General features: G+C 49.2%; 4 protein-coding genes and 1 long non-coding RNA gene across 13 annotated transcripts; 3 read left to right on the plus strand and 2 right to left on the minus strand.

The window, feature by feature from the left end:
* The first annotated feature begins 1,733 nt into the window (after positions 1-1,733).
* On the plus strand, positions 1,734-34,522 carry B4GALT5 (beta-1,4-galactosyltransferase 5). Its single transcript, XM_083802072.1, has 9 exons — positions 1,734-2,017; positions 22,576-22,710; positions 26,070-26,183; positions 27,027-27,151; positions 27,599-27,715; positions 28,527-28,714; positions 28,912-29,034; positions 29,485-29,586; positions 31,430-34,522. The coding sequence occupies exons 1-9, from the start codon at positions 1,891-1,893 to the stop codon at positions 31,575-31,577; spliced, it is 1,179 nt and encodes a 392-aa protein (XP_083658198.1). The 5' UTR covers positions 1,734-1,890; the 3' UTR covers positions 31,578-34,522.
* A 22,755-nt stretch (positions 34,523-57,277) lies between these two features.
* On the plus strand, positions 57,278-177,633 carry KCNB1 (potassium voltage-gated channel subfamily B member 1). The gene is made up of 3 exons (XM_083802195.1): positions 57,278-57,418; positions 58,475-59,161; positions 167,030-177,633. Exons 2-3 carry the CDS (start codon positions 58,595-58,597, stop codon positions 169,049-169,051), a joined length of 2,589 nt encoding a protein of 862 aa, XP_083658321.1. The 5' UTR covers positions 57,278-57,418; positions 58,475-58,594; the 3' UTR covers positions 169,052-177,633.
* On the minus strand, positions 141,763-213,011 carry LOC310882857 (somatomedin-B and thrombospondin type-1 domain-containing protein-like). 8 transcript variants are annotated; one of them, XR_014573181.1, is made up of 9 exons: positions 212,490-213,011; positions 208,714-208,908; positions 207,699-207,777; positions 205,266-205,442; positions 181,228-181,366; positions 170,713-170,855; positions 161,355-161,547; positions 160,370-160,501; positions 141,763-159,930 (listed from the first exon to the last, which is right to left on the minus strand). XR_014573181.1 is itself a non-coding variant. In XM_083802226.1 (5 exons), exons 1-5 carry the CDS (start codon positions 212,704-212,706, stop codon positions 200,217-200,219), a joined length of 786 nt encoding a protein of 261 aa, XP_083658352.1. In that variant the 5' UTR covers positions 212,707-213,011; the 3' UTR covers positions 199,388-200,216. The 8 variants fall into 8 exon arrangements, 2 of the variants coding, with proteins under 2 accessions (XP_083658352.1, XP_083658353.1); XR_014573182.1 differs by having other exon boundaries at positions 160,370-160,911; XR_014573183.1 differs by having other exon boundaries at positions 141,763-153,173; positions 159,856-159,930; positions 160,370-161,547.
* LOC310882864 lies at positions 212,891-214,091 on the plus strand. The gene is made up of 2 exons (XR_014573206.1): positions 212,891-213,027; positions 213,154-214,091. It is a non-coding gene; the product is annotated as an uncharacterized lncRNA (long non-coding RNA).
* Positions 214,092-229,247: 15,156 nt separating this feature from the next.
* LOC310882858 (uncharacterized protein) lies at positions 229,248-235,352 on the minus strand. 2 transcript variants are annotated; one of them, XM_083802228.1, is made up of 5 exons: positions 233,537-234,766; positions 232,935-233,070; positions 231,989-232,115; positions 231,340-231,479; positions 229,248-229,839 (listed from the first exon to the last, which is right to left on the minus strand). In XM_083802228.1, exons 1-3 carry the CDS (start codon positions 233,855-233,857, stop codon positions 232,072-232,074), a joined length of 501 nt encoding a protein of 166 aa, XP_083658354.1. In that variant the 5' UTR covers positions 233,858-234,766; the 3' UTR covers positions 229,248-229,839; positions 231,340-231,479; positions 231,989-232,071. The 2 variants fall into 2 exon arrangements, with proteins under 2 accessions (XP_083658354.1, XP_083658355.1); XM_083802229.1 differs by lacking the exon at positions 231,989-232,115 and having other exon boundaries at positions 233,537-235,352.
* Between the last annotated feature and the right edge of the window lie 6,244 nt (positions 235,353-241,596).

The raw sequence follows: 241,596 nt of genomic DNA on the forward strand, positions 1-241,596 counted from the left end.
CACATGGGAACCGTTCTCTTTATTTGCCTTTGCTGCACGGAGGCTGGGAGGGAGGCTGATCCTTCCCTGGGTTACGGTGATACACAGCCTCACCTGCAGTACCCTTTATTCCAGCATCCGTCCCCAAACTGGCCTGGGGGCCTGCTCGAGCCATGAAGTCACAGTCAGGCTGGAAAGTCAGAAGTTTGGATTAAGCAATGCCTCGCTTCCTGCCAGGGAGAGGCTAACAACCAGGGTGCGGAGGCAGTCAGGGGCACAGCGGGCATGTCCTGGCAGCGGCGGCTCTCCCCATCTCCCACCCCCAGCCCATCATTCTTGAGGAGCCTGCCCTGGATGGAGGCAGCCTGGCCCACACCCCACTGCCCTCCCTTGGAGCCCAGCCTTGGCCTTTTTGGCTTTACCCATGGGTGAAATGAGAAATTACCTCTCTGTCTGTTGCCCCGGCCCCAGCGTGAGCTGCACGGCTCCTGCAGTCACAAACAAGGCCAGAAATGCAGCACTGCCCGAGCTGCAATGTGGGCTGCGCTGGGCCCTGGCAGCTCCTTCTGCTGCCCCCCCCCCCGATGGGGACGGAAGCTCTTCTTCCCCAGTTTTTCATTTTCAGGCATCTCCGTGTCTCCTTCCAACTCCTCCCACACACAGCGGAGGAACTGCCCACAAACATGTGCAAAACTACTTAATTACTCTCGAGCCGGCTGCGCTGCCGCTCGCTGCGGGTGCTGATCGCCGCACTGACCACGCCGACTTCGCCCCCTCTTCTCCTCTGCCCATCTGCGCCCATCACCTGCCCGGGCTGCAGGCTCTGGAGGCACCGCATCCTGTGGTGGTGTGCGCATGGCGCCTGGGGTGGTGGCAAACACACCCCTGTGGGTGGCGGGCTGGGGGGTTCAGCCCTTGCTTGCCCGCCGCTGGATGTCCTGGGTTTCATTGCCGGGCATTGTAGGGCCATTGCTGGGTGTCCCAGGGCCACGGCCGGATGTCTGAGGCCATTGCTGTGTGTCCTGAGGCCACTGGTGGATGGTCTGGGACCATACTTGGGTGTTCCAAGGCCACCTCTTGTGTCCTGGGGACATCACTGGGTGTCCCAGGACCACGCCTGGGTGTCCTGGGGCCATCACCGAGTGTTCCAGGACCATACCTGGGGGTCCTGGGGACATCAATGGGTGCCCTAGGCCCATACCAGGGTGTCACCGGTTGCCTCAGGACCATCACCAGATGTACCAAGGCCACCTCTGGTGTCCTGGGGCCATCACTGGGTGTCCCAGAACCGTACCTGGGTGTCCTAAGGCCATCACTGAGTGTCCCAAGGCCACCTCTGGTGTGCCAGGACCATCACCGGGTGCCCTAGGACCATACCCGGGTGTCTTGGTGCCATCAGCGGGTGTCCTGGGGCCACCACCGAGTGTCTCGGCACCATCACTGGGTATCCTGGGGCCACCACCGCGTGCCCCAGGACCATACCCGGGTGTCCTGGGGCCACCACCGGCCGTCCTGGGGCCACCACCGGCCGTCCTGGGGCCATCACCCCGTCCCCCAGCACCACACCCCCGCACCCCAGCACCCCCCCCCCGCTCCCCCTAACCCCCCCCCGCCGCCTCTCCCCCCCATCCGCTCCCCTGCCCTGCCCTCCCCGCGCCCCCCGCGGCTGCGGGAGGAGCCCGGCTCGGCTCGGCGGGGGCGGGAGCGAGCAGCCGGGGCCGCCCCGCACCGCCCCGCCCCGGCTCATTCACGCGGCGGCGGCGGCGGCGGCTCGGAGCGGCCCCGGCTGCACGCTCCCGCCGGGCCTCGGCGCATGCGAGCGGGCCCGGGGCGGCGGGGCGGTGCCGGTGGCGGTGGCGGTGCCGGTACCGGGGCCGGTGGCGGTGCGGCAGGGCTGCGGCGACGTCGGCCATGCGGTGGCCCCGCGGCCCCCGCGGCGCCTGGCGGCTGCTGCCCCGGCGCTCGCTGCTGGCCGCGCTTTTCCTTTTCTCGCTCTCCTCCTCCTTCCTCTACTTCGTCTATGTGGCGCCGGGCATCGGTAAGCGGCGGGCCGCGGGCACGGCGCCGCTCCGAGGGGAAACGCTGAGTAATGGGGCGGGGGGGGGGGGGGCGCAGCATCGTCGGGGGGACGGAGAGGGGAGCGGGGGGGGGGGGGGGCGCGGTGCTGCCCGGCCGCTGCGCTGGGTGCTGGAGGTGGGGCGGGGGAAGGGGGGGAAAAAGGGGGGAAAAAAAAAGCGGATTTGGGGTAGGGGGGTGTCGGGGGGTGCCCCCCGGGTGTGTGCGTGGGAGCGGGGTCTTGCTGCTGGCCGTGGGGCCGCCTGTGGGTGCCGAGCCGTGCTATACCGAGCCGTGCTACGCCGAGCCGTGCTATACCGAGCTGAGCCGTGCTATGCCGAGCCGTGCTATGCCGAGCCGTGCTATGCCGAGCCGTGCTATGTCGAGCCGTGCTATGCCGAGCCGTGCTATGCCGAGCCGAGCCGTGCTACACCGAGCCGTGCCTCCCCGCGGGCCCGCGAAGCACAGCCCCGGCTCTGCCGGCCGCCGGAGTTTGTTTTTGAAGAAGCGGAGTGTTGGCTGAGTGTTTGTGGTCTGAACTCTCCCTGGCGGAAATCCTACTCCTTTTTTTTTTTTTTTTTTGGTAAAGTAGAAAGATGAGAAGTGCGTATTTTAGAAGGAGGGAGTGTTCGGTGGTGTTGGTCCTTACGGCGTGCTTTGAGGGTGGCCGTGCGCCCAAATGGCCAGCGCCTTGGGCGCCCAGTGCTCCTGGGACCGAGCACCCATCTCCCAGAGCGGCAGGCAGGCTTGTGGCCCGGGAAACAACTGTTGTCTTCACTCTGTGTATCGCGTTTCTGCGAGAAGCCAAGGCTCACAGTCAGCTTGGCCTTCAACCTAGCTATAGTACCCATTCTTTTGAAAGGATTGTGGTTTTGGTTTTTCAATAAAACCGAAAATCTCGCCAATGATAGTTTCTCCTTGAAATGTCATTGGTATCACTCGTGCTATCCCGAGCTCAGACATCCCAGGGAGACCCAAGCGTGCTCCTCGAAGTGACTTCTGCAGGTTTTTGTTTACAGATCCCATCCCGTCGCTGCCTCTGGGCTTTGGGAGCCTTGTGCGGGGCAAAGCAGGATGCTGCTGGTGTGCAAAGCCCTGCACGTGGGGGCACGCTTCCTGGGGACAGCCTGTGTGAGGTCCTGGGTGCCTGTGCCCTGCCTGGCTGGGTGGCCCAGGGCTTTGCTGTCCCCACGGGCTGACCGCTGAGCCCTGGCCACTGTCCTGCGTGTTGGCCTTGGGGTGGCCAAGAACTCCTCAGCATCCGTCTGAGGACAGCTTTGTACCAGCTCTGCTGGCAGCGGCTTTGTCAGATGCGTCCCGTGGCCCTGTGCAGGGCAGGCATGGGGAACGTCCCTTCAGAGAGCAGCGGTGCAGGGGTGAGCTGCTTTGGAAATAAACGGCTGGTTTCCTGCTGGGGAAATGGCACTGTTCAGCTGCTGGGCCCCTGGCAGAGCGTGGCTGCTGGTGGGGGCACGGCTTCGGGCCGGGGCAAGGAGCAGCTCCGTGGTGTGCTCCCGGCCTGCTGCGAGGGCTGTGGCTGGGCTTCCGAGAGGGAATTGCTGTACAGCTTCAGGGGGAAGCTTTTCTTGCAGGGATAGTTTTGCTCTTCCTCTAGAGTTGCGCTACGTTGTCTCATGTGCTTTGCACTGCTGTGGGTGGCCAACGGTCACGCCGGTATCGGAGGTGCTGCAAGATACAAATCCCCATGTAAAAGCAGCTCGTTGCCCAGGCCTTTTGTCCGTGTGGACCACAGGTAGCACATCCACGTCCCAGCCCCTGCTCTCCTATCTGAGGTGCTGGAAGAGGAAGCAAAGGCGTGAAGATGGTCCCTGTCCCCACACGCCTGTGGATGTTAGTGATGTTCTGACTCATCTCCCCATCAGGTGACAGAAGATCTGGTTCCTGTTTTTTTTTTTTTTTTTTTCCTTTTCCACCATTTTCAGCCAAAAATGTTCCGTCATGAAAACCCAGCCCAGTATTCCCGTGGCGGCTGGGCTCATCATCCCGGCACTTGGAAGCAGTTTGTTTTTAGGCCAAAGAGGTAAGGAGAAAGTTGGAAGAAAAGTGAGTTTTCCTGGTAGGATGTGAGCAATGCTGCAGCCCTCGCTAAACTGAGCAAACGGTGTGTGAAGGGGAAATGCTTGACATGGTGTGAGGCCTCAGCCCCAAAACCATCCTTCGCAGGGCTTGCTGGCGAAGAGACTGAAGAGCGACTTGTGGCTCTCGGCTAAAATGCAGGTGGAAGAGTGATTAATCCTATCCCTTGGTCACGCCTCAATTAAAAGAAAAAAAAAATCAAATAAACGGGACCTGAAGTTGAGGAAGCTGTGTGTGTGACTTTGAACCAGCCTTAAAAGGCTTTAATCTGTTCGATGTTTAATACTGATGAAAACGTGCTGCTACAGCAAACCTTGGTCTGCGGAGGGGCAGGGTGACCCGTGTCCCTTTGGTGGGTAAAGACAGCCTGCCCGAGGTGGCTGGGGGCCACCATGAGGACCTGTGGCCACAGATGCTGCGCGGGGCACCCCTGTGGCGGGGTGTGCCATCGCTTTGGCAGAAGGCAGCGCCCTGGCTGTGCCCTGTCCCCGGTGCCTGGTGCAGGCCCTGGATGGGGAGCGGGCGCCGATTTGAGGGAAAATGCTGTGGAGCTGCTGAGGCTTGTTGTGTTCGAGCAGTTGTGTCCCAGTGCCAGGAGGAAATTGGGACAGTTGCGCTTCTGGGTGCTGTCTCAGCATATTGGCGTGGAGCTGGTGCTTGACAGCTCCCTTGATGGGCTGGGAAGGCAAGAAGAAGGCTCCTGGTGCCCCTCAGGGAGAGCAGAGCCTGGCCCAGGTGCTGGGGACCGCTCAGGGTCACCTCCCCTCACCAAGCCCTACACAGTGCTGTCCTGTACTCCAGGCCAGGTGACAACGGCCTGCCCTCCATCTGCTCGGACTGTGCTGCTCGTGATGGAAATGTGAGGAAGAATTTTGTGTTTAGTGCCAGCAAGGATGCAGGTGGGAGAGCTCAGCCCGCGTGGGCAGCAGCCATGCCTGGCACCTACAGGGAGCCCAGGGCCTTTGGGACTTCTGTTTGTGTTGTCCCTGGGGTGACCCCTTGCTTATGTTCTTAAACAACACTTCACCTACAAAACTGATATCTTCTTAGGGCCTCAAGTTCTTACAGAGCAATCTGACAATCAGCCAGCATCTCTTCCTTTGCAGCACTCTACTAAAATGCGTGGCCTCCTCCAAACTGCACAATAACAACTCGTGTCCTCGGGCCTGGGCTTGCAAATCCACCTCAGAGAGCAGATCGTCAGGCGCCGAGCTGCTCGCGCGGATGCAGCAGGGTTCCCTTTTACTCCACGCTGTTCCCCAGTGTCTGCTGGCTTTTGTTCCTGGTGCGGATGGGGTTATTATGTGGGTCTGTCTCATCACTGCCATTGTGCGCTCCGTGAGGCGGCCGATTGTTCCGCTCCGTGCTGAGCTGCATGGCGAGAGCCTGGCAGGGCCGTTAAAGATGCAGCGGCCGAGGAGCTGCTGGCACACCTGTGCCTGTGTCCCATTGCCCCTGAGCTCAATGAAAGTGGGTGCTGAGCTGTGCTCGTGGGAGCAGGCTCCTGGTGCTGCTGCCTCTGGCCCGTCTGATGTGGAAGTCTGGTGAGCTGTGGCCACGCTCTACGGGGCTCGGAGTCCAACAGGCCGCTTGGTTTGTTTTTTTTTACGAGACAGAACTGAAAGCCTGTCCAGTCTCCTTGCTCACATTGAGGCTTTTATCGCCCAGAGGTGCTGGGGGCCCGCAGCTGTCCCCAGAGGTGCCACAGGGATCAGCCTGCCCAGAAAACTCTGCCCCATGCCCGGGCAGGACCCGGAGGCCATGGGGTGAGTGAGCTGCCTCACAGGCATCGCACCTCCAGAAACTGCTGCTGGTTGATTGCCTATGGGAAGCCTGTGCTTCCTGAATATACCGAGAGGGCTGCTGGTGCTTCAAGGGGCTGCGGTGAGAATCCCTGGCCGTCATGCCTTTGCACATCGTGGGGGCTCATGTGGCTTTCCTGAAGGTGTCTTTCCTTGCTGGCTTCATGCTTTTATAACAGGGATCAGGAAACCATGGAAATTCCATCTTGCATCTGGAAGTAGTAATATTTTTACAAGTTGCTTGCGCTGCATGCTGCAGTTTCACCTTGATAACTCTCGCTTCACCAGCAGAAACTTCTCAAACCGTGGCCTTGGTCCTCTCCATGGGCTGTTACCAGGTCCCTGGAAGGAGGAAGGTCCAAGGCCTCCCCTGGTGCTCAGGTGCCTGCTTCTGTTTTTTTTTTTTCCTTCAGATGTTGGAGCCTGTTTTTTCTATACTTTTAAGGTTAGGTCTGTACAGGAGTCTTTCTTGTCTGAATCTGATGTGGGAAAATAACACAGAGAATTTAAATTATTGGGTGAAAGATTGTTACCTGTGTGAGAGAGCTGTAGTTCACTTGAGCTTTACTTCCTCAAAACTTATCAGAAATTGCTTCAGACCTGTTGTAGAGGGCACGAGTCAGCAGCATTAGGCCCGGATTAAATCTGTGACGCAAGGGCTTGATTTATGATCGGTCAAAACACTTTGAAACACCATTCCTTCACGTTGTGTTTCGGTGGCCAGCCGGGCGATACTATGGAGACCAAAGGCACGGTGTTTTTGTATGTCTCACCTACTGCTTTGATCCCTTGTAGAAATACCACACTGCCGTGTGTGAACGATCCAAATCGGCTATTCAGTGCATCCTCCTGGCAAACTGCAATACAGGGTAGCTCCAGGTGTGGACAGGGTGAATATTTTGATGCCACCAGCTTCTCCGAGCTATGGAGGAGCGTGGTGCTGGGCCCAGCCGTGGAGCTGCCCTCGGCAGGGAGAAGAGACAGCAGGTGGGCCCCCAGGGCTGGGCGGCTGGCTCTGAGGGGACAGCCCTGCCCAGGGCTGGGACATCTGTGGCAGTGACGCCAAGAGGTGACATGGGGACGGAGAGCTGCTCGTTTCGACCGCTATGCATTTTTCATGGGGATGCCAGCAGAAGGAGCCGTGGTCAGGCCCGATGGCTGGCGGAGGAAGAAGCAGGAGGGGTTTTGTTTCTCATCACTCTTGGGTTTCGCCTGCAGCTCCAGCCAGGAGGCAGGGCCCTGTGGGTGCCGGTGGCTGGGGCTTGGTGTGGTGGCAACTGTGGGACCGGGCCCCGCTCAGGTGAGGACAGGGCGCAGCTCTGCAGGCGGTGAGGTTTGTGCTGTGGCAGCTCTGTCTGTCACCTCCTAGGCCTTCCTTCTGCTGTGTGGTGGCCTACCGCAAACTCACCGGCAGTGCTGCCCTCGCTTACCTTCCTTTCCAACCCTAAAAAGTCTGTGCTGCAGAATTGTACAGCGCAAAGTAGTAACGATGCATTTCTTGGGGTGTTCCTCCGAGCTTTTCACAGGCGTCAGACACGACAATGACTGAGGGCAGTGATAAATGCTGCTTGATACCGGGTCTTGAACTCAGTGTTTCCTGCCTTCAGCGTGAAGGAAGCTGGCAGCAGCGTGGGGAAATAGCCCCTGCTTCTGTCATGGTCAGGACAGAGCTTTTTGAAACGCACGTGCGACCAGAAGGCTACCGCAGCTCAGGGCTCACAGGTCAAGGCTGGGAATTGCAGGGTTTCTCAGGGGGCAGGTGAATTACTGGCTTTTCTTTGCTGTTAAGCACCCGTGACAGTGGTCCGTGTTGTCTGTCAGGCACTTCTGGTTTGGGTTATTTTGCTGGTGGCTCGTTTGGTGTTGCAAGCGCAGGGAGCATGTGAGTAGTTCACGTTTCAGCGGTCTGTCTCCGTGAGCATGACTCCTGAAAGCCACAAAGCCTTCCAGGTTCATTCCTGCAAATTAATTGCATCAAAACTTCAGCAATATGCAACAGACCAAACCTTACAGCAAAAACATCAGTGCCGCCAGCCCAGGTCTCCAGGAAACGTGATCTTTGTAGGCTTGGGAAACCGTGGATGGCCGTGGCTTCAGCAGGCCGCTAGTCTCCTCAGGGAGCTGCTGGTGGCGATGAGGGCTGCGGCCCTGCTGCTTTGTTCCCTGAGCCGATGGTTTGTGATGGTTTGCCTCCTCTCTGGCTGGGCTCATTAATTGCATTAACTCGGGCAACGTCTGCTCCGTCGGGGTGATGAACCCCCCGGGGACAGCTGCAGGGACCAGAGCCGAGGAGCGCGGGGAGCTGTGTGTGTCCCACTTGCCCCTGGTTGAATGCTCTCGGTGTTGGCTCATCTTAATGCGTGGAGTCTTTACGTGCTTAATTACACTGAAACTTCTGGGCAGCCTCGCAGGGGTGGATACCATGACCCAAGGCTGGGGGGAATAGGTCTGCAGAACCCCTGCTATGGCAGCACTGGGAATCCAGAAGGAAAACTCTGTAGAGTGAGGAATTCTTCCCCTCACCAGCTTTGTTTTTAAAGCAGCAATGTTACCATAAAACATGTTTACTTTGACAAAACCTTTGCTGGGTTATTTTAGTGAAGTTTATTTCCACGCTAGCTTTTCCTTCTTGTTTGCATTTGGGTTGTTCTGACTGTTTTTCTCTGGCAGCACGGCGAGCATCAGTGCATTAGTATGGTTAGTATGTATTTTAAGGCTTTTTCGCACCTGTTCCTAAAAAAAATAAATAAATCTTTGAGCTCTGTTTGCAGATGTGTTTTATGGAGGACATTAAATCGTGGCCGTTAAATCTTAGCACTTCTAAAAATGTCAGGGCTCTTAGTATCACTTCAGAGCCGCTATTATTTTGAAAGGAAAGGTAGACCAAAAATCTGGAGGGTGATGTAAGTGCCCGGCAGGAGAATGTCTCTCTCCAGCCATCCTAATCTGCTGCCTGGCCCGGTCCCAGGGGCAGCACAAGGACAGCACATGCAGCCGCGGCCTGGCTGGGAAGCGGCCTTGTGGGCGCAGGCACGGCGCGCGGCGTGGCGGGGAGAGAAACACTGCCCTGTGTTCACTCACAGAAGGAATTTTCTAGGGCTTTCTGGTTTTGTTTAAACCTATAGTGAATGAGCGAGCTGCGGCAGGCGGGCTGGGGAGTCGGGTTGTGTTTTGTAGTGACTGCGGGCATTTTGTATGAAGTCAATGCTGTGGCGCACCTGACGCGGTGCTCCGGTTTTCCAAGGCATATAAATAGTACCGCAGCTGCGTGAGAGCCTGGGCTTGAGCCCCAACATGGAAACCCCAGGTGCACAGGGAGATCAGTGGCTGCTTTGAGTGGATTTCAGGTGGAAGCATGTGTCCGAGCAGGGATATGGCCGCACGGTGCCGAACCCCTGCTCGGTGAGGCCGGTGAGCTCCCCGTGCCAGTGCTGCGTGCCGGGCTGTGCCCGCAGTGTTGTCCTCTCCCTCTGCCTTTCTGGTCCGAGATGTAACGATTGGGAAGTATTTCTGCATGGAGGGTGTCTCTGTGCATTTGAAAATGAGAGAAAGTAAACAGTTTTGAGGGAGAAAAATCCTTTGCTCAGCTGTTGGGCTGTGGTGCGTGAGGTGTTAGTCAGCCAGGGCTTGTTTACGTGCCAAGGAATTTCATGGCAAACTACCTGATTGGTTTTACTTGCATGCTATCCCCATACGAATGATCAGAAGGACCTCTCAAATCGTGGTGCTGTACTACCCACCTCCTTTGCTTTACAGAGGCTGAGCACCAAGCTGCACCAAAATTATAAATAACGCTGATGTGCTGCCACAGTGCTCCTGGTAAGGGATCGGTGGGTTGGCTGCAAACAGGGCAGGCGGCTCGCAGAGGTCTGTGCTGGGACGTCTGAGCTGGGAGAGCACACGCTGCTACCGTACAGTGCCTCCTTCCAGCAGTGGAGGCTTTTACATGAGGATTTTGGATGGGAAGTGATGAAGACAGCCACACGGATGCTAAATGTTGGCAAGGTATCTCTGGCCTCTTAAAAAAAAAAATGAAATAAATAAATCCATGAAGCGTGCAGAATAAAACAGGAAATGAAATACTGCAGTGCAGCAGGTAGGCGAGCTCCGACTGATGATTTTTCCTTGCCTCCCAGTGGGAGCAGGGGAGCGTTTCGGTGCCACTCCTGCGCTCTGCGCCCTTGGTGGCGCTGGGGCAGCGCCGGGCACGAGCCGCACGGTGCAACACAGGGTGTAGGGGCTGGTGGGCTCGTCGGCAGACAGCTGATTGATGCACAGCCCGCAGGGAGATAAAATGGCTAAATGGCTGCATGCCAGGGCAGGAAAACCCTAAACCAAAGCGTCGGCTAGCGTGGGCCGTGCCCGAGACTTGCTGTGTTTGCTGTACTTCAGCTGGGACTGCAGCAACCTATCTTGGGGGGGGATCGTTCACATCGGGTTCCTCTCTGCAAATGCACGTCCCGATAGAGCTGGGGGGATGAGGGGGAGGCAGCCCCTGCCCCAGCAGCACGTGTAGGCAGCAGCAGCCACTGGCCTGACCGCAGCCCACTTTTAGGGTAGTGTGAAGTGCTCTGACACACGCAGCTCCGTCTCTTATTCTGCAGTCATATTTTTTCCCCTCAGTGTTTTTCCAACTCATGTCTTGCTGCCAGCATCCATATTAATAATGCATGACTTTTTTTTTTTTATGGTGCTTCCTTCCCGGCGTCCCTTTCAGCTGCTGAGTCAGAGAAGATTGTTATAGCAGCAGCCTCTGAAGCAGTGAAATGCCCCTGCAATGCTCAACTGCTGTCATTTATCATGCACGGTTACTCTGTGGGCAGCCCTTTCCCTTTCCTGACTCTGGTTGAGGATACAGATGCCAAAAGGATGATTTCTGTTGCACCAGCTGGTGACTGGCGAGCCCTGTGCACTTGGGAGCAGATTTTTTCTGCTGAGCCTTTCTTTGTAGTATTTGATTAAAGGAAATATCTCCTATATTTGCTGCTTTTTCTGTTTTAGAAATCCTGTGAAGTTTTTTTCCCAGCCTGCCTGAGAACGTGCTTTGGGATTGTGCCTAAAACTGTGGTTTTCTTTTTTCTTTTTCTTTCCCCCACCTCAAAAATTCTTAAGCCTATTTTCTTCTCCTCCTCGCATTCCCCCAAGACCTGTGCCTGGGCTTTTTAAGGTAACAGAGATGACAGCAGCCCCACAATGTGCTAGCAGGGGTGAATTAACCAGCAGCCCGTCGGTGGCCACTGGAGCCTGCTGGCTGCTGCAGGGGGCTCAGGAGCTGCTAATGCAGCCAGCAGCGGGGATTTGCAGGGTTTGGCCCCGGTGCAGCCTCTTCCCTGCTGCATGCCCCGTGTGTCCTATGCCCCTGCGTGGGACCCCGGAGAGAAACAGCAGCAGTACCGCTTCTCACGGCATTGGTCTTCTGAAGGCTCGAATAAGCGTGCTACATTTGTGGGAGCAGATCTCCCCTAACCCACATCCTAGCATGACAGTTTTGCCCTGCGGTGGCTGTGGTCAGGGTCGGTGACTTCTCCTGCCGGGCAGTGCTGGGGTTTCGAGACTTTGCTGGCAGCCCAGTGAGCTGCGAGGTGCCCTCCAGCAGGACTGGTACAGACTCCTTTCAGAGACGCATTTCCCCCGTTACAGGGGGAAGCTTTGCAAAAGGAGCCTGTGAATTTCTGAGCCTCGAATCCATCCGGAGGTGCTGGAGCAGCAGGGACGGGTGCCGTGCCTCCACCGCTCCTGTACGCTGTGCTTGCCCAGCAGTGGAACGAAACGCCACCCGCCACTGGAGAGACGAGCCACTGGCTTCTCGGCTAACAAGATTTAGGTGGATTATACTACGTAGTTAATCAAGGGCTAAGCTCATTGCTGTATTTGAAATGGATCAAAGCCCTTGAACGTGCCAGTCTGGAGAGCAGCTCTTGAGCAAGAACGTCACTCCGGTGTGGGTCGGGCAGAAGGGCGCTCTGCTTCAGAGCCTGGTGGCTCCGCAGGCACGCTTCGGGAGCAGGGCTGGTCAAATGCAGAACCAGACAGGAGGAGTTCTCGGTGATGGGGCTGTTGGGGCACGTAGATGATGCTGTAGTTCAGCATCCCGGAGAACTTTCTCCCTCAAAGTCTTCGTTCTCTCACTGTCAGTTTGAAAGTGTTTCCCCATACACGAAGCTGCGTGCCTGCAGGTACGGAAGGTGCCCTGGCTGTCGGGCTGCCACCTTCTACAACAGCAGCTGATGTTTGTGAGCTTTCCACGTTTCTGCAGCAGATAAGGTTCTCCAGGGCTCTCACAGGAAGCCTCACCAAACCCACGTGCTATGAGCTGCGGACACCGCTGGCTGAGAGCATTGGAGCCCACAAGAGTTGCTGCTTGTCACCAGAGCTGTCTCCCCCTGTCCCGCTGCCCCGCAGAGGCGCCGTGTGGGACGTGACGCTAGCACCCAGCCTGTCGTGCAGCGTTTATTCCTGTGCACGCTCAGGAGTGCAGAAAGATTGCTATGAGCAGGTATAGAGGCATGTTTAAAGTGATTTTTCATCCTCAGCTGGGAGCTCTTGTGCTTGCCAGGGTCTCCCTGAAGCAGCAGGGGAGGGTGCACATGTCCCTTCCTGGCAGGGTTAACTTTTGCTGTTGTCACAAGAGGCACGTCAGTGCTGCCTCGTGCCTGTATGTGCCACCAGCGTGCTGCGAGCACACCCTTCACCGTGGGGAGAGCTGTCCCGGCTTAGTTGAGCAAGCTATTCAGAATGCACCAGCTATTCAGATCACCTTCCCTCTTATTTTTTTTAAAAAAAGCTATTCTGGTAACCTCCTTTCCCCTCGCTGATGGTGTGCAGAAGGGAGCAGCTGTGGGCACGGGGCTGCCCAGCTCTGTGCGTGTGGCTATCGGCACAGCCTGAGAGATGGAAAACGGCCAGTGCAGAGGTAAACCTCCGCTGGGCTGGAGGAAGAAGATAAAACTCAATTCTGCTTTGAGGTGAACCGACCTGCGCAATTATAACGTGGCAGCAGGTGCCTGCGCTCCCCGCTGCCTCGCTTTTCCTGCGGCCTGTTGCAGGTCCTCCTGCCCTATCTTGCGTCTGTAACTCCGGGCAAACGCTGGTCAGGCACCTTTTGGTGTTTCCAGCCCTCAGCAGGCTTGCTGGCTGGCAAGTCAGCCCAACAGCACCTGCTTTCCGGTTTCTTGCGTTGCGTCGAATGGTTTTCAGCGTTTTTAGCCTCCAGCACGGGGTGTCTGCTGACACCTGGCCCTGCTGGGCAGCCCCGGGGTGGCTCCGTCACAGCACCGAGCTCGGCGGGGCTGCAGAGGGAGCGCACGATGAACGAGTGTGCCGGGGAGGCTGCCCCTGCTTTCACCTGGTTAAAAAAAGCCAAAATGCTAGTTGGCGTGGTCATGGGCTTCTTTACTGTTGTGCTAGAGCAAGCTGATAGCGAGGCACGGCTTCCTCGAGCGGTGCTGACACCAAACCTCCAGCTGCTACCTCCTGCCCTGTGCTGGGAGCTGTGGCACCGGGGGCCCTTGTGTCCCCAGGGGGCTGCTGAGGGCACTGGGGGCTCCTGGAGGCACTGGGGCTCCCGCTGCTCACCTGAGAGAGGCTCCGTGGGTGCTCGTGGCCTGCAGTGGGGGCACCGCGTCCCCACCTGGCTTGGCAGCAGGCTGAAAAAACCCCAAGCAAATTGCAGGAGGAGGAGGAGGAGGATGATGAAGGGAAACGTGGTATTTGTAGGGCTGTGGTTGCAAAGTGCTGGCAAGGGCTTGTGTGCATGGAGGAAGGGGTGAGAGGAGGAGGATTGTGTTTAGCTGTAATACATTGGAGGAGCGATCTTGACCTGGACAAATCGGGTAAGTTGAGTGGATAAGTCAGTGTAATCTAAAATCTCGTTATCTGCCACGGAGGGAAGGGCTGGTGCCTCGGCCAGGAGGAGGACAAGGAAGAAGAGGAGGGGTGCCACAGCACTGCGGGTAGGCGCGTGCCTGGTGCGTGGCAGGGTCCCACGGGTCACCTTCCCGTGCCGTGCCGCAGGCTGAAGCCTTTGACCGCAGCACTGCTGGCAGTGCTGAGGAGCGGGAGCAGGATGTGAGCAGGGGTGCGCACCGCAGGCTGCCGTTTCTGACCCCAAATCCCCATGGGCTGCAGGATCTCTCCCTGCCTCCGCTCAGCACTGCGGCACTCATGGGGCTTGGCTTTGCAGGAGGCCCCAGCTCCCTGAGGGGTGACCCCAGTGCCACGGGGGCAGAGCACGGAGCCCGCACCGGCGCTGCCAGCCCTCGTGCAGCTGCCTCGGTTATAATCTGCTCCGGGCATCGAACGTGGGGATGTGCCCACCTGTTATAAATTAATTTCCCTGCTCGTCTGCCAAGTGCCTTTTCCGTACCCAGAGCTGCTTGTGCAATAGGCAGGATGATGCAGCAGGGTGTGCAGCCGGCCGCAGGGGCCGTGCCTGCACGGGAGGGCTGCTCGCCCCTCCGAGTGCCGCCTGCCCTCCCCGGTGTGTTTGTCTTTTCCAGGGAAGCATCTGACTCCTGACTTGTTTGCCAAGCTTGCATTCTGGGTGCAGTCAGTCTGGAACTAATTTTTTTTTTTTTTTTGCTGCTCTGTTTCTCATATCAGCTAACGAGCGTTCAGATCCCTGGGTAAACAGACAAGTCGCTCGCTGAAACGCCTGCTGCGTACAGCATCCTAAAGAAGCCTCTGTGGGGCGAGAGGCAGTTTGTGCCACCCCCAGCGTGCACCTTCGGGTGCGTGTACTTCCCCGGGGCTGCGGGGCAGGGGTGATGTGCGGAGCTGTAACCTGCTAGTCCCTGGTGACTGAGGACAGTCCCTGCCAATTTAGCAGCCACCAGGCGATGAGGAGCAGCCACGGGGCAGGGCTGCATCGCCGGGCTGCCCGGAGCTGACGTGCAGCCTGTGCCCTGGGCTGGATTTGTTTCCTGTTGGTGTAAAACAGCAACCCTGGCAGGTTGGGAGCCTGGCAGCTGTGAGCTCCCCGGCCCTTGCAGGCTGGGATTTTGCAGGTGGGTGATGTTCCCATTGCCTCCTTGCTAGATCCTGAACTGGGGCCCTCTTATCCCTCGCTGAGCTTACTCATTGCACAGCCTCGCTGCTGCTTATCTGGGATTAATGCGTAACTTAATTACAGAGCGTTACTCACAACCCGGGGAGCACGGTGCCTGTGGTGACGGGTGGGACAGAGCTGGATTGTGAAGCCAGGGCGCTTTATTCCCACCCTCACTGCGAGAAGGGCTGGGGCTTCCTTGGGACGCCGCCAGCGTGGCCGGGCAGCGTTGGTGCTGGCGAGCGCCTGCTGTTCCCAGGAGGGAGGCTCCAGCCAGCGTGGGAGAGCAGCAGCACGGTGCGGAGCTTCGGGCACGATCGGGGGGCAGCCCACGAGCAGGCTGCTTACCCTGGCACGTCCGGCAGGCGTCTGTCACGGGGCGAGGGCACGGAGGTTGTCCTTCTTTCCCACCTGCTCGGGACACCCCAAACCAGCTCTCTTTGCCCTGCTACCTGCTTCTCTGCTGACTCCCAGGAAGGCATCGCGCAGGCTGTGGTGTGACATCAGGTGTTCGATAAGTTAATAGAGAGCAGGATGAATGATCTGCAGTGAGGTCATTCTCTGGTAATGGAATCGGTTAATTTATTTACAGCAGCTGGATTAGCACTTTGCTTGCCAGGTGGAAGAAAACAATTTCAAACACGTTAGGTATTCCAAGGCTACGTCGTCCACGATAAGTTAATAAGTGTCTTAGGACATCGGTGTTCTTACAAAATCACGGGGGTAGCGGACTGGATGCCAGAGCCTCAAAGTTGCATCCTCTTTCTGACAGCTTTTTTTGTCCTACAGAAGTGCAGCAGCTGTACTCACTGTGTTGGTGCTGTGGTCTTTAATTATCGTAGACAAGAACAACTCGGAAATCTCGCTGCGGAGGCCAAGCTGCTGCGTCTCCTGATGGTGCTGAACTGTGGAAGGAGCCTTCTTGGCTGGGAGCTCTAAGTGTTGCCTTCTTAAATCTCGGATGGCAATAAGCCCACGTGATTCCAGAATCTCAGTCTAGGGAATTTTTTAGGAGTTGGGAGGACTGGCGGGCACACCGGGCTGATGTGTGGTGTGGGGGTGTGACAGTGCTCCTTCCCCGTGCGCTGAAACTGCTCTTCTCCTTTTATCTGGCCTTGACAAAGAAGCCACAAAGGGGATGTCTTGGGGTATTGCTGCAAATGGATCTTGTTAGCTGCAGCCTGCGCAGTGAGAATCACGCTTACTGCAGAGCCCCTCGTGCACTTCCCAGGCTGGAGCAGTTGCACGACCCTCTTTGCACTAGCGGGTGCCGGCACTGCAGTTCGTGCTGCTTCAGGGCCTGGGCTTTTTCAGCCCCAGCATGGAGCCAAAACCCCCTCAGCCACATCAGAAACGAGCCTGGGGCTTCTCTGGGCGGGACGTTGCTGCGCTGAGGAAAGCGGCAGCGGAGCAGGGTACGGCGTGGCGCAGGATGAGCGCCTGGCCCCGCTCTGCACCTGCGGCAGGGCGCTCCGTGTGTGCGGGGAGCATCCCTCCGGCCCCTCTGGGGGCGCGCTGACGGCAAGGAATGGCTCCCATGGGGCATGGGCATCACGGGCAAGCGAGGCAGGGAGCAAAGCTCCCCCTGCACAAGGCTTTTTTTGGAGGCAAAAACCCTGTAAATAAGAGCCGGACCATTCTTTAGCCATAAATGGCAGTGTGAGGCGTGCCCCGGGTCTTGCAGAACTGAAGGAAGGATGAATGCGGTGCTGGGCGCTACAACCACACATCCTGCACTTGTGTTTAAGTGTGACAGCTGGGAGGCGGTTTGGTTTCATGCGTGGTAACTCACGTAGTCCTGCCTGGCTGAAGAAGCTAAGTGGTGACCAGAAACAAAATTTTGGCCCCCTATTTGGAACAACTCCGTTGCAACAAACGTGAGGCTGGGCGTGTGACGGCCCTTTTTGTTCGGCCGTGCTGAGTTTGTGAAACGCAGTTGGAAAATCAGGTCTTGGTTTGTGTCCTTTGGAATATCCTAACCAACTGTCAGATTGTCCTTTAGTTCATAGAAGTCGAGATGCTAGAACTTCAGTGGCGATTGTACCGCGTGGACTGAGTTGCTAAATCTGTGGCTCCGTTAAATTGTTTTTATCTTGACACTTGGATAATCCCCAGTGGGTGTAGGTAATCTCCTAATTTGGCAGATTAACAACTGAGTGATTTCAAAATTTACCTATGTAAGTGGTGCGTGGTTATACAGAAACTGCAAATCCAAGCCCAGCCTGCCTTTGTGACCTGGCTGTGCGCTAGGTGGCTGAAGGACAGCGTAGATTAGAGCTCTCCGTTTAATGCATTTCCTGGGAAGAAGCACCACAAACGGAGCCTTCTCCCTGCCTGTCTTAAAGCTTCTTGCTCGATGTGTGTGATGCCCTGACCAGGGATTTCCTCCCTCCTGCAGCTGCATCGATTCCCGTGGCCAGGAAGCAAAGGAGGAGAGGGCTGCTCTGCCTCCCCTGGCTCGCCCAGGTTCGCTTGATTTGTGTCGGTTTTCTCACTGAAGCTCTCCCTCCGTTTCCTCATCCTGATCCTACACGAGCATCGGGATTCCTGCCGCTTGGAGCTGGTGCCCGGGACGCAGGAATTCCCACCGCTTTGTCTCCCGAGGGGCCGAGGCACAAACGCCGAGCTGTCCGTGTTTGCTGTCCGGGGCCGGCAGCGGCGTGCGAGCGCTGCCAGCTGAAGAGGGCAGCAACCATTTCATTCTGCTTGCTGAAGGGCCTTTTATTGTGCGCTTAACTGCGCGGTGCCCACGAGAGCAGGCTGAGCGCTGTGCTTTTGTGCTCTGCGTGCCCAGAAATCTGCTGGCAGCCCTCGCTCTCCCACTCCTTGGCAGCGGCTGTGCTGAGCCTGGCGGGGAGGGCGGCCCGGCCGCGAAGGGGCACGGATGGCGACCAAACAGGAGATGCAGCCCCGTGCAGTTGCATCTCCCGAGCTGCGGTTAAAGGAGGAGAGCCCCGATCTCACTAGGAAGGGTAATATTTAGCTCGGGCGAGCGCTTGCCGTGCTCTACGTGCTGGCCCATGCACGTCACTGCGCCCGGCCGGGCGCTGGGTGCTCGGTGGTGGGCACGGAGCTCACCCAGGTGGGCGCTGCGGGGCTGGGGGTGCTCGGGGTTCCCCTGGGCTTCCGAATTGTTGCAAGTGGCTGGGGCGCTCCTCTCGCTGCCCGTCCTGACGTCAGTGCAGGGGGGTTCGGAGGAAGTTGCACAACCCCCCAGCCCGGGCAGCGGTGGGATTGCTGAGATGGGCGCTGATAGCGGCTCTCTTCACATCACGATAAAGAACTCAGGAACTACTCGGGTAACCAGATTTCCACCCCGCCCCCTGCTGAAACCTTCCCAGCTTCTTTTTTTTTTCCTTCCCCATTTCAGATGCAGATTCCCAACAGTCAGGACTTGGTCGAACATCACTGCAGTCTCTGATCCTCCCCCCTTGCCGGGTGCGCGTGCGGGCTGAGTTTGGGAGCGGGTGCTTGGTAATTACCAGCTCAGTGCTGCGGCACTGCTAATTCTTAGGCCACTTAACGTATCAAATTATTCCTTCCTGTGCTATTTATAGGCAAAGGGCTAAGTAACAGTGTTGGCATTAATATTAAATTCTCTAAACCTAATTGTAACCTCTTCTTTAATTGTTCTGGCACTCTGTACAGCAGGGGAATACGGTGCCGCTGAACGCGTGAGGCTAATGGAGGCAGAGGTCTCCTGGCATACCGGCGGTGGGACGCTGCGCTGCTGCGCTCCCTCATCACCTTGCTTACACGTTCAGGCTGTCGCACTGTCTATATTTTCCTCGGAGGGTTAGTGCAGGGTGAGGGTGAGTAAAACCCTTTGTGCTGCTAATGCTGACTTGGTGCTGGGGATCTGCTGGAAGAGCCCCGCAAAAGGCTTGGTGCGGAGGTGCTGCGCATTGAGGGCCAGCACCGCTCTCACCGGTGCTGCCCCACACGTCTCCAGCGTGCAAACATCCCGCAAGCTGAACGCTTCGTGCTCTCTCCGAGCGCCTCATGAAGCTGCGTGTTGGTTTAGGATTTATTGGTTTGTTATTCCAACGCCTGCTCCCGGGGCAGGGCAGGGGCTCGGGCCAGCCACACGCTGTGCCCCAGCACCGCTTTGGTGTGTCGGGAGGAAAAGGCCATGCTTAAACCCCGAGCAGCCCCTATGTGCTTCTGCATCCAGACAGATGGCCTGGGAAAGCCCTGAATGGGACAGAAAGCCCTAAATCTCCGCGCAGAGGAAGACGCGGTCCTTCCTCCGGAAAGCCTGGCCGCTGTGCGGGGCGCTGATAACGCTGGCAGGGCAGGGCTGCTGCCACCCACCTGGCCTCTGTTCCCGGCCCCAGCCGCGTGGCGGGACACCCCGCTGTCCCCCGTGCTGGGGACCGTCCTTCTGCGTCCTGCTGGGGTCGTGAGCAGGATGCGGCGGGTCTGAGCCCCTCCGGTGTCGGCAGCCGGCGTGAATCGTGCTCAGAGCTCTCCCAAACAATCTCCCAAAGTGGAAATCGCTCTGCTGCCTCTTCTCGTACATATCATGGCCGTGAAATTAATTTTCCATGAGAGAGTCAGCTGTTTCTTAATTAGAAGTGCTCTGAAAATACCAGCTGAGAAATGATTACAGGAAGCTTTCAGTGCTCATTTATGTAATTGGACTTCGCCTCCCCAATTCAAGCTGCTGCCCGTGCCCAGGCTTTGGTGAGTGCTGGCGTCCCCCCACCTTGCTCGTGGGGGTGCTGGGGTGCGGATGTGAAGGTGCACAGCTCGGGGTGCTGCGGGGAGCCCCGCTGCTGCTGGTGGGCAGCCGCAGGCTTGGCGCTGCGCTTACAGAGCCATAGCACGGCTCCCACGTGCTTAAATCCCAGCAGGGCTGACTTGTCCCTTAAACCAAAGGGAATAATCTTACCGCGGTCATCTGGGCGGACAGGTCTTTAAATTTTGCTCGTTTTCCGTGTGGATAATGAGGGTCTGCTGGAAATTCCTCCAAAAAGAGGCATTTCCCCCTGCTGACAGAGGCTAAAATCCCTCTCCTGTCCTTGTGCCGCCGCTCGGCTGCCGTAGCGGGGCTGTTATCGCTCCACGGATGTGCTCTCAAGTGCCTTGTGGTCAGACAGAGGAAAGGCAGAAGGCTAATGTAATTTTCTAGACCATCCTACGTGATTAGATTAGCCCTATCTCGCAACACGGAGAATTGCTTTCTGGCTGAACCCCAGCTCAGCCGGCGTGAGCTGCACGTGCGCGGCGCTGCTCCGAGCCGGGGCCGTGTCCCGGCGCCCCGTGTCACAGCCAGCGCTGGTGGCAGCACCGCCACGCCACCGTCGTGGCCCTGACCTCTGGGGGCAGCTGGGTTGTGCTTCATGCAATTACAGGCCGGCCCCTCTGCTCATCAAAAGCCCAGGAAATTGAGGAGCGAGCTGGGTCTGGCCCAGCCCGTGCAGGCTGAGGCCCAGCCCTGGCAGCTGCACGGAGCTGGGTTAAGCACTGGGCAGATAAAGGGAGTGAAATGTTTTAAATAACGCGTTTTAAATCTAATTTCCTGGGACACTAGGGATGTGTGATGGCGCTGGGTCACGGCAGGGGAGCACAACGTTGGCTGGGGCAGCACGGACACAGGGGTCTGTGCTTGGTGGCATGGCACTGCCGCAGCCAGGTACCCTGCGACCCTTTTAGTAAAGGGGTTAATGTGGGAAAAGGCACTGCCGCCCAAAACAAAGCTGCTCTTGTTTTTGCTCGAGCTCCCCTGGGGATGGTAACGGCTGTGACAGTCTGTTAAGGATTCCCACTGCAATTTCATCAAAGTGGAAATGAGCAAGTCATGTCATGCGCCTCTTGCGAGGCTGTGCTTCATCTGCCCTGTTGGAGGACGGGGAAACAAACGTCGCATTCAGCGCGCTGGACAGACCTCCCTGTTCCTGAAATTAAGCAGGGATTGGATGCTGATTTCTGTCTCTTTCATTCTTTCATGCTTCACCAAACCTGATTCCGCTTTACCCAGCGAGTAGAAGGCATAATGAAGTAGAAAGCTAAATTACTTGTTCGGCATCAGCAAGTCGTGCCTCGCCGCTGACTCGAAGCCCGGGCGAGCTGGGCACTGGGAGCCTGCTGGGGCCCCTGCTCGCCCTTATCGCAGCCCGGTCCTGGTAAACATCTCCAGCGGTTCTGGCTCCCCTCTGGCTGCTCTGTGCAAACGAGAGGAGCTGTGCCCTGTCCCACGATTCGCCTTTTGGGCGGTTGGGAAGGGCAGCGGGCAGACTTTAATCCTGGCTGCTTTACGATGGGCGAGGTGAGGCTGTGCCCTGCCTGTCCTTGCTCTGCTCTGCTCTGGGGCATGCAGCTCCTGCCTCGTGCTGGGCCGTGCTGCCTCCTGGTAGAGCCTCCTGATGCTTCACCGCATCTTTGCGTGGATGGTGTCCGTCTGTGAGGGCAAGGTGCTGCAAACGTGTCCTTAGGAGCCATGTGCCCTGCAGGGTTTAGGTGCAGCTTTGGCCAAGGCAGCTCCTGCTCGCTGCTGTGCCGGCATAACCCAGTGTTCAGGCAGAGGCTGGGCTGGGGAAGGTGCCCCGACGAAGTCTGGGGCCAGTTCCTCCTTTTGGGTGCCTTGGCACTTGCATTGCTCTTGTGACATCCGTCCCTGGCAGGGGAGGGACTAGAAATGAGCATTCAACGTTGCTTTTGCAGCAGTTTAGCTGCTAAGCCCCTGCTGCAGGCGGTGAGGCCGTGCGCCTTGGGGCAGGCGGGGGGCAGGCAGCACGGCTGCTGGCTCCGGAGCTTAGGTGCCCTTCCAAATATTTACTTACCTGTGTGGAAAAAAAATAATAGAGTTACAATTAGGAAATAGCAGGCAGCAGCTGCTCCGGAGGCTGCCGTGAGTGCTGTGGTCAGAAGGGGAAAGCAGAGGAGCGGCTGTGGCTGTGTGTACCAAGTGGGCAGCGCTGGCGGAGCAGCCTCGCGCCCTGATACGGGTCCCTATCTAATCGGGGCTCGGGCTTCCTGGCACCATCAGCTGCCGTTCCTGGTGTTAGTGTGGTCGGCCCTCTATTTTTTCTCCTCCCTGGTTTCAAATCAAGGTGTTCTGTAGAGGGGCTGGCAGGGGACCTGGTGCACGCACTGCCCAGGGCGCAGGAGGGTGATGGTGAGGAGCGTTTTGCTGAGGGACGGCAGGAGGAGCGTGCGTTTCGGTGCCATGGGTAACGTGCCCTGTGCCCAGGTGCCAGCCCAGCCCTTGCGCTGCGGTCTAGGGATGGATGAGTTTCTGTGTCCGGTCGTGCTGCTCAGTTTCCTGTTCTAATGATACTTCCGAACTATACGTCCATACTTGCACAACAGAAGGTGTTTAACCTGTAAAGCCAAGTGACAGTCTGCGCTGTCAGGAGCGGCTGTGAGCTCCCCTTGTTCGTCAGCCGGGGTTGCAAAGGTGCCTTCCCCCCACGCTCCAGCCGCGCGCCCTTCGCAGCTCCCGGCGGGTGACCCAGGGAAGCTCCTGGCAGCAGGGAGCTGCGGCACAGCAGGGTGCTGGGAATGCTTCCAAAAGACTCGTGTTCCTCTTTCCTCCAAGAGCTGCTGCTCACGGAAATCTTTTTTCTTTTTTTTTTTTTTCTCTCCTTGCAGTGAACACCTACCTCTTCATGATGCAAGCCCAAGGCATCATGATTCGTGAGAACATGAGAACAATAGGAGCTCAGGTGTACGAGCAGGTGGTCCGCAGTGCCTATGCCAAGAGGAACAGCAGTGTGAATGACTCAGGTATTTCCTTAATTGTCATTTTGATTAAAGTCTTCATTTCCGGTGAAAATCAAGTTGACCCGAACTGCTCTGGGTTCATAAATAATTTATCTTGGAAATAATTTATGGTGGTAAACGCAGGGTGGGGATTTTGATTCACTGGTTTCTTCTACATGAAAGTTTTTTTAATTCAGATGCTTCTCACTTAAATAAGGGGTGGAAATCCTGATAGGTCTAAAATGACTGGATATTGAGCTGGAAAACTCTGCTTTCCAGGAAATTCAGCTTGTTAGCTTCTACCAATCTGAGGATAAACACTTTCAAATTCAGTGCAAGGATCAGGTTTTGTATTTAAAAAAAAAAAAAAAAAAGCTTCTCAGGCTCACGCATGCTCCCAGAGCCATGGCATCACGCACGTGGAGGAGCCTGTGCGTATCAGCTTCACTCTTCCCATTCAGGGCTGAACCGAAATGACTCGGCTGGAGGTCTGCCACAGATCACATACTGAGCTCTGGGCGGGCTGCAGGGATCTGAGAGGCAGGCTCGGACTTCAAGGCTCTTTACCATCCGTACCATCAAGCTGATAAAAGGTTTACAAGTGTTTGTGTAAATATAGCACAGTGAAAACCTGAACGTGTGTGTCTGGGTACAGCTCGGCGTGGGGCACCCCGCTGGGGCTGGGCGAGCAGGTGTGACACTGAGCGTGGCTCCGGCGTTCCCGTGTCAGCTGCGGGCACATCGGTGCCGGCTCTGGCGCTGGTCTGGGTTCATCACCAGGGCTGAGAGAGTTAAAAAAGGGCAGGATTGCTTCGCAATGTAAATGCATGATGATGCCACTGCCCTGCTCGCCCCCAGGAGCGTCGGCTCCCATGTGCAGAGCGGGTGCTGCAGCCACTGTGCTCTGCACAGGGGGGTTTGGATCGCACCAGTGACCTGTGCGCTGAGGTCAGCCGGGCTGCCAGCCTGGGCTATTTTAAGGCTGGAGACGTCAGCTGAAGCAGATGCACGGTGAGGAAGGAGCTCACGCTCCCAACTTGAGAGGAGGAGGGCTGGATGCCTCGCCTCTGCGGCTGGCGGTGATGCAAGCCTCCCAGCTGGCAGCCTGCGGGGATCAGAGCCCTCCGAAACCTGCCGTGAACTCCTCCGGCGTGCGGTGGGCAGCGAAATGCTGCTGTGGGAATAACCAGCTCTGCACAGCCCTCGGCTCTGCCCAGACCCGGGCGGATAACCTCCCTGCTCCGGCAGCCTGCAGCAGCGCAGACCGCACGCCGGCCTTGGGTGACCTTCCCCTGGCACGAGGTTGGAGCGCACACGTGGTGGGCAGTGGTGGTGTCTGCCGGGCACGGCACTGCGGCCACCAGGACGGCATTATCGCTCGGATAGGCAGCTTCCTCCCTGAGCTTCTGCAGGGCCCTTGCTGTGATCTCCGTGGGCACGCTGTGGATGCAGCCCGGTGACGTGCATCCTCCCCACGCCACTGCTGGCTGTGTGGAAGCCGGGAGAGCAAATCCACACGTGCAGGCAGCGTGGGACAGCTGCCGGCAGGACCACCACAGGCCCGATGGCACGAGAAGACCCCGTGGCTCCTCGCTGGCTGGCCCTGCCCCAGCACCTCGCAGGCAGGAGGCTGCTGATGCTCTCCGAGCTGCAGCCTTGCCTGCCTCTCACCTGGGCCCCAGAAGGCAGCAGCTCTTTTATTACAAACAGGCTCGTGTGTGCGTGTCCTCCAGCACCTGTGGCTTTAATTTCTAGGGAGATTGCTTAGAAAAGTGACGTCCAGTCCTGAATGGCAGGGTGACACAGCGCGGGGTGGTGTGCTGCGAGCACCGTGTGCTTCTGCCTCACCTTCTATGTTTGTGCTTCGTCTCTGGTTTATTTTTCTTCTGTTATTCAAATGAGGAAGTTACTTTTTAAGCATTTGATAATAGATGCAAAAATAGGTTTCCAATTCAGCGAGCTAGGAGGCGTCCGGTCTGTGCTTCTGCAGCCCAAAATGGCAGCGCTTCATGCAAAAAGGCGAGCTGGGCATCGCTCTGTGGTGTCAGACAAACCCAGCGTCGAGAGCGTGTTCTGGTGATACCAGCTTAATGGGAACCTGGTTATTAAAATTTAGAGCAGTATCAAGCCTCCAAAAGCATCCATCAAGCATCTTTCAAAGCTGACAAGCCCCTGGATTCTGTCTGCAAGTCCATCAGAAGCCTGCCCGGGATGCTCCGGGTGCCCACTGGAGCAGACGAGCGGTGCTCACAGCACGATGGTGGGCTCCACTCCTGTAAATCTGCTGTTTGCTGCTGTGTCACCTGCAGCCCTTGTGTCCAAGGCCCTGCTGAGTTGCGTGGGCACCTCTGGGGCAGAAAGACCCCCTGGAGCCTTTGTCTCCAAAGAGCCGGTTTGTAGCGTGCTGGTGGGACGCCAGGACCACTAGGCTTTAGCGTGCTGGGAGCTGTGCCCATCGCGAGGCGGTGCAGTCAGCTTCGGCAGCGATGCCCTCACACGGGGAGGGAGCTGGAAGGGACAAGTCCTTTCTGCCCCAGTGGGTCAGGAGCACGGGGCTGTCTGAGATGTGGCTGGGTGGCCACAGTGCTAAATAGTTGCTTTCCAGCACCTCTGTGGGGCGGGGTGGTTTGAGGTGGGTGCTGGTGGTGTCCTGAGACCAAGAGGCAAACCCCCCGCTGTGCACTTGATGCTCTGAGAAAGTGGAGAGGCAGCATCTTCCCGTAGCAGCTGGGGCGTTACTACAGAAAGGAAACTTTTCTGCTACCTAAAATATAGGTTGCAGTTGGCCGGAGCTGTGGTGGCTATGGGCGACTGCAGAAAGCAGAAGTTCGTAGCTGCACAAAAACTTCCTTAAAGCGGCTGGAGGTGCAGCACGCCAGGGGCTTTTACCCAGAAGGTGAAAGGAAGCAGAGGAAGCAGGGTGCTGGAGAAACATGCCGCAACCTGCTGGGGCACAGAGTTTCCTCTGTGCAAGCCAAGGCAGGCTGCTTGTGAGCCTGTGGTCCCCTTGGTCCGCAGATTTCAGGGACGAGGTGTTCGGTAGCTTCTCCTGCCGTGCTCCTTGTGCTCCTTTGTTTGACCTGTCTGTGACACCTGGCGGTGATGCCCTGATCAGAAGGCTGAAGGTTTCTCTGGTGCGGCCTCACTCAAGGTGGCCGGGCTGCCCCCGCTGTCCTGCGGCTGCCCACCCGAGGCTGGGGACGAGCCCCTGGCTGGGTCACGGCTGCAAGTCGGGGGCTTGCGTTGGGTGGGGGCACCCCTGTGGTGCTGGGGATGCTCCCAGGTGTGGGCAGCTTCTGGAGTTTGCTCACGGTGGCTGCACAAACCGGAGACCCGCAGCTCAGCTGTAGACTCTTCCTTTTTTTTTTTTTATCCCTCCCCAGATTATCCTCTTGACCTGAATCACAACGAAACCTTTCTGCAAGCCACAACTTTTCTTCCCGAAGACTTCACCTACTTCCCCAACCACACCTGTCCCGAGAGGCTCCCTTCTATGAGTGAGTACCAGCGGGTGCAGAGCCACCCCTGCCTTCCCGGCGGCTCCGTGTGCCCCTCGTCACCTCCTGCCTGGCCTGGGTGGCAGTGGCACAGCGCGTGGCAGTGGCACAGCGCATGGCAGCGCCCCATTTCACCCGCGTCCCACCTCTCCCACGGAGCACCGAGGCCGGGGATGAATGGCAGCGCTGTTCTGAGCCGTCCCCTCCTGGGAAGCCGTTGTTTACCCAATTGCCTGAATTAATTCCTGCTACGTCGGAGGCACGTCTCCCTCCTCAAGCTTGCCCATGGCAAACGTGAACAAAAGGGGAATTGTGCACTGCCAGCCAGTGGAGAGGCCGGGCCAGCCCTTTTCCAGGGGCAGTGGGGTCGCTCCCTTGCCCTGAGCTGGGCATGAGCCATGGGGGGACGGGAGGGTGCGGGGTGCAGGCAGGACCTCTGCTGCAGCTAGGAGAAATGCTCCTGCCTAGGCATTGCTTCCGTGGGAAACTGGGCTTTCCAGGGTAAATCCTTCTGAAAAGGGGAAGGTGGCTCAGTATGGAGGTGTGGGGTTTTTGTCTGCCTGAAACCTCCGTGGAGAAGGGGGTGCTGGATGCCGGAGCTGCTGTGTGCCCCAACGGCGGTGGGTCTCTGATGGAGAGCTGTGTCCAGCAACAGCCGTGACGGCTGAGCAGGGCTGAGGAGCGACAAGGCCCACCAGTAGCATTCCCTAGTCGTCTTTTTTGGTGTCTGGGGACAGAAGAAGCCACTTGCAGTTGGTGCTGGGAGCAGAGGGCAAGGGGGAGCAGGCAGCAAGCTACCCCAGGAGCATGGCTCCTGACCTGCTGCTCCTGGTGTCTCCCCAGAGGGCCCCATCGATGTAAATATGAGTGAGATCACGATGGAGGACGTCCACCAGTTCTTCTCAAAAGACCCTTCCATCAAGCTGGGAGGCCACTGGAAGCCGAGCGACTGCCTGCCTCGCTGGAAGGTGAGCGGGAGGCTTGGAGCGCCTGGGGGGGTGGTGGGGGCACGTTACTGGGAGCACTGGGATCTACCTCTGGTGTGCTGCAGCTGCAGGGCAGCGGTGTGAGGATCCCCGCGATGTGGGACTGCAGCACCGGGAGAAACGCTGAAGCTGAGGGCTGTTAGCGACACACGAGTCAGCTCTGGGTTTCTGCAAGGGCTGCCAAGGGGTCAGGCAGCGATCCTGGCTGGCTGCTTCCCCCTGACAAGCATTCAGCTCACCCCCACCCTGTCTGGGGAGGGATTTGCTCAGGAGGCGAGGTGGCACTGCTGGGGACCTGTGCCCAGATTTACACACATTTATACAGGGGGAGCAGCACTGACACCGTGCCAGCAGCCTCCTCCCTGGGTCGGGGTCTGTAGGCTGCAGGAGCTGTTTTCGAGGTGCAGAGCTGTGTCCTTTCATCCCCAGGTGGCAATCCTGATCCCATTCCGCAATCGCTATGAGCATCTTCCGGTCCTCTTCAGGCACCTTATTCCAATGCTGCAGCGTCAACGTTTACAGTTCGCGTTTTATGTCGTGGAACAAGTAAGTGGGTCGCGGTGCTGCGCCGGGCGGGCGGTGCTGGGGGCGGACATCGCAGCCTGCCAGGGCAGCAGTGCTCTGTGTCCCGAGGGGTTTACCCGACAGATCGCATCCCTTCAGCTTCTGAAGGTCTGGGGTTAACGTTGCAATGTTCAAATTGTCCCAGCCCGCTGAAAAGCGGCACAGCTGAGAGACGTGCCCAAAAATGACTTATTTTAATCTAAAAAAATCCAGTAGACTTGTTTAAAAAAAAAAAATAATTGAAAGAGATTTTAAACAAAACAAACTGCAGCTTTGAAGCAGGTATTTGCAGTTGAAATAATGCCGCATTATCGCTGTGTGTATTTGTAGTAGCTTCAGGGAGCATCCCCTGGGCCTGACGGGGTGGATGCATGCGCTTCTTGTCTGCGCAGTGTCTGGAAGCCTTCCATCAGTGTAGAACATAAGACTGTAATTTGATGTGTATGCTAACCTGTCACTTAAGCTATCTGATTTCATCCACCCCGTAAACATGCCTCCATATTTAGGTGCCCTTGCTCTTCTGGGCAGCAGCCAGTAGAGATTGATTGAGATTGTTTTGCCTTTTTTTCAAGTATCTGGCTAATGATACTTTTTGCAGCTTTATTTTTGCTACTGCAGTCTTGGTGTTTAAGTTTGGGTTAATCTCACTAGTCTGTCTGTTCCAACACATCGTTCCCCTTTGAGCAGTGGATCTGGGAGCTGACTGCTCTGCAGTTCCCTAAATAGGGCCGAGAGTGCGCGCACATGGCGTGAGCTTGTGCGGGGCTTCCCTTGAAGGCGCTCTCTCTCCTAGGCTGGTAACCAACCCTTTAACCGTGCCATGCTCTTCAATGTCGGCTTTCGGGAAGCAATGAAGGACTTGGACTGGGACTGTCTCATCTTCCACGATGTGGACCACATACCAGAAAACGACCGCAACTATTACGGGTGCGGCCAGATGCCGAGACACTTCGCAGCCAAGCTGGACAAGTACATGTACCTGTAAGCACCGCTCTTCCTCTTCGCTATGATAATAAATAAGAAGCAAGTGTTACATTTTCTTCTGAAAGGCAGAAGCCCAAAGTAAAGCACAAACGGGCATGGAGGAGAGCATCCTCACAGCTCAGCGTCCCCTGCTGCACGTGGGAAAGCCGCAGTTGGTGCCGCGGTCCCCGCACTGACCCTTCTCTCCCCCTCAGGCTCCCCTACAACGAGTTCTTCGGCGGGGTGAGTGGCCTGACTGTGGAGCAGTTCCAGAAGATCAATGGTTTTCCCAACGCCTTCTGGGGCTGGGGTGGTGAAGACGACGACCTCTGGAACAGGTACGGGCTCAGCCCGCGTCCCTGCGATGGGCAGGGCTCCCTGTGGCGTGGTGCTGCTGCCAGCTCCGCGCAGCACAGAAATTCCAGGAACTCGAGGAATTCCTGAGCACAGTGCCGTGGTCCCCGAGTGCTGGAAGCGGCCTCAGCCCCATGTTGATGTTTAGCCCCTTGCTGTGCCGTGCTCACCTGGCTGGGCAGAGCCAGCCTGGCTGGAGGTGACGTGGTGTGGGTGGGTGACCATGTCAAACCGATCCTCAGCTGAACCTCAGGTACCCGGAGGTGCTGAGCATGGTGCAGCTTAGGCTGAGGTGGGGAGTTTGCTTAGCTTATCTGCTCGGTGGAAAGGCAAAGCTACGATAGGGGCCACAAGTGCCCTCACTGTGCGAGCTGGCGGCACAACAAGGGCAGCTGTTTATTTTACTTCTTATTTTTCTTCCCTTTCCAACGCAGAGTGCAGTACGCAGGCTATTCGGTGACTCGGCCAGAAGGAGACACAGGGAAATACAAATCAATTCCCCACCATCATCGGGGAGAAGTGCAGTTCCTAGGAAGGCAAGTGATGTGTTTTTTATTTTATTTTTAAAGGTCCCAGAGGCCTTCACAAAGTCTATGCCATGTGCAAGGCTCCCTGCAGCTGTCAGAAGGCAATAACAGCCACAAGTTGCAAAGGAAACAAACTGTGGGGAGAAGAGGGAGGCGGAGCACTGCTGGGCATCCAGGGTGTTTCGTGCCTAAGGCAAGGGGTCCTTGTGGTGTGCTTGCAGCTCCTTGGGTGCTGCCCAAAAGGCAGGGCTGTCAGACATCCGTGAGCCAGAGTTGTTTCAGAGGGTACGACCGCTCAAGGAACGGCTGCTGCTGCTGGGGGACATGGGTGGAATTTGAGTCTTCTGCAAACTATGCAATAGGAAATCAGAGAAATACCTTTTTTTGCAATCAACGGCAGGAATTAACACTTGCAGGGCGCGAGCTGCTGCATGGTGCTAGCTCTGTTCTGGAAAGCGGCTGCTGGCTGCTCTGGCAGAAGAAGGGGGCAGCAAGGGGGCTTTGTTCTGCAAAACACCACTTGAATTCGCTGCAGATTCAGAGGAGAAATGAACTCGCATGCTGATTGTCAGTCATCTACAGAGGATTTGTTTTGGGGGGTTTCCATTTGAGGTTATATATAATGGTTAGCCCTAGTTTTCATTTCTGTGTCAGACAGAATGCAGCAAGCGAGAGATGCTTCTCTCATTTCATTCTTGAAAAGAGGAATCGAGGAAGTCAATTTTGGCTTTAAAAAGCCATATTTAGTCAAGCCCTTGAAGCATGTAAGGACAGGAGTGCAGTGGGATGGAGCACTTGTTCCTGGCGCTTCTCTGGCCTCCCCCTGGCTCCAGCAGGCAGCCCCGGTTCGATCTGGGCACGAGCTGTGGGTCAGGGGCAGCCCCTGCCCAGGAGCCAGGCTGGTAGCTGTGTGGTTTCGCTCCATTTCACCTCCTACAAGAGCCCCCCTTCTGGCTCTCCTCTCTGCCGCAGCTTTTCCCACCCAAGCAGGGAACCCGACAGTTTTCTCAGGGAAATTATTTGTCAAGATGCCGTTTCCTGCCACCGTCCTGCTGTTGCAACCTCTTTGAAGTCAGTTTAGGCTCTTCAGCCTGCGGTCTGACCCGGAGCCTTCCTTTTCCTCCTGGCACATCCGTTCCCTCCTGCTTTTCCTGTGCCCAGGTCCCAGCCCTGGCTTCCCCTCGCCCCATGCAGCGGTGCTGGGTGCTGCCAGGTGCTGGCACTGGGTGCTGCAGGGCAGGGTGTCCTGTCCTGCCATGATGCTTCAGCTTTTTTTCTCCTTACCCCCTGGCCCCCCCACACACCCCCTCCCACCTTAGGCCTTAAATTTCATCACGCTGCCCTTAAATTTGCTTGAGGCTGCTCTTGTGCACCAGCTGCAGTTTCCTTCCCCAAAACACAGTTCTAGGTTTACTTCTTCCTCCCCCGTTGCTCACACTAAAACCATTAGTTCTGCTCTGGTGTGGCGTCCTGTTTCCTAAAAATGGAGAGGACCACATCACCTATCAGCTGCTTTTCTACGGGATGTTTTGGCTGGAGCAGGGCAGGAGCCCTCCCTGAGCCCGGGAAGGCTTTGGGCAAGAACCGCTGCTTGTCTGAGAGCTCAGCGCCTGCTCGGTGCCCAGGGAGCACAGGTAGCATCCTGATCTGTATCAGGTGGTAGAATTTTGTGTCATTTTGTGACACTGGGGCTGCTCACGTGCCAGGAATGTACAAAAGGTGACGGTCCTCTTTACTGAGGACTCAGAAATTCTGTTTTGCTGATGGGGCTGTCTGGTCTAAGGGTATGGGCTCTGCACGGCTCCGTGTGATATAACAGTGCCTCCATGGGCCTCTGGTTCTCCCCGAACAGGTACGCCTTGCTGAGGAAGTCGAAAGAAAGGCAAGCCCTGGATGGCCTCAATAACTTGAACTACTTTCCTAACGTCACGTATGACGCCTTGTATAAGAACATCACTGTTAACCTGACACCGGAGCTGGCTCTGGTGACCGAATATTAAGAGGAAAAAATAACTTTGCTCTGCCCTTCACCAAGAAAGCACCACGCCAGACTTTCTTTTCCAGGGGTTATCGAGGACGAAATACTTTGTCTAATGAAGGATCACAGTATTTTGGAGAATAAGGCTGAAAGTGCACGCACAAATTGTCCTAGCTGTTCCAATCCAACCCAGTACTCGTGCAGCGAGCTCAGCAGTCATTTTCTTCCCGCGCCACTTGCTTTCTGGGTTTCAGGACGACAGTTTGAACTGCTGCTCTCGTCTCCACATTCCTCCAGCAATCTCCAGCACCAGACTCGCCTCGGACGTGCTTTCTCCTCCAGGAACCAGCTCAGCCGAGGGACTCTGGCTTCCCGGCGGTGAACGTCGGAAGCAATTCAGTCGGCAACTGCCCCAGTGGGAGATCAGACGACTTCTGATACCGTTCTTCTACATTTGTGCGGTTTTTTAAATGACCTGCTTGAAGTATATACAACAGAATCGCTTCTTAAAGAAGTGTAAGTGTAAATATGCTGTGTAAATTGCCCCTTTTTATTTTCTTCTATGGTTTGAATCCAAGCTAGAGGTTTACATAAGGTCACTCATCTTAGTCCTGAATTCTGTAAACACTTGTGTGTGCATCACTGTACTTGTGCAAGTTGTTCCCTTTTCAGCCAGTGAGACTGCTTGCATGATTTAAGCTATGCATATGCATAAATATTTGTGGGACAGGGCCCTAAACTTCAAAATGTAGCGGATGAGAAATACAGCCATGTCATCACTCCTTACAGGAATCATGTAGGTGGCTTCTTCCATGAAGGGTGAAGAAGTGGGAATATTTATGGAGAAACTCCCATTTCTATCGTGTTCACAACATACTGTACAAATCAGTCTGAAAGCCATATGGGATAAAATCCATCGCCTGTCGCCCTGTCTCCCACCCTGATGGTAAGCGCAGCTCAGCAGGTTGCCCCAGAGCTCCTGGGGGGCCACGCGGGCAAGCCACTCGTCCTGCCCCTGCTGTACCCCCGCCCCAAACTGCCCCCTGCAAGCAGGGCTGTGCCCTCGCTCCTTGAGGGGGGCAGTACGATTTGGGGTGGTTCTGTGGAGGAGGATTTGGGGTTCATTGCGTAAAACCAGCAGTACGCTGCAGCGATGGAGGTTAGAGCTGAGTGGCGCGCTTGCTTGTCCCTGTTGGCCACCTGAAAGTGCTGGCAGGAGTGCAGGTAGTGGGCAGGCTGTCCGAAGGGTTCCGGTATGGGATAAATGAAGGACGCATGAATTGCATTCATGCAAACGTGAGTACCAGGAACTTGAGAGCTTGGTCTGACACCCCAACCAGTCGCCCAAATTTCAGTCGTCCCTTCCCCTCCCGTCCCATCTTCCCCTCCTCTCCTCCGCGGCAGGCAGGGGGAGGCTGGGCTGTGCTTTCCAATCTCTTCCTCACCGAAAGCCAGCCCGTCGGTTACACAGCGTGTACACAGTCATTTTTACTGGACCTCTCTGACTTAAAAGTAAATACGTTGGGGGTTGTGTTTTAATTTGTATTTATACAACACTTGTGAGTACTTAACCTCAGAAGTACTTAACTTTCTTTTTATTGCATTGTTTGCCTTCGGTTTCTGTAACTGCTCATGGTTTATATTGTTTTCTTGGTTCCGTGGACGTATGATCCCCATACGCATCTGTTGTGGGTGTGACTGCCCAGGGCATTCCTAACCTGTATCCAGAAAACGTCAGTTTAGAAAACAGTTCTCGTGTAGATCTTATCAGCCGGCATGAGAGGACAGCGAGTCTGCCCTTGAAAAGCGCTGATAAGTTTGTAACTTAGGTTTAAAGTCTTTGAATTTACATGTGCTTTAAAATTGCTTCCCGAGGGAATTCACCGTGGTTATTCGCAGGCAGAGGTGAGGATTTGCTTTTTATGGCGCATATAGCAATAAAGACTTTCGCTACTGAATCTTGATCTCCGATTCACGTGGACCCTTTTCAGATGCTAAACCCGTGTTGCCCTGCCCCTCTTTTTTCTTTAATCTCGATCCCTTGCTAGAAATCTGTCTTTGTTTAATGGTGCTTCAAACAAGGAATGTATTTCAACTAGTCAACGTTCACTACCGCAGGAATCATGCATGTGTGTGTGAGTAGGTGTTAAACTACCTTTGTTTGAATCCTCAGCCTTTGACGTGTACCTGACATCCATTGCACCTTGTGTTGAACAAAGAAAGATGTTACCTCTGCTCAGAAATGCACTCTGCGGTTGGCATAAAAGGGTCCATTTCCCCCCCCAAGCAGCATCCCTGTTCATAGTTCCTTTGTTCTAATCACGTTGAATTTTTTCCCTTTTTAAAATGTGGAATATCTTAAAATGTGCACTGTTAATCTTATCAGCTATGTCAAATACTGTATAGTAAATGTAACTGTTAAAAACATACTGTCAAGCGCATGTGCTGTTATGGTGTAAAAATTCTCGTATTAAGGAGAACTTGTACATATTCTGGCAGCTGAAACTCAACAAGGCCACTTGTTCACCCCTTCCACATCAACACCGTCTCTCAGCCCTGCTGGAGGGCAGGTCATGTTCAATGCTGACTTCTTTTTTTTTAATGAGCCATGTGGGTTTTATTTGCTAAAGTATTTATTTTCAGTTCATTATTTGTAAAGCTCTGCTTCTCTAAGGGAGGTACTGTCTGAGCAACAGCCACACACTTCTATTCACTCGCCATCAGAAGTGGCTTTAAACTACAACGTATCTTTCCATCACCACGGCTTTTGAGCTTACTGTTATGTTTTTAAGAGGTGCCAGGGGGACATTTTTGCACTGAAGACTAGTGTTTTAAAACACACACACACACTTCTCAGCAAAGCAATCCTTTGTGTCATTACATTTATTTACCCATGTGTTTGTACATTTTTGTATTTGTTAATTTATGAATGATTTTTTCAGTAAAAAATACATATTCAAGAACAAAGAGTGCAGCCGTTGCTTTTTCTCTCGGAGCTGGGGGGGGCGCTTTGGGTGTGCGGATGGGGGTGTTTGCGTGACCTCTGGGGGGGAGGTGAAATCTGCAAGCCCTGAGGGTGAGCAGGGAGGGAGGGAGGGTGGGGGTCCCTGGGCAGGGGCTGCAGCAGCCAGGAGCGACGTCTGCGTGCTGACAGCTGGCCGGGAGCTGCTCTGGGGAGCCCCCAGCCCTGGTGCTGGGCTAGAGCTGCTGCCTGGAATGAAGGGGGCGTAGGAACCCCAGGGGTGTACTGCTTTGTGCGTGCTACAGCCGTGTCTTCCAAGCATCTGATCTGGTGTGGTGCTGGCGGAGAGGCCGGCAGCCTCGGGGGAGGTGAGTTTAGGAAGTTATTTGGCTGCGGAGAAAGCTGGCAGAGAGCGTTTGTAATTAGATTTTTGATCAGGCCAGGCAAGCTTCCTTACAGCAGCTTTAAAATATCTTCCTCCTGCTCTGCAGTGCGCAGGCACGCTAGAATAAATAGCTGGCAGCCTCGGTTTGTCCCAGGCCTTGCCTTTATTTAGCTCTCCATCTTCTGGGAAGCTGCCTCCCACCCACGGCGCTGGGCTGGAGCCTGCAGGGTGGCAGGCTGCTTCCTGCACTGCTGCCTGCCTGGGGCTGGGGGGATCCGGGGGGGCACGCAGACCCTGCTTGACCACACCAAGAGGAGAGTTTCTGCCCTGCTAAACCCCAGAATTGTTGCTGGCCTGAGCCAGCGCCTGCTGGGCTACCAGAAGGCACCAGCCAGGAAAGCCACTGGAGAAAATGCCTTGGCACTGATAGAAATCGGGGGTTGGCCTTATATAGGAAAACCCAAATTCATAGGGAAAGCCCGTGGGCCGTCCTGGCTGCTTGCTTGGAAGGAGCTCAGGTGCCTGGCAGCGCTGTGGCTCCAGCAGCATCGCCGCAGACCTGGCTGTGTGTGTCACCGGGACCCCTCGTGGGGCCCTGCAGTGCTTGGTCCCCCCCAGGGACACAGCCAGCCCTTGGCGTGGGATCCTGTCCAGCTGCAGAAAGCAGAGCTGGAAGCAAAACCCCATTTTGCAGGGATTGAAGAGCCAAGCACAGCGAGGGGCCGGCTCGCAGCAGCTCTGGCACAGCCACCGCCGCAGAGCCCCGGCTTTCCTGGAGCTGCCCACGCCGTGTGGGAGAGCTCCCCCTGCTCCCACCGAGCGGCTCAGCCTTCTGCGCTGCGCAGTCCTCCCGCTTTGCTGCAGAGAGCTAGAAAAACCCACACAACTAAAGCAGAGCGTTTCCTCCCACATCCACCCTCTGCTTCTGGCACAGCCAACCTGCCCGGGACGGCCTCGTCCCGCAGCCTGAGTCACGGACGTGTGCTGGGAGCGCGTCTGGGCCGTGTCCCTGCCGGCCCCGAGCAGCCCAGGATCCCGGCCCCACAAGGATGTCCTCCAGGAGAGCTGCTGGGATGGCTGGGGCAGGAATTGGTGCTGGTTTCTACCCTCCTCTGATGTATTTCTCCAGCCTGGGCAGGTTCGGAGCTGGGCACAGCCCTTGCAGAGACCCAGCGTGGGCTGGAGCTCGTCCCCAAAGAGCAGTGCTGGGCTACTCATGTTCTGCATCTAGTCACTGCCCTTCGGAGCACCCACACAAGAAATTAGGCTTTTTTGGAACATCTGATAAATACCACGGAAACCTTAAGGATGGTTTTTCCCCCAAAGACCTGTGCAGTGTCACCTTTTCCTGCTAGAGGCAGCAGAGCCAGCTGGTGACTGCGTCCGTGTAACTGAAGACAGGGCAAAGACATCGATGCGGCCCCTCTTGCCGGGTAGATGGAGATGAGCTGCTCCCAGCTGTATCTTAATGGGGTTAATTAGTGCTGACAGCATCAGCCCCAGCAGGACGGGCTGTGCTGATTTTGCCCCAGCTGCAGGGTTTCTCCATCCCCAACCCGCAGAGGAGCTGCCCCGGCCATGGGGTCCCCAGCCCCGTGGCTTTGCCACCCGCACTGCCCCTGGGAAGGACAGGGTGTCCCCAGGTATTTGTTCTTCCCTTGGGCGAGCCACATGACGATATTGACTGTTATTTAAGGGCTGCTCTTGGTAGTTAAGAGGTGGGAGGAGAGGCACACAGGAGTGGTGGAGTGAGGGGAGGTTGCTGGGGCTTTTGTTGCACTGGTGGAGGGGCGAGGAAAGTCTCCGGCCCTGGACTCTGCCCTTCTCGGCAGCAGCTTCATGGCTTAAAGGAGTCAGGCTGGGCTTGATAACGTTTATCTGGGGTTTCGGGCTATACTGTTTAAAGAGCAATAAGCAGGGCCATGGTGGCTGGTCCACGTCATTGCTCTCGGGCTCTCCAGCACCACAAAGGCTTTGCATACCGCCCTAATTGCTTTTGGATAAGAAAAACACAAAAAGGGCAAAACTCATGCGTATCACCTGGGTGAAGGAAAAGCAAACACCTCCCAGCCGTGGCAGGCTTGGGCTGTTCCTTTACCCTGTGGACACCGCGGTGCCACTGGTGTGGGGATGAGGGACAGCGCTGTGCTGGGTGAAGCAGGGCGTCTGGTTTGCACGGTGGTGGCTGGGCTATACAGGCAGTGCTGGTCAGCTGGGTAGAGCTAAGGAGAGCTTTGAAGAACAGTGAGAAACCAGCTCCTTACGCACCGGTTCGAGCCGTGGGGACAGCAGGCGGTCTCGAGGAAGGCAGTTCCCGGCAGCCACAAAGGCGGCGTCACACACTTGGGAATCTCTTGCACAACCGCCCACGTCAGCCCGCCTGCGTGCTCGGCAGCGTGGCTGTTCCCAGGCAGGCAGGCGTGGAGCTGCTCTCCGGGGCCATAAAGCCGTGAGTCACCGTGCAAGAAGTGTCAAGTGTGGGGCCGCTTGCCAGCGAGGTGGGGCCGGTCCTGCCCCGGAGGTGTCAGGGATGGGCAATGCCTCCCCGGTGCACCCGAGCAAAACCGACGGCTCCGCTGCAGCTTGCATTCACCCGTGAGACAGAGGACAGCCTGGGGACCAGGGATGGTGGGGGATAATGTAACCCCCCTCCTGCTGCCCAGGGTCATCCCCAGACGCCAAGGCTCCTGGCTGCCCCATATCTCATCCCATGCTCCTCTCCCCTTGATTGCATTAAAGCAGCTAATCTCGTTATCGGGGTGATGGCCTGGGATCTATCACGGGCTTGTGTGTGCTGGGGTCTTTGTTATCAGTAACAGCATCTTCAGCCCATGGCTGAGACCTAATCCCTTCGCCTGAGCTGAGATCTTCGTTTGACAAAGGAAATTCATTCATAATTTAGAGCTTCTTCTGTAGCTGGAAACTTTTCATGGGCGATTGAGCTGCCTGGAGGTGCCATAGACCCCTGCAGCTAACAGCAGGACTGAGGGGTGGCACAGGCTTAGACAGGGCTTATTTCTGGTGTGATTAGAGCTCATTTAGAGGAGGGTCACGTTAACCAGAGACAGGGCTCACAGCAGCTGAAGGGGTCAGTAACTGTGCCTTTCACCGGCCGTGGGGGGAACCCCATAGCTCCCGGGGGGGCTGGTGGGTCCCTAAATGCAAATCAGCTTTTCTGCCTGGGTTCCTGCCGAGCTGCTCTCTCTGCTTTGCTTACTCCCAACAGAAACAATTGCTTTGCTCTGCTCTGCAGCTGTTCCCGGGGTGGCTATATGTGCTGCCCCGGGTTTTCTTCTTGGAGGGGTCCTGCCCACCCCAGGGTGGGCTCCTGCTTGTGCCCGGGGGGCTGCAGCCCCTCTCCCGGTCCCCAGGGCCCGGGTACCCCGGGCAGCTCCGGCGGAGAGCGGTGCGAAAGCCCCCCCTGGTGGCAGGCTCCGGCTGTCCCTGGCTGGGCACTGTGACGTGAAGGGGAGAAAATAAAAATAAAATGACCAAATTGCTCAGAGGACGCTGGTCTGGGAAAAACTATATCCGGTTCCTGCAGAGGGAGAGAGAAATTCCCAATTTTTCGGAGACATTAAAAAATGCCAGTGAAAGCCACATGTGTCTCAAGGTGCCCAGGGATGCTGAGCGCCTGGTGGGCGAGTAGCTGTCGGGTTTTCTTCCTTAGCATGAGAGCCTGGCCTTGAAGGTGCTTGAAGATGCTCCCAGACATCCCCGTGCTGTTCCCCTGAGACCTCTGGTGAGTTATTCCCAGGCTTGCAGCTGCCGCTTGCTACTGAGAAGAAATCATAGTAACTGCTTCTCGGCTGCTTAATTGCTTTCATATGCGGGGTGCCAACGATGGAAACGCCCGGTCGGGATCTCCCTCTTGCTGCCCCTTCGCTGAGCAAAACTGAGCCTGTTGTGGATTTCCTTGTCCCATGACTTAAACCAGGGAAAGCTCCGAGCTGAAGAGAAACATATGTTCGCAGACTCTGATGTGATGCTTCATGTTCATGCTATTTTACCCTTCTGTTTAATCCTTTTCTCTATTAATATTTATCAACATAACATTTTTCTTCTTTTAAACAAAGTCAAAGTTTTGCTTTAAAGGAAAAAAACATTTTTCAAAGCTTGGAAATCTTTCAGGTCCCACGTTCCTCCTCCTCCCCTGCTTGTTTTGGCCCTAGCTACAGTCTATTTTTCATGAAAAATATTGTTCTATAGAAACACCAGATAAACTTGCCTAGCTCTGATGCTGTCAGCTCAGGGGAAGGCTGGTGTCACTGTGCTTCCCAGTAGCCCGTAACCACTGGAGAGGTGGTTGTTTTTGTATGTTTGGTTTGTTCTGACAGGATCTGAAGCTTTTATGGCAGCAATGCTGCCAGGCCTTTTGCGAACACGAGACCCCACTGTGTTTCTCTAGTACCACTATGCCGTATGTGTGCTGGGAACAGGCAAGCAGGTAGGAAATGTCCCTTGCTGCTTCAGGGTCTGCTGTGGGAAGACAAGGAGCTGCAAAGCCCCTGGGATCTGAGCTGAGAGTGCTGGTGAGAGCATAAAAACTTATGTCTACGTTTAAAAACCTAATAAAATCGGCTGACGGTCAGGCTCAAAGGGTTGTGGTAAATGGGGTTGCATCAGGCTGGCAGCCAGTCACTAGCGGGGTTCCTCAGGGCGCCATCCTGGTGCAGCCTCACCTCGAGCACGGTGTGCAGGGTTGGGTACCACGGTATAAAAAGGACATAAAGCTAGTGGAGAGTGCCCCGAGGAGGGCTACAAAGATGGGAAAGGGTCTGGAGGGGAAGATGCATGAGGAGCGGTTGAGGTCCCTTGTTTTTTTCAGCCCAGAGCAGAGCAGGCTGAGGGGAGGCCTCATGGCGGCCTGCAGCTCCCTCACGAGGGGAGCGGAGGGGCAGGCGCTGAGCTCTGCTCTCTGGGGACAGCGACAGGGCCCGAGGGGACGGCATGGAGCTGGGACAGGGCAGGGTCAGGCTGGGTGTTAGGGACAGGTTCTGCAGCTGGAGGCTTACGGTGCTCTGACACTGTTTGGACAAACTGGGGGAGGGAGGGAGGGAGCGGGGAGCTGCATCCTCGGCAGCTGTGTGGGCTCCGTCTGGCAGCCCGCCTGCGCAGGAAGAGGTTGGCAGCCAGCTTGGGACAGCTTGCAGGGGCAGCTGGGCGTTTAGAAAAGGAGGTGGGTGTTTCCGCAAGTCCCCTGAGTGTATCTGGAGAGCCTCTTCCCCTGGGGGAAGTTCATAAGGAAGAAAGCGTCCCTTGGTAAACCCAGGTGTCACAAAGGCCTAACTCGCACGTCCCTGCGGTGCTCCTGAACCCTACAAGCGCTGGTGGCTGGGGCTCCTGCCCGCCTCCCAGGAGCACTTTGTCAGACCAGGTGCAGGTCAGGATGCTGCAGATTTTTAACTTCATGCTGGAAGCCTTTCAAGTACTGTCTCCTCCTGAGACATTGCAGTTCATGTTTTTCGTAAGCATACAGCAGCATCATGAAGCCTGACAGTGGTTTATGTTGGCAGATTCCTGCTGCCTTCACGTATCCATCTTATGCAAGTCAGATGTGCATCAGTTCTTTGGGTTTTTCGTGTTCTTATTTGGTAAACTTAGGTTAATGTTTGGGGAAACTCACACCAGAGCAGTCTGTGGGTATAAATCTCCTTTGAATGAATCCTCAGTGCCAAATTTTTTCAAACTAGATATTGACTGAGAGAGGTTTTTACTTAATATAAACTAGAGAAACTTTATGATGACAAAAGGTTTTCTTTTCCCCAACACTTCAAGCAATCTGTTGAAATGTTTTTTTCCCATGACTAAAGTCAGGTCAAAAACTGGGATTTTGTTCTTTGCTCAGTGGATTCCAACAGTCCTGCTCTGGCAGGCCGGGAAGGTCCCTCAGCAGCTGCCTGCACCAGCTTCAAGTTGTTTTGGGAGAAGTATGAGGGCTGACTTCAAACAACGTGCAGCACTGAGTGGTGGTAGAGCCCTTCTGACATTCAGTCTGGTTTGTCTTTTGTTCTGCTTTGTTTCTTTGCTTGATTGATTGACTTTTCCTTCTTCTTTAGGAGATATTTGTTGCAAAGTGAGGTTCTGGATACTTCACTTCAGATGAATCTAAAACTGCAGAGCTCTCAGGGCGATGCTCTACTTCAGATCAACAGCTTCCCACAGTTTACTGATGTGCTCACTGATGTGTGCGTCTGGCTGTGAAAACTGCAAAGCCCAGGCAGGAACACCTTCATGGTCCACAGTGTCCGTCAGCAAATGGCATGACCTTGTGAGCTGAAGGCTGCTTAACCTTTTCTCTCCCCTGACACACAGTGCTTAAATTTACCAATGTTTTCTGTTTATGTGGTAACAGAGAAGCACTGCTCAGTGCTCAGCGGTGTGGCAGGGGGTTCCTCTCTGGCTTCCCAAGCAGAGACCTCCACCTCAGAGCAGCCATCTCCTTGCAGTCCGGCATCCTGGCAGGGTTCACTTGCCAGCCCACGAGATGCTGCTGAGGCATTTGCACAGGCAGTGCTTCTGCCTCCCAGTCGTGACCAGTGCAGCCCTTCATCCTGGTGCAGGATTCCCACGTTCCCCACGCATGGCCAGGGCCTGGCCCCGTGCTGGTGGCAGCTGCTGGGGAGGAGATGTCCGAGCCCTGCCTGGAGTCTTCCCAGGGCCAGCTCCTGGCTGGGTGCAGCAGGCGTCGGGGAGAGGACAGCACCCACTGCTCCCGGACCTGTGCACTCTGCAGCCTGGACATTGCTCTTGCTCTTTCTGCTTTGATTTCTTCAGCTGCAAAACTCCAGAATATTTACACTGTTTTTTACTTCCTCACGGAGTATATACAAGCCTGGTAATAACCTTACGTTATGCATGAAGGGCAAAGCAAAAATCCACCGTGATGTGGTGAAGGTTTCTCCCATTGATCTGAAGATCAGGGGAGGAGGGAGAGGGCTGTAGCCTGCAGGGTCAGGAGGAAGAGAGCAAGTAACTCTTTTGAATTGTCTGCACTCGTTATCCACCTTTGTAATAACCCTGTAGTAACCTCCCTGCTGGGGAGAATCTGCTTCAGGACAGTCACTGGAGGAGATTGATTCGGCATCGAGTTGACTCCCTTCCACTTTGTTCTTTTTTTGGCCTGACCTCAACAAATGCACCTTCCCAGGTGACATTGTGCTGCTTGGGGACTGACTCTCATCCCAGGACAAACTTGCTCAGTTCTTTCACATCTCCAGCAGTTCGGGTGTAATCTACAGAAAGATATGTTTTCTTTCTAATGCATGACCGAGTCTGCTTGCTTGAAGCATGAATAATTAAAGGCCCACATGCATCTATATAAGCCTATATTTTAACTAAAAAAGCATCCCCCTCCCTGAAAATTTAGGCAGCTAAGGTGGCATTGTGCTTTCCAAAAGAGGATGAATTATTTATACGATATGCTCTGCTATTTAAATTACTTAGGTTTAATGTACTGCATAGGCACTCTGTATTGATAACAATGCTATTTTGCTTCCACTTAATCATCACAATTTCATTTCTTTATTAACAAGAACAGAAATACCCAGAGCTGGCTGATCAGACGCTGGTGCTGTTGTTGGACTGTGTGTCCCCACCCATGTTCATGCTTTTACACTGCAATAATTGGGTTTTTGCTCTGAAGAGGCTGATCTGTGGACCTCAGCAGTACTTGGCACTGCGACCACAACCAGCAGTTCCTAAAGGTCACAGGGCAGGGTGCTACTGGTCCAAACTCCTAAAAACCAAGCACTGCTTGTGCTCAGGGATCTTGGTATAGCCAGTCCCAAATATTCAAACAGCCTGCCTCAAAATTGAAATTAATGAACTTCACGGCCACCCTGCTGCTTGTGCACTAGAGCAGTGGCATTTGTCATGCCAGCAGTGTTGATGCTGATTTGTGTTTTGGCATCTGCACTGTGTGGGGGTTCTGCTGGTTCCAACTTGTCTTATTAGCTCTGATTCCCTTTGGGTGTTTATTTTTAGGGTAATCCTTGCGGCTTTTTGGCTTCTCCTCTTTCTCCTAAAGCGTCCTGCAGCTGTGGCAGCAGCTCAAGGTGAGTCAGGAAGCAGCTGGAAATGGGCAGGAGAAGCTGCAAGGCAGAGACAGGGATGTGGCCAGGAGAAGCCGGGCAGTTTGGCTGTTCTGGGCTGGGGCAGCTCTTGGTGCCCTTCAGTTCCTGGTAGTGCAGTCCTCTGTGCCTTTATTTACTATAATCGGATTTACCAGAAATGAAACCTTTTGGACAGCTTAGGAGACCGTTCAAGTCTGTAGTTGTTGCACTACAACACGGTCAGCATTGCTCTGTGCTGAGCCACCTCCTGGAAGAAATCGCAGCCCCCAAGATTGGGCACAGTCAGGAGCAAGGTTTTGGACAGAGTTGGGTAGATGCAAACTCTGTGGCTTTGACTTATTTCTTTTCCTTCTCATTTGGACTTGGAATTGGAAGTTACCCAAACCAGTAAAGGTTGTGAGCCAATAACATAGAAAGGCTATTTCAGACAAAGGCATTCCTTTTTTGTGTGATAATTTTAAAATATTTTGATTTTTAAATCTATTTAATTTTCTGGTTTAGCTAACATTTTTTTTTGATGTATTTGCAATTCAAATCACTTTCTGAACTAGAAAACCTGGTTTTTTTCCTAACCTGACTGCAGCGGTGTGGAGACACTTGTCAAAGTTTCTTCACAACAGAAAGCACCCAGCTGGTGCTGGGAGTCATTTGAAATCTGCAGTTTTCACCTGAAGGCCTTAAGATTAAAAATAGCAGCTCTGTTTTCCTTGGCACACATCACAGGACACAGCTCCCTAGTGGTCACCCTCATAAACGCCACCAGTACAAAAGGTAGCGGTGGGCTCCCCATGGGGTGGTTGGGGCCCTTGCTCCCGCCCATGCTGTCCCGGGCTGAGCACCGTGGCTGAGCGAGGGCTGCGAATGGGACTGCGAATGGGACTGCTGGGGCTGCAGCCTGCGCTGCACCGTCAGGGCATGAAGCAGCAGCCCCTGAGGGCAGCAGAGGCTCCCTGAAGAGGAATATCTCCTAATGGCCATCCTAATTCTCCCAGCATTTTTGTCTGATTCCCAGCAGATAAGGAAAGCAAGCCCTTACTCCTCTACATGAGACTTTCTGGAACTGAAAACTGTCACCCTCATTTCTACTCTTTTCCATTTTCATGACTGAATGGACCCGCTTCCCTCCATCTCTCCTCAGAGGCTGTTTCTACATCTCTGGTCACTCCTGTTGTGGCCCTCTGGGCTCTCACCAGCTGGGCCCCATCTTTCTTGATGACCAGTGCCTAAAATTGGACGCAGGACAACAGCTGACCCTTTAGCAACAGGAGAGGGAAGGTTTACTTCATGCGTCTCACATACAACTTTGCTGTTTATAAATTCCAGCAAGATAGCTGGAAAAAAAAAAAAAGGCAAATACAATGTCCTGGTGACCCTCGAGATTTGGACACCGTGGAGATGAGGACCATGTAAGTACACAGACAGAGGCATGGATGAAATGCAGGCTTTCACCAGTCAGACAAAGGAAAGTGAGCTGGCGTGAGCAGCACCAGGAGCAGACTGCCGCTGGCGTGCGTGCGAGCCACGTGGTCATTTCCTCCGGGGACACGCCACGTGTGGCTGGTCTTGCTGGTGGCTGCCAACCCCTGGGGGCTCCGAGCAGCCCACGAGCTGAGAGGGTCTGAGCCTTCCTGCTGCTTGGCTCGGCTTTCGGTGCCTGCACCTGTGGGCATGCTGATTCAGGCTGTTCTTCTCAGTTGGTTCCCACCTCTGGAGGGAAAAGCTTTCTGTGAAAAGATGACTTGTGTTTTTTGTCTCCCCTTCAGCCCAAGTGTCAGGCAAGAGGCCGGTAACTTATGCAGAGTTGGGCTCTGCAGAGGAGACGGCAGGAGGCGAGCGGAGCATCCTGGTGGTGGCTGGAATCCCTGTCACCATAGCGACCGCAGGCAGTCCTTAAATATAGATGGGGTTCTTCCCCGAACCCTCGCTGTCCTTTCGTCTGTAACAGAGCAACAAATGGGCTCAGCTTCCTTCTGCATGCAACCCAATGGAGTCCCGAAGGTCAGAAGTGTGCCAGCTTTATGGTTTTACAAGCCCTGCTACGTGCAGCGTTTGAGGCAGAGACCCACTGATAGTGGGTTTGGTCCTGCTCCATTCACAGCTCCGTGTGTGGGCTCCAAGTACTGGTTGAGTTTGGTGAAAATCCTCAGACGGTTTTGACTGAAATAAAGAATCCACTAGCAAGGCTGGAATACACTTAATTCCTGCAGCTCCTGAAGGACCTGCCCCATTTCATGGCAAAGGCTAGGGATGGAGCGAGCATTCTGGCTGCTGCGTGGCCCCGGCCAGCCTCCCTGTCCTGGCACGGGTAACACGGCCGTGCAGGAAGGTCGTGCTCGTGCTTTCCAGGCTGTTCCTGCGGGGCAGAGATGTCTCTTACCAGGGCTGCCAGCCGCTGCTGCCCCTGGTGTTGAGGTCTGTGACTTCCTTCTGTGGCTGTGAACCAGAGCTCCTGACTCTCCCAGCACGAAATGGGTTCTCTCCTGATGATGCTGTGCTGATGAGAAATGTTTTAGGGGCTTTGTGGTCTTTCACAGGCTCTAAGTACACACCCGAAGAGGTTTCTGGGAGGAGATGGCACTGTATTTAGCGGTAAGGAGGGACTGAGATCCAGCTCTTGGAAGCTGAAGCTAGACAAAATGAGACCAGCACTAAATGTCCATTGTTAACAGCCTCGTTAACCACTTGATTGGTGAACTGAGAACACTGGTGTTACTGTGAAGTCCAAGTTATTACAGGGGATAGAAAGGACAGCAGCTGCTCCCTGCTACCAGGCTGCTCCCTGCAGCAGCTCTGCTTGTGCCCTGGGTCCCACTCTGCTGCTGGGAGAGCTCCACCTGCTCTTTGCTGGGGCACATCCCCATTGTTTTTACTGGTTTCCAGCTTTTTTTTTCCCTTTGTAAATGCTCCGTGGAGGACTGTCCCCTCTGGGCTTTTCCTCCCTGTGACACCCTGCTGCCGTCCCATCTCCCTGAGCACCAGCAGAGTGCAAAGGGTCAACGAACGCACGCTGCGTGCTGGAGCTGGCTGCACCGGCACCGGACCGAACAGCTGGGCCAGGACATCGCTGGCAGTCAGGAATTTAAACCCGACAGATTTTTCGGTGCAAATGGTGCAGGGAAAGCAGATTTCTGGGTGAGAGGAGCGGCTCAGTACCGCAGCGTGCCATGGGAAGCAGGAGCGAGCGTGCGTGCTGCAGAGGCGCAGGCAGGCAGGAGCACCCCGCAGTGTGCGGCGAGCCTGCGGAGTGCTGCCCTCACCCTGCTGCAATTTGTGCGCTCCCAGCCCAGGGACGACTCCTGTGCGCCCACCCGAAGCCCCTTAGCCCTCCCCGCAGTGCTGAAACCCCTTAGCCTGGGAAAAATCACTGCGTATAAAACTCACCGAATGCCTTTGGTATCTCCAGTGTGTGACTACGCACCAAACCCGCCTGTTCAGGTTGTTCATTCCTCGGTGATCTGCACAGGTTCTTTTAGAAATTCCCACTTAACTTCTTAATTAATATTGGGGTTTTACACCATAGATTAGGAAGAGTCCCCAAACTACAGGAATTATTTACTGGTGCAATATAGTGGGAAAGCTCCCAGGTTCCTGACTTCACTGTAGCATAGTTTCATTCTGTTAGCTAAATTGTTGTGATTTCATTGTTAGCTTATTATATTAGAAGGGTATTCGGACTGCAAAACCAAACAACTGATTGATCTGATTTGCCGAATTTAAGGTTTTCCCATAAAATCCTAGTTCTTCTCCCTTGTTCCTCTGTGGAAAAGTGCAAACTGGATCAAGTTTCTTTCTTTTTTTTTTTTCCCCTCCCTCTTAGTAACAGTCCTGTCTCTGTTAATATTGGGTACTTTGCTCTTGATCTAGTCACTGAAAATGGCTAATTTTCCTGAGATTGTCTTTGATTCCTACTAGAGCCCAATAATCAGCATGGAAAATTCCAACCTGAGCAGTGTTAATTTTGGCAAAACCTGAATACAAAAGAACTCTGGTGCATCAAGCACCAGATGCACCTGTTAAATGCAGCCATAGGACGCTGCTCTTACGAACCAGATGTTTTCTGCTTTCAGATTTATTTTCCTCCTGTTGACCTCTTTTCATTTGGAGCTGAAAGATTTGAGGTTACAAATCCTAGGTTTTAACAAGGAAAGATTTGGCTTTGGGATGTTACAGCCAGAAAAGTGTATCGTGGCTCAACATGAATTGAAAGCTCAGTTGAACAGCAAGGACTTGTCTTCCATTAGCTGGTCGTCTTCTGCTTCTCTGTAAGGGTGCTCAGGATTGCTACAGGGCTGACTTTAAACCCAGCAAGTGATCAACCCATTGGGGTGGAGAACAGTCCAAGATCTGTCCATTGGGGTGGAGAACTGGCAGCAGAAAATGGCACTCAAAATACCGTAGCTGTGAGGCTGCAGCTTTAGTGCTGCGTGGCAGCGGGTGCCTGGGGGCTCCAGGATCCTTTTCAGTAACTGAACACCGGGTGTGCTAAAGTGAGCTGCATCACGGAGACACATTTCGGGGGAAAATGGAGCTGTCAGGTAGGTTTGCACGCTCACCCAGGCATGGGGGTGGTGTTCCTCGATGGCAACGTCACAAGGGGGACTGGGGGCAAGATGCTCTGGGGTGACTCAGCATCACCACTGTGCATATGAATATTGTTGCAGTATTTACCTGCTGGAAAAATTGTCCTGTTGGACTTTGAGCTCCCAGCCCATGCAGTGCTGGACCTGCACATCTCTGGGCTGCAGCATTCCTGCTGGCACCTTGCTCTTTTGGGGCGCTCCTTCAGGGTCTGGAAAGGCTGCGTTTAACCATGGAAACCGTGAGCACCATGGCATAAAGCAGGCCGACGGATTTGCTTGTGTCTACAAAGTCAGTCCCTGTGGCTGGATGAAAAATGTGCTTATGTCCATTATTAATGCTGGAGCACCACATTTCCCAGATCAAGGAGATGGCTGGGAGACCGCACTGCACAGACTTGTAAAGCTCTGTACTGAAGTTCCTGGGATGGTTCCCTAGATGTTGCTGCTTGTTTGTGCTTGTTCCTACCCTAATTATTTTTTTCCCACCAGGAACACTTTTTTTAGCTGTTTTCTTACAAAATTTAACCGGTCTGTCTTGGTTTACTAAATTAAAATCCAGGAAGATTGATGCTTGAAGAACAGACAGCAAGAGCTGCTATTCACAGTGCTGATTCTGACTCTGCAGCCAGAAGTCTGGTGCACACCGAAAAACGCAGCACCCCCTCTGGGCACGCACAGGTGCAAGTGGCAGGCTTGGTAAGTGACCCCATGGGCAGTGTCCCCAGTGTCACCTGCTCAGTCTGGAACTGTCAGGACGTATCGTCCCCATGCAACCTTACTTGGGTTCTTGGCACGGCTGCAGAGGGACCCACATCCCAGGGGTACCTTCACATGGCTTTTTGGGGACGTTGTGGTGGCCAAGGGGAGCCAGAGACAGGGGAGAGCTGCCAGCAGCCAGCGCTGGGGCAGCAGGAGAGCCGAGCTATCTGCAAGCCATCGTTACGCAAGTTTTAAGCTAATTTAGTTTTTATTACCGAGTACAACAGTTGCATACTTCCTTCTGGGTAACAAATGCAGGTTTGAAAATCGTGCTTTTTATGAGGCATCTTTATTTGAATCCCTTGTCTGCAGTGCTCCTGGGGGCTATTAGGTTCTCTAAGTGGGACAGCAGCTGCTGGCAGCCTGGGCATTTCCTCTCAGAGGCAGCACAAGCCCTGGGGACTCACTCAGCTCCCGGAGCTGCTGCCATCCGTGGCTGTCAGGACATGGCAGTGAAGCACGGGGCAGGGAAGGACTGTGCAACCACACGTGGCACCCCAAAAACCAGTGCACTTTTAGCCAGAGACAGGTCTGGGCAAGGCAAGCAAAGATCGCATGCGCACACAGGGACTGGGAAGGAGGTTGCAGTGTGCTGCTGAGCAGAGGAATTTAATTAACCTCCTCTATCGATTTGGATGGAGAACCACCTTCTTTTTTCATGTGTGAGTGGAAAAAAGACCATCTGAAGAGCAGCCATCTGCAAGATGGCCAAGCGAGCACCAGGGCGGGCTCGGTGCGCTCCCCCCTGGTTTCCCAGGGCAGGATGGGGGCTGACCTTCGTGAGCACGCCAGGGAACTGAGGCAGGGCGAAGGAGCCCAAGGAAACTGGTGAGAGTATCTCCCCCTTCCTGGCATCCCCCAGCACGCAGGGTGATACAGAAGGTGAGCGAGGGCTGCAGAAACTTCCAGCAAGCACCCACGGGCAATGGCTGCTCGCTCTTCAAACCTGACAGTGGGTGAGAAGCTTGGGAGTTTGCTGGGAATTTCTGATTTATTGGGGCATAACGGCTTGAACTCAGGGCCTTTTCAGTTTTGCATTACACAGGCTGGATGTTTAATATTTAATGTACAGAATAAGACAAAGGCGGGTAGCTGACACCTCTCTTGAAACAGAAATCTCTGTTATGGTAATCTCGAAGCAGGTCTGTTATTGTTACCACTTCACTTGCTGCAGTGGCCTACCATAAATGCAAGGAGCAGGGAGGGCAGCCTCATTTGCCAGCTGCCAGAGGAAGGGGAGGGTCAGAAGCTTGCAGTCTGAAAGGAGGAGGAGGAGGAGGATGAAGGACGTGGGGGCAGGAGTGGCCCTGGTGCAGAAGTGCTCCGAGCACGGTGACTGTCCCCAGCTGGTGACGGCTGTGACCTAGGTCAAACAGGGCATCATCTTACAGACAGGTGACGTTAATTTGTCCTCCACAGGTGCAGCTGAGTCCTGCTGAATGTCCCTCCAGGCCTGGTGAGAATACAGGTGGTGACTTCCAGCCGGATCCTCTGCCCTCCTCACAGAAGGAAGCTAATGGGTTTTGTGGGAAGGCTGCACTGCGATTGCTTTTTGCAGAAAATAAAGCATTCACCAGAACTCTTAATTCTGCGTTATGGACAGCAAAATGCTTTTCACGGCACTCCATTGCTAGGAGTTCAGAGATGACAGTAAATCTCCATTTCTAAGTCATTGCACCTTTTGGGTATTTAATCACCCTGGAAAATGACTGTCTCAAAAAAGCAGGGATGTTGTATTAAAGGTTTTGTTGCAAGGCTTTGGGGAGTGCTGGTGCCTAAATTTGAAGCAGCTGTGGGTAGAAGGGGAGGGTGGATCAGAGCCTCTTCGTGCTGAAGGTGTTGAGCAGGGGTCTCTCTCTCTGGACAAATTGTCATTGCTGGGGTATTTAAAAAAATAAAATCAATACGAATCTGCTTTTCTCTCTCTTTTTTCCAGCTGAAAAACAACTTGAACAGCGAACAAAGCACCAAAAGAAACAGCACAAGAATTGCCTTTAAGAAAGGGCCTGAGGCTGCAAACCCCAAGGAGGAGGAGAAAGGTCCCTGCACCCTCAGTGAGGGCCATGCGAGCATCAGGAAAGGTGATCTTAAGAGCTCCATCCTCAGCATTTTCTCCTTGTCAGCTCTGGATAATGCCTTGCTCCACTGCTGGCACTTCCCCGGCCTGTGGCCAGCACCAAAACGTGGACCTGCAGTACCCTCCATTGAGCACCACGGCGATACCAGCTCCGCTCAGCACCCTCGTCTCCAGCTGAGTCCCGGGGAGCAGAGCTGCACTTTCGGCATGTTATCACAGTGTTTTCGTTTTGTAAGCTTACATCCGATTTGTTCTGTTTGGTAGGGAGCGCTGGGTGTTATTCCCCTGCAGCACTCGTGCCTACAGCAGAAGGGAAGGTTTAGAAGAGCTCATTGAAATTCACGGGGAGTGGTGCAGTCCCATGTGAAGAAGTTTAATCCAAGCCAGCCTTCGAGAATGGCTTATTGCAGCCTTCTGCATCACCCACAAACACTGTAGGGAAAAACAGGGAAGGAGAACAGTGTTAGATAAGCTGCTTTTAAATGATCTTCGTAATCCTGAGAATTAAAATGTATTTTATTAAATATGTGTTACAGATGCCAAATAACCCAAGAAAGGCTGGAAGTGACCCTCCCCACAGGCAATTCATGGTACTCCTGCAGCTGCAACTGGTTTCACTGAAACGACAGCTCTCGGCCCTCCAGGGAGCCAGCCCTCGGTGGCAGGAGATGCCCAGCCTTGCCTGGGGGACGTGCCCAGGGCAGCCTGTCCCCCCTGGCACAAGCCATAACATTAAATACTTGCTTGAAATCAGATGTGAGGGCTGCCCCTTGTGTTACTTTGCAGCCACTGACATGGGGCTTTCCGACCCCCTTGCAGCTCCAGCATTTATTGTTGTCGGGTGGCACAACAGGAAGGAAGAGGACAAATGAGAGCAGGGAATGTCCAGGAAGGGCTGGCATCCTGCAGCGTTTTCAAAAGTTGCCCATTTGCTGCAAGTTCCTCGTGAAAGATGAGCAAGAAAAAGCTTAAAATGTTGGGTAATACCATCAGCTTTATTCTCACTGAGGTGCCTGAGTCTCACAAAAGCTCTGCCGAGAAGTGTGCCCCCCCCGTCAGCTGCAAGTGGCAGCGAGGAGGCAAAGCATCTTGGCCACGATCACTGAGGGATCTCTCCTAGGATTTAGAGTACATTTAGCTGCTCATTCATCCCCCACCCCACGCAGCTTTTGGCAGGTTGCTTTAATTCTCCTCTGTCTCAATTTCCCTCGGTATAAAAGGGGGTATTGTGGTATTTGCCTCCCAGGAACCATCCGAAACTGCTGGCTGGCTGCAGAGTCCTTTCAGGCTCACCGATTGAAGAGCAGAGCTGTTCTTACTCTCATTATCCCGAGAAAACCAGCCACGCTTCAGGATGGCTTTATTCCAGCATTAGACCCCAAAAGAGATTGTAGCTGTGGGCTGAGCTGTGTGTATGGATGGAAACTGGGCAGCGATGAGGGCACGGGGAAGGGGCAGGTGAATCCCGGCAGGAGCATGTTTTGGGTCTGCAATAGCTGTGCCCCCCCGATCTGCTGCTGGAAGGGCAATGGTTGGAAAGCACAGACCCAGAGGCCCCCCCTTGCTGACCCACAAAGCCCTCCCGAGCATGCAGGGAGCCCCCAAGGGACCCGTCTGGAGCTCCCTTGCAGCGCTGTCTGTGTTTGCTTTGACCACGCAGGGAAGATGCTGCCAGGGACTGGAACAGGGAGCTCGTGAGCAGCCCCGGCTGCTAGCTGTGCTGCCGAGCCTCTTGTTGCCAAAAGCCTTTCCTGAAGCAGCCGTGCCAGCACAGTCTCTTGTAGCGGAGCTGGGCTCCCCGTTCCCCCTACTGCTCTTTCCCAGCACCGCTGCCCCCGGAGCAGGCGAGAGCTCCCTGCTGCCTGCTGGCAGGCTGCTTCTCCAAACTGCCTGGAGCACTCAGGCTGCCTCCAAGCCGGAGCGAGGAGCATCACCCATGACCTCTGGTGACAAACACTGCTGTGTTTGCAATGTTTATCTAGTCCCAGTCCCCCCCAGCTGTGTCTTCTGCTCAGCGCTGGAGCTCCGCAGAGCTGCCTGGCCTCAGCAGCAGCCTCGCTGCCTCGGAGCCCTGGCTCTGCCTGCAGACAGCGTGGGCTGGCACAGCTCAGCCCCCAGCTCTGTAAGTGTGCACTGCTCAGGGGTGTAAATAGCCACAGGGCCACGTGTACTCCCCAGCAGCTGGGTGCTGAGTGCCTGGGAGGGACTGGTGCTTGGTCACCCCTCCAAGGGGTCACTGCTCCACCACGGCAAGGACCGGCCAAAGGCCCTGGCTCCGCTGCCCTCCCTCCTGACGGGTGCTGGGTTGACAAATAGGAGCCTCCAGCCCCCCAGGGCCTAATAAATCCCCAGCTGCTGAATAATACAGCAGGTCAAATTGCCTTACAGAATTCGGTGCTTAAAGCTGAGTGTTAGGTAACTTATTACAGGCGGCTGCTTTCCCTCTGCGCCAGCCCTGCCTGCACAGCACAAGCAGGGAGGATAAAGGGTCCCCCCCGGCCCCAACATGGGGTGCAGGGGACAGCAGCACCCCTGTGCCACCTGCCCCAGGACTGAGCACTGCTGCAGGGCCCCAGGATTCAGTCCGTGGTGCTGACAGCTATGAGAAAATTGCTTTCTCAGATCATTTTGCAAAGTCCCTAGCAGAGAGGTGACAGGGACAAATTGCCCCGCTGGGGGCGTTTATTCCTCAACCAGCAGAAAAGCCTGGGCATTTTTCCTCCCTGAAATAATTGTCTTTGGCACAGAGGGGGTCTGCTGGAGCCATCCTTGGGGAGAGGAGCAGTGCTGTGTGCTCGTGGTCAGAGAGCACAGAGAGCCTGGGGTCTGTGCGGTGACTTTGGGCACCCCTGGGACTTCACACTGTGTCTGAGTTTAGCTGACCACATCACATCCTTGCAGGACAGGGTCCCCATGTGGCTACTGCTTTCCCAGATATGAGCGGTCTGCTCTCACCTCTCTTTTCCATATCTGAGTCTGCAGAGACTTTGCCTTCTGCCAAGAAGTGTTTTCCCTCTGCTCCTGGTCCCTGCTGAGACCTGTCTGCCCTTCTTCCCTCCACCTCCAGCTTTTACAGACACCCAGCCCAGCAGCTCAGCCGTCCCAGACCCTTCAGTGCTTCTCTGAGGACCCCAGGGAGCTGGCAGAGCTGAGACCCTGCTTTTTGGACCTACTGCTGTGGACTTACAAATATAAACAAACAATTTGGGAAAGCCTTCCTTGTACCATGGTGCGAGGAGAAGCTGGGGTGGTAGAAGGCAAGGTGAAGCGTGCTGGGGGGACAGGAGAACCTTGCTACTAAACCTTCCTGGAGCAGGCAGAGCCTGCTCCCGCCGCAGCACCGCGGGCTTGCAGCTACAGCCAAAACCCTCCTAAAAGGGCTTTCAGCAGCGGAGAATGTAATGGTGATAGAGCCCAGCTGTTCCTGACGCTGCCGTCCAAGCTCTGCTTGGGTTTTCCAGGGAGGGCATGGCTCTTTAAGGTTCTTTTTTGGACCGCGTTTTGCTATCTGCTTCCAGCATTTTTCCCTGGTATTCCAATATTTTCATGCTCCTGGGCTCTCGGTAGCACAAGCACTCTGCACCACGCATCTCAGTTCTTTCTGCGCTTTTCAGCACTTGTTACAGACCTCTGCCAAGAAACCTGATAATTTTTTTTCCCCTTTTAAGGGAAAGGATCTGAGACTATAAAAGAAAATGTCCATTATATCCAACGTGGCTGGAAAGAAAATCCCTGAAAACTAAGGGAATCCTTAAAGGGACATAATAGGAAACACGCCGTAACGGAGACAGCTCACTGTGTGCGGCTGTCGTTCCCGCTCACGAGTACAAGTACAGGGCCCAAGGGCTGTGAGAACAATATGGGTTATTGTGACAGCTTCTAGCTCCTTTTAGAACATGAAAACCAGCATCCCCTCAGCATCGGGAACCAGCCAAAACTCGTGGGCCACCAGAGCTGCCGTGCCGCTCTCTGCTGGAAACCCATTGTTCTGAATGCCATTGCTGTGACGGGGCCGCAGGCCTGTTTGTGTGCGAGGATCCTCTCTTCCTCCCAGCCGTTTGTTTGCTGTGACCAGTAAAGCGATGTAAATCAGCCTCCCCTCTTGCTTCGCAGGACGGACGGAAGATGCCAGACTGTTGTACGGGCGTGGGCGTTTGTGAAACCGTGATACTTTTCCTTATGCAGGCAGAGGAGTCACTGCGGACCAGCAGAGGGATAGTTCCACATCCAGGCTCAGCCCGTTAAGCTCTCACGCTGCAGCCCGACAAATGCTGCCTTCCACACCTTTTCTGGCTGGCAGGTGAAATCCAGATCGGTGTATACCACTGACTGCAGGCCCGGGAGAACACATTTATGCCATACTCTGTGCATTTCCTCTTAAGTACTTGAGGTTGAAGGTATTTCCTTGTCAATAAGTGCTGTAATAGCTGGGAAGGAAGAGGGTTTGCAACAGACTGCATTCAGGCATTTGGCTGGCTCCATAGGCTGTGGAAATAACAAACCACAAATTAAGTATGCAGAAGCTCAGGGTACAAAAAATATCAATCAAAAGGAATATCCAAAGCAAGAGCGGGTTAGATAACCTTGGGGAAGAGAGAGCAAGCTGCACATTCCTGCATCCTCAGGCCTGCACTGCCCCTTGCTGACAAACTCGTCAGCTGTGGAACAAGAAGTGCTGCACAGAACAGACACCCAGGGGGGAAACATCCTCCCCTCCCGCACAGGCTGCTGGATCACCCCAGGCACAGCCAGCTGGAGGGGCTGTAGGGCTCCCTCCTGCTGCTTCCACCTGAGCCTTGAGTATGATTTTTCATCCCCAGCTTTTGTGGAAGGGTGAACATGCAGCAGTGCAGGAGCCTGCGCCTCCATGCTGCCCCTTGGTGTCCCCCCACCCACGGCTGGATCTCTGGTCTCTTGCCAGACCATGTGCATGACATGGGCAGTGTATCAAGAGCGATGTAGAAAGATACAAACGCCCTGGTAATAAAACTGAGTTGCTTCTCTCCCAGTGTTTTAACTGTACCGAATCTGATGCATGTCCCTGTGTTACGCTACTTGTCATTGTCCCTCCCACCATTCTCTTTCCGCAGAAGAGCATCCTGCATTTGTCACAACAGGAGATAATGTGCCCTGGATGCCAGTGCTAACAAACAAATAACCTGCTCTCATGCAGCGCCTGCCAGCTGGAAGTTTCAAGGCTCTTTGTAATCATTAACAGATTTAGCTTCACAGCCCTGATCAGGAATTTTCATCTCTATTGTCAGAGGGGTAGAGGAGGGTCTGGAGGTGAAATGATGGGAAGGCAAGAGGAGAATTGAATTGCTCTGAGTACTGACTGTAGGTTCTCATGATGTGGGGGAGCTACTTCAGTGGAAGAGCACGGGGCTGGGATTAAGCTGGTCAACAATCTTTGCTCCCAACTCTTCCTCCCACCTCCCTACTGAGGAGTGCTGCTCCATGCCTTTACTTCCCCATCTGCAGAAGGAAGGTAGTGACCCACTTCTTGTAAGAACTTCTGAAATATACAGATGATATGTGCTGTTGTGGGAGGTACTGGAGAATAGGGCCCTACCAGAAAAATACTGTTTGGGATTTCAGAAGGTCATCTCTTAAGAAGACATGGACATTCAAATGCCAAAGATAGCAGCGTAACATCGATACTGTGTACACTAGGAAACGGGAGCAGGGTAAAGGGAGAAGCACGGAAAGCAAGGAGGAGCAGCACTGGGAGTCTTTCCCAAGTTAATCACACAAAGCCAGACACCAGGCTCCTGTTTTAGAAACCCTGAAGTGGGAATTGTCACTAAGGAGCCCAGGAGCCATGGTCAATCAATGTAAAGAGGAGAAAGGGCTAACGAGCACAGCTGTGCACCTCTGCTACCCCAGCCTAAGCAGGTGAGCTGCGTTAAGTGGTGCTAATGTAGCCATTAAACAGCGTTAATGGAGCTACGGGCTCCTGGTGAGGTCCATTTTCTCCTGTCAGGAGGGAAGGAGGAAAGTGGTAGAGGGATACGTTGAATGTCGCAGTGTTGCCTTTTCTTTGTTTTTGCTATGTTATCCGGTTAGAAGATGCTCTTTTTTATTACATATAGATCCCTAATCAACAACAGAGATCCATTATTATTCCTCCCATCTGTATCTGCAAATGCATGCAACAATTCTGAGAACAGGCTCTTGCCTTTGATGAGAGACTGCTGGGGCGAGGACGAGGACCCAGCTCACCCCCGACACCCGGATTGATGCGTGACCTCGTTGAGCTCAGCTGCTCCTAGCTCAGCAAGCAGGGCCTAGAAAGCACTGAGGGCCCTGCTGGGCTCATCAGCACTCTGCTCATCCTTCTTCTCCTGGCTCCCATCCCTGCTCCCGCTTTCACGGATGGTACCACCGGGAGCCGGAGCACGGCGGGGATAACCCCGTCCCGCCGCGGAGGGATGCTGCGGCTCTCCCCTCGGTGCTAGGTCTGCTCCGGGAGCCTTCCCCCGCTGCAAATCGGCCCCGGGGCGGCGGGGCCAGGCCAGGAAAGCGTTAACCTTCCCTGCAATGCTGCATCCCAGCTCACGGTGGAGCTGCCTTCCTCTCTTCCACCCCCAACTTCCAATTCACTCCAAACAACTCCGGGACAGAATTGCAGGGAAAAGCTGGAGGTTCAGCCTCGACTTGTTGATCTCCGTTTACGAGGCAGCAGAAGGAAGCACCGGAGCTTTCCTTTGTGTCCTCGCCGGGAGAGGGGCGGGGGAAGGGGGGCAGATGCGGCTTCGGCGTTGACGGCGGGCAGGAGCGAGGAGCCGCAGCCGAGGGAAGGCCTCGGAAAAGCTTCCTGCCGAGGGATCCGATTTACCTCCTTTCGCTTCCCCTCCCCCTGGGCTCCGCGGACAGACGGGAGCGCGGCCGCCATCCCTGCGCCTCGAGGCTGCCCGCGGGGGGATGCGAGCGGGGCCGCCCCGGCTGCCCGCCCCGCCGCACCATGTAGCCGCCCTCGGCCCCGCACAGCCCCGCACCGCCTCGCTGGGAGCCCGCAGGAGGAGGTAGGTGCGGGCCGGGCTCGGCCCGGAGGAGGGGAGCCTTCCCCCGGCCGGGGAGCAGCGGCCGCATTTCGCTGCCGGGTGGGGGGCACCTAGCTCGGCGGGGAGAGGGGCCGAGCCCCCCCGGAGCTGCGCGGCTGGGCAGGGAGAAGCCGTTCCTTCCTGCGCCGGGGTTTCTCTTCGTGCCATCTTGTGTAAGCAACAGTGCTCGGGGCTGTTCTAAGCCGCCCGGCTTTGCCAGGAAGGCTCGGGGGTGGTTCTTATTCCCGTTTTCGTTGGTTTCCCTCTTATGCAGAGGGCTGCGTGGGGTGGGGGGTGGGCGTCCCTGGGTAGCCCGGAGAGGTAGAGTGGCTGGAAATACTCCCCCGTTCCCTTCCCCGGCGCTTTCCTCGGGGAAATCTGCGGGGCTGGAGTTATAAAAAGCCTCTGCTTCTCCCTGGCTCCTACGCGGAGGGGAGTTGCCTCGGGAGGGTCGCAGGGGCGGCCGGGGGCCAGCGGTGGCGGGGCCGCTTCTCTCCGGGATGGGGGCCAAGGCGGCAGTACCTCCGGTGGCTGTCGGCCCGGCTCCTTTCGGGCCGCTTCCCCTCGCAGCACCGCGCAGAGCCCTTTAATCCACCAATTCCCAGCCATTCTTCCAGAAGCAAAAAAAAACAAAAACAAAAAAAACCCGCACCGGGGCTGTGCCCAACCTCCTCTCCCCCAGCACCGCGCGTGCAGCCGACCCTAGAGGGGACCCTAGGCACAGCTCCTAGATCCCAAGGCGGTGGGTGGTGTGTGGGGGGGTCAGAGCCACCGATTTCGGGGGGGGGGCATCACCCATCCGCCACCCGGGGGAGCTCAGCGGCGGCTCCTCCGGCGGCCACGTGGGCGCGGGCGCCGCGTTCAGCACCAGGGGCGCGGACAGCGCCTGCCCGCGGCCGCCCGCCGGGGCGCCGAGCGCGGTTCAGCACCACGGGGGCGGACAGCGCCCGCCGCGCCCCCTGAGCTGATTAACGGGGCCGGGCGCTGCCCCGCGGGGATAAGGCCGGCCTCGGGCCCCATGGTTGGCTTCTCTTACAGCTCCGGGGCATGGAGGGGAAGGAGAGGTGAGGAGAAGCCGGCCCCCCCCTCCCCTTCCCTCCCCCGCCAGCCCTCGCCCCGCGCCGCGCCTTGGAGCAGCCAGCCTGAGGGGGACCAGAGATGCCTCTGGGGATGAATAAGCATGGATCTCGCTCTACTACCTCTTTGCCTCCGGACCCCACGGAGATCGTCAGGAGCAAGGCCTGCTCCCGCAGGGTCAAGCTCAACGTGGGGGGGTTGGCCCACGAGGTTCTCTGGCGGACCTTGGACAGGTTGCCGCGGACCAGGCTGGGTAAGCTCAGAGACTGCAACACGCACGACTCCCTCATGGAGATCTGCGATGACTACAACCTGGAGGAGAACGAGTACTTCTTCGACAGGCATCCCGGGGCATTCACCTCAATCTTGAACTTCTACCGTACTGGCAAGCTGCACATGATGGAGGAGATGTGCGCCTTGTCCTTCAGCCAAGAGCTGGACTACTGGGGGGTGGACGAGATCTACCTGGAGTCCTGCTGCCAGGCCCGCTACCACCAGAAGAAGGAACAGATGAATGAGGAGCTGAAGAGAGAAGCCGAGACACTGAGGGAAAGGGAAGGGGAGGAATTTGATAACACTTGCTGCGCTGACAAAAGGAAAAAGCTCTGGGACCTCCTGGAGAAGCCCAACTCCTCCGTAGCGGCCAAGGTAAGATCTCCACGTCTTCTCAAGTCTTGTGTATGTTGGCTTATGACTGCAGAGATGGTTACATGAGTTGTTGCCCTCCTGCTCTTGCTTTAGTGTCTGGGCAATTGTGGCTCAGTAGATGCTGTGAGAGAAGGGGAGAAAGACCTCCCAGATGTGAACGAGGCTTAACGTATGTTTTTTGGGTAGTTTGGAAGGTATCTGGTTTGTGCTTCTCTGAGGGCCACCTAGGCTGGTCAGTGTGGGAGCAGCTCCACGGAGCCCTGGGTCAGCATATGCTGATTGCTGGGGCTGGAGATTAGTAGGTTTGTTATTCTGTGGTCTGTCTTGATGCATTGTGTAACAGAGATTGCTTTGGGCCCAAAACATGTGTGTATCCTACTGCTTAGCTGAACTGTTTTCTTTAAAAGAGGAAATCTACTTGAATTCCCAGACCCAGGTCCAGTTCAGAAATAATGCATTCCCTTTTAGGATGACTTCAAAATTTTGTGAAATGCATCTCCTAGATATGTATATCACGTACTCCTAGGCTGCAGGTCTGCTAAAGCTAGCATCTGAATTTCTTCCTTTACCTGATTCTAGACTATTTTAAGTCTCCCTGTACAAAGCTGCTGCAGCTCTGTCCCTGTCAATAGCTGAAGTGCTGCAACTCTGAAGTTGGTGCCAGTGCAACAGATCTATTTGAAAGCGTTTGGAAGATAAGATCCTCGTTAGGAGAAACCAATGTCAGAGTTGGCTCTGATAATTTAGCTGTCTCATGTTAGTCACATATTCTTCACTGAGGAAAATCTCTGTGAACACAGTGATTCTGTAACCATGGGGACAAAAGTAAGGGGGGAGAGGTTGAAAACTGTAGGATGGATAACTGGAAAGCATGAGAGACTGAGCAGCAGGGACCAAAACTTGCATTTTCTATGTACCGGCATCCTCACAGTATGGCAAAGAAGTAGAAAGCAACATTACAGAGGTGGCTGAGGCCTATCTCTTTTGTACATGCATTTGCAACTACAAACCCTAGCTCCATCCCTCAGGAAGCCTGGCTTTGGAGGGCTACTTAAGAAAAAAAGCTTTTCCATTCCCTGTCTCATCTCCCAGAAATTTTGCACACCACGAATGGAGAGCACGTGTGAAGTTTTGGGAAGGGATTTTATTAGGTGTGGAGCTAAATGGCTCATTCTGGCAGGGGAAGGGAAAGGCATGGTCTGCTACTGAACCGATTATCACTTTTTTTTAATGACAAACGGAGCCCCAGAACGTCTTTTTCTCTCCAATGGCACAGATGACACTGAATGCATTAATCATTTATAAGGTTCCTTTGGCACAGTCCTGGAATCCTGAAACACAGGCCCCGGGCTTCGCTGTCTGTGGCACTGACTCAAAATCCATTAGAGACTGTTGATGTTCATGATTTATTGTATATGAGCAGGGGGTCATCCTTGCCAAATAAATGTCTTTTGTGATTTATAAATGAAATACACTCTAGCTTCATTTTCTGAGAAAATTCACGGAGTAAGTGCATTCGGCATTGCAGGCTCTGGATTAATTGAGAGTGAACCGTAATGCATTATTATCCTTCCCATTTAAAGCTCCCATTCCATGGCTTCGTTACTGCAATGAAAATGGTTGCTGTATGTTCTCAGACCTCAAATATTTCAGCAGTTCTCAAGCACTGATTTCGACTCGCTTCGAATGTAGCAAGAAAAATGGGCATGATGAACAATTAGCTTACCAGGCAGGGACAGGAGAGCTGGTAAGCCTATTCTTTATCCGTTCTTCTCCCTGCTGGTGGATAGCTTTTCTCTCCTGCCAGAGTGTGCCCTTTGCTTTGATCACCTTCATGAGAATTCATTCTACATATTGAATAGGCTGGGCCCAATCTTCATCTTCTGATAGACGGGTGTGGGGATAGGGACTTGGCAGCCTGACCCGTTATCTGACCTAACCAGCTGTGCCCAGGCTCCACTTCAGGCTGCGTTCTCTAAATCTGAGCCTGATAGCTGAGAAAAGCTGGCCAGAAGCTGTCTGTTCAGTGGAGCACTTTTGCTGAGACTACAGGTCTCCAGGAACTTCTGTCATCTTTCCTAAAGCCAGATTCGACCTGCTTTGCCAGGTCTGGGCGCTCCAACTGTTCCTATAGAATAGCGTGCTTTGTCCCCTTTCTGAGGTCTAATGACTGTCACTGAATGACCTAGTATCAATTTTCCCCCAAATTATTTTCCTTTCATTTATTCTTTTTCTTCAGACTTGTACAACTCAATGCAAAAGTTTTTTGTTGTTGTTGTTGTTTTTTTTCCTTCTCTGTTTAAATATAACATGTACAGGCCCCCTTCATGTTCTCTGTAAGGAATTTAGAAAATGGCCACAAATGCATATTCTCCCTAAACCCAACACAGTGTCCTAGTAAGCCATGCGCCATCATCTAACTCCTGCTCTGATGAGGTGGGTTTTCTTGCTGGCTGTCGACGTTGTTTGTATTTTAACACTTTCTGCACAACACCTAACCAGATTCCTCCATAATAGCTTGCTGCAGAACTCCTTGTGATACTGGGATGAACTAAATCCTGAGAGGGTGAGTCGTCTTCTTGTTTGTTTTAAAAAGGAATTATAGGTGATGTACCTCAGGGTGGAAAACAGCCTTAAAATAAGAGAAGAAGAATCCCCCAGCCCTTCGTTTTTATTGCTCCGTTATACAGTGGGGATTTGCGTGTATCTTTTGACTAATCTGTCTGGCTTTTAAACTAACCACCTCATGGCAAGCACTGACTTATTATGTCCGATGCTACACCCTGTACGTGACCAGAAAGAACACTGTTAGATCCTGTATTACCCACTCCTTGAGAGCCTCCAGATCTCCCAGATGAGGAATCAGATGGCTGTTGAAGCCCCAGCGTTACTGCCTTGTCACCACCCAGTGCTAGCACAGGGGTGTTTGCTCCTTCCCTATAACACTTCGGTCCCTCGTGGCCGTAACCAAAGCTGCACTGTCCTCGTGAGAGGGGCTGAAGGTCTGCGTGGCAGTACTCTGGCTGATCATCCCTGCACGTGGAGTGCCCTGCCCTGGCATCAGGCAGTGCAACAGGCACACGAGCCCTCTGACCCGCCGGGCTGCTTGACTCAGGCTCTGCCGCACTGCTGGGTTCACTTCTCCCAGTGGCAAAACTCATATGCACAAAACTCGGCACTAGGAGGGACACTCTGTACCAAATGAAAAAATATTGAGCAGACAATTATTTAATAGTAGTATTTAATGGTAGACATTTATTTAATTAAACTTCTCATCTCTCCCTTTCTAACCTCACAAGACAAAGGATCAGTTTCTCTTGCTTCCTGTGACTTTACTTGCTGTATATCCCTGCGAAATACCCACTGCAATCTTTGTGGATGCTTCCTTCCCTACTCTTCCTGTGATCACTGTGTGTTCCTGCTTATTTCTATCATTCTCCCAGTCTGCCTTAGTATGTTTGTTTTTAATAGCACTTCTCCTGTACTTTGTACTCACAAAATCCATTTTTGACCATGAGGGACTCTGATGCTCACTTCTGTCTGGATTTACTCCAGAAGAAGACGAGTATGGATATTTTCTGGGATAGTTATTGCATTTCGTTGTGTGGTGGTTTTCCCTTGTAGTTCCCTTAGGGAAGAAATCCAGCTCTCCAGAAGCCAAACTGCTGCTGCTTTTCCTCGGGACTTGGTGTAAGCACGAGGGCAGCAGTGGCTAGCAGTTCTCCAGCACTCTGGTTTGGGGGATTTATCTGAATTGGCCTTTCCCTCACCAAGGCTAAGCCTGAGCAGCTTGTTTCTGCCAGCTGCAACCCAGTTAGCAGCCCTGGATTTCCAGAGCACACGTCCCTCCCATAGCTGTTGTTTTTACTAATGAAACTAGTTAGGATTTGTGGGTCTGTCCGCCTGGAGAGGCATTCATGTCCCTTGGGGCAGCCAGCCTAGCTGTAAATCCAAGTAGACTTCAGAGCATCCTGAAAAATCACAGGCTGCAGTTTTTTCCTGCTTTCCAGTATAAACACACAACAAATCAGAGCCACTCAACACCTTAATTAGCTTATATGGTATTGGAAATCCTCTGATCACTTGCAGAACTGCTGGAAAGATCCAGCATCACCCTTTTTGCATCTTAGGGAGAAAAGAAATCCTCCCTACTTTGAGTTCTTACAAATTATTTTCCTGATTGATATCTGAGCAATTAGTGTTGCACAGTGGGGGACAGGAGGGGAAAAGCCTGCTTGTCTTACAGACTCCTGTGCGTGTGCTGGGTTCATCTATTTTTCTCTTGCTGTCCTGAAGGCTGAGAAAAACAGGATGACATCACCCACTTTGCAAAAAGCTGCTCTGCATATCTGCATGTCAAGTAGGCTATGCACTTCCTCTCTGCTCACGGAGGGCTGCTTCCACTTCTCGCTTGTTCCTGTCTCATTGGGAGCTCAGCTGCAGCAGTCCCTCTGTTCTGGCAGGCTACTTCTCATCTTTTTGCCTCGTTCCTACGATGCCTTTGCCAGCGCAATAATATCACATTTATCCTTGAAAACATGCAACTCCAATTCAGTAATCTTATTATGCATGCCTCTACATTTGTTGAACGGCTTTTCTCGAGCTGCCCGCTGCTCTCTGCTGCTAATCTCTGGGTGCATTGCTTAGGGATTGAAGAGGTTGCTCTGTAAGCTCTCTCCTTATTATTATTGATAGTAGGGACAAAATAAGAATGATAAAGCCTCTTGGAGATGCATTTGCTACATCTAGAGCATTCTTCCCCCACATGGGCTTTCTATTCCTGTCCCTCCCTTATGGCGTGCCGTTTTCATTCATCTCCAAGGCAGTGCCTGCATTCAGCAGAGGAAACCCCTCTCCCTAATTGTCGGGGTCTCATCTCAGCTGTGTCTTCTGTCTCTCAGGCTTCCACCTCCGGGCAGGTGTTGACTTTGACAGTTACAGCTAGATTGCCCACATTTTGCTGGCAGCTGTGTCTTTTTTTTTTTTTTTTTCTGATGCAACTACTGCCTTGGCTTTCCTGCTATATATAGGAGAATATTCCCCTTCACCCAAAGTAAACTTCTGCCTTTGGAGAACATCAAAAGCAGAGCCTCATTCCAAAGCCTTTCCCATGGGCTCAGGGATTTGCCACTTTGGTTTATAGCTTATCACTGGGTTTCTAGCACAGCACTGTCCTGTGGATACACAAACAATTGCTGTTCTGTATCAGTCTCATTTCATCCTGCAGCTCCTTTCTGGGTGCCTATCCTTCCAGTGAGTTTACAATTCCTTTTGCCTGGGGAGCCCTAATTCCTCCAGCCATTCCCTGCAGCGTGTCCTTTGCTTCTGTCTTGCTGATGACCTTTCTGCAATGTATTGCTGTGCCACCAGTTCCCAAAACTCCCCCGCACGACAGCCTCCCTAAGCCCCCAGTTTAGGGCAAAAAAACAGTAGTGCTGCCAGGTCAGTAGCTGTGTCCTGTGGTTCTTTGTTGGCTTTAAAGAATCTTGCCAGTGATCCCTCTAGCATAGGAGGCGCCACGGCATCGGCTTCTCAGCCTCCTGCATCCCTAATGCAACATCTCCTGTTATTTTCTGGTGCACATCTGCCAACAGCAAGCTTATTGCGAGCTCTCCAGGTGGGATCCTTGCCCGTCAAAAGTGATCCTTTCTCCAGACCTATTACTGCATCACTGAGCACCCCCGGGATCCAGGCAGACAGCTGCCTGGCATTTGCTGCCATAATGTTTTGGGTTCAGCAGCTTACAACACAAACCTGCGGGCATGCAGTCTCTTAAAGCATTTTTAAAAAAGGAAAGTTAAAATTGTTAAGCTTAGTAGTCCTCTTGATGTACATACTATGCTTCATGGACCGTATGGTGTGCATAAACATGTATGCAGGCATACCCCTGCATTTTTAACTTATCTGTAACTTTGCTAGGAGGGCCTGGACCACGTTTGTGGTCTTCCTTGAGGGCAGGTATCCACATCTGTATGAGAGTGCCTGCCTCAGGAGGGAAGCAACAAGCTACCGTGCTCGGGACGAGTTCCATGGAGGACGTGTGCTATAGAAGTACAGTCAATGCTATTTTTAAAGCACCAGCTCTCATTTGTACCTTTGAAAAATCTGTCTGAGATTCATTCCCCTTGCTGCTCAGTGTTCTCCCCTCCTCTCTGTTAGCTCAGCCTGTGAACAGATATGATTTAAGGTGCCAACATCACCAGTCAAAAATATAGGAAATGGTGCAAGAACGGAAAATCCCTGTTTTTTTTTTTTTTTTTGTCAGCTGTAACTGCAGAAGCTTAGGAATAATGATTCAGAAGACAAGTGCTGGGCCTGATCCATGCAGGAAATGCAGGCATGGTGCGATGCTCGCAAAGCGTGAGTGCAGCTTCAGCTGGTACAAAGCCAGCATCAGGCACGTTGTCCCCAACTGGGGTGCGCCAACTGCAGCAGCAGCCAGAGCTAGCTACGCAGAGGTGCTCCAGAGCCTTGTGAAAAATCAATTCTTTCATTTTTTTAATACTTTCTTCATTTAACTGTTTTTATACAGTGGGATAAGTGTCCTGGCCATCAACCTGTGGGAGGGAACGGGGTGTTTAGCTCTTGGTTCCTCCTTCTGTCTGTTCCCCTTGATCCTGCAGTTCACAATTTCCTTCTGATTTCTTTCAACGTGAAGCCCCCACGGAGAGAAATAATCCAATGCTACTTTTACAACACTAGCGTTGCTATTTTTCACTACTAATGGCAAAATATTTATGTCAAAGAAAGTTCACAGCCGATCACTTAGTTCTTATAATAAACACAGTCAATATGATTTACTCCATGGAGATATCTGGCAGCAAGAGAAAAGACGGTGGGGCCAGTGAATGTGAGCAAGGCACTAATATTAGCTTTCCCTGAAGAAGCTATACGTTGTCCCTGCTTCTACTACACGGAGGCAGACAGGGATCAGAGAGATCGTGTTCCCACGAGAGTTGCCCACGTTGCTCCCTGCACGGGTTGGGTTGGCTTCCCGGGAGCAGCAGCACGGAGCTCGCTGGCCTGATGGTGCTGAGCTGCTTCAAGGGCAGAGCGGCTTCACCTTGCTCTGGGTTGTGCACCTACAAGCTGGCAACAGCCCCGGGATCCCTGCCCCATCGCTTAGGGCTGGGGACCTGAGCTGCTTTAGCTCTGGCACCCTTTATCCTTAGGATGACCTTGCCCTAAGGTTAGTCCCTGGGGAGATATCTGTACACACCTCCTGACTCTCCCACTTGGTATAGCAGGGCCAAACCTTGGAGGTAAGCTTCCCCTCTGGATTTGACTGGTTTCTGATTTCTCTCTGCTGTCCTAGCCTGTCCTAGCTCTTCTTGGCCTCTCCTGTCTCCTTTATCTGGCACGAGCTGAGCGTGTTTACCAGCAGGAGTCAGTGAGGTCTCCTGATTTTTAATGGAAAAAATCTACTCACTCTACAGCAAATCGTGAATATTTTCAAACATCCCTACACAGGCGCTGTGACTTTATACCTGCTTTAGCCCCCTACCAAAACGCTAGCACTCAAATATCCCAAGCACATTTGTTTTCTACGTCCCACAATAACGCTGGCAGCCCCAGCCCTGCCTCTGTGGAGGGCAAAACTCCCGTGGAATGTAATGGGAACAGACGAGTATTATAACGTCTGTACTCATCAAGCAAAGCTCTCAAAGTGCTTTGAAAAGATGGATTACTTAAGGCCGGGACAAACCTGCGGTATATGTATTATCCCCATCTTAAAGTGAAGAGGTGATAATTGCCCAAGGTCGGTGAGGGAGGCCAGGGCAGAGCTGGGGGGGACGACCCTGGCTTGTCCAAGTCACCGCTGTGTTCCCGTGCTGGAGGTGAGCTTCCAGCTGCCCTCACTGCTCCCCTGTAACATCCCATCACAGAGGGAAGGGGGCTGGCAGCTCTTTGGCAGTTTGTTGAGGTGGTTGGGGTGAGAAACCAAAGCTCTTTGTTTCAGCAGGGGTATTCCTGTCTGATGACCCCTGTCTGCGTGGGAAGGTCCTAGAGAGCTCTGTTGTGTTAGAGGAATGCGTGGTTACAGAAAAGTGGAAAGGTTTTCTCTGTAAGGTCTAAAAGCACAAAGTCTGTCTTGGGGCAATTTCTGATGCAGTTCTGACTGTGGGAAGGGGATTCTGGTAAACTGTACTGAAAAGCAAGAGTGAAAATACTAGGCAATACATATAATTATACTGTGAAATGATATCATCATACCAAATATCCAATGCATTATGTATCTATATGTATGTACATATAAGTCTGGAAATTCCTTTGTAGCAAAATTACCCCATAGAAGGAAGGTATGTGTTTGCAGCTAAGAACTCCTAGTCCTAACAACCAGCTCCTCTCTTCAACAAACACAGCAAACGTAGTGAGCTACTCAAACATTACTCAACAGGAATAATATCTCCTCAGACAAAGCAAGTGCTGCCTTTTACGTTAACAATATTCACATAAACACAAGGGACAGACATGCTGGTCAGAGCATGGGCTTTTTGTTGCTTTGGGAGCTTCCTTCAACATATTTTAGGCAGCAGCAGGAAAGCTCTTGTGTGGTTTGCAAGGACTGGGGTCTTCAGGGGAACAGCAGCCACTTTCCCCGCTGAAACTCAAAGTCTGACCTGATTGTGTCTTCCAAACCCAGGGCTCCAGCCCCTGCAGCTTCATGTGGATTTTCGGAGAGGGGAGGCCCCGTGGTTTGCTCCTCGCTGGGAGCACAAAGTTGCATCACTGCCCCCTCCCTGCCCTGCCACTCATCCCGTGCATCCAGCCCTCCCCTGGCATTCAGCCTCTGCCCAGCCTCAAGGACTCACCAGCACCGTTACGAATGTTGCCCCTTTTCCCGTTCACAAGTCTCCTCCAGACATTTCGTAACCTCTGTGAGCGTTTCTGCTGCCTGCTGAAGTTTGCAGCCAGTCTGGTCTAATAACTTTCCATCTTGAGACCGTTTTGTGACTTTTCCCCCGAGGGTCGGCATGGGGAAGGTTCCTTAGGTCACCACCCTGCTTCTCGAATGCATCTCAGACCTGGGTTTGGACAAGAGAGATCAGTAGCAAAGAATACAAACCAAAGTGCTTGTCTGTGCCTGGATATCCTGCTGATGAAACACAACATCCATTGGGCATCCACCTAATGCAACCAGAAATTTGTGTCAATAAAGTAGGGTGAACAGTCACAAAAAAAAACACAGAAAAAAAATATTTTAAAATTCATTTTTCCTGTGGTACACCATCATTTCCAGTTATGAGTTCAACTTATTCAGACCTGTTTGGACTAGGATTCATGCAGAGTCTCTAGCCAAAAGCTCAGATTAGTTTTAAGTCCATTTGCTCTTGCTCATTTTTGAACAAAATGAAGCTTTAAATCTCATTTGCATTACATAAATAGCATTAAAGCCAGAAATACTCTCTGATTGGTACTGATGGATGAAATGTTTCTACGATATGATTATCCTTACCAAACTCTATTACAGACCTAAGATTCCTTGTGGGTATTTGTTAAAAAAAATACTCATGTTGTTAAAAGAACAAATTGAAGATGTGAGCAGCGAGGTACGTCTCGCAGTCTCAGTACTTAAAATCTTGTGTAGTATTATCTATAGTAAGCATATTTTCCGTGACACGTGAATTCTTCTCCACATGCTGTATATGCTTTCTTTGGCTGGCTTCAGTGATACCTGATGCTCTTCTCTTCTCTTCTCTTCTCTTCTCTTCTCTTCTCTTCTCTTCTCTTCTCTTCTCTTCTCTTCTCTTCTCTTCTCTTCTCTTCTCTTCTCTTCTCTTCCTTAATCTTTTTCTTTTTCTTGATTTTTTTCCTGCTCTGGCCGTATCCAGCACACTCAGTTCTAGTCAGGCTCTCACGTTTCCTCTGCTAGCAATGCTCTGTTCCCCAAATTGCTGAGGAATGGCCATAAGCACGACCAAGCCCCTCGTACCCACCTGCAGCCAGCATGCTGCTATTGCACTGGGTGCTCGCGGGAAGCGCCGTCCTTGGCTGCTTTACAGAGGAGGTGCTGGACGCGTGCTCCACGTCCTGCTGGGTTTACTCTCTGGCTGTCGCTAGTGTAAAGCGGGACTGGGAATGTGTTGTTGCACAAAGCACCGGGAGCAGCTCCTTGGCTCTCTGAGGAGCCTCTTTAATGGGACTGCGTCCTTATCTACAGCAATTCGTCAGCTGTCGGTCCCCAGCTTTCTCTGCCATGGCATCCGAGTGCCTCGCAATGTGTTTGTCCTCCCGGTTGTGCTGTGAAGGAGAGCAGTGCGATTCTCCCGAGTTACATGGGGAGGTACAGAGGGGCTGCCTGGCTCCTCAGGGTCTGCGATGCATCAAAGACCGGAGCCCTAAGCCAGCCCTAATCCCGGCACCGCTTTTTTCTCTGGTGCGGCTGGATCCCAGCCAAGAGTGTCCAGGAGGCAGCTGTGGTGCATACGAGGGTTTAACAATTCTGTGAAAATGCCTGGGAGCCCATCTCAGATCAGGGCTTTATTCAGGTTTCTGGGAATCTCATTTGTATCTGGCCCATTCTCAGATCTGAAAAAGTTTATTCGTACAGCTGTAATGTTCGTTTCCAAATGTCCTTCCATTGCTCTGCATGCATAATTTCTTTTGTATCCTGTGCTTTTACTAATTGTAGTGATCATGCTCTAAACTCTCTCCTGTTCCTCATTACTGGTGCATCTGAGCACTTCCACTATCTGAAATTGCTGTAACGTCTCTGTACTTCTCCATATCTGGCCATTCGCAAAGCTCCACGTGGCTGGATGGAGGAGCGTAGCTCACTTTCAGAGGCTCTTTGCCCTCTGCCATCAGAAGAACCCAGCCTTGGTGGTGGAACAGGGAGCTGTTGCTCCTTGTTTACGTATTTGTGATTTTTTTTGGTAAACCTGTCTTTTGTAGCATAAAAGTTAAGTCTTTTTAGAAAAGAAAAAAAAAAGTGTTGTCTCCTTTCCTGTCAATGTGCCAGAATTTTATTAATAATACATAATAATTATACTTTGCATTTCTTACCTTCTTTCATCTGAGGATCTTAAAGTGCTTCACAAACATTAATTAAGTAATCCTCAAGACTGCCTGGTGCAGTAACTATTATTATCAATCTACACTTAAATATAACAATGCAGAAGAAATTGTAAACAAGAAAATCCCCAAGATACAGCCAAGAGCAAGCCTGGCCTAGCAAGGTAAGGCAAGCTGGAGCAGAGATCATAATTCTGCAGCGCTATTTTGTGCAAGGGAAGCCAGCTGCCTGCCTGTCAACATGTAGGTGCTGTTATATTTGGGGTTGACTGGTGCTGGGCACAGAGCAAGGACAGTGGGTAGGCGATTTTCTAGACCAGAGTGGTATTATCTGTGCTGGCAGGAGGAAGGCTGAGGTTGGCAGCAGAGCTCACATCCCTGGTTGAAAGCAGAGGAGCTGACAGCAGGGAGCTTGCTCTGAAATATTCTCAGGGACGGAATTTAGTGATCCTTGCTTCGAGAGAGCCTTCGTCTGTTTTTGGTTAGGAGGCAATCCCCAAGGTGCAGGCCATGAAGCTTACTTAGTGTCCCAGGAAGTCTTTCCAGCCCTCAGCACACCCCGCTGGCTGTCCCAGATCTCACAGTGATGGGGTCTCCTCCGATGCCTGCCCCAGGCAGGTGCAGGGGGCCCAGCGTTGCCAGCACGGCACAGCCAGTCCCACCGGGGTGCCACCGTGCAGGGACCTTTCTTCTCTGCTGGCTCCCCTGCTCTCCTCTTCCACAGCAAGCCTCTGCAGAGCTGCCCTCAGGCTGGGGAAGGGGATTTTGTGGTGTCCCCACCTAGAGCAGCCCTTGCCCATCCAAGCATCCCTCCATGCACAAGGCTTTAGGAAGTCCTGGGCAGGGTGGATGGCAAAGCTCACCTTAGTTCTTCCCTCTCAGCCCTTGGACCAAGTGTTGCACGAGCATCTGTGTCTTATCATCTTGACTGGCTTCACTCAGGAATGAGTTTGTTCTCAGGAAGAATAGCTTTTGTTAGGGTAGGATGGAGATTAGAAATAAATAAATGCCAAAGTTGTGGCAGCAAACATCCCCTGCCTTTACAGCTGTACCTCGCACTTTTTGCCAGCGAGCAGAATTAAACTCAGTCAACGTGCAGTTATTCTTAGCCTCTAATCCTCCTCAGGTAAAAGTCTGATTGATCTCAGCAGGTTTTGCAGCATTCAGCTGAGAAAAGCCAAGTCTTTTGAACGTGTTACCCGTTACTACGAGGACGGAAGGCTCACACAGCTGCAGTCTGGGGGTTTGCTGTTGAGCACCTGCCAGTGTTGGCAGTGCATTAGGACAGGTTATGCCGGTGTCGGGAGGTGCCCCATGAAGGCGGTGCGGCCCCGCTTTCCCAGCAGTGCTGACACCCCTCCGGCACCATGAGAGCTCCCAGATGGGTCAGCCCCCAGCTGTGCCTTCAGCAGGAGACACCCGAGGGCATGACTGGCACTTTTGGTTCATTTTGTTGTGGGCTTGGAAGCTGTCTCCAGGTATATTGGGTCCTATTTATTGCTATTTTATTTCTTCAAGCTAAATTTAAAGTAGATGAGGCGTAGCATGTGTGGTTAATTCCCAGTGCCCTGGGCCTGCTAGACCTGCCTCGACTGAAGCAGATCTCAATGGGAGCGCTTCGGGATCAAGACCTTCACGCTTCCCAAGGCACGAGCAGACCCAACCCTCTCTGTGTGTACTTTGACCCCTTCCTGACTCCAGGGTCCTGTGTGTAGTTCAGCAGGACACCACAAGGAGCTTTTCTGCTGTCCTGGTACGGAGATGTTTCCACCAAACATGAGCTGTTCTGCGTTCTAGATCACATCGGGTATCAGAGTTCATTTTGCTAATTGAGACGTAAGTGCTTTCTGCCTGTGTTTGCACACAATGTTATTCTATAGGAGTAACTGTAGAGCTCCTGCAACCCCAGGGAATGATCTCATTCGACACCTGCAGCCCTGGCCAAAGCCAGCTTCGGCATATGAAATCTGCCTGCTGAAATATGAGACTTTCATCGTGCCAGACAAATGCATAAGGGCTCACTCGAGTGATGCCTGGCCTCTCTTTTGTCTCTGCTCAACACAGGGGCAGGTGTAATTCCATTATTTTTGCATGCCTGTTAAGCTACAGAACAAACTTGTTAAAATTTCTGGCTATGAATGGCCGTGAATGAAACCCTCTTGACTTAGTGGTTATTTTTAAAGATGCTCTTAAGAGCTTCTTGTAAAGTGGCTGTGAAATACTTCTTCGTTTGCACTAACTTCTGGGAAACTTGCTCCATGGTCCAGAAAACTTGGGCATGGAGAATGCCACTTCCAGGAGTTATAGGTGTAATTTATTGAATTCATAAACTCTTTGTAGGAAGTTCCATCTTTTTGTTGTGTGTTTATATACCACTAAGTGCAATACTGCCCTGACTCACGGCTCATGTATGCTACCCCAAAACAAGCCATAAATACGTTTCACAGAGAACACAAAAACTGCTCTTGAAAGGTGTGGGGTTTAGTTTCCATAACTGTTAATCACTTTCCCAGAGTGGCCTTTTTCTTGATGGGTCAGTGCAAAAAAGTATGACCAAGCATCCCTCTGAGCAGAGTATCCTGTCTCTGACGGTAAGCAGCAATGGATGCTTAGGGAAAGAGCGAGAAACCGGACACGTTTCTCTCCCTTTGGCAAGGAAACGTCGTTATTGGTTTGGGTCAACCTGGATTCACGATACTTGGTCTAGGTGCAAGCTAGGTTGCTCAGTAAAGCAGAGTGAAGCAAGCACAAGTGCTTTTGCCTGCTCTGCTGCTGCTCTGCTCACCTCCCCAGTGCTCCCTGGGATCCCAGTCTGCGGCAGGGCTGCAGGCAGTGAGGAGCAGCGGGGATCTGACGCCCAGCCTGCTCGTCCCTCCCCGCAGAGGCAGCACTCTCCAAAGCAGTAAGCGGAGCAGGCATGGAGAGAAAGTTATTGCTTTGGCTGCCCCTGTTTGATTTACCTAAGCTGGTTGCATCATGGGTTTTGTTGCTATAAACTAATCCTAAAGCAACTCGGACCCAAGCCCCCGGGTGCCCTGTGCCAGTTTCAGTACGTGAGTTTGTTGCTGATACTTTCCACATGGACGTAATCCGTGGGTTTGGTTTGAGCAGACTCAGGCAGACGTGTGTGCACAGAGCAGGGCGAGCAGTTCAATTTTGTGCACGCATTTGCTGCAATTTAGCATGCAAAGCAGGCAGATGGAATATGCAAATGGATCTTGCAGTTGATACAAGCAATTACTCAATCTGCGTGTGGAAAAACAGGATAATCGTGTGCAAATTAGATGTGTCATCACAAGTGGCGTGGCTGTGTGTCTACATGGTCAGCAGGTCAGATTCTTTCTATTGGTAATTAATGAATTTATATCCGAAAGGAAATGAAATACTGAGTCTCCTCCTAATTTTATTTTTTCATTTTCCACCAAGTCCTTAGACAGTTGAGCTCAATTTAAATCTCTGCTGTCATTTCATCCCTTGTTCCCCACATTATCACCTACCTGCTGGGATTTTTCTTTTCCTTATCATTTTTTGGGGGAATGAGCCATAACCATGGTAATGGGCTCCGCCTTCCTGCCCACAGAATGATCTTTTACACCAAAAGGACACTACAAACCCCTCTTTAAAAGACCAGTTCTTTCAGTAAACATCTTTCACTACTGACCTCCTCAATGCAGTCTTTCCAAAAGTGTTTCTGGTGCGTCTGATGAGCCTGAATTTAGCTTGATTTTCCTGAATTCAGCCCGGTGGCATTGTCCCGCTCTGGTGTGTGTGCTCCCACCCCCAAAACTGGGCAGGAAAACACCAAGCTGAGAGCTGGCAGTCTGTTGGCGGTGACGTGGGTGGTATCGGCACGTCGGGGGCATGGCTTTGCCCCCAGATTTCTGCGCAGACTCATGCAGGTCATTTTCTCTCCTGTGCCTCCGGCCCACATCTGCAAAAGGCAGAAAATCTTTATTTGCTTTGCCCATGCTGGTCTTGGCAGGACATAAATCCTTCAGGCACCACTTTTTTGCTCTGTACTTGTACATTGAAGCCCTAATTCAAGGGGCAAAACAAACACAATCTGCCTTTTTACCGCTCTGCTGCTGCACCGTCACTGGAGCTTGTGTTCTTCAGAAGGAACACAGATAAAGCTCAGTTTGGCCAGCTGTCTTCTTTTTGATTTAGTGTCTTAGGTGGTCAACAGCTAATGATTAATGTTAAATGTCACCTCTTTCCCTTTCATACTGATGCCTTAAACTGTTGGGATGTTTCAATACATTTTAAGTAAAATAATGATGCGCCATGCCAAAGAACAGAGAGCGAATATGGCAAAGCTCCAGCCTTTGCACCTGTTCTGATTTGCCTTTTTTTTTTTTTTCTGAAGTGCTGTATAATTGTCTTCTTCATTAGCAGCCCGCTGAATTCTGGCATGTGAGGGACTAAAAACTCTAATGAATATGGATTATTTCAAACATTTTCCTCTGGGACCAAGTAGAGGATGGAGATTAGGGGGGCTATATGTCGGTGCATGAACGAGGAACGGGAGGTGCCTTCCCCTGCCTTTTTAAAAATTTCTCTCTTAAGGGTGAGTATCAAAACAGGCAGCTGATCCTCCCTCGCTGCCTTGGGGCTTACACGGTGCTCACATCCAGCCAGAGCCTCCCGCTGGGTCTGGCTAGAGGCAAGGGGAAAACCTGCTGCGGGTGGAAGGCTTCAGCACGTGCTCGCTTCCAGCACGCGAGCAGTCTCACTCAAGTCAACAAGCCATAAGCATCTGCTTAACACGAAGCTCATAGCAAAGAGGGAGTGAGTTGTTGTGCAATTAAAAGCCCCATTTCACCAAGAAGGCCGGGAGCACCTGCTAGCTACGTTTCCATGAAAATAAGGACATTTTCCTCCTTTGGTTGGAATTCCTCGGTGCTTAAGGTTAATGTGTCATCTGCAGCATCCGAGAGGCCTGGAGAGATTGTTTCTGTGGAACAGATGTTCAACAATCTGCATTTTATTTTGCCGTCAGTTTGGACTCTCTCTCCCTTCTACTCTCAGAAATCAGCTCCTTCAGACCTGCAGGAGACCAGCCCACTGCTCTGATCGGGCTCCTCCTGAGGGCATCACAGAGCACTCCGCGAGGTTCCCCTCCAGCCCTCCTCACCCACAGGGAAACTGAGGCATGCTGAGACAATAACAGCTTTCCAGGCCAGGTCTGAAGCACAGGCAGATGTTTCCCAAACCACACTGGCCATGCAGGCAGTGCCCAGCCCTCCCCACGGAGCTGGTGCTGGGGGCACACACCTCCAGGCCACGCAGACAGCAGCCAGGTCTTCGTCACCAGCTAATAAATCTCCCTCGTTAACTGGCTGCACAGCGACACTATTCCTCTCCAGGTGAAGAATCACATGGCCATAAAACTCTGTAACATAAACACGGCAGACGTAGTCAGAATCCTATTTGGACAGATTTATGGCTTGACTATGGAGCAGCAACCTTGCCTGGGCTTTATGCCACCAGTAATTAATATGCATCCTGGGCTCTGTTTTCCTTCTGGACAGTGTACTCTTGCACGCTTATGTTTTAAGCTGCAAGCATGAAAGTCTGCCATCCTCTGAGGGAAGAGACTGTCCTGGGGAGGCTGTGCTGGAAAGCTAATGCCCTGCAGATTGCATGGAAATGGTGGTGAATGGCCAAATTTGGGAGAGCAGCACTTCCCCAGCACGCTTAAAGCCTCCAGGTAGCTGGCAATGAGTCTTTGGGCAGTGGTTATCACAAGGACAGTCAGTGTTTGCCATATTTTCTGCCTACACTGAGATTAAGAGGTCGCTGGAGAGACCTCGTTCTGCCTGCTGACACTGGAAGGTGCTCTCCAGTTCCCTGCCCCACTGTGGGAGTTTTAGACACGACAGCTGTTTCCCATAGGTACAAATACCTACACCAAACCTCTCAGTGCAATTTCTCTACTGCTAATTTATTCTAGTCTCATTCAGCAAAGCATCTAAATGTAGGCTCTGCTTTCAGCATGTGCTTTCATAATTTGCTTGCGTCCCACCAAAGCTGGCTGCGGGTGTGCTCGTGCTCTCTTGAAGCAGATCAGTGCCATGGGACAGCCAGGTGTCTATTTAGGCAATCCGGAGTGCTGTGGTGACACAGAGGGGCGAGGACATGAGATTTATTACCAGAAAAGCCTCCTAGGAACAGGGCAGGCAGCAGGATCCTGTTGTGCCCTGGAGAAGCAAGGGACCAGATGGGGATAAATCGTGCTGCCTCCACTCGCCTTCTGTCCTCAAGCGCTGGCTAAAGCCCCCGTTTTATTTCCTCCTCTTGAGGACTTTTCTTGGAAGGACACTGGTGTCCTTCGTTGTCCTCCTCCAGGTGTTTGCACCCAGAGGTGAGCACAGGAGTTGCCCCCCCCTGGAGCTGCTGCCCACACACTCAGACTTGTCTTTGTTGTTCACACTCAGGTCTTCTTTTTGCAACAGCTCTGCACGTTTCTTTACAACTCTGCACTTGAAAAGTTTGAGAAATAATAAATTAAAGAGAAAAAACAGATATGGGAGAGAAACTTATTTTTCATTGTACTGGGGGCTGTGATCCTGGCGTTGGGCACAGGCTTTCAAACTGGGCATCCCCCCACCTAGGAAATCCCCGCTCAGCATCATCCAGCTCTAGCAAGAGACTTCTCACAGCACCACATTTTTCCTCCTCCTGACATGCCAGCTGTTCCCTCTTCACTGTCCTCCCCCTTTCTGTGCATTCGGTCACAGCGTTCATTTACAGAGGAGTTTTGGTGTTGTGAGCCCCCTCCCTCTGCTGTAGGGGAAGGTTACATTATGAAGGATTTATCTGATTAATGCCCAGTGACCTACTGCCATATGAAACTACCCGTCATCAAGCAGAAGGCAAGATACTGAGCACATTAAAACCTATCACTTTTAGGATTTGAATGTGAAATGAGGACTGTTGCTTGGCTGGGTTATTTGTTATGTCATTAATGGGATTTCTCTGCACTTTTCTGTCTCTGTACCACTCGGAAAACACATCTTGGTAGCCCAGCAATCCTAGAAACATAGGCTTTAACAACAAAATCAATACGGTTTCATTAGGCTTAGTGCTTGGCATACAATTATGTTATTTTCTCAACAGCAAGCGGCTGTATTAGCTCGGGCACAGGGAAGGCTTAGCCGGGAGCTTGCTGCTGCTTGCCTGGGTGCGGACGTTGGGTTGCTGCAAGCCAGGGCTCGAGTTTAACAAACACCAGCTTTGCACTAACTCCCCACCGTGGTGCTTTCGTAGGCACTACGCGTAAGCGAGTTTACTCCTTGATTTGTGTGTTTGAAGCCATGGAGACTGCAGATGGCAAAGGCTGCCTCGTGTTTGTCATTGGGGTTAGTCACCGGGGGCTGGAGGAAAGGATTTTGTAGCTAATGAGTGCATCACCGGTGCTTTCTGACCCTCCTGCACAATATCCCCAAATAACTTGGCCGTGTGGCAGTTCCGCAGCATATATAGGGCCCAAATTATTTCTTTTTAAAGAAATAGATTAGGCTACAGGACCTGGTTTTCTGATTGGTGCCTTCATCTGTATCAGCCAAATGACAGCCAGAAAGGCTGGTTGCTGTGGGATTGTCTGGTACCTCCAAAAGGGATTTATGGGGAGAGGAGAAAGGGTGTTCAGAAGTCAAGGATACACCAGCATAAGGCTAAGGTGTGTGATTTGGCCTTGTTTGTATTCTTACTGCCATTTACAGAGCTCTCTGGCGGTTTGTGAGGTTTCATGTGAGGTGGTAAGAGGGGTAAGAGCAAATTCGGTCCATGCAGGACCCACAGCTAGCTCCCCACCCCAGGACTGTCAGAGCAGCAGGGGTTCGTTTTATGGCAGCACGCAGGCAGCTGGACCATCTGTGTATTTCTAGTCCTTCGTGAAGGTGCACAAGGTGTGGGTGGGGAGGCAGGTTATTTGTCACTGGAGGCGAGTAGCGCACACTACGCTCAGAATGACCTAACTGCTCTAATTATAGAGCTGACAGCTGCGTTATAATTGCGATTTCCAGGTGAATGCTTCCCCCCACTGCTGAGGAAGGGTTTAAAAGTGCAGACAGATCAAATTTGCTCCTTTTTAATTTGTTCAGTGATAAAAGATTTGCGTGGAGTAAGGCGTTTGTATTAGCAGCACTACGAATGGTGAAGCTGACAGGTAACCTGGAGTTGTAACTCATGAGACTCATCTTAAATGTAGACCAACCACCTTCTAAATCTCTTCTCACAGCCCAGGCCTCCCCTTCCCACTGTTGACATTTCAGGGCAGCTCCAGGGAAAGGAGCATTCTTAAAATTTCATGCTCATAGAGGTGCAGATCATGCCTGTTGCTCACACCATTAAAGAGATATTTGCAGTCATCAAGATGATGGATGGTAAAGGCTCCTGAGCTTTCCTGAGCAGAGCTAGTCATCGACTGCAGAATAAGGGGGGATGCAGAAGGATTGCCAGCAGATAAATCCATCACAGGAGCACCGAGATATTATCACTGGGGTTTGGAATATCCTGAGATAGCTCAACGTCCTGGCAATTTTGCATCCTTTATACTCTCAGCTAGCTAATATGACTTTCTAGAAATGCATCAGATAAACTGAGCTGTTTTAAGAGGGTCTGTCTCTATTATTCACATATTTCTAAGCTTTGCATGCCAGCAGAAATAATAATTTTCCCCAGGGGCACCATTCATTCATACACCCAAAATGCAGCCACAAACGCAAACACCAATAAAACTCAGTGTTGTTAATTAGCAGCCTCAGAAGCACCAGGTCAGGCAGGTAGATGCTATCACCACTTTAGAACAAAGTCAACTTAGAAACAGATGCAGCTATTTACCAAAAGCTTCCTGAAAGCCAGCAGTAAAAGTGTTTGTTTTTCCAGCATACGCCATGCACTCGTCGCCATCCCTCTGTTTGGAGGAAGCAATCTAGGAGAAGCTAAAAAAAATACACGACTTAGATCATCAGAGCTGTAAAACAACACTGAAAAAAAAAAAAAAAAGTAATCCAAGGAAATCTTCCTAGTTTACAGCTGTGTCCTAGGTGTGAGGGAGAAAAGGTTGTAGGGAAGGATTTTATTTGAGGGTGTGTGCTGGGCAGCGTTGCACAAGCTCCGAATCTCTCTTTGCAGCCAGGACACCAAACGCAGGCCAGGTGGGAACACACCCAGGCAGCTCCTGGTGAAAGCCTGACTTTTTTTTCCTCTGATTTTGCTTTTCTCACCGACCTTTGAGCAGGGAGCTATGCACGACACAGTGATGGGTCTGGAGGTCCTACGGAAAGAGCCAGGCATCACCTCTTGGCTCTGCAGGTCCGAGCCTGCTCTGTTTGCCTCCATGGCTCTGTGTTGTGGGATGGGAGCACAGAAATCTGTCCTCTGTAGGAGCTCAGCTCTTGTGGAAACCAGCAAGGAGGTTCAGTTTGTATCTTCCCTTCTGCAGCAACGTGCAGGGCAGAAAGGAGAGCAGGAAGGAGACATCTGAGCCCAGGAAGAGGTTTTTAACTTCTGAAAGCGCCAGTGCCGGATGCCAGCTGAGGCAGGCAGGCAAAGAGGGTGGCTGGTGGGGACATCGACAGGGGCTGGCAGTGTGCGGGACAGGCACGGGGAGCCAGGGGCAGAACCCACAGGGCACAGGGCCGGGGAGGGACGGGGCAGGGCTTGCAGCCGGGGCACTGCAGGGCTTCGGGTGCCCCGAGACACAGTCTGTGGTCGTGTGTGAAACTGCAGCTCCAAAGCAGCAGACCCAGGGACAAAACCACATTTTCTAAAATAATAGGCATGTCAGAACGTATATTTTATTTATTGACCTTTCCAAGACTCCATAAAAAATCCTTTGCAGGAGAGCCAAGCTTCGCACCTGACTCTGGGGGCTCAGGCAGCGCGGGGACACAGCGCGGCCACCGCTCTGTCCCCGGGAGCCGGGCACGAGATCCCAGCCCTCGGGTGTGCATTCGTACATAATTCATTAGCGTGTTGTTGTTTTTTAAGATGACATTTGCTCTGTCTTATGTCAGCCACGCACTTCTGACTGCTGAACTGCTTATTCTTTCACTTAAGCCCTGCCCTTGTTCTGACAAAGGGTTTCTAGTAGTTTATTTTTGATTGCTCACAGCCTGGTAGAAAGTTATACATGCAGATGTTATTTTCCTGGTAACACAATTCAGCTGTGGTGGTGTTGTTTCTTTTTTTCTCCTTGCAGCCTGTCTATCAGATAGATAAAACGGGCTCTTTTTTCCTCCACTGTCAGAGTTTTCAAAGGCTTCTTCAAAGCAGGTGCATAAATTATAGCAAAAGTGAAGTCAGAGAGAGGAAAACTCTTAAGTCTGAAACCTACTGAGAGGGATTATGGGGACTGGAAAGTATGAGTCACGCCACGGCTCCTTCTTTTAGACATGGCTAATGCTGCTCCGGAGCAGGGCAGAGTCCTCTGGAGGGGCAGCCTGTTCTCTGCTTGGAAACACATTTCCACCCTGGCAAATCTGATCAGAATTTCAAAAAAATGAAAAGGAAACAGGTTGCTGAGATGTACTTATCCTTTGATCTTTCCCTAAAGTCCACTTTCTTGGCTTGTTCTCCGGTATTTTGGTATTAACAGTGTGGCAGTGTTTAGCTGTTTTGGCCGCTCAGCCGCTGTGCCCAGAGGTTTATCCCGCCTGCCATCTCGTTATGCCAATGTACTTGTACACAGAGCCCAAATTAAATGCCCGGGGCTGAAATTTTGCCTCCTGTGCTCTCAGCCTGTGTGTTTATGGGGGCAGCCCCATGGGTGCCCTGCTGCACCTGGGGAAAGAGCTGCCCCCTGCCCGCCGCTCCCTCTGGACCTGGTGCTTATTTGTCCTCCCCTTGCGCAGAACTGAGTACAGATATTGAGCCACACAAATGTTAAAGGAGCTTTAAGGAGCCGTGAGGCTTGAAGTCAGCTCCCATATAGCTCCTAGAGTATGGAAACATTGGGTCTGTGGTTGTGCCTGCCTCCATCACGTCGTAGGGCTGCCTGGCACACCGCGCACATGCACGTGGTGAGCTACACGGCCGGGAAATCAGAAACACTCACCACGGAACTGGGCTCTTCCTGCTCTGCCCCCTGCAATCCTATTCTTCAGTCCCTGCGAGTAAGCCAACTGTTTTCCCACAGGCGATTTGTGGCATCCTGGCACACAAAGCCCTGGGTTTTGGAGCTCCTTTTCAATGGGGAAGGGAGGACGTGACAGTGCTCACCCGGATCTGAGGGCTCTGGGGGTTCTTCTCCTGCCCCTTCAGACTGAGCTGAAACCTGGCTCCCCAGTGCCGAGCAGATTTGGTTTCCTGCGTGCGATGGCCAGAAGAGACCAACAGCCCCAGGATGAATGTTAGAAAGGTGCTGAAGTGAACAGGGCCTGCAGCAATGCAGGGAGTGTGTTGGTCACGAGCCTCAGGTGAGTGGGGATTTATGGCACCAGCTTTGTGGCATCAGTCTGGACCTTGCACCCCTTCCAAGAGAGCTCTTTGAGGAGGCAGAGAAAAAAGATCCACAGCCAGACTGTGCTTCTGAAAGTTTCTAAGGGAGCAAGGTTAACAAGGGCTGTCTTATTTTCAGCTTTCAGAAAGGCAAGTTACCTGGAAATGAGAAGACAAGGCTTGTAGGGTTTTTTTCCCCAGGCAAACACAGGAGATGGCTTAAACTGCAGAATGCCTTGTTCTTCAGTTTATTCTCCAAATATAACACATATCCAGAGGGATATAATTTTTCTGTTAAGTTTGCGACACTATCTTTGTTAGCTTCGTTCCCGATGATTCACTTGTCACAATAGGAACCTCGGCGGAGACACGAAGCGCAGCGGCTTCCCCCCGGCGCTGCACCCTGCCTCGCGCGGGCACGGCCCCGCGGGGTTTCCCAGCAGAGGTGTCTGTACTGACAGCTGTGATTCCAGCACATCCACCCTGAAGGGGGATCCCCTTGAGATCCCTGTTTGAAACCCTTAGGGTTGGAAATCGGCCACAGTTAGCCCGAGCCTCGAGCCTGGTGCTGTGTCGCATCCCCTCTGCCAACTCCTCTATCTGTGCTCTCCTTTATTTCCCCTTGGCTCTCCTCACCACCCTCCCACACTGGTATCTCCTTCATCTTGGCGTGCCCAAGCCCAGGCCACGGTCACCTCCCCCTGGTGAGGGGTTTCTCCTGGCTCACACGTCGGCTGCTCTCCCGTAACCCCATCTGGTGCCACCTCCTTTCAGTGACACCCGCACGGGGCTGTTCAAAATAGCGTTGCTAAAACTGTGCCGTGCTTTCCCCAGTTACCGGCTCCTAAACCCCCTCCCTCCCTCCTTTCCCATTGATATATATAGTAGGGAGAAATGCATATATTTCTTTCCTTCTTGCTGCATAAAATGTAGGCAACGCAAATTTACAGAGAGCTTCCCTCCCCTCATCTTGTGGGGCCTGGGTAAGGGGGAAGGCTCCCTCTACTACCTTGTGCTGAGCTGGTTGGGTTTTGGTATCTTTTAGGAATGTAAGTACAGGCGGATTGTGTTCAAGGTTGAGGTGGATTGCTGTAAGGTGAGAGAAGCCTGACCAAAGCACTTTGCACAGTTCTGGTTGCAAGATGAGAGTTGTTTCCTTTTCATGCTGCGAGTTGAGCTTTCTGCCCTGGGTGTAATTTCTCCCCTTTTTTTGCTCCTCTGCCTTCAAGACGCCCGTTGCCAGCAGCACAGGTCCCTGCCATTGCCCGTCCCGGCTCCTCTGGGAGCAGCAAATCCCCCTGAGCCTCCCGCATGAGGCTGCTTTGCTCTGCGAAGGGCACTCCGCAGTGGTACGTCTGCTTTGGTTTTGCAAAAGCAAGGAACAAGGGAGATTTGGGTACTTTTGCCTGAAGGAAATGAGGACGTGGATCTCAAGGAATGTAAGGAGCATGGTACCAGAGGAGACCCGGGGGTGTTTCTGATGTTGGCTAGGAGCGAGTGTCCCTGCAGATATCTGTGGCATCCCAAGCCCTACGTGAGCCCTGGGACAGGAGGGAGGGCTGGCAGGGTCTGGGATGAGGCCAAGCCCCACACTTCCCAAATTTGTGCTCCTGGGGAGATGGCCTGCAGACCTTGCCAAAGAGGGGGGTTGATGAGCTTTTTTTTTCAGCTTTTCAGTGATGGCAGGGCTGGGCTGCAGGGGGAGGAAGGCTGAGAGCAGAGCACCAGGCAGCCTCACGGGCAGAGCCAGCCCAGCCATGGCTGTGCTCGTACCCGACCAGCCACGCTCCCCTTGGGTCCATGGGCAGCGCTGCCCACCGGGTGCCAAATATCCAGGGATGGCTGCGTTCGTACGCTTACGTTACAGCTATTAACAGCAATACGTAACACGCTACCCATAATTTTAACCCAAACGGGTAGGCTACCGCAAAAGCCACGCTTACTTTATCACTTTTTCTAATTCTGGCCTGCGAGGTGTTGGAGATGCTGACGTTTGGCCCTGCTGGGCTCGTCCTCGTGCGCCTGTGGCGCAGCCTCCCAGCGGGCAGGGGTTTCTGCAGCCCTCTTGCGCTGGGTGGATCTGTGCTGATCGGTGCCAGCTCAGGATCTGGCACCGGGGTAACTGAAAACAAACGTTCTTCGGTATCATTTTCAATGAGAAGGTCGAACGGTTCAAGCCTATGATGAAAATAATTTTCTGCCAACGCTGAGATCAGCAGCGCTGAATTCACACGTCGGAGCGAGCGACACGATTCCCTCCGTACTGACTAATGCAGCCATGCAGGCTGCGGCTGCTCACACCTCTTCAGGGCTTTACTCACCAGCTTGGCTCGGAGGATCAGTTGCCAAACTTAAAGTTAGAGCTTATGAATCACGTTTATTTACACTGCAGCAGTGCTTGGGAGGTCTTGTCCTGTGCCAGGAGCTGCTGTGCTGGGTGCTGCGCAGACACCCTGACCACGGACTTTCCTATCTCTTTCGGGACAAAGAGAAGGGAAGGGGTGAGGGCAGGGGCCATAGCCAACAATTGGAGAGCACGAGTGGTCTTGCTCTTACGAGGTCTTTGTAGATGATGCTGGAAAGGAGAGAAGCATTTTTGCTTTCCTGGGTAGGGGGGTGGGATACAGAAAATGTTGCCTCTCAAGGTGCCCAAACCTGCCGTTAGCATGGGATGGGCACCAGGGCCTGTTTTCCTCAGCATAGAGTAAAACTTTAACAGCAAAAATTCTTTGGGAGGAAAAGATAAATGCTCTCAGCATTGGCAAATTAGTGCATTATCTCCTAGATTAATTACTGTAAAGTGAAATAAGGTGCTCGTTATTTATTCAAATTTTCACTAGAAATCCTCGGTGGATACTGAGCTCATAGGCCTGACGGGATGGAGGAAGTGACAAAGCCGGCAGAGAGGCACATAGATAGAGCCACGCTGCTTTAGTGCCGAGCTTGAGGGAAAGGGACCACAGCAGCTTCCCTGCACGGAGGGAAGGTCGGACGTGGGACAGATGGACGCGGGACAGATGGACGCTCCCCGTGTGGGAAGTGCCAGGTCTTGCTCTCACGCAGGGAATCACTGCAGGTTCCCGTGCTCCAACTGCTGACACCGCTTTTACACTTGTCATGCTGGTGGCATCTACGTAAGCTGCAGGCAGCTCCTGCTTTTTCACCTTCATGGCAGCAAATGCGGATCGCTCCTTAACCAGTTAACGGGACGGGGCCCTGTTGAGTTGTGGCTGTGTTCCTCCCATGCACTGCGAGGCTGCCCAGCCAGGCAGTGCCAGATAACCGACCTCTTCCCGCGACAAAGCAAATACAGAGCTCAAACCACAGGACATGTGCGAAGGCACTGACTGCAGCGGTGGCCGAGCAGCGGAGGACGGCCGAGGCTTTTGCTTCCGTGGCTCGCGCAGCCCTTGGCACAGATCAGCTGGGTGACGGACAGGGGCACCTTCCTCCCAGCACCTTTTTGAAATGCCGATTGCAAACTTTGTGTGGTCTTGGCAATTTGAGTGATTTTGATGTGTTTTTGACGCGCTCTTTGCCTTCACAATACAACAGGCTTGTGCAGGGAGGCAAGCGATGCTGCGGCAGAGGCGATGGCTGGCGGCAGGGCAGGAAGCAGGCTCCAGGGTTCACAGCAGAGGCCAACAGCCGAGGAGCCCGCACATGGAGCAGCCGCCTCCAGGACTGGCAGGAGCTTTGGGATCAGTGCAGAGCTGGAGAGGGGGGTCTCCATCCCCAGCAGGCGGTGTGTTGCACGGCAGTGCCCTTCTCTGCTGGTCTTTGTGTGCGAGGGAGCTGAAATCGTGGTCCTGCGGTCACACGGGGGAACTGGCTATTGTCTCCTTCTGTCCCCCCCATGGGACATCTCCCCTCTTGTGCCCGCTGCCTGGCGGGCAGAGCTCAGCCGTGCGCGGCGGTGAGCGCGCAGGGAGCCCTCGGGCTCTTTGGAGTATTTTAGGCGCTGGTGTAAGACAAATGAGAAGTGCCGTTCCTTCAGTGGGCTAGGGAAACTGGGTTGTATTGAAAAGAAATGTTATATAAGGGGCTAAAATTAGCAGGGTGGAAAAAAAAGAAGTCTGCTAAATAATCCCGTCTCTCTGTTGACACAAGCAGACTTCCACCAGAAGGGAAGGGCTCCTTAATTATACTTCTGCAACGGGCTCCAGCGACGAGCCACCGAGGAGGGCTGGGAACTTGGGGTGCTCGTGGGAGGATGGCCTGGGCAGCACCGGCTGAATCCCCCTCCCCAGGTAGGGTCTGACCCCCCCGGAGCAACAACTCGGTGTGATGGGAGCCCTGCCACCACGGCAGTAGGTGTCCAACAGGAAAAAGGAGCTGGTGTCGGTGGAGGCAGATTTTTGGAGACAGCAGGGTGGGAGCTGAACCCCCCCCCCCGACCTGTTGAGCATCCCCATGGGAGGAAAGTGCAGCCCGTGGCTGGTGGGCAGTGGTCCCAGCACCTGAACAAACTGATCTTTCCTCCCAGCACCTTTTTGATCCCAGCACCTCCCTTCTGAGCCCGTTTTATGGCACAGCCAAGGTTCGTTCTTCCTGCGTCGGCACTGCCCACTCTGCTGACAGGCTCTGGTTTATTTGCTTTTCATCCTTTATCCCCTAAGCTGTAACCTTAGAGACCTCGCTTGCCCTGTCAGTACCAGCTGTCCTTTTGCTCTTTACCCAGAAAAATGGCCTGGCGAGCCCGGCTGGGTGCTGGGGAGCTGCGTGTGCACCTAGGGGTGCTGCTTCGTGCTGCCCAGGGAGCCCCGGGCTGTGCACACCCACGCTCCCTTGCCCCCTGGAAGGGCACGGCGCAAGTTTGGTCATTTCACAGCTCTTGCCTCTCTGCACGAAGGAGGGGATTAGAGCAGTGAAAGGACAGCGGAAAGTAAATCCTCTCCCCAGAAGGGCGGCGTGGGCAGACGCACCTCGCGTGGCCGGGGCCTGGCTGCGGTGCTCCCCTGGTGCTGCCACCCCCGCAGCACACTGCCCGTTCACTGCCACCCCTGCAGCACACTGCCAGGTCTCCAACACCGGTGTGCTCAGCATGACGGGACACAGGAGCCGTGGTACGTAGGTGGGAAGCACTCCAAGCCGCCCCGGAGCGGAGGGATGCTTCACATGGGAGGAACCGAGGGTTCCTCGCTCCAGCTCCCTAAATCGGGGCAGCGTGAAGCATTTGGGTGTTACCGGTGGGTGAGAGAAGTCAGCCTGTCCAAACAACCCATGTTCCTACCTCCGGCCCCACACAGAGCAGGACTCCATGTGCGGGAGTTCCCCAGTTTGTGCCCCAGGAGGGCACGGGGGCTGATGCCTGCAGTGCCCGCGCTTCGTGTCATGCTGGCATCAGATCAGTGCACAGGCTGCTCCTGTGCTCTCCTCCCCCAGGGCCCATGGACACATCGCCCTTCAGCTACGGCGAGAGAGCTGGAAACATTTCCAGCAAAGCCATTTTCTGACTGAAAACTGTGTTTCAGCAAAATGATTTTCTTTCCTGCCAGCATTTGGTTTTGATTTTCCCACAGGCCATTTGGAATTTGTATTTGCCTTTTTTTTTTTTTCACTGAAATGTTTTGGAAATGTTTTGCAACGATTCCTGGGAGTTGTAGTCTAGTTCTTCCCATCCCTGCCCTTCCCTCTGCTCTGAGCTCCCAGGACAGAAAACCCCTCTGTGACTCCCCGTGTGGGCTTATCAGGAGAGGAAACCATGCATTGGTTTGGAAGCTGTGATCCAGAAATGAAGATTAAAGCAGGAGGCATTTGTGACAAACCCAGTGGTAGCTGGTGTTACCAGTACGCACTGGTTTATACTGTGCTAGACATAGTCTTTAATTCTGGCGCTCTCTCATCCATTGCCTTGCTGGGATACTGGTGCCCAGCAAAAGGGGAGATTCGCTGACAAGAGCAGGCTGAGCTATTTTGAGCAGAGCCGATCCTGAGGCACATAAATCACCCAATAACTGCAAATTTTGTTTTGAACTTTAAATTCAGACAATGGAAAATAGGATTCCCAGATCACGTAAACATTCTCTTTCCATTGATGGAAAAATAAACACAAGCTGCTTAAATATCTGTAGCACATAATTTATTAATCGCATGAGGATGAAAAACACAAGCCCACTGTGATCTCGATAGAAGACTCTGGGGAGTGCACAAAAGGCCGGGAGAGGTCAAGACTGGAAAATGAAGCAGTTGTGGTTCCCAGTTAGGACATGGCACACACAAGTTTCAGTGTCTCCGACAGTACTGGATAGGACGGAGCGGGGATGCAAACCTCACCCGTGTCCTCAGCAAGATTTCCAAACTCCTGTTTTTGCACCAAAATGGCCAGCTGTAGCTGTTCTTTTTTGTTTGTTTGTTTGTTTGTTTTTGTATCATTTTGCTGAGCTAGCAGCTCTGTTCCAAAGCTGCCTGGAGGTAGCAGGGCAGGATCCCGAGGCAGCCACGGGTGCCCTTAATGGCTTACCCCCTCTTGGTCACTTGCGTGACAGCAAACCCCTCTCCTCCAGGTCCTGCAGCCCTGGGGCTGCAGGCTATGAAGCATCATGACCGAAGAAGAAATTGCTTACACATTCCCTTTCATGCAACCCAACCATCCTTGAAATTCTGTCCATGTGAATTTGGGTGTCTTGGTCATCTCCTAAGCTTCTTACAACGGGGCTTGCTTTGAGGTGGTTCTTCACGTAGGAACAAAATAGCACATGTAGTGCATGTATAATGCCCCTATCCGTAGGCACCAAATGCCTGCCGACCAGCCATGGCACACGGGCTCTCTTCACCCCCTAGACCTACCTGGTAGGTACAAGCTCTTCCTACAGTGCCTGCACAGAGCTGCTTGGAGCTGCAAGCACAGATCATTGCGTAGAGGGATATTTGACCAGGCATAGGTGAAAGCTGGGTCCAAAACTGCAAATGGTATTTGGCAAGAGAACGCAGCACTATTTCCAGTTTGGAATCATTTTGATTTCTCCTGAAAACATATGCAACACCTCTGAGAGACTTGATGGCTCCAAAACTTTTAATTATCCCTCTCCTTCACCCTCCCATGGCTAGGAACCTCTCACGTGTCTTCTCTGCCTTTGACTGGTGTGTGCGGTGTAGCACTTGTGCGCTGTGAGGACTGCTCATGTCTTTCCCAATGAAAATCAGCACAGGCAGAACGATGCTTATAAAAGCAGAGCAAAAAGGTCTCGGAACAAAGGCGGTGTTTTTGGAGGTGCCCCAGGGCTCGGCCATGGGGCCGGGAGCACCACAGGAGCACGCTGCCCGTGGGTGGGGTGTCCCCAGGGGTGGGAATCTCATCTGGGCACTGAGCCGCCTGTTTGCTTCATGCCAGCTGTCAGGAGATTTTGTTTCTGCATCATGGAAAAGCAGGATGGAAAAGGTATTTTACCCCCAGAGCAGACTCCAAGAAGTGACTAAACCCTGGTCAGCTGAGCATGTGGTCACAAGTCGATGAATACACGTTGGAAGGAGCTTGAGAAAAAATGTTGTGTTCTTACAAACCAGACTTTTCTGTTTCCCATGGTATTGACTTCAATCAATTTCTGTTGTATTGGACCATGTGAAAAATATCACACAATCCCAGAGAAAACAAAAGCAGAATTAAACCCCAAGCACTGTGCTTTTGCTCTTCAGCAAAGTCTCTGCAGACCGAGCTTTCTTTTGGCTTCAGAGAGAAGCAATTTAGAAAATAGTTGGGAGGTGGTTTCAAGTGGCCATGAATCTCAAGAGTTTTGACAGTTTTGTTTTTTCTGTTATATTATAAGCCTTCTCTGTGGTTGTGCTTACGATCAAGATTTGAATTTCAAAGCTGTCCCCAGGCACCTCCTCGTTCTGACACTTCAGGTGAAGTGCCTTCAAATAAAACAGCTTCAACTTCTCTGCCAGGTGACTGCTCCAACTTTGCTCCCTCCTGCCACGGAGATGCCAGCTTTGTAGATGTGGCACTTCTACGGACCTTCAAAAGCCTCTTGCATCAAACGGGATCTGAGATGCAGTTTGGAGCTGCTAGCAAAGGAGCTGACAGTGCTCGGTGCCATGAGCAAACCAGGACAGGCTCTATCCATCCACTATCCATCCATCTATCCATCGTTTGGATGCCAGCCCCGTGCCCCAGGCGGCCAGCTCTGCCCATGGCACCACTGTCAGAGACCCCACATCCCTGCACAGGTACAGGAGGAGGGCACAGCATGCAGAGGTGCCGTGGTTTCCCCAGGCTCAGGTGAACCATGGGCTCACAAGAACAGTGTGTCCCTGGCTGCCCGCTGATCCTTGGCTGCTCGGGAACACCTCTGAGGGACGTAGCACATCCTGGCCACACCGCAGCCACAGCCGTAACAGCAATGGCAGTGCCCAGCCCCCCTGTCACTGAATGGAACCGGGACAATATGCTCTGGTACTTAGGAAATGCAGTTTCAATCCTCCCTTATCAAAAGATAGAGGATGATATTTTTTTCTGGAACTAGAAGAGACCGTGGAGTCCTCTGGCTGTCTCAGATTTGCTCCTGCTGGGAGGGAGCGCTGACCTTTCCAGGCTGCCCAGCTCTGTGCTCTCTCACAGAGAGTTTCTGCTTTTCTTCAGACTCCAGCATCTTCCCCAGTCCTCCTTTGCCCTCCCACTATCAGGAGGAGTCACTTGCGCATGCTGTCCTCCTTCATCTTGTGAGCGATTTCAGATGCAGGATTTGGGAGAAAAAAAAATAGTTCTCTCTAGCTGGACATCTCTGTGACTTCAGCTTAGTTTAAATAAACAGTTGGTTTTTAAGGTCTTACCAACAGTGAAAACTTCTCTTTCTGTCTGCCAACGCAATTCTTATTCCCACTGGTTTTGCTTCCAAAAGATGACAGGCAGAAAAACCAAGCTCCTGCCTCCCCTCTTCCTAAGCTCCCGCAGCAGCGGAGTGGCTGGGCTCACCCTGCAACCCCTTCCAGCTCAAAAAGGGCAGCGGGCAAAGGCAGCCGGGAATGTTTTCAGGAGATTCTGGGTTTGGAAGCAATGTGGAGCTCCTCAGAGCAGTGGGAGCGATGTGTGCTCACGCGGGGCTCTGCCGGGGCTGCCGTGCCAGGCATGGTGTGTCCGTACCGAGGCTGTGATTTCCATCCGAGCCGGGGCAAAATTTTTCTTGATGGCTTTGTCATGCCCTCATTTTAGAAATGGGACAACGTGATTCAAAGAGAACAAACGACAGCCCCGGCTGTGCCAGCAGCAGCTGCGGGGTCAACAGGAGCCGAGCCCTCTGTTTCTGCCTCTGGAACACGCTCTTCTCCTCCCATTGCTCTTCTCTGCTGCAGTCTGGGGAAGGGACCTCCCGGCAGCCCTGTGATGAATTTCCACCTCTCTGTGTGCAAGAGGGGAGCAAAGGCTGGAGAAACAGGGCCGGGGAGGGGAGGAGAGCAGGAGGGGTGTCCTGGCCCAGGACAGGGGGTCCCAGAGAAGTGCAAAAGGGCAGCAGGGGGCTAAATCCTGGCTGGTGCGTGCTGGGAGCTGTGTGAGAGGAAACTTCCCTCCTGTTTCAGGGAGCCAGGGCTGCTCAGTATGCATAAATAAGTAGTAGGATTTCATCAGAGAAATGCCTAAGTCCTTCTGTCAGTTTTTCCTATTAACTGGGCTGTGTAGCTGTGCCCCAGACTTTGATCCAGATCACTCAGGGACAAGTCGGGATGTCGGGAGCAGGACCCAGCCTCAGAGGAACAAGCTCTGCACTGGTATCGCTGCCGAGTCCGACAGCAAATAACCCAGCTGTGCACCCAGCCCAGGACCTTAGGCCGAAAGACTTTAAATGAAGGCTTAGAACAAAAGGTGGAGAACTTGCAAAAGGAATTAAAGCAGATCTAAAGCAGCTAGAGTCTTTGCAAAAGGAATTAAAATGTGATTAGAGCAAATTCTAATAAAAGACCATAGGCTCCGAAAAAAAAAAAAAAAAGAGTTAAAGGAACATCTGGAAGTTTCCAGAGAGGCTGAAAGATGTCCCCTGGGCAGAGGTGAAACTTGTGCTGGGCAGAGAAGCACGGAGCACCCCAGCTGGTGGCACCATGAGGTGCCTGGGCAGGAGGGGAGTCGGCAGGCCAAGGGGAGCTGCAGCGAGAATGAAGGGGCTGAAAATCCACCTCCAAAAGAGAAACAAAGCAGGCAGAGATCAGTCCCTGGCTGAAACGGAGCCTGGAGGAGCTCCAGGCTGGGAATTTGTTGCACTTTTCTTTCTGCCAAGCCACAGAGGCCTCGAGGGCAAGGTCAGGCCATCTCCACTCGAGCAGGCCCAGGCTGGAGAGCTGCACTGACTGGGACGCAGACGTGGGACTTGAAGGTTAGAAAGGGGGTGAACTCCTGAATTCCTGACTTTTCCAGGGGGTCTTTCCCAAGTGACGTGGACCAGGGGATGCTTGCCGGGTTGGGGTTTGTGATGGGGAGGCCAGCGAGGTTTGCAGCAGAGCCCGACCCTCCCTCTGCAGGCAGTGCCTGGAGCTGGCTGGGGCACTGCTGCCCGCACGTCCTGCTTCAGCTCCGTGTGGGACAGGCTGCAGAGAAAAGGGGTAGAGCTGGGGAAATGCAGGCATGTGCTCTGGTCTGAGAAAGCACTGAGAGCTTTGGGGTGAGGGCTGGCTGCGGGAGGCGGCAGGGACAGTGATGGTTTTTCTCAGGTACTGGGTGGGAAATGTCTCCGTGCAGCTGAGCTGGTGTCCAGGACGTGCAGACTTGGGCTGTAATGTAGTAATGTGGTGAAATGCCAGGGGGCACTAAGCCGTGGTTATTCTGGATGTCAAACGGTACTTCGATAGAGATATTAGCATATTTTTTTTTTCTGGTAATTAAATGCGAGTCTTGTATGAGGTCTGTCTTTCTGTACAGTGAAATTAAGAGATGCTATCTTACAACAAGGCACCGTCTCTGACTGGCAGCACCAGAGCTTTGCAGCAAGAAAAACTAGTAGGAGCCTGGCAATTAGAGCCTATAAATGGCATCTCACTCAAATGCCAGATAACAGGAAGAGAGTAAAGATGGATTAGCCAAGCACAGCAAGTGAACAAAGCCCTCTCCTCTCCCTTCCAGCCCCCTTGGCTCTCTCCATGATGCTCTCAGGCAGCACTGAAGTGTTTTTGGTCAAAATCTTGTCTAGCGCCTCGTGACACCCTCCCTCCTCTCATCGGGAAGCAGGCAAGTCAAATGGCCTGGATATCAAGCAGAGGAAGCCTAAAGCTGAGCTGGGCAGGGAATGACCTGTACAGGGCTTGTAGCCACTGCACCTTCTCCACCTCCGTCCCTGCTTTTGCTGTCTGGCATTCCCTGGATGTGGCACGCTGTCATCTGGGAGCGTCCTGCAGCTCTGGAGACTTCTCTCCCAGGGGCTGGTGCTGTTGCTTAATCTTTAATGTCTGATAGTTCTCATTGCAAGAATTGCATTTAGTTGCTTATCGGTTTGTCAAAATTCCCCTTAATGGCTGTTTAAGTTAACTTGCAGAGATCTTATCTGCCATTCTTCCTTCATTCCCCTGTGAAACTTACTAAAACAACAAATAGCAGGATGGAAAATTCAACTTGGGAGTCAGCATGGCTGGTGTAAGAACTCAGCTCTGGCAGCAGGGATGCCATCAGGAGGCTTCCAGGATGAGGTAAACGTTTGGGCGTTTGCATTTCTGGGTTCCCTTCCACCCCTCGAGGGAGCACTTTTGTGCCCAGAGCAGGAGATGGGCATCTAGGCTGGCCGCTGTGCCACCGGTAGCCTCCTGTCACGCCAAGCCCCTAACTCTAGGCCAGAGTCCAAACAGCTTCTGGGCACCAAAGCCTCAGGCATCAGGTTAAAATAAATGATTTTTCTTAAATAACATTCCCAGGCCGGTGGCTTTCAAGCTGCATCATTACCACTTAAATTTTGAGCGAGTCAGGGCAGTGTGTGGGGTTTCTGTTGTGCTCATGTTCCGGGGTGCTCACAAACTCTTTCAAGCCCATGCTGGCACCAGCACCACAGGAGCTGTAGGCTCTGCGGCTCCTGCCTCCCACCGCCTCGCTGCCGCTCAGCCCTGCCGAGCACAGCTTCGTGCCTCCGTCCGCTCACCCAGCTGGGCTTCTGGTGGGTTATTGGAGGTGCGATGCCCTAATGAAAGAGACGTGGGTGGGAGACGGTCTGAGCTGTGGTCTACCTGCCGGAGACGGAACTGTTTCTTTCCTTGCAAGCCTCACAGCGCCAGGAAATACCCTTTGTGGCGGCGGATGCCATCGACAGAATCTCATTAGCACAGGATGAGGCTGAATTGTAGCAGCGCATTTCTGAATCCCTTTGAGTTTCTGGCTTTTGTGCCCAGCCACATTTGCAGTGCATTTGCTCCACGACAGCTTTCCAAACCATTTATCTTAACGTTGCAGGTGCCCAGAGGATCCCATAAGGGCTAGCAGGGGCGTTTTCAGCGTTGCGATCCTGGGGAGGGGGAACGCTCTTCAGCCGTGCTTTAGGCAGTCGCTGTTCGAAAAGGGCATCTGCAAGGTTTCCATGGCAGCTGATTCCCACTGCTGGAGCCGCAAGCTGCGGCTGGGGATGCTCTAAAAGCACAAGAAGGAAAACCCGGGCACCCCCCTCATTTGCAGCCTCCGGAGCTGCCTGCAGCAGGGGAGCAGGAAGGACCAGCAACGCGGGCACTGTGGGGCCAGCATTTCCTTAGAAGAGGCTGGGGAAAGCCCTGTCTGCGTGGGGTAGAAAGGGGCCCCGAGCATCCCTCCCCTCCTGCGTCTCTGAGTTATTCCCCATCCATTGCACGGGCAGCATACGATCACGTGCGATTCGCACGGGAAGCAAAGCAGTCTGTCAGTGCCAGCAGCATCCAGCGAGAGCAGAGATTGCGATGAAAAAAAGGAAGCACTGAGCATGAAGCAGATTTACTGGGTTTGCTGGAGCCTTTTTATCCACTTGTTATTTATTAAACTGGGCCCTCCAGCAAATATTTTTCCACCTGCAGTGACTAGACTTCAGATTTCTTCCTCTGTGCAGCTCCGTAAGCCCTTGGTGGGTAGGGAGAGGCTCAGCGCAGGCAGGGGGAATTGGCACTTCACCGCATGCTGCCAGGCAGGAGGTGGGAAAAGCTCTCTCAGGGCCTTTTACAGGGAATGGGTCACGTTTTTAGGACCGAAGCAACCTTTTGGGCACCTGTCAGCGCACACGGTGCTGTCTGACCAAACAAGCAAGCCCAGTGGCTGGGGCGGGTTGTGTTTACAGGCCGGTGTGAGTAGCAGCGTGGGGATGAATTTAGCAGCATTGCATAAGCGTGGCATTTGCAGACACAGGCGAGTTCTCGCGCTGATGTCAAAGAGCAGAGCTCAGCTGGAGTCCGTGCAAATCCCCTCCTACCAAGGGTCGGCCTCCGGTGCCAAAACTCCAGAGTGTTTTGTTTTCAGGGCACCGGGAGAATTTTTCAGCCTTTTAAATTTTTATTTATTTATTTATTCTAATTTCAGCTGGAGAGCTGAAGTAACTACTGGCGTAAAGCAGCTGTCTTGGTGCTGAGGACTCTGCGGGGCAGGCTGTTTGTCAGCTGATGAAATCCCAAAGTGTTTCAAGGGGGCAGGGTGTTTCTCGGTAGGAGACGGGCTCGCAGGCTGGGTTTATTGACCCTGCTCAGATATTTAGCTCGAGACCTTTCTTACACAGGATGAGTTCTAACACCAGCGCCGGTTTCCACAGGGGGAGCACAGCCCCACCAGGCAGAGGACCCCCGCGGTGGGGAGAGGGCCTCCTGCCCAACCTGGCCTCTGCCAGGGCCTCCGCTCCTCCTCCTCAGGGCTGACACCTCGTCCTGAGCCCTGCAGCGGTGGTTCTGTCCGGCCTGCAGGGCTCCTCTTTGGGTGGTGGTGTCAGCAGCCTCGGAAAGTGGGAATGCAGCTCCCAAACTCTGAGGAGCCCGGCAGCACTTTTGAATATCGCTGTGAGACTCAGCCCCGTTGTAATGTGCCTGAGAAATGGTTGTTTCCCTGCTAAGTGGGTCTTAACAATAAGGCTGCCTGTGATCTGTGGGCTCTTGGCTGGCAGCAGCAGGGGGGAAGCTGAGGACCAAAAGGATGGCAGCATCCAGGTACAGAACGCTTGCTGTAGGGGGAATTTCCCAGTGAGCAGCCAAGGGGCGATGCAGCACCTCTGCAGCCTGGGCAGAGCGCAGGAGACAAGCAGACAGCTCGGGAGCTCCTGTCCTGCCCCGCAGGATGCTGCTCTGCTCAGGACCACCCCAACCACATCTTCGCCTGGGTTTTCTGTAAGGAATGAACAGGTCTGATTGTGTATTTTATTGCTGCTGGGCTGAGCCCCCAGCTCACTGCTGCCCGCAGAGCGCCGTGGGCTGCCCCGGGCTCCATCCACCTCCATATAAAACAGGCTGGCAGCAGGGAGGAGGGCACAGTTACCCCAAAACCCTAGCTGGAAGCTCCTTGGGGCAAGGAACATTTGCAATCCGGTGCCTGCAGAGCCCTTGGATCAGCACTCTGCTGTGCTCCCCCTGCACTCCTTGCAATAAGTAGCACTAAAAACCCGTCCTGCCTCGCACCCTGAGGGCTGCCACCAGATCTCTGTTTTCCTCTCCTTCCCATCACCCACGAAAAGGGGGCCTAATCCCCGTTTTGGGGGGAGCAGGGTGCTGTGGCTGTCCTGCAGCAGGGGGACGTGCACCAGCCCCTCTCCAGCCGGCGCAGGCGCACCCCAGCCCGCGGCGTGCTGCTGGCAGGGCTCGGCGCTGCATCCCCTCGGCCAGCTTCTAAAAAGGAATTATTTATGTCTCGTGCATATTTCTGGGCTCGACTGCCAAAAATGGCAAGCAGCACTGGGGCGTGCTGATAGCACGGTCTGCAGAGGAGCAGCAGTGCCCGGTGCTGGGCACACGAGCACTGGGGCAGCCCGCGGGCAGCCCCGCTGAGCACGGGAAGGGGCTGGGGGCAGCCAGGGGGCCAAGCTGCTGGGGGATACTGCAGGATTCAGGGCAGATCCTCTGTTTCCCTGAAGTACTTTTTGAGGGAAAAATTATATATATATATATATATCTTTTTTTAGATCTCTGTAATGGGTAAAAATAGCTGATATGTTACAAGAGAGACGGAGCTGTGCCTGCCCAAAGAATTGGTGTCCTGGTTTGTGTCCTGCTCCTTCCGAGAGCAGTGCCTCTGACAGACGGCTGCTGAGGGGAGGAAGATTCGGCTCTTTAAAGGAGGGCTTCAAAACGTGGAAGTGATTAGTGGTGCCAGTCCCTTGAGAGGAGAGCAGAAGAGATTCTGGAGAGGAACTGGAGAATGTTTGCTTGAAGATGGTGGTTTTCTGAGTGTCTGCAAGCTCAGCGAGCACCCAGGAGGCTGCAGGGCAGCAAAATGGCAGCAGGGGCCATGCCCTCACCAGCCGGGAACAGCCCGGGGCTTTGGAGATGTTCACATCTCATCAGGGTTTTTGCTAGGGCAGGACTGTGCCCCGGGAAAAGGGGTTTTACCATCAAAGCCACTTCACAAAGCTAAAAACTTGGGTTTTGTTCAGAAACCTCCCAGCAGAACCACAACATTTCAGTTATGCTCGAATTAAAATGCTTTGTGGGCCGTGTTAATTTTGTCTGAATCCCCCACAGGAACAGCCCAAATGAATGCATGGTCTTGTTTTGTTTAACTTTGTTAAATACAGATATTATATTTAGCTATAATTTCTCTATTACAGTTAATATTCCTATCAAGCGTACTGATCTTGTTAAAGCACAGCATTTCAGTGAGTCGCTTTTCCTTGAATTCCATTCCATAGCACATTTCAAGATTTGAGGCTTTTTTCTTGCAAGGCAGAAGGATTGTGTTGCAAAAACCTATAATAACTGGGATTTCCTGCAGATGGAAATTCTGGTTCCTGCCCACATGGCTCGATAGAAAACTGGTGCAGCCATGCCCCGGGTGCTATTTCTGCAGCAACAGCACTGCTGGAGCCACCCAGAGCAGCAGAGTGGGGCAAACAGGACCTAGTCCTGAATGTGTAGGGTTCATGCCCTACCACACCATTTCCTACAGTAAGAGCATTATCACCTGTGGCTCAGTGGGTTCACACAGAGCTGTGCATCCCATGTGGACACAGTAGTAGTTTATTTCCTGGAAATGCAGGCATGTGATTCAGTCCCACCCCCATACTAGGGACGTGCCTCTTGATAAAGCCATGCCATTGGATGCCCATGAAACCTAGATTAAAGGGCTGTGGAAAAATGTATGGAAGAATCCTTCTCTGCCAAAAACCACAGGTTGCATTTGTGATCATGAGCTTTTCCTTTTTCCCATAAATTCAAGCAGTAAATACCCTCCCCTGAAATACCGCTGAGTGTCAGGGTGTCGTGCATGGTACAGCCCTGTAAGTGGGACAACTAATAAGCTCCTAATGTGGGAAAATTAAATTAGACGGCATTTGGATGGTGCTTCCTTTGGATAATATAATCCAACTGTGCAGCCTGTCAGCCCGCAGTCTATCCCCACTGTCACGAATGGAGAGATTCATCTGATATATTGGCATTTATCTCATAATAAAATGGATCAACATCCAGAGTTTCTGAGGGCTCATACGGCAGAGCTGAAAGCTGCTGTGGCGCGAGGGACGTTGACCCTGTGTCAGGAGCAACAGGCATGGCACTGATCCTGCACCTGGGCAGGGAGCGCCCTGCTGGGGATGCTTCTGCTTCTAAAATAAAAAAATACCATTAATTTCCTCAGCCCCAGAGTGTGGACAAAAGTGAAAGCTTCTAAAGTGCGTTGATAATAGTAATAAAGGAGAAGATCCCCGAAGCAAGGTGAGCGGGACGGCAGGCGGCCCAGCCACCACTAACAGCAGCTCAGGGGAGGGAGGAGAGGCCCGAGGTTCCTCAGCCCTTGGCCAGCAGCGTGCTTACTGCGTGCTGTCCGTGACTGAACTGATTTCCCTGCGGGAACACCACGATCCCACCTCGGGGGGGGACCACGGTCCCCACGCCTGCTTTGCGAGGCTGCCGGAGGCAACCGGCAAGGGGCCGGAGGTTTCCCCTCTGCCTCCTGCCTGGTGGCAAGGGAGGCGTTTCAAACACACAGCGAAAGTGTTCTCAGAATAGTCCTCCATCTGAAGGCACAGCTTTGTTGAATTAATGCCGTGAGACATCAATTCAATTAATTTTTCGCGCTCCTCCTGTTCGCGTGCTGACGAAACGCGTCCGGGAGGCGGGAGGCTCGGTGTGCAGGTGCTGGCAGCGTGGTGCTGCGGCGCGCTGGTTCCTCGGCTGCTTCAGCACAGCGAAACAAACCCACGTGGCATTGCTCTAGCAAAACTTTTCTTTATTTCTGGTCTGTGGCGAACTTCAAAAACGTCTTTTTCTCATTTTTCTCAGGTTGCTGGCCAGCCTTGCTCCCCTGATGGCTGTCCGCAGGCCTAGTTCCAGGGGCCCATCACCGGAGACAGGCCTGTCTTAGACAATGGTGCTCAGTTTTAATTATTCTCCTTGTCTGCCACGAATGACCAAATGTACTTGCAGTGCTCCGGGACTGTTAGAAGATCAAAATCTGAATATCAGTAGAACCGCTCCTGTCTGATGGCAGCCTGGGGAGATCAGAGGGGCACACCGCTTTGTCAGGGCCGAGCCTTCCACGCCCGAGATCTGAACGGGCGTTTTGGCCTCAGACAAGCCGCCTGTGTTCCCTGTGCTCATTACGTGCAACAGAGACAGGTTTTCATCTTGAGAAGCATAGGGAACATCCTATGAGCAGCCTCGTGTCATGGCAAAACTCTGGTCTGGTCTGCTCAGGGGAAGGCAAAGCAATCCTCCTTCGATTGCTGCCTGCACCCTGGGGAAAGCAGGGCTTCTCCTGGCAGAGGGCAACCTTGTCCCTCATGCTGGGGACATGGTGTGACACCGTCAGTTCAGTGCAGGGCTGGGCCTGGTGGCTCTGTGCTGCGGGAGGTGTGTAGAATCATAGAATCATAGATTCTGAGCATCCCCAGAGCAGCCCTGGGATGTTGGTGCCCTGAGGAAAGCACCAGATCTATAATCCATAAATACGTACAGGCACACCTGTGCTCTTGCACACGTGGATATGTAGGCACCCAGGCTTTTGTGCACGTCACCTTATATATATGTGCCTACATATGTGCCCCCATCCTTCACCTGGCAGCTCTTTGGTTAGCTGTGCAAGGGGATTTCTATGTTTATTTAAGCCCTGTTTTGATGGTAGTGATTTATCTGGTGATCAATTTTAGCTTGCAGTCTGTTACTTTGTATTGTGAATTTCTGCCACTTTCATTTATTGGGATGATGCCTCCTGTTAGCGTGTTACTGCAGCACATCTTTCATTGTCAGAACCCAGTCCTGTAGCTGTTACCTTTAGCACAAAATTCTGCAGATTTATCTCTCCTTGCTAGAGTGACTGAAAACAGCCCCCTCTTGTTAAGTGACAGGGGAGTGGTAGAATTTATTTGGACCTGGGATGTGTTTGTTTGGTTCTGTGGAACACAAATTTAACCATTACTTGAACCGTTCGATCTGGAGCCTCTCCATCTGCGACTCCTGCTCTGTTCCTGGAGCTGTGCGCAGTTACGTGGCCCAGGCTTCAGTGGAGCGTGCTGGAATTCTTTCTTTCTCCCATAAGCTGTCCAGATCTGCTTTGCTTGAAAAAATTAGATGAGATTATACAGATATTTGCTGCTCCCTGATGAGGAGGGAGATGCAGAATGGGTTTGATGCGATCCCGCTCCTGCCACCATGTCAGGAGCAAGTACCATGTGCTCAGGATGCAGTCCTTCATTCTTCGATGGGGACTTCTGCTCCGAATCAAGGCTGAGCAGCCCCAAAGAAAAACAGTGGGATCCTGCATGGCAGTGTAAGGGAAGGCATGGCCAGAAGCCATCGCGTGTCCCCAGTGTGAGCTGGGCATGACCCGCTGGAGCACAGCGCTCACCAGCCTTTTGCTGGAACACCAGGAGAACAGGAGTGGCTGAGCTGGGGTCCAGCTGTTTTCCAGGCTGTTCCCACACCAGCTGCTGCACACGGATAGTACCAAACCAGCTTCATGGCTAGTAGGCAAGAAACAATACTGGTTTTTGTGGTTTTGTGGGCTGAAAGCCGAGGTCTATCTTGGTGTAAGACGTTTCCTCAGTCACTCCTTGCTTCCTGAGACCAGCGTGGTTAGATACATCTGTACGTGCCTCCTGCCTCTGTGGTGCCTAGGTGTCCATAGGCACCTGGGTAAAACACCCCAAGGGCTTTACCATCCTTCTAGGTGATTCCCAGACTTGGCCATGTCCTGGAGTTCTCCATTTCATATGCACTTGTCTTGGCTTGGCCGATCCCTGCTCATTCCCCACCAAACCGGTAAAGGCTGATGTGGGGAAGTGCTGAGCACCACCGTGCCCTTGGTGCTGCTCATGGCCCAGTGGGAATGGGCTGTGGATCTTCCTCTGATGGCATCCCAAACCCCCAGTGGTGCTGCTGGCCGAGCAGGCTCTGTCTGGAGCTCCCGGGGGCCTGAGCCCTCCAAACACGTGGGCTCCGAAACACAGCAAGAAAGCAGCAGATGTAAATAGGAAAGACAGAAATCCCATCAAAACATAACCATGACAGACAAGCCAGGAGCAGCAACGAGGCTTTATTTACATGCTAATCAAATCAATCCTGCTTCGTCAGCCACGTTATCTGCATTGAAAGGGGCTATAAATACACAGGAGAAGAAAGAAGCCACGGAGAGGAACACATCTAATTCTGGTAGGTTATTGCCATTAATAGAAGGATATGCACTCTGTACAAGACCCGATTAAGAGTTTTTGCCCCTGCGATACCTAAACAGCTATGCCTCCAAACCTCAGTCCAGACATCTGCAAAGCGTCTCTTGGTATTTCCTTTCCCCAGCTTTTTGATGTAGCACTCTTGTGACAACCTGTGTCATCTTGTGTCAGATACAACAGCTTGCTTTGTGTTACTGCTTCTTGTTGTGGGAGTTTATCGCTTGGTATACCATGGCGTGACTCTGTGCAGCAGTCCAAGTGAACGGGAGCACTGGGCTTTGTTGGAAAAAGAATGGACAGGAGCTTTTTTCAGTGGACGATGTTTGGGTAAAATTTTACCTTCTTTAACATTTTTTGTATTTGAAAAGGCTTATTTCCCATCAGGATAGTTCCTGGCATAACATATCCTCCCTTCTCTTGTATTGTATCTGCTCCTATCACATTGGCAGACGAAGTAAAAAGGATGTAATGCCAGCCTTTGAAATGGGAATTTTGTCTTGACTTCAATGGGATTAAGATCGTCTTTGATCTTGAGGAAAGCCAAGCTAAAAGGCAGCAGTGGATGCTGGTGAATAACAGGGCAATTTTAAGGTATTTTACAAACCTTCATTTAGATTCCATATTAGTCTGAGTAACAGGAGAAAGGGAGAAAATTGCTGCTTTCTTTGAGAACATATATTGTGATTCATTGTGTAGATGTCCTTTAGGGACAGTACAGTATGTGGTTGCTTAAGATAAAAACTTAAAACATGCACGGATATCCCTGGCAGATAACTCCAGAATGTATTTCAGCTCTCTTCTCTCTGCATATTGGCAGCAAGAAGGTGGGCACTTTGCAGCTAAGGAACAACCTGTCAAACTGCAGCAAGCCAAACACATCATAGTGACTGTATAAACAGACTGAGGACTTCAGTGCATGTTGTCCGCTGGCTTGGTTGTGCTCTTGTTAAAGCTTCCCCTGCCAAAACTGGGAGTATATGGAGGTCTCAGCTTTGTTTAAAAGAAGAAAAGAAGGTCTCAGGTCTTCATGAATGATGAAAAAGGCCTAAAGATATAAAATCTAAAGGTTAAAAAAACAGGCAGCGAATAAAAAGCGTGAAACAGCCGTATTCATGCCAATCTCGTGAGCTGAATGTTTAACATGAGCAGCATCTCCCTCCACCCCTGGTTCACCTGGGTTTGGCGTGCTGCAGGCACTCACAAGTGCCCATCCTCATCCTCCTGAGAACGAAGGCCACCTCTGCCCCTGAGGCACAGACCGGCCGTTGTTTTCCTTGCAGCTCTTCTTCAAAAGCCCCTCCTCCCCCAGCTGATCTGCAGACACTTTTTGTCTGCTTGCTCTAAATAAAAATAGGTCAGTTGTAAGTAATTTATTATGCAATGATTTTACTCTATTTTGCCAGACAAAAAATCATATGGTTGTAGCAAATTGTAGTTTTGGACAAGTAATGGTTCCCCTCCAGCTGTTACAGCTCTTCAGATAAGTTGCTCTTGAACACTTCTCAGAGATCTCAAATATTGTTCTTTCTGCAATGAATGAGCAAGTCAGTGAAGTGGCTCTTTTTCCGTAGAAGAACTGAAAAGACAGAGAATGACAAAAATATTAAGTGGTAATGAAGATTTACATCCTCAAACTGTCTTTCAATTAAAAACCAACCAAACCTGCACCTTCCATTTGGGTTGGGTGAACATTAGAATTACCTTGAAAATTAAGTTTTAAGAACTGTAGGTTTGAGGTAAGTACACCTTAAATACCAGATTTCTGAGCACTTAGGGCTGCAGCTGGACAGTAAGTTTGGTGGTGCTGGTGGCCTGCATTTCAGCCCTCCATCCTCACCCTTCCCAGCCCCTCTGGCCGAGGACATTGGTCCTGTGGTGCCAGTCTGTGCCGAGGTGTTGCTGGTTCAGGGATCGGAGGGGACTGGAGGCAAAGCCTCCTCCTCCTCCACATGTGTACAAATGCCACATCGCCCCTGGCTCCGTGCTCACTTTCTCCAGGACCCAGAGCCCAGAGCGAGAGGAAAGGGCGAAGGATTGCGGCCACCCAGACGGCGAGAAGTCCGACTGAGTCACATTTGTGAGCGCGTGGGAAACCTCAGCAGAGCTCTTCTCCATTTTTTTCATATGTGCAGAATGTAAGTGCAAACAAAAGGGATTGTTTTCAAATTTTCTTCTAGCTATTTTCCCGTTAGCCTCTAGGTTTCAATCACTGGTCAATGCAATTTGGAAAATCCCATGGGCTTCATCTGCAATGTGCCTGGAAGAATCTGTGTGCAAGTGCCTGCTCTTTTCTCTCTCTGTCAGTGTGACATGGTAGGACAGGTTAGGAGACATTTCTGCTTTCTTGTATGAATGTGAATCCCTGTCACTGCCAGGCTTCATTCTCCGCTCTGAGTACAAGTCGTGCACTCTGTGAATACGATCGGTTTCCTTACTGGACTGATTAATGAACACGGGCAGATGAGACAGCCTCAAATCCAGCCCCGGGAACCAAAATGTGTCTGTCTTTTCTCTCCTCATCTTTTGCTTCACTTGTATGAACCACCTCCGCACCCAGAAACATATTTGCAAAATCTATTTTCAGCCTCACAAGGCAACATGATACATATCAGTTAACATTTGTCAACCGAAAAGGCGCTGATTGGATAAAAATTACAGACCAATCCCTGCTGGAAGTAAACTGTGACAGCTTTGTAGCCATTCATTTATGCCATCTCCAGATCTGACACTATTTTTAACCACTAAATATTAAGATGCTCCTTAACGCATAGATTATGCTAATGTTCAAATGCAATTACCCTGCCTGCACAGGCAAGGGCTATTTTGTTCTGCAATTGCAGTAATTAAATGCACATAAATTAGGTACATTTTTGTGAAACAGGTGTATTTGAAATGAAAGTTTTTCACCTCTTTATTAGTAAAAGCTCAGATGGCTTATTAGGGCTGGACAATTAATGTGAGAGAAATTCATTTTTACCATGGGCTTTAGGGGGAAAAAGTGGTTGGTTTGGGTTCTGCAAGTTTCTTTTGTCTTGCAGCGCTGCAGATGAACATTTTTAATTGAGACACTCGGCGGGGATCCCCTAACGCTGCTCACCTGTCACCCCGTGGCCATTACGTATGTGGGGAGATTTCTTTCCACCTTGCCCCACAAAGCTCATGGGAATGTCAGGGGACGGACCTCCTGGTGGGGCTGACGGACACCCTGGGTGATGAAGGGGAGCAGGAGAGCAGCAGCACTCCTGGTGTGCCAGGGGCTCTCTCAGCTGGTTAAGAGCAGCGGGTGCAATTGTGCAGGTCTGCCATCACACATGGCAGCTGGGGAGAGCTGGTGTTTGCAGAGGATGCATCCTATTTTCCATGGAAAGCGAGTTTTCTGTTCCCTCAGACAATATACATTCAAGCAGCAGATTGTCAGGCGCTCATTAAGCATTTATGTCTTGTTGACATTGTTTAGCAAAGATCCCTGGCAAAAGAGGTCGTAGTCTTTGTTGGTCCAGCGGTGAATTCTTTACTCTGCCTTAAGCATTTTGCTGCGTGTACCTCTCTCTGGAGGACTTGGGTGCCTTCTGGTTAGCTGGTGGCTTGCTGGAAAACAGAATTGCTTTTTTCATACATAGGCAATAATGCTTCAGGGTATAAATTATAGTCAATAAAAACATGGCTGTAAAATATGCATCATGCTCCTCCAGAGTCAGAGGAGTGCTGTTGTATGCTTTAATGTTATGGACAAGATTGCTAAAATTACAGCTGGCTTTTTATCTCCTGCTCTTATCCTGTAACATACCCTCTTGTAATATCATCTGGTTTTAATGCAACGTTTTATGGCCAGTTGTTGTAGACAGTCCTACAAAGCTGAAATCCCTGGAGCACTAAAAATCAGCTTTGTTTTATTTATTGTTTTGCATGTTATTTCCTCCTTATTCTTAATGTAACAAATGGAGTCCTGGGGACAATACGGCAAATACGTTGAATGTCATTGAACGGGTCATGCAGTGCAAGCCAATGGTCCATCTGCCTGCAACAGAGGCTGGCCAGCTGTTTGGGGACACGGGCTGCCCATCTCTAGCAGACAGATGTATCAGGCACGATTTGGGTTTAATGGGAGGGTAATGGAGCAGGAGAAATTAAGGCCGTGGTGTCACAGAGCCTTTGCTTTGATGTGCTTGGTGTCTTCTGGTTTGCTCTGGGGGTCGGGTCTGTCCCGTCCAACGCTGTGGCTGCGAAGTTGGAGGGCGTCCATGTCCCCCTCGGCAGCACCGCTGCTTTGTGTGTCTGCAGCTCGCGGATCCCTTGTGGCTGCTGGCAGCAATGGAAATATCCCGTGTGCCCTGGTGGTTGGCTCACCTCCATGAACACATAGAGGTTTCCTGGTGCTCCTTGGTTGTATTATGAACTTTTGCCTTGCTCAAAGTCAAGTAAGTAAATCTAGGAGGAGATACTGTGCAAGGAATGGGGAAAGTCAGGGAAGATGTCATCTGAGATGTTGGACTAAGGAATTAGATCACAATTTAGGTAATTTTACACAAAAGCTTCTTTGCCCTGTGCATCAATTCCTTCATCTGTAAAACTCAGACACTGGCTCTGTATTACTGCCTAACCCCAAAGTTCCAGTCTGTGTTTCCTTAAGGCAAGGCAGGCTAATGATACACGCAGTTTTTTTGGAGGGGCTCTTGACACAGGCAGGAATAACAATTAGAGTGCTCTAAAGAAGAGAAAGTTCTCCAGGAACTGAAAAGTGAGATTCACCTCCAAGAGATTCTGGGCCATTAATCAGGTTCTTTCTGGCACTCTCTGGATCATTATGATAATAATATAGTAATAATAGTAATAAACTGTGACCATCCGCAGGGGAACATTAACCATTTGTCCAGTGCCTGTATTAGTTCATCTATGAATTCATCATCGTAGCAAGAAAAGTTTAAAACATTCTCAGGTCACGTTGAGATCACCATTTACTGCTGTCTGTTCTTTAAGACAGGAGATTTTTGCCCAAAGTGATTTTCTGTGTGTGTTTTCCCATGAATTTTCAAAGTTGTTAGTGCCCAAGGGACAGGGCAGCGATGTGGAAAATGGCCAGCCCCCGTGTGATTTGTTCTCATGATGAGGCTACGTGCCTCCTGGTCCATTAAGGGTAAAACGAAATTCAATTAAGTCCAGTTTCAAAAAACTCCAAGGCTCCTAATGCATATGCAAATGCCTAACAGCCCATATCTATTAGCCCAACTGGAATTACTAATCTGAGTATTTTAATGTTTCTTGGCCTACCTGTTCGATTTTGGCTGCCTGCAGAGGGTGGTGAGGCAGGACCAGAGCACCTTAATTCTGGCCGAGACAGGCACTCATGTAGCATTTTCTTTCTATGGAAAACTTCATAAGCCTCAGAAAGGCTAAAGCGTACCAGGAAAGATCTGGCTGTCTGACCTCCAGTTATTTCAGCTGCTGTCTCTGAGGACTAGCCCCTGTATTTTGCTGTGACTGTGCTGAAGCTGCAGTGAAAAGCTGGAGCCTGGCTGAAGTCAGGAGTCATTTGCAAAGAGGCCGTGCCGCTGAGACAGGGCATCCCGAAAGCCCCTTGGGCGCTGTGATTTCCATCTCCTCTCCCTCTCCCCAGCCTTTTTTCTTCTGCGAGGAAGGAACGAGGTCAGAAGGACCCTGGATGTTTTCATTTTTCAGCATGTCAGGAGGTCATTGCCCTTTCCATGCAAAGAAGGTTATGGGAGTTGCTGGCATAAAGTTACTCTGTGAAGCTTTTGACTAGAAATAGAAAATTCACACGGACCTGTTCTGACCCTGGTCTTTGCACACTCACAAAACTGCCCAGGTTTCCATTTCTAGCCCACGAGATGATGGTAGGACTTTTCCTTTCTTTGTAAAAAGGCCTCTAACTCAGAGTTTTTCTAGAAACTGTGCTAAATAAAGTCACTCGTTGGAGGTCAGAAAGTTTGTTTGCGTTTGGTTGGAGGATAGATCCAGGAATTGCGTGTGTCTTCTGAGCAGGCATTTCTGAACCCAAGTGAGGGAACATCCTTGGCATTAATTGATATTTTCCCTTTGAGTCTCCCGTCACAGTCTTATTTTCAGTGTCACTGATTAAAAAATAGCTAATGGCTCAGAGAAGGCATTCTGGCAGCTGGGAAGACTTTGGAGAGAAGTCTTAGGGATTAAAGTCCCCGTCCTGTTTTTTGTGTGACCTCGTAGTTGCTGATGGTCCTGGGCTGCCGTGGCTGCACCCCTTGGTGGCCGTGGGCAGGTGGGTGCAGCTCTCTCCAGTGCCGCCCCAAGATCCTGAATCTTCCAAAGCAGAAGGAAAGAAAAAAGGAGAAAAAAGGTTTTCTTTAATGCAAATCGAAAAAGGAAACTTCTAGTACATAATTGCAGCTCTATTTGTATTGTTTGCTTTAAGCATTTAAAGCTTGCTAAACTCCCAGGAGAGGGATGTGATCAGTGACTTTGCCATCTTGTAATATTTTGGCTGTCCCCAGAGCCACAAAAGAAATGGACTGTGAGCTAACAATGAGATCCCACCAAGTTTCCGATGGATTCAATGCCCCCTCCTGCTGCCACAGCAGAGAGCACGCAGCGCAGCTTTGGGGACAACAAACAGCATTTTGACCGCAGCCCCGGCCACTGGTTTCTTCTGCTGATGTCCTGGGTCTGAGTGCAAAAGCTTTCCTGCCCTGCAACTCCCAGGACTCTTAACCATGTTTGGTGTAGATGTGCTCTAATTGCATATTTCTGTGGCAGCCTGTATATATGGTTTGTGGCATCTCGTGAACAAAACCGATTGTAGATAGTCACGAAAGAGACAGGGAAGAAATTTATCTTATCACCCCTCAGGGCATGCTTTGTGTGAGAAAATACATGGGGCAAGGGAGAAGGAAAATGTACTGCTTTCATTTTTAGAAAGGGCAGGTTGGAGAGGCCATATAGTTCCCTGGCTCACAAGCATTGAACGGATGACAAGTGCCCGCCTCGGGGAACCAGGGGTTTCAGTGCTAGGAGGCCCAGAAAAGAAACTGTGCTCTACCAAGATGTAATTGGGCAGAAATGGCAAAGAGCTTCCAGCTGCGCTGGTGGTGGTTCCTACCATCCTCAGTTCCCAGCGTGGAGAACCTCCCGTAGCGCAGAGGCGAGGTGGCGAGCGGGGCCAGCTGGGAAGCGGCAGGGCTCCCAGCGCCCCTGGTTGGCCATGCCCGTTGGGGAAGGTGGAGCTCGAGGTTTCCCAGGGTGCCTGTGTTTGCTCAAGGAGTCTTAGAAGCAGCTGAGAAGCGGGAGCTGCAGTGACAGCTAAAGACGCAGACACAACCAGCCTCACGTGTGTGTGTCTGCAGGTCTGATGGGTGGACTTCAAAGACACTAAAAGACTGTCGATGCCAAAGGCAGACCATTTTCTCCTCCTGAATGTGCTGCAGCGAGTCTGAGGGTGTCCTCAGGGAAATGATTCACCCCTGCTTGCAAACACTTTATCATCCCAAATGCCAGCCCTGGAAATGCCACTGCTGGCCTCCAAGCACCAAGGAGACAAAGCGTGACTTCATGTCTCTAAGCGGTCTCTTTGCGGCACATCGTGGGGTAGCAGGGTAGGGACTCGCTGCAGACTCAGGCAGGTTTCCTCCTCTCCATCCTCTGTAGGAAAAGGAAGCAAAATCCCCCACCAGCCCCAGGCTGAACCCTCCTGGGCACGTCCTGCTGCAAGTCCCTCTGCTCCAGGGACCCCCAGTGGCAGCCCTTTCCTCGGGACCTTTGCCGGAGGAAGGGTGTTTGGATACCTTGATTAATAATCAACCGAAGCTCTTTGCACCTGTTTCCATGGGGACCGCAGCGTGGCTTAGGCTTATCTCCGAAGTAGTTAGTGCAGATAATAAAAGCAAGGAAGATACCGCAGAGCAGACTTCCAGTGAATCCAAACCTTGCCTCCGTGGGTGGGAGCACCGTGCCAGGGCTGTTTCCCTCCCTGCTGCTGGCACCTATGCGAAGGGTGAGGCTGGGGCTGGAGGCTATAGCTCTGAGCCTGTACGTCCAAAGCCACAGCGGGGCCAGCACAGGAACAAACAAGGGAAGAGTGATCAATGAAAGGATGCAATGAACAGACAGAAGTGGCGAAAGGTCACAGGGGAGAGAAGTTTTTCAGCTGCTGCTGCTGTGCTGTGGTTGCTCTCACCCCAAATCTGGACCAAGAGACTCCAGGCTCTGTCGTAACGCTCTGGATGCTTCTGCGATGCATTAGCCGAGGTGTTTAGGGTTGCAGTGTTAGCCAGCTCATGATGAAAAAATAGGAGAACAGACAGATAGTCAGGAAATCTCACCTAAAACCTCTGTTAAGCCCCTATATCCTACTTAATGCCTTAAATTGTGTTCCGAGATGAAGATGTCTGGCACGGCTGAAAAGCCATTAAATGAGCAGAAGTATCCTTCCACAGAGGTGAGAAGGGATGAGCACAATTACCAGTGGTCACTGCAGATGCTCTTGGTTTTAATGCTAGATCTGTGTGTCCCAGCTGTGCTTTTGTATACAGAATGGGAAACCCAGGCCTCACCTCTGTCTGTCTATCATCTATACATCAGCTTCCATTCATTTCTAGGAACAGTTCAGGGTTTAGCATCTGGCTTGTGACTGATTTATGATCTTATAGTACCTCTTTTAGTCTGAACAGCAGGGAGCTGAAATAGTCAAGATTTAGTCCCCTTGTTTCATTGCCTGCTTGAAGAGGTGAGCTGGTGCTACAGAACAAATTTCATTTCCTTGCCCTGCCCCAGGATCTTTTGAATATCCAGTAGATGTCACATCTGAACAGTGTTGTGCATGCACCCAGGGAACTACCTCCAGGCATTCTGAAGTGAGACAAATAAATCAAAAATCAAAAATTCGTGCTTTTCAAGCTTCTAACTGGCAATCTGCATGATGAACACGTGGAGAGTGCATTAAGCAGCAGGTGTGAGAGACATCCTATGCTTTGCAAAAGAGCATCGCTGCAGCAGGGAGAAGCAGGCAGACTGAAAGGATGCCAGAATGTTCCTCTCCCTCTTTTGATGAATTTAATTTCTCAGCACCCGGTGCAAATGCTGTTGGAGCTCCGCAAGCCTCCCAAACCACGTGTGCTCTGGGTGTAGCAGGGGGAGCGTTTCATACTGACTGGTCAGACAGGGAGGACTTTTTGGCGGACCTTGATCAGGCACCATGTTCATTTTCCATTCCTGCCCAGCAGAGCCACTTCGTTAGGCCCACTCTTCACAAGTCACAACCACTTGCCCTCGCTGGTCGTGTTGCCTTTGTGGTGTGAGCAGATACCCCCGCAGATTCTTCTCAGGGAGGCAGGCAGCACAGCACTGCCATGGGTGCCAACCAGCCTGACTGCGGCCTGTCACCCGGAGCGTGTTCAGTGAGGCCCTTCACTAAAAAACAAAATGCCCACAAATAGCTTGAGGGCCGCTTGACAGCTCTGCAAAGCCCCATCTGGCATTTCCTCAGGGTGGAGGCACTGCAGGACTTCCCTGCACTTCTCCAGAAGTTCTCCTCCTCCTCCAGCCTCTCCTTCCAAGCCTGCAGGCTGTTTTCCTGTAGCAGCGCTGGAGCTTAGCTCAGCTCACAGCTCCCAGTTTCTAATCCTGTTATCCAGGACCCTGTTGTTTTGTGAACAGTGGTCATGTGTGAAAAGCAGGCAAAGCTTAGCAGGTGAAAAAATGTCATGGAAAGGAGTTTGCTTTGTAGAGTCATGTATTTTCCACTCTCTGCATCATGTTATTTCCACATCTCTTTTGCAAGGTGCATGAAATATTTAGATGCTATATGCAACATATATTGTACCGGAGATCTTTGGATAAGACCCAAACCTTCTAAGGAGGTAAATCTCATCGTCTCACCTTCTGTCTCGAGGGTGAATTGATCATGCAGCAGCTAACAAGATAATAAGAAGCATCCTATTTCAGGCAGTGGGGCTCTTATCGTCCTTTTCAAGATCAAGTAATTCCTCAAGGTCTGAGTAGCATCACACGTTGTATTCATGCCCCCGGCTTCACAGGAGCACCCACATAAATGGAATAAACAAGAGAGAAAACAAAACAGGCTTGTTTTGAGGATGCTGCAAGGATTACACGTTGTACAGCCCCGAGCACAACTGGAGCACATATTGGATTGAGGGGCTGGGAGAGTTACGGAAACAGACAACACGACAGCAATAAATTCCTTCATACAAGCCCCAAGCTTACACCTCTACAAGCTACTCCTGCTTTCTCCAGTGTGTGAGGGGAGACCCAAAGCTGGAAGAAACAATGTGTTTCCTTTGAAAAGGGATGCTAAGCATGAAGAGCAGCTGGCTTTGGCAGTCAAGATAATAATAAGTTTGAGTGCTAGATTATTTACAGCATTTGGCTCTGAAACAGGGATGAATACAATGTGAGTACTTAGGGTAGGCTCTGCTGAAGCACTGAAACTGGCTGCTGCTTGTTAGGAGAGGAGCATACAATGTGCAACAAGTAAACAAGGAAAATCACTACACTGCATGGGATAAAATGTTCTCATCCTACTCTAGGGATGAAAGCAGAATAAGTGTATTTTTCTGCTTAGGATTAATGGCATTATTTAGGCTAATTATTCTGGATATTTCCCTCTTCTTTTTTTAGCTTTCTCAAAGAAAGGAAAGGAATCTTTATCTGTGTGAAATGTTTTCATTTGAATCTTGGCTTTTTCAGATATTCATTTTCTACTCCCACACCTCCATAGTTCATGTTTCATTAAATGAACTAACAAAGCCAGCATGGCTCGTTATCTAACAACGGTTTAAGGTCTGACTCTGACCTCACTGTTGCACCCATTCTGCTCTACCCTTTTCCTGTTAACTGCAGCACAGTCAGTCCTGCTTGGTTTCATGGAAATGATAAGAGAATCGCTTCAGACCTTATCCCAAGCTGATATCAAGTTGCCTTCAGCGACCCTGAATGGCCAAGCCCTTAGCCAGTTCCAGCATCCAAATGTTGCTTTTAGAAAGCTGTCCAATGGATCACTACCTTGCTCTTGCAAACTTGCCCAAAGCAATCTTCAAATTTGGAATAGCATTTTTCCCATAAGACTCCCAGCATGCCTCTTCTTCAAACATGGCTCTGGAAAGCTTTGAGAACATCTACTAACTGTGGTGATTCAACTCAGATCAGCCAGATCTACAGGACAAAGACATCTAAAATATGTCATCCCCCACCCCTCCTCAGTGAACTTTTGCCAAACGTCAGCAAGTTTTTGATTTAGTTAGGAGGGACCAAGCTATTGTTTGGTTTATTGCTTGATCCACAGACAAGGGATATGGGACAGTGCCAAAGGCCCTAGGATTCAAGATGTGAAAGCTGTTTTTTTCCTATGTCCAAATTACCATGTAACTCTATCCTACAGGAGGATAAAGTTCTCTTTTCTGTCAAACTGGGATTTTGCTAGTCCTTTTTTTTCTGCAGTGTTTTGGGGTCAGAAATGAAAAGTGCTGAATAAGTCATTGGTTGTTGTCTAACTAGGAGCACGGTGCCAGCCTGTGCTTCCAACTTTGATAAGTAAGTTTGGGGGCAAGGACTGAGGATCCCAAAGTGCTAAATCTGTCGGTGTTGCTAGTCCAGCACATGCAGCCTCTAGGGGATCCCATCAGGCTCTCAGGCAGGATGACCATTGAAATGTATAGATATGAAAAAATAAAGGCTTGAAAAATATGTGTATAATAAGTTACTCTGGACCTGTGAATATATTCACAATGCAAGTCATGCTCTCCGAGAAAGGAGGAGGCAGAAACATCGCCGTTCAGTCAGCTTCCTTGGCAGGAGTCTGATGGGAGAAATCACCACACCACAAAGGTCCCATAGCACGCCAAACCCCGACAAGCCCGAGCAGCATTTTATCTGCAGTCTCACGGATGTCTGCTCCTAAGACAAGTCACAAATGTGAAGATTTTCCTCGAGCTGTTTAGCTGAGGGGAGAGAATTGCCTGGGCAGCTCTCACTCGCAGGGCTAACTGGAGTGGAAAAGGGCCTGGGGAAGGATGGGACCCTCTTCAGTTCCTTCCAAGGCTATCTCAGACCCCAGAATGATGCCCTAAGGAAGCAATTAGCTCCGGATGTGTTTTATGTTTGTAGGACCTTTTTCTGTTAGTGTGTTTCCAGCTGTATAACTCAACCCTTTGCTCTGAGTTTATCCTGCAAAATGTCTGAAATAAAAATTCCAATGGATCTGCCAGACACAAAATGCCCTGCTCTCTTCAAAGCAGTAAATGTAGGTAAAACTGAGTTGCAACCCATTGAGGTGCTTCCAAAAGAAGTCAGACCTCAGGATCCCACAAGGCGAGATGCATCTCGTCATAAAAGTTGAGAGGGACAGTTAATATAAAGGGTCAGGCTTTGGTGGGAGCAAAAGGGGTAAATAACTATTGCTAAACAGTGAGATTTGGGACCCCCTGGCAAGGAGCTGGCAGTGAGGCAGCAATCTGACCAAGCACAACAGAAATGAGCACACTAAGCTGGAGGTTGTTCCTTCGAGTCTGAGTTCCGAATAGATCTGCTGTAAATATTTGGTATTTTGGGGTCAGGTCTCCTCACCATGGTCTATCAGATGGGGTTATATGGAGACTGCTGATAAGTTTTTGTCTCTCCCTCAATATTTTTAGTGAACTCAAGTTGAATGATACTCTTCTGCAGAGAAGAGCCTGTCTCCTACTCCTTGAACTCAACACCTGGTGCGTCCAGTTTAACATGGGGGTGATGGACAGGTTCTTTTCAGAAGGCTGATGGCATGTGGGAGAGGCCAAGGAGGTACAAAAATTTCACTTGTACTTAAGGAACTCAGCGTGGGTGGTTTGTCCTGTAGTTCTCCAGCAGCTGAGACTTTCCGTGCAGAAACTGTATGTCTGGGGGAAACCATAATGCTACCATTCAAAACTTTGCTTGTTTTCATAAAGTTCTTCTATTTTATTTTAAGGCATTCTTTGTCATGTGTTCCATAGCTTCAGGTTAGCACCTCTTACCAGTTACAGTAATTATATTGTCTAATTTATCATCAAATAAACAGCGTTGTAATACTGATGTATCATTACCACGTCCATGCAGTACTCTGAACACCAATTTTTTTAGCATACAACAGGATAGGTGCTTTTTTAACATGTCATGGCTGCTTCAGTGTTGTCCAAGGTTTCATTAGACCTCTTTGAAACTGCTGGAACAAAAAGGAAAATTCCTCCCTGCCTCTTCTCTACATCTGTCCCCCATGAAGCCAGGGATACGCGAGCACAGGTCAGGACCTGGCACTGGAGATTTTGCCTGCTCCCATCAGGAATTCATTTTGTTCTGGGTCTTTTCAAAGTTTGTCCCTGCCTGGGTGTAAAAACCCACCATAGCACAAACACGCAGCTCTGGTTCAGGCAGGGGGAGGCTCCTCCGACTGCCTGCAGCGAGGCACCTGACTTCCCTGCCCTTCCTGCATCAGGCCTTCCCAGCCTCGTTTAAAAAGCACCCAAATTTTCCCTTCTCATGCCATCCCTGCTTCACTTCCCATGCTGCTAGAGCTGCCATCCCTTGTTTCTGACCCTTGCTATGTAAACAAGCTCTCTGCAAGTGGTGTGCCCAGCAGTTAAGGCCCTGTGGTTTTAGCTGATTTAAATGCTTTGAGGTCAGTGAGATGAGAGCGCTGAGAAACCTGGAAGCTGCCGGCCACGTTCATCCAGGCTGCACACTCGGCTGGGTGACATTTCTGGGTCTGTCTGCTTCTATGTATGGAACGAGATTAATTTTTGATGCTGTTTCCTGTCCAAGAAGAGGACGAAGATAGGCGATCTTGTCATCTGTGAGGAGGAGAGCGGTGCCCTCCGTCGCTCAGCCTCTGGGCACTGCAGAGAGGGAAACTGGGAGGTGGTGGGTTGGGGTCAAAGGGAGGAGAGACAGAGGTTCCTCCAGGAGCATCTCCCCAGCCCAGCGGGGAAGGATGGGAAGGAAAAAAGAAAGAAAGATGAGGAACGTGTGGAGGAAGTTGTTGGGGAAGCCTGGGCATGGGAGAAGGGAGGGGAAAGGCACAGAGACAGACACGAGGACATTTCCTCCTGCAGCGAGATGCTGTGGGTGAGCGATGCGCTGTCGGTAGGCTCAGGGCCAGCTTTCGGGATTCTTGGTCCAAGCGGACCCCGAGCACTCAGCCCCTGTTGTCTCCCACCAGGATGCACAGGTTGCCGCGGCCTATCACTGTGGTGGTTTTGGCCACTGGTGTTGTTCTCCAGCACCAGGCACAGCCACGGCTGGACCGTGTGCTGGTCCCAGCCAGGTGCCTTCAGCTGCTTGAAAGGATCACCCGTAAATGAGTTTTCCTCTCCTCTCCTGTGGGCGAGTTGGCTGGAAGGGACACAGAGAATTACTTTGGGCTAGGCTCTTTCTCTAGCGACTGGATATAGAGAGAAAGACCCCCAGAGCTAGAGGGAGACGTCTCGGGTTGCAAAGGTACAGAAACAGCTTAATTGAGTCACAGATGATGTCTCTGTTTTGATATTTAAATAATTGGCTGGCTCAGATACCGCTCCATAAACAGGTGGTAAACACACATTCCCTGAAGTCAAAACACAAAAATCAGGGTTTAAGGTTTCTTCTCCCTGGAATATTAAAGGGCAGACCTAGAAATATCAAAGGTTTTGGAGTAAAATCACTTTCTAAGTGACCTTTATAATTAATTTCTCTTTTTATTCCACCTGTACTGGGAAAGCCATGCACTGAGTGGTGTTTAGGATATTCCACAATGGACTATATTGTTTTCTAGTTTTCTTTATTAAAATACTTCCTAGGTACTGAATGAATCAGAATATGGAGATCCTGTTTCTTTTCTTAACAGTCTCTCATAAAAACTGTTGTAGGATTTTACAAAGGATAATGTCCTGTCTTAAACCAGAATATAAAATGATATAGATGAAGTATAATTCTCAATTTAATCCTATAAATTCCTGCATAAAATTATGCATAAACTTTTTATTGAGGCCTGCAGGTTCTTAAGATAACACGCACAGAAACTGAACTGACTTTGGACTGCTTTGTCCCTGTGTACTTCTAAGAGACTTTTGTAGAGGGAGGGACGGGACAGAGTGCCACAGGAAGGGATTCACGTGAAATTGGGAAGCGCTGAGGCTCGCGCTTCTCTTCAATGACTGTTCACACCGGCAGAAAGAGCAGAGAAGTGCACAGAGATGTTCTGCTCCTCTAGGAGCCTACGTGGCCTCTGGGATTGGTCCTGGCTGGGAAACCTGCATCATTTTTCACTGGCATAACATGTTTCCAACAAGTTGGTACAGACCCTGCACCCTGGGGAGGGAGCAAGAAGCAGGAGTGCCGGTGCTGGAGGGATGCGACGTTGGGGGCCTCCCCAAAGCCTCCTCACATTAGAAATCTTTCACAGAGCTGCATCAGTTCCAGTGAAGTGTTTCATGGGGAATGTCAAATCATTTTGACTTCCTTGTTTAGTTTCAATAACATCAAAGGTGCTTCATTTTGCTCAGGTAAAAATGTTTCCCTTTGATTTGATCATTTCAATTTGTGTCATTTAGGCTTTTGAGTCAGATGGAAATACATCCTTTAAAATGTGAATTTGTAAGAGTACTGGGTACAAGTGCTGTTCAGTATTTTATAGTGGCTTATGACTTTGCAGTTTTAGCAAAGTTTGATCGTAACTCATCAAAGTGAAACAATTCCACATTATCAAAGCACGTTACCTCACGTTCGCTTTTCTGTTACTCCAGAGAAAACACGAAAATGACAGCTCTAGATTACCAAAGTTTCCACAAAACATTTCTTTCTGATTAGCTTTGCTAAAGTAGAGATAAATCTAACATCATACCCAGTGAGTCTGGAGAACTGCAAGCTCTGCTGTGCATGAAATGACAGCTTCAGAAGTATCAGTGGAGTACTTGCAGCCTGTTGCTCTTCCTCTTTCCCCATCAGAGCAGGTGGGCCCTTTGGGGGAAGTGCTGGTGAGGTTTACCGGCATGTTCTGGGGTTTTTCCTTTACTGTGCATAGAAAAACCGAATGATCTTGGACAAGTATTTAAATCCTGCCATTGGCTGGCTCTTGGTTCCAGCTGAACTTGTATGTGCTGTTATTTCCAGCCTTTGTGCTCCGTGGTTCTCTGCTAGCAGCTTCCCCAACTACTGTCTTCTCCTTACAGCTCTGTTGCTATTGAGTAGTTTTACAAAGGAAAGCAGCCTGATTCGTGGGACCAAAGGCCATCCCACCGTGACTGCTCCATCCAGCTGCAGTTTGGGAAGAAATGGGGACATTCAATTGCACATGCTGTGTTTTATTGGAGCCCGGGATGGCACAGCCCCTGCCACGCCAGGCAGGCGTTGTTCTCGCAGCCTCCTCCACCACCTGGCCATCCTTGCAGTCGATCCTGTGTGTGTCTCAGGCAGGGAATAGTTTCATGGCATCAAGCAAATGCCACGTAGGAAAATGGCAGCAGTTCCCGTGGAGTTCTGCAGCTGTGAGGTAAATGCAGGTCCCTGTAGGAGCTTTTAAACAAAAATCACTAAAATTAGCACGAACAGTGGCCTGTCTCTTTTGCGCTACCAGGGTGGGACTCTGCCTGCAGTGAGTTTTCCCCAGGTTTTGCCTCTCTGCAAGACCCAGAAGTTCTCTGGGGCTCCACCAGTGAAAACTGGGACTTCTGGAGGTTCCTGGGATGTACAAACTGGTAGCTGGAACCAGGAGGGTCTGAGCGCACGCGGCGCTGAGGGCCTGTACATCTTCTCGCAGACATACAGAGCGTTGTTAATGAAGGCAGAGTAAATTTACTTGTTCATGTGATTAGCAATTAATAATTAGATATCCCTCCCAGTTGCAGCTGTAATGTAATCATTGCGCGTGTTTACCACTTGGTTTCAGCTCATTGCTAACTGATGATTCTCAGGTTAATTCTCCAGAGTGCCAACCTTATCTCCTGTCTGAAGGAAATTATTAATAAATTCTTATATAGCTCAGGGAAGCCGTTCCAGATTTGCATTTTTTTAGAGTGTACGTATTCTTTCATTCTCCCCTCAAGGCCTTTCAGCCTTATCTAAACAAAACATCCCTGTTGTCATACCAACCATGTAAATTTGTTTTCGGATATCTTTCCGGTTTTCTCCGTACTTTGTAACTCAACTCGTATCACTTCAGAACATAAATTCCTACAAAGCAGGACAATGTTATCCTGCCACCTATCAAAATGATTCCTTTCATAAGTTGGTTTTTGAGGAAAAGGATAATTCTTGAGCTGCCAGGGCTCAGGCTATTGAAGGCCTTGGAAAAGTCATGAGAGTTTTGACTTTTGGTGACAGTGAGGACCATGTGGGAGGGCCCTGGATCATTTTCCTCCAGAGCACCCCTGGCCTCTGGTCTGCCATTCCCAAGGGGTCAGTGGGAGAAATCAGTTACACAGCCTGTGCATACACAGCCCATAAATAAATAAAATCAGAGGGATTTAAACAACAACAACAAACACACACACCAAAGAAAAACCAGACACACTGAGCATTTGGGATTTAGCCATGACTGTCTTTTTTAGTCATCAATGCAGGCCACTAAAGCAACACAGTAAAAGGATATTGTTGATATCATTAATCTCTTCTGTTAAATTACCTGATGCCTGCTCTAATGGGAAGCCAGGGGGTCCTCGGTGCTTGCCCAGGCAGCTGAGCATTGAGGACATGGGGGCTCTGCTCTCAGCCAAGGCAGAAATAAAGGTTTCAGGATACCCGAAAGGAAGCAGGCAATCAGGAGTAATGGCTCCTTTATTAATAGGACATTGATAAAGCCATTTAACCCCTGGAAGACATGGTGCCATCAGCAGAACTGGGGCAGTGGCCAATTTATCTCTGCCACAGCTGCCGCTTGGTGATGCAAAATGCGAGGGATGAGAGGTAGGGCATGGACGTGGGGCATGAACAGGGTGGCAGCTCTCAGAGGGAAACTCGCCTCTTCAGAACGGTGTTATCAGAATGGCATATTCAGTTTGCTTATCTGAACAGGATGAAATTCAGTACTCGGTATTAGGGCTGTGTTTTCAGAAAACATATTTTTAACCTCCGCTGTGTGGCTTGCCTGCCTGTACACTGCAGATTCACCAACGGCACAAATACAAAAAGAACACAGCACTGAAAATAGCATCGCAGGTCCCCATCCTGCATCACAATGTGCTTTGCAGTCTCCTTAAAGTCAGTAAGATCTCTTTTTATTGGTGATACCAGCTGTACTAGCCAACCTTATGGCAGACTGAGGCTTCAGAAAGTCTGTATCTCTCTTTCCCTCCCCAAGAAGTCTCTGTTCATTCTACCATATGTGGTAGAGATTCATTCATCACGTTCCTATTATGTATATGTGGGTCTGACCCTACCTCTGCAGAAAAGGACTGACATTGTAGGGGGGGACAGTGACGTTTTTTTGCTCCATATGAATTTATGTCTCCTGGCCTGCTTTATTCAGCAAGATTTAATTTTGCTTCCAAAAAGTCTGTAAAATGGTTCTTGGCAGATGTGGGTAAGGAAAATGTGTCCTTTTGGACATGACTGCCATTGCACGTTAGCAGGGTGCTAATTACAGGCAGTGCTTTGCAGATCCTGTTGCTAATTAGAGTGATTTCAGTGTATCTGTTGGTCATTAGCATAACCAAGCCCAGCTGACAAGCATAGTCCAGCTGAGGCTGCAGGAAATGTGCAGAGAGAAAATGGACAAAAAACAGGCTACAGTGAAATCAAGAAGGGTGAAGCTTCTTTGTCAGCCAGACTTTTTGAGCTGTCTGTGGAAGGGAGTGACCGAGCTTTTATTGATAGCACTTGGGTACAAGTAGAGAGATGGAGACAGCCAAGTGTTACTGGAAGGAGGAGGAGGAGCCCACAGCTGCCCAGTTCTTGGGAGGGAGCCTCTGAGCCTCTCTGCAGTGGGTCTGGAGGCTGCAGGTTCCTCGGCCAACACACAGTACCGGGGGGTCCAGCTACGTCGGCTTGGTCCCATATTGCTGCTCTTGGACACTGAGATACGGACGGGCCTGACGTGAGGGCTGTGTTAAGGTATGGGCTGAGCTGGACAGTCACAGCGTGGTTTTCTAGGTGATGTCCTCTTCATTCAGTGTGAAAGCACGAAGCTCTTACCTGGACTTACCTGGGCATACGGGCTGCAGGTCGTTGTCACTCTGCTCTGTCACCCACTGGTCCCAGTTGGACCAGAGTGGTCTTGCCTGAAAGCAGAATGCTGAGGGTCAGCATGTCTGGGCTCTAACCCTGGCATTGCCACGTCACTTTAATTACGTCCAGAATATGTCATTTGTAAGAGGGCCTGGGAAAGCTAGAAATCTTGGTTCTGCCATTGTCCAGGCCTAGAGTGTGGACAGAGCGTGCTGTAGCCCCTTTATGGCCTGCATGATCAACCTTCTGTTCTTCTGAAACCAGAATATACATATTTACATGTATATAAATGTCTTCCAGCCTTCCTCAAACACAAGCTTGTGCAGCTACTCATGTCCTACAGTAATGTTAAATATTGCAGACTCACATGGCAGGGTCTGGCCCCAGGTTTTCCGTGTTAGCAACTGAGGAAGCATCACCCAGGGTAGCCTAAAAAATTAACATTCTCTCCCATCTCTAGATGGACACTGCAAGTCTAGGCATTGCAGAAAACCAACCAGGAGCCATTCCCTGGCTTAGCTGCCATGGGTAGTCATGGGATGGATGGATCTGTGTCTCCCAGTACATCTCCGAACACCAGTTTCTGCCATTTTACACTCTTCAGATTACAGTCAGCCTCTCTGTGGTACCTCTGGGTAACTGTCTCCATAATCATGGTGCAGTAGGATTGGTAGTGGCTGCCGACAGAAAGAGTTTCTCAGCTTTGAGTACTTGCAGTCCATTCAGCCCTCCAGGCCCAGCAGGCTCTGCCACCTGTGCCAGGCTCAGCACCAGAATTTGTACGTAACTTGAATCCTAGCCAGGGCAGAAGCACCTTGGAAAACAATGAAAAAGTCAACCATTGATTTACAATTAAGGTTGATCCAGCAGAAAATTAGAATTTGTTCACATTTGTTCCTCATCGCCGTACTGTCTGCTCCTGGCCGAGGCAGGGGCACTGCTGCTGACAACGTGCGCTGGCTCATGAGCTCTGAGCCTGTTCCAAGACACAATGCTTTTGGCTAGAAATTAGTAGGAGGATTAATATGATAATGGATGCATCCTTAAATTTACTTCCCCGAACTGGGTTTGGGTGTGTTTTCGGATACATCCCAGCATCCTGGAAGTTCTCCAAGTGGCAGAAGGACCGGTCCTCCTGAGCACCGCTTGCAGCCAACTGGCCTGGGGCCACTGGGTGGGAGAGGAGCTGGGCTCCATGACAGGGGCTGGGCACAGCAGCACGCAGGATGCTGAAGTTTTGGAGAGGAAAAACACTGCAAAAATGATAAATATTTGGTTTTAATTTTTTTAAAAGACTAAAAAATCTCAGGTTGGCAGAAGCTGAACTGTTTCTCTTCCTACCTTTCCCCTATCCAATTTTCTCCCTCTCTTCTCTTCTCTTTACCATTTTTCATCCTTTCAACCCTTTTGCCTTTGCTTTCTCCTTATTTTTTTATGGGGAAATATAAAAGATATGTTCAGTGAAATTAGAAAACATATTAAGAACTGCATGTGCTTTATAGATGTTATCATAAAGACACCATCGTTGTGACAGTGTGCCGGAGAGATGAAAACATGAGTGCCATTTCAGCATCTTCCTTAGCATGAGTCAGAGAGATTGATAGTTATCCTCTTGCAATTAGAATTTTTATTAGCACTGCCGGTGGCCCTTGGCATGCTGTGAATGGATGCCATTTTCTTGGAGTGTTTAGTCTTTCATAATGCTTTAGAGAAAATAAAGATGGGCTGGATTCACTCACCACATAATGCTGAGGGGAAAATCACATTTTATGCTGCCTGAGGCTGGGTTTTCGAGCTCCAGACAGCAGGCACAAAGCACGTTAGCTGTCTGCCCGGAGCAGAGCTCAGCAGAGCTCACGTCCCAGCACCCCCTCGCACTGGAAGCAGGCTGTGGCTCAGCACCTGGGCCAGACACTCCAGCCTCGCTGCTCCCCCACTGCTGATCATCCCTGCTCTCATCTCACGGGAGGCATCTCCAGCTCAGCCCACTGCTGCCCAGCCATCTGTGTCAAAACAGCCATTTCATTCCTTAAGGGAATTTGCCCTTCTCTACCTTTTCTTTTGTTGACACAGAACCCAGAGTGACCTGATGAGGGTTAAACAAGCTGCGGCACTCTTTTGTAGGATGCTTTTCTTAGTCAACTTCATGAAAATCCTGCTATCATAAAAAACAATTCTACTTTTTTACCTTTCAATAATATTCATATTACTGAACCTGTGAGAGTAAACCCTGTGCTAGAGCCAAAGGGCAAACTGGAAAGTATGTTCTCCTTTGAGACTTTCAACACAGCTTTATGGTCTTCAGAATTCAGCTCCCAAGTAAGACAGGCGCAAGGCTGCTCAGTACAACCCCACATCCATTTCTGGGAGACAGGGGCAGTGGTTTCGCAAAAATCATCCTCCCGGAGCTGATGTTGCCCTGGGGAGCACCACAGGCTGTTCTGCAAGCCTGTCAAAAAGTGTGTTCTGGGGATCAAGCTCTCTTGGTGAGGCAGGTGCTTCCTGCTCTCTCCCCAAGTACTGGAGGCTCTGGAGCACCCACTGGAAGCAGCTTTGATCACATCACGAGCATTTCAGCCACTCCCAAATCACCGGCAGGCAGACACACTGCACCCATGGTGAGATCTGTGCTGCAGCTTCATCAGCACCCTCAGGGTGGGCTTCAGATCCGTTCTCCAGCTCGGCTGCCTGTAGCCATACAAAGATCTGCCCTGCAGTGCCTACGCCTATCTTGAGAGTGGGCTGCAGGCTTCTAAATCAGGCTTGTGAGCATCGCGGCCGACTGCGCGCCCGTGCGGGCACCCGTGGGCCTCCACACCCAGCGGCTGCTGCAGGATGGACCCTGCCTGGGGGGGACGGATCGCCTCCTCGGGCACCGGCACCACTGAAGGTCTCATGATATGCCTACCAAGCCACTTGTCATTCGAAACAGGCCCAATTTTTCCTCTAAAAAACCCCATAATATGTGGGTTTATTTTCTGCAACTCTTCCAGGCCGGTTACCCCAACTGTTGGCAAATGGCTGGGTTGGGGTTGCCATGGATACGCGCTGCACTGATTCACATGAAATACATCATTGCATTATCCCCGGAGTGGTGAAAGCCTTTCACAGCTGATAATTTTTTAAGAGAATGATTCATCGTTAAATATATCATGGCAGCTCGGCATTGTTTGCTCTTCCTTGGAAGCATGATCTGGAAATAGGCAGCTCTTGGGATGCTCCTGAAGTTGAAAGCAAGGCTGTGAGCAAGACGCCCACAGCAGTGCGCTGTGGTGCTTAGATTTCCTTCTTCCTCCCTCCGGGGGAAGCAAACCCTGTGGTTGAGAGCCCTGTCCCCCCTCTGGCTTTGTGCCCCCCGTCCTCACCACGTGTGCTCATATGCGTGGTGCTGGTGGCCCTCTCAGTCCTGGTGAACTGTGGTGGCAGGTCAGACCCCAGCCCTGCCACCACCTGGCCCACATCCCACTGCCCTCCAGACCAGCACAGGGACTGGTGAGGAGAAAGGGGGTGGCCAGCAGTGGGTAGGAGAGGCAAGAGCACAGAGAAGAAGGAGGAGAAAAGGAGGAGGAGGGGAGCACGGACACGTCCAGCGGAGCTGGGCTCTCCATATCCAAGAAAGGGCTGCAAGCTGCTCTACGCCGTGCTGGGTGGCCGTTTAAAAACTACTTAGATGCCCAACGGAGAGGATTCATGGCTGGATTTTCAGATGTGGAGGGACGGACTGCAGCTCAGGACCAGTTGTGTGTCCTCTGGAGTCCCCCGAGAGCCAAGGGACAGCAGTGCTGGGGCTGGGGGGAGGCACGGCGCTGACTGCTCTGGTTGTGAAATGGTGCATTGAGAGAATTTGCCGAGAACACAAAAACTTTTCTTTTCTGTATGAAAGGGGCCCTCGTCAAACAGCTGCCTGCACTTAGAAAGTAACCCAAAACCAAGTGAAAAGAACAAAAAATGGGCTGTGTGTTCTTGACTCCAGGCCAAAATAATCCTCAGTTATTCCCAAGATAAAACTGTTTCCTCTGTCCCTAAAAGCCAAAGACGTACATTTCATGCATAATTAAAGTGGGATTTTAGCATACATCAGAGCCTGGGGTTGCATGAGGCACAAATGGGGCTTTCCAAACAGGGCTTTTGATTACCAGTCATTTTAAGTGAAGGAAATAATGGCACTGCAGAGCTCTCCAAGCCCTCAGAGAGGAATTTCTGCCATGACTGATGGTTCCCAGTATATTAGGGCTTCGTCCCCTTTAGCAGCCTGGAAGGGGACACTGGGGGAGACCAAAATCCCCCAGACCCTGACCCAGGAATGGAGACCCCTGCCAGGCTCTGCGCTGCCCTACGCCGACCGCTCTCACCTAGCCTCCCCAAACCAACATGCACTGTGAGTATTTTTGTAGCTCTAATACCCAGTGAGTTTTCAATCCTTTAATCCCCCTTTCCATGCTTCTCTGAGAGCAGCCGCTAAGGGGTGAGGGACGAGGAGAGCAATTCCCATTTGTGCCCTACTAACACTGCTGCTAAAGCCCTCTTCCGTGGGTCAGGCACAGCACGGCTCCTCCTGGGAGACTTTGAAAGGGCAAGCTGGGCTCTCAGGGAGGTTATTAACAACTGCTGGTGTTGTGGGGGTGGTAGGCAAAAACCTGAGTGCATGGTACTGGGCACAAACCTCAACCCAGCGTCTTCTCCTGGGGTGGTTTTGGTCCAGGGTGTGGTATCCTGCAGGGTGGCCTGCAAACGTCCCATGGCCCTGCTCCCACCCAGGCAGTGTTTGTAAGAGAAACCCTTGGCTAATGGAGGTGTCTTCTGAGAGGACCGGCAGGGTGAGAACGGGGGGTCCTGGCAAGGAGAGAAGGGAGGTGTCAGAGGAGTGCTGCTGCTTCTCGCCCTTGTCTTTGGGTTTGGGGTTCATTGCAACCCTTTCCCACCCTCTCCCAGCCCCGCTTGCCCACAGAAGGGACGACTCCTGGCAATATTGGTCACCGTCAGCCGGGCGAACTACCCGCCCTTTCCTACAAGGCCAAGAGGCAGCGGGCAGCACTGCCTGCCCCACAGCACGCACCTGTGAGCGGAGGCAGGGGGCTGCGTGCCAGCACTGCCCCGCGAGGTGAGCCCCGCGCCCCCTGCCTGCCCCCGGCCTCTCACCGTGTCGCAGCAGCCCTCCTTCTATCCGGGCTCATCCCAATCCTTATTAAGGGTTTGCTTCAGATAAGAGCATTGAGAAAACATGATCTCCTTTCCCCTTTCTTGCTCCCTCTCAATGACACGGTCCCCTTCCCGGCGAGAACAGGCTGCCTGCAAATCCAAATCCTGCACTCGGTCTCCCCCAGCCCCAGTGTTGTGCTGGCCACACGCTGCCTCTGTTCTCCCTCCCCAGCTGTGGCACAGACCCCCGGACCCCTCTGGACCCCTCACAGATCCCCGGACCCCTCACAGACCCCCGAACCTCTCCGGACCCCTCTGGATGTGGCCAGGCTTGGAAGGCACCTCGTGGAGCCAAGCATATGGCGGGCACCTCGTGGGGCAGCGTGGGGGAGTTCCCATCTCAGCTCTGTAACAGGGTGCCTGAGGCCTCATCAGCCCTGTGCTGGCAACTGGTTTACGCAAGGCGATGTTGACACACACAATGCTGAGAATAAAAGTCATCTGTAGGGCACGGGCAGAGCGGAGCAAAATGGAAAAGATGGGTTCCCTTCTCCTGCGCGGAGCCATTTAACATAGCGGATTTCAAAGGCCTTTCAAAAAACTTCCACAGGCCAGGGCCTAAAATGTAGGTCGCAATTAAGCTCTCGGTTTCAAAAGGAACCCGCGTGGAATGATGCACGGTGTGTGTAATTATACCCAGGATCGCAGGAACTGCAGGGCCACTGGCTTGGCCAGGCCGGGCTTGCAGCCGGCTGGGAGCAGGGCAGGCCCCAGCCCTCCTCAGCGGCACCTCCAGCCCCTGCCGGGCAGTGGTGCTGAGCAGGGGGCTCCAACCACCCCGTCCCAGCCTCCCTGCCCACTACAGGCTCATGCGAACTGGTCAGAGCCATGGCATCTGGAAGTGCTGGCCGAGTATTTCCGAACCAGCAGCCCGTGCAGCCCACGTGCACTCCGGTTCTGCTGTGGAGCTGTTGTTTGGCTGGGGTCTCTTATGCGCTTGATTTCTCTCGTTATCTGCAGTTGTTATTGAAGTGGTGCACCCAATGATCCCAACACATCTGCAAAAACACGTCCCAGTATCTTGCCAGCTTGCCCAAGGAGGCCTGGGTGACTTTTCCCTGCCTGGCACATTCTCTACATTGTAACTCTCTCCTCTGTGGGACGAAGCACTGTGTGTCTGGTTGTTTGTTTGCTGTCTGCTCAGAGCAGGGCAGGCGAGAAACACAAGCACAGGACCCTGAGATGCTCCATCACGCTCTGTCTTGTAAAGGAGGGATTCCCAGGCAGGGCAGGTTTTGGGTCCTGTGCAGAACGGTGTAAACTGCAGGTTGGCAAGGCATGGCTCCAGGCTCAGCAGCCCAGGGAAGCTCTCCTTGGAGGCATCTCCTTGGGATTCCACCAGCCACAAACCTCTGAACCAAGACCTGCTGGGTCTCTCAGAGCTCCTGGTGCAGCCTTCGTGCCTGCAGCAAGGGGGAAGTGGAGAGGAATTTGCTCCTTCTTCACTTCTGAAGTTGCAGCTTTGCACATAGGTGTCCTACACGAGCTAGGGTGCATGTTGAAGTGGCTGCATGTTAAATAGGTATCATCCTGCTTGTGAATTAGGCTGTTCATTGAGTGCCTGCATTGCACTTTATGCCTGCACTTGCCTGGATGTGGGTGAGCAGTGGGTTTTCAGGGGTCAGGGTGGGTGTGCAGTGAGGAGCACAGTACTTACCTTCATTATAACCAAAACCAATTCTGTGGTTCTTCTACCTCATTTAAGGGACCTGAGGGAATCCCTCAATTAGGACAATTGCTGGTACACTTATAATACCCCAGGTTCTCCTTTTGCAACCCCTAACTTGACATTTGCAAGCATTCACAAAATCAGACCATGGGTCAGTTAACTTTCCGTTGAGTCCTGAGATGCATTATCTATTGAATTCTTTAATGTCATACTGTCTTTCCGTTGGCAGATTCAGTAAATGGCATTTTGACCTGTTTGCTAATGCATCTCACTGCAGACTAGAAATGTTCCTGGACAATATAAGCACAGCTCTGAAGTACTCCTAAGCCGGCAGTATGATAACACACTTCAGAGACGGAGCTGAAGTGCAGGGGCTGTTGGCTGATCCTTGGGTTTGGGTGAAGGAGTTACAGAGCTCTGGAGGAGTTACAGAGCTCTGGAAACCTCTGCTCAGTCCTGTTGAGTTCATGTTAAAGACAAGGTTTGCACTGTTTTTCTGAAGTCCCCATGTGGGGGTCAGTTTGGGCTGCTCTCTCTCATGAAGAAGCAGGTATTGGGTTGGCCGAAACTGAGCCCACGCTGCCGTGGCTTTGCTCTCACTGCCTCTCTGTGCTCGGGCTGCTGCACATCACACCCCATACAGCAGCTCCCCAGGGGTCCCTGCAGTGGGATCACACAGGGAAAGGTGGGTTTAGCCACGCTGACTGCTACCTGCCAGGAAATTAGCAGCTCCACGGCAGTATTTAATGTCTCAGAGTTGCCCAGGTAGTTTCCAGTAAAGCGCTTTGCCTCTAGAAGCTCACGTTTTGTTAAAATACTTGGATTTCTGTGTGCTGGCTGTCTGCTATCCTGATTAAGTTTGGTTAGCTCTGCTGGGGGACAGGACCCATGCTGGGGTCTGCTTCCTGTGCAAGCACTGGGACTACGGGGAGGTGTTTCACCCACCTGTTCTGGAGGGGGAATGTCTGTGGGGACGTGTTTTCAGAATAAAGCAGGAAGGGAGATGCTGTTCTTGATGAAGTTGAGGTAATAGAACTTTGATTCAGCTTTCAAATGGCTTTTCTTTCCAAGATGCATCACATTTTCTGTCACCCATGGTAACATGGCATTTCTTAAGGTTATGGCTGGAACAAATTTTTTTCAGTATTCTCAAAATGCTTTTATTTATCTGAAACATATTATATTTTCAGCAATGTTGTTAGGTAGTAAATGTCAAAATGTCCTTATTTCCTGTGGGAAATGAAAAAACCTGCCTCTCGACAAGCTCTAGTTTTAGCGTGGAGCTGCTTGGTTAATGGCAAAGACCTGAAGTGGCATACTGGAAACCTTCAGCTCACTTCACTGCACACCAGAAAATTATATATACTTATACAGCGCTATTGTATGGAGTGACCCTTAGTCATATTGTCTAAGCCGCTTATCGCAACAGAAATAAGATGTATATGGTAATCTTCTTATACTTACTGACAAACCTGAACAAGGCCAGCACTGTGGTGGGGTCACTTATCTCTGCCTATAATAAGGTTACTATACAAGGAGATATTAATGTTGTAAAAGGCGTCCTGGAGATTTCGTGTTTAAGTCAGTGTAATTATTTCTGTCTTAAATAAGCAAACATACGTTTCTTCGGTGATTCAGGAGTGGTTCATGCTCCAGAAAGGCAAAGGAATGTGTAGGACATCCCCATGGACATACCAGTCTGTGCTTTGTGCAGTCAGGTGATACTGTTCTCTCTGTCTTCCCCAAGCAAGTCTTGTAAAACCAATTGCTCGCAGTAGCATTAAGGATCATGCCGCTCAGCACAGAGGTGTGTGTGGCAAATGTCTCAGAGTTGGAGTAATGGCAAACACTGATTTTCAGTAAAATTAAGTGCAAAGGTACAAGCTAGGAATCATAGGCTGACATTGCACCCACATCCCCCTTCCTTTCCAGAAGTGGCCAAAAAGGCCAGCAAAGGCCTCAGCATGCTCCTGCTGTCTCTAAGAGCTCCTCGCCAAGGCTCCCTCTTGCGCATCTCCCTGGTCCCCTGGGGGCTGTGCTGGGCTCCTAGGCTGAGCAGGGGGAGCCACATCCAGCTACAGCTCTTGAGGCACGCCGTGAGAGCATCTCCGAATCCAGATGGTGTGAGCCAAGGGTTCCCTTTCTTACAGTGGCTGGGTTGTTAAGAAACAGTTGGAAAATTAAGAAGAGCCACGGAGCAGTTGACGGCACGAAAGAAAGATTTACACCTTGTCTTTGAAACTCAAGTTGCGGAGCATTTTTCTGTAAGGAGAAAAAATGGTTTAGCAAAAAAGCCTCTGTTTTTTCCCTGGGGAGAATATCTCTTAGTTACTCCAGTAATTCCCAGAGAGGGATCTGCTGAGGGTCTCTGCTCAGTGGAACATTTTTGGAGTTGCTCCTTGGAGGGCAGAAGTGGTCAGCGAGGGAAATTTTTTTACAGTTCTCTGCAGGGAAAAATGGGAGTCATGAGTTCACATGAGAGGGGTCGCTTTCAGGGTTCAGCATACATGTACGCTCCCCGCCAGCAAAGCCTTTCACAGGCACAGCAGTGCCAGTGAAGCGAGTGAAGGAAAGGGTTGGGGCTTTTCTTCATCCCATACCAAGGACAGGAACGACCTCTTGGCCTCTGTCCCCCAGCTGGCACCAACAGAGATTTACATTGGCAGCACTGACCGTGCAGTGCAAAATGGTTTTTAAAAATAAATTTGGAACCAGTCACTGGCCAAGTTCACCAGTGCTCGACACGATGGTCATGGAAACAGCCACAAGAATGGAGAGCAGCGATGCAGGGAGGGAACATCGCAGAGATCCCATTAATGCAGAAATCCTTTTCCAGAAGCACAAAACTGAGACTGAGCAATGCATATTTGGGATAAAACCAAGGCCATTAATCTTGCAGCTCCTATTCAAAAAATGTTTTGAAGAAAAAATCCCCAAAACAATGCTTCAAAGATGAGGGAGAGCCTCTGGTGTGTTTTCTTTCTTGCTTGCTTACATGTGGTATAAGGGGAAGATTTCTCCCTGGTGCTGGTTGATAACAGGGCTATTGCTGCCAGCACTGAATAGCAGATCAGCCCTGATGTAATCAGGGTCATTAAGCTCATTAGGTGTGTGTCTGGAGACAGGGGCTGTGTAAGGAAGGCAAGGGAAACCCAGTCCCAGCGGTACCTGCGTTCGGCTGCTACCTGAGCTGGCAGAAGACCTCCACTTGCTGGGAAGGGCTTGTCGAACTAAATCCCAAATGGTTGCTCCTTAGACTTCAAAAACAGGATTACCAAGGCAAAGACAGCATCCAGGCCTCAGGATACAGCTGTGCTGTGCACCAGGCAGAGCAATAATTCTGAGTGTTCATGTTCTGTTTTGCTTTTGGAAGGTGTAGGATTTGATAAAGCACACACGTATACACACACACACAAAAAAAAAACCAACAAACACACCTAGCCCCGACATTCATTTTGCAGTTCCTTTACCTCTTAAGGATGAGCAACCAAGGATGCAAGAGGCCAGTTCTCCCAGCACAAAGTCTCAGCAGCCCCCTGACTTCTTGCAGCATTCCCTTTCTGTCTTTCCACGGGATGCTGAAAAGCAAAAGGCAGCTAACTGCAAACGAAAGGCAGAAGTGTAGAGGCCTCAGCTGATCTTGTCTTTTCCTGATTGTTCCAGGAGATGACGATGAACGCAGCCTCTCAGACGATCCATTGTGTAACCGATCCATGCTGGCATGGACCACGGCTGACCCCTGGGAAGGGGAATGTCTGTGCCCGTGTCCGTGCTTACGCACTGGCTCTCGCTGCAGTAGATGAGTCATTGTTCACCGTTCATTCATGAAAGTCAAAAATGGCACTTGGGAACTTTCCAAATCTTTTAGGAAAATGAGGCCCTGGACTACTGACTGGTTTTGCAGCAGACGTGGGGACAGGACAGACGTACGGCATGCACTGCAGTGAGCTGCAGATAGTCGAAGAGCTGTGATGGATGACACGGTGCTGCCTCTGCTCTGTCACTGGCACACGTGTCTTGCATGCTCTCCCGTGGAGCTGACACCTCAGAGGCTGGTTTCTTTCCAAAGGCACGGTGATGAAATATCTATTGTGATTAGGATTTTTTTTTTTCAAGAAAGAAAACACATCTATCCAGCCCTTTGCCCTTTGGCAGCTGACTTGAGCTCTTCTTCACCTGCTTAACCCAGGAGATCCGTTTTGTGAGCAGGGTGTCACTTCTCATTTACCTAAAAGCTCACAATACTCCTAGTGCTTGCAGATACTGCTGTTGTCATGGCAACAAGGTTATTGATGCATAATAGATATGTACTTTTTTTTTTTCCAATGTTGTTAAGTGGAGAAAGGGCCAGAGGGGCCATAAAATTGAGTGGGAAACCCCCAGACCCACACACATGTTAATAAGCCTTTGAGACCTCTTTCCTCTTCTCTGCTACCAGGCTGAGCTGGTTCAAGTCCCCACAACTGCCCTCAGAGCAGCCCTACATCTGTCAGGGACAAGTGACAGCAGAAGGGCGTGTGGAAATACACCCAGAAGATGCCAGCATCCCTTTCAATGCAGGCTGAGTTATGCTGATCTCCATGCAGACCAGAGCCTGTAGCTAACCAAAGTGACATTTGCCAAGCTGCCTTCATTCATCTGACCCTTTACTTAAGTCAATTAGTAATGTATGCTTTATCAATACCACTGTTCAATTATTAATAGTGAGGCCAGCAAAGAAAAGTCAGCATCCCTAGTGTCAAACCCAGGCTGACGAACAGGTTCTATAGCTAAAATTTCAATTTAGCTAAGTAAGTTCTCCTTTAAATTTTCTGGGTTTCATCTGCCCATTTTCTATGGCAACCAGCAAGGTCAGAGAGAGAAGGTGATGAAGTCATTTCAGTTACATTAGATGGGGCTCCATTAGCCACCAGAAAGCCTTGCATGTGAAGGATTTTTCCATGAAAAGGGCCCCTTGCTCAAGGACAGATGTGGCATGAGTCCTGGCAAATCTCCCTCTGCAGAGCTCTGTTGTTCTCCTTCGCTGGAGGAGCGTCTTCTCGGGAGCTAAATCAATTCTATTTACATATGGTATTGAGTCCAAAGAGCAGAAAAGCCCTCCACAGAAAGATGAGAGTAAGTGGCTGCTCGGAATTCATTGTCAGATAATGATCCAATCTCCCAACAAATAAAAAGCTTCTCTTTACAGCTCATGCACTCCACTTAACTTGGCCCTGCAGATGCTTGCAGCAGCCTGCCTTTAATAAAATCTTCACTTTGCCAGGGCTCAAGTACCCAAGATGCGAAGAGTGACGCTGGGAGTCTCCATGTGCTCAGCACTACAGGCGTGCAGTGTCCTGGGCATCACGGCAAGAAGTGGGGAAGAGGCTGGGGGGAGAACAGCTCTCTGAAATCAGGTTAATCTTTCCTATGTCAGTGCCTGAGGCTGTTCCTGCAGTGCATACCCATCCCCACCCTGAGCCCTGCTGAGCAGAAGTCAAGATATTTTTGCCAGGGGAGGCTCAGGTTGGAAATGAGGAGACATTTCTTCTCAGAAAGAGCAGTGAGGCACTGGGACGGGTTGCCCAGGGAGGTGGTGGAGTCACTGTCCTTGGGGGTGTTCAAGGAGAGGCTGGACGTGGTGCTTAGGGACATGTTTTAGTGGGTAATATAGGTTGTAGGGGCACGGTTGGACGAGATGATCTTGGAGGTCTTTTCCAATCCTAATGATTCTGTGATTCTATGATCTGCCTACGACTGCAGCGCTGCGCACCCGGGAGCGAGGAGCACCGTCCCGGGGAAAAGCAGGGCACGTGAAGGAATAACAATACTTTGCTCTTATGTAACTCTTGCCTAAAATACTTCAAAGTGGGCTTGCAGATAAATAATTAAAGATAATACGGAATTAGCTGTCATTTTGGATGTCAGAAAGTAAAATTCTCCGTCGCTTTTGTGGCAGTTAGGTATCGAAATCCCCGTCTGTGGGCTGAAATGAGGCCGTGTGGCTCCTGAAGCTGACCAACTGAACACAAAATGTTTTCATTCAGGTTACAGACAGTCAATTTTGGGGCCAAAAATTATTTACTGACAAAAATTCATGAATAGCTCTGAATAATGAACAACTGAGAAATTTCGGATTTGCCCACAGGCTGTTTGCAGGGGTGGGGAGGGGGGACAGGGGAAGCAACATTTGTCATATAAATTATTTGTGAATTAATCACTCTGATGCTCTCTGAAGCCGATGGGGTACTTGCATAAATAAGAGTATTCATGGAGAAGACCAAGTCTTTAATGGCTCTTTGAGAATGGGAAATTCATTAGCTGAAAGCACTGATTATGAATCAAAGGGATAGGGAGGGGAGAAAATCAAGTCATAATTAGTCACTTAAATTGCATCAAGTAGAAAGCAACTGATTTTAAACAAGTCCAAACAAAGGGGAAATGATTCGTTCTGATTAAGTCAGTCTCTCTTGCCCTTTTAAAGATTTATGAATTAATGTCAATAAATTATGGCTCTTGGGACTCAACCTATAAAAACTGCATAGAAATGCAGGATAATACAACATCAGAGAAGTGAATTAGACACAGTGGAACAGAAATTAAATGCATGTTTATTAAGGAGGTATATAATGAGCCTCACGTCACCCAAATATTGACCAACTGTCTCTAGTCTAAACTCTCCCTCCTCTTTGCTCCTGTTGTTACTGATTCTCTCTCTGGCTGCTCTTCTAATGCTGAAGTCAGAGCCAATTTGATCACTGATAAGCTTAATTACACTGCTGAAGGACTTCTTGTAAAACTAAGTGATCTGAATTAATTATGGTGCTGGTGAATTAGGTAGCCTGCACATAGAGACCCATTCGGAGTTTCTTCTCTTTCCCACTGCAGCGTGTGGTCTGGATTTCCTGGAATCTGCTTTTCAGCTGCCCCCAAAGGGATGCTGCGGGGAACGGCTGTGGCTGAGGGGTCTTTTTTCAAAGCAATGTGTTGAAAGGAAGGCATAGGAAAAGCAAACAGTGTTTTCTACAAAATGGGAAATGCAGGCATGCCACTTGTGGTGCCAGTGTGGTGGTGGTGGTATTACCATCGTTGTTGTCATTACTGCTCCTAAGCAAACACCAATAACATGCTCAGTGATCTCCCTAGCAGACATGTTCATCAGAACTGTATCACGGTGGGGGACAGAAATGATGCGAAAGGTCCTGCTTTACCAAACTGATCCATTCACCCCGTCCTGCTCTGGTCTATTTTGGGTCCCTATAAATCTCCTGCAGACATCACCTCTGTCACAGCCTGTTCTCCAGCCCCTAACTCTGTAGACACTTCTCTGTTCCAAATGTAATTGCTCTTCATCCCTTTTCTTCCTTTTTTTCCTGCTGTCCAGAACCATAGCTCATCATCCTACACTTCTCATTATCTTAATTAAACTAGGGCAAATCAGTGGCCTGTTTCATAACCTGACATTACCCTGTACAATTTCTGAGCTCCAAAGATGTGAATTAGTGTTGAGATACCTCCTCGGAGAAAGCTGGCACCTCGGTTCCCTCAGCTCTCGGTAACATGTCTGAGGAGGGCTGAGCTCCAAACCGAGCAGAGCTCTCAGGCACGCCCATCACACCAGACAAAACCAGTCTTCTCCACAGCAGCCCAGTTCCTTCCCAGTGTCTCTGACTGCTTTGGGTAACTGTCCTGCATACTAACAGATCTATCTCCTAACCTGCTCACAGCCCACTGGCCCGGTTAATGGTTGTTTTGTTAAATTTAACCACATTTCTGCATCCTAAGATGCCGCCTGGTAGTGAAACTCAGCACCCAGGCGTGGGGTGAGGGAGCGGGGAACGTCCCTGGGGAGAAGCAGGGGGTGCAGCGGGCTGCCCGCACCGCGTCCTCCGGCCTTTGGAGTGGTTTTGGACAGCGCCTGGGCACAGCTCATGCCCTGCTCAAGTGCTTTCTAGAATCTGGCTTCTGGGACGATCAGAAGGGGAAAAAAGGGAGAAAAGATTTTAAAAAAACAAGTGTTTGGATCACTTGTTTAGGTGTCTCAGCTTGTCACGGAGAAAGTCCTTGGGTAATACTACAGATTTCAGAATGGGGAATTAAGAAGAAGAGCACACGGGGCTGGGTGCGACCCGGAGGGGGTGCTGGAGTCAGGAGCTGTCCCCACCATCCCCACAGACACGCACCCGTGTTTACAGACAGCACCGAGCAGATACGGGGCAGCCGTTACCTCCCGACTCTGTGTCTGCACCTGTTGATGGTAATAGCACTATTCGGTTCTTCCAGGAGAATTACCTGATGTTTAATTAAGCAATGTTTGTGCAGTATCTAGGAAGGCCCTGCTGCAAACATATGGTGAGCAGCCCCAAGCTGCATCAGTGGGGCAGCTGCTGTTTGCTTTGCACAGCAGCAACCGACCGCACGGCGCGCTCCGCCTGTTTCAGGATGAGTTATGGGAGAAGGGAGGGAGTAGCATTAGCACATCCATTTTTCACAAAAATCATCAAATTCACCCAGCCCCAGAGAGCCGCTGCGGCCACCCCAAGAAGGAGGCTTGTGTCTCCTGCATCCCAGCCCCTCCTTCATTCTTCTCCGTAACGAGCGGTGAGATTTTGTGGTGGCAGGATGGCTGCTCCAGTGTGATAATGGAGTCTCAAGGACACGTTACTGGGAGAGTCTACAGCCTGGTTGTTTTTATTCTCCAGGCCCAGGGCTTATTTTGCAGCCTTGTTCTTTCTTTACCTGAAGTACTCTCAGGGCAACAACAATCGGGGTCTGAAGGGAACTCCAGCCAGCGAGAGGGGCCGGGAGCCAAACCTGCAGGAACATTAGCGTGGAATTAGACATGAGTCACCAAACACCTTCCCCTAATGAGCTTCGAAAGTGGAGCACCATCTGGCCTCACCTTCAGCCCGGGTTATGTCAGCACCCTGCGGTGCTCGGGCACACCGGGGGGGCTTCCTCGTGTAAGCGGCCCGGCCCTCCACACGGCTCGGCCCTCTGCGACGGGGAGGAAAGCCTTCTCCCGGGTGGCTTCTGCTTTGGGGAGAGCAGCTGGGGGAGCGGGACCACCAGTCCCCAGAGAAACCTGGTAATTCACTGCCAAACGTGGGCTGGAGAGAGGAGGGCAGTGCAGCCAGGCCGTGGTGACAGTGCCGGGGCCTGCGGCGTAGCAAAGCCGCTGGGGACCGAGAGGGGCACAAACCCACCGCAGGGAGATCTTCCTGCAATGCAATTACACCTTTCATACCTCGTGTAAAGGAGATGTTAGTTCCCAGAGCAAGCAAACAGCTGCCTGCTCTGGTTGTACAGGGAAACGCGGTTCAGATGGTGGCCGACATTATTTCTTTTCAAAACACTGCCAGAAATTTTTCCATTTTTACTCTGAAGTGAAAATACATTTTTAAAACATGCCATCCCCCCTGCTGTCTGGCCACTGCAAGACACTCAGCAATATTAGCAAAGCTGATGGCTGCTAAATGGCCTTCTTTCCAACAGTAATGAGCTGCATTTAATAATGAATTAAACATCATTAACCGGGGAAGTTTTTGGTGAATGCTTCTTTAATATCATTGTGCAGCAATTATCACTGGAGTGAATAGCTCAGCTCTGTCCAGCTGCACCATTTGTCATTATTTGGAGGAGCAGTAAAATCACTCTGGTCCAGGAGGGCTAATAACGTTAAGTGACACTGAGTAAAGTTTAACAAGTGTTTCTGTTCATCATGCAGCCCAGAATAACAAAGATGCTTTCTTCTGCTCCACCTTGCTTCTGTATCCAGATGACCCAGCTAGCCCGGAGATGTTTCTGCAATCAATAAAGGCCCCTCTCAGTATGGTCTAATTCATAGGCACATGAAGTTTCTTTATTAAAAATTGATACACACAATTAAACAATGATAAAAGATGATAATGGGCGTAATGAGGCTGTTTGGTATTTGCAGTCTGTATTATACAGTGCCATTCCACAGTAATGAGACCTTCCATACTTATTTGTCATGTGTAATTAGAAGGTCAGATTCATGAAAACATGCTTGGTGCTCTTCCAGAAATCCTTCCCTCTAATACAATAGTCTCTAGAAAAATAAAATAAAAATAAAAAATCAAAGTAAAAAATCACTGGTATTTGTTTGGTGTTCCCTTACTGCTATAGCCAAGTGACATTTTTTAGCAAATTGTGTATTTGCCAAAACACTCCAGTTCAGGAGGAGCTGGGGGCATCGCCCAGTTTGCAGCCACGGGGAGTTGTTCAGGTTGCAGCAATGAGATGTGTGATTCAAGGGTGTCTACACATTTTGTCTGGACAGTTGTAAAAGGAAGTGGTTTGTTCTGATATTTTCTGAGTGAAATGGTTCCTCCCTCTTTTTGAAACAGTGCTAAAATAACTTTTCTTAAAAATTAATAATAATAATAATAATAACAATAACAATAATAATAATAATGTTCGTTTCAGTAACCCAGAACAAAACAATTTTTTTTCTTTAGGCAAAGCAAAATATTTTGAGTTAAGCCAAAATGCTGTTTTTCAGTACATTCATTGAGCTGAACAATCCGTTATTCTGCAGCACTGCTCCTGTCATCCCCACCTCTCAGCTGGAGCGAAGGCTCAGCCTCCCCTGCTGCCTTTTCTGTTGGGAAGGGTGAAATGCAAGGAAGAAACTCTAACGTGGGGGGCACTCCTAAGGGTTTTTCTTCTCATAAGCTCTGCGGTGTCATAGCTGTGTGCCAAGTATAATGACAGAGTGATAAGGCATTTCAAACAAGAGCAGTTTCTTGGGTCTGTAACTGTGCGCAACATTCAGCAGTGATCGCCCTGCAACAAACAAATCCAACCGTAAAGTACCTATGGCAACAGCAATGCATAGTAAACATGTAGGCACCGAAATGTTTAGGGACAGAAATGGATACTTGTGATTTAATTAATTTTTAGGCATCCTGGGCAACTGGAGCTCCAGGCTGGACACAGCCATGAGCAAACTATAGCTGCTAAAGATTACAAGAGGGCAAAAATATTGCATGAATTATTTGCCAGACGTCCTACTTGCTGGTTTCCAGGAGGGGAGGTGATGTGCTGCTTATCCCATTCGTGGGACCTGTTGGAAAGTGGGGGCTGTGGGGCTGGGAGGTCTGCCCCAGGGCAGCGGGGTTCCTCAGTTCCCACCCTGCGCAGTGTTCAGTTTACGTGAATATTTGTGTTCCTGGCTGCAGTGCAGTTAAAACCCAGGAGGGGTTTCTTCCTATCTCCCCGTGCACCCATTTGCAGCCACAGCAGAAACCCAGTCTCTGTAGCACAGCTACCAGCCCAGGCAGAGGGGCACAGGAGCTCCACTCACTGCTGGGATGCTCCTGCCAAGGCTGCAGGTGCTGAGCCACTCGGGGCTCTGTGCAAACACCCGTTTACTTCCTGCTGGTATCGGGCGTGAGCGCAGGCTGATCAGCTCCGCTTTCTTCCTGTTCAATGATCAAAATATTTACAGCTCAGTGAGTGGGGCTGGCAGCAGCCCCAAAACTTTGTTCTTGATAGTAAATGTCACATTTAATATTGATGATGTGGGCTACTCAAGTCATACTCGTATGAGTTATTAACCATTGGGAATGACATCTATAATAGGAAACTCCTAAAATGTGAGCTGCCTTATATGTGCACATCGCTTCTCTTTTGTAAAAGATAGAGAAATCCAAGCAATTCACTAAAATTATATGGATGCTGTTCATTGTTATATGGCCAGGAGAACCGATCTGCTGTCCAGGCTGGTTTATTGTTCACCTTAGCAGTGCATAAAACTGTGCCCTGCGGGGGAACAGAGCAGTTATTTTATCGTCTGAGCAAACGGAGCAGGGAGCAACGCTGCGCCGTGCCACCGGAGCCAGGTCCCTGCTGCCACCGGCCCCCAGCCAGCCCAGCTGCCTCCCGTGCGATTTTGCTTCTGCTGGTGGAACGGAGCACGCCAGAGGCTGGCACCTCGCTGAATTTTCCTGAATTGTGCAATTCTTGAATTTTCTTTCGATTGTGCACTGAAATTAAAATAAGCTGTTTCACGGGGATTCAGGCCAGCACTAATATAGTATGAATGAGTTGGGTGCTGTATTTTAACACCACTAAGAAATAGTTGGGTACATAGTAAAACTAATTTGTAGTTGATGTTCTACTGGGACTTACCATGAGAGAGGCTCTGTACTTTACCGATATTATAGAAACCAAGAAGCGAATATAAAGTTACACAGAATGTGAACATTTATAGCTTGTCATAAAAGGGTTTCTTATAATTTTTAGATTAAATTCTCTTCTCGGGTATGTTGGTGCAAATGATGAGTATTCACAGAAATACAGTGATTTGATCAAACCATACTACCAGCTTCATCAACCACGGTGTTAATCAACTCAATTTGATATGAATATTCCACGTCTTACTGCATGATTCACACGCTACTGAGATGAGTAGATGCTCTGGAGTGGATGGTTATTCATTGATCCTACAAATCCATTTAAGCCACCAGTTTTGCAAGGCTCTAAAACACGAACAAAGTTCTGTAAGGACATGTGTTGCCCAGACTGGGGAGGAGTGTTGTATGGCAGCTTCAGCAGAAAAGGGATTGAGAGCACGGACAGGCCCAAGCTGCTGCATTTGACGTGTTTTTGCTTCGCCCTCAGCCAGCTAGCAAGTTTCCAAGGTGAACACATCTACTGTGCCCTATAGCTGGCTGAAAAAAAAACCTCAACGTACAACATTGCATTATGCTTCACCTTCCAAAATAGCAGTATGGGTTTCAAGGTAAAGGGTGGAAGTGAAAGTGGTCATAGAGGAGGCTGCAGCACAATGCGAGAAACAGTTATTCCTCTCATGGTGCTTCTAAAGCTGTCAGAGTCCACTTTGCTTCACTTTATGTTGCTTCTCTGGTAAGGAAAAATGGAAAAGCCACAGCAGAGGCTGGTCCAAGCACACCCCGGTGCGACCTGGAGCCCCCTGGCAGCTCCTTGCTGCAGCCCTTCTGGTCAGCCTCGCGCCGCTGGTCCAGCAGGGTCTTGCAGCTACCTCGGGTAAAAGAGGCAGTAATTACCTGCTCTCCTCACTTCTGTGGTCTCTCTTAGCACGTCACAGGCTTGCTGTGTGCCAAAGTCTGCCCTGACTCATTCCTTAGCCCAAGCCAAGAAAAGCCAACCTATTTGAGCAGCAGCTATTAACCTTATTTTACAGATGGGGAAACTGTGCACAAAGAGAATAAATTATTTACCCAAGGTCACAGAACAAATCCAAAATGCCATAATTAGGAAAAGGACCCAGATTGCCTAATTCTCCTTCCTGTGCTTTAGCAGCAAGTGCTATTTTTCCTCCTGGCTGTGACTTTCTCTCCCTCGGGCACACTGTCATCCACGTGCGCCCCTCCCTGGTCCCCTTCTCATTTCGTACCCATCCCACTTCTGCCTTCCTGACTCAGCAGTGCTCCGGTACACGCCAAACCAGTCAGCTCGATGTAGCATTGTGTCTGGCAAAGTAAGATTTGCATTTGACTCTTAGTAGTCTAAATGCAAATTACACGGTTGTGTTGAGGCGCCAATTTATACTAATTTGTGCTCTGTTTGGCTTTGGTAAGAGCTACCTGAGAGACTACAGCTTTTTTTAACCTTTAATAACGACAGGGCTTTAAAAGCTTGTTCTGTAAAGTGGTGGAACTGATTGTTTCATCAGCCTAAATTGCCAGAGAGATAAGCGCAGTCTACGGACACACTCAGGTCTTTCAATCCTGTGCACTTCCAGCCGCCTGGGCGAAGTGGGAGATAACTCAGGTTGTCCTGGCAGCCCTGCCAAGGGCCCTTTTGCCTGTAATCAAGTGTGAAAGCGTCAAGAGCAGATAATACATCCAAATGATCATCAGCAGTATGTTAGTCAATTTTAACTCCTTGGTGCTCTATCTGGGTGAGGCTTTTCACAGGACCCGACACACGGTATACTGCCAGAGTCTGCAGGTGAATGTGCCACATTCCTGTGAGGCACTGTCCATCAGGAAGGAAAATACATTATCAAACCATAAAAACACTTTGGCATGACTTTTGCAGAATCAAATCAGAAGTGAATTTAATGTGCAAGACAGGGAGCAGCCAAATGACATCCTGGATGTCGTGAAGGTCTTAGGGAAAGCAGAAAGGTCCGTCAGATGAAGGAGCAATCACCAGGGTTAGAAGTTAACTTCCTGCAAAAGAAAATAAATGTACATAAAAAGATCACAGGCACAGGGTATAATTTTGCCAGATGCAGTTACTAAAGGGCAATCGGCATGAACCAGGTGTGCTGTGAGACCTTCCAGAGCCCACGTGCATGTTCAACCTGGAAGCAAAGAGCTGTATTTCCAGCATCTCAGTTAACACAATTTCCCAGAAATTCAAAAGCTTCCAATGAGAAACTTTAGGATGATTAAATGTTAAAGAAGAAAAAGAAAAAAAGAAAAAAGAAAAAAAAAAAAAGAAAAAAAGAAAGTACTATTTCTCCCTGGCTTTGCAGCTCGCATTCAGGGAGAGGAGCTTCGTGACCTGGAGACCTTTCATGCCCCAAGACACAGCAAAGCAGGGTTTCCCTTTAGCAGACACAAAGGGGTGTGCAAGACCCTCTGAACCTCACAGGAGCGTGCAGACGTGCTTGGCTGCCTTTCCTTGGTCTTCTGAGAGCCATCTTGAGATATGTTGGGAATGACAATGACGTCCTGAGAGCTGCCAAAATATCACAAGGAGCAGCTGGCAAAAAATGTTCCAACCTCCCAGTGCCCTTAATATGCCGTAAACAAATCTGCTTCGTTTAAGCGACACACAAGGTGGGTAGGAGACTCGCTCCCAGATTTATGGGGTTTAATGGTTATAATTGCCCTTACCAAGCATAAGAAATGTAAAGTTCTTTAGGAACAAATATCACGGGGACCAAAATACTTGAAGACTTCTCAAGTTGTTGCTAATGTTTCAAAAAGACCTAGAGCTTTTCTGGAAGCCTGTAAAGGAAAATGGGTCACAAAACGGCTTTCTTTTCCCTTTCTGGCCAGTCAGAGCAGCAAGAGACTGTGCCATCGGTGCATTTGCCACAGACCACAGGTAGAAGAATGAAATATTCACACCTTTTGGCTTAAGGTTTCAGGTACCTACCTTCTGCCAGCCACTCCATTTAAGTAACAATGACCGAAGCCCAGCTCATTTCTTAAACATTAACAACTCCTGGGAATATTTGAGCATCTGGAAACTAAACCAAAGGACGTTGCAGCAAGTCCCTCGCTCCCAGGGAAGCCTCGAGGTCAGGGTTGGTGCCCTCATTTACAGGATTAAAATCCCAGAGTGTCCCAGTGCGGAGGTGGCTGAATTCCAGTGGGGAGGAGAGCAGTCCAAAGGCAAGGACACATGGCCTTGCCAGCACTGGGGAAGCTGTCTGGCTTGGAGCTGCTCTGAAATCTCCATGAGTTATTACTACAGGACCCTAACACCTCACAGCAAAGCAGCACTGAATTATTTTGCAGTGCTCTTATTTGCAAGTTCCTGTTGCACAAGCGCAGGTTACAGAAAAGGTCTAGCCCCGGTTTGTGGCTTTGCTTGGGCGTTACAGCTTGGTAGGGGAGTGCTTTGTCACACCAGGGGTAATCAGTGCTTATGTAAATGTAAAAGACCCTTACACCATTTTCCTGCTCTTTATCTTCATGGAAATTTAATCTTGCATTCAGGGCATTACGGCTAGCAGTAGAAACCTCTCTCATCTGCGTCCTTGCTCCTTTCATCCTCACATTTCTGTTTGCTAATGCACCAAGTGGACATTTCCAAATTGCATCTGCAGCTGCCTTTTCTGAAGAGCCACCCTGCTCCTCGCAGCCTCCTGTACCCCAGGACTGCAGCCTGACAGTGGCCATCACCTCTCTTGCTGCAAGGCTCGCTCCAGCCTGGCAGGGCAGGGATTAGAGCCTGGGCTGGCTCTTCTGGTCCTAAACATGTGCTGCAGCCCTCAGGGCAAGGCAGCACCTCCTCTTTCTCCCTTCTTTTTTCTGTAGGAAAGGACTGCCCTGGTGTAGGTGTCCATCTCATGAAAGTTCCAGCTGCCTTTCACAGTGACGTTTAGCCCTGACCCAGACCAGGGTCATTTGCTCATTTTGCTGATGCCTGGTCAAACCCGTGACCCCATTTCTTACGTGTTTAACCCTGTGCCTGTATAACACAGGAAATTGGAAGGCACAGCCTGGCATGACCGGGCAGCCAGGTGTGACACCCAGATATGAGCACAGGGTCCCAGGGGGTTAGGATCTAGGAGCTGTTGACTTCACCAAGAGGTAGGAGCAAGGGCAGGCGTAGAGCCTGACTACCTGTGTGGAGCTGGCCCTCGGCCTCGCTGCACCTCTTTAATTCAAGTGGTGACTCACGGCCTGGAACTATTAGGTAGATGGCATATGCAGTTACCGAGTGGTGTTTTTCAGTGCTCATTTTACTTATTGCATTATATTTTGATTTATAATTATATACTCAGAGCATTCCTCTCCTGGGCTCCGTGCGTCCTTGCCAAAATTAAAAAGTACAGTTAGCAAAACTAAAGCCAGCAGATGCTCAGAGCTCTCGGTCAAAAATAACCAGCCAGAGCTGACTCTTTTTTCCACCAGTTCTTCATACATTTCCTGTTCTCCCTACGTTTTCTTTCCCATGGATCTCAGGACAAGGAGAGCAGCCCCCAAACCAACCGCCTGGCCCCCCAACAGCAATGCAGAGAGCAAGAAAACAGCTCCAAATCCTTCCCCGGATAAGGAGCAGCATTTGCTGGTAGTCCCAAGCCTTCCAAATTCATCTATTTGCACTCCTGGGAGTTGTTAGTGCTGGGAGAGAGGTTTGTGTAATTGCTGGGTGGGATTTGCAGGTGCCTTTGGGAGGTGATGCAGTGCGGCAATTCGGTACCTGCCTTTCTTGTTCACGTACATTCAGCGTCCTGCGAGGACGATCGGGGGACTTAGGTGTGGGGTTTCTGGAAAGACGACGAGGAACAAACTGTATAGCTGGTGTCTTACACCGGGGTATGTGTACAAACACGACAAGTCAGACTAGCTCCAGAACCAGTGCCCTCTCCTTTCCCGGGGCAGTGGCTGGTAGGTGCTACCAGAAGAGATGAAGCCAGGAACTCAGAAGCTGCCTTTACAGTCCTCTGTTAAGGAGTCAGCTTAAAGGGCTCTGCTGGAAAGGGCTGTGCAACCAGCATCAACAAATTATCCGCTAAAAAATCCTCCGTGGGGTCTTTAGACAAGGTGAGGCAATATTCACAGGTTTGCCTCTACCAAGTATGAGTGACAGCTGGCAGGACGGCATCCAAAGAGGCAGTCGGAGGGTTATTAAACCTGCCAGCAAAGAAAGCACAATTTCATAATTATTTCAGGCTTCCCTTGGAGATCAAAGAGCAAAGCTGACACGGGGCTGGTAGGGAATTGTCTAGATTTAGTGCGAGGCAAGAAGAGGCTAACGCTGCGATTACTGCTGGAAATGACTGATGGGGGAACACCTATGGAGCCAGGAGCTGATTAAGGATAAAAAAGCCTTGCCTTTTGCTATTAGTGAAGTAAAAAGGAGGCACAGTCTGGCTGTGGCAGCAGGCTTTCATGGGAATGCTGCAGCAGGGAGCAGTGCAGTGCTCCAGCGTGGTCCCAGCAGGTCTGCCCCAGCGCGACATCACACGTTGGCTGAAGAGGCTGCTGGGAGAGATGCTAATTGGGGTGAAACCTGCAAATTTCTGTGAAAATTCTGCATCTTCTTGAAAGCTGCCCGTAGAAATTTAAGTTCCCCAAAATGTAAAATGTAATTTCACATTACATTAAAATTTTCATCATTTAAAATGTAGCTTTTCAAACACAGTAAGAAAAGCCAATACACACCGTGTGTCACCCAGGAGCTACATTTCTAGGTACGTGCGTGACTGGGTCTTGTCCTGTTGGGAAGGGCACCAAGCCACCCAAAGGCAGAGCAGTCCATGCGAGGAATGGAGCAATATCCTTACGGCACGGGTGTTAAGAGTGGGGAGGTGCAGGAAATCCTTTTCTAGTCTGAAATAATTTATAGAAGGATTTGAAAATTTTCCTTTCCCAAATTGGGCAATGATTTTTTCCCACAGACCCTATGTTTTGAGTCTGAGTACTCAAGACATTTTATTTCAGTATTTTCAGACCATTATATCTCAAAAAAATCCTGATTTATTTAAAATTAATAAATAAAACTAGGAAAAGAAGGTATTTTGAGCTCAAAGGGGAACTTTTCATTAAACATTGTTGAACAGGAGAATTCTGGACATTCAAAAATATGCATGTATGTTTTAACCAGACCTTGAGAAGCCAGCTCTTGTTCCCAGAATGTTCCTGCTTTGATAAATGAGCGCATTGTGACAGACATTGCTGTAATATTTCCGGCCTGGTCACGTTCAGAGCAATCCCACTGATGGGTCAGGGAGAAAGAGATGAGTTTGGTGAGGTGGGGAGGCACAGCAAGAACTGGAGTCTTTAAAAGTCAGCCTAGAGCTAAAGGCTGAACTGAGCACGTGCTTTTTTATAACTGTGTGAAATATCCCACAGGCTAAGGGGGCATGGTGTGCTCCCGAGGGCCCTTAGCAGGCTGTGGCACCATCCCCGCGCTGCTCCTGGAGCACAGAGGCACGCGGTGGGGCAGCAGGGGAGCGCTGCCTGATTCTGCCTCTTCTCTGCACGGCCCCAGGTGGGCCAAGGCCTGGCAGCACCTCACCACCAACAAATGCCCTCAGAGACAGCCACGGCCTCTCGCTGTGTGATTTTGTAGCTGGGGAATCTTTATACAGAAACCAGCCCAGGCTGCCTGAGGAATAAGGTCAGTACACAGGCCAGACAGCACGCAGCAACACTGAGTAGAGCGGGGCTTTCCCCTCTGCTTCTAAAGGTTTTGCAGCCACCATTCCTCTTCCTGCCAGTATCGTGGGCTGCTGGCAGGTCCAGGGAGCATCCACATACTCAGTCCTAGGGAGAGCTTTCCGTTTTCTGAGACGGATTTTGACTTTTGTTGAACGAGCACAACTATAGCTGCAGTTTTTGTGTGTTGCTGAAGCTTGCAGACGGCTACTTGTGCTTCCTGAAGGCAGAGGGAAACCCAGCAGCAGTTGGTATCCAAATCCAGCAGAGAACTGTACCGCTGGCTCCAGGACAGCCTGATTCCTGGAGATCTGCTTTTGTTAGGTCGCTTTAAAAAATAGCTGTTGCCTTTGTTGTGATAGAGTTGCTTAAGAATTTATCCATGCAACAACCGAGACAGGAATGTAAGAGGATTATAATAATGTTTTCTCTGGCCCGTGTGGGAGGATGTCATTTCTGCTTTGGTCAGTTCACTGATAATTGGGCTCTGCAGCCAGCAAGCAACTGCATCTCTCTGGTGCAGGTCTTTGGAACGGGGGGTGATCTCGCTGATCGAGACAGTGGAAGGATAAACTGTCTGGTTCTGATGACTGAGGGGGTCCAGGCGATGTTCACTGCAGGGTGGCACTGCAGTGGGAACTCTTGGGCTCCTACCACCCTACAGACCCTTTCCCGCAAAGGCAGCTCCATTTGGCAACACCAGAATCTGACCTGACTTCCTTGCCTGTCTGGAGAAGCTTTTGCGGTGCCCTCAAAGTTCACTCTGCTGTTTATGCTGTTCTAAAATGAGTTTCAGCACCCTGGGCATTAACAGGGTTGTTGCCCAGTAAAGTCAGTCTGTGAAAAACTTGTAGTTTTTTGAGCAGACTGGAAAAAAATAAAATCATACAATTTCTACGGATAAGAAACAGCATTTCTAAGAATTCTGTTGATAAAAAGCATCCTGCCAGAAGTTACTTAAATAACACCTCGCTGAGATTTCTGTTACTCCGAAATTTGTATTGCCTCAGTTCCTATAAAATGAAAACCCAGGGCTGGCTTTTTTTCCAGGACGGTTGGCTCCTGACCACAGGGGCTTTTGGAAAAGGGGCAGAACGCGGCAGGGATGTGGCACCTGCTCATGCTGTTAGTGGCCTCAGGCACAAAGCCACCAGGAGATGCAGCAGCTGACAGCCCCAGCTCCTTACAGCAGCAGGCTCCAAGGTGGAGGCAGGGGCCTGGCACATCTGCAGGAGGAGACCCAGAGGGTGAGGCTGCAGCTCCTACAGACATGTAGGAAGCTCTGCTTGCGCCTGCCCCGGCCCCTTTACCAGGACTGCCCCACTGTACGCTGCTTACGTGCTGCTGCATGAGCCCTGGCAGTGATCGCTCAGCTAGATGGACACCAGGACGCTTCCCAGCCAGTTCCTTCAGCACTCCTCTTGGATGCAAAGATGTTATTCTTCCCAAATGCTGTGTGCCCAGGCTCATGCCCGTCTGGCTGCGCTCACACCGATCCCTGTGAGCACTGACACCGCAGCCCGTCGCTGTCTGATATAACGGGACCTGCAGGGTATTCCCAGACACTGACCTCTGTGAGAGCCACAGGGACCTGTGGAAAGAGGCACGGCTTCACATGGCTGAAGCTTCCGTAATTACTGAGCTGGAATGTTAATTAATTCCTTAATTATATTGAAACAGTGATCAGAGGTTTAAAAACTAACCTCTTCTACCTGATGCCTCCAGTGCAGCCCCTGCCCTGGTACAGCTCTGGTGAAGTGCAGGGAGGTGCTGGGGGGAGGATCTGAGCTCCAAGGGCAGGGCACCAGTGCTGGCAGGTGCCCTGGGGGCTACAGGGCAGCCTTAGCCCTGGTGTGACAGCAGCACCCAGAGCCACGGAGCAGCCATCAAGAACAGTTTCAGCTTGAACCTTGAGGCAGACCTGCCAGGTCCACATCTTGGAGAAGCACAAATCTCCACCCAGAACACATGAAGGTAGCTTAGGAAACATGAGAGTTCCCTTTTAGAAATCAGTATCCACCTCTGTCCTCCCTGCTCAGCCCGAAGGACACAGGCAGTTCATGTCTTGCACACAGCAGCACCCGGGATGGTGCTCACGGGGCTCACCTGGAGCTCGGGTCTCTGGAACATCAGGCTCCTTCCATCCTGTTATTTCTAAAACACTTTGGGTTAGGACAATACAGAATACCAGCAGACGTCATTAGGCCGTGCTACTGGCCCATGTGAGCTGGGATGAGCTGCTGCCCTCACCCTGCACTTCCCAGACCATTCCCTGGGCTTTTGTCCCCCTTGGCCTTGTGCTCCTGCGGGCTCTGCCTGGCCTCGTGGTCCTGAGGAGCCAGCCTCGTTGATCTAGCTATTTTCCTACTCGTGTCAACATGAATAAACCATATCCCCTTTAAGCTACCTACAACTTTTGACAGCTATAGTGATGTAAATAAAGCAGCTAACGCAGATGCTAATATTAATTCGCATGACCCAGTTGCGCTTCACTAATAGTATCTGGGTTACCAGGCAGGCGAGGCATGAACACAAAATATTTAGCCTGTCTCTGTCTGTTACACCAAAAAGCAAGCGTCTGAAGATATTCATTTCTACAGCTAAACCTCAGAGGCACCCTCCATTAGGAAAAGGCAGGGGAAAGGCCTGAGAAGGTCACAGGCACCCACACTCGGTGAGGGTCAGTAGCTAAGCCCTGCTGGCCGCACACCGGCTGGTACAGCACCCTTGGTGTGCTCTGAACGCGCTGCAGCGTAACGGGTCGGGGCTTATCCTGTCCGGGGCTGGGCGTGCATTGCACGGACTGCTGTGGCACTCAGAGGTGAGCTGCTTGCAGGACCGAGCCCTGTGAGCTGTGTTGTGGTTTGTTACAGTGGTATTTATGCTGTTAGTTAGCAACAGCGAGACTCTTCTGTGACTGCAGGACGATCAGCCCCGCAGCCTGTGCGCTCCTGCACATCCCTTGGCTCCTGCCCAGGAGCTCCGCTGGCGCTTGGCTTTTGGGAGAGCAATTCAAAGGCTGTCAAGGCTTCTGTGTGCAGAAAGGGAGAGGTGAGAAACATGGATTTTGTCACCTAGCTGTACGCAGCTGAAAAGAAGTGGCTGGGACATTCAAATCCGCCCTGACGTCCCTCGTACAGCCGGACACGGCTGCTCAGCTCTCCGGCGTGCGTGGGCGCTCACAAGCCTCGCGCTGATGTTCAGCACAAGCGGTCCACGGGAGCACCGGGGCTGCTGCAACCCAGCTAGTTTTTACTAGCATTGTGCTTCTCACAGCAGGCTTGGAGGCTTAATTAAGCTTCTAGTGTTCTGTAAAGTTCATTTCACTGTTCGGTGGAGGACAGTTTAGGATAAGCATAATAGGATTGCCGCTGCTATATACAGCCACATAAGCCAGGAAGTCCTCATAATGGGCCTTTACCCTGTAGGAAAATCTTTTCAGAGGATGCTTTTTATAAACTGTGCAGTTACGCACGCTATGAGTGTTTGGGGGAAAGGCATCCTTCCGTACGCACGTCTGCCAGTACCAGCCCAGGTGAACGGTCTGCAGTAACACGGGCCTCACAAAGCCCACTAAGGGTGCTAGTCGTGTTTGCTGCCCTGTGGTGTGGGCTTTCCTTTTAGTCACCTCCCCTGCTGCTGATCCTGGGGCTGGAGCTCCAGTGAACGTCGATGGGGGAGGCGATGGCTGCATTCCTGCGGGGAGTTGCAGGATTCACCATGTCACAAGGCAGGAGCAGGGCTGCATTCATTTGGGAATGGCTAACGCATCAGCACATCCCACTAGGAGCAGAGACGGCTTCTGGGCTACTGCCTGCAAGAGCCAGAGCCCTGCTGGGCCCTCAGGCACGGAGCCCTGCTGGCTGTGCTCTTTGAGAGCAGCACAAACCTGGGAGTTGTCCCCGGGGCACGAAGGAGCACGCTGCACTTAAAACAAGGCATGTTTTTAAAAGCACCCGGTGCTGACCTCTCACTTGGGCTGTCCCTATGGTTCTTAAAAGAGCTGCCAGCTCAGAAAAGCCTGCACCAAAACACCCTGGCAGATCAGGATGCAGCACCGAACTGATGAGGAGGTGCCAGAAGGCATCCGTAGCGCCCACGGAAAGCAGGAGACCTCTTCCCACTGGCTCTGGTCACCTCAACATTCAGCCCGCTCCTTAGCATCCTTTTTTACTGTTGGGTTGATTGGCGCTTCAGTGAGCTCTTAGAGGAGGAGGCTGAAAGCAGATGGCAGAAATGTGGGGGTGCCTTGATCCCCTGGGGCATCAGCTGGGCTCAACGCAGTGCCTTGGGGCAGGGGCACGGAGAGATGCCAGCAGGTGGAGGGGCAGGGGGGGCTTCTGGGGAGCAGCGCCATGCTGCAAGGCATTCACATCGCCCCGAAGCACAGGGACAGAGCTCAGCAACGGGCAAATCATCCCGCTAATGCTGCTCCCAGCCGGGCCGATGCGGGGCGGTTTCCTTATCTGTGCCGTTTCTGCAGAGCGGCAGGTAATTCACAGATAAAACAATCAGTGCTTATACACACATGCAGACACTTAGGAGCTATTCCTAAGCTTTCCAAATCCCTTAATATACCTTATGTATACAGTTTGGAGTTTGTAGATTCAGCATGATAGATTGATTTCACACGCTATCTCGATGTGAAATGACATTAATAACTAAATTCTTATGTTTTTAGCCCTGGCTAAGCTACTGCAGAGCACTGAGCTGTGTAAACGTGCCCAGGGTGCAGCGGCAGTGCAGGCAGACCACGCTGCCTGCTTGTAGCTGGTGTTACTGCCTGGATGATACAAAGCCCAAGTTGCGCTGCAGCCATCGGAGAATTTGACCAAATAATTGCAGTTTGAGTATATGCCGTAAACTATCATCTGAAATTATTGTTTTTGTTTTCTGTGGCTACTCCAAAATGGAGAAAAGGCCTGAGAACCGAGTGGCTCGTGCAGGCTGGCAGGGCGAGTTGCTACGGCAGTTTGAACCAGGTGACTCCAGCTTTTGCTTGGTGGGTTTTTTTGCAGACACCCCCAGGAATTTCCAAGGGGTTTCTCCAGTAAAAGCAAGCAGGCAAAACTCCTGGCTTTCTCTTCACCCAGCTCACAGTGAAAGGGGAAACACGTGGTCCCCTTGCCCGGCGGGCACAGATGCTGACCTACCTGCCGAGCCCTGGCACACTTGTTACACCGGGGGTTGTGTGGCAGGCACACAGCACAGCCTCTGGAGCTGCTCTGCTTGTGCCCCGGCGTTTTGCATCTCCCATGGCGATGCCGTGGCTGTACTACCAAGAATGGAGCTTTCGAGGAGCCTTCGGTGCTTCTCCCTTTTGCCTTCAGAGGAAAAAATATTTCCACTGCGTAAACCAGGCTGTGGCCAACCACGGCTATTGTTTTGTCTACGTTTTTATGTCCCTTTCAATATACTTGTCAGCTCTACCACGTTCTGTCTGTTAGAAAGCGCTAGGGTTTACACATTACCTCATTAGTCTTACTGTCTACCCAGCATTTTTTCCGTCCTACATGTTCCTCACTCCTTTTACATCACTGTGATTAAATCGTTTGCCCGGGCCATTAGCAACGAGCCTTGGTGTTTTTACACTCCTGGCTCTGTAGGAGATGGTGTGGGAGAGGGCCGGGGAGGGGGAATACGTCGACTTTTAAGTCACAAGCTGGGGATGTCAGCACAGAGCAGCGCACGGAGCGCACATTTTGCAGTGCTGCTGTCGCAAAGCAACACAGCAGAGAGGTGGCTCTGTGTCAAGAAACATTGAGCAGAGCAGTTTCTGTGTTTATTTTTTGGAGCAGCCTGAACTAGGAGAAGGAGAAAAAACACACAGTAGCCTACCCAAGTGAGCAGACGGACACCTTAGGTTCCTCTGAAGCCGTTTCTCTCGAAAATGAGGTTGGAGCCCAGCGACCAGCCCCAGCAGCACGGCTGCGAGGCAGAGCTGTGCGAGGCACGCAGGGTTAACCGGTGGCCTCCCAGCAGAGGTTTTCCACTTGATTGTTCTGCTGCTGGATCGCCCACCGGGGCTGCCATAATTAAGGCCCTGTCAACTTCCAGCAGCCGCCTTTACACGCTGGGATTTTCGTGGGGGTATAATTTAACCCAAAGCTCTTGCCTGGCAGCACATTATTTCGCAGGGTTGCTTAAAAACATGTTTAAACCTTTCCAAATTACAGATTGGCCCCCAAAAATGCTTTCTCAAACTAGGGTCACCTTTTTAAATATAGGCATGGAAACCTGGCTTGTAAATTATCCGGGTACCTGTGGGGCGTGGGGCTTTCAGGGGGCAATTAAGGCGCGCTCGGAGGCAGGCGCCTGGAACACCGCCGGTCTGTGCTGCAACAGCGGGCAGCTAACGAGGGCTTAAAGGAGAGAAACTGCAAGGGAGGAGATGTGCGTGGCTCCCCATCAGGCTCTTACAGGTGATGCCACGAGCAGCTTGCTGGAGCCAGGTCGGCTCGGAGCCTGTTCTCTGGATAGTCCCATCTGCTGCGGGGACGTGCTCGCACTGTGCAGAGCCGCGCGGTTTCTGCTCCTGCGAGCAGCTGCAGTGCCCTGTGCAGGTGGGAGGCAAGGGAGAGGCTCAGCAGCACTGTGCACGTACACGGAGGGACCCTGAGATGTGACACAGGGTCTGTTCTGGGGGGAAATCTAGGTCTCGTGAAGGATGGCCAGCCATGAGGGGTGGGGGGATGGCTGGGACGTGCACCCAGGCACCTGCTCCTGTGCACCTTCCCTCTCCCTGGGGCCACATCCAGGCTGCACAACCTGCCGGCAGGATTTGGCCACAGGACTGGAGCTCAGCGCAGGTGCTTAACGCGGGGATATACCCGGAGAGCCCATAAAGCCCTGTGCTGCGGGAGGGAAATCCCCGTGACATTGCACCTGACTGGAGCAGCGGGAAGCAACTGATGCGTTGAGCCACTGTGCCACCTGGAGTCTGTCCACTCGGTGCTCACACAGCCGTTCGTCTGCCAAAAAAAGAACGCCCTAATAGACTTATTTTCTTCAGAATAATAAAACAGAGAAACAGCAACAAAGCCAAGAACGTTGAGATGGTGACAGCAAGAGTCTGGCTTAAATCCCCAAAAATAACATCAGCTAGAGCCTGATTTTGAACCAGCAGATAATGTGCTGCAAACACAGGGAGCTGGGGATTATTTTTTTCTTCAAAAGATTCGTTTTTAGCAATCATACTTGTCATTTCTCTTTGAGTATAGTTCCTTCTGAATTCCCCATTTCTTCTACATTTTTGCACCATCTTCACATGAAAGTAAATTGGCTGCCAAATTGGCTTTCTGTGAACAGCAATTTTGGAAGGATACAGGGTCCGACCTGGCTTCCTCTGGGCATCCAAACCTGCAGGGAGAACTGCTGGAAGAGATGGGTGAACCCTACAACAGGCCCTCCAGAGCCCTTTTTGCAGGCTGCCTTTCACTGGGGGCATGCTCCCACACCAGTTTTAAGCTCGTTAAGCTTTCAGAGTTATTTTTTGGTGCCAAGAGAGGAGGTTTTGCAAAAGACCGAACTGAGAGGTGGAGGTCTGGTGCACCACATACGACAATCTTTGAAAAATCCTGTGTTTAACCCGGTTTTGCTCAGGCTGTGGCATGCTCAGTGTGGGAGCCAGGCTGACCATCTCCCACCCACAGGGGTGCAGTGGCACGGGGGGGGCTCTGCCCTCTGCCCCCAGCAAAACCCTCCTGGCGCGGCCGTCAGACACCGCTGCTGGCAGCGAGCAGGGACACGGCCCCTGCCGTCACTTTGACAAAGCGACCCTGCTGGCATGCTGCTGGTGCTGTTGATAGTATTTTAGGAATTTTCAAGAGTTGTTTTATTCGAGGGATTTGAAAGGTAAACTGTCAGCCTTTCAGTGCTCCTCCGCAGAGCAGTGAAATAATCCAGAGGCATGGGTTTGCTGGCTCATTTTCTTCTCTCTTTGCTAACTGGGGTCTTTGTTAGCCGAGTGGTTTAAGTGGGTTTTGAAGCAAAATCTAGAGGTGTAGACAGGATGGGATTTGATTAAGGCATCTTTAAATAGAAGCCATTCCTTCCCTTCCCAAACTGCCCGGGGTAAAAGCAAGCAGCTGCTGCTTACCAAGTACTTGTGATTTTTTATTTGGTTTTCAATAGCATCGTATCTTACATGCAGGTTTAACACAGCCTGAGCTGCTCTTCATGTTTTCAGGAGCAGGTTTTCAGCCAGAATGCCCTAATTCTGTCTGGTTTGGCATCCAACATGCCCAAAGGCAGAATTTAAACAGAAAGTTTCCCCTGGTCTTGTGGGGCAGGGTGGTGGGGCAGGGCAGTGGCAAACGCAGAACCCAGTGTTTAAATCTTTTTTGGTAAAAAATAAAAGGCTTCCCAGGTGAACAGTCTCTCTCATGACTTTAGTTCTTCAGTCTTGTTCTTGAGCTGACATCTGCAGTCTGTGGGGAGGGGGATGTTGAAGTCCCACTGTTCACAGAGCGCATATCACACCTCCATCTTCCATGGGAGCACACGCCCGACCCGTCTGGGTCTCCTTTTAACAGCCTCCAGCTGGGATCCTGCCTGGCACATCTGCGGTGGCACAGGATGAGACCATCCAGAGCAGAGCATTATTTATTCTTTCTACAAAGGCACACAGCATTAGAGGAAATGAGCTAACAGTGACAAACCCAAACCACGCATCCTTGGCCAAGCATAGCTGCAGTGGTAGCAATTCTGCAGGCATTTTATTCCCCCTGAAGTGAGGGGCAGGGCCCTCCTCCTCCCCATCCGCCTTGCGATGGACCTGTCCTTGCCGAGGTAACCTGTCATCCCGTGGCGATTCCCTTCTCTTTTCTCTTACTTTTCTTTGAGGCGCTGTCAATGTTTCGTACCTGCTTGTCATCTCCCTCATTCTGATGTAGCTCTGCGTAGCCAGCAAGGCTGCTAACCAATGGAGAAACGGAGGAATTTTTTCCCCTGTGCTTTCAATAGAAGCTCACTGAAAGCTACAGTTTGGGAATTTGGGAATTTCCAACCCAGGTGGAAATCCTTCCCCAGAGGCCTGTATCAGGACAGGCTGTGGTTTCCATGCAAACTGCCGAGCTGCATCTTGCAACCAGTGAATTAACCCACAGCAAAAGTTGGGACCAGATCATAACTGCTGCTGATTTACAGAATTGAATCACATTTTCCACATGTGCTGGGACATCGGGGTGCTCTCAGAGCCTCCCAACTCTGCAGCAAGCTGAGCTGCGTGCTGTGCACAAGTGCTCCCCAGACATTGGCATTTCTGAAACCTGCCTTGCAGGGGTGTGCTTCCAGCTTATTTCTACCTACCACTGAAATAATCAAATAATCTCTGGTCATTGGATTATTTTTTTGCTTTAAGGTGTGTGTTTGAAGTGATCAAAGTGGCTTTTCAAAGGTTTTCTTCATGTGATGGGGTGAACTTAGGAAGCTCTCAAGGTAAAACCCAAACAGCCTAATGACTCCGGGACTCGGATCTCACCTCCAACAGCAGCAATGAGCCAGGAGAAGATGAGCAGTTCAGGAAACAGAAAATGAACCTTTTGAAGCCAATAATACCCTCTGGCAGCGAGCAATCAACTGACAGAGAAATGAGAGAGAAGGGTAAAAAAAAAAAAAAAAAAGAAAAGAAAGGCCGTTCAGCCAGGCGGCAGGAAGGGCAGCGCCATAAAGCAGAACTATCTCGTAAATAGAGCAGCACCTTCCTTCCTTCCTCTCCTTCCCAGGGGACAGTGGCCATGGGAACAGACACGCTTCGTGCCCTCTGAAGGGGATGCAGGAGAGAGAGCAGATTGACCCTACCTGCAGCAGGTTAATTGGGACACACGGCTCCAGTACAGCTACTGTTGGGATGGTTTTTCCTCTCTAAGAAGTAAAGGAAAACAATAAGGCAACGTTAGCTTCCCTGATGAGGCAGGCTGGCCGGGACTGCCTTGGGAATTGCCAGCTCACTCCACGGAGAGCCTCAGCTGCTGGGGACTTTCATTCACAGCTGTTCTGTGCCTGATTTCAACCGTTTAAAGGTTATTCCTAGATCCCCTTGGTTGTTCTTGTAAACATATGTACCTGGCATACTGAGGAGGTTTTTTTCCTCGGTATTTTGTCCTCTGTAAATGTTTCTCAGTGTAGGTTGGGTTTGTTTTTCCCACTCTGCACTGTGTGTCTCCCTGGGCTGGGTTTCTTCCACGTATCATTTCCAAACACGCTGAATTCTCTTAGGAGCAAGCTGGGATGTCTGTCAAACCTTGCCCCGTAGGGGATTCTTGGCATTTTGTGCTGCAGCCATCAAGAGGCCAAACAGAAGAGTAGGAGGTGCCCATTTCTGCAGATGTGCTGAGCTCTGGCTGACCCCAGGAACGCTTCCTGCAGCAACCAGACCGTGGCTCACATTTGTCCATGGGGTAAATCCCCCAGCTCAGCAGTCAGCTTTGTTGCTCTGGCATTTTGGCATAAGCCACCTGGGTGCTTTGTTCAGGACCCACCTAACATCTGGGCTTCCCCACGGACCAGCAAGCGTACGTGGAAAGAGTTAAGCGCTGCCCTGGGGAAGGTAGGTCTTACCGCTCTGTCTCCCTGCAAGAGCAGAGTGCTGAAGTGTCTGCCAGAGCTCGTTAGGGATAATGCAACCTGATCGGAAACAGAGCTTTATCCAGTGGCTAAATGAGCCCACGGGGTGGCTTTCATCTGACCTTGCACTGGATCGCAGGGTCTCCCTCGGAGGCACGGCTCCGCACAGCAGCTCTCAGCCGCTCGCGCTCTCTTGCCGAGGAGCGTTATCGGGGAGAGGCAGGACAGATGTCCCTGCTGCAGGAACCAGCACGGTTAGACAAGTCACAGGCCGTGTGTGCACACGGACAGCTTGTTTTCAGCTGGCCAAGTGCAGTCCTAATGGAAACATCCAAACAATGCCAGGGCTGCAGCCCGGCAGCGAGCAGGGAGCTGGCGCAGCTGAGGCGAGCGGAGAGATGAAAACAGCGGGCTGAGGCGGGGACGGCTCAGCTCAACTGCAACCAAACTTCAGAACAGGGCAAAAAAAAACACAAAGTGACCTGGCCCTCGTCCACACGTGGTATGTGTTTTGCAAACCCCAGAGCTGTCACGCTCACAGTCCGGTCGAAGTGTGAGATAAAGGCACCGCGTCCCTGACAGAAAAGCCCAAGTTTCCCAGGACATCGAAAGCGAGCGTTTCCCTGGAATGCCAAGTTCTATCTTTGGCGAACAGAAATCAGGCTCCTTCGTACGCCGCTCCCCCAGCGCACCATGTTAGCTTGCGTTTGTTTAGCAAACAGTTACTAGGAGGCCTCAGTAGCATTGAAAAAAAAAAAAAAGTGATACTGGTATTATTATTCAAGGCTGGAGGTGGGGAGGAGAAGGGAAAACAGTGCTCATGTAGCCAACAAGTTCAAGTAAGGTTCAACTTTGCTATTCCAAAATCTGCTGCTATGATAATGAGACAGTCAAATCAGCTCTAATTAAGAGCTCAGGAAGGCTCAGCCTTTCAAAGAAGTACACTCATGACAAGATTAATTCCTGCCAGCCAGTATGTAGTGTGGTATCATCCTATATTAACATAGAAACCCTGAACAGAAACAGGCAACTGAAAACGTGCTAAAAACCAGTGAAGTGCATCATTCCCCTTAATCTTCAGTGCTGGGCTTTGCTATTCTGCAAGTGGATTAAAATAGGATGGACCACCTGGCACCGTTCAGCTGCCATTTACAGCAAACCTTGCCTCTTCCTCCCACCCACCCCTCTCCAATAAACGCTCACGAAGAGGCAGCACACTTGCATTTGTCAAACAGTTTCAGGTGACTTTTATTAGTGTGAAGGGCAAAATATCAATAAAACAGACATTAAAAAAAATCCCTAAAGAACAGTATGAAAAACAGCTGTGCTCCTTATCCAAAAAGGATACAGTGCTCTGTGCTGCTGGACTGCCTCTGCTGGGGGTACGTCGTGATGCAGCAGCACAGGAAAGGCTATGAATAGAGATTTTGAAACTATCAGAAAGCCTAGGGCTATCCAAACTGGAAGATGTTTATTTCGTCTGGTTCGGAAAGGCTTACTGTTGTGTAAGTGTCGTGTCCGGTGCTCCCAGAAGTCAGTGAGCATAGAAGTAATGAGAGCCTCCAGATTGCCAGCTGACACTTCAAAGAGCTCGAGCTTTTTCTTGAGCTCAAAAGAGAATTTTAAATATATATATACATCTCCGCACCTCGGTTCCATTTCCTATATTTGTAACTTGAATGCATGAAAACTGTCTCACTGAGCTGAGATCAAACTCTCTTGTTGAAATGCTGATGTGCAGCTGCCTTGTCTTTTCTCTTGCATTCAAACAGATTCTGTATCTACTCTCTCTATTTACTACTTAATCTTAGATTGATGTGAATGAATAATTGCCAAGGATTAGTTTTTAGCTGCTTTGATTTGTATACAGTTGTTGCTATTTATTAAATATGTGATATCTAATCCAGTGTTTAGCGCTTACAAAGGGAAGAACCATCTGTGCTGGAGGCTGCAAACACAACGTGAATGAAGTGTTTGAAAGGGCTGTGTGCTCTGCTGCAGCCCGAGGGAAGCCTCGGGAGCCCTGGCTTGGGAGGGATGAACCCACATGCGGATGTGTCCGCAGCAAAGCCCTGCTCTCTGCAAACACAAAGTGGGGGTGGGCGTGAGGCAGAGCGGAGAAGCTGATCAGGAAAACAAGAGAATAAAGGACTGAGAACGGGGAAGGTGCTGCGAGCTTGGAGGAACCCCTGCAGTGATATTTCCCATCACCTGGGGCCTTCATATGCCCCTCTTGCAAAAATAACGGCACTAATATTCAACTTATTTGCAGGCTACTTGCAGGGAATAGACGCTTATCATCTGTAATCCCTTGTGTGAGCACAAAGCTTACTCATGGAGGCAGGAGATGCAACTAAAGCTCCTCTTACATCAGGCTGTAAGCGTGTGGGCAGCTCTGGGCAGCCTGGGCAGGGGCTGCAGCCCTCGTACAGGAGGCTTTGTCTCGCTGAAGAAGTCTATCTTCCCCAGCTTGTAAGGCAGCAGAAGTGCCTCAGCCTGAATGTCGTGTCCTTGTTCCAAGTCTGAATGGGAAAAGGCTGATACCTGATGGAGAAGTCTCCCATGTGCTGCAGGAGGAGCCCAGTGCTGTGGTTTAATCTAGCAGAAGGCGAAACACTGCACAGCCATTTGCTCACTTTGTCCCCTCCCCAAAGTGGGATAGGGGAGAAAATTGAAAAGTACAAGAGCTCATGGGTTGAGATAAGGGCAGTTTAATAACAAAGGGGAGGAAAGAAAATGGAAAGAAAATGAGTAAAAAATAAATAGAAAGAATAAACAAAGCAAGTGATGCAGATTACAGCTGCTCACCACCTGCTGACCAATGCAGAGGATATTTCCACTGGCTTTCTATGCACAGGGATTTGCTGTTCATTGAAGGGTACTCTGTTTATTCATGTTATTAGCATGGCTGATGCTGGAAAACAGATTTGCTGCTTCTCCTAATGCATTTCTGGAAAAATTGTTAAACAGGTCGCCATTTTTGCAGACAAAACAGCACTTGAGCACTGCTCCAATTTCCTCGCTAGGTGATAACCCAGTGTGGTATCAGTGACGAGGTGTATCGCCCTGCAGCACAACTAATTATACCTTTCAGTGAGGAAGTGGCAGTGGAACAGGTTTAGTCTTCCAAAAAAACTCCACACTCTGGTATGTGTCAGAGATCTGAAAAGAATTAATATCAATTATTCTCATGCATATTCACGAGAGGAAGACTAGTTTAGCAATCAAGCTAATAGTTTTTGCTTAATTACATTCAGTTGATTCCGTGCTATCTTGGCACATTCCTGATTGAATTCAGCCATTAAAATAAAATAAAAACCACCTCCCACAAGTACACCAGTGAACACGAACAATTTAAGTTCAGCACACCCTGTAAATAGTTCCTGAGGCTGAGCGGACTGCTTGGGACACTGGGAGTCGTTCATGAGCATTCACTTTCCTTAGTGCAGGGTTAAATCACAAAAGCACCTTGAGGAGCAGTTCCCAGGTGTTCACTGCTGCTCAGGGTTAAGGCATTGTTATTTTTTTTATTATTTTTTTTTTCTGAATTCAAACCCTTGGCAACTGAATACAAGATAGAAAGCAAGAATGGGAGAGGTACCTGAAAGGGGAGCACGAAGCTGCAGGGATGGTTGTGTCTGGGGAGGAGGTCTGGATGTGCAAACAGTTTGGGTCTGCGCGGTGCTGTCTGGGGCTGGGCATCTTGCACAAGCGCTGCTTGCTGGGTTGCAGTCTTCCCGGACAAAAGGCAAGGCCAGGAAAAAAAGGGGAACATTGAGCTTATGTGTGTTTGTTTCCTATTTAACTTTCCCCAGCAGCAGAAATAGGACAGATGCTCCCCTCTCATCCTTTCTTGAGCACTATCACTGTGCTGATGTCTCAAGGCAGTGTATGTCTTTGAAGTTTGCCTTTTCAGTGTTTTCATTCATTTATCATTTTCTTCTCCTGTGCACCATTTGCATCTGGGCTTTGCTCAGGAGGAAGACTGACACCATTTATCATTTAACGGGGCTTGATATCTCTCTGACAACTGAACATGTTCTTTACAGCATCAAGGAATTTACAGGCAGCCATGCCTGAAGGCTACTTTTCTGCCCACTTTAGCTTAGTCAGCAGCAGTTGCAGCAGCAGCTTTCTGGGTGCCTGTAGGTAAACAAGGCATCAGCATATAATCAGCAGAAGTATTATATTCCCTTTTAGACCGAATAGACTTATCCTCCCAACAGATAAAATTATTACAGCTATAACTAAAATCAAATAATTAACCAATATTCAATCTGGGCTCTACCAGGCAATGACAAAATTGAGATCTCAGGCATTACAAGGCAAAATAGACATGGTTTTGGTTTTATGGATTTCCTGCTATGCAGTGATGTTTACAGAGGAGCACAGGAGTCTGAACTCTCCCAGCCTGTGGATGCAGTCACTGGGGGCACTGCAGGGATGTGGGGGAGCTGGTGTGTGCAGGGTCCTGCCCCTCCACAGGGCAGATCTGGTACAAATGGGTCTCAGGGGGCTCCTCAAGCCAGGGTGCAGAAGTGGTACGGAAAGTGCCCGATCAGGGGAACTCTTGCACATGGCCTTACCTTCCACAGAAATTAGAGGAACTTGGCATTTGGTTTGGGGTTGTGGAGATTCAAGGTCTTTGACTGCGTCTTAGCATCCTTCCCCATAAAAAAGCAGACTAAAGGTTCTGTGTGCATCCCGTGCCTCTTTATCCCCAAGTTAGGTCTCATCTGCTTGCCATGATCCAAGAAGTGCTACCTGTCATTATGGCCTCTAGAAAAAAAACAAAACAAAACAAACAAACAAACAAACAAACAAACAAAAACAAACAAACAAAAAACAAACAAGCCAAATGGTCAGAATCATGGCATCAGAAGTGACCACTTTCTGCAAACTGCTTCGGTTTATGAATAGATAGGCATTCTCTAGTGAAGAGGTGTTTCCTAAAGCCAGTCCCTGTCAATAAATACCTGCCGTGAGTGGGAGCCGTTACCCCGCGCGCAGAGATTAAGGAACCCTCCATCTGTTTCTGCACCGCACAGCACGTGGGATAGTGCTCAAAATACACTGTGCTCTGTTCCTCGGGGCCTGGGGAGACATGGGCTGGCACAGGCATGGCGGGAGGGAGCTGGACAGTCTGACTCAAAGTGTATTGCTCGCTCGGGGAAATAGGAAGGCTGCAGGAAAAATCCCTCAGTAAATGGAACATATGAATGAAGCCTGGTCCTGATGCCAAGTTTAATCTGCAGGCCCTGATGGAGCTAAAAAAGTGCATTAGACAAAACCATTATTGAACTTCTTGATTACATAACAATTTCCTCATCGTATTTCCAAGAATATTGAATCTATATTCAAACACCCTCCCACTCTCTCCCACACACCACCCCTTCTCCTTGCTATATCAGCTTCATTACTGAGCATGAAGACAGAAAAAGTATAGGGCATGTTGCCATCAGCAGAGAGATCTCAGATGCTTACACTGGGATTTTAGAGCCATCTATGGGATTTGGTCAGCCTATTCTTATTAGTTTTAATGGCTTTGAAAATCTCCAGTCTTATGCCTTGACCTCAGTTAGGGTCTTTAGCGGTGCAAAGAACAGAAAATGAAGTAATGTTTATTACCAGCCCTAAACGCTGCCTTAAACTTACCCCACCCTGAGCTGTCTGGGAGGTAGCATGCGCAGTTTTGCTGCCCACAAAATTCTGCTATCACATGCCGAAGAGAGGCAGGAGATTCCTGAGCATCCTGGCTCCTTTGTGGAGCCCTCTCCTTTCTACAGGCGAGCAAAGACCTTGCTGACACCAAGGATGAATCCCAGGGCCTCTGTCATCTACCAAGCAGGATCAGGCCAGCGCAGGAGCATAGCTCCTGCAAGGTGGTTGTTACCTGCCGAATCTGGGGGGGGATTTTGGAGAAGGTGGGGGTTAGTGGCTTGCAAGCCTGGCACATCCATCCTGCCTCAGGAAGCAGCAGTTGCACACAAACTGGCTACACTTACTCACATAATCAGCTTGCTTGTCTCATTTGCATGTGTAATAACCAGCCTGTATGTACAATCATGCTAATCACTTTGAGGCAATGCTTTAAATTCATTCAAAACCTTGCCCTGCCTGCCCTTGGGTTATTCAGCTTCCACAAAGGAACCATACCAGCAACCCAGATTCGCTCAATACAAATCTTTGCGAATCAGTCAATTTGGTGGAAGAGAAGTTTTTTCTGGAATCCTGCCTATCCGTACTGAGGTGTGCACTCCAAGCCAGGGCTGTCATTAGGAGCCAGTCCAATATCCTCTGCAAGGCACCTAGAAAAGCACCTGAGGGGGAATTTCACAATTCATGGTGTGTTGATGCAGGTGAAACGTGATAGCAAATGCAGAAACAGAGAAAGGGAACTTACCCAGCTTCTTTCATGCCATCTGTTAGAAGAAATGGTCTGAAAGTTGGGCAGGGGATAACTACTCTTAAACCTTATGAGCTTTATGGTGGTTTAGAGAGCGTGTGTGACGCTCAGCTGTGGATACCTGCCCAGTAAGGCCTGGCCTGCCAGGGCTCCTGTCCATAGCTCTGATGGATCCCTGCGTGAGGACAGCAGGGATCGGCTCTCAGGACCGTGGCACCAGAAGCACACAGGTCACAAGTGAGCCTGGAAGAGCAAAGGAAGGAGGAAGGGCTGGGAATCGAATGGAAAGGTTGCCCACTGCACCCAGCATCTCTGGAGGTGCTCTTGGTAGTCTGAGTCGTTCCTGCAGCTTCCTGTCCCTCATTACCGCCAGTGGAAAACACAAAAGCTGCCAAGGCAGAGAATCAGTATGGCTCTGATAGGAAACCCTATTAGAAGGACAGACGGTGATTTCTGTAATCTGAAATCCAAGACTGTAAATACGTCGGGGTAGAGCCCTGTGCCACTGAATGCACTGCTAGTGCCCAGCAACAACAGCAGCTGGTTGCAGTTTGCTGCAAAGAACTGCTGCTCAGGTGGCTTTTTTGGGTGGTAGATGCTACCAGGATAAGACATACCTTAGAGAAGGACCCTCTAAACACCCTATGGGGATGTTTTTACCTCCATCATCTGGGTACTTTCCAACTGAAAAGTGCTTTGAGTACTTGAGGGCAGTCAGCCCACCTTTAGAAGTTTTTCTTAACCTGACAAGCTTCTAAAGATGTATGATTGCAGTAGATCAATAAGGGGGAAAATCTGTACCTCAGGTGCACTGGGGACATCTTGCTGCAACTTGCAGGAGAAGTGATAAATGTCCCTCTCTGTTTATTGCTTAGCTTCATGGCTAGATCTGGTAAACCAAAAAACAAATCTTACACTCAGATCTACTAGTTTTCAAATTTATGTTCACCTGGCATTGCCTTCATCTTCAAAGCAGGAAAGTATATCAAAGGAAACAGAAGGTTTGACACCAATTACTGCTGCTGGATGACATCCACTGAATAAAGATGGAGTGTTAATATTTACACTGAAATTGAAGGAGATAAAACACACTAGGTACATCTAAGTCTACAAATAAGCCCTTCTGTGTATAGCGGGCAGAGATAAAAACCAGCAAGAAATCGGAAATCACTATTGAAAACATCCCAAACACCTTCGGAAATCTTGGGTTGTAAACAAAGCCACAGCAAAAAACACTGAAAGAGCCTTCTAGGAAAGCAAATCGGACTCCCTGCTTCTGGGGATATTTTATTGTTTTCAGGAGATGATCTTCTAAAACAACCAACTGTGCTGAAATAGTTAACAGCTAAATTTCTCCCCCCACTTCAGCATGAGACACTTGACTTTCATTTTATTCTCTTGAGTTTGAAACCATTAGTTCGTGCAGGGGGTGACAGGGAAAAGAAACAGCTTCTCTATCAGTAGGGGTCCATTTCCTGATCACTGCGCAAGCCAAGGGGGTTTGGTCCCATATCAAAATATCTCTGTGAGTTTTGCCTCATTTTTCACCTTTCCCTTCAGCCAAATAAATACAGAATCCATGAATAAGCTTAAATGGTTGTTTCTTCTGATTGCTCATGAGTCAGATTGTATTTCTGATGACCTCTTTCTAACACTCAATTCACTTAAATGTAGGGATTCATTTTGAGGTTGTTTGTTTCCTATCAGTGGATTGTCTTCTGTGAATGCATCTTTATACTGTTAACAATAAACTTTCTTTTAAGTAATCTGTTTAAAAATGAAAGGGAATCTTCTCAGCATTTCTCCTAGTAAAAATTAAATAACTGAAAGTGAGGATATTCTAAAAATCCCAGTATTAGAGAATTGCACAGGAGGCCATTTACACCATTCACTTTTTCTATTTAATCCAATTTAAGCAATGAAACCAGACTGTTTAATGGAGCTAATGTTTGTTTCTAGTCAGATTTCATTCTTCAGATTAAATTGCTACATCTGCAGTGTCATGTACAAATCAAAGTTATGTAGTACACTTTTAGTGAGTTAAAAGGTAAATGTTTTTATTACATTGATTTGCAAGGTTGTTTTAAACTGCAAGTAGATTTTAAAACACTTTTGGAAATCAAAATGTCAATGTTGAAACTCTTACATTACATTTGGATTTTTTGAAGGCGTATGAGCCAGCTTCTCTCCTAAAACCGCAGCTTAGGCTTACTATATGAATTCAAGTGCAGCTTCCAACCTTTGCAGAACACTTCTGCCTTTCAGCTTTTTCGGAGCTGAGACTCTTCCAGAGAAGACCGGGCTGTTTCCAAACCATATTGGATATTTACGTTTCTCACAAGCAAGGCTTGTGCCACTGTAGGGACTATCCCTTCAGACGTCTGTTATTTCCTGACAGTTAGGATATGTGTGCTGGGCTTGGCTGAAGAGAAGTCCTGCAAGAATTTCTTTCTGCAGTGCCCCAGGTGGTAACTGTGAATATTCTGGTATTGCGAGGCTGGCTGAGAAACATGACGGTGAGGAAAGCTAAAATCTAGTTACATGGGCAAGGAAGGACATGGACTCAGAGCATGTCAGATTTGCAATTCATGATGCAGAACTCTTGTCATACATTTTATAATCCGCTGCTGCATATTGTGTATTTAGTCATCACACACACATGTTGCAATTGATTTTATGCTTCTTTTCAATCAAGCAGAAGAAAAGCAAGCATAAGGGACCAGCTTACACTGCAATGAATACATAAAACATTAGTCACATATACGTGTGTTTTGAAATCATTCCTGTATTTTGGCAGTAACCTAAGAAACTAGATATATTCCTACCCAATTAACAAGCTAGAGAAAGAATCCATGCGTAGAAAAAAAAATCCTCAAATTGTCTGTCAGCTCCAAAACCTCCCTCAAATTACTTTAAAAGAAAATGTAATTAGGGAAGCTGGAAAGTATAGAATTAATGTCTATATAAAACAGATATGGAAGGACAGTCTGCCTACAGCATCTGAACACTGCAAATACACTAATCTAGCACTTTATTCTTTCCGGCTCTGCATAAAGTCAGTGGCCCAGGATCAGATTTTATGTGTTTAAATTTTTAGAGACTGCTCACTGCAGATCCTTCTTGTCTCATTGCACTCTTGATCGCAAGAGTCTTGTCTGTCTCACTACTGTGCAGTTTGGTTTGTTTTTTTCTCCTGGCTGTGTTGAGTAGCTGGGGTGGCCAGCTGGTCACATGCAGAATAGCTCAGAGCTCAAAATGTTTTAGAAAGTCTAGGAAGGTTTTCATGTCTTTCACAGCTGTCAAGTTTCAAATTAGAGGTGAGTCATTCAAAAAGAGTGTGTTACTTGTATGCTTATATGTAGTAGAGTTGTACACATCTATCTGTAATTAGCCATAGGCACCCCATTTTATAGATGTAGCCATACATTAAATGGTCTACATTGCTGTGACTGAATCTTGCATTCACAATTGCTCTCCTTCTTGCTTAGATTTTAGAGCTTGTTGTCCAGATGGGCTTTGTTGGGCACCTAATTAGCAGCTAATCAAAAGCTCCTGCTGTGAACTGCTTCACAGTCCTCCTGGCGTCCTAGCTGCTTGGTACATGTTCCTTGAATACACTGAGAGGAATGGACAGGAGCTGAAGTAAATGTTTTATCTGCTCTATACATCTGATATAACTAAGAGTAGCTTCCAAAATAAAATCACTTCAGGATGCATTGGTCATCTGATTTCCAGGTACTAAGAGCAGAGTTACTCTTGAAAAGTATAAGTGGAAATAAAGCCATGTGTTAATGACGATGGTAGATAGTGTAATATATTCTGAGCCGAACTCACTGTCTTCTCTTTCCTTTCCAGATTTTGGCAATCATTTCCATCATGTTTATTGTACTATCTACAATTGCCTTGTCCCTTAACACACTTCCTGAACTACAAGGCGTGGATGAATTTGGGCAGACAACAGATAATCCCCAACTTGCCCATGTGGAAGCAGTGTGCATTGCATGGTTTACAATGGAATACCTCTTGCGGTTCCTATCCTCGCCTAAGAAATGGAAGTTTTTCAAAGGCCCACTGAATGCTATTGATTTGCTAGCTATTTTACCATACTATGTCACTATCTTCCTCACAGAATCCAATAAAAGTGTACTTCAGTTCCAAAATGTACGACGAGTGGTCCAAATATTTCGGATTATGAGGATACTCCGGATTCTAAAGCTTGCCCGGCACTCAACAGGTTTACAGTCCTTGGGGTTTACACTGAGGAGGAGTTACAATGAGCTTGGCTTACTCATCTTGTTTTTGGCCATGGGCATTATGATCTTTTCCAGTTTAGTATTTTTTGCAGAAAAGGATGAGGACGATACGAAATTCAAGAGCATCCCAGCTTCTTTCTGGTGGGCAACAATCACCATGACAACAGTAGGCTATGGAGACATCTACCCCAAAACACTTTTAGGTAAAATAGTAGGAGGACTGTGCTGCATTGCTGGAGTGCTGGTGATTGCTCTTCCTATCCCAATTATTGTCAATAACTTCTCTGAGTTCTACAAAGAGCAGAAGAGGCAGGAGAAAGCCATTAAGCGCAGAGAAGCTCTTGAAAGAGCAAAAAGGAATGGTAGTATTGTCTCCATGAACATGAAGGACGCATTTGCCCGTAGTATAGAACTCATGGACATTGTGGTTGAAAAGAATGGAGAAAGCATAGCCAAAAAGGATAAAGTTCAGGACAATCATTTATCTCCCAGCAAATGGAAATGGACCAAGAGAACACTCTCTGAAACTAGCTCTAGTAAATCTTTTGAAACCAAGGAACAAGGATCTCCAGAAAAAGCCAGGTCGTCCTCAAGTCCCCAGCACCTGAATGTCCAACAGCTAGAGGACATGTATAACAAAATGGCAAAGACTCAGTCACAGCCAAACCTTAACACTAAAGAGTCGAGTCAGCCTGGAAAGCAAAAGGAAGAGCTAGAAATGGAGACCCTTCCCGGCCCTATGGTGCCCTTGCTGACGACTCGTGCCGATGGGATCATTGACATGAGGAGCATGTCCAGCATCGACAGCTTCATAAGTTGTGCTGCTGAGTTCCCTGACTCTGGGAGATTTTCCCACAGCCCACTCGCTACCCTTCCCTGCAAAGGTGGCATTAATGTGATTCAGGAGCAGAGCAGAGGGGAGGGGAGTAGTGCCCGATTTGTGGAAATAAACCCAAGCTCTGAAGGCAGCCACCGTTCTGCTTTTTTCATAGAAAGTCCCAAAAGCTCCATAAAGGCCAGTAACCCTTTAAAACTAAGATCTCTGAAAGTCAACTTCATGGAAGAGGACACCAGCACATTAGTACCAGCATCAAATGTCCTGAGAATATATCCAGACCCTCTCAAGGGCAGGGGAGCTGCTGCTGCTGCCACAGATACTTCCTTACTCTCTGACAGATCTCTCATGAGCCCAGAAACCTCGATCTACACAACTGCGAGTGCGAGAACACCCCCAAAGTCACCAGAGACACAGACAGCCATAGCTTTCAACTTCCACGATGCTGGTATTCACAAATACATAGATGCTGACACTGACGATGAAGGTCAGCTGCTTTACGATTCGAGTCCTCCCGGAAATGTGAGTCCTAAGTACAATGTTACAAACAGTGGTTATCTAAAGCAAAAGGACAATGTTTATAGAACAGAGAAGAACCATTTAGAAGCTGCTGCTTTACCCACTTCCCCTAAGCTGATAGGGCAAAACTGCATTTACTCTATGGAAGGTATCACTGGAAGAACCCAGGGCCATCAGGAGACTGTCAGACTAGAAAATCACATTTCTCCAGAAGTCCATGTATTACCAGGCAGTGGAGGACATGCTAACACACATGATCAAAGCATCTGAGACAGGCTCCAAAAGAACTTACTGAAAGTTTAAAGGAATGTCTTTACAGTCAACACAAAAAAAAGAGCTTCTGCATGGCATGAACTTGGCTGAAATAAGCCACATGTTTCTAAAAGTCTGAGGGGAGGTCCAGTGTGGGTTTGTGAAAATGTCCTTCTCTGAAACAACTTTAAAGACATTGCCCACATCAGTCAAAAATAAGGATTGCAAATCATGATCACACATTGATCTCCTTTCATGTTGTCCAGTGAAGCCAATGTGACCAAATATCCATCCATTCCCCTTGAACGCTAGAGCTCCTTTTGGAAATACTAACACCTGATTTGCATTAGTTCCATAAAGGATGCCGAGGCAGCCAGATTTGAACTCTGGAATAAATTGCTGGGGTTGGTATAAAGCTATCAAAAACACAATGCTCTCTGCTTCAGGGCAGCTGTTCCCCATCTACAGCTTTCTCTGATGGATATTATGTCTAAAGGTAACAGGGAACACTTGCATTATTGGAAAATCCAAGTGAAAACCATTTAAAACAAATAGCGGTCTAGAGAAACCAATTATTAAAATGCTCTGTGTGTGTTTAACAATACAATATCCTGTAGGACCTGACATTTTCTTTTGAAACATCAGCAGGGTGAGTTGCACCACTTGTATCTAATTCCAAACACCCCCTAGGATGTAGTGAAACTCGCACTTACCCTCTGCTAAATCGAAACCTGCCCCTGGGCCAGCGTGTGGCCCTTGGGGCACCCACAGCCCACGCTGGGAAGGTGTGAAGGAGCCATGCAGAAGCAGGGATCTCCGGCGGCATCGCAGGCCCCTTCCCGCAGCCGGGGAGCGCGGGGCTGGAAGGGGAGCTCGGCTCCTCTCCGTGCCCCCGTCCGCGCCGTGGCGGCTCCCTGCCCCATGGGGATGGCCCAGCGCGGCGGCCGGCCCTGAGGCCTGCTCCTCGGGCCTCCCCTTCCCGCCCGCGCCCCGACTTCAGGCCTCGGCCGAAGTCTCGCCCTTGGCGTAGGAGAGGAACCAGTCGGTCTGAAGCTTTTCGCGCCCGCGTGGTGCGGTGAAAGATATGCAAGCGTTACATAAATATGCAAAAAGAGGGATTCTTTAGCTACCCGCCCCGGGCCTGGTCGTGCTCTCTCTTGCGAGGAGGTCGGGCGGGAGCAGCTCCTGCCACGCTGGCGCGTCGTGGCAGCACAGGGCGGCTGCCAGAGACAGCAGGATCAGGCCTGATGTTTTAATAGCATCCACTCATTTTTAAGCGAAACGAGAAAAAAAAAAAAAAAAAAGATTTGACCATTTTAAATGAACAGAACTAGCAGCCACCAGCCTAGGTTTTTAAAATATTATTGTTTCAATAAAGTTATATCAAATTGTGTAGGAAATAATTTGTCTTTGGTTTTTAATATTGGGGGGGAAAAGCACTTTACGTTGACTTTTTGTTGTTGTTGCGATGCTGGAGTAGGATAGCAGAGTGTAACAATCAAGCACTTTAACAAAGCACTATTTTAATTTGTGCCTCCTGTCGTGACTGTGATTTGTTACACGCCGGTAGCAAGTCACAACCTGTCCTGTGATAACTGTGATGGTAATCTTTTATGTTGTTATCCGTTTCTACTGTAAAACTCAGTTGTAAATAACTCTGTCAATAAGCGTTTCCTGACCTATTTCGGAGTACCTGCCGGGGCGTGTAGCTATCTGCATGCAACAGGTCTTGGGGCGTGCAGAGGCACGGGACTCGGGAGCGGAGGCGCACGCTGGAGGAAGACCGTAACCACACGAGTCCGCTGCGTTTTGTTCCTTCCCCCTGTGAAAAAGCCGTTGGTTAGTCCTGAATGTAACTGTCTCTCCGTCCACGCTGTACAGTACTTCTGTCTGTAATCCGTAATAGTGAATGCAGCATGTACGGACAAAAGCAATAAGCACATATCTGTTTTAGGAACTGTTAAGGGTTACGATGATAGCTTTGTTAGGTCTCTCCTTGGCACAAGCCTGCACACATGCTGAAGCAGTGGTCCCCGCTGGCCCCTGGCGGTGGGACACAGCCCAAGGCACCTGCTCAGAAGTCCTCCTTGCCTCCTGCAAGGCCAGGCCCTGGGGAAGGCGCGAGTGAGACCTGAGCCACCACCTCACGAATTCGCCCGCTGGCAGCAGAAGAGACCTCGTGTCATGCAGAGAGCTATGCGGGAGATACTCAAAATCAGTAAGAGGTATCCGTGCGAGCAAACTGTATTCTCCAGGGTATTTACGCAGGGCCAATTCCTGAGGTTCCTCAGCTTTTACTCTGTCTTCACTCAGCCAAAACCACCGTTCGTCCAAATGGGCTCTTTGCCTGGCGAAGGACTTTAGGATTTGGCCATAGTAAATACAAGTGTACTTAGAGGAACTGATGTATTGCTGAGATGCTAGTTAAGATTGAGTCATTAAGAAGAAGTAAAGTGACTTTCCAGCAGATAAGCTTTAAATACTGATTTATTCTATGGCTTCCCAAGGCCATAGAGCGGCAATGAGAAATTTTAAAGAGAACAGTCTTAACATAATCTCTATGTTTCGGTGATCATTCATGTCTGCCATCAGCACAAATGTAAAAAGAAAAAAAAATCAGGGAAATTTTTTTTGATAAAGTAAGTAATAGTGATTTCCAAGTTAAATATTTTTAAAGCTGATGCTTTCATGTGGAAAAAAAGTCATATTTTACATATCGCAAAAGTGAGCATATTTAAATATAGCCATATAGTGTAGTACTTACCACACTTTTTCATCCAAATTGATGTATTTGGTTTATAGATGGCACTGACAAAAATGTATAGATCAACAATTCTATCATTTTTTTAACTGATAATCAACTGGTGCAACTCTCCTTGTAACCAAAGGCCCTCTGTCTGCCTTGTGTGATCATTTACAACACACATCTTATATCATCTATTTAGTCCTACCTTTAAAGTAGCATTTTATTGAGTCACTTTTGAAAGCCAAATTCAAAAGTATCATTAAGAATCTACCTTTTAAGTATGAATAGCCAAAGTCCTATAGATTTCTTATAGAAAGCAAATAATTTAAAATTAAGCATATAATATGCTTGAAGAGCATTTCTTTCTTATTTGTGTATGAAGATGTAGCTCTCATTTTGTGCCCAGTTAAAAAGGAAGTATGTTTAATTTATTTTAATGAAATAAAGTCTGAATATGAAGTATGTATCTATATATGTGTGTGTGTGCACAATACACATATATATAATGTAAGCACTGGGAAATCTACTCTAAAAATAAAGCTATGGTAGACTAAATCTGTACTCATTACAAAAGGAAAGGCAGTGCTTTGAAAACATAATGCTCACCAAATCCTATAGATACTAGAAGACAATTTCATTTTATAGTTCGTTTGGTACATGTTTCCCAAAGCTCATAAAAGTAGGGGAAAATATGCAATATCTCTTGCATCAAGCTAAAGTGTGCAGTTTAATCACTGATATTTGGCATTCAGGTCTGTGAACTTACTGTGTATCGTGTATCGAGCAAGCTGACAGTTCCACCTGCTGCTGCAGAAGACATCGTATCTGAAAGGACTATGTACGTGTGATGTCTGCTCTTGCTTGTATCTTACGCCATCAACACCATTTTTAATATATATATAAATATATATATATAGAATATATATATTTGCGGAAGGAATGGGTGCAGTTTTCTTAACCAGGAGGCAAAGATACTTTGAATTTTAGCCTTGAACAAAGGAAAACAGCAGTCACTTAATGCAGTAGATTTCTCAGTGCCTTTTCTTAGAAACTTCACCTAAGCACACTTACGGAAAAATGAAACAAAACAAAACAGTCTCCTGTGAAATCCACATTTTCTGAAAGGTTCAAGAGTCTATAAAGGTAGAAGAAGAAAAAACAAGGAAAAGAAAACCCGTGGAACGCACATTCCCTTTCTGAACATGCCGTGTGTCAAATGCCGGGGAATATATGTCTGTGCAAGGCATGCAGGAACGAATCCAAGGCGGTTGGTTTCTTTGGCAACTATGGCTGTGATAAACTGTAGCCTTTTCTTCCCTTGCAGCTAATAAGATACACATTTCTAAGGAAAACAATTCTGTAAAATTGTAATGTATTGTTAATATTTGTACCTATTGTATATTTATGTCTTGACAGAATTATGACTGGTACAGTTTATAGTAAATAACAAGGGTATTTAAAACTCATTACAAAGACAAGGTTTCTAAAGCCAAGTTCTCTCTCTGTTGGTAAGCTCCACATAACATGATCTCCAATAGTTTTTAACACCTCATTTTAAAGCAAATAGTAGAATTACTGAGTAAAGCAGCAGAGCGATGGAGACCGTGTGGCCCTGGCGCCCTTCCGTGCAGCTCAGTGGGGAGGGAGATGGGGAGGTGGGCTTCCCGGGCAACTCCAAATTAGCTCCAACTTCTTCGGCAAAGCGCTCATGTTTGGTCAGTCACTTCTGCTTATGGCAATCGAACTGAACAACTGTTACCTTAGATTGTTTTAGGATCACCCACTTGGGGAGAATATGGCTTTAAATAGTTCTTGAATAAAGTACAGATGTTTTAGTTACCTCTGTACCTTCTGTTTGCCATTGTGTTGGCTTTATAAGTATCTGATGTATGGAAAAGTCACGTGACTTTCATGCATTCCAGAGTAGTCTATTTTTCTGTTCAGATAAAAAAAAAAATTATATATATATACAAATATAAATATATATCTGTATTTTTAGCAAATTTATAATAGGGCAATCAAGTCAGATTTCTTCTTTTTGTATTACAGAATAATATATTAGATGCTTTCTTGTTATTCATTTACATAGATGATCCCCTAACTTTTTTGTTGTCATTATTTTCCTTCATTCTGAAAACACCCGCAACATCCCTCCTGGAAGTGTGTCTGCGAAAGGTCACTGAGTTTGTCTGATGTTGTCGCGTTTTTGTATTTTCCTGTTTGTGGTACTTAAAAATAACCAGGGATTGGTTATGGAAACTAAGATGTTCTTTCTGAGAAACAAAGAAGTGGGCCACACTCTGATCTTGGTTATGGCAGTGTAAATGCCAGCCAGTGCCACTGGCTTCAGCATTAACCATAGCCTGGACTTAGCGGAGTTTTTCCAGATTTACATCAATTAATCTGAGAGCATAAAGAGACGGGATTTGAATCTGACTGTCCTAATAATTATTTGGAGTTGGGATAAACATCAAAATTGAAAAGACAGACTCTTATTTTAAGGGCAGTGACCTAGCAATGCTCAGGCAAAGCTCCCTCCAAAGCTCCCACATCCAGGGGAGGTTTCCCTGGGTTAAAACAGAAAGGTCGAGACTTCTTTTTCTACTTTCAGTCCCAGATAAAATCAGGAAATGAGAAAAAAAGTATAGGGGAATAAAATAATAATAATTAAAAAAAGTACCCATTCAGAAAGGGACTGGATTTGGATTTGGCTAAGGTAAATACTACCCATGTACCTTCTTATTAGTGATCTCTCTTGCTCCTTCGTAACTGTGCCGTCACATAAATTGAATAAAACATCCATGAGACAAACGTGCATCCTGAAGCTATCTCATGGACTGTTGAAGTCTAGCATGACCAAGAGATTCAGACTGTCCTGTAACTCCATATCAGATTTGCAGCTTGATTCAGCCCAGCAGTCCGGTCAGTGACAAGGTGTTTTTTTTTCCAAAGATGGAATTTTGTACCCACTTCCTTTTCTTAGCGCAAAACAATCTCCTTGTGTGATTTTCTTACATGCTCACAACACTAGCCAGTAAATCTGAAATGGAATTAATTTGGGAACACATATTTCAGAAAGTCTGGATAACACCCAAATGAGCAGTGTAAGCAGCAGACATTGGTATGCATGTGATTATGTGTCAGCAATAGCCATTTACACACAAGGTTATTAACTGGGTGGGATTTTTTGTTCTTTATTTTCTTTATTTTTAACACAATTACTGCAATAGCCCATGATATATATCATCAAAGATCCCATAAATCTCTTCAAAAGGCACCTTTCACATCAGTAAGTTTGTCTGAGCATATTCAACAACACCACAGAAACCTTCTGATCACGTTAGTCTTAAATTTGGCCCTGTAGGTAGCCCTCCTACCACAACAGAAATGCCCCAAATACAAACCAGCTGAAATGATTATTTTTCAGAATGTGTTTTGCACCCCATGCTGATCAGAGGTAGGCTCTTGCACTGAAACTTTGTCTTGGCCAGACAAAGGAAACCTTAGGGAAACTGAACGTTTGCATTCAGGATGTGTATTCCCTTCGTTGCTGGTGTTACCCAAGCCACAAATAAGTGTCCTTTGACACCAATGGTAGGGTGCCACAGGTGTTCGTATCTGTAAATACTACTCAGAATTTTGCTTTGCTTGATTCTGGTTTCATCGCACAAGAAGTCTTCAGTCTAGAGGCTTAGGAAATAAAGCTTCATTTTTCTTTTTAAACAGAAATAATACTATTGCTATTCAGTAGGACTGAGCAAGTATTAACCTTTAACATTTTTAAAGGTGTCTTTTCAAGACTGTAGTGATGCTACCTTCAGAAAATAATAATCAGCCTGGGCTCAATACAAAGGTCTGCCCAAACTAGAGCATTGAGAGAAGCCACGGAGCTAAATTTGCAAAAAAAATGCCAAATTCTTTGCTGCTATAAATAAATGCCCATTGAGGTCAATGGAGCTGTGCCCAATTTAGCCCAGTAAAGAATTTGGACCCCTATCTTTAAAAGCTAATGGAAAACCACAGGCTCTGCATGACCTCAGGGATGGAGGTGTCTATCCACAGCACCTAAGAGGAAACCAGTGGGGTGAGGGAATGGGAAACAGAGACAGGCCAATGAAAGTCTGTGAAAGGAGAAAATCCTTCATGCAAGAGGACAATAACCATCCCCATCATCCCGGCCTTGACTGAGCAGCCTTCTGTGTCAGCTCACTCTTTGTGGGCTTGATACCGAAAGCAGTGCCCCAGGTTCACAAATGACTGTCCCTACAGCAAGACCACGAGCTCAGCCACGGTTCAACCCTGGCAGCCCTCAGTCCAGGGACCTGCTGATGCTGGGAGGACAATACTGGACGACGGGCCATCCTTCAACTGTGTCACAACCTCTGGTCTTACTGGCAATCTGCAGTTAAGGCCATTTTAGGATCCATCGGTTCTGCTCTACTCACCGCGTTTCGTTTAGGATCTCTGCCCATTTTGTCTCCTCATCCTTTTATTTTTCACTACTCCCAAGTACCATTAGCCACACTTTGGTTCATGCTGTCACCGGGATTTGTTTATACCAATTTTGTTGGCTTGTGAGCAAGACAGAGGACTTTTTTTTTCCCATTCTTTCTGGGGCTTTGGTGATGGGCGCACAAAACTGTTTTTGCATTGAAACATTCCCCACTGGTGAGTTTGGGGGGTGGGGGGGGGGGGGGCAGCATCTCCATCTTCCTTTGAACTCTGAAGCCATGATACTGCACTCAGAAAGGCCAGCCACAGCTACCAACCAAACTCGCTTTCCAACTAGATTAGCATTAAAAAAAAGCCCCGACTAATGCAGAAAAAGTCTGCTTTTTCATCAGGCCAGTGAAACAGTTCTTAATTGGGGAGAAAACACTGCCTGAGGCAGTGCTGCGTGTGCTGCTCCAGGACACCTCCGTACCCGCCGACGGGTGACAGGCGGGCTGTCTGTGTGCTGCACATCGCGGCTGCTCGGTGTTTCACGGCGCTGGGGAGCAGCCTCAGCTCTTCCTTCTCCAAAAGCACAGGACGGCCGCTTGACTTGCGTTGCCCCGCCAGCCCTCAAACCCCGGCCAGTGCTTCCCGGTGAAAGCTCCGAAGGGCAGTGCTGAGCGCCCGTAGTCGCTAAAGGGTAAGAAAGCTGTGGGGTTCCTCTCAAAGAGAAATGTGATATTCAGCAACAAATAGAAAACTGGAAAATGCAGGTTTCCTGTGACTCTCCTAGTACGTGTGGATCAAATTGCTTTTGTATCTGGAAGCTGAAACCAACTGTGACCCAGCTTGAAAAAGGGCAGAATACATGACAGCTTTCTCCATTGCCTCACACTTCACTTATGTTTTACCCTGCGCACTGGGGAAGCAATGGGGAACCCAGTTCAGCTTGTATATAATGATGGGCAGAGCCTCCTGCCTCTGCCTACAGCCCAGCAGATCCTGCACATCTTGCACAATCTCGTCTTTGGGTTATATTGGATCGACCCAAGGGGCAATGCATCGGCAGATGTTTTCTCCCCATTTAAGCACTTTTCCAATCCCCTGGCATTTTGGGGTGATTACAGCAACATTAGCCATATACTAGTGTACCTAGAGTCTTACATTTTTTGTAACTTTGATTTAGTCATTCTTTGTTAAAGTTTATTGACCTCTCCAGTTGTTTCCGTAAACAAATTATTAAAAAAAAAAAAAAAATCAATGTCTTTATATGCATGTAGTAGTATGAAACTGTGATCAATGTGTGACATTCAGAAACTGTACTGTCTTGTAAAATATGTCCAAATGTCTGAGGATTTTAAAGCAATGGTCCCTTACTACAGACTACAGAAATAAATAAAAAGGTATGGATAAAACCAAAGCCTTTATTTGCTCTGTTTCATGGTCATATTTGCTGGCCAAAAATATAACTACCATCAGCTGGCACCGAGCTTCTGCTTTAGCTCATTGCAGCTGACAGCAGGTTTAGACATATGTTATTTGCTCACGGATAAAGCCGTGATTCAGGAAAGCAGTGCCGAGCTAGACACCTCCTGTTTTAAGTCTGACGGATTCAGTGCCCAAACCTGTGTGCTTCAGCCCTCACCCTGCACGGACGAGATCCACCCTCACCTCCTGTGGCTGCGGCTGGGCTTGGGGACAGGGGAATTTGCCAGCCCCCCGTGCGCTGCCCTGTGCCGTGCAGCCTGCGGCGAGGTGCCCGGCACCTCCAGGTGCCTTTGCCTCGGCATCTCAGTCACGAGAACGTGCAGATGCAGAACCAGACACAGATGGGAGAACAGCCGAGGTTTGGAGACAAAGAGCTTTGGGTGTGAAAAGTAGATAAACAGGCTGCTTTTGCTGCTGCTTGAGGCAAAAACTTGGAGTTTCCGATAGAGCCACTGCGGTTTTCTTCTCTATTAGATTAAGTAGCGGGCTGGTTAAATTATGAAAATCATCAGAGCAAAAGTAATTTGAACTGCTCAGGAATATTTTCTTTGAGTTGATTACATCATTTTTTTTTTATTATTTTTTTTATACTAGAATTCAGTTTATGTAAGAGTCCTCAAAGCTTTAATCTGAACCCCCTGATTTATGGAGACATTCTGAGTTAACTCAAACACTTTAATTTATGGCCACTTAAAAATGTAGAAAGAACAAGCAAGCACATGTTTCTACACGGACTGGCCATTTGTTTGCATGGTTCTGCAAGCCGCACAACCTCGCAGAGTAACTGCATGTACAAGGCAAATGGAAAAGACTAAGAAATGCAGTTATACATCTTATTTTATATAGCCACCACGGTTGCAAATGGAGACCGGAAAGTTAAGTACACAAGTGGACAAACCTCACAGAAATACGTGCATAGCCTCTTAACAGCATGTTTCTGCATTTACTTGTGTTCATTTTCAGTTTAGTAAGATCTTTTTCAGAAAATCTAAATGATCAGCTGAGTGTTTCATAACAAGCAGTGACAATGACATCTAATAAGATTAAGGCACTGAACTTGAAGGGAAGTTTACAAATGAAGAACTAGAAAGTGGAGAAATTCCTACAACATATGTCTTCCTCTTCCACTTTCTACTAATGAGATTTTTTTTTGTTATTTGCCTGCCAGACTGAGCATGCAAGCTCCTGAATTATAACCCAGTATCTGTAATTATACTGTCCAAGGAGGTTTTCTCTATGAAGTGATTTACTTTATCAAGTAAATTAAAATAATGCCTATCTCCTCAGGCGTGCTGCTTCATTATTGTATGCCATTCAGATATTAAATATTTTTGTCCTAGTTAAAGTATACTACAGAAATTATTCTTTGCTTTCCTAGACCCCCAGCCCACACCACTCCCAGCCATTACTTGCATGTACTTTATGCCCCAGCAATGTGCTGGCAGCTCGAACCAAACCCCAAGGCAGAAGCACCGCATGGAAAGCAGGGTCCCTCCCTGCGAGGTGACCGGTGGTGGCACTTCGGTGGCCGCAGAGCGGTCGCTGCCTGCTCAGCGTTACTTCAGGCACCAGCAACCCAAAGTTACCATGGCTAGCAGCAGCAGATTTACTGGTCTAACAACAACAGAAAGTGCCAGACTTTACACAGATTAATTAAATGCAGCAGCTTTGTTACGTTTCAGATCTCCTCCATCGCCTCCAGCCCGCTTCCTCCATGGCTGCAGCGGCACTAACCTCACTCTCTCTTTCTCCCCACCTGGGGTTTTTCCTGTGATTTTTCTTATATATGCTAAACTAAGCAGGTTTTTTTGTTTGTTTCTTTCTTTCTTTCCATGTTACACACCAACCTCTGATCCTATTAAAGAAACAACAACACCATATCTGTTTAATGAAGGCTGTTCCTCTAAACACCCAGAGCAAGCCTGCACCCTCCCGCACCGAGTCAGCCAATAAACCTGAAGGTTAATCAAACAAAACCATCTGGTGAAGGAGCACGCACCCCGAGTCAGGGCCCCAGGGCGCCAGCAACCCCCCAAGCACCCGTGGGGCTTGTCCAGCTCTTCCCACCGAGGACAGAGGGGTGCAGGACAGCCCAGCTGCTGGGGACCCTGTGCCGCTGGCACCCTCCTTGTGGCACGTTGCTGTATACACCATCTGTCCCCAAGGCCTGTATCATGGGCTGTGGGGTGCTCTATATCAACCATTGGCACAAATATTAAATGTATACTATGGAAAGTTCTGGTAAGTACATGTGGAGCTTTGGCCACAGGCTCTTTTGTGTGTTATTTTTAATTCTCTCCTTAATAAAGCCAGTGGAGTTTTTCCAGAGTTTAACTTGGCCAGCAGTGCTGGAAGCTGGGCTGCTGAAAATATAGCTGAAGCAGCATGGACCTCTCTCCTAGGGATCATAGAATAACAGACTCATTAAGGCTGGAAAAGAGCTCCAAGATCATCTGGTCCAACCATCACCCTACCACCATCATCCACTAAACCATGTCCCTAAGGAGATGTCACTGCCTTCTCTGGGGACACTTCTGTTCCCATGTAACACCACCTTGTGTCACCGAAACCAAGGAGGACACTTAGGCATTTCAGCATGGATGAACACGAGGAAAGGTTCAGGTTTTCAATATTTTCATCATTTCAGAAAAGTCAGTAACAATTTAAATAATTTACAAGGTTTTTTGTAGGAAAATCTCTGCTTATAAAATATGGAGTAGATTCTTCCATACTATCTCGTTCTGCTTACTTACCTTCCTTCCTACCTTCCATACAGAAATTGAGCTACTGAGAAATGCAACATCATTATTATTCAGCAAGCAAGAGCATTTAGAGGTAACTTTGCCCTAGAGTATCATCTGCAACCATCCAAGCAGAAGCTGAGACTAATGTGTCACAGCAATGAAAGTTTGTGGTTTCTGGTTAGAAACACAAGCACCGAGCATTAACCTTAGCTTTGGAAAAGAAGAGCACATTTGCATCACGCAATTTAATCCCTATATAACTGAACAAAGAACCCGCATCTCTAATCTAAATGTAGGCTTACACTTTGCTATACCCAGTGGCATTTTGTAGTGTTGGCAGATATGTGGTTAACAATAATAGAAACTAAAATGAATTGGTCTATGTGCTGAACAGAAAAAATATGTGATGTAAAATGCTGTTTTCATGCCTTGATGATAATTAGTCTAAAAATGAACTGCTCAGTGATGAGGTAGCTTCTAGCATTCTCTGGAATGGCGGAGAGGCAAACACTAGGGGACGTTCAGATGAGATTGATCCAGGCATGAGAAAGTGTAAGTTTAAATTATTTAACAAAAATGAATTCCCATAGATGTTCATGGTCTAGTTTTATTCCTCTTTACAGGGAGATTTAATAGCCAGATGATACAATAAATTGGAGACATTATTTTCTGATTCATAAGAGACTGACAAGGCCAAAAAAAATAATTTAAGTCCCCAAAGTGCATGATTGTAAGGCAGAGCTTGTCAAAACACTTACAACGCTACAGAAAAGCGCACTTACCTTCCAAACCTTTGGAAACACTCAGAGCTCGTGTGGCTACATGGAAACAGCCGCCTTGCATTGCTCCGACCCCTGTGCAGCCAACATGATGTGGGTGACGCCGGGCGTTCAGCTGAGCCATCGAGGAAGGTGATCGCAGCTGAGGCAAGGAGAAGAGTGGGTCACTGGGTTTGCCACCCCAGCTGGCAGCCCAGGGTCCCCCCCTGCCAGCATCGTGCCTTGGGCTTGCAGGAAGCAGGGCCCAAGAGAGCCCCTCCTGCTCAAGGCTTGGGAAGACGAGTTAGATGATCTTTAAGGTCCCTTCCAACCCAAGCCTCTTCCCCAACCTTCATGGCTGATTTCCAGTGTTGTACAATGGCAACGAGGGTCTGGGACAGACATGCCACTGCTGCTGTGGTCAGATAGCTCATTTACATTGTTATGGGTCCAAATCCATCGTTATCAACTCGAGGGGCCTGACCCACGCTGACGGGAGCTCTGGGGTCCATGTGCTGCTCACCCCACTATTGGCAGGTCTGGGTGTCCCCCAGCTCTGAAGGGCTTAAAGAGACAACTAAATGGAGAAGCAAATCACAGTACAGGACAATAAATTAGAATGTATATAACCCTTTGCTATAAAGCAAAAATGATTCATTCCCCACGAATAAATTAGCCTGTAAGCTCTCCAGTGTAGCCTTCCTTATACATCATCCCCAAAGAGCTAGTGCTGACCAGCTGGGCAAGATAAGGAGAAGAAAACTTGGCCTGATATGCTACAGCAGCTACACCCAAGCTCCTAAACACAAGCTCATGCCAAATAATGTGACCATAGCTCTAACTCTCTTTTTTTTTTTTTAAATGATTAGTCATCAAAAGCCATGAGGCTGTTTGTTGGAAGATAGCTATTAAGAGCTGTCTAATTGCATACAAAAGATTAGACCATTTTCCAAAGGTCTAATTGACCAGAAGAATCTGTGGTTTTCTCCATGTGCTTGTTTTTCACATCAGCAATATTGGTTTCCACTAAAATTTTCTAGCAAACAAATATTTTTGAGGCATTTCAGCACGGAGTAGGAAGACCAGCACGAAAAAAAGCAGACCACCAGCTGTTCCCCTGGGAATCCAGCAGAAAGGAACAGTTGATTTCCTATTATCATAAATGAGCTCGTTAGCTGGGTTGACTTCAGACTGAGTTCAGCAGTTCAGAGCCTCTGTTCCAGGATGTATAGAACTTATATAACAAAAATTAAGAAAGTGAAGGAAGGATATTGCAAGTGCCTGTTTCCTCACTAAATGATTTCAGTATTCTGGTGCCAGGGTAGATGAATGGAAGGTGAGCTAGGATGCTGTGCTGACTGGACCATACCCAGAGCTGTAAGAAGACTTTATAGATGTACTGGGCACTTAAAGAGGATTTCCAGGACAGCAAGGATCCTGTCCTGTATTGCAGTTTTCTTAATATATGCCTATATCACGAGTAATCTGTGCAATTGGTGCTCTCATAGATTTCCAGAATAAACTTGCAGAATAGCATTTCTTGGACTTTATGTAAAGCAAACAAGCTTTAAGCGTGGACATTCATTTCCACTATTGCTGCTGTTATGAGCATCTAGGATGACTTGATGGCCTTAGCATAATGGTGAAGCCTGAGCTCCAGTCCTATATTTAACTCTGACCCTTTGTTCCTGAGCACTCTTCAGTAGGAAGGAAACCCATATCTATTTCATTAGAGTATTACAAGGAGTTATTTGCTAACATTAGTTATTGATCTGATAAGAAAAAATGCATAATGTATTCAGCAAGATAATTAAGAGTGCAATACCAAGTAGGAATATAGTTTCATGGGAGAGAAAGCAATTATCACAGTGATAAAGAATAAACAAAAGTATGAGACTTTTGCTGTATCTTGTGCTTTTTGGGAATTATTTCTCTGACTTTATTCCCTAGCCCTTTTGGCAGAGTTTCTCTCTCTTTCTCACCCAATCTCTCCTTCGCAGCCTGCTCGCAGAACATTTACCCCTTTCCTCAGACAGACACCCTTCCCTCCAGCAGCCGTGCCTCCCCCTGCCCGGCTGCTCGGCACGGCTGGAGGCACGGAGCAGCGGCAGTGCTCCGTCCTAACGCGTGAGCAATGCGATGACAAGGCAAGAATTGCACACAAGGCACAGGCTGGATGTTTTCTCAAATGCCAGGTTTGGATTTTGCAGTTTAAATCACACAGAGATGCACAAATGGGTAGGGCTGGGGTTTTGTTTCCCCTCCAGGTACACATACCTCCTCATGAGCCCTTCTTCAAAACAGTTTCCCTTACACAGCCACTGTCCCAGCTGGTTTTGAGTCCAGCTTCCCCCAGTGCGTGCTGAGAGCACAAATTGTGCTTTCTCTAGCCTCTTCACAGCCCGTGCACTCTGAGAGGCTGAGCGTTTGCTGTGCCACCTCTCCCGGGAGGAGCGTTACCTGCATACCAGCAGCACCCTGTGGGCTCCCCACCACGGGCAGTCCGCGGGGCTCGCCTGGTCACAACCCATGTTGGAGGCTGTGAACCGCACCACAGCAACCTCCTGGCTCGTGCCTGGCACCTGGGCACTGCAAAAACTGTCACAGATGGGTTATTTTACAGAAACGGAGGCCCAGAGGTGCTGGCTGCCTGCCTCCAGCTCAGGCTAAAGCTCACTGCTTCTTAAAATGAACTGCCTGGTGGCCAAACCAGAGCAAGGGACCCCAGAGACACAGGGTGTTCATGTCAGAAGGGGCTGGGAATACAGACTTCCAGCTCCCAAGCTGCTGTCTCAAATATTAAGCATCCTTCCAGGGGGGAAAGAAAAGGGGGGGGGGGGGTAAAACCAACCTGTGTTGGAATACTGAGCCTGCATTCCGGACCTAAGTCTGTCATCTTCTGTATTGTATTGCCCATATTCTCTCTCTCTGTGGAGAAGAATATCTCAAAAAGCTTTGCAAATGTTTCTTTTCTTCAGTATCAACCTCTGCCTGGAACAAGAATTTTCTCCGCCATGGGTGAAAAAGCTGGGTGCCACTCTTTTCCTGGCTGTTACTCAAGGTATAAGATCCATATCCCTACCACAAACCATGCTGGGACTTCTAATTGGGTTTTCCTCCCACTGTAACTCCCTCTACCATCTGTTTCCCTTTTTCTCTCGGATGACACATCCCTCAGTCACTGAGCAGTGCCACTGAGATGCCAACCGAACCCTGGAGAACCAGCCGGAGCAGCTCCTTCTCTCTTCCCCGTGCCCCCGATCACCTCCAGCTCAGCTCCAGGTGTGAGGTGGGATTTCAAATGACCACAGCCCCATCTGGGGACAGCGAGGGGATCAGACACCGATGGCCTGGTGTACTCCAGTCCATGGTCCTGGCTGGGTTTTAACTCCAGCTCAGCAGTGGGGCTTTTTTGAAGACAAGGCAGGAACCCCATGTCTCTGAAGTCATGATCAAAACTTCCGCTGCTCTCAGCAGGGCTGGGGTCCCACACTGGGTTTTAAATAGCACCAGAGCTGTTTAACCTATGACACAACTGATTTTTTTTTTTAATTTTATTTTATTTTGCATAGCTCAAAACCATCGCTGTGCTTGCAGCAACTTCCCATGTCCCCAGTGCTAACGAAGGGCTCAGGAACCTCTCTGCTGAGATAATTGGTTGCCCCAGGCTTCAACAGGATCTGGCCACTGCTGCATCTAAGGAGATTACCAAATTGTCAGCAGTGTGGCTACTTCTTCTGGCCTCCGTCCAGAACCCCAGCCGTGTTGGAGTTGAGCTACTGCAAATGAAAATACATTAGAATTTTAAATCTGTTCATAAATGATGCTTGCTCATTGGGAATCGTGAAGTTAATGTTGCCTGCAGCTATTACTAGTGTTTTCAGAAATAATTCATTAGCTGCAAAAATCTTCCTTCACGTCTTGGGAGACGAAACAACAAAAAAAAAATTAGCTATTTTAATTTTCTTGTTGTTTTCCTCCTTTCAGTCACTGCCTTCTCCAGCACCACCCCCACCCCTTTTTCAGGTTGCAAAGTCATGACATGACATCTGAGAGTCCTCGGAGACACATTTCAGAGGAGTTCTGGCCACGTACCATCAGCTGGTACCTTCCACCAGTTCCCATAGCAATACTTTACTCAAGTATGGGCATTTTTTCTGACATTTCTTGAAACGCCAGTCCCTGCCTAACAGAGGAGCAGAAGGTAAACTGTAGCGGTGGCCTCTGGCTGCCAGAGGCGTGCTCCCCACATCTCAGCGGCTTCCCACGAAAAGGGTTTTGGCAGAAATACCTTCTGTAAAAGCTGACACAGAGCCCCCTGATACACAGCCCAGTGCTAAGCCACAGGGCACTGGCTTAGACTCCTTTTACCTGCAGTAACTCTAATAACTTAATTTTTCATGGAGTGAGGAAGACCAGGGAAAATTATTTTCTCTCTGCACTTCAGCTGCTCTGCTTTTGGTCCCGAAAGAAAAGAATCACATGTAAGTAAATGGTAGGAGAGAGGAGCCTGCAGATTTTCTTTCAAAGAAAATACACCCAGGTTTGAAGTCAAGTTCTATTGGTTATTCTACCATAAATGTTTTGTTCGACCTCATGATGCCTGAGGAATATGAAACTAAATTTCTTGCAATTTCAGGGCTCTTGCAGCTCTTTCTGCAAGCCTTGAGGAGCACCAAAGAGCAGCAACTGTACTGGGCTGACTGCAGCTACCCTGCCTGCTTGCTGCGAGCCTGGATGACCCCCAGTTTCTGCATAGAAGGGACACAGCCGAAGCCAGCCCTCTCCTAGCAGGAGAGGGAAACCACCGGGTTAAAACAGCACAGAGCGTGTGCTCCCACCCAGCTGCCTCTCTCACGAGTGTCTCAGCTTTGCTGGTAAATTCAAGGAACGGCCTTTCTCCCAGGACACGGAGTTGCTTTAACATCTACGAAAAGCAAGACAAAGACCCGAGTGATTTTAGTTCATTGTGCTGGAGAGCATGTGGCGAAGCCGCTCGTCCCCAGCGAAAACAGCACAATGGATGCCATCTGCAGACAGCAGCGTGTGCTGCTCTGCCTGCCCGCTGTGCCAGCTCCATCTCGGGGCCAGGCGGCACCAGGGCAGGGGAACCGACCCGGCAGAGACGAGGGGCTCTGCTCGTCGGTGGGTGCCCACCACGTGCTGGGGGCTTGCCTTGTCTTGGGGTCTTGCCCACCCCGTTCCCAGCCCGGCTCTGCACCCTGCCTCTTCTCCCGTTCCTCCCTCCGGACCTGGCGGCGGTGCCGGGTGGCATCAGGAAGGGAACTCGTTTTTTCCCCTTAGCGATTTGACACTGAAATTAGATTGGGTTCAATTGCTGGGCCATTACCACCTGTGCTAATGGCTGAAATTGCTTTCAAAGATAGACTGCGGTGTTTTGAATTTGGAGAAAGATTGCTGTCCCTTTTAATTACATTTTCTGTCCATAATGAGACAATTATAAGCATTTAATAGCTCCCAGTCATCAGCTTCCACTGTATGAGAGTGCAGTAGAAAGAGGCCGCTCCACCTCCCCGCTTCTCTTTCCCCTCCCACCCGCTAATTTCCTCGAGCAATTCACAAGTGTGGCACGTACATTCGCCTCTCTTCTGGCAGCGATCCGAGCAGCGCTCAAACTGCCCAAAGCTTTCCCGTGCACCCATTGCACTGCTCCAGCTGCGGCACTTGAGGACCAAACTCAGCTCCGGTCACCTTCAGAGGGCAGCACATGCGTAAGGAAGAGCAGCAGCCCACCCACTCACCCCCCTTTTCACTTAAACCATATGGATTTACCAATCAGGAGTATTTGGGGGCTTTTGAAATCAAAGGTTTCATTCATGTGTATAGAGTGAGAGAGGAAAAACATGGTCTGGGAAGTAACACAGAAGGTGCTGTGCCAGCCCAACGCCAGGCAAAACACCCCGATGCTCTTCTCACAAAGGTCAGCAGCTCCAGCGTTAGCATCATATCTGCACCCTCAGCTCAGGTTGGTGCTCTGGTATCTGAGCACTGGCGGGTCGATTCCTGCCAGCTAGGAATCCTTTCGGCTCTTTAAACCTGAGCTCCTCAATCTTAAGCAGCATCGGATCTTATTATTGTAAGACTGAATAGTGCAGCCAATAAATACTGCATTTAACATACCAATGGAATGAAGTACAGGGCTCTGGTCAAGAATAAAAATTTATTTACAGCAATATAAAAATATTACCATTAATCTAGGGTCTGGTACCCTAAAAAACAGAAATCTGGAGAGCAGCCATTACTGGCAGGATAAACTTAAAAGCCTCCCCAAATATTGGCTGCCTGTACGCGCTAGCTCCGTGCAGTCAGAAGGCATCTTAAATGTCCAGTGAAAATACTCCCAACTCCCACGGGCCTACCTTAAAGATCACAGTTACTCAGGCCCAGCTGAACACACGGGGATGTGTGTGTTTTCCATATGTTCATTCACAAAGCCTTTGCAGAAAGATAGAGAAATTCAAAGGAGGGAGAGAGTTTCAGGTGCAAGTCCGTAGTAAGAAGCACTATTAACCTGGGGAGATGTAAAAACCTCAAAGAGCAAGAGCTGACCATGGTCTTCCCTGTGTCAGCCCGAAGGCTAAACACCTTTCCTCAGCCCTAGGGTCTCCAAAGGGTCAGCAAGCCCTTGTGGTGTCTTAGCAGCACCGCGACTTGTCCCCAGCTGCCCCAGGATCTTACAGCAGCTCCCTAATGGTGGGGACAGGACTTTACCCCTCCTAGAGTACAAAAGGGAAAATAAATACTTCTCAGTATTTATTTATCTCAGTAGGATACTACCAGCTGCTTTGGAGCTAGAATGCATTGAAGTATTAAGGACTGCAGCTGTCTGGTTACAGCCCTACATTTAGGCATGGAGGAAAGAGAAACCCCTCTAGGAAAGCAGCCACACTGAGCAGCAGGACCTGCAAAGGAGGACAAGACTGGAGCAGGAAACAGAGGTAAACATGGTACACATAAATATGTATATTACAGTATCTACAGCCGTGTGGGCTGGTGCTAGGGGAGCACACAGCAGGGAAAGTGAGAAGAGAAAGAGACCAGGCACCAAGCACGGGAACGACAGCACAGCCCTCACGGGAGAGGCAGGGTTGCTGTGGCCATAAACATCGCCAGTGCTTGGGACTTCACTGGGACGCTCTGGATGAGCATGCCTGGCTGTGTGACACAGAGACTCCGGGGAGCAAAGGGCTGGGACTCCCAAAAACAATGGATTTCCAACCGACTGACATGGTTTGGCACTGGGAGTTGCAAACCAAGATCACCTCTTTACATTTCTTTTTTCCGTACAGCTTCTAGAAAATAAGTCTGAAAAGATTTGCTAGGGTTCACAACTCCCCAGCTACAGCGCTGACATGCTGACAGAAACTGCGTATTAAAGAGTTTCCATCAAAAAGCCCAAGTGGTGGGGCCTCAGCAGTTGTGCAAAACTTCTAACACCCCCCTGTCCTCGGGGAAACTTCACTCTGAGCCAGCCAGCCACAGGACTTACCATCCACCCCGCTCAACGTGAATCACTGTCGTCTGATTAAAGACGATCCTCCCGGCACTTCTCTGCCTCAACCATGCTGTTTTGACGTCCTAGTTCAAGAGCTGTCACTTTAATTATAAGAATGAGCACTGATGCAGAGCACCGGCAGTAGCAGCAACAACAACAAAAAAAAATTGCAAATCTCCAACTCATAGAAACAGAGTTTTAATGAGATTAGTGGAGATGGCTGGAAGGGACTGCACGTTGTATACATGGGATGAAATGAGCATGCTGCCTGCATCCAGGGCGCCTTGCTGAGGGACTCTGACCCCTTCACAAAAATGGCAAAGTTCGTAACCCCTCTTATAACCCCTGGATGAAAAGCTGAAGCAGGGAGAAGAGCTGCAGCAGGAGCCAGGAGCTGAACTAGGACTCGGGGTCCAGCTCCCAGCCCTGCCATAGCTGGGAACATTCAAGAGACATCAAAGTGCTGAGGCAGCTGTCAAATTATTGCTATTTCCAGCAAAGGTAACAGATAATCAAGATTTGCTACTCAAAATCTGGGGGGGCAGGAGTTGTTCTTTTCAATGAAAATGTGTTTTTTTTTGCTAGGAATAAGCTTTAAATCTCTATTTAGCCTTCAAATTGTTCACACTTTTAATAAAGACTTTGCAGACACCAAAGCTACCCAGTTTGTGTAATACCTTTCAAGTTGACCCAAATTTGTGCATTCAGGTTGAAGAAAAAACAAAAAGAAACAAACAAACAAGAAAGCCATGGTTTTGAGAACTGCATTTAGCAGGAAATGAAAAACATTAATTCTCACCAACCATTCTCACTTAGAAATGTGTCCTCAACTGCTTCTATCCAGTCCCACTTCCTAAAAAAGAGGTGAGAAACAGAAATGCTCCGTTTCCCCCCACAAAGCCCTGGGTTTTCGTAGCCCACCTCTCATTAGGACCATGACTTGTTTTTTTGTGATTCCTGCGACTTCAGGCAGCGAGCACCCAACCAAAACTGCTGCCCAGGGAATCCACAGCGAAACCACTGCCCAAGTGAGTGAACCGGAGAAAAAACAGCGGGGGGCCTGGCAGCAGTGGGGCAGCAATGGGTTTGTGATGACGGGGACAGGAGCAGAAGCTCAATAATGGGGCTTTCAAACCCTCTGCACTTTTAGGATAAATCCCAAGGCACTTTACAATCCAGACATCCTATTCTCCCAATCTTATTTACTAAAGCAATAAGAAATTGCACTTCCCATGGCACCCGGGGCACGTTATTATACTGTGTAATTTCCTTCTGCAAAAACCCAATTAACTGTACATGTCTGCACCCATTCTGCCAACTATCTCGTTTCATAATTTTAGAACAACAGTGCAAACTGCCGGGGAGTTATCAGTAAGAACTGCTCCGCAATAATTAATAGACTCAAAGATTAAAAAAAGGAGCAAAATAGGCACACATTAACAGAGTCAATTATAACGTAGCTATCTACAGGCCCAGGATCTTGTCTAAAAGTAATTTGCCCCAGAGGGCAAGATGGAGACTGAACGTGCGTTGCTTCGAGAACTGTTTTGGATTCCCATCCCTTCGTTCTTAAGGGACTGGGATCAGAGTGCAAGCAGACGTCATTGCAGTTAGGGAATCCTAAATCACCTCTGAGCCCTTTCTCATTCACTTCTGATCAACAGGCGATGGAGTCACATCGACAAAACCATTCCCTAAGTGACATTTCTCTCTTATCCTAGCACGTACAGCTTTGTTGTGGATCTAGCCATGTTATATCCCTCCAGACCCCTTGTGAATCCAGGATGGACAGCGCTGACCCTGCTGTGCAGCTGTCTCCACGTCCAGGAGGTGACAACCTTTGCAATTCAGCCCACGGCCAGCCGCAGCCCCTGGGGAGAGCAGTGCCTCCCTCTGGGGTCCTGTCTGCACAATGCTGGGCTGCTCAAAGCACGAACACAACGAAATGCTCGGCTTTGACTGATCTGCCTCAAAGCCTTTGGGCAGCTGTGGAAAATCCACTCCCAAGCAATTGCTCCAAGCAATTTGGGTTCTTCTGAGAACGGTAGGATTTGGTCTAAAATGGAAATACACAGCAGAACACAGAGCACAAAAGAAGAAACTGCTCCATTCTAGAAACCTCTGCAGCTAATGAGGAGTTTGAACATCTACTTGTCAATTCCACACAAGACATATTTCCTCCCTGATTTCAGGTAAAAACTGCTTTTCCTAATTGTCTCCCCTCAAGCTTCCCTCAGAGCCCCTAAACACACTGAAGCTTTTTCATCAAATCCTGAAGACAGCAAAAGAGAAGAGCCCAAGAGACAGACAAACGAGGGGCCTCTTCTGCAGCAGTCTCTGTCTCGCCCGTGTTTCCCCTTCCAGCACCACAGAAGCTGCTGAGCCTGTGCACTGCCCTGCAGTCTGGCCCCAGCATGTGCATTTGTGAAGAGGGTCAAAAGATTTGGGTGGTTTTAAAGAAACCTAAACCTATCACACATCTTTGCATATAAGTGAGGTTATTTTCTGGGCTGAAGACAGGGAAAACTACTTTTGCATATCCATGAGCTAGAAGGAGAATGCTGTATTTATGCTGCATCTATGCACTTCTTAGCAAAGGTACACAGGAGTGAATGAATCCATTGCAGGCATACTGAGCATATAGAAGAAAAAAAGAAAAAAAAAGAAAAAAAAAAAGATCATAATCCTGGAAAATGCATTTGCTTAATTGCATGGCTTCCACATTTCCCAGTGAAGGACTTTAATCCACTCATTAAGCCATTTTTACTGCAATGTGCTACCATAAAGCAAACATATTTGCCATTGCATTTGCACAATTACAGCCGTTTAATAAACCATTCCAAACACATACATGTAGCAACCAACCTGCATTGTTGTTTTGGAAGCCATTTCTGGCGGTTAGAAATGCCGGATGGAAATGCATTTGGAAATACACCATATTCTAGTGCAGTTCTCATTGTCCCTATTAGCAGAGCACTTCCTGCCCTCACCCTTCCCTGCCTGCCTGTTCCAGCAGGCATCCTCCCTGGCCGGCCACCCAGCAGGCACAGGATAGTGCCCAAATCTCAGGGGGCACTACAGCACCCTGCTGAGTTCAGGGCTCCCGTGGCTGTTCCGTGGTGAGGAACCCTGAACCCTGCTTCTCCCCTCATTGTGCTCCCTTCTCTTCTGAGGAGGCAGGTGACATGCAGGTGACATGCAGGTGACATGCAGGTCTGCTGGCACTGTGTTGCTTTCTGCAAACTCCAGCTGAGGGCAGCTGCAGTGCGCCACGACATGTCAGTTGCCGTCGTTTTTACACGAGGACCATCAATTACTGACTCCAGTTATGGTAAATGCTCCCCGTCCTCTGACACCCACAACCATATCCATTTTATTGTACTGTGGTGTTTAACTGTCATCTCCGTTCCCAGGAAACCTCCGTGATCCACCATTGATATTGCAGGTCTGAATGTAAAAAAAAATAATCTTAATGGAGCTGACTGAATTCTCAGCTCCAAAGCTCCCATCTGCCACCAGGCAATTGCTGTGTCATAACACAAACAGAGCCACACAGCTGGCACGCTGGAGAAATATCCAAACCTGCCCTGTGAGCCTGCACCCAAGGTCTGGTTACAATTTTATACAGGTAGGTCCATCATTCATGAGGAATAGTATCAAACCATTTGAAGAAAATTCATTTTAAGGAGAAAAAAAAAAAAAAAGCCCACCTATGTGAGCCCACCCAGGGCTCACACGCAGCCTTTCCTCTGCCACTTGCAGCATCTCAACCAGGGGGACACTTTTCCTGGATCCATCTTTCAGTAAGTCTGCTACTGACTTGCAGGCTACCTGCGAGATGAGAAGCACTCAGTAAGTTCTGCCCATACACTGTGGATTTAGGGTAATATGAATATTGAACAACCGCTGGTGATTGCAGATCACCCAACCTGACCTTCGAGCACATCCACCTCCTGTCCCTGCTGCTACCCTGACACACAGTCAGCTTTACCAACATGGGCTGTCCTGTTAAAGGCATGGGGACTGCTTTTAAGAATAACTAGAAATTCCTTACAGTTTTGAGGCCCTGCTCATTTGCACTGAGACCTTCAAAAATGAAGAATGAGGAAAGAGCTATTGCATTGTTAAAGCGAGGAGTGGAGCAGCAATGCAAGAGCGAGCATTGTTTTATAGGACACAGAACTGATCTCCTGCTTGTTCTCCAAGTACATTGTATTTTCAAAGAAAATGATCATATAAGGAAAGAGTGTAAGTGGGTAACAAAGACACAGTGACGCACACAGGGGCACTGCGAGGGCTGCCTGCGCTACCATATACACTTACTTCTCTGCTTTGACGTTTTCTGTTTGATGGCAGAAGATCAACCAGTTTTTGGAAGCAGAGATGTTTACGTTCACCGAGTCCTGCAGCTCCCACTACACTCTGTGGCTGAAGGTGGAAATTTTGCAAATTCTTTTCCATGCCATTTTTCTGCCTTTTTTTTCTTCAAACCATGCCTCACAGCAGGGGCCTGCTGGGGAGGTTTGCTCTGTCTGGCCAGGAGCTCTGCACCCCTGGCAGGGCACAGGGGCGGTTTCACATGTCCTCCCAGCAACCCGGCACCTCCGAACACAACAAGAAACAGTGACTGACACCAGCAGTGTGATTACTTCACAGCCCCTTGCTGGCAGCAGCCGTGCGGCTATAAGGGGTCATTCTGTGCCAGCAGTCTGACAGACACTCAAGCAGCATGGAAATCTGCAACTCGGTTTGGCAACCTCCCAGACAGTTACAACTTCATTTCCAGGGGAACCTATTCCTGCATCAAGCCCTGATATTCCCCCCGGTGCCCAGAGAGCTTTCCCTTTCTCACAACAAGGTTTGTTTCCTTGATAAAGGTAAGAAGAGGCAGCTTTACGCTGCACTTGCCCCCCGCCATACAAGTATGTCACCCTGGGCAGTGGCAGTGCTCCACGGGCTCATGTCCACGTGCTTACGTCCTTTTGGGTTGTCTGTTGGTCCTCAGGACGCTGTGTAGCTAAAACTTTCCCTTCTACCCAGCATAATAAACAGTGGTGCTTTTCTTGGAAATACTTAAGCTTTTTTTCTGGTTTTGGAAAATGAATGCCTTATGACTTTGTTCCTAAATTGAGCAGATAACATTAGTATTGGGAGGGCAGCATGCAGAGAGCACACATACCCACATACCTGTCGGGATTCACCCTTAGACAGATAAAGAGAGGAGGAAAAGGCAGGCAGGACACAAGCTCCATGGCTTTTACAACTCCACGTGACCAGCTCTTCCACCTGTGCTTACAGGCTGAGTTTTCACACTGCTGTGCCCAAATGAGCCCAGTCAATGCCCGCAGCAGGGAGCTGCGTGGGAGAAGTAACTCACGGGCCTCAGAACTGTGCCTGAGCACCATTTGTGAAACTACTCACTCATTTATCCCCTTGAATTGCAACTGAGCCTTAAGCCACGCTTCTTGTTAAAGCACTTCAGAGATCTGTTTCCATATTGCATCCAGCTGCTAGACAGTGTTAAAACAGAGAGGCAAAAAAAATCACAAACAATAACAGCATCCTGTTGACACCCCAGAGAAACCAAGTTTCTCCAGCTAGCATCCTCCTAACACAATCAGTGATTGTTCCTGGAAATGCTCTCCCCCATCAGACCGCTCATCCCAGCACCCACAATGCAGAAATGGGTCACAGGCTCTGTGTCAGGGCGGCCCACAACAGCTGCAGACACACCTGCACCCCGAGGGGAGGATGTCCAGCTGTGCTCTGTGCTCTCCAACATGAGCTTTGATGCTCACAGATCAGCCTGAGCTCACGGACGAGCAGAAAATCAGGGGATTAGAGGAGCCGGAGCAGCATCGGCTTTCCCCGCCAGCAGGAGGGGCTGAGCAATTCCTGGTTTTCAGACAGGTTCTGCTCCGTCTGTAAAGGGTTAGTGGGTGAAGCACGGCACAAGGAATAACCCACGAGTTGGTTCATTAGTTTGGGGAGTGGTATGAAGCAGAGGAAGGTTAAAGCCCATAGCACTGGCACCTCCCTACATCCTTCCAGCAATTCAGGAGCACAGGGCCGTTGGCACAGAGGGGCCGGGACAGGCCTCATGTAAAGTGAGCCCAGAGCATGCCCAGGAACAACAAGAAAACAACGCACGGAAACAGGGCCGTGCCTGGGGGCTTGCTTCAGCCTGAGGATGAGGGAAGGGGGATAAAAAGAAACCTCGTGCCCCATTTCCAGCCCAGGCCAAGGTGTGGAAGTCAGGGCTTAGGGAGAGCGCGGGGTCAGATGCTGTGTGTGAGCTTACGAAAAAAGGGCAATACTGTGATATTTACCAGCAGATGTGCACAAATTGCACCATGGTTCCGGCTTTCTCCCCTTTCAATATCCATCTAACACATTTACAAGATGAGGCCATGCACATCCCGCCCTAAACACGTGTCTGGGTCCCACTAACAGCACGGTGACCGAGTGCGGCCCTCACAGGAGGGCACAACGGGGGTACCACAGACTGGCGGCCGGAGGCCCCTGGGGATCAGAAAGGTGGGGAACAACCTGTATAAGTGAATGCTTTTCACCCAGCCTGAAATGGGAGAACCAGTGTTTAAAATGACTAACACAACCCAGAAAGCACCCTCTTGCTAATACTTTGTTTTTGTGGTTTGAAGCTGCAGCAGGCGTATTTACGGAACAGAATCACCTCTGCTGGTTCAGAACCTGCTCTCCTTTCTCACCTCTCCTCCTCCGCTTGCAGTATCACACTGTCACCAAGTAAATAATGTATCTGGAAAGGACTCTGGGGAAGCTTCCTCCAAAATAATTAAAAATAAGAACAAAAATAAATAAGTAAAAAGGAGAAGTCAGTGATCTTAATATTTAACTACTCAAAATATTCAAAATGAAGGACAAAAAAAAAAGCTCTGAAAAGCTAAAGCTAACAAACTCATTTATGGAAAAGCATTGCTAACTCCTACCATTCAAGCAGAACATACTCCACTACTCTGGCCACTGAGAAAAATTAAAAAACCAACTTTATCTTTAGAGCAAAAAGGATATTTTAGAAAATTAATATTTTTATTGGTGGTGGCGCTCTTTATCTTGGACTCCTAAGCTTTCTGGGCACATTTTATATCTTTTTTTCCAAATGCACAAGGACATTTTCCTTAAAAAAGGAAGCAGATCCTCATACATTCAGATAACTGCAGAAGCTGGGCCCCACATATCACTACATTCAGGGAGCTGACAAGCCCACTGAACATGCCATGGTGAAAAATGGTCTTTTACCATCTTCTGCATCTTCTGTTTCAAATGCAGAAAACGGGCTGAGTCACAGGCTAGACACTATAGGATTAGGGTGAAGAAAAGCAGAATTCTCCCAGGGCGTTCCTCCTTCTCCAACCCAAGACAATGAGAGATTTCCCTGCAAGTGAGAAAAATCACGTGGCTTCTTCAAAGGTCGTCTTAAATGATTTGTAAAATGTCCTGGATTTTTTGCTTGGTTTTTCATCATTAAAATTGAAATCCCTCAGCTGGAGAGCAGAGGGACCTCTAGTAACATCAGTAAAACTTAATTTTCCTTTTACAGAAATGCAGCTCACTGGTGCTTTGAATTTGTTTGCTCTTCCTTTCATCCGACGCCAGGCTGGAGCCTGGAAGGTGAGCTGCACGTGCACAACCGGCAGATCCTAACCCGTGGTGTCCAGCAGGATGATTTGAGAGACGAGGACTGAGCTCCTGGCTTCATGTACTTGCCGTGGGAGATGTTCTCCTGCTGATGCCCGATGGTGAGAGGTTTTTGGCGTTGTCATGGGAACAGCTGTCATCCGCAGGGAACAGCCTCAGTGCGAGGCTGCCTTTCTGGTTTGCTGTACAAAGCCATTTTCAGGAGTATTTTGCCTTGGGTTTCCATTAGTCTTATCTTTCCCAAAACCCAGGCTGTAGAAATTACAGAGATTATAATGATGGATGGTGATAAAGTCCCTAGAGGGAACCAGGCAGTGCTCAGTATTTGTCTACGCCATGAGCTAATTTTCACTTGCCTGGAAAGTGACCTGATAGCTTCATTACCTTCTTCTACTTAAAAGGCTCACTCTTGCTCTCTCTCTCACACTCTTGCATCTTTCCTTCCTTCCCCCAAGAATTCAGTAATAGGATTTGTTTGCAGTTACCCGAGGTGCGGAGGGGAAGCCAGCACACTGCACTGCCCTTTTTAGGATGTGCTGATGCACCGAGACATCTGCAATGTCTTGTTTCATCAAGCGAGGTAGAAATAGAGCTGCTACAAGGGTCTCTCACAGGCTAAGTCTTTCGTGCTCCTGCATGCCTAGGCTACAGTGACATTTGCAGAAGACTGGAAGCTCCACCATGCCACCATCAACAGCTCTTGTTAGGTCCTCCTGTTCCCAGCTCTCAGGGATGAGGCAAGGAAAACCCTGACCAACAAGTCACTGACCATAGCAACAGACAATTTTATGCTTACTGATTTAGTATCGTGGGTGTATCACAAGCAGTACACACACAAAAAACTACTATTGATTCTCTTCATAATGGTAGGAATAGCTTTCAGATATTTCAGACTTAGCCACATACGAGCCCAGTTATCCAAATAACTCACCTTTGATTTAAGAATAAAATGGGTGGTCAATTCAAAATGATGTTTTTCCTCCAGTATTTTCCCTGAAACAATAACTTGAAAATAATGAAGGGGGGGATTGAATGAATTATTTTGACTCAGATTGTTTCAACACAGAAACAGAAATCCAAAATCAGAAATCAATACATTTCACTTAGGAAGTACAAAACATTTTACCACTCTAAATCCCCCTCTTTTCTCTGTGTCCACCTATGAAGACAAATCAGCAAAATGCATGTATTCAAAGCAACTTCAGTCAAGTTAAAATGCATTTTAGCAAACCAACTCTGAACGTCAAAAAAAATAACCAAGCTCAGATCCTGTAGCAATCTGACCCAGAACATTATTTCTGAGCAGCCTATCCTCAAACTTCTCAACTCTCCATACCTTGCTCCACTCTCTTAAGAGACTGATTCTGCAAACTTTTTACACATCAAATTTATACTGAAACCAGCTAGAGTTTCCTACAGCTTCTACTGCAATAGAAAAAAGCATTACAAAAAACAAACAAACAAACAAACACCTCTTTTAAAGCTCACATTCTCAAGACACTGAAGCAGGAGCATAATCTTCTATTTCAGCAAGGGTTGGGGTCAGGGAGGCTGTTTCATACCATTTACACGTGGCAGGTGCCAACCACCATTTCCTAAAAGATCCACAACAGAATGGTTTAATGTCAGTACTAAACATTTGACATCAAATGCTATGACAAAAGTCTTATGCACAAATATAGTGCTGTATCTCTTAAGTACTTAATAGATGAAAGGGATTGCAATTAAAGTGCTTTAAGGTACCACATCATTTCATTGACTGGAATAAAAGCTTCTCCGACTTGACAATATCATGTGTAACTTTCCAATACAGACTCTTCCTACCTGGTTGGTTCTGATATTACAGGAGAGTGGCACCAGGGTGAACACTACATTTGGAAGACTGATTTTTTTAATCCTTACTAAGCAGAAATTACATCCTTTAGAGATTCATTACTCAGTTCTGAAAGCATCTGATATGAGAAGGGATTCACGTTGTCAAAAGTTGAGTTGATTTTGAAAGTGAAAAATGTTTCCAATAGCAGACTCCATTCTGTTGCTGAAATGAGTGGCTGCCTCTTTCGGTTCTTGTGGCCCAATACAGAGCTTCTGCAGAAGAAAGCCTTCCAGTGACTAAATACTACTATGATTGTGTATCTCCAGCAAGAAAAAGAACTTGACTTCCAGCTTGATCGACATTCCTCACTGCAAAAACCAAAATGCTGCACTCTATTTATTTATTCATAAGCCATTCCTCAGCAGATCACATCCCTCTGTTCACAAGCCAGCGAGTTTTCCTGAGCAGGCCACAAAGGCAGATTATGTCAGACAGTGAAGCACAAGCCTTTTTTTTTTTGTTAATCCTGTTACTCTGGGATGAGATCACCCCACCGTGAGTCATTAATTCACAGAGACAGCTTGTAACACACAATAAAAAGCGGAGCCTTGTTCTAGAATCCCTACTGCACTGCCCAGGAGGCATCGAGAGCTTTTAGGCCTCTCAGTACCATACTACACATCTATCTATCTGTCTGAAGCACTTATCCTCAGTGCCCTGTAAGATTTTCACAAAAGCCAATGTAGACTCTAGACGGGTTTCAAGACCCAAACCACAGGCCTAGGTTACAGATGGACTTGAGCATTAAAACTTTCTTCTGAACCCATCCCCAGCCACTCGGCTGGGTTTTGACGAATATAATTACCTAGATGCTTGCCACTGCAGTGCTCTGCCACAAGTCTTTTCTGTGCCTGGCCTTCAAGTTATAATTCTTTTAAAGAGATTCAGTTATGTGCACATTAAAAGAAATATATCCACTTCTGCATACTGGTAGGTCATGGTGCTCAACTTCCTTCTGTAAATCCTGAGTAGTTCTGGAATTGGACAGCAGCGACTTCTCTTACCTGCTGGAGCGCAGGAGCGGACAGCAAGATTGGCTGGAACAAATTAAGCAGGTTCAGAAACTAAAGAGATGGCACTACACAGGTTAATCAATCTCACACTGGGAGAACATCTCCAGTCTCTTTTATTTCCATTTATAGAGATGCGTGAACATAAATCACCAGAATATAAAGAAAATATTTTCCAGTTAAAAATACAAGGCTACAGCCGGCCCCTCCAGGTACAGCTGGGATGATTTGCTATTTAGAGTTCCAGGACAGCACTGCATTTTGGGGCAACTCCAAGATGCTCCTTGAAACCTGAAGTCAGGGACCCATTTATCCCTGGTACCTTCTATTCTCACAGATCTGAACAGGCTCATTTCTAAGTTTTTCCATTATCTCAGCAGCACAAGATCAACCCTCTGTAAGAGTGAGGATCAATATGGAATGAGGATCGATATGAAATGATGAGACCGGGGGCAGGAGGAGGGAGGCGAACAAAAGGGAAAGATATATAAGCACAAGCATCCATGAAGAAATACTACTGCCATGAAAAGAAGGCACTTGAGTTAAATCATTCTGCTGTTGATTTTTTCAGTAGGACTTTAGAAAATAATCATTAAACTTGGGTTTATGTGGGCTTTTTTGTCTGCTTTCTTATGTGAGGATGGGAGGGTTAATTTGAAAGAAGACAGCAGGGTCAGAAAGGCCTCTCTCAGGCAGAAGAGGCTACAGGAATGGATATACAGAAAGAGGCTGGCACTTCACTGCCAGCCTGATTTCTCTGGAAATTGAGGAGTACACATGAACAGAGATGACCCAGTGCAGACAGCAACCTCTTGAACATAAGCAGCATAGCCTCTGACATGGAGAAGTCATTGTTTTGGCTGTGATTGCTCTTGCTGCTCCGTGCTTGTGCCAGATGACTGTCACACCACTTGCTTGCTGAGACCGTCAGAGGTTAGATGAACAAGAAGCTGTGAACAGAAGGACAGGAGCAAGTGTCCAGCTGGCGAATTCTCTTCCAGGTTCCCCTGCATCGAGGGTTCCCTACTGCTTGCCAGTGCAACAGCTGATTCCTGAAACACAAGCATAAGAGGGAGAAAGTCACCATGCTGCACTCCTGCTGCAGGAAGCCACTTATACAAGCAGGACTTAAATCACTGAGTCAGTGCCATTCAGTTTGCTAACATCAGTTTTCACTCCATAGACCCAATTCTCCCTTTCTGCTGCTGTAAAGCGGCAGCAGGCAGTCATCCCCACAGGATTACAATAGTGTGAAGCAGTCCTCACAGGAACACTGGACTGAAAGAAGCCAGAGCAGCACATATTGCAGATGCTAAGTCCAAAATGATTCACAGAAACATTCCTTTCAAGGTGTCCATCTTTGCATGCAACAACTCACGAAATGCTCCCACAGTCCTGTAACTCCTGTACTGAAACACTTGACAGGCTGCACAGCGAGCAAAATCTCTTTGTGTTTTCCTTTCTGTGCTCCCCTCAGCAGGCAGAGCTCTGTTGCCATCGAAGGCCACTGAGATGCTGAGTGAGTACCCAGCACACATAATCCACAGCACATATCCATGTGAGTAGGTGCAGGGACGTGAGCATCTCTGTATAACCACGTCAGTGGACCATCTGCTAAAGTCCTTCTACCTTGCTAAGAGCTGCACGCCAACACAGCTTCTTGATTGCAGCTGGCTGGAGGTACCAGACCTTCCTTCGTTGGAACAAGGCTACTGACAGGTCTCTTAAGAAGATGAAAAACAAACGAACAAAAAAACCCACAACACTGTTCCCTCAGGCAGTCCATCAATACATTGACCAGAACTGAATAGACAAATATCCTATTAAAACAACCAAGCAGATCTATGGGCTGTTTTTCACAATCAGTGGCTGCAGAAGAAATGCTGGCCAAAGAGCCACAGAAACTAAAAATCTGCTATAGCAAAGGATCACTGCAGGCAGTAGCAGCACAGGCTTTGATACAGATACTCCCTCATGAGCACATAGACCTGGGCTTGAACAGGAGACTTGTAAAACCCATCTCCACAAGCAGCTGGAGTACAAGGAACAAGACACGCAGTGTGTTCCTTCCCATAAATCATCACTTACTAATTTAAGGGAATTCCTCACATCAGTGTGTCTCAGACCTGTCCTTCGGAGAAGCACAGATACCACGATCTCCAGATATCCTCTTGCCCTATGCAGAGGGCTGTCAGCAGAACAGTCCAACAGATCCCTAACTTCTGCTTGTTTTATAGTTCCGTGGAAACTGGAATTAGTGCTGTAGCTCCATGAAGATAACTCTGCCCTTGGCTTAATGAGATGTCATGCTCCAGAGCAGGGTTTTATGCATCACACATGGTTGGAAGAAGACTCACTGTATTTTTCTTCTGGCTTCAGGTCATTTCAAAATACCAGAATCTACACAGGGAGGATTAAGATCCCAGATAAAGCAGGCTGCACAGAGCAATCCCATCCCCTTCAAAACTTGGGCTGCAGCTTTACCTTTAAAAGGCTTTACTCCTCAAACACATAAGCTAAACTTGCCAATTCCAGCCTTGCTGGTGGGGAAGGCAAATACTGCCTTTGCTATAAATCAAGTCCATCCATTCTCTTTCTTTCCCCCCCTCGCCACGAGCATGGGCATAAACTACTGCAGTCTGGACATTTATGTGCTACAACCGCTACAGCTTGCTCCAGATGATGAAGAGCAGCTGATCCTCCTAGACGCAGGCTGAGTAACAGTTTCACAGATGTCAAGTTTGCTGCATTGTGCTTTATTTGTAGATCTTTCAGAAGATGATCCAAAATTAACAGATCAATTTCCTGGCTCAATGCTCTGCATTGTTTATCTCTTAACCTTCTAGAAGGAGGAAGCCGATCCAAGCAATTGAATTACCCCTGATGGCCACAGAGATCTGGAAATAAATCAAATATTTTGGGAAACCTCCTGAGCTTGCACACATTTCACAACGGGGGTTAAAATGAACTAGCATCTTCTACAGAGTGGGAGACAGGTGGAAGGCATAGATAACAAGCATCTCTCTTCAACTTGACGCATTTATAAGCCAGACTCCACTTAGACATTAGACGATAATTAGGAAATACTCATCAAAATATACCAGCATTGCTGAGTTTATTTTAAACTCTGTCAGATGTTTTCCTTCCTGAGAGTCACTCTTGGAACAATATCTCAGGGAGCTAAATGCTGGCACAAGCTGCCGAACTGACAGCGCGAGAGAAGCAAAGCGCAGGCACGGCGTGGGTGTGACGGAGCAGCAGCTGTGCATGCTTCCCCGCAGAGCCTCAGCCAGGAGCCCAGCAGACCCAGGGCAGTGTGATGGCACAGGGCAGCTGGTGTAACCACTGCTCTGAGATCACCAGCAAACCACCAACAGCTCCCCAGCAGGGTGGCTGGCAGAGTTACATAGGTGAAAATTCGAAATGAGAGGGAACTGAGTATACGGCCAGACTCATGAGCGGATCTAGGTGTACTCACACATGCTGCATCCTAAGCTCTGGCATCAGCTTTGGCCTCCCACCATCCCTTTTCTCAGGGCAGCAGTTGCCTTCCCATCTTCTTCCACTGTTCTTTCTAAGCATCACACTTACGCTCTCCACATCTGGCCAGCAAATCCCAGCCTGAACAGCTTGCCACACGTTCCTCTCACAGCACTGCTCCATTCCAACACTGCACGCTCAGATACGTCCACTGACTCTGACAGAAGGCAGAAGCCTTTTCACAGACATTTTCCTCACCCTACTCAACGGTTGTCCCCACCAAGAGTCCTTTCCTCCACGTAACCTGGTTTAAAAAAAGTATATTATTTCTGGAAACTCTAATTAGTTATAGTTAGGTAATAGCTCTGTTCATATAAAGAATACCTGTATTAAATATTTAGGATGTTGATATCATGTAAATCAAGCAAGGTGTCCAGCCCTAGACAAGAATCAACTTGATCCACCACTGCAAGGTCACAGTGTTGAGCACCAGACCATGCCATGAAGGTTCTCTAGTGGATGTGTGGGGGTCATCTACAAATCCATGTGAAACGTAAGGGAGGCTTCACACACACACACAAGAGGAGGAAGCTGCAGACCAGACATCATTCATGTTCCGCCAGCCATTTGCCTGCTCATCTCTGCCAAAGCTGCCCAGCACTGCCAGTCCAAGGAGGCGTGAAGTACGTCTCCATCGTCCTGCAGACATGAGCTTTGCCCACTGCTCAGGCCAGCCCGCGCCAGCACTGCAAGCCTACATTGCTACCCTGGTAATGAACTCAAGTGAACACACACAGTACTTCAGCTTGGCACACATAGAACTCATACCTGCCCAGAAAAATGCCACAGGCATGACTTCATTTGATATTATAGGCAGTAACACTGGAGGGGTGAAAGTTTACTGTGTTAAAAGTTGCTTTCCCTGCTGGTTCTCACATGCCTGTAATGAAACGGACCCACCAATTTATCTTCCAGACCTACAGCAAGTCTCTGGGAACAATTCCTAGGCTCTGCTCAGTTCCAGTGGATCCAAACCAGCTGCTAAGACATGGGCCAAGTCCTAGTTCACTGAAGTCTGTGAACCAGTCACCATCCACTCCAATTCCATTATCACTTCCCATGTTGGCAGGCTGAAGGCTGGAGATGGATCAGGTCATCATTCCTGAGGGACACAATCATATTGAATTTGCACAACTATTCCACATACAGTGTTGTTCACCCAATAGCTAGGCAAATGAAAATGCCCTCCTCCTCTTTTTGCAGGCCTGTGAGGAAACAAGTTTCTGAATATACTTTTTATTTTGCTTAATCTGACGTTCCTGTCAGGCTCCAATGTTTTTGTAAAATAACATTATTGTAAGCTTTTAAAATTATTTACATATTGAATGCAAGAAAGAGTTTTTCCTGGCCACACCAGTTAGACTTTTTCCTCTTTATATAAAAGCCTTTTGGAACCTTTGTACATAACGAGCTGAGGCAAGGAAGGAAAAGAACCTTACATGATTTCCTCTTACTAAAAGCCTGAGACAAACCCTGATAAAAGGACCACTATTGGCAGTCCTGCTAGTGCAATACTTTGTGTGCTTAAAGCCTAATAAACCTAGTTTAGAGTTCCTAAGTCAAATGAGCACGCTTATTTCAACCTTTATACATGTTTTTAAAATATCACTCCCCACCACTGACAGACAATGACTTTCTCAGTCAAGGCTGTTTTGCAGTTTCATAGGATGCCTTTAATAAACCAACCAGAGGGTTAAATTCCAAGAGTATCAGGATAAAAGCAAGGCAGAAGCTGTGCCTCCGATGACTACAGCAGAGGCTTGGGAGCCAGGACTCCTCTGTTGCTGGCTCTGCCACAGATGCGTTTCACAGCTTCAAGCCATTCCCTTCATCTTCCATCTTCGCTAGAGTCTACCCAACCTGTACAACTTGGGTGGTCTCCATCAATCGCCCCAAAGCATTTTCAGCTTTCCAGGGAAAGGATGCTGAAAGTGCAAGGAGTTAACAGTATTTCCATCCAACCTCAGGTGCCAGCCCTTACCCCAAGTCCCTAAGCCAGCTACCACTTGCCAGGAATATTCATAAATGGTCACTTGTAGGGAAAAAAAATTCTCAGTGCTTAACAATTTGTTTTATTTGACATCTGACAGAATCGTTAACTTTGGAGGTATGGTTGAAGTGTCTTTAAAACACCAGCAAAAAAACCCACACAACTGTTCCACTTAAAAGTCAGTGAGATTTAGCAGACTAAGAGCAGGGACTCCCACAGTCTAGACCTCTCTCTGCCACTGGTTTAATACACTACCTTCACCAGGATATTTCATCTCTGCAAGAAAGTGATTAGAGCATTTCCAGCGTAACTCACAGTATGCAACGAGGATCACCACTTAATACATGTACAGCGCTTCAGCGAGCTGAGTGCAGCACATTATGAAACTGGAACAAGCAGATCAAGGGAGAAAAACACAAATTCCAACATGAAAAAAGAACCCAAAACTCTTACTTTTTGCTTCCGCTGCCATCCCCGTAGCAATGTAGACTCTTGGAATCTAAAGCTGGGTGCTGACACTCCACGCAGACGGTGTGGCCCTCCCTGAGATACTGCATCCAGTGAGTGTACGAGTGGTGACTGTGCAAGCAGGCCGGTGTGATGGCCACAAGCTGGAATTCGACACAGTATCTGCAAGCAAAATAACCAACTAGGTTAGTGCCTTCCACGGGACAGTAAGAGCAAGATGAAATTCAGTGACTACAGATTACTAATTAGAAACAAACAAACAAAATCCAGCACCCAAGGCTATGAAAAACAGAACATGTGAAGTAGCTGTATTCTGACAAGCTTAAACGGGGAGTAAAGCCACTCTGTGATGCTTTCAACTCACATATCAAATAATAGCAGGTATTACCAACACCTCTTTTTTAAATGGAGATGCAAACAGGTCAAGCATTTGACTAAAGCCAAAAACCAACAGGGCCAGATCTTCTGATTCCATGCCTGGTATCTATTTGCTCAGCCACACTTCTCCATCATCTGCTCTCAATTACTTACAATGAATTTTGTAGAGTGATTTGTGATGGGAGCTAAGATTTGGTCCGTAAAGGATTTCCTTGCAATGATCTCCCTCCTAAGAGACAGTGAGGTTGTCATGTCTCATTACAAAGACTACCAGACTGACATGGCACTTCTGCTCTGCTCAGACTGCTCTGTGCTTCTGCTTCTAACCAAACCTGGCAGGAAAGCTGAAAAGACCTGGCCTTGTTTGAAGGGGAAAACCAAGGAAGTTTGGTAACTGTCTACAAACACAGCAAAGAATTGGGTTCCAGTCTAGACTGGTTGTATATCAGTTATCACGGGGATTTCCAAACACCTTCAAGTGAACTGTGCGAGCAGCTTGCTTCCCTGCCTTATCTGAAAGGGAGCAGGAACAAACGCGTGCAGTAGACCTGTGCTGACATTTCAGAATTTTACAGGGAGAAGACTCAACTAACTATGAGTGCAAGGGAGGCACACTATGGAAATGCTTACATGTGCAACAGCATGTGGGGAAATAAATCAACAAGTGTTTGGTTACTTCGCACTGCAAGAGCAGTTCTGGGAAACTACACACCATTCACAGGAATGGCAGCTCTCCACAAGAACCAAGTGAATCATCAGGGACTACAATAAAATTCCGTGGAGAATAACCACCCTACAAAGCTGTGTGCAAGGGCTAATAGGATGAAAGACAACCTTTCATACCAGCACTGTGTTGCTGCAACTAATGACCCCAACTGGGAAAGATGAGGACTGGGAAGGTCGATGCCAGCCCTCTGTATTTGGGGCACCAGCCTGGAGGCAGTTCAGCATGCACAGAGCAGCTGTGTCTCAGTGGGTAAAACGCAACAGATGGTTTTCTGCACAACCCCGTCTGTACCTGTGCTGTGCAACAGTACCACAGAAGAGAACGGGCAGCATTACAGCCAAAAGGAGCTGAAATGGGAGGAGGAAGGGTTTCCCATGCAACAAGATAGCAGATTCTGTCCCCTTAGAATTTATTCTATTTACATAGAACAGTGCAAACAGCACCTGTTTCCACTTCTGACACCAAGGCATCATCCCTCAGGTTAGCAGCTCTCACCAATGCTACTGGGGGCTCAGCATTAACCATCAGCAGCCAACAATAGCTATAACATATTTCTATTCCATGACGCTTGTCTCCATTATACAATTAAAGACTGAACCTCAATGACATATAGATAGAAAAGAAACCCTGGATTAGGAACACTCTTCTCTCTCATGGCAACTAGTAAGGACCAAGGCTCCTGTAAGGCTGGTGTTAACAAGTTTTCCAGTCAGTGAGTATCTTAAGGAGAGACATGCTCGACTTACGCTGGTTAAAGAAGTAGCACAAGTGTCATCTGTCAGGATTGCTGAGCAGGTGCATCACACTCCAGTGCCCACAGTCTGACAGCATTAGCTCTTGTAGAGTATATATACAATGTATGCTTATAGTAAAGATGCGTGTATAAATATTAAATATGGTCTCTGGTTAGGAATCTTTTCAAGAAGCAGTCTAATTAAGAACAGCCACAAAACTTTCAATGGTTCCTTGCCAGACATCCTGCCATGAAGACAAGCACTGAGCACTCCAACTGGACATTGAGAAGAGCCAAAGTGACTGGTCTTTGGCTTACTGACCACCCAATCTCAGCTCATGACATCACTGCTGTTTAAGATCTGAATTTCAGCCTTGCACTGGCCTTACATCAAGGCAGTCCAACAACTTTCAGGTTCACTGCAGATATTGCTGTTGCTTAGGGGAGAGCAGCACCCTGCTCTAATGAAGTGCTCTTGTCCTGATGGTCCTTATCAGCAGGATGCTGGGCCCTGAACTGCTACCAGAAAGATGTTCAAGGTGGAGTGTGACTGTGTCCCTGTGCAGAGCCTCCAACTTACCCCACTCTTTCATTGCCGTCATCTGCAGCTCTTTTTTTCCTTGCTTTTCCAAAACCTCCTGTTGTTATTAACGCGGGGACTGCATATATCAAAGAGAAAAAGTACACTGAGTAAGTGATAACACCGCACTGAGGCTGTCAATGTCTGCAAAACAGTGAAGCTGGACCTTTAATTTCATATGGTTTTATCTTTGGCAGGACAGAAAAACAAATATAACCTTGTATTTTCGTATTATCAGTGACCACCAAACATTTCACTGAGAAGAGAATCTGTATACCTACTATATTTTTGCCTGAGTAGAGCAAGCCTTTGCATCTCTGAAGTAGAGTAAGGCACTCCCAAAAGACCGAGCGGGAGGCAATATTCACTTAATGCCGACCCTGAAGAGGTTTGGAAAAGCCAGTTGTAGCTAGAATTCAGACTGGACAGATTTTGACCCAAAAATAACAGTAAAAAAATCATGAGCAGTTCTTCTAAAAATCAGCAAAGGTATGTCATAAAAACTTAACCAGAACAAACTCAGATCAGGCATTTCTCCACAAACCAGCAGGAGGTTTCCTCTGCATGCACACTGCTCCAGTGCAGAGAAGTCATACCTTGCCTTTGATGGGTATTGCTCCTTCATGACTTCTTACAGATGACTCATTAAAAGAAAAAAAAAGTGCTCAACACTCACTTCCAGAAGTTTTAAACTAGCATTAATCTACCAACTCTATCAAAAGTGCCAGAGATTTACAGTTGTATAAGTGAGAACACAACAGGTCTGTAATATTTCACTTTTGAAACACACCAGACCACAGCAAACGGCAGGCGCTATTTTTAAATATTGTCCCAGGAAGGATATCTCTAAACCCCTGCGTGAAGAGCTCAGTTCTCAGTTACACCAGACAGGCCCAGAGCTAATCTGCTGGTGTCTGAAAACAACACTTTTCAAACACAATAAAGACCAAGCCTGCTGGCCTAAACAAGAGTCGTCCCCCTATTACCAAGACACTTACATTTTCAGTGGACTTACTCAGGGACTGCTTGCACTCTGTTCCTTGCTGAGTCCAGTACTCCACGCAGCCAGCCCTCTCCTCCAGAGGAGGGCATACCTCTCCTCCGTTCCTGGGCTCCTGGATGACATGCCTCCTCCGAACACGGTATGTTGTCTTGCAAGGCTCTGCACAGCCGCTCCAGACGCTCCACTGAGATACAACACAGGGGATAACTGGAAGAAGAGTAAGAAACAGGAGTGTGAAACATTACAGAAATGAGGCAAGCAACGTGCCTTCTCCAGAAAACGCTTTTTGACACAGTTCTGTACCACCTTCCTTTTTTCACACCTGTCCCAAAGTTGTGCCGGGCAGTTTCCAGTAGCTCTGTTCCCAAGAGTCATCTGGCCAGAAGTTCCAGCCAGCCAAGCCAAGTCAAACTACATGGGGCCACTCACCTCCCTCTAGCTACGCTGCTGCAAGCCTCCAATGCAAACTGGCACCTGCACTGAATGAACTGGAAACTTCTAAATTAGACTAGGTCAAACTGAGTTGTAAGAAAAGAGGAGGATAAAGAGGACAAGGAAAGGAAACCCTTCACCCATGTAAGGCCTAAAAATCTTACTGATTTCTCTTGTCAGGTGTCACACATCAAATGACAACCAGCCATGGAGTCTGAACCACTGCATGGCTGGCTGGAGTTGGTGGCAGTGTTCAACAAGTGAAATACAATACAATAGCTTCTACCTTGTACATGTTGCAACCAATTTCAAGACATTTATCCAGAACTTCAAATTTTGGGAATCTTTAGTAAGTAATGCATCAAAAATCTTCATGTCCTTGAGCATCCCTACCTGCTCTCACACGGTATCCTTGGTACCAAACTCCAAAGCTTCAGCTTGCAAGCAGCTACAGAAACATCTTCCCTTAGCATTTATTATCCCATCCACTCACTCTAAAACACACCGGTATCATTCCCTATGTCGCATATCCCCTTTTGTGATCTCTTCCCCATGAGCATGCCCATAGTTGAGCTTCATCTGGAGAGAACTATCCAGAACAACAGAGGACATGCTCAAGAGCACAACAGCATTCACCTGCTGGCCTCTCTCAAAGGCAACCTGGTACAATAGCCCAATAATATACTTAATCAATTGTACTTAACCAACACAACCTAAACATCAAAAACAACACATCCAGAAAAAAAACACTTGCAGGTAAGCCCAGTCTTCTACATTGTTTGGATCTATATAAGAAATACAACTTGAGAAAATCATGCCTTGCTCAGATATGCCACCAGCAGGATTATTCACTCAGCTCACTTCCCATCACGTTCTGCCTATTTCTTTATAGCCAAAAAGACTGGACAGAGAACTGTACTTTTTCTTGGTATTGTCCACAGAAGCATTTTAGATTTTAAATCTGGCAGGAAAAAGAAAAAAAAGGAAATTTGTATCATTATGCCCAGGTCAGTGTTGCTGATGCGGTAGGTCTGACACAGCCACACAGAGTATCAGAGGTGGGTTTAGCATGTGTGTATTCACATTTTCCACTGACTCCAGTAACTACTGCTTTTGCAAATATTTAGGCAGAAGAAGTGCGATTCCTGTCCTCCCTGAGCCTTTCATCTTCTTGGGTGGCGCTTCCAACCAGCAAACAAAATTTGGACTGAGCACAAAACTCTTAGGAGGACCAAGTGAATGCAGCGAGCCTTCCACTGGCCAAGGGAGAGCAGGGGCACATCAGGGAGCACCGCCTAGCTTCACTGTCCCTGCAACGCTCCTGAGAAACAATTCTGTGGACGCTAAACCGTACATTTATTATCACAGCATAGGAAGACTACCTGCCAGAGAACTGCCAAAACATTTCACTGCTTCTGTGTCCACACTTCATCTATGAACCACACCATCTGACCTGACTTAGCAGAAGGCAAAAGGACACCAGAATTCCAGCCTTGGCTGCTCTGGCATCTCTCTTTCTCCCGGCAGGACACTGGCTGGCCTCCACTGTAATTGTGTCTGGCCAGCCCTTCTGCTCAGGAACTCCTGGCGGGTATCAGTGGGAACAGAGCCTCACATGCCTTTTGTAATTAACTGTGCCTCACAATTCAATCTTCCCTGCCTGGCTGAAACAGTAACAGGAGCACACGGGTGCAGAGAAGCTGGGATGTCACTGTTTTGATTACATCCCTTCTTCCCTAATGTTTTCAGAAACTTTAGGAAGATTTTTCATATGCTTTTCTTTTTTGTCCAAAGGCACCACAAACAGTTTTTAAACCTATTCAGAGATTTATCAATTATCTAACAGATTGAGACATTTCATAGATGCAGCGATGTACCACAAGAAAAGCCTGTGCATCAGCTTGTATGCTGCACGATGTTACGATCCTTTTGTGCATTATATTTTGAATCTTCTGCCCTTTTCGGTTTCATTTGGCCTCAGATATTAACGTCTTTGCCTTCATATTTTGCTTTAAAGTTACTTTGATAAAGTAGCTCTGTAGCGATTGGACAAAAAGAAAACTGCAGAAGAAAGGCCAGGCTACAAAGACAACACAAATCAAAGCAGAGCTGGGTCCCTTCCATGCAGCACAGAGGGACCACAAGAAGAGGGCAGCGGTATCGTGCCACGCACAGAGCCAGTCCCCAGGACCCATGCAAGCCAGCAGGATGCTGCCGTACCGCCGGAGAGCCACGGGACGGCACCGCCGAGCACCGTGCGACACCAGGGACACCACGGGACTGGAGCCGTGATCGCCCTTTGCCATTTCCTCATGAGGTGTAAGCACCTGCAAACACATGTCTCTTACCGCCCTGCTGTAACACGAACGGGGTGCATGAGGGGTTCCTACCGACGCCGGCTATCCCGGAGTACTGCCGAAAGCAGCGGGAGCAGAGGAGAACAGCCAGCAGGGCTGGGGCACTGCTGTGACAGCCTGGGGCCAGGCCAGCATGCTGCAGGGGGGGGTCCCATCGCTGTCCTGCTCACCGCTGCCTGCTGTGCCCAGGGGCTGGTGGGGGTCTCCTTGTTCACAATTTGTCTAAAGTGCATCGGGATGATCTTATTTCCTTCCAACTTCAGGATGAACTTATTTCCTACCTGCCTTCCTGCTCTCTCTTGAAAGGAAAAAGGCAATTGAATCACAGGAACGTCAGCCTGAAGCAAAACTGCGCAAAGGCACAGCTATGCAGGTTGGAAAATAAAAAAAAAGCCATTACGTGAGGGGATAAGTCTCCTCGAGGATGCTATTTGTGGGAAAGGGATATGGGATTGCACCACTCACTAAAATAACTGATCTCCTTAATACACACCTGTACTTTACCAGCAGACGTTTACGGAGGGCATGCTGCCCGCCGCCCCCGAGGCTCAGCAGCACGGGCACTGCGGGGCTGCACAGATCAGCATGAGCAGTGGGTTTGATCCCACTCATCGTTACCAGCCCCCACAGGCACAGGGACAGGGGCTTCTGAGTCAGGAAACGTCCCATTTCACATGTGTAAACCCGTCAAGTCGCTCAACCTCCCATTCACCACTCAGAACAGCGGAGCGAACTCCCCCCTTCAGGGTTATTTTGGGGCTCGGCTCCCACTCCAGCTCGCCGAGGCAGGCACGGCCGTACCTTCCACCAACCCCACACACACCCTGACGCCCCCTGCCCATGGCACCTGGGCACCTCCAAGCCTTGGTGTGGAGCAAAGCTCCCCAGTTCGGCCACCCCACGCCCCCTCTCGCCATCCCCACACCCGTACCTCAGCCCTGCCCGGTGCGGGACACCTCCGAGGAGGACGGGCAGCGGGGCACCGGGAGCCACACTCACCTGGGCAGGCCTGGGCATAGTCGTGGCAGCAGTCGAGGGTGTGCTCGCACGCCTGGTCGCAGTAGCAGGGCCCGTAGGAGCCGTCGGGCCGCCAGCCGGTGCCCAGGCACGACGGGTCGCGGCCGGGGCAGCACAGCCCGAGGGCGGCACAGCCGGCGGCGGCGCGGCGGGGCAGGGCCAGCAGCGCCAGCACCAGCGCGGCGGCACGGCTCGGCATGGCGGCCCGGCACGGCCTGAGGGACGCCCAAGGGGAGGCTCTGCCCGGCCCCGGCTCCTTTCGTTACTCCTGGGCTGCTGCGGGGGGAAGGAGCCGGCCCGCCTCCCCCGCGCCCCGGCCCCGCCGCTGTGAGGGGAAGGCACCGGGCAGGGCCCGCCCGGCCTCCCGCGGGGTGCCCCGGGGCCGGGGCGCGGCGGAGCCCGGGGGCGGCTCCCGGCCCGGGGCCGTGGGTTCAGAGCCGGCTTCGAGAGCCCTCGGGCGGCTCTTGGTGCTCCTGCCGGGGCCCGGGTGCCTCCCGGCCTTCGTGGCAGCTCCCCGAAGGTGCTGCAGGGTTTTGAAGGGGGTCGTTTCTGCACTGACTGCTAGCGCTCGCCAGCCGAATTATCGTGAGGAGTGTCAGCAAAACCAACCAAAAGAGACCTTTTTGGTTTTTTTTTTTTTCCCCAGATTTGACTCCAGCATACCTCAGGAGGCATTAAAAACCTGAAACTACTCCTCTCCCGGTACAGTACAGCAGCTTACAAGAAAGACAACCCAGCTGGCTATAGTGCCTCTCTACAGAGCTACTCTGAATTTTCTGCTTACTTTCAAATGCAAGAAGCTTAAAGTGATTAGAGCCACTCCTGTGAATTATTTAGCTATTCAGTGGGATGCTAAAGGCTTTACTGTAACTTCTTATCAAACAGACGTGCTTTAAAATATTGATCACAACAGATGTTCTACCTTGCCGAATACTGTACTGGGATTTATAAAACCCACCCACTGATTTTTTGCGACTGATTATGCTGTTGTACTAATGGTGGGTACGGGCAGAGTGTTCCCACTTCAGCGATATTGCAGCAAAGATGCTTCTAGAAAAAAAAATAATAAAAAAATAAAAACACGAATATTGCTGGACAGGCTAACACTTTCATCATGCGCAGTGCTGGAGGCATGGGAGCAGAGAAGACCTGGCATCGCACCAAACCAGGCATAACATGGTAAAATCTTCCAAAAAGATAAGGATTAAAAGGAACTTTAGCTTCTTTGTGCTTCCCTAGATACCTGTATCAAGGAAATGATGTCTCATTTTCTTGGCAGTGGTCAGATATTGCCGCCTTGGAAATCATACACGTAACAAATCCTACAGTGGGTAAGAGACAAAAAGCCCATGAGAGGAAAGAGAAGAGCACTAAAAATTAGAGGCCATAGGGTCTAGGAAGAAATTTAAAGATACCAGGTGTTAATTCCTGTTTCTGCCAATGAGTCACTCACTATGTGACCGCAAGTCATTTAATCAATGTATGTCTCATTCTTGATCTAGAACAGGAAGAACATTCAAAAGGAGTCTGCATTACTCAACTAATTAGTCAACACAAACAGAGGACTGTACGGCTTTTGCACAATTAACCGAGGGGCAGTAATAGAGAACACTTCCCAGGTGTTTCTGTTTCCAGCACTGACGCTGCCGTGCTCCAAGTTGGGGTAGGAGGAATACAACCATATTATTCTGAGACACACAAAACTGACTGAAAAAAAATTACTTTCAGAAAACAGTGTTCTCATATTAAGACTGCAATTTTGACTGTTCCTGTACTATTAGGAAAATCAGATCTGGGTCCAGATGAACCTGGGGGTTTACATTCAATACACCCCCCTTGGGGGCTCTTGGGAGAAAACTTTGTTGCTTATCTCATGTTCCTAGTCTGAAAGCAAAAGTTCCTCCTTGTGGTTTGACGTAATCCTAGGGGATTTTTTTTTTAAAGGCTTGGATCTTTTTTCCCCTGACATGCTCCAAAGATAATAATGTTAAAGAAGCCAGGGAAAACATGGCCCAAGCCCTGGACCATAGCAGCCCTGCTATGGGCTGTTGCAAAAGAATTGCCGAGTCTAAAAGTGGGACTGTTGGCCCTATGAGGTATATTGGAGCCAAGCAAGCGTGCTTTATAGAAAGGAACTGTGGCTAGCCCATGTTACAAGGAGAGTTCAGCAGCAGAACAGCTTGCAGGGCTGTCCTTGGCAGTGGAAATTGTCTTCCAGCTTACAGGGAACATCAAGCAGCAGCTCACCAGGGCAGGTGGAAAAGCAGCTTTATCTGCTTGTTCAAACACAGCTGCTTTCCCTGCTGGCCATGAGGGGCTCCTTCCCTCTTGCTCATTTTCCCTTGCTTAATTAAGTTGCACTGTGATGGAGCTGCTGCTGACCCAGTTCCCAGAGGCCCTCCTGCTCCCTTCGTTAACGCTGATGGACAGAGGATGTCAGCAGATGCAACGTCCGCCCCAAGTGACAAAGGGAAGGAAGCTTATTCTCATTTCTGTTCTGGATGGTGTCTGGGATAGTTCATCACTGTCCATTACCATCTCTGACACAGGCTGAGCCACCCATCTGTGGTATGGGGAATTCTGTCCAATACCAGCTCCTTCATAAACTTCATTTTGCTATAAGCCCCCTCCTCCTGACAAAATAAAATAAAATAAAATAAAATAAAATAAATCATTATGTAGCCTGGATAGTATTTTCCACATTTTCAAACAGGATTTACCCTATTCCCTATATGTATCCATCTCTGTATCTGTCTGTCACCTGATGATTTACATGTACACTGTAAATGCATTAGGAGAGAGGTATTTTCTTTGTTCTGTGTTTGTACAGCCCCTTGCACATTACATCCCTTGTGCAGGACCTGAATTCTTGTGCATTGCAGCAATAAGGACATCAGCAGAGCTATCAGTACACAGGCCAAAAAAAAAAAAAAGGTTCTGGTTTAGAGCATCTGATTTTAGCCTCCATTGTGACAGCCAAGTCTGTAAAAGCATAAAAGGAAAGTAGCCAACCAAGTGATCTGATTTCTTGGAGCTGATTTCTACAGATATGTGAAGGCCACGAGAGAGCTGGCTGCCAACTCATTCAAACCCTTCTTAGAAGCTATCTCATGAGATGCTCTGCTTGTTTTGTTCTGTCTCAGCAAGTATCACCAGTTCACTTGAGCCTTCCGGAGTATGACACAAATCAACAGACATGACAACAATGCTTGTCCAAAACAAAGCAAAGGTCAGTATTTCCACCTATGCTTTTGCTGCGACGAGCAGGTACCAACTTGAGTAATTCCAGGTGTACATATCAGCTTTGTTCTCAGCTTTTAAATACCAGCAGAGAAACCCTCAGAAACTTTAATGTTTTCAAAAAAAAAAAAAAAAAAGCTGGGACAAATAATCAAGCTTCCTACTACTATTAAATCGAATAGATGCAGCAAAACACCAAGACCAAGAAACCCAACGAGAGGTTGAGGCCTTTTGGGATAGGTGATAATCAGATTCTCCTCTGCTGCTCTAAGCGCAGACGGTATTTAAACAAACCAAATCTGTGTGCCAACTCCTGTCACCCCTTCGCCCTTTGGAAGCTGAGCTCTCAACTAGTAGCTACATTAAAATCTTTCAACCCTTTCTTCCTATCTGATCACCCTGTTTCTGGGGATACCCCCCTTCATGAAATGGTGCTGTAGCATCCTTTGAAACAGGGTGTTTAATTTTCAGTAGTAGTTATATTCAGGTGCAAGCCCTACATTTCCTTGCTCTCAGGTTGTTGCTCTGGCAGGGCAGTAGCACTTGCTCCTAAGCCCTGCGGGCCTGACCCAGACACAGTGCAGCAGAGGAGAGGAGGGCCAACATGAAACCAAAGAGACCAAACTGCCGCATGCTATTCTTAACTAACTCTCCCTTTCAAACTGTCCATTATGCTTGTGCCTCACTGATCAGGCAGAATAGGGGCAAGCTGGCCACATGCCAAGGCCAAAGCAACTGCTGCGGTTTTGTGTTCAGGGCACTTAGCTGATCCTGTAGTTTGCTGAGTGTTTTCCCATCCCAGATCCTTCCCTCTGTGTGGCAGATAGGAAAAAAAAAAGCCTCCAACACAAGAAAAGCAGGGAACACATGCAAGAAAAACCTGGCAATCTCTGATGATTTACCCTACCTGGATATTCCACTGAAGCCATTCAGTGGAGCCTGAGAAGAATTTATTTCTTGTTTCATTCAGTTGTTTAACTCCCTTCCCCTTGTGCTGGCAGTAGGAGATCTCTGAAGCATCTCAGCCCTTCATCACACCCGAGGCCCCGAGGATGCAGCTTTCCCAGCCCTGACATTAAAATTGCTCAGTACACACAGGTCTTCCCTTACATGGGTCAAAGACATCCTTTGCACAAGCTGGTTAGTGTCCTCCTTCTCAGAGCGGCTCTAACCAGAGCAGAGACTGGGATCTGATCTCAGACTGCTGCTGATAAAAAGCTGAGCACTCATTTATCCACTAGAAAAGCTGCATTAGGTCAAAACAAAGACCTATCTCCCCTCGTATCTGTGTTCAATAGTGGCCAATACCCGATGCCCAGGAGGGAGTAAAAGTTGTAGGATGGTATTTCCCCAGAATGCTTTCAGACCTTCCGGTAAATCACTTCCAGGATTTCCTAATAGCTGGTGCCCATGCCTCAGCCAATATGTTTTATACAAATCCTCTGCCATCCCACTTCAGACCAATGTAAGCTTTTAGCCCCAGCAGCCTCTCACAGAAGAATGCCGTGCTGCATGGGGCACAAAGTTATTCTCAACCTGGCATCAGCTGATTTAATTGGAATTCCTGGTTCTTGTATTGGCAGAGACAGGGAACAATCAATTCTCATTTACTTTCTCAAGGCCACTTAGGATTCTATAGATCGCCATTGAGTTCTCCCTTAATCACCTCTCTTGCAGGCTGAAGAAGGAGCTGAAGGGGCTGCCTTGGCAGTGGTTTGATTTAGGAGAGAGGTGCCACGAGCCCAGGCTCTGCCTCAGCAGCTCCACCACCATGGTTTCCCTGCCACTAGTTGTGTTTCCAGCATCCAGTTCCTTCCCTGCTCACCTCACAGGTCCTGGCTCTCTCGAGTCTTTCTTTAGGTTAGCTGGACCTTAATGACAAAAGAAATCACTGCTGCAGATGTGGTCTTGCTTTCCCATGCACCCACTCACAATACGAATTCACACAGTTAAGGTCAAGATGAAAACAAACTGACACAGACATGCTAAGGGCTTAGGAAAAAAAAAGAAAAGAAAAAGAAAAGAAAATCTGATGTGTGAAAATATCCTAATGCAAGAATTAAGGTGGTTTTTTTTTCTTCTTTCTTTCAGAAACTCAAAACAACAATTGTAAAATCTAGAGGAGCTAGGTGATTTACTTTCACACCTGCTCCTGCTTTCTTAAAATGCCTGTCTGCCTGCTTATCCCAGGCACCCCATACAGAAAGCTGCAATTAAAAAAGTGTTGGGGGGTCAGGAAAGGGAGGAAGACTAGGCACTGAGTCTTAAAAAAGGCTTATTTGGGAAAAGATTCAGGTGGAATTTTCTTTTATCAAGACCAGTAAGCAAAGAATACATCTGCAGGGATCCTAACGCCACTTTACTTGGAGGAGATTCAAGCTCTGCGCTGCAATTCTCTCCTTTGCAGCGTCCTTTGAGATCTCAGAATAGAAGTGAAAAGACCTTTGAATGGCATTCTCCTTCTCCCTTTCTGTATGCATCTGCTATTTTTTAGCACGCAGACATGGGTTAAGAGTTGCTACCAAGCACAATTCAGAGATATTGCTGATTGCCATCTGAAGAAAGCAGACTATAGACCCGTGAGACCTGAGATACTAGCTCTTGCTGTAGTAGAGAAGAACATCAGACCAAACAGTCCTAAACTCCACCTGCAAACAAAGCCCAGCCAGCAGCAGTCCTATATCCTGACAAAGGGGTAGGATCTCATTAGGACTGAAGGGCATTTTGGTCAGCACACCTGAACTGGGCTGCTGACCCAGAACCATCTCAACCAGAAAAAAATCCTTTCTTGTTAGGCCTGGACTTTCCTGTGTGCTTAGGAGGCAAGGAACAGCTGCACACCCCTTCAGACATGCCTTTGCCACCCTCGTAAAGCTCACGGTCACCTGCAGAGAGGAAAACCACATCCAGACGGAGTGTGCAGAGGGCACTAGCAGAGGGCAGCAGTCTTCCCCAGTCTTCCCCATATGACCACGTAGGTCCACAGTCTCCATTTTTCAGGTCACGGATTTTGTCCCCAAGACCCAGACTCCCAAGGTACTGCCGAGAGAGTCCCCATCACGGCAGAGCAGTTATGGCTGGGCCTCTGTCACAGCAGCAAACACCTTCTTGGGTTTAAACCTCAAGAGCATTTGCCCTTGATAAAGGCAGCATCTCAGCACAGTCCCACAGCTCAGACTGCAGCCCAGGGGAGGTGTGATCTGCTCATTCCGCCTTCTCCTCTCTCGTACGCAATGCTGTGTTATAAGACCATGGGGAGAAATCAGGATGGAAGAGAAGTAGAGGTGTCACTCCTCACTCAGGTGTGGCTGTGGGCACAGAGACCAGGGGTGGAAGCCATGCCCTCTCCTCTGCCCAGACCCATTCCACAACCCCATCACATACAGAGCGGGGCTATGACTCACCCAGGGCATAAAGGAAACAAACTCATTGTCATTAAAAAGCTATTATCTTTAATGAAAGCTGGAGGAGGTTCAAAGTGGCCAGGACTCTTATTTAGAAAACAGAAAAGATAAATACTTTAATAAAAAGCTTTTAGTGGTTTTCTCTCTAGTTCTTCTGCTTCCCCGAAGAAAAAGAAAGGAAACCAGCCAACTTTTCTGAATCCAGTACTTTGTATTTGGATGGGCTTTCTTTTCCTAAGAGAAAGTGAAGGAACAACTTGAGAGTCTGAGCCATGACGGACAACCCTATGAACAAGGCAAGCCATACTTCTAAGCAGAAGAAAAGCCCTGAATAGGTTTGCATTCAAGTCAAAGCTGGAATTTTTCCCTAGAACCTGACTCCACAAAGCATCACTGGGAATCTTTTAAATCCAGAATAACCCTATAGCAAGACACACTCTCTAGAAGGAACACAATGCCTAAAATCCTCCATCAATTCCCCAAGCTACGTGACCCTCTCCCACATCAAGTCGAAAGCAGTGCCTGGCTTTTCAGATTCCTCCCAAACTAGTTCCACTCTCCTACTTTCACCAGCTGCCTCCACACACACAGCCACCTCCTCCTTTGGCCCCTGCACCTCTGCATCCTCCTCCAGCACTGCTTCTCTGGCAGCCCCACCACGCTGGGGGATCCCTCCAGGCAGGAGCAGCCTTACCCTCCTCCCCTGACTCTCGCTATGGCTTGGTGCTACAGAAATAGCCTGTGGGATTTTGTTGCTGGTGTTCAAGGAGGAACCAGATCAACACCAGATCACCCCCATCACACGCAAGTTAACTTTAGCTGATGTTCTGAACATAAGAGCCTAGGACTCCAGGCCCCCATTTCTCCATCTCTGCGCACACAGTTGCCAAGCTGCAACTTGGCATAGCCCAGAACACAGGTCCCTTTGCTTCTCACAAGTGGATGTCTGTTAGATTAAGACAAAGCAAGCTAACATCTTCCTTTTCTGAAACTGATAAATCTAAGACAAATATCAGTGCTTTTGTATGTGTGGTTTTATTTCAATGATTTTCTCAAAAGTGACAATAAAAAATGGATATGGGATTTACAGTGGTACCCTTCTGTATCTAAGGTTAAATGAATCCACCCACAGCTAAAAAAAACACAAAACAAACAAAAACATTTAGGTATAACTTGAAATGTCAAGTCAGTTGAGCTGGCTTGGGTGGCAGCAAGTACAAAAGTACAAACGGGCGATGTGCAAGTTGCAGGATCAGGCTCCAGTGCGCCACAGCACTGCCTGTCCCCTGGGACCCTGTACGATACAGGATCACTTAGGGATAGTCTACAGTACAGTTTCTTCACAGCAGTTGTCACACAGGCCCTGGATTTCACTCTTCTAAATCTCTCCCCAGATGTTCAGAAGAAAAGCAAAGCAAACAAAACAAATCCTGAAGTGATACAGATGCTGCTTAAATAGAACATGGAGGTTTATTTTATACTGAAAAGCTTACTTAAATACTATATTTGAAATATTACACTGCACACAGACATAGCTGTTCCAACTAACCAGGCTCTGTAATGAGGTATAAAAGCTACAGAAGAAAACAAATATACTTAAATACAACTAGTCCTGCTTTTAAGTTGCCATTTGATTGCACATCCAGAAAAGCCTTGGTTTTAAATAAATCTCTCTAGTAAGCAGCAGATATGTTAGCATTTAACTGAGATAAGTGAAGTTTCAAAGACAGATGGTCTCATATCTCTGTAAGGTTCAGAAATTTAAAATGCCCAGTTCAAAAGTGGGTTGAGCATTGCCAATATTAGTTAAGCTTTTAGCTGACATTTGTGACTACCTTAACAAAAATGAATTGATTTCTGATTGTAGTGTCAGGATTAAACTTATCTGAACACACCCTGGATCTCTGCAGTCCAGGTGTTGCCCATGTCACAGTCACACTGCCTTTGTTTCATACGTCATGCTGTCAGGAAGCCAAAGAGGTCAGAGAACAGGACCCAGCTTAATCTCTGCCATGCGGAGTTCCTGGAGGAGTCCACAGATGAAAGAGTCCTGGTCTGATCCTGCTTGCCTGCCAAAGATAATCTGAGTGCCTCTCATGCATGCGGTGAGTCAGACACATCTGGTGCAATCTGCCAACCAAGTGGAAATTACTGCTCCAATGTTGTAAACAAAGCCTGATGCTGCTGGGTCCTGTCGACCAAATGGGCCTCATTCATGCTGGCAGTTCCTTGTCTGCGCTGCATCTTTTTCACTTCACCAAGCATTTGTAGAACAAGACCTAGAACAGATGAGTCCACATTTCTAGACCTGTCATTGGCCTTGGAGCCATACTGCCTCGTGAAATGTATCCATTTCCCCTTGAGTGAAAAACAAACAAAAACCACAGCAAGTCGGCCCTTGTAAATTAATAAAGTTACAGCTAACCTACAAAGCAGCAGATACTCATTTGCAGTAAGGTGTCACTTAGGTGATGAAACCAGAGGCCTTATCTTCAAGAAATATATTTCCACAGGAGGTTCAAGGACACTTCTCTGCACAAATTCAGTCTCTGCAGATGATAGCTAAACACTTCACAAAACATTATGAAGCCAGAAAGAAATATGATGTGAATTAGAGCTAAAAACCAAAGCACTGACCCCAACTCACAGAAGTCTGTTACTGGCATTTCTGAGTACAACTGTGGAAGATCATACTGTAGTACCTGTATTAAAATAAACGAAACTTCCAATACTAGCTCACCTATTTAATAGTTTTATTCAATTGATACAATTTACATGGCAGAAATGGTCACTTATTTTCTAAAATGAGAGCAGAAGCTGTCATGGGCATGGGAAGGCACTGATCAGTCAAGTCTGCATGTTCCTCAGGCAAAATCAGGTCCCCAAGGCACAGGGCTTTCTGCACTTTGCAATTTAGTAAATAGAAAGCGAAAGAGGTTTTGTGTTGTTTTACCTGGAACAGGGTGCACTGTGTTTTTTTTTCCTCTCCTGTGTTTTTTTTTGTTTTGTTTTTTGTTTTAATTTCACACTATTTCAGCTATACCCAGATTTGAATTCTAGAACTCTGGGAGGAACTTATTAATTCACCTCCTCCAAGAACATTCTTCTTTTCAATGCCCAGGCTCCTCCTCTGATCCATGAAAAGCAATGCCATAAATTACCACATGAAAGAAATATCCTTAATCATTAAATTAATGACATTTTAAAAAGGACTTTTAAATAATACTCCTAATGAGTCAAAAAAAATGGCATTATAAACCCAAATCACCTTTACTCCCAGTAAAAGGAAACCAAAGATGAAGACGCCCTGCGAGATCCTCCTAACACTTCCATCACTACAATTCTCTCCACAGAGCTAACCCCACCATCTCTCAAGGACCCTGTACAGGTTTATGGTTCAGGTATGGTACAGGAAACGACAGCTCACTGACAAGCCTGTCGCCCGCAGCTGAAGCCGGTGTCGCATTCATGAAGGCCTGAGAGCTCCTGTCTTCTCCTACCCTCAGAGATCCCCCCCATACAGCTTTACATCTCCCCCCTCCCGAGCAAGAATAGAGGGAACAATGCTGTCATGGATATAACTCCATCAGGCAGTGGGAATATCTGACAACAGCCAGATATTGGTGAGCTTTCCTCTTCAGTGTGAGGGAAAATCATTCGTCTCTTCCCTGGATAGGTGCCTCTGTCAGATTCCCTGTCACAATTCAGACAGGCAGGAGGCAGCTCTTGGGAAGCTGCAACCTTTCCATCTGTGGGGTTTGGTTTTTTGTTTTTAAAAGGGGCATTGGGGGCAGCAGGGAGAACCCACTGATGTGACTTCCAGCAACAGAGCAAGGGAGGCACCCAACTGGAAGGAAAAGGCAGCGTCACATCTCTCAGGCAAGAGGCGATGACATCCTTTGTGCCCGTCACGTCCAGTTCATGTAGCACGGTGAACCCTGCACCCAGCATTTGTCGTGCAGGCCTGGCAGTCAGAGCCCTGATTCTGCCTGCTTTCCTTCACTGAGGAAATCCATCTGTGCTTTCCCTCTGCTCTGCTTTATTCTTGCAAGTACTTTTCTCCAGAGGAATAAAAAAAAATAGAGCCAGGAAAAGAACAGTAAGGGGCAGATTTCTATCTGTTTAAACTAACAAGATGACTCAGAAGGTGACCCCTCCTCACCAAGCCTTCTACTTGTCAAAAGGCTACATAACAAGAGGTCTACCTGGTCAGCTCTGCTAGAGGAAAAAACAAACAGGTATGTGTGCAGAGACATTCACCAGGTCACTGTAACTTATTCTGAGACATGAGACCTCATCAGCCTCCCCCTCATCCCCACCGGTGTTGCTACTTGCCTTTACAGCTAACTGTCTGATGTTCAAGGACTTGGACACTGCTTTGGTCCCCAGCGTACCATCCCCGATCAGAGGAGAGTCTGGCAGGGGGAATGTCAGAGTTCAGAGGAGTGACAGAGAGGGTTTGCAGCAGGAAACCATGACCAGCAGCACAAAACGTGGGTCACCCTCAGGATACAACAGCAGCCGTGAAGCATGAGCCCACTGTACAGGTAGGTAAGCTAGGAACCCACAAGAGATGCAAACTGCTGTTAGCACTTTTGGCAGCCACCATTTTCTCCAGGCAGTTTTCCCAAGCTCTAAGGCGTTTCCACAGCAACATAAATTGCTGACTAACAAAACTTCTCAGACACTTCCAGTCCTCCTCTGCAGATTTCCAAGAAAATTGCACCTACAGCTATCCTGCTGTAAAACACTGACAGTGAATACTCAAAGGGAAAGTCTGCTCTGAACTGCTGGTGTCAAGGGCCTGATCCACAACTGTTAGAAAATGGATTTCCTCAAGACAGATCTTCCCTCATGAATACTTTATCTCAGGGGAATAAAATATTTTTCTCTCTTGGTAGACAAAATTCTTGCAAACATGAATGGAGACTAAGCCTGTGTAACAATTACAGCAACACTCCTGTGAGCCTGCAGATGGTTTGCAACGAGCAACAGGAGATAGCAATCTACTTTCCTTATCTGTGGGCCATTAAGTTCCCCAGCTAGATTTGGGAAAATTGCTGGGGCTAATGTAATGTCTACAATTAATCCAGTAGCACAGCACAGAGAGTGCACATCCTTGCAGCTACTAAACAAGGGCAGAGGTATATATATTTCTTCCGACAAATGGTATCCAGAAGTCAGCTGCTGCCTAAGGGCCTGGCTCTATCATGGACCGATGCACAAGCATTCCACTATCTGTGGGAGGATCAAAAGCAAAAGCCTCACCCTTTCTATTAAAGAGCAGTTCTGAACCAGAAGCAGTAGGCTCTTGAAGACGTTGCGGCCACCCACAGCAGGAAATGTGAGCATGTGTGGAGAGGAAAGTGTGTGTCCTACTACAGGCCAGCCCCTGGGTGCTGACATACCGCCCCACCTTCAGAGAGCAACCATCAGGAATGGGCTTCAGGGAATCCATCCAAGCAGCACCATGTGGGGCTGCGTCTGCTTACCTACCCCCCGCTGGAGGGATACCTTCCACCTGATGAACAACGTGCCTTGCTTCTTTGTGTAGTCATGCTGAGATCACATCTGCCAAAGTCTCGCTGGCCCTGGACATCCTCGCTGAGGAAGGTTACAAGAACCCAAGGGAGTCTGTATGAAGTGGAGAAATGAGGACAACCCCTAGCTTTAATATCTGGTTTGAGAAAAGGTTACAGAAGCCAAATGCATTCTCAGCAATAGATGGAAGACTTCAAGGTGACCCAGCCAGAGCATTCAAAAACAAACAGAGCAAGTGACAGGCACCAGTGAAATGCACTCTCCAGTGGATGGATGCTTTCTAAAAGCAACAGGCAAAAAGGGTAGAAGAAGAATAGGAAAGTCTATAGCTGCAGAACATTTAAAAAGATGCTGTAAGAGAAAGAAACACTCTGCTTAAAAAATAAATAAAAAGTCTTCCCCTTACTGCCTGTGGGACAGTTTGAATGTCCTGAAAACTGAATCTTCTCAGAGCAATCACAAAACCAAGTTGTGCTTCATTGCTCTCCATGATAGCATCTAGCCTGCCAACACAGATGATAATTTAATAATTTTATCTATCACTGAGCAGAGGTGAAGGCAGAGGCATCAATACAAGCAGCAAATAGTACAAGCAGCAATGAGGAAATGGACTGTGCTATCCCATAAGCTGATGCAGCCACTTAACAGATGGGTCTAAAAAGAGTATAATAATCAACAAGGAGTCAAGTCACAAAGATGCCTGGGTCTTAGGGAATATAAATGTTAAACCTCTCACTGTGTATGAAAACACATCTATTAAAAGCAGCAGCCAGAGAAATAATCTGTGCTATTTTCCTCTCAAATGCTCATGGCACCAAGAAACAGAGCTGTTTGAGAAAAGTAAACATTTGCTTAAACATACCAGCCTAGTGAGTGACTCCAGAATTCAGTTTTAGAAAGTTACCCGAGTATATACAACATTGTCTGTTTCTGCTGTAACTGATGGAGCTGACAAATCTGTCTTTGTCCTTATTGCCCTGTTCAGCCGCTTCACAGCAGCAGAGTAAGAGCTCTGGACGTGCTGTGATTTTCCTTTGCCCATCTGAGAGCTAGTCGGGAGCACTGTGCAGAGATACAATCGGAACAAGCTGTAAGTCAGCCTTGGTCCAGAACATGCCTCTTTGCCTTCATCACTTCATTGAAAAAACCCGGCAGCCACAGTCAGGGCCTGACCAGTGCCTGCAGAAGTGAGGCAAGAAACACTAGGTGCAAACTGCTTTAAATCCAGTGGTAACACCACCCCCATCTTTCATCAAAGGCCTATATTAAGTGATTTTCAAACAGGGTGATCTTACCTGCATTGGTACAGCCAATAAAGACCATTTGATGGTTTCTCTGTTATCTGGGAAACCTACTGCACTACACAGCTGTACACTGAAGTACTACAAAGTCCACTGCAGCTCGAATTTATGAATAGCTTATGGTTACACATAGCACAATTACCTGAGCTCAGAACATACCAAGCTGCTGAGAGCCCATAGCAAGCCGCAGCCAAGCTCAGCCAGTTCTCCACTACCAGAGGGGTTGAGAACACCTACAGGAGAAGGTAGGGTATCATGTGTAACAGGGAAAAGACGTTATCGTACTCATGAATGTGACCTCTGGACTGTAGTATTTACCAGCTAGGCCTTCCACATATTCTCATTTTCCTGAAGCCATGTCCAGGCAGACTTTTGGTAAAGGCAGCCACGCTCCCATTTTTGAGCAGCCTTGGGTAGGTTTAAATTAGAATAGCTCAGTTGGAAGGGACCTACAAATATCGATCACAACTGCCTGACCATGTAAGAGCTAACCAAAAGTTAGAACATATTATTAAGGACATTATCTAAACGTCTCTTGAACACTGACAGGCATGGGGCACCCACTGCCTCTAGGAAGCCTGTTCCCGTGTTTGACCACCCTCATAGTAAAGGCATTTTTCCTGATGTCCAGTTCAAGCCTCCTAGTGCCGCTTTGTGCCATCGCCTCATTTTATCAATTACCAGAGTGCAGAGACCAGCACCTCCCTCCCCGCTTCTCCTCCTCAGGAAGCTGTTGAGCTCACCTCTTAGGCTTCTTTTCTCCAGCCTAGACAACCCAAGTGCCTTCAGGCTCTCCTCGTAGGTGCACGGGAATTTGGAGCACAGGTCTGGAAGGAGCACGAGGGGATGCCCTCTAGTTCCAGAAGGATCATGGCAGATGTAAAATGAAGGCATTCCTAAGGCACCCTGCCTTTCACAGGTGTATCAGAAACCCCAGAAGAAAGCTTTGAAACAGAAGCCTGTCAGTGCAGAAGACCTCTTCCACCTCTGCTCCTCTAAACACAACCTGGGACAAGTTCAGGCTTACTCACACCTTACTTTCAGGGTTTCTCTCTGCTGTCATTCTTTGTGTTTTTACAGAATAATCTCAAACGCTGGCCCACTGTTATTACAGCAAACTGCTACAGTGACAAAGGGAAAGCATCCTGACTATAAACACACACAAATGGACAGTAGATGCAGAAAACCCATCTGGCTCTTAGCTAAGCTTTGAAAAACACATGCACACAGCACCCTCTACAGCTGCCGGTCAGAGACCTCCAGGCTCAGCTCAGCACATGCATTGAGCTCCTCCATCTCGCTACCCTGCATACAGAGTGCTCCAGAGCCGCTTACAGCACATCAGTTATCTTCAGACAGTTTTGTCATCCACCCCTACACATACGAACAGTAGCACCAGTGCTTGAATCCTGACCTGGTCTCCTGGTGAGAGATAAAACTTGCAACGTAACTCAGGTACATATGTCCTCACAGCTCCCACTGGACAACCAGCAGTCTCTCCTCCCTAATCTAAAGTATGCTTGCTGCAAAATATGCTCACTAAATTATTAAAGTAATTATATGAGCAGTTCTAATTCCTCATCAATATGTTGTTTCAAGAGATTATGCTGCTTACAGTAATTGAGGAAAAATCTCTGCCCAGTTTAATGGAAGACTGATTTACATGCTGATTAATAGCTAATTTTCCATCATTGCAGCTTCCTATTAAACATACATGCCAAAGCCCACTTATCAGCTCAAATACCAAATCCCCTCCCATAAACACTGAAACTTATTTACGGTTTTTAGTAGCAGAAATGTCCTCTAAAAACCATAGGTGCTGTAAATAACTACCAAGCCATTACGGTATCAATTAAGCTGTTGCTATCAGGTAGTAAAAAACACATTGCAATACTTAAAATGCTGCAGGAAATCTTTCCTTAAAGCCTTCCTTAGCCTGTTATCCAGTCCTTACTCTTGCCCTTCATCTACTTCAAGCAGAATTGTGGATGCTAGCTCACTGCAGCCCTGCACATAAGTACCCAGCTGCTTTTCTCACTTGGCATTTAGCATGTATGACCCATCAAAATTAGGCCAGGACTAGCAACACATGCTGCCAGGTGGCCTTGCTCCTCAGGAATCTAATGAGGCTGTAGGATTGGTTTTAAACCCCATTCCTAATGCATGTACCGGCTGTGCTCACAGGGAACAGCTACTTCCATCATTAGGCCTGGGGTTTGAATCTGAACCTGCTGTTTGAGATGCTGCAAGTTAATATAGATCCCAGGTCTTCACATCAGCTTGAATTGAAGAGACTATTTATCTCATTTGTATTGCCAGCGGGGTGTACAAATGCTACCAGACCAGGACCTGCATGAGACATCTGCCAAAGCCTTTTTGAACGTGCACCATGCAGATACCACTTGATTGCCAGGCTAATGGGCACAACAGATGGAGAATGCCTTCTCCTTCCATGCAGATGACTCACCACTAATTCAACCTCTCTATGAGAGGACACTGCACAGTACAGGTGCATTTATACAGGTTCTAGCTCCCACTGAGCCCAATGGTATATAGTCTGCAAAGCTGTTATATGGAAGTCTGGAGGTGCAGGAAGCAATACATACTAGCACTCCAACTACTTTTCTCTGGATTAGGGAAGCCTTTAGCTTCAACTTGTGGAGTGTTTCCCTACCTCAGCACATATGTAGATGCAGAATTCATATTTAATTCTCTTGCTCTGCAGACTGGGAAGATTGCCAAACAGCTTCCAGGGGAAGGCTACAGGATCTGTATCAACATCTGCCACTAGTATCTCTAGCCAGAAGCAGTCCATTCCTGCTAGCTGAACACATTGCACATGAGGGAAACATCCAAATCCTTACAGAAGCTGACATCAGCTATCTTCCGTCCTGGACTGCTGTCACCTCTCTAAAGGACTCATGTATGAAAGAATTTGCAAAGCCACTGCAACTTACCTGGAACATGATTGCCTACATCTTTCACCAGGCCAGCTAAAACCCCCCAGTGCCCTTCTGTTGTTTCTGGGGAGTATCAGCAGCTACAAGTCTCAGCTAAACACCTTTTGCTTCAGGATATGTGAAGAGTAGCTATACTGCCATGAGATTGAGACCCCTTCTCCTCACTTGAGGCAGCAGGCAGCTCCACACAATGACCACACAGAAGCACTGCTGCAATCCAACTCCAAAACCAACAATTAGGAGGACCTAGGAATTGGCTGTTAAAAGGTATGGAAGACAACTCACTCAGCTGAGTTCACAGAGTACTCAAGGTTTTTATTAAAAATAGGCTCTAAAGATTACAGAAACAGACTGCACTGCAACATCCAAATGTACCTTCCCCGCTTTACATGCGGATGATACTTTACTAAAGCTTTCAGAGTGACAGGGGAGAACCAAGACTTGAATCCCCTCTCCTTACACGCAAGGCCATCATCCCATACATGAGAATAGCTCTTTAAGGCTTCTATACTTTGCATGATACTGACAAGGTAACATTAGTTGACAAGGTAACATTAGTTGCCAGGTGAACACAGACAGCCCTTGCAGACAAAAGCACCAAATTATGTTAAACATACAAGTTCCAGAATCCATTCTGATTAAATGTCTCATACGAAGGAAAAAAATGTAACACCCTCCATCTGTGAGTTGGCAAGACACCAATTTATCATTCCCTGCTAGCTCTGAGAAAAGACCAAAGAGCTGTTGCAGGATGATGTGGATGCTGTAGCTTGGACAAGGGATCACAGGCAGCAGCATGGAGAGGGACATCATTAGCAGGAGACAGCTTTCACCTAGAACACTGAAATCACAGCAGGTCCTGGGACAACTTCTGACAGATCTCAACCTGCCAAGAAAACACCCGACATGTTGTCAGTTGACTCTACATCAAGCAGCAAAACACAGCTTTCAAATTCCAACCACCCCACCCCCCCCCAAAATTATTAGACAAGGGCTATTCTGCAAACAACCAAAAGAACCCCTGCACTGTAAGGCACTCCAAATAGGATGCACTGGTAGAACTGCATTTTGGGGGCTTTCAGAGTTGTTCTTGATAAAAGTCTGGGGGAACTCACTGAGAAGAGGGTGCCAGTGTAACATATTTGGTCAGCTCTACCAGCTTCACCATCTGACACAGACCAATCATACTGCTTTTCAATTTGAGTGTGCCATATAGAATGGTCACATCTGTGCTCTCCACAAATACATACTGACGAGACTTCAGCATCCTTAAAACTATGAACAGCTGAACACCAAGTACCTAAAGAGCAAGACCAAGCTGTAACTGAATGAAGCCAGTAACAATAGCTGCTTATTCAATGAAGCAAGATTGTTAAGCACATTTTCTAGAGCATTAGTGAAATCCTAATCAAATAGCAAAGTTTTCAGAAGAGACACTTGATCCTTTGTAGAAAGTGAAGAAAAATACCAAAAGCAATCCCCCTCCCCCATCCACTTTTGCTGAAAACTCACTTATCAACACCTCCAAGGCATGGAGAACCTCTCACTGACAGAGAAAAGTCTAGGAGAACAAAGGTTCCCTGACTTTATATGAAGCACTTAATTTTATCCCTGCTAAAGTAGGGCAAAACAACAACAAAAAAAGCAATGTTTATGTCATTTATGTTAAATTGAAACCTGTAGAGATCTCAGCCATTTTTGTTACTGAAGATCTTCTGAAAGCAAGAATTCTTTCACTTTTGATCTTCAAGTCTTTTATGCATGTCAGGTAGTGTTATACAATCAGTGTTACTAAGGTACGTGCAGACAGCACCCTCCAGTGCTGCCTGCCCTAAAAGCATGCAGCGTACACGAGGATTCCCCGCCCACAGGGGTGCAAGGGCAGGTAGCCTCAATACAGGGCCAGGTGACAAACTGAATTTTGCATCTGTGGCATCAGACAAACTGGCTAAAATAGAAGTTTGAATCAGCATTGCCGATCTGATGGGGAAAAAAGTTTGAAGTCATCATATACCACAGATTGACAGAGATACTCTTCAATTTATTATCGAGGCACTTCATTACGTTCAGAAAAAAAATTCAGGCCCATAAAAACTGACAAGGCATATTACTCTCTGCAGGCAAGATGGTAAAAGAAACAATATTTTAACAGATGTAATTCTCAGGTCAATAACTAAGAAGTATTTTCTATTCTCCTGAGCAATTGTCTTTAAGAGATCACATCACCACAGGTTCCAGGCTGCTGTTGACTCACAGTGCTAGATCAGCTCATTATCCTCACTTGCCACCTCACACATGCTGTAAAGCGACAAACATGAGGCACAAAGGGCTCCTGCTACAATGCTCAGATCTATGTATCAGTCAAAGTTCCAGGGAAACAACTTACCATTCTCTTCTGCCAGAGGAGAAAGTAAACAGTGAAGCAAACCAGGCCAACTCGCCGCACTGCACAGCTGATCCACTGCCAGCTCCAGCCATCACTTCAGGTCTGCAGCAGGCCCAGCAGCCCCCTGCCCTTGCACAGGCCTAGGAGTGAAACCAAAGAAGCAGTCAGCACCCAGCCTCACAAGGCCAGCACACACAACACCTTCTCTGCTGGTGCATCAGACAAGGTCTGGCTAGAACAGTGAGAAATCAACACTGTCGCTCTGACGGGGAAAAAAGTTCCGTCATCACCTACACCAGCAAGTCCCTGGGGTGTGACACGGCTGCACTTCCACCCCCCCACACACAGCCATGGGGAACAGTAAGCTAATGGCAGCAGAAGTGGCAAAGCCACACACATACACAGCCCCCAGAGAACACTCCAGCAGTGACACAGGGCACAAAGGGCCCTGGTACAATGCTTCTGCAAGAGGAAACCCTCTGTGCTCTCAGCTCTGCAATGCCCAGGCTAACGCTTCAATTAGACGTGGCAAAGTCTCCAACCACACAAACTTTGCCAAAGCACTTCAGAAGCAGCTCCCTGGCAGAAAGGAGTTTGGTTTTTCTAAATTTAAACCAATGATCAACAAGAAGGACTTAAACATTCTCACCTGCTTAAAGCTCAGGCTCTGTGAAGCAAGCCAGGCAACTGCCCTCATCACATGGCTGATCCCAGCCAGCTCCAGCCATCGCTTCAGGTCTGCAGCAGGCCCAGCAGCCCCCTGCCCTTGCACAGGCCTAGGAGTGAAACCAAAGAAGCAGTCAGCACCCAGCCCCACGAGGCCAGCACACACAACACCTCTTCCCTGCTGGTGCATCAGACAAGGCCTGGCTAGAGCAGTGACAAATCAACACTGTCGCTCTGACGGGGAAAAAAGTTCCATCATCACCTACACCAGCAAGTCCCTGGGGTGTGACACAGCCACACTCCCACCTCCCCACACACGTGGGGTAACTCATGCAAATGCTTCCCCCACAAAGAACTGCCTGGCTGGCCTGCTCAACAGGCACAGCGATTAATACTGAGAGCCCAGAGAAAAACACAGATGAACGGGGCTTCTGCAGCACAGCAGGAGACTGCTAAATGCAGACCTAACAGAAAAGGGAGGAGGCAGGGATAACAGCTCATACGCTTTTGCACGTCCAACCTTTAAGGCCAAATCAAGTTTCCTGCCTTCATACTGCAGAGGCAGGAGGTTGTGTGTGCAAGACTAAGTGCCACGCAGTCTCCAAACCCCAGGCAGAAGAACTAGCCCAGGCACGACCACAGCATACCCCATCCTGTGAGCACTGCTGCATACCTACCAGCAAGGGGCAGAGCAGAATGGCAGCAGCAGCCTGTTCCTTTCACCAGGCAACATTCACTACTTTAAGTCACACGCAGTCATATCATTTTCCATAAAGCTCATCCCCTTTCCCTGAAGTCACTAATATATCCATGAGCAGGCCAAACATTTGCAGAACATTTGAGGAAGAGTCTATCTGAGTAATTCAGGAACTCCCTTAAATACATATTTTTTTAAACCAGTAACGAATATGGTTAACTTCAAGACTTACCATTCACACCCATCAGGGGTTCAGGCACAGTGGAGCAAACCAGGCAACTGCCCTCATCACATGGCTGATCCCAGCCAGCTCCAGCCATCACTTCAGGTCTGCAGCAGGCCCAGCAGCCCCCTGCCCTTGCACAGGCCTAGGAGTGAAACCAAAGAAGCAGTCAGCACCCAGCCCCACGAGGCCAGCACACACAACACCTCTTCCCTGCTGGTGCATCAGACAAGGCCTGGCTAGAGCAGTGACAAATCAACACTGTCGCTCTGACGGGGAAAAAAGTTCCATCATCACCTACACCAGCAAGTCCCTGGGGTGTGACACGGCCGCACTCCCACCTCCCCAGGGAGCTCGACGGGGACCAGCGAGCGCAGGCCGGGACCCCCAGCACAGAGACGGGGACACCAGACGGGGAAGCGATCCGAGAGTAAAACCCTCGGGGACGGAGCCGGGAAGGGGCGGCCATGCCGCCACCTCAGCCGCTCCCTCATCGAGGGACAGCGAGGCGGCACGGGCTGGAGCCCGACCGAGCGGGGAGAACACGGTCGAGCGCGAAATCCCCCCTCACCGCTCCCCCTCACCCCTCAGGATCCAAGCACCCCTCTCACCTCAACCACGCCGGAGCAAGAGGGCGGCTGGTCCCGCGCACCCGGCTTTATGGGGCCGCCGGGGCCCGCCCCGGGCCCGCCCGCACGGAGGCGGGAAGGCGGGAAGGGGGGAAGGGGGAGCCGCCGCCATGTCGGGAGGTGTTGCCCGGGCTTGCTGCTCTCCCGGCCGTGCCTCTCCTTCCGCAAGTCGTCTCGGCTTTGCCGTGGGTCCTGCTTGCTGCCCGGCGAGGCGCTGGGGAAGCGATCGGTTGCTCCCCGCTCCCGGGTGCTCAGAGGCCGAGGATGGAGGTGGCGTGAGGTGTGAGGGGGCCTGGCCGCCATTTCGCGGTGCAGCCAGCGCCGAGTTTTCAAAGACTTGCCCTTAGGTATGTGCAAGTGGAGAGGCAACGTCCGGCCTGTGGGCAAATCTGAATTCGGAACAGGAGCTCCCAAACTGTTAAATCCAAGTACTGTGCTTACACCACCTCAGGCTCCTTGCCTGCTCTGCCAGGTTCCTGCTCAGCAGTGGCACTGAGAGGATGCGTACCACAGCTTGGGGAACGGGTGGCATAGCAGTGAGTTTGCTTTTAGGTGGCTGTAGGTAGACAAGTTACTTTCCATGAAATATTTTGCTACTGAATAATGTATGGAAAGGGAAAAAAAAAAAAAAAAAAAAAAAAGATGTGTCCTGAATAAGAGCAGCCTGGCTTTGTAACCCAGGCACTGCTGTGTATATTGATCTTAAAGCTATAAATTTACCTTGGTAATGAGCGGTGAATCCAGTCATCTATATCTAGTGGGGATGTGCCACATGGCATCCCTGAATACACATTAAAGGTATTTTTTAGCGACCTACACTCTTGCAGAGTGTACGCGTCTATTTGTGGTCAGAAGGTTCATCCAAGCACTGCGTTTTGTCCCCGGCCAATGGTCACTGTATAGCAGGGGGTGCCACCAGATCACTCCAAAATGTTCCACAACCACCACCTGCCTCGCAGCACCTCCTGGGGAAGATGGGAACTTTTGTTGCGAAAATGAGAGCAACTAAAGAGAGGAGGTGGAAATGGAGTCAAAAGTTTGAGGCAGAGGGGACAGGCAGGGGGAGGCACAAAGCCATATGCTTTTTATATCTGCAGGGTGGCCTTTTGAGCTAAATATGAGAGTTGAACAATCAGTTCTGCAATACTGAGCTCTTGGCAAGACTAGCTCTAAATCATGCTTCAAAACCTTTTTTTTCTGTTTGTAAAATACACATTGGTTATGACAAGATACCAGGTAGCACTGCTCAGTCACGCACTCTTAAGTTGTATTTAGGGTTAATCCTGTGTGACTTCTCATATCATTGCTTAAGCAAACTAGCTGTTAATTTGATATCAAACTTCTGCTAACTAAAAAGGGATTCTGTGGCAAGGGAACCAGATCAAACTTATTGCATGATAAATACATCCTCTGGGATCAGTGGAAGGGGTAGTTTAAGGATGTTGCTTGAAACGTGATGAAAACAAGAAAAGACACGTGGTAAATTGGTCAGCTACTTTGCAAGCACGTCCAGGACTCTGCAATTCTGCTTCAAAAAGCCATGTGAGATATTTTAAACACTCTGAAACAAGTAAGCCTGTCTTGTTTTATTAATCTTGTCTAGTAGTATCTACAGGCATCTGTACTGTGTGTGTACATATGTAGGTATTGTAGAGCACATTTGGCGTAACAATGCATAATTCAGCCGCCACAAAAATGCTCTTTCCAAATGAAACGTGTTCATAGACAACTAATTCCAGAAAGCAGCTTATCAAACAGGACTTGTGGAATAAATTTCAATCCCATTAATCCAAGTTCCAGAACACCAGGAGATGAAAAGACAATCATGGGGTGGATATTTTAAGAAGATTACCGGGAAAACTAATCTTGTTATAGTGCAAGTCCACGTCACATGTAAAATTCAAAAGGAACTGTAAATGTGATTTGTGTTCCCTAGCTTGGCAGGAAAGGAAAAGTGGGAAGGTCTGGGCTGTTAAGCAGCTGAAGTCAAGCTTAGTGTCAAATTTATTTGATGTCACTGTTTTTTATTCTTTTTGGCAGAAAAATGTTGAAAAACTCATTAGCTAGATGAATTCTTTAACTCAGGGCTCGTTGTATCCAAGACTCATGAAACACAGTAAAGTTCCTCAACTGGTGGCAAAAAAAATTAATAATCATAATATAAATCACAATTCTCCTTGTGTTTTACCTGCGGAGGAATCGCTTCCATAGCTCATTGCTGGCCAGAGCAGCCAGCCTGTGGAAGCTTTGCTTCACAGACTTTGGCCAACGAGACACATCTCCCGAAGGACAGCACGCACTGCTGTCACGCAGGGTGCTTGTTCATTGCATCCAAAGGCAACAGTTATGCTGGGGTAGGCCTCCATAGTCTTGTGTCCTGTTTGCCTTTCGATTATTTCAGCTCCACCAGTAAGACTCATGCAGGAGCAATTGCATTGTCAAACCTTACTAGGAGTGGTCAAAACTAAAGTGATGGTTAAAAGGCAGTTAGTTGCATGCTTTTTTTCCTTTTATTTTTAAACAGTACTCAACTTCTGAAGAATGCTTTTATATTATATGACAGCCTTCACAGGCATATTTTTGACTTCTACATGGGAACACTGAGTAATGGCACGCACACAGTCGTCGTTTTCTTTAGTGTCCAGAGGAGGGGAAAATTGATGAAAGAAAAAATGCTTCTTAATTGCTAAAAAAGACTTCATTAATCTCATGGAATTATTTAATATTTCACATGCCAGTATCTGCTACGTTATGTTCTGCTTTTTAAATCTGAACTGGATATGAAAAAATATAAATTTTAATTGGGATGCAACCTCTGACTTTGCAACCTAATAACCTACACTAAAACCCTAGCACCAGATGCCTTTGATAGTCACAAAATTTCTAATAGATTATAATATTCCAGCATGAAATTTTGTGGTAGAAAAAAATAGAAAAAATGCATCAAGAATTTTATGAAAACTCCATTGGGTCAGCAACTTCCCTGTTCAGCACTGTGATAATCAAAATATAACAGTCATCACGCTGACAGGGTATTGAAAAAAAATCTGAGCATCTGCCAAATCATACACATTGGCCTTTTGGAAATATGAAAAAATCCAAACACACGAAATTCACAGAACGTATAAAGGGGCAGTATGAAAGAAACCACCATAGTTTTGATTGTGGAGCCAGATATTTTCTAGCCTGTAGCTAAAACTAGAAATAAATGAAGACCATGAGTAGCCCAACTGAATTTCAGCAAGAGACCCAACAAGGAGACATACTGAGATTTGCCAGTTTAATAGAAATCTTTTGCACATAAATGAAGATTATTTATTCTTCTTTCTATAGACTGTCAACAGTTTCCTTCCCAAAATGACAGAAATAGATCACAACCCCATTGTGACTGTAGCAGGAACCTCAGACCTGTTTGTGGTAGCAGATTAAAAGGTCAGTAGCTATTGATCACCAGGGACACAAAACACTTACATGGAGAAATGCCAACCTTGGTTTTCTGATGACCACAAATCTTCCCAAAGATGCTGTGGTATTTTAGGGTATAACTGTTGCAGCAAGTCTTAGAGTAAGCCTGAGCACTCCACCTTGCAGGACTGGGCTTAACGCTGATTTAATTCATTTCTTCAGGTTCAGCCTTAAAATTGATCAAAACATTTTAATTTTTCCAAGCTCAGAGAAACCATTTAAAGAGTGGAAACAGTACATGCCTGTTAGATGAGCAGCTGCCTTGTTAACAGCTTTGCACTGAGGACATAGCAATTTCTAATGATACTAGTAATATTTTTGGCTAAAGGAGTGTTTTTTTTTTTTTTTAGGAAGAATGTAGCTTTGATGGCTTACAGATTACTCTCTTTTATTATTAGCAAATGAATTTTACATAGGCATTGATGAAAGAGACTGCTCTGTCAAAGAGATGGAGCAAAAAGACAAAGGCAATTATGGACCAATATGGTGTTAACTTGGAAGTGACTTTAGAGAAGGGTGTGAACACTTTTATCTTGCAAAAATTGAACTGAGTGTCGCCAGTCCATTTACATGGGACAAGTTTTTCAGCTGCAACGTTGAAAGAGTGTACAGGAACACATTACAAGACTTTTCAACTTACACAGTACAAGAGAAAGCACAACACAGTTATTGCTAATAATGCTTAGAAGAGGCAATTATTTAAATGTATTTAGCCTTTGTGAAATTGTAGTCGTACATTTTAAAATTTTTATCCACTTAGTAATTAAAATAACTTTGTGACTCAACATTTTAATACATAAGCTCTTCAGTATCTACTTAGAAAGCTTTAAAAGGACTAGACAAACATTTTATGCAAATACAGTGTGTAGGACTGTTTCACTGAATCCCCTTTACCAAAAACTACTGATTTTTTTTTTTCAATGATGCCTTTGTTTCCCAACAGTTTTTTCTTGGCAAGAGCTAAATAGTCTTCTCTCCATTAAAACCAAGCTGCTGTGTGAAAGCAACAATGAGCACTAATTAGCAGTATATCCTTACTGTGATGTACTTTGTTGCAATTTTAAGTACAGCAACTTGGGAGATTGCACCCATGATAAAATGTGGAGTAGGAGCTGGTGTCTGCAGAGATGCCCAGTTGTACCCAAATGGCTTTTGCATTTGGACTTGGACATGAAAAATACCAGAGGTTTTGTCCCTTTAACATAGGGCTAGGATTGCCTCTTTAAGGAGCATTTGATCTACCTTCTCTTAAAAAAAATAAAAGAGAAGGAGGAAAAAAGGCATTTAAACATTGAAGACTATTTTATGGTTAGAAATAGCGAAGAATTAAAGAATGGTAGTTTAGAATGGTACTGTTGAAAGCATACTCTGTTGAGGGTATTCTTTGTATCGTTAACATTGGATATTGAAAAATGTAAACACCTTATAGCAGGTTGCTAAAACATTGAAATTCAAAATGGGAGAAGGAATACAGTTTAAAAGCACTATATTTTTTTCATTTCTAGTTGAATACAATTTATTACATTAGAATACTGCTAGTGGTACACAAAATCATTTGTCTGAGAATAAAATAAACTCTTGGATAAGTATTCACCATCTGTATGATTTTATTCAGTTCTAATCCAGAGATTAAATTAATATCCTAGAGATTTTAATTTGCTTTAACAACTTATTTTCCCCAGCCTCCTTCCATGGGATGTTCAGGTTCTTGCTCAGAAGTTCCTGGGTATTAAAAAAGTATATGAATCTGATCAGCAGATAAAGGGTAGCAATACAGCATGTCACAACCACAGAGATGAAGTTGAGTATTTCCAGATTGGTAACTACCTCTGGAACAGTATTTCTTCATCTGAACTTAAACAGAGGAATCATCTACATAAAACTACTTAAACATAGAAGCCCTTAAGGAAGCTATTACATTGATTCACGCTTGTTCTGTTGGTTTTTATCTGCAGACAAACCAAACAATTACGTGGTCGCTTCACAAAACAAGAAGATTATGTGAAGTGATATATACGCGTCGTATCCCTTCCTGCAGTTAGGCACTTCTGGAACCTCGACCATTTGTCTTTATACATGAAATCAGAATAAAAATCCTATTTTAAACTTTGGCCAGTAGGTTAGAACACTATTTTGATTTGATCCTCAGGTAATGAATAATTGCAGTAGAATTCTACATACGGCTACATTTAACCCTGATGTATGTTAGTAAAATTAACGTTCTCAATTCTCTGGCCAAACAGCTACCTTGCTAACTGCAGATTCCCCAACTGAGTCCTTTCAGATAGGATTTATCTCAAGGAAATACCAGCTGTCTAATCAAAAAAAAAAAAAGTCTATTTGACACAAGGTGAGCCAGTATAAGAGCTTCAGCAATATCGTTGTCGTTACATTTAGAACTGACTGCAAAACAAAATTCCATTTTAAATGCAATTCAAGGTATGGGAATGTATTGTAATATCATGGAACAAACATGTATCACAGTGAATCCGGGCTGCTGCTCATTCTGTAGGCACATTTTAGTTATCCTACAGGTCAGCATTCCCAAAAATAAATTTTGCACAGATCCTTGTTCAAGATCCATCACTCTAGTTCCAGGATGGAGATCATGAAAAATCATGTTTCTTCCTTTGGGAAGTCAGGATTTCCTACTAACAAAATATTTTGCTTAAAATATTCCCTGACCAATTTTCATTATTCCCCTTTAAGTGTTGCAGTTTTTCATCTCAAGCATAACAAACTGACCCATTCAATAAAGCAGATAAAACTCCAACATCCTTGGATAAACCCAACTACCCTTCTTCTTATACATCATCTTTAGCGTGCAATCTGTTACTTAAAATAGAAAACTTATGCAGCAGTTGTTAAACTTGATAACACAGCACTGGAAAAGGTTTCATTTGTTAAGTTTCATATGCAGTACATCTACAAAGCCACTTCTTGGGTTCTTATACAGGGCATTGAAATGGGACATTTGACTGCACCCCTTCAAAAAAATAGTGGCACAGTATCACTCTTTTGACAAGAGCCATTAATAAGTGCAGCTGTATGTATACTTGTAATAATAAGAAAAGACTTTAAGGAAAGCAATGCAAAAGCTGCTAGAATTTAGACATTGGCTTAAGGCTTTGAAATTTTAGAAAAAAGTAATGAATGCTTTCCTTTCTATACCAGAGAATACCAACCTAATGACCGGAGTCTATCAAAGTGAGGGAGTACAGGCAGAAAGGACATTTTCTTTGGTGAAGGAAAATATACTGCCTACACTCTCTTTGCTGATTTTATTTACAAGCTGAACTACTGGAAAATTAACAAAAATATTTCCAGGATCTGTTTTCCAACATTCTGAGCTGCTACTTTGGAGCTTGGTATGCTCTGCATGTTTTTGGAAGTAGGATGGATAGGCATTGAAAAAGGTCCAAATGAACTAGACTGAAATGGACTGAAATTCAGTGGCTTATTCTGCTATGTGACATCTCCTATCATCCAGTAGTCTGTCTCCTCAGGAATCACCCTCAATTATAAAAGTTATTAAAGCAGTAGTGGAAACCCCTCAGGATCAAACCTCCTTCCTCTGCACTTGAAGGCAGTGGCTTAGGGGCCGCTCTATTTGCAGAACACTGGCTATATGATTTAAAAGACTGAAATGATGCGGTAAATTCTGAAAAGAAACAAGGTCACTATCTCAATCATTAGTGTAACAGTTACAAGACTGATGTATGCTACTAAATACTTGGTTGTCCTTATTCCCATTTAAACGTAGTAATTTTAAAGGGATGTTCTCTGTAGCTGAACTGAACAGTATTATGAATGCAAAATTTCACAATTTACTAAATATACAGTAGATTCAGGAACAGCCAGATTAGTAGTGTCATATTGCCAAATGTTTTCAGAGAAACATAAGGGGAAATGAATTCATTTACTAAAGTTTGTGGCAACTTAAGCAGAATCAAATAGGATAACGGGAAATCCACTGAAGGGACCAAAGGAAAACAACCCTAACCAGTGAAAATCTGAATATTACAAAGTCATTTTAGAACACGCCTTATACTTTTTGTTTTTATAACGGGATCATTTCTGAACAGTAAGACTGCAAGCGCATTCATAGAAGCCAAGCTAATGTACACATTCAGAAGCTCCAGCTCATTCTGTTGCAGTCAAAAGGTTTCTTAAAGATCCCAAAGTGAAAGTAAAATGTTCAAAGAAATAATCCAAAAAAGGTGAGGTGTCTTGCAGACAGCACTTTGCTAGTACTCAGAAATGTAAGCTTTATACCAGTACTAGCCTGCTAGATTACTGCAGTGAGGGTTTTTCACATTTGCCTCAGTTTTCTCATACTCCTCTTCTTTGTGGAACACTCTAGTATCAGTTGAACTAAAGCATAATACAAAGCCTTTAGGTGATTACATACATTAGTATGTAATCATTCTTCCAAGCACAGAAGAGCCAATAGAAAAAAAAAAAAAAAAGGAGATTGTAGTGCTCTAGAGAAAACACACTTATCTAGAACTCACTTTGGGTTACCTAGAATCCACAGAGACCTGAAGTCTTCCATGATGTGGCTCTTATTTCAAGGT

This window comes from Anser anser (genome assembly GCF_964211835.1).
Source record: "Anser anser genome assembly, chromosome: 16".
Taxonomy (NCBI): domain Eukaryota; kingdom Metazoa; phylum Chordata; class Aves; order Anseriformes; family Anatidae; genus Anser; species Anser anser.

Excerpts from the sequence above, each read along its gene's own strand:
- B4GALT5 (XM_083802072.1), top strand. The coding sequence starts at position 1,891 with ATGCGGTGGCCCCGCGGCCCCCGCGGCGCCTGGCGGCTGCTGCCCCGG. Across the intron at positions 22,711-26,069 it reads CAGCAGTGTGAATGACTCAG|ATTATCCTCTTGACCTGAAT; the intron begins GTATTTCCTTAA and ends ATCCCTCCCCAG. Across the intron at positions 29,035-29,484 it reads GACGACGACCTCTGGAACAG|AGTGCAGTACGCAGGCTATT; the intron begins GTACGGGCTCAG and ends TTTCCAACGCAG.
- KCNB1 (XM_083802195.1), top strand. The coding sequence starts at position 58,595 with ATGCCTCTGGGGATGAATAAGCATGGATCTCGCTCTACTACCTCTTTG. Across the intron at positions 59,162-167,029 it reads ACTCCTCCGTAGCGGCCAAG|ATTTTGGCAATCATTTCCAT; the intron begins GTAAGATCTCCA and ends TTTCCTTTCCAG.
- LOC310882857 (XM_083802226.1), bottom strand. The coding sequence starts at position 212,706 with ATGCCGAGCCGTGCCGCCGCGCTGGTGCTGGCGCTGCTGGCCCTGCCC. Across the intron at positions 208,909-212,489 it reads CTATGCCCAGGCCTGCCCAG|TTATCCCCTGTGTTGTATCT; the intron begins GTGAGTGTGGCT and ends CTCTTCTTCCAG. Across the intron at positions 200,335-205,265 it reads GATGGCAGCGGAAGCAAAAA|GAATCAGCTGTTGCACTGGC; the intron begins GTAAGAGTTTTG and ends CTTGTGTTTCAG.
- LOC310882858 (XM_083802229.1), bottom strand. The coding sequence starts at position 233,857 with ATGGCGGCCAGGCCCCCTCACACCTCACGCCACCTCCATCCTCGGCCT. Across the intron at positions 233,071-233,536 it reads CTTGCTCCGGCGTGGTTGAG|GCCTGTGCAAGGGCAGGGGG; the intron begins GTGAGAGGGGTG and ends TTTCACTCCTAG. Across the intron at positions 231,480-232,934 it reads ACCCCTGATGGGTGTGAATG|GCCTGTGCAAGGGCAGGGGG; the intron begins GTAAGTCTTGAA and ends TTTCACTCCTAG.